The sequence below is a fragment of the Tursiops truncatus genome, chromosome 3, assembly GCF_011762595.2.
Source record: "Tursiops truncatus isolate mTurTru1 chromosome 3, mTurTru1.mat.Y, whole genome shotgun sequence".
NCBI lineage: Eukaryota > Metazoa > Chordata > Mammalia > Artiodactyla > Delphinidae > Tursiops > Tursiops truncatus.
In genome coordinates this window covers 77,902,665-78,110,826 of record NC_047036.1, presented here as the reverse complement: position 1 = coordinate 78,110,826, position 208,162 = coordinate 77,902,665, and the positions used below count along the sequence as shown (strand labels likewise).

The following is a 208,162-nucleotide window of genomic DNA, read 5'->3' as shown; positions in this document are numbered from 1 at the left end:
TCAAGTGATCTGTGTATTTACAAGAACCATTTCATTCTAAAAACTAATTGCCCCGTGTGGAGTACATGTAGCTGAGTGAGTCTCACGCATCCACTGAAAACTTTAATAGCAATGTCTGGAGACAGTTTTGGTTGTCAGAGTGCGAGTAGGGGAGTTGCTATTTGCATTAGAGACCAGGGATGCTGTTAATAATCATACAATGCCCAGGATAGCCCAACATGGCGATAATGAGTTTGAGAACCCTTGAGTTACATGCAGTAAGGATACTGGAGCACTGGTGAGGTAGGAGGCAAGCTATGAAATACAATGAATACGGTTGCTGTCCTGGTAGGGCTGAGATGATAAGCCACTTTATATGTAATTTTGTTATCCAAATAGTCTATACAATATTTATATTTAAATACTTTTATTTTCATTTCACAAAAAAAGCAACAGTGTTTGCAGGTACACATGCCTTTCAGTCAGTGCTGGTCATATGCAAAACAAGTTATCAGAAGTATAAAGAAAAATAAGCCTTTCCCTTCACCAGTGACAAAACACAATTTGCATATATAATATTATATATACATACTATTTTCAAAATCTTTCACAAAAGACAAGATTATGCTACAAATTTAGAATTCTACCCACAAGCTCAGATTGAAGGAATTGGAGATCTCTATAAGAAGTGTTTAAATACAAAAATGTGATACCTTTTACAAGTTTTGAAGTAATTACTTTTCAAAGCATTTGACAGACTATTCTTCACAGCAATATGGAACACTTGGCTTTAATCAAGATAGCTAGCTAGCTGTAAGATGGTTTGTCTCAATGTGAGTTTGTTGATTAACGCAAATATTCCAATTATGCTGTAATTCTCATTTTATACACATGAGTGTATTACTGTACTGATGCTTTATACAGTTCAAGTTCTGGAGCATTTCATTCAGCTAAGCCCTGACCTTTACTTCCTTTGAACTATTTCAGATTAAGAACTGTTGAGAAATACCGCTAAAGAAAGATGACCATGACTAACTCCAAAAAGGTGCCCCCTTTTCTTTATGATCAAAGTTAAATGTGGCATGAATAAACTTTTATTTTTCCTACAGCAGCAGGTATAAGTAACAGCCAAGTATAAGCAAATTTTTCATCACTAGAACCTGAGAGTTTGATATGGTAAATAACATCTCTTTGCAAACTTTCTAGGAGTCCTATCACTCAGTGTTTCTAAAAATAACAATATGGCAACTCTTCAGCATTATATTCATTATAAATTGCAGAACAAACAAATAGTGCTCAGAAGCTTGGAGGGAGAGAGAGAGGGATGGATGGATTTTACACATGCATTTTCTTAGATACAGACAAATGTGGAGTCATAACATTTACCATGTGGTGGATGAAGAGTCAATGTGAAATAATGATTCAAGAATGCTGAAAGCTAACAGGTCTGGATGTATGAAATGCATGCAAAACCATAAGATAACATCTAACAGTGCAAGCACTGAAGACAAAAAGGAAGAATGAACAGGAATGGTTCAGCTAGTGGAGAAGTGAGGAGAGACAGGTGCAGCCACGCAGAAAAGCTCTGGGTAGGAAAGGGCCAACTCGCCCTACCATGTGTAAGGTGCTGAAGACAGACAGGGTTTGCCACCCAAATTCTTCTCGGATTAGTTTTTGGGGCCCATGTTGTCATTTACTAGAATGATGGCAATAACTCAAAAGATTCATTCCAGAAACCAAAATAATTTCTACTGAGTACACAAGAATATGCTACTGATGGAACTGCAACAAACTGGGTCAGAATCCAGGCCTCATAAAGAAGCTACTCTGGGCTTCCCTGGCGGCACAATGGTTGAGAGTCCGCCTGCCGATGCAGGGGACAGGGGTTCGTGCCCCGGTCCGGGAGGATCCAACATGCCGCGGAGCGGCTGGGCCCGTGAGCCATGGCCGCTGAGCCTGCGCGTCCGGAGCCTGTGCTCCGCAACGGGAGAGGCCCAACAGTGAGAGGCCCGCGCACCGCAAAAAAAAAAAAAAAAAAAAAAAAAAGCTACTCTCAAGGGCCTTCAAGTGAGGTCTAGGCAGCATGTCAACTGGCTTACCACTAAGAGATGAATCAGCAAAAAAATTTATACAAACACACTTGAAGTATCGTCTTTTTTGACTTTTTGGGATTTCCAAAGTACACGTCCCTTCTCATCATTTCATTCAGTTTGAATCAACCTAAGAAATGCTGGATCTGATTAGCTTTCACAACTCAACCATATCCAACTGTCTTCTCGCATCTTATCTGCTGCATGCCTGTTGCCATTAGCTACACCACCACAACGCTACACCTTTAGGTCAGATGGCAGGGATCTGGTGGGACATTTTTAATTAGATACATTCAGAGCCCTGCAAGGGACTAAGTATTAAAGGAAAATAATGGGGGAAGAAAAGCAAATCATATATATGCATGTATATATTTACATCTTTAAAGGCATATATCCGAGGGAATAAAACAAAACCACAAAACAACTACACTAGCTCCAGCTGAAGGAGCAAATATGTGGGAAAGGAAGAAGTAACTAACTTAATCTATGAAACTCAATTTTCATTAGTCCTTACATAGCCATGTAAAGGACTAAATACAAAATAAAATAACAAATGAAAACATTCATATGTATTAAGAACATTCCCCTGCCAAAAATATAAATCTCTATGAAACAAGTAAGCAAACAATGCCCAACTCTTCTACTTGCTGTTACCCACACAGGCAACAAGGGGAAGGGGAGAAGGGGAGGCTGTCATACACTTCTCCTCAATTTGCATCTGGTACCTTGACATCTACCCAAAGGACTAGGTATAAAATCAATAACATGGAAACATTTATACACATTTTTTAAAAGTTCATACCCTGTCCTTTCCCACTAACTACTGCTCAACCCAATAATTCCTCCCTCTTAAAAAAAAAAACAAAACAAGAAAAACCAAAAAGAACCCCAAATTGTTAAACTATTGCTCATGTTGGCAGTGAGGGAAGGGAGTAGAGGAGATTTATCATACATCTGGACCTCCATGTTTCATTATGTACCTACAGATCCCAGCAAAGGACTGGGTACTAAGTGAAATAACACACAAAATGTAGCAAACATTTGTATAAAAAAAGTGTGTACACACACACACACCCAGACCTCTCCCATCCCTGCCTCTCCAAAAACAGAAGCCAAACATCTATTCTTCTACCATTGCCCACCAGGCAATGAGGGAAGGGGAGCAGGGAGATTTTTCATTGAATCAATCTCAACTTTCATTAAATTCCTAAATAGTTATGCAAAAACCTGGATTCAAAATGAAATAAACACCTAAAGAGGCAGAAACATTTATATACATTAAAATATTTACATATCTTGCCCAACAAGCTCATTCCCCATTAAAAACCTCAAAACAAAGAACAGAAAACCAAATCCTCAAGTACTCATACTACTGTAGGTATACACAGGCTATAGGGGAAGGGGGAAAAGCTTTATTACATCTCTGGATCTGGGCCTCTGCATTACATTTGATATTTACAAGTCCAAACAAAACACTAGGTTTGAAGTGAAAGAACAAAAAAATGCAGCAAACATTTATAGACACGAAAACAAAATGCAAACCCAGAAATTCCCCACTACCCTGCCAAAAAAAACAAAAACAAAAACTCCAAACAACCATGCTACTAGTCATTGCCTAGACAGGTAACAAGGGAAGGGGAGGAGATTTTTTTCATAGAATGAACCTTAATTTTCATCATGTACCTAAGTATCCATGGAAAGGTTTAGGTACAAAAGGAAGTAACAGAAAAAAGGAGCAAAAACCATTTATATACATTTTAAAAAGTACATATCCCTACGCTCCCAGGAGAGGGAGTGATAGAGGTAGAAATAATAATCTACACTACTCTAAAACTATTGCCCACAGAGGCAACAAGGAAAGGGGAAGAGGGGAGATTTTCATACATCCGGACTTCCACATCTCGTTAGGTACCTGCACGTCCAAGCAAGGGACAGGTACAAAATGGAATAACACAATATAGTAACTAGCACTGTATATATACAATTTTCAAAAGTATATATCTTGCCCTTAGTCCCTTCCCACCCCCCCAAAACTTCAAAAAGCCCAAACTACTTTAAAATTATTGCCTACACAGATAAAAAGGGAAAGGGAGAAGACTGCTATCCATCCAGAACTCTGTGGTTCATTAGCAACCTACGGGTCCAAGTGAAGGGCTGGGTACCCAACGAAATACTATAATAAGGAAGTAAAAACATGAATATATATTTAAAAAGGACCCCAATACCCACAAAAGAGCCTCTAAAACTAATCAACTACTAGCCACTGCCCACATGAGCAACAGGGAAGGGGACAAGAGGAGACTGTCAAACATGTGGACCTCCACGTCTCATTAGGTACTTTCATGTCCTATGAGAAGGAGGTAGTATGAAATGAATTAGTTATAATACAAAGTAGTAGATTTATTTATATACATTAAGTACATACCCCACTCTCTCCCACCCCACAAAACAAAAACTACTACTCTAGCTATTGCCCAAGGAGGCAATAAGGAAAAGGGAAAAGAGATTTGTCATACTCTGAACCTCAGTTTTCATTAAGTATATATGCATTCATGCAAAGGAACACATATAAAAATGAAATATTAAAAAGTAGCATAGGGCTTCCCGGGTGGCGCAGTGGTTGAGAGTCTGCCTGCTGATGCTGAGCCCTGGTCCGGGAAGATCCCACATGCCGTGGAGCAGCTAAGCCCATGCGCCACAACTACTGAGCCTGTGCTCTAGAGCCCGTGAGCCACAACTACTGAGCCCTCGTGCCACAACTACTGAGCCTGCATGCTGCAACTACTGAAGCCCTTGCGCCTAGAACCCATGCTCTGCAACAAGAGAAGCCACCGCTATGAGAAGCCCGTGCACTGCAACGAAGAGTAGCCCCCACTCACCGCAGCTAGAGAAAGCCCGCGTGCAGCAACAAAGACCCAACGCAGCCAAAAATAAATAAAATAAATTTTAAAAAAAATATAAAAAGTAGCATAACATTTACGTACACTTGAAAGAAGAATATACAACCCTCCCCTCTCCCTGCCCTCAAGAACAGATTAGATCAAAACAACAGAAACTACAACTACTCTGCTAGTATGTCCACACAGGCAATAAGAAGAGGGGAAAATGGGACATTTGTCATAGTTTTGGACCTTCACAGTCCATTAGATATCTACTTATCCATGAGAAGGATGAAGGAAATACAAAATCAAACACCCACAGAATAGCAGCAAACACATTTGTACACATTTTAAAAAGAACATACTCTGCCCTTCTCCCACTATTACCATCTCCTTCCAAAAAGGGAAATCAAGTAATTACTCTGTAGCTGTTGTCCATACAGGAAAAATAGGAAGGGTAGAAGAGATTTTCACAGGACAATATTTTACTTTTCATCAGGACAAACTATATTAAAATGAAAGAATATAAAAACATTTCAAAACACATACGTACATTTAAAAAGTATATACCCCCAAAGAGCCACTCAAAGAAATCAATCCACTATTCTATTAGCTATTGCCCATGCAGGCAATAAGGGAAAGGGAGAAGAGGAGGTTTATCATACTTTCGGACTTCCACTTTTCATTTGGTATTTACTTGCCAATGTGGAGAATGAAGCACAAAATAAAAGAAAGTAAAACCCAGCAAAAAAATAAATATATATATATATTTACATAAGCTTTTTAAAGTACAAATGGGGGTGTGAGGGCAGAAGGAGGAAGAAAGCTCTTTAAAAAGAGAGTTAATTCCAATTCAAAAAAAAAAAAAAAAAACAAAGGCAAAAGGGAGAAGAAGAGCTACATCATACCTACGAAATTCAGGTCTTGTTTTGCAAACTCGGCCCAGGAACTGCTGTTCCTGCTGATGCCACATCTCCTGAGATGCATACACCTTCCCTGCAGCCCCATGAAATACATGGGGACTATGGGAATGTTCAGCAGTCTGACCGCAGAGTATCATTCCAGGTGCTTTAGAGGGAGTAGACTCTTAAAATCCAACTCAATAACAGGCTATCCGTAATCCAACAAACTCATCACTTAACTTTCATTTCTTTCTTTCCAATATTCAGAAAGGATTCTGTTCTGTACCCAGTAAGACTGACGCGGCTCAATATCCTCTATATACCCAGAACTCTTCTGACAGCTCTTTGTTCCTACAGTGGCTAAAGTACAGTAAAATGAAAACACGAAAGGCAAAGGACATTAGCATTAAGTAGAACCAGTGACAGTACGAAAGTTCATGAACACCAAAACAATGGCAAACAACACAATTTCACTTAAAGAGATTTATATAAAACAAGATGGAGGAAGGCACAAACTTACGGTGGCAGCTGACACTACTTCAGTTTAATTATGTCTAATCACTTGGTATTAACAAGTGATTAGATATAAACAAACTGGACTCCTTAGATTTCTACTTTCATAGCCTTTCAGACCTCCAAAGCATACATTGTTTTCTTCTACAATAAGAAGGCACATCATAATAGTAATCTAGTATGATGTGTCTTTTTACTAATTCAAGTAGACCGTCTCTCTGCAATGAATATAACACTTGTCAAACAGTACTTAATTGTGTCCTGGATCTATGTGCTCATGTAAGACAGAATCCTATTCTGCTGTGCTTCAATCTATTTGAGTTCTCAGAAATACAGTGGTGAAATAAAATTCTGGGGGAAAAAAACTTCAAAAGCTCCAATAATACTTATTATACTACATGTTCTACCTATTATTTAACCTTATATTCCTGACTTAGAGTTAGTTTTTGGAAGCCCCATATAGATGGGATAGCATAACATTAAAAAGGATGGAATTCCATGGGAAAATCTTAGGTGAAAAATGGGTAAATATCCTCTTTATATATGTAGATGTTTTCAAGCAAAATATAAAGTACAAGAATTATTACGAAGAAAGCTTTTCTCCTAAGAATCAAAGAAACACAACAATCTAGGTGTAAGTCTGCATAGCTCAAAAAATTCAAGTACGGTATTCCTCCTTTAGAAGGAGTAAGACTGCCATACAGTTTTGGATGCTTTCCTCTCTCTCTTTCTTCTTTCCTTCCATGGCGATTCCTCATAATCTGTTAGTTTGGCCATTACAAAAGAAAACTTTGATTTTTCAACTCAAGAAAAGTACTGGTTCTGACAGTAGAAAAAATTCAAAGCCCACCATATTAAACCTAAATCAAGCTACTCCTACCCACATTCTCTTTATTCCTTTAAGGTACTGTGGTGAACTTTAAATAAAAATGTTCAATTTCTCAAAGGCCCTATTTTAAAATATGCTTCTAATATGCAACTCTATCATATAAAATGAAAATCCACCCAACGGGTATGATTCAGAGAAAGTGTCTATGATTATGCCAAAAAGCAACTTAAACAAATTGTATTCTTAGTAATAAAGTCAGGATAAGAGACATCAGTATTAAAAAAATGCTTGCCATAAATGTAGAAATACTTATTTATAACATAAGGTGTATCTATGGCAGGGAGTGATAAAGGTGTACAGAGGTTTGGAGAATACTGGAATTCATAAGTAAAATAATTGTAATTAACGTTAACTCGGTTTGAAATATTTTCCTGAAAGATGAAAAAGGAAGTGTTAAATATTTGGAAAATTTAATCTTTTGGCCTTGTTATTTAGCTTTACAATACAGCAAAAAATTAAAAATTCTGTAGCACCTGGCTATTCTTCAGAAAAAAAATATAATAGTTATAAACTTCTTCCAGAAAATAAAGGATTATTCAAAACCGCCAAAGTAGATCTGCACACTTGAGGTCAGTTCTGTATAGTTGCATGCTTCGTCGACTTCATTACTATACTTTTTGAAGCTAACTTTGAACCACATTCAAATAACATCTCTCAACAAGAAGCAACAAGTGGCTAATAAACCAGCAGCCTGCAAAGATGGTGGCTCCTATGGTAGCTCTTTCCTTATTTCACAGTGTCAGCACTTTCCAGATACTGAGAGATAGAACAGAATTCCAAAACAGATATTTTTTCTCCATTTGAATATCTTCAAAGTAGAAAATTACCCATTGTTTTTGTAGATGGTTGGCATGTAGGTGAATATAATTTGGTAATAAATAACTACACACTGCCCAAAGACATTTTAGAAAAGACAGATGAAAAATACAGACGGGCCCTGAGCAAACTATAACTCCTAAGAGTGCAAACAACTCAGCAGCGATCCTGGTTTCACCTTGGCTTTTGCAAAAGCAGCAGAGCCCAAGTTAACAAGCTGTCTCAATGGGTGACCGAATGAGGTGCAGGTATGCATGCTACAGCTAAAACGTCAGCGTTTTAAGGTTCTTTTCCACCCACTGGATGTTCAGCTGAATGACTTCCAAAGCCTCCTGGACACAACGAAGTCGAAAGGTTGCCTCTGACTGATTTTCAAAGAATGCCTGGACCTGTAAGTTGCACACAGAAGTATTTCAAAACAAGAAAAGGATGGTATTTCTCAGGTAACTCTGAATATCCTTTTCAAATAAGCTTTAAGTTAGTGATGGCCGTGCTGATGTCTTAAGAGAAGTAGAGATGAGAAATATTATATTTTAATATTTGAGGTATTTACATCGAGTTCCTGATCAAGTATGGTGAAATCTGAAGTAATTTTAAAAATGAATTCCCCGTACTCCCACAAGGATGAGTAACAGTAAATAACAGTAAATAAGGTAGGGTCTAAAGTTAGGCCTGGTGCCCAATTTTACCCTTGGAATGGAATTCTTCAAAAACAATTTAATCACCACTTACAAAGAAACTTGGCATATGTTGATTTTAATTCAAAAAACTCATTTGTATTAGGGAGACAAAGGAATATTGTTGAGAATGGAATCAGGATTTTTCCTCATTGCTGTATATCTATCTACCCTTTAGAAATAATCCAGATGCAGAATCATTAGCATTGATGAAGGCAGACAGAGAGAAGGGACAGGATTTGGCATGAGAAGCCACCATCTGACTTAAACTGAGCAGCCTGAGGGCAAAGGGATACCCAACCTCCCCAGTAGCATTTTATACAACCAACCTCAGATAAATGTGCCTTTGTTGAAAACAGGTGAGTTGATCCAGCAACAATACTTTGTATGGTATAGGACCCCAGATGGAACCTGAAGCAACACAAACATAAGGGTGAAAAGCAAAAAAATGAGTCAGTTGCTGGTAAGCAAAGTTCCTGAGTGTAAAGGAAATGCTTAATGTAAGTTATACATGCCCAAGGCAGAGAGGAGTCCTGCCCCTGGGAACGGCAGCTCAGTACAGCAGGAGTCATCCCATACACACCTCTGCCAGTGGGAGGAAAGAGTGGGCAGAAGGAGTTCCAGAGAAATTCTTGGCCCATTTTCTCCTCAAAAATCACATCAGACACCCAGAAGGTGTCATTATTGATTTAAAGGAAAAAATGAGCTACATGTGCTATTGAGCTGGGTGTGAGCTCCTAACCAATCCTCTGGTAGTGAGGAGGTATTTTCAACACATGTAACTAAACAGCTATTCTGAAAGAGTCCGTGGCCAGGCCAAGCTAAGTGAGCCGGCGGGGAGCAAGGTTGGGCTTGATTAGCACCAGTGGAACTTCTATGGAACACCACTGTTACATGACTCCTGCCATGGAATTACGGAATTATGTTTACGGATTTCTGGGTGTTTAGTTAAACTAGAACTGAAGCATTTTTCCTCTCACAGCAACACGTAACTCTTGTGAACCAGTACAACCCTGGGAACTGTTTTCAAATGCAGAGCCCGCGAACACTAAAAATTAGGGATTCTTCGAGAAACTTACTTCTGTACAAGCTTACTCCAGTTCTCTTTGACAAAATCCCACGCCAGTAAGTGTCCAGGAAAATGCCGGCCCACTGTTCTAATGATAAACGACAGCTTTTGTGTTCGGATGGTATCTCCATCGAGGCTACTTTTCATTAACCTGAAGAGCAAAGCAGATTTAGCTTCCAAAATTATTCATGATGAAGTGATGACTGAATTTAAATTAATACTGGTCTCCTAATTAAAGCTCTGTGGCAATGCAAGGGATATAAGTTTGGGGTTAGTCTAAGATTCATTAATAGAGTGAAAACTTGTCATTTTTTTTAAATGGAGGAAAAACTCACCAATGAGATAAGCAGTTTAATGTACTGTCACATAGTAATAAATAGCTCTTGATGTAATAAGGACATTTAGGAAATAGATTCTAGTAGAATTTATTATAATTCTGAAGACTAGTATTTTTTTCTGTTAAAAAACTATTTGATTTGAATAGGGAGGTATCTTATTACTCTTAAAAAACTGGGCTGTCATATGAAAATGAAGATACATTTCAGAATACACTCAATAAATTTACTGATACTTCATGTGTACTAGATAATGTTCTAAATTATTGAATAACAGTGCTTGAAATAGGTCATTACTACCTATCCACATTTTACAGTTTAAGAAGCTGAGGTTATGTAATTGCCCCAGTTACACAGCTAATAAATATTAAAGCTGGGCATTTGAATGTAAGCATTTACTATGTGATAATATCTGCTTATAGTCAGAAAACACATACCCCTAAAAGAATGCAGCAGTATTTTTAATAGGGAAAAAAACCCAAATGCTCATTGAGATGTGATGGATTAATAAACTATGATAGAGCCATGTTATGGAATAATACACAGCTATAAAAAAATGAAGTAGGCTTTATGGTAGATCTCAAAGACTGATCATTCACTAAAAAGAACATCACAAAACACTGGGTATAGTATAAACCTATAAATACTCAGACCAGGACTGACACTGTTAACAGAGGAGAGGATAAAAACAGAAGTAAAGGATCAAACAAGAGATACTTTCACGTTTTACACCATTTTCTTAGGTACTGTTTACATACTTTCTTGTGGAAATTTATCAGTTATTAATAGTCTAAAACAAAATTATTACTAATTTAAAAACAAAAACCTTTTCTCTATTTGTTTGGGTCAGAGGCTGGCTACTACTTTAAAGAAAATGACCATTTACAGTGTATCCTTTGGAAAGTGGATCTGGGCAGGTGCTGAAGACATCTCTGGGACATTATTATGATTTATATGAGCAAAATTATACAAGAGAAGCAACGAGACCCAAGTGCCTCCCTCCACCCCTTCCTGGCACTGACTTTCTTTCGAGATACTTCCTATTTCTCTAGGCTACTCAGAGCTCCTCTCCCCTGCCACTGACTGTTCTTCCTGTCGGGAGGCCCTACTCACTGCCCTTCTTTCCCCATGTGAAGCTTCCATTTTCAGGTCTTCATCAGCTGAGTACTTAAAAAGGAAAAGCCTGACAAACTCGCATGAAGGTGTAACCTATCAGCTTTTACATGGCACCTTTTTCTGAAGTGTCTGCATTTTCAAAATGACAGCTGCGACAGAACAATGCCTTGACCAAAAAGAACGAAGCACTAACTGTGGAATTAAAGACAACACGCCAAGGGGATGAAGACGTTTTTAAGGAGAAAGCAGGGCTGTGACTCTTGGCATCTCCAGTCTCTTCTGGGCAAAGCACTGCCTCCTATGGGTACAGGTCCGATCCCTGAGACAAAGCCCTGCACATGCAGGCTCCTCACCGTACTGTCCAAGTCAGGTCCGGCCTGTGAGCAAAGGGAGGAAAAGGGGGATCCCCACCGGAGGAGCATGGTGCTTTTATGCTTTTGGTTTCTATAGATCATATTCCTTTGGTGGTTTCATACCAGTAAAGTTTCCGTACATCCTCTGAGCTGGCAAGAGCTTCAAGTATTTTATTCTTCTCTGCTTCGGAGCCTACAGAGGCATATTTGCTTAAGAGGAATGACCAGCCTCTCTCAGTTTTCGCTCCAACCTTGAACACAGTCGTCATGACATCAGTGGGTAGGCTGTAAGAGAGGTGGTCAAATATGAGAAGAACAAGAAAAAAAAACCACCTGAATACAAAGGCAAGGAATTGACTAGTGGTAGTGTTCTGGGGTACAGAGCAGGTAATAATAACAGTCTTTACTGTACAATTAATTGTCAAGAAAATGATTAATTCAGTGGCTGCTACTTTCTTAGTGGTGTGACTAAAAGAATATCAATTCAATTTAATATAATAATTATTCACTGTGTACCCACAAAGAACCAGGCAAGCAACTGGCTGGACACTGTGGAGGGGAAGAAGAAGGAGACACAGTCTCTGCCCTCAGGAACTCACAGGCTATCACCAAGTACAGAACAGTAAATATATACATCATAATACAGTGTGGTAAGTCCCATCGTCGAAATACAGCAGCAAATGTAGCAGGAGGGGTGAGAAGAGGGGTCGAAGCACAGTTTGCTGCCTTATTAAGATCTCAGAGCTGAAGAGGGCTTCAACGGGTTACCCAAATACCCCACCTGATACTTGAATCTTTTCCCATAATGCCCAGTAAGGTACCTGGAGAGAACCAATCATCATCAAAAACATTTCTACTAACTGCTAACTCCACCTGCTGTGTTTTACTCCTAAAAGAGATTTGTTTGACGCCTCGCACCCATTAGGAGAGCTGCCATCAAGAACCCAGAGAATAAATATCTGTGAGGATGTGGAGAAACTGGAACCCTTGTGCACTGTTGGTAGGAATGTAAAACAGCGCAGTCCCTATGGAACACATTATGGGGGTTCTTATAAAATTAAAAATGAAACTACCATATGATTCAGCAATACCACTTCTAGGTATATACAATATATGAAAGAACTGAACAAAGAGGTATTTGTACACCTATGTTCATAGAGCATTATTCACAACAGCCAGAAGGTGGAAGCAACCCACATGTCTATCAATGGATGAATGGATGAACAAAATGTGGTACATACATACAATGGATTATTCAGCCTTAAAAAGAAAGGAAATTCTGACATATGCTATAACATGCTATAACATGGATGAGTCTTAAGGACATTATGTTAAGTGAAATAAACCAGTCACAAAAAGACACATACTGTATGATTTCACTTATATGAGGTATTTAGAGCAGTAAAACTCCTAAAACAGACGGTAGAATGGTGGCTGTCAAGGGCCAGAGTTGGGGGAAAATGGGGAACTGCTGTTTGGGTAAAGAGTTTCAGTTTTGCAAGATGAAATAATTCTGGAGATCTATTGCACAACAGTGTGAATATACTTACACTACTGAACCGTACACTTAAAAATTGTTAAGATATTAAACTTTATGTTATATGTACTTTACCACACACACACACACACACACACACACACAAACAGTCGTGCTTGAGAATCAGGTACATAGAGTTCACCTACATCAGCACTGTTGTATAACATTTATGACCCAGGACGCAGAGGTCCTGGTTTCAGTATACGATGTAGGGCACAGAAGAGAAAGCGAGGTCATTTGAGTGGACGCGCACATCACCTCTGAGTTCCATTGGATGCCACCCAGTCGTTAAACAGCTTCATGGCGGCAGTGCTGCAGTTCTCCAGGCTGTGGGTGCAAGCAAAGTCTAGCAAGGCTGATCGCAGTTCCCGAACAGATGGGCTGCCCTCATCAGTCCACGTCTGCTGTTGGATTTGCCTTTGAAGCAATTTAAATACCTTGGTCTAGGGAGACAGAATGGATTGTAACAGAGCGATCATAATTAGGACAACCAGAAAAATCAGGACAACTAGGTCTCTTTTTTCCCAACACTCAACCAAAGAGAAAAAAAAGGGGGACACAGGCATTACTCACTAAATATCAACAGACATATGAAGTCCACATACAGCTGGGATAGAACCCTTCAATAACTAAGGCCATAAATAAGGTTGCTATAGCCAAGGTGGACTTAATGACATAAGACAGAGAGAATTAATGACTTCCGTGCAGTAGGGAACCTTTCTTCTGTGTATACTCAGCTAGAAGTTATTTTCCTGCCAAAAAGTATCACCTATCACCACTGCTGGAAGGAAGCTGGAACTTCCTGACCTCGTGACTTCAGAATCCATAAATCCATTCAGCAGTGAGAGAAAAATATACTTCTTTACTGATGGGTAGACGCTTAAATGTTTCTGAATCCAGTGTTAAAGGAATATTTAAAATATCATCTAGTTTGATGCTATAACAAATTAATCTAATCAAATTAGCAAGAAAATGAGGCCTGCAGGGAAGAATAGTTGTTTATAGTTATTTTTCTCCTTCCCCAACTTTTTATTTAAAAAAATTTCAAACCTACAGGAAAGCCGCAAGAATAGTAAAATTAATACCCATATGGTAGATTCACTGTTTTCTTTTTTAACATTCTTACATTTGTGTATAGCAACACATACACACATATTTTTCTGGTTTTAGCTCAACTATATGAAAGTAAGTTATAGATATCATGATATTTCATTTATAAATACTTCAGCATGCAATTCCCCTATGTAACCATAATACCTTATCACACTTAAGAAAATTAACAGTTATTCAATGGAATCATCTACTATTAAGTCCATTGTTATAATTACTTCTGAATGAGATATCATTCTTAAATATATACTTGTGGTATTAAGAAACCAACAGGTATCTTATTTCTTTTTCATCTCTTCTCAGAACAAAAGTGTGGAAGCTGTTCATAGTATGTGGAACTATTTCCATATTCCAAGTTGTGGTGCAGGGGGGAGGAGTGAGGACACAGGGGATTTAAAAAAATCACCATATAAAATATGCATTTATGAATGTCACTAAAAGGAACAAAAATTCTAATATAAAAATGCTGATAGGTATTTTTTTAGAAAACCTTCATGGCTACAAATAAGGAGACTCAAAACGAAAACAATTTAGAGGCATCCCAGCCCACAGGGTTCTCGGCACAGGAGGGTCTCCTCCCACTGGTACTCTAACACCATCACTGCCATGTCTCATCTCAAGTAGTCAAGTGCCACAGATAACCACATACAACACCTCTTAACACCCCCAAATTAGTTCAGGCTCCTCACAGAGCATAATATTCTTCTAGAGTGCCTCTGTCAATAGTTAAAAGGAATCCTAGTTGGAGAGTTTTAAATTGCTGAGGCCATTTTCTCACCAGACCTTCTCTGAATAAGTCTCTTGTGGATCTGACTATGAGAATGGAAAAAAGAATCTGTACAAGAAGACGGACTCAAACTCCCTTTTGTTTGTTTGCTTCAAAAGCAATGAAATAGAGAACAGACACCTTGTGGAACGTGTGAGTAACAAAGCCTGCCAGTCATTGGGAAGATGTGAAGTGGAAAAATACTTGCCATGCTGACTGATAGTGCAAGGAACATAAAAGCAATGCAGGAGATCCTGCTGGGTACACATGACTGCACTGGCACATGTTGTCTTCCACTGTCCTGACTTTCTCAATGGCTTCATGATAGCATTATGATGCAGAAAAGAAATGTAAAAGCTACTCATAACTGTCAAAAAGAAACAAAGGAAGAATGAGAGAGAGAGAGAGAGAGAGAGAGAAAAGTTCCATACTTACAATACCATTAAAAAAAATTCAGTGGAGAAAAATGGCAATGATCCTTAAGAGTTTACTAAAACAAAGAAGCCAGTGGGGAAAAACAGAACTTTAAAGTACTGGAAGTATGGGAAACCTGACACTTGAAGATGCTAAATTCCTGAGCAGTTACTCCATTGGAATTACGGGGTATAACTTTACTACTTATACCCTGTACCAAAGAGTCAAGAGGAAGTCCCCAAACAGTTGATTTTAAATATATCTCAGGGGAATTCCCTGGCGGTCCAGTGGTTAGGACTTGGCGTTTTCACTGCCACGGCGGCCCTGGTTCAATTCCTGGTCGGGGAACTAATGTCCTGCAAGCTGGATCATTTTTATCATTTGAAAAAAATATTTCAAATGATAACATAAAAGAGTAAAAGATGGTATTTAAAAAAAGAATAATTCTGTTTTTTAGAAAATTTGGATTATAAAATCTTTTTGTAAGTGATTCAGGTTATATTTTTAATATTAATAAATCACAGCAAGTGCTTCAAATTATCTTTCCTTTTTAGAAATAAAATTAAACCTGTTTTTCCCTGGTTCTGCATTAATTTTTTGAAATTTAACTTCATTAAACAATAGAATTCAATCCTCTGATTTCATAAAGTGAAGATGGTAGGGAGAGGGAATAAAATTCATGAGTGATATAAGCTATGTACATGCAATAATATGCAACAACAATAACACAAAATGGTTTTAAAAATAAAACACAGGGCAAGATGCTGACACTTATGTTATATATTACGTTTTGATTTACTGCTTTAATTTTACACTGATGTTCCCAGGGAGTTCTTTCTTGGGTCAACTGAGCTTCTTAAAAGTGAAGTGTCAGCTTTTATTGCAAAAGGATTATCCCACCAAGCCCTCATATGTAAAAGAATGACAGAGTTATAAGTGATGAAACGGGAATATGACTGAGATCAGATTTTAGCATCAGATGTGAACAATTTGACACAACTCAAATGTGCTTCCAGACTCTACCCACCACACACCACAGCAGACATCACAAAATGTGATATATGGGTAATATATGTTATGTGGGTCTGTGCAGCCTAAATAACACAGTGACCAATAAATGTACACAATGCTCTGGTGACACTGACTTAAAAAATTAATTAGACATCAGTCTTAATTACAAATACTATTTGAAGATTGGATCTAAGGTCTCAGAAAGGTCTGCCATTCTAATCTCATCTATGGTCTGTCAGATTTCATATTTTAAGAATTTTAATGCTACTAGAATGCCCTAAGATTAGAATAAGAATTTTAAAGATACAGTTTCTCCCTCTTGAATTAAAGCTAACATGACTTTTAACTAACAATCAATGCACGAAGACCTCCAGCAGTAAGGGTCTTACAAACACATACTAAGCCTCCTGCCCTTGCCCTCTAACCACTAATCCCATGGACTGGGGTTATGTATATTCTGCTATGTTCTGAATAAACACATACCTGCCCAGGAAACTGGAAATCATCATTTGGGATGAAGATGCAGAGTTAGCTGGGTGTCACAGTAGGAAAATATTCAAAAGATCTAACTCCTTGAACTGAGTTCAGCATCTGTGTTCTCAGCACAGGGACAGCCTGAGTATCAAGTGCTTCCTGACACCAGGCCCTCAACAGAGTTAATGGAGAGAGGCAGGCAGAAGAGTGGCTTCTGCCATCATGAACTTTAACAAGCCCTCAAACTAGTTTGATTTAAAATATCAGTTTAAAAAAGGGGAAAAAAAGATAGCAAGAAACGGCTTTGATTTTTCCAATAAAAGGGTATCCTCTGAAAGAAGACATTGCTAAAACAAAATACAGCCATATAACACAAAGAGCAGGGTCTGGAATGAAAGTAATCTGGGTTTGAATCTCAGCTTTATCATTTACTTGGTAAGTGACTCTGGGGAATTTATTTAGTTTCTCATCTATGTAACGGGGGTAGAAATATCTATTTGGCATTGTGTGAGGATTAAATGAGGTAATCTGCAGTAAGCACTAAGCAGGGTGTGCAGAATATAATAAGCACCGAAATGTACTTGTTTCTGGTATGTTTCACTCACTTATTCATTCAACATTTATTGAGTGTCACTATGGGCCAGGTCACATTGCAGGTGCTGGTTTTTATTAAGGCTGGTAGTTGAAAGCCTTATGAAATAGAAGAATGATAAAAATCTTAGTAATTAGAAGATGCCTCAGAAATCACCTAACTGAAGCATCTCACTTACGGGTAGGGATGGGGGGGTGGCTCCTTTGGGGTCAGATCAGAAACTTGTAGGAAAGGTGCTTTTCAAACTCCATAGGCCCCCTGTCCTGTGCTCCCTCCCCGCACTGAGACTCTCGCACGTGATGAGAGAAGTCATCACAGGGGTTGTGCGGCGTAACAGAAAGAGCAGCAGAAAAGAGGATTAAAAAAAAAAAAAGCAATCCAACACCTTCTTTTTAACAGTGAGGACACCAAAATCTTAAAAGACTTAATCTAATTCCTGGCCCATCACCTTCTTCTTTTTCCTGAAAGCTACCTTTTGCCTGGTCCTTGGAAAACCTGACTAGTTTATAAAGCAAACCTTGTTGTCAGAATGTGATTCAGAGAATTAGATAAGACAAAGAATTCATCACTCCTTCCCAAACTTTTAAAGACACTGTCAACAATTTAATACTGAAAGTGTCTAAAATAACAACTGTTAAGATCAGGCAGTTGGTTTTAAAAAAGGTAAAACAGTCTCCAATACCAAGGCTCCTTTAGTGCTTTGCAGAGAAACTTATGTTCACCAGCATCACCATCCATAAGACAGTTATCAGTGAGGACTCCCAAAACAGAATGTTCTCAGTACAAACTTAACTGTCATTTTATAATGACCACTAGGAAATGAATGGGGAGCACTACTTTGCAAAAGGGCCTATTTCAAGCATTTATTATATAAAAATAAACCAAGATTTGAATAGAGACGTTTTCTTTTCATGTGGCCCCATTTTGTCAGAAGTCTATATTTTGATATTCAGACAAGATCATGTCATGCTAACCCTTTATCAACTCATCAGGGTAAGAAATGACATTTTGATTCAAAGTAAAGATTTCACAACTAAGTGAAGAAAATGGAATTCAACTGTTTGCTTTTTCAGTCTATTAGTGCTGAACAGAACATGCATAACACCAGGAAAGGCAAGCAACAAAGAGAACTTGGCAAAAAGGCAGATTTACCACCAGTTTTGAGGCCAGATCCATGTGCCCCAGTTCTTCAAGGTTATAGATGAGTTCTGTCTGGAACAGGGCTTCAGTGATGGGTGCAGTATAGGTCTCATTTCTAAGATAATCAATCAAATCAAAAGCTCTCTGAAGAGGCACCTTGCCTAGGCTAAAGGGTAAAAGAACAAAAAAGTAAATATGCCAAGACAGGCAGCTGAACTGTAAGTATGCTGAGAGACAAATGGCTAGATAGCGGGTGGGGGGATCCTGAAGACCTAAATTTTAAGGTTTGGGTGGTATTCTGTAAAATTAGACTAAATATTATCTTTGATTAGTTCGTGTGTGTGACTTAAGGTTAAAGACACATCGCAGGAGAAATAAACAATAGCTCAGCTTTTGTTATATAAGTCACCTGTAAATTACTACTGATTCAGGAAAAGTATTATAATATTTTAGGTGAGAAAAGATGAAGAGTGCTAATTTTATTTATGTATTAATTACTTTTATTTATCAGGTGAGAGCAGGTGGCAGAAAGAGGATTTGAATCAGAAAGAACTTTTTTATTTGTTATTTGTATGGGAATTTGTCAAACTTGCTAAGGCAAGGTCTGCTGTGAATTTATGGTGAGCACATTTAAAAAATTAACCACTTTACAGAAATCACAACAATGGTGGCTGAGATGATGTAAGGTCACTTCATAAAATATGAACCAAAATAGGACGGTCAAGAGCAGTCAGAAGGAACACATTTGAATATTCCTTGTGTGTCTGACCCATTAACAACCTGAACCAGTAATCTTGCTATTCAGAGGATATTCATACACGGGGTCACTGCCATTGCAGTGACTGGCTGGAGAGGTAAGTCATTGCAGTGCCTTGTGGGATGGCTGGGGAGCTAAGTAGTGCTCCAGCTCTCAGAGGTGTCCCTCAAACTAGTGAGGGAGCACCAAGCTTTATGCTGAAACCACCTGCCGCTTGACAAGAATTCGCTCATGAAATAAAGCAAACGCGGAACTTCTACATCAATTTATTCAGCAAATATGTGTCCTGCTTGTTGGTATCTACAGTCTTGAAATATTCTTTAAATCTTATTATACAACTGTTCAATATGTTTGTAGCTGATGTTTCTAGATAGACTATAAAGCCCCTGAAGGCAAGGAATATGTCTTATATCTTCCCAATCCTCCAAAATGAATTATACCTAACAGGCAATACATGCTAGTTCTTCTGAATTGCTTTTCTATAATGTCCTTTTCCTCGAGAATACTTATTTAAAAACAAAACAAAATAAGACCCAAGACAAGCATACTCTACCCTGCAAGTTCAAAGATGTTGTTGATGAGGCTGGCTCGATCTTTGTCACTCAGGACAAAAGGATTTATTTTCAACTGTTTGATCAGTGCTTCCCAGTTGTTGTCTGCATAATGTACAATATAATAGCCAGTCATGTCTGTATTGACCTTGATCCACTTCACTTCTTCTGTGAGATTGATGACAACTAATACAGACCAAAAAATGAGACAGAGAGAAGGTAATAGGGAAAGAAAAATATTAAACAGATACCTTGTTTGTTTCAAAGTTAATATGGTATTATTATGTAATATTCCACTAAGAAACTAAACATCTGCCTCCCAGGGCAGTTATTTTCATGTTAACAAAGATCACCACTCATTCACTTAACAATTATTTATTTAATGGTAAACAAGGTAGACATGTGCCTTCTCTCATAGATCTTACAATCTAATGTAACCAGGTGAATAGAATATCATATAAATGTTGTCTATGGAAAAAGAAAACATGGCATTCTGTAGAAGCACCGAGTAGAAATGCTTCACCTCCTAGGGAAGGTTAGGAGAAATTTCTTGAAAGAAATGACATCAAAGTTGAGACTTCAGGATATATAGGTGTTGTTAGCCAAGTAAGAGGGACTCTGAGTGTTCAAGGCCCAGAGCGAAAGTGTACACGGAGTCCATGCACTGAACCGGCTCCCAAGTTCACTGTGGCTAGAGGAGAGAGGCAGGGAGAGGGGCAGTGTGTGCAGGGTGAGGCACAGGGCAAGACAGTGAGAGAACTACAGAAAATGTGTTCCATCTCAGCCTTTGTTTATGTTAGCAAAGGAAGGACAAACAAAGCCATTTAAAAAGTCACATAATTCGGGCTTCCCTGGTGGCGCAGTGGTTGAGAGTCCGCCTGCTGATGCAGGGGACACGGGTCTGTGCCCCGGTCCGGGAGGATCCCACATGCTGGGGAGCGGCTGGGCCCATGAGCCATGGCCGCTGAGCCTGTGCGTCCGGAGCCTGTGCTCCGCAACAGGAGAGGCCACAACAGTGAGAGGCCTACGTACCACACACACACACACAAAATTCCATTGTATATATGTGCCACATCTTCTTTATCCATTCATCTGATGATGGGCACTTAGGTTGTTTCCATCTCCGGGCTATTGTAAATAGAGCTGCAATGAACATTTTGGTACATGACTCTTTTTAAATTTTGGTTTTCTCAGGGTATATGCCCAGTAGTGGGACTGCTGGGTCATATGGTAGTTCTATTTGTAGTTTTTTAAGGAACCTCCATACTGTTCTCCATAGTGGCTGAACCAATTCACATTCCCACCAGCAGTGCAAGAGTGTTCCCTTTTCTCAGCCATAAAAAGAAATGAAATTGAGCTATTTGTAATGAGGTGGATGGACCTAGAGTCTGTCATACAGAGTGAAGTAAGTCAGAAAGAGAAAGACAAATACCGTATGCTAACACATATATATGGAATTTAAGAAAAATAAATGTCATGAAGAACCTAGAGGTAAGACAGGAATAAAGACACACACCTACTGGAGAACGGACTTGAGGATATGGGGAGGGGGAAGGGTGAGCTGTGACAGGGCGAGAGAGAGTCATAGACATATATACACTACCAAACGTAAGGTAGATAGCTAGTAGGAAGCAGCCGCATGGCACAGGGGTATCGGCTCGGTGCTTTGTGACCGCCTGGAGGGGTGGGATAGGGAGGGTGGGAGGGAGGGAGACGCAAGAGGGAAGAGATATGGGAACATATGTATATGTATAACTGATTCACTTTGTTATAAAGCAGAAACACACCATTGTAAAGCAATTATACCCCAATAAAGATGTTAAAAAAAAAAGTCACATAATTCAAAGACAGCAAAATAAACATTAGGGAAGGACTAAGGTCTCATTAAGTACAGATAAGAAATTACTGAGTTAAAATAATAGAAAATTGATAATGCATTTTTTGGCCCCTACCATTAAATATAAATGCTGAGAGAATTGTTAGAAATTTATATGGAATGATTTCAATTAACATACAATTAACAAGAAGCTAAAAATATGTGACTATAAAAAATATTACTACAAAAGCTGGACTACAAAATATATATAGGAATTCTCAAAACGTTTAAAATTACCAATCAAGAAATGTCCTTCAAAGTTGGCAGTGAGGACGTGAATTTAAAACAATAGTTAAGGGTATGCTTCTAAGCATCTTAAGGTTTAATATTTATTAGACTATAAACCCCATGAGCTTTTAGTTTGTGCACTGCTAATCCCTCAGCACTAGAACAATATTCCTAGCAAGTACTCAAAAAATACTCAGCGAATTAACGAATGAACAAAACAATTATGTCATGGTAAGCTGTTTCAAACAAATCTAAATAAAGTTTGTAGATGTTTATGATGTAAGTTTTCTTCCCCATTTTAAAGTAGAGAATACAATTTTTTAAATTATAGGAGAAAGAGTAGAGATAAGAAAAATAATCTAAACTCAGACGATAAAAGCATTACGAGGCATATTTCCTGCCAAGATTTTTCCTATAAACATTTTAACTGAATTAATATTTAATACACTGGATCTATATACATTTATTTTATACTGCGTTTTCACCTATCAGATTTCACCTCCTGCCATTTTCCCACTGTCTTCATATGCAGTATTCAAGTATCTTCAGAATATTTTATTTCAAGACCTACCACAGCTTAACCAATCTCCTATTTGGAAATATTTAGGCTGTTTTAAAATATTCACTATCACAATAATTATATATAAAGGTTTTTACACATAAAATGCTTTGGAAACACATTTAAACCCTTTAGTACCTGAAGTCTTAGGGTTGATCAACTTCAAAAGCATGAATTATTTAAATTTATCAGATTTTCTTAATGCCTTAGTTACTCTAATTCTACTGAAACTGTAAAAGATTTTTAAGATGGAAAGACTTACATTCTGATCATGTCTTAACATGACATATCAGATAATCAGTCTTTTTCATTAAAAACAACTCCATACTAATTTGTTTTATTGCTGCTATAGCAACAGATGGGAAAGATTAATTACATTAATAGGGTTTATTCCTTTTCTAGAGCAGAATGCAGTTCTAAGGTTTATTTGTGATGGCAACAGTAGCTGCTCCAAGTTGGAGATATTTTTAACAAACCTATGACTAACGAAATTAACTTTATCATTAGCTAACGCAAAAATATCAACACTCTCCGGGTCACCAAACACAATTTCCTACAGAGCTTTTATGAAGAAAGGACCTTGGGAAGAAGAACTAAAGAGCTTCAAATCTCCCTTTCCCAACAAAGGAGGCAAGGAATGATAAGTATGGCAATATTCCCATTGGATAGATACAGGAAAATATTGAAATACAGAGTATCTTCGCTGATAAGCAACTTGCCATGTTGTAAACCTAGCCAAGTCCAGATGGTAGATTGGAGGAACACAGCTGGGAGTGTGCTTGAAATTATTACTGTCATTTTGATGACAGAATATAAGCAGTGCAGCCACAGCATAGAGAGGAAATTTATCATTTAAAGAATCAACATATTAGTCTCTTTCAGGTCTTCTGAGTGATCCAGAATGGAGGACCTTAAAACCACAGGTATCAAAAAATAATAGCTTTGCACACAAGGGAGGTAACTACATCCTGCAGCTCAAATGTGGATGAGGCGATCCTCATATGTTTTTAATTTATTATAATCATTAACAGATTAACAGTTCAATTTTCACAGTCCACTGAGTAGTAAAACAAGAGTGAGCAACTCCAATGTTAAATGGCAGAAGCCCAGATTAAGTAATCTAATAGGGATTTTAAAAAAACATTTGTCAATGAGTTATGAAAATCAACTACTGTTTTATAAAGAAACATTAAAGCACAGAAACAAAAAATATGTTTTCACTATAAAGCTGCAAAATTTCCTGTGTAGCTTGCTCCAGAGGGCTAGCATGATACATGCAGCTGAACTGCATGCATCCCCTTCTGTTCAAAAGCATTCCGTTCTCCAATACTCCTTTCTTCCCCTTTATTTTATTAGGGGGAAAAGGCAAGAGCAGAGAATGGCATATGATAAATATCCAATCCTAACTACATGCCCTTCCTCCTTCCTCTTGTTTTCAACTGCCTTTCATTTCAATGCCACGTCCTTTAGTTTCAGAGAAATATTTCTGGCACAGTGATATCCTTTTAGAAACATGAATGTTCCAAGTTAGAGTTAATATAAAAATTTCCTATAGTGAAAGAGATTAGGTTTGAATAAAATGTGGAAGACAGAGAGAGAGGAAAGAGGAGGGGGGAAAGGAAGGAAGAGAAGGGAGAGGGAGACATTTTAGTGTAATTTCCTCAATAGGTAGTTTAGAAAAATGGTCCCATTCAGCACTTCTTATGCAAAAAAAACTATTAACCATTCAAAATCCAAGTACATGGGGAAAAGTGACAAAAGCATTGACCACATATAACTATGTTTGATTGAACTAATGGACTAACCCAGCAACCCTGACATTAGAATGCACGAAAATATACTATAGATTTAACAAACCACCAAGATAACACATTGTACTAAAGTCATATGGCACAAAATAAGCCTCTGTAGTCACTGTCTGGGCTATATTTCTTTTGAGAAAAGAAAAAATTAAAATTCAATTAAACCAAAATTCGTTCTCACAGGAGCATCAGGAACCGAGAAGACCCAACTGTCCTCAAACACTTTTTGTGAGGACAGACATTTTCAGTGTGGACTTTCAAAACCTGAACTGCCGGGAATTAAAATTGCAGCAGCAAGGTAAATAACACAGTTGAGAAGAGGATTAGCAGACACTGCTTTCAGCACATATTGGCTCAGTTCTACCTCTAGATTAAACCAATCATATTATAGTGCATTTCATATATTTCCCTTTACTAAGAATATTTTCAAATGAAGAGAAACAGAAGGTATCATTTCATCAAGGTTGGAATGCTTTTCCTAGAAATTTTTACAGTGAGATTTGAAATTGAGTCACGTTGTTATAGACTAAATTTATTTATTCAATAAATTTTTGTGTACCTATAGGGTGCTAAGGTTGCAAAAGTGATTGGTGTAACCAAGATCTCCACCCTCAATGGGGGATACATCTAATGTGGGATAAATATAAACAAAACAGTACTTATAGTATGTAAAAAGTAGAGAATATCATTAAAACACATAAGTAGGGCATCTAACCTGTCTTGGGGTGAGGGAGGGCTCCTTAGAGTAAGCAATGGATGAGTTGAGATCTGAAGAGTGCATAGGAGTAAAACCAAGGAATCAGGAGGCAGGAGTGTTCTTCCAGAAGAGAAAACATCACATGTAAAGGCCCAGAGACAAGAGGCAGTGCGGCATGTTTGAGTTGCTGAAACAACTTTTGTGCAGTGGAAGCAGAGAGTGCCAGGTAAGGACTTAGAAGGAAATGGCAAATAGCAGGAAAATATGAGCAAGACTTTGGGGTGTGAATCTCAGAAAGAGTTTAAGAAACTGGCATATGAACTAAGCTAAAAAGTAGAGGGCTAATAAAAGTAGATTTCTATTGTCCAATTATTTCTAATACCACCAAAAACTTATATACCATTGGGAGGTTTGCAAAATTTCCTTATTGGTCCCTTTTGAAAATAGGGAGATGGGTAAAGCAATCTACAGATAGAATGCAATCCCTATCAAATTACCAATGACATTTTTTACAGAACTAGAACAAAACAATCTTAAAATTTGTATGGAGACACAAAAGACCCCGAAAAGCCAAAGCAACCTTGAGGGAAAAAAACGGAGCTGGAGGAATCAGACTCCCTGACTTCAGACTATACTACAAAGCTACAGTAATCAAGACAATATGGTACTGGCATAAAAAGAGAAATACAGATCAATGGAACAGGATAGAAAGCTCAGAGGTAAACCCACGCACCTATGGTCAACTAATCTATGACAAAGGAGGCAAGGATATACAATGGAGAAAAGACAGTCTCTTCAATAAGTGGTGCTGGGAAAACTGGACTGCTACGTGTAAAAAAATGAAATTAGAACACTCCCTAACACTATACACAAAAATAAACTGAAAATGGATTAAAGACCTAAATGTAAGACCGGACACTATAAAATTCTTAGAGGAAAACATTTTTTTTTTTTTTTTTTTTTTGCGGTACGTGGGCCTCTCACTGTTGTGGCCTCTCCCATTGCGGAGCACAGGCTCCGGACGCGCAGGCTCAGTGGCCATGGCTCACGGGCCTAGCCGCTCTGTGGCATGTGGGATCTTCCCGGACCGGGGCATGAACCTGTGTCCCCTGCATGGGTAGGTGGACTCTCAACCACTGTGCCACCAGGGAAGCCTGGAAGAACACTCTTTGACATAAATCACAGCAAAATTTTTTTGACCCACCTCTTAGAGTAATGGAAATAAAAACAAAAATAAACAAATGGGACCTAAGGAAACTTAAAAACTTTTGCAAAGTAAAGGAAACTATAAATAAGGTGAAAAGACAAGCGCGAGAAAATATCTGCAAATGAATCAATAGACAAAGGATTAATCTCCAAAATATATAAACAGTTCATGCAGCTCAATATTAAAAAAACAAACAACCCAATCAAAAAATGGACAGAAGATCTCAACAGATATTTCTCCAAAGAAGACAGACAGATGGGCAAGAAGCACATGAAAAGCTGCTCAACATCACTAATTATTAGAGAAATGTAAATCAAAAGTACGGTGAGGTATCACCTCACACTAGTTAGAATGGGCATCATCAGAAAATCTACAAATGACAAATGCTGGAGATGGTGTGGAGAAAAGGGAACCCTCTTGCACTGTTGGTGGGAATGTAAATTGATACAGCCACTATGGAGAACAGTATAGAGGTTCCTTAAAAAACTAAAAATAGAACTACCATACAACACAGCAATCCCACTACTGGGCATATACCTTGAGAAAACCATAATTCAAAAAGAGTCATGCACCAAAATGTTCATTGCAGCTCTATTTACAATAGCCAGGACATGGAAACAACCTAAGTGTCCATCATCAGATGAATGGATAAAGAAGATGTGGCACATATATACAACGGAATATTAGTCAGCCATAAAAAGAAACGAAATTGAGCTATTTGTAATGAGGTGGATAGACCTAGAGTCTGTCATACAGAGAGAAGTAAGTCAGAAAGAGAAAGACAAATACCATATGCTAACACATATATATGGAATTTAAGAAAAAAAAAATGTCATGAAGAACCTAGGGGTAAGACAGGAATAAAGACACAGACCTACTAAAGAATGGACTTGAGGATATGGGGAGGGGGAAGGGTAAGCTGTGACAAAGCAAGAGAGAGGCATGGACATATATACACTACCAAACGTAAGGTAGATAGCTAGTGGGAAGCAGCCGCATAGCACAGGGAGATCAGCTCGGTGTTCTGTGACCGCCTGGAGGGGTGGGATAGGGAGGATGGGAGTGAGGGAGACGCAAGAGGGAAGAGATATGGGAACATATGTATATGTATAACTGATTCACTTTGTTATAAAGCAGAAACTAACACACCATTGTAAAGCAATTATACTCCAATAAAGATGTAAAAAAAAAAAGGTAAGATATAAAAATCACATGTATACATTATCAACCAAGTAAAAATTATTTTAAAAAAATGACTAGAAAGAAATAATCATGAGAGTAGTTACAATAGGGTAATAAGATTTGTTCTCCATCTTCTGGATTTTATATAATGTGCATATGTTATGCTTAAAAATTATTTTTTTCAATAGTAACATTAATAATGATAACTAACACTTATATAGCACATAACATATGCCAGGCATTATTCTAGGTGCTTCATATAAATGAGCTCAATTAATCCTCACATAACACTATAACGCAAGTATAATTACTCTCTCCATTCTATAGCTCAGGGAAAGAGGCTCAGAGACGTCACATAACTCACCTAAAATCATACAACTGAACCAGGCAATGTGGCTCCCAAGTCAGACTGTTACTAAGCTACACTCCCCTCTCAAAGATATAGGATTGAACAACAGATCCAATTCAAACAAGAAATTTTCCCTTTCCATAAATCTAAAGTATCACTAATGGTTCCTGCAGAACCCAAGAGCCTCATGTTTTCAGGATGTAAATTAAGAGGATACGTGGTGTAGCATTCAGTGGTATTTAACAGATGGTTAGAAACTACATTTCAATTTCTTTTTATAGACTCCTTGTGGGTCAGCATATACAATCTTTACATTTTATTATCCCCCCACAATCATAATTTCTTGCCCTATCTTCTCATTATCAAAAAATGTATACTGTGTCTACAGGACATTTTGTAATAATTATTTACTACAAATCTGTCTCATGAATCAACGTTTGTCATGCATAAGAATCATCTAGGGTGCTTATTAAAATGCAGTCGCCTCAGCCCACCCCTAGAGAGTAGACAGCAGAGTATACTTTAAGAAACTGATCTACTACTTCTAACAAAATATTTATCTAGGATACAAAAACAGAGTATTCGCTATTTTCTACCACAACTGCTAGCATATTCAGTGCAATTTTTTATACCTTATTTCACATGACTAAGAAAGACCAGTTTTATGCAGGATACATAGAATCAATCTCACCTTAGTCACATTTTGTACAGGTGTCTCATAGAACCAGCTCAGAGAGCTGTGTACATTGGAAAGTGTAATGGAAAGTGCAATCTCCTTTCTGCTGCTTGGTCAATTTTTAGAAAATACGCTGTTTCTAATTTCATTTCAGAAAAGTGTTAAATATAGCCAAACCTGATTTCTTGTCCAGTAATGATACTGATCGATACTTTGAATAATTTCCTTCATCAGTGACATAGGATAGTGGAATATGCCACAGAGAGCTGTAAAAAGAAAATACTGGAAGATTATCACTCTTTCCAATATTTCAGTCAGTTACACATAATTTGTTGGGTTATTTTTTTTTTTTTTGGCAGGAAGGTGACATTTTTCAAGCTATTCCCGGAAAGGGATAATCTTGTTAGGTTTCTTAAGAACTTATGATTACAAAACATTCAAAAATACTTTAACCTGAGGGTGCAAAAGAGATAGCGGGGAGAGAGAGAGGGCACTCACCTTGCATCTGAAGGCTGAATTTCAGGCTTCATATTTAAAGAAAATCTTTCTTGTTGCACCAGAAGTTCCTTTCCTTTTCTTTGAACAGTCACTAAAGGAAATCCTTTCTGCAGGGTCCAGGTTTTCATCATTTTCCTTACGTCTAGTGTTTTGTTTGAGACCTATAGAAAAAAAAAATTATTTTTGCTTAAACAGTCTAAGAATTTTATAGTACCTTTCCCTCTTTCCCTACCACATTCTATGGAGACTACATTTAATGGTAATATAAAAAAGAAGCACAAATGCTGAGTTGAATTTACATTTTTACTCTAGGTAATTGAGCAAGTGCTAAAAGGAAAGTAAACTGGAATACAGCTAAGTGATAACTAAAGAGAGTGAGAGAGGAACTATGTTGAAAAAGCAGCACATATGCTATCAACCAACTGAGTGTTCATTAAAATCCCTAAGAAGATATAAGCACTCCTTCAGGTCACAATACTAACATTTAGAAGGTATGGATAATGATATGCAGTCTAGAATCAGAAGCACTGCTACTCACTCCTGTGAATCAGCTAGGTCCAGATTTCTCGGTCCAGATTTCTCTTTATTCCCCAGACCCTCTGCTTTCACAAATGTTAAAGTTCATCTTTTAAAGAGCTCATCCTGTGGGAGTGCCTGGGAGCAGCAGCAGAGGAGTGAGATACAAACAGGTCGGCTGCCTGGACTTTAGGTCTCTCTAGAGAACAGCAGTGAATGTTTTTCATGGTCACATACCCCTTTTTCCTATAAAATACATGAATTTATCTACAAGATCTAGAATCCAGTGTCAGAGGTTCACAGACCCTCTAAAGCTCCCTGTCCCTAAGACATCTGGTATCAATGATTAAGAAGCAATTTTTGAACTACCTCTTTGAAGCAGGTGAGCTAAATTTACGATTCAAATTGTTTTTCTAGATTACCTATGGATTTGCAAGCAACTCAAATCATCAAGTGCTTAAAATGTTTTGTAGTATCACGCCACTATGGCAGGCCTTACACCTCAGTCGACATACACCTATTTATTTAAAGCCGAAAAGGATGGAGAAAATCTTCCCAAATGCTTTGTGAGATTAACCTTATGTTTCTCATGGCTCTGACCTATTTATTTCTGGACAAGAGGTTGGGAAGAAAACAAGCTTGCCCCAAAGCAAGGCACTTTTGGGTCTCTGAAACAGAACTGAAATGAAAAGTCCAGTGCATAATTTGATGTGGATGCTGAAGAACCTGAGGATGACGTTAAGGGGCTAGATCTGGATAGGAAAACACTGTGATGCAAAAGTTGAAGTCAGTGAGGAAGGCAGAAACATATTCTAAATGTCAGGAGATAATACAATGAGTATAAAGTAAATAATGTGGCTTTCATTTGAAATGCTACTACCTGATAAGAGGAAAAACAATGATTTAGAAGCAACTCTTAGGTAATAAGGACTGATCGTTCTTCTCAAAAAGAACTCAGACAGTAGGGAAGATATATCTTCTGGGAAAAGGGTTAACAATTAGAAGATACCAAATTTCAGAGAAGGCAAGGGAGCGGAGAGAGCACATGGAAAAGATCCAGAGCAGGGGTTCTTAACCCAGGATCCATAAAACGTTGAATCTGTGTGTGATGTTTTGCCTATCTGTGGTTTATTGGGGGAATATGTCCAGAACTTTCATCAAATTTTCAAATATGTCTGTGATCTTCCAAAACGTTAAAAACCATTGATCTAGATCAGGGTAACAAATTCAAATGCTTATAAGGGCTACGCCATCAGCATATGTGCATGATGCGGGCTGGGTTCACACACTGTTATGAAGCATAACTTGTAACCGATTACACTGCTTGTTAGAATTCTAGGCACAACAAAATCCAAGCAGCAAAATGATCCAAGGGCAGTATGGAGCCATGGCAGCCAGACTATGATACATCATCTAAGTTAGAGGAACACGGCCACAAAAGATAGGAGGATTCATAAGGCAGAGTATAGAGCAAAAAATCATGAATGTAAGGTAGAAAGACTGCAAAAACATAAGGAAAGGAAAAGAGATTTTTGAAAAAAAAATCAAATAATGAAAACATAATAATATACACTAATTCAGAAAAGAGAACTTTCTTACAAAGTAGTAATGGAGATTAAGATATAGACTAAAGATGCTTACACAAGGCCTCATGCAATTTTTTCAACAATTAAGACCAGGACTTCCATTTCATGACTTTTAATTCTGTGCTCTTATTCATAAATATTTATATACTAAGCTCCATTCCCCTCTCTCTTAAATAACTATCCTTGGTACCACAGCTTATTTACATACTTGATAAAAACATAAATATAAGAACTCCTCTCTTCTTAGTTTAAGAGCTAAATAAAATATCCAGGTCACTTACCTCATTAAAACTATCCCACAGATCATCACTGTGAATGGATGCATAGCTATGATTATGTAGGTAAAGAACAATAGCATGTTGAAATACATCTTCACTAAGGTAAGTTTTCAGCATCAACAACAGAGAAGCTCCCTATTCAAAAAAAAAAAGCAAAAAGGGGAAGAAAATAATAGAATACAATAGGTTTACAGAGATAAGAATCTAAGATTCAAAATACAATCACTGTAAGCAAATACTTTCATAACCCAGTGATAATACACTGTTATTTAGTCTCACATAACCAGTTGTGTACTATGTTGAAATTGTCTTAAAAATTATTTTAAGAGGTTTGAAAAAGAATTAATGGAGTAAATTCCTATTTGCACTAATTCTTCTATGAGCCATTCTGTGTGGTCTCTCAGTTACTCACTGTTTCAGTGTTAGTGTTAAAAAGTTAAGTGTTTTGGGCTTCTCTGGTGGCGCAGTGGTTAAGAACCCACCTGCCAATGCAGGGGACACGGGTACGAGCCCTGGTCCGGGAAGATCCCACATACCGCGGAGCAACTAAGCCTGGGCACCACAACTACTGAGTCTGCGCTCTAGAGCCTGCGAGCCACAACTACTGAGCCTGCGTGGCACACCTACTGAAGCCCGTGTGCGTAGAGCCCGTTCTCCGCAATGAGAAGCCACCATGATGAGAGCCCGTGCACTGAAATGAAGAGTAGCCCCCGCTCACCGCAACTACAGAAAGCCTGTGCGCAGCAATGAAGACCCAACGAAGCCAAAGATTAATAAAATAAATAAATAAATTTAAAAGAAAAAGTTAAGTGTTTTTATATACATATATGTTTTTAAATTGGGGTATGGTTGCTTTATAATGTTGTGTTAGTTTCTGCTGTACAATGAAGTGAATCAGCTATATGTATACATATATCTCCTCCCTCTTGGACCTCCCTCCCACCCCCCCATCCCACCCATATAGATCACCACAGAGCACCAAGATGAATGGATAAAGAAAATGTGGTACATATATAAAATGGAATATTACTCAGCCTTAAAAAGGAACAAAATTGGGTCATTTGTAGAGACATGAATGGACCTAGAGTCTGCCATACAGAGCGAAGTAAGTCAGAAAGAGAAAAACAAATATTGTATATTAACGCATATATGTGGACTCTGGAAAAATGGTACACATGAACCTATCTGTAGGACAAGTATAAATATATTTTTAATTTAAAAAATGCCAAATTTTCTGTGGCATTACCCACCCCTATCTCCAATGCTTAAAGCACACTGCTGGAGACAATAAACTAGCTGAACTCTCAAAGGTCTCTTTGCTAGGGAGTACATTAATTTCAAATTTTAGTATGTCATGATGCTGAAGTTGTTTTCAAGATCTCTCTTCTTCCTGCAGACTCACTTCAAATATGTTTGGAATATATGAATGTACATACAGGGTAGTAAGCATACACCAAAAATTCAGAGTCAGACATGCAATTGCTAAAGGGCACACTATACTCACTGATGCACGTCATCTTCTCCAGTCTTAAAATAACCGCCTCCTCTGTGAAGCCTTCCCCGATTTGAGACACAAATCGTATTTCTCCATATTCAAAAGCAATTTATACCATACTTCCTGCATCTGCTATAGATATATTTTTATTTCCTCTTCTAGACTGTAAGTTAATTTAGGGAAAAACTGAAAAGCTCAATTCCTATGACTAAAATAATGTCTGGTACAGAGGAGGCACTCAAATACTTTTTGAATGAATTTCACTTCTGATAAAAATGTAGCAATGTTAAGTCATCAAGATTATCAGATACACATAACTGAACTTAATATCTACTACTTAATACCTATTACTCTCTTATTTCGGTAACACACTTCAGTGCTACTATAAATTTAAATGCTCTTTTTTTTGTTGTTGTTTTTAATCTTTATTGCAGTATAAATGCTTTACAGTGTTGTGTTAGTTTCTGCTGTATAACAAAGTGAATCAGCTATACGTATACATATATCCCCATATCCCCTCCCTCTTGCATCTCCCCCCGCCCCAATCCCACCCCTCTAGGTGGTCACACAGCACCAAGCTGATCTCCCTGTGCTAAGCAGCTGCTTCCCACTAGCTATCTGTTTTACATTTGGTAGTGCATATATGTCAATGCTACTCTCTCACATCGTCCCAGCTTACCCTTTCCACTCCGCATGTCCTCAAGTCCATTCTCTACGTCTGTGCCTTTATTCCTGTCCTGCCCCAGGTTCCTCAGAACCATTTTTTTTTTTCTCTAAGATTCCATATATATGTGTTAGCATACGGTATTTGTTTTTCTCTTTCTGACTTACTTCACTCTGTATGACAGACTCTAGGTCAATCCACCTCACTACAAATAACTCAATATTGTTTCTTTTTATGGCTGACTAATATTCCATTGTATATAGGTGCCACATCTTCTTTATCCATTCATCTGTTGATGGACACTTAGGCTGCTTCCATATCCTGGCTACTGTAAATAGCACTGCAAAGAACACTGTGGTACATGACTCCTTTTGAATTATGGTTTTCTCAGGGTATATGCACAGTAGTGGGATTGCTGGGTCATATGGTAGTTCTATTTTTATTTTTTTAAGGAACCTCCATACTGTTCTCCATAGTGGCTGTATCAATTTACATTCCCACCAACAGTAAAAGAGGGTTCCCTTTTCTCCACACCCTCTCCAGCATATACTGTTTGTAGATTTTTGGATGATGGCCATTCTTACCGGTGTGAGTGATACCTCATTGTAGTTTTGATTTGCATTTCTCTAATGATTAGTGATGTTGAGCATCCTTTCATGTGTTTGTTTGTAATCTGTATATCTTCTTTGGAGAAATGTCTGTTAAGGTCTTCTGCCCATTTTTGGATTGGGCTGTTTCTTTTTTTGATATTGAGCTGCATGAGCTGCTTGTATATTTTGGAGATTAATCCTTTGTCAGTTGCTTCATTTGCAAATATTTTCTCCCATTCTAAGGGTTGTCTTTTGGTCTTGTTTATGGTTTCCTTTGCTGTGCAAAAGCTTTGAAGTTTCATTAGGTCCCATTTGTTTATTTTTATTTCCATTTCTCTAGGAGGTGGGTCAAAAAGGATCTTGAAGTGATTTATGTCATAGAGTGTTCTGCCTATGTTTTCCTCTAAGAGTTTTATAGTATCTGGCCTTTCATTTAGGTCTTTAATCCAGTTTGAGTTTATTTTTTATAGGTGTTAGGGAGTGTTCTAATTTCATTCTTTTACATGTAGCTGTCTAGGTTTCCCAGCACCACTTATTGAGGAGGCTGTCTTTTCTCCATTGTATATTCTTGACTCCTTTATCAAAGATAAGGTGACCATATGTGCGTGGGTTTATCTCTGGGCTTTCTATCCTGTTCCATTGATCTATATTTCTATTTTTGTGCCAGTACCATACTATCTTGACTACTGTAGCTTTGTAGTATTGTCTGAAGTCAGGGAGCCTGATTCCTCCAGCTCCGTTCTTTGTTCTCAAGTTGCTTTGGCTATTTGGGGTCTTCTGTGTTTCCATACAAATTGTGAAACTGTTTGCTCTAGTTCTGTGAAAAATGCCATTGGTAGTTTGATAGGGATTGCACTGAATCTGTAGATTGCTTTGGGTAGTATAGTCATTTTCACAATGTTGATTCTTCCAATCCAAGAACATGGTATATCTCTTCATCTGTTTGTATCATCTTTAATTTCTTTCATCAGTGTCTTATAGTTTTCTGCATACAGGTCTTTTGTCTCCTTAGGTTGGTTTATTCCTAGGTATTTTATTTTTTGGTTGCAATGGTAAATGGGAGTGTTTCCTTAATTTCTCTTTCAGATACTTCATCATTAGTGTATAGGAATGCAAGAAATTTCTGTGCATTAATTTTGTATCCTGCAACTCTACCAAATTCATTGATTAGCTCTAGTAGTTTTCTGGTAGCATCTTTAGGATTCTCTATGTATAGTATCATGTCATCTGCAAACAGTGACAGTTTTACTTCTTCTTTTGCGATTTGGATTCCTTTTATTTCTTTTTCTTCTCTGATTGCTGTGGCTAAAACTTGCAAAACTATGTTGAATAATAGTGGTGAAAGTGGGCAACCTTGTCTTGTTCCTGATCTTAGTGGAAATGGTTTCAGTTTTTCACCATTGAGAACAATGTTGGCTGTGGGTCTGTCATATATGGCCTTTATTATGTTGTGGTAAGTTCCCTCTATGCCAACTTCTAGAGGGGTTTTATCATAAATGTGTGTTGAATACTGTCAAAAGCTTTTTCTGCATCTATTGAGATGATCATATGGTTTCTCCTTCAGTTTGTTAATATGGTTTATCATATTGATTGATTTGCGTATACTGAAGAAAACTTGCATTCCTGGGATAAACCCCACCTGATCATGGTGTATGATCCTTTTAATGTGCTGTTGGATTCTGTTTGTTAGTATTTTCTTGAGGATTTTTGCATCTATGTTCGTCAGTGATATTGGCCTGTAGTTTTCTTTCTTTGTGACATCTTTGTCTGGTTTTGGTATCAGGGTGATGGTGGTCTCGTAGAATGAGGTTGGGAGTGTTCCTCCCTCTGCTCTATTTTGGAACAGTTTGAGAAGGATAGGTGTTAGCTCTTCTCTAAATGTTTGACAGAATTCGCCTGTGAAGCCATCTGGTCCTGGCCTTTCGTTTGCTGGAAGATTTTTAATCACACTTTGAATTTCAGTGCTTGTGATTGGTCTGTTTATATTTTCCATTTCTTCCTGGTTCAGTCTTGGAAGGTTGTGCTTTTCTAAGAATTTGTCCATTTCTTTCAGGTTGTCCATTTTATTACGATAGAGTTGCTTGTTGTAAACTCTCATGATCCTTTGTATTTCTGCAGTGTCAGCTGTTACTTCCCCTTTTCCATTTCTAATTCTGTTGATTTCAGTCTTCTCCCATTTTTTCTTTATGAGTCTGGCTAATGGTTTATCAATTTTGTTTATCTTCTCAGAGAACCAGCTTTTAGTTTTATTGATCTTCGCAATTGTTTCCTTCATTTCTTTTTCATGTATTTCTGATCTGATCTTTATGATTTCTTTCCTTCTGCTAACTTTGGGTTTTCTTTGTTCTTCTTTCTCTAATTGCTTTAGGTGTAAGGTTAGGTTGTTTACTTGAGATTTTTCTTGTTTCTTGAGGTAGGATTGTATTGCTATAAACTTCCCTCTTAGAATTGCTTGTGCTGCATCCCATAGGTTTTGGGTTGTTGTGTTTTGATTGTCATTTTTTCCAGGTATTTTTTGATTTCCTCTTTAATTCCTTCAGTGATCTCTTGGTTTTTTAGTAGTGTATTGTTTAGCCTCCATGTGTTTGTATTTTTTTAAAGGTTTTTTCCTGTAATAATATCTAGTCTCATAGTGTTGTGGTCAGAAAAGATACTTGATACAATTTCAATTTTCTTAAATTTACCAAGGCTTGATTTGTGACCCAAGATATGACCTATCCTGGAGAACGTTCCATGAGAACTTGAGAAGAAAGTGTCTTCTGTTGTTTTTGGATGGAATGTCCTATAAATATCAATTAAGTGCATCTTGTTTAATGAGTCATTTAAAGCTTGTTTCCTTATTTATTTTCATTTTGGATGATCTGTCCATTGGTGCAAGCAGGGTGTTAAAGTCCCCTACTATGACTGTGTTACTGTCGATTTCCCCTTTTATGGCTGTTAGCATTTGCCTTATGTATTGAGGTGCTCCTATGTTGGGTGCATAAATATTTACAATTGTTACATCATCTTCTTGGATTGATTCCTTGATCACTATGTAGTGTCCTTCTTTGTCTCTTGTAATGGTCTTTATTTTAAAGTCTATTTTGTCTGATATAAGAATGGCTACTCCAGCTTTCGATTTCCATTTGCATGGAATATCTTTTTCCATCCCCTCCCTTTCAGTCTGTATGTGTCCCTAGGTCTGAAGTGGGTCTCTTGTAGACAGCATATATACGAGTCTTGTTTTTGTATCCATTCAGCCAGTCTATGTCTTTTGGTGGGAGCATTTAATCCATTTACATTTAAGGTAATTATCGATATGTATGTTCCTATTCCCATTATCTTAACTGTTTTGGGTTTGTTTTTGTAGGTCTTTTCCTTCTTTTTTGTTTCCTGCCTAGAGAAGTTCCTTTAGCATTTGGTGTAAAGCTGGTTTGGTGGTGCTGAATTCTCTTAACTTTTGCTTGTCTGTAAAGGTTTTAATTTCTCTGTCGAATCTGAAAGAGATCCTTGCTGGGTAATCTTTGTTGTAGGTTTTTCCCTTTCATCACTTTAAATATGTCCTGCCACTCCCTTCCGGCTTGCAGAGTTTCTGCTGAAAGGTCAGCTGTTAACCTTATGGGCATTCCCTTGTATGTAATTTGTTGCTTTTCCCTTGCTGCTTTTAATATTTTTTCTTTGTATTTAGTGTTTGATAGATTGAGTAATATGTTTCTTGGCATGTTTCTCCTTGGATTTATCCTGTATGGGACTCTGCCCTTCCTGGACTTGATTATTTCCTTTCTCATGTTAGGGAAGTTTTCAACTATAATCTCTTTAAATATTTTCTCAGACTCTTTCTTTTTCTGTTCTTCTTCCAGCACCCCTATAAGTCAAATGTTAGTGCATTTACTGTTGTCCCAGAGGTCTCTGAGACTGTCCTCAATTCTTTTCATTCTTTTTTCTTTATTCTGCTCTGTGGTAGTTATTTCCCCTATTTTATCTTCCAGGTCACTTATCCGGTATTCTGCCTCAATTATTCTCCTCTTGATTCCTTCTAGAGAATTTTTAATTTTATTTTGTTGTTCATCATCGTTTGTTTTCTCTTTCATTCTTCTAGGTCCTTGTTAAACATCCTTGATTTTCTCCATTCTATTTCCAAGGTTTTGGCTCACCTTTAACTATCATTACTCTGAATTCTTTTTCAGGTAGACTGCCTATTTCCTCTTCATTTGTTAGGTCTGGTGGGTTTTTACCTTGCTCCTTCATCTGCTGCATATTTCTCTGTGTTCTCATTTTGTTTAACTTACTGTGTTTGGGGTCTCCTTTTTGTAGGCTGCAGGTTTGTAGTTCCTGTTGTTTTTAGTGTCTGCCCCCAGTGGGTGAGGTTGGTTCAGTGGCTTGCGTAAGGTTCCTCGTGGTGGGGACTGGTGCCTGTGCTCTGGTGGGTGGGGCTGGATCTTGTCTTTCTGGTGGGCAGGATCGTGTCCGGTGGTGTGTTTTGGGGTGTTGTGAACTTAGTATGATTTTAGGCAGCCTTTCTGCTAACGGGTGGGGTTGTGTTCCTGTCTTGCTAGTTGTTTGGCATGGGGTGTCCAGCACTGGAGTCCGCTGACAGTTGGGTGGGGCTGGGTCTTAGCGTTGAGACAGAGATCTCTGGGAGAACTCTCACCTATTGATATTACATTGGGCTGGGAGGTCTCTGGTGGTCCAATGTCCTGAACTCCCTTCTCCCACCTCAGAAGCTCAGGCCTGACACCACGCCAGAGCACCAAGACCCTGTCAGCCACACGGCATGTGAGGACACAGCAAGAAGACAGCTGTCTACAATCCAGGAAGAGAGCTCTCACTAAGAACCAAATTGGCCAGCACCTTGATTTTGGACTTTCAGCCTCCAGAACTCCAGAGGTTCTCCTCTGGATGTGCTGTCTCTCCCTTTCTGGGCATGTCCTCTAAATGCTCATTCTTGTTCTCAATAGAACCCGTTCTCTCCTGCATCATTAACTTTCCCTCTCTACTGTAACATTCCATTAACAAAAACTATGTATCAGTCCTTAGTTTAAACAAATAAGATCCCCTTCCTTTCCTTAACCCTGTGCCTCCTCCAATTATCACCCTATTTCTTGTTCCTCCTTTGAAGTAAACTCCTCAAAAGAGTTGTCTGCATTTGCCACCTCCATTTGCTCTGTTTCCATTTTCTCTTGAGCCATCTTCTGACCATCACTCCACTGAAAGTGGTTTTATCAAGGTCACTGGTGAATCTCATGGTGTCAAACCAATGTCAATTCTCAGGCTCACCTTTATCAACCTACTAGTAGCATTTGATATGAGTGATCACCCACTCCTCCTTGAAAGTCTTTCTGCACTTGGCCTTGGCATACCACTCTTGATTCCTCCCCTAACTAACCATCCCTTTCTGTCTCTTTTGTAGGATCCTCCTTATTTTCTCAAGGACTAAATTTTGGTGCCCCTGGCATTTAATCTTCAGACTTCTTTTCTTCTCTAAATTTCTTCCTAGATGATCTTCTCAATGCCAGGGGTTTTAAATGACCTGCAAATTTATATATCTAACCAGACTTCCCCTCAATTCCAGACTCATATCCAACTACACGCCTATTATCTCCACTTACGCACCTCAAACTTACTCAAAAATTGAGCTTTTTTTCCTTCTTGCCCCAAATCTACTCTTCCAATAATCTTCTCATTTCAGCAAATAACAACTCCATTTTTCCAACTGTTCAGGCAAAAATCTTAAAGTCGTCCTTGACTCCTCTCTTAATTCCACATCTAATCCATTAGTAAATTCTACTGGATTAACGTTTACCATATATTCTAAAACCAACCATTGCTCATTACTTTCAGTACTATCACCCTTGTCCATGCCACCAATATCTTGCCACTGGTCTATTACAACAACCTCCTAACTAGTCATCTTGATTCCATATGATATTGAAGGCTGATTTAAAAAAAAAAAATCATACTATGGTACTTCCCTCATCAAATGGCTTTTCATTCCACTTTGCAAAAAATCAAGGTCCTTACTACGTCCAATAAGATGATCTACAATGATGTGGCCCCTTATAATCCTTCTCACTTCATCTATTACTTTCCCCTGTGTTTATTCCACTCCAGACACGTTGGCTCCTTGCTGGTGCTTGAACCTGCCAACCAATCTTCATCTCAAGCTGTGTGGGTCCCCAAGACAAGTCCCAGGTATGATGACGTGTTAGGAGGACTCACAGGACTCAGTAGTCATATTCACCACTATGATTTATTACAGTGAAAGGACATGAAGCTAAATCAGCTAAGGGGAAAAGTTCATGGTGTGAACAAGTACAAGCTTCCAGGAGTCCTCTGCAGTGGAGTAAGACAGGATGCACTTAATTCTCCCAGGAACATGTTGTGACAACATGTATAAAATGTTGTCTATCAGGGAAGTTCATCAGAGACTCAGTACCTGGGATTTTTACTGGGGGCTAGTCATGGAAGTGTCCTCTGCCTAGCAAGTACCAAAACTCCAGACTCCCAGAAGGAAAACAGATGTTTAGCATAAACCACATTGTCTGTACAAACAGTGTGGGCACAGTGAGTCATTCTTATCAGGGAATGGTGGAAACTCTCCCCAAATCCAAGTTGCCAGATACCAGCCAAGAGCCAGCCTTACAATTATGCCTTTCTAATGATAGCAGTCTCAGGCCTACTACGTTAACTCATTTCTGCACACAAGCCCTATGCACTGGTTATTTCCTCTGCCTGGAACATTTTTCCCCCAGAAGTCCACATGCCTTGTTCCCTCACATCCTCCAGATGGTATTCAAATATCACCTTATCAGTGGTCTTCCCCAACCATCTTATATAAAACAGCATTTCCTTTGTCATTCTCATTTCCCTTACCACGCTTTATTTTCATGTTAGCACTAATCACCAAACAAAATATCTATTTATTTATTCATTTGTATTGTGTCTGTGTCTATCTCTGACCCCTGAAATAGAAGCTCCATGGTAAAAGTGACATAGGCCGCCTTATTTCCTGATGTATCCCCAGCACCTAGGACAATGTTAGGTAGATGGTTGGTACTTGTACGATTTGCTAAATGACTGAATTCTCACAAGGCAACCCGCATCAGAATTAGGCTTGCAGATCATGAAGATCAAATAGAACATGTCTGTCAAACACATTTCCCTAGTGACACTTACTACTTCTTGCACACAATAATGGTAAATTACCCAGTGTCCTATTTTTCTCTGTTATGTGGGATATTTGCCAGATTCCCAATTCTGAAATAAGTAGTTCCCATGCTGACAGGGATAAGGTATGCTGTGGAGACAACATGCTCAGAAGACACTGAATTCTGGGTTTGGAAGGTGGGGGTCAGAGGAAGAAAGAGCTCTGTAGCAAGAGATCCTGAAATAACTGTTCTATATAAGAAAAGAATTGCAAGTCGTAAAATTTTCTTTATTGGCAGGTCCAGTATGGTATTTAAAAATCACAACACATAGCAGTAGCTCTAATTGGAATACATTTAATATAGCCAATTGAACTCCTGATTTCCTCATTTATTAACAGTACTACCATTCTCCCTGCCAGTCAGGCTTGAACCTGGAACACATTTCTGCCTCCTTTTTTTTTTTTTGCGGTACACGGGCCTCTCACCGCTGCGGCCTCTCCCGCCGCGGAACACAGGCTCCGGACGCGCAGGCCCAGCGGCCATGGCTCACAGGCCCAGCCACTCCGCGGCACGTGGGATCCTCTCAGACCGGGGCACGAACCCGCGGCCCCTGCATCGGCAGGCGGACTCCCAACCACTGCGCCACCAGGGAAGCCCTCTGCCTCCTTCTTTACCTGCTTTACCCCGTCGCTAAGTCCTTTAAGTACTTCCCTACACTCAGGGTTTTTTCACACCCATCATTTCCCTCCTACTCTCACTACCACTTCTAATTTTAAACTTTTACCATTTCATGCTTGTACTTCAGCAGCAATTTCCTGATTTTAGGTCTCTCTCCACTTAAATCTACTTTATAAACTGAAACAAATTAATTTTCCTAAACAGTCACTTGATCAAGCCATTCCTCTATTGAAAAATCTTTTAAAGCTTCCCACTGATTACAGAAAAAGTCCAGATTCCTGATGGCATTCAGGATCTTCTACAACTGAGCCCCAACCTACCTTTCTCATCTTTCCCCTACTCTACATGTGGCTTCCACTGCAAACATTTGATACCTAAACAAAATTTCCCTGCCCATTAGTATTCCTGACTTTTTCTTTGCAGACCTCATCATCCCACTCTTGCCCTATTCTACTGTTCCCATTCCTCTTTACCTATATTCGTCCTATTATTTAATTCATCTCAATTTCCATTTTCCTCCAAAAAATTTCTCTCCATAATCCCAGGCAAAAATACTCGGTACCATTCAATTAGCACATACTACCTCTTACTGCTTCACAAGTACTTACCACCTAAACTTTGAGTTTCTTGATGACATGAACTCATATGTTCTGTATATCTTCCTCTCTGTCCAGGACAAGAATTCAATTTATTGATCTTAATCTGATAGCCAGACTAAGGAGGTCAACAAGCTATAACATTCAGCCCTCCCTCCCTACACAAATGTGAGTGGCACTGATATCCCTATCCTGTTCTCTTACAATGATCCTAATCAGGTTTCTCTGTTTCTGTTTTTGCTTCACCCCCAAACCTGGAGTCTATGTTTCTAATTCTACAACAAATCTTCAATTCTTAAAAATCTCCTTTTACTTACTTGTTTTGGCAATTCTGACTTTGGAACACACCTCAATCCTGAATAACACAGCCAAGGGCTTAGAACCTTCCCTGGACATATTCTACCTGCAAATCTGGACAATGATCCTACTTCAAAAAATACATTACTATAAGTTCTGGTTAACTACCCAAAATACTAGTTAGAGAACTTAAAACAAGAGACAGAGAAAGAAAGAAAAACCCATATAAAGTTAAGACCAAGATTTACATAGAAGCAAACCTCTTAAAGTTTAACAGCGTACCTGAAAATAACACCTATTTAATCTTTAAAATAATCTAAATCAAGCAGCTTGCTCACATATGAAATTAATTTGTAACCTACTCCAGGTACTTTTTGTGTATAGCAATACCTTAAAATAGGAAAGAGAATCAAACATTTCTTCAATCTGTTCTGAAGACTGAACAGATAATGATGATATTGGATGAGATGAATTCAAGGAATCTTTCTTCAGGGTTTTAAATCGAGCATCTAAGAAATCTTCATACTAGCAAAAAATGAAACAGATTAAGAAACCATGTATTAAAGACAGAGGCAAGTATAGTAATTATTTATATGAATTAGACTAATTACTGTTTAAGGTCATTATAAAAAATTAACTAGCTTCACTAAACGTCAGAAATAAGCTTTTGAAAATGTAGGAAGAATGTGACATTTATGCATATTCCTTAAATTTGAAAGTAGAATTATAACCTCCTGGCCCCATGGAAAACAGTGTTTCCTAAACAACAGTATAAGCTGAGAATTTATTACTAAAGCAACCAAATGCTAAATCCAGATATTCAAAATGAATATTTAAAAATGGCTAGTGTATATTTGTAAAATAAAATCTGAAATAAAAAAAATAGGAACTGTTCCTTAAGCTGATTTCTCATACATAATCCAGCTTTTCTGTTAAGATAATATACATTTCCCTTAACTAAGGTTCATTCGAAGTAAAATGTAACTCTTAAACAGCAAGAAGTCTGAGAGCTCAGTAGATGAGCTCCTCTAGAATGTATATTAGAAGTTTTTTAACATTCTGGGCACCACCAAGTGGTGAAACTGTGTATCTCTTTGCTTAATTAAGTAGCATACACAGATTTAGAATACCTTGCTTATTAATATTCTAGCTTAAAATGAGTTCATTTTACTACCTGAAATTTTTGAACAGGCCCTACATAAAAATTTCAAATTGAAAGCTCTAACAGTATTCTCTTTTTTTTTGATTTTTAATGGAGTATAGTTGATTTACAATGCTGTATTAGTTTCAGGTGTATAGTAAAGTGAATCAGTTACACACATACATATATCCACTCTTTTTTTTTTTTTTAATTCTTTTCCCACATGGGCCATTACAGAGAGTATTCCTTTTTTGAAGCAACCTTTGATCATATATTCAGGAAGTTTAATAGAAAGTCACAGAACTTTAGAGTTGAAAGGGGTCTTTATACTTTTCCACCTACTGCTTGAATTATTTGGCAATATCTGTCATATATGACCTAGTGTGTCAAAATATCTCTAATGATAAGAAACATCTCCAGAGAGTCTAAGAACATAGTAACAATATTATCATGCTCCCTGTAACAAAATGGTGTTCCATGTCTTTGTAAATATGGTTTGTACCTAAAAAGAGCAAATTATTTGTCTGTATCAACTTATGTATCACTGTTGTAAGAAAGATCACAGTGATAACAGAGAGACAGCATTGCTACAAAATGTCTTAATTTTTTTCTCTTTAATAACATAGGATAAAAAGTTTTGTTTTGCAAAAAGAGGCTTTTCAACTCTATCTAAATTCCTTCAAGCAGAAGGGCCACATCTATTAAAATAAAATGTAGCAAAGCAATTTAAAATGTTCATCTTAATGACAAAGTGTAAAATAATTTCACAAAATTTCAGCTTTCTGAAATACATCAGTAAATAAAAGCACAATTTTCACTGTCAAATCTCAAGTATAGAGATCAATAACAAGGGTCAATTTTATCATATCTTTCTAGAAACATTATCATTACTCCAAATGAATGGTAAATACATGTTGAATATGATTTGGCTATTTTTCCCTCTGGCATTCATAGGAGGCCTAACAAATAGTGTACTTACACTGGAGAGCTCTCCGAATATTTTTTCCAAAGAGAAATACTCCATGAAAGTAGCAAAACCTTCATTTAGCCATACATCGTTCCACCACTGCATTGTTACCAGATTACCAAACCACTGTGGAAAAAAACAAACTACTAACCAACTTTACACTCTCAAGAATTTTCTAATAATTGAATTGTCAGATTAATCACCTATAATCAGATTACAATTACTGAAAAATATACTTATTACAGTTAACACAAACTATATTCAAATTAAAGACTTGCAAATAAATGATATTTGTAATATAAATTTACTTTAAAAGTAGAATTGCATAAATTGTATAAATTCACTTTAAAAGTAAAATAAAAAATTTAACATTTTACCTTAAATGAAACAGGCAAGAAAGACAATTAGCATATTTATCAATGTAACACACGTTATATGCTAGGTAAACAAAAAGGAGTCACCTCATTAAAAGTAAGATTTCCTAGATAATGAAATTCTACTTTCTAATGTCAAGTTAGTAATATTATTTTCCATTGTATTTACAATCATCATGACAACTAAAAAATAAATTTCTATGTGAGGGATGTTCCTATAGCCAGAGAGCCTGGACTGCAGGTTTCTCCTCAGTCACCCAAGTTGAGGGCAGTATTTACATAATTCAAAACAGAATTCAAATAACATTCTGTAAGAAATTTGGCATGCATACAAATAAATGAATCAGAAAGAACTTTAAATGGCTTTTTCCATGAGGTGGTAAGAAGAAGGAAAAAAAAACGATACGAGACTCCCTTAAAAAAAATGCATCTCAAAATCCCTGAAATAAAGAGTGGTAAATAAAGAGTGAAAGAAAGGGTGTGCAATTTAGTCAGTGTGGCCAAGGGCTTGTCTCGAGCCATCAGCAAAATGACAGGGTTACTAGGTACTGAAACAAAACAACTTTGAGAATTACAAAAGCATATTTTTCAAAGATATTATCTTAAAACCTGTTTCAGAGGAAGATGACTTGTAAGTCCTAAAGAAGAAGTAAATGAGAAACACTCCCCCAGGCGTGATGGCCGGACCCAGAAATAACAGACCTAGAGCAGATCCCCCAAAAAACAACTTGTCTACATGCCTAAAACTGTAACAGTAAATAAGCATACGCTTCATATGCCAGTATGTCATGAAGCCCTCACGAGGGCTGCAGGGTGGGCTACAGACTGTGTCTGAGGTAGGCTGTCCACTGCCAGAGCATGTCCCACTCTTCCTCCACATGCTCCCACCATCACAACACCCCCGTACCATACCCTACCCTGATGAACACCTCATCGAGGGCACAAGAGAGACAAGGTGTTGGGGAAGAAAGAGGGAGGTTCATGTACTCATATAATTTTCTTTCTTTTTCTCTATGTCATACAGAGTACCTTCCCTCTCCCGAATTAACTAAGAACCCAGTTTTAGCAGGAGACAAAACAATAAATCTAGTCCTGACAACTACAGTCCAAGAGTTGTAAGAAGAAGAGTACAACTCAGGGAAAAGGTTTCTTCCCCACCAAGTTATGAAAAGTAAGAGAGATAATGGATGTGAAAATGCTTTATAAACTGTAAAACCCTATACAAAACATTAAATAGCATTTTTATCCGAAAATTAAGTTTGTTTGAAAAGCATCATATTATTATGAAAGAAGGCAATACTATAATAAAAAGCTGAATTATTATTAGCATCTAAATGTATTCTAAAACTCTAGGATATGAAACAGACCACAGGTGTGAGATATAACAGCCTTGGCTGCTGATACCTGATGGGCCAGCTCATGAGCGATGATTTTAGTAACCAGCTTTTTATCCACCACTGAAGAAGTATTATTATCATACAGAAGTGTCTCTTCTCGGAAGGTGAGCAAACCCCAATTTTCCATTGCTCCTGCTTCAAAGTCAGGAATAGCCACCAAATCTGGACATAACAAGAAAGAAGTTATCGACTTTACCCCATCTACGGCACTCCCTAATTAAATCAAAATATTTTACCCATTGGTCTATCACTGAATCAGAAGGCAGTGAATTCATTTATACTCCTAAGGAAATGAACCTTCCTAGCCCTGTATGCTCATCACCTACCTGTCAGTTGAGGAAGACCTGACCAACCCCCTGTATAGTCACTGTTGCTCTGTCCCTGAGCAAGAGAAGATACCTAATTCCTTCACAGTGAAGAAGTTCCCAGAGCAAGGAGGACAAGAGGCAGGGCCAACGTTCTTCTAGCTAAAACCAGCTCCATGCTGAACAGCACTGAAATGCTCTTGCTTTCCTGAGCTCTCATTACTCCTATTATTATTTGAATTAGGAATTTCTTAGAAAATTAGAACTAGTCAAACTCCAGACTAAGTCCTAAGCAAATCCCCACTTACACAGCACCTCTGAAATAGTCCCATAAACTTCTAAGTGTTTTAAGCTCCACTTTCAGATACATCCATGGAATCTAAATAATCTTAACAAATACAAACAATTTTGAAGGCAAACAGTTAACAGTGTTTCTTGGTTTTCCTTTAAAATAACTTCGGCAAAAGTTCTTCCGAAAAAAACATTTGCAACATAAATCTAGGTTATAATGATAATGAAAATCAGAGGCACTGTTTGATTCTTACCCAGTTTCTTTAGTGGGTATTGAATTTCAAAGTAGTTTTGATAAAACTCAAGAAGCTTCACAGTTGTTTCCAAGGCATGGTGAACTTGACCAATCTTTTCTGGGACAGCATATACAGAAACCTAAAAGGTAACAGGTATGATGTAAAGACAGGTACAATTAAAATGGCATGATATTCAGGTGAACACTGTCAAGATTAGCATACCTGAGAACTACATAAAGATATATGAGATTTTTCAGGACAGCAACTCTCGCTTATAGTTCTTTTAACCCCTATAGGATTTAGCAAGTCATTTCCATACATACAACAATGTTAAAAAAAAAAAAAGCAATCAGTAAGTTTAAAGTTAACATGATATCCAAAATAAACTATTTTATATCATATAGCAATTTATAAGCATCTGCCTGTTTAATTTTATGATACTCTTCTCTTCCTCTCCATTACCTACAATGGCCCTTCCCTGTCTATGAGCTATCAAACTGTGAATTATTTGAAGGCCAAAACTAAGTTTTCATCTTTTCAGCACCTATCACAGTGCCTGGCATCGAGCAGGCATTCAATACAGAGAAGTCACAGCTTACAAGGGAGTTAGTTCTAACATAAACACCTAAGATAGAAATGTTGAAATTACCCTGGGGAAACCTATTAGAGACCAACACATTCTCTTTCAGCAAGTATGGCACAGCCAGTTTTTCTTGGAAGCCTGGGAACTGCTTCCTTTTTTTTTTTCCTGCAGTTGTTGGCTTGTTTTTAAGGAACATGTTGTATCAAAAACAACCATACCCAGCAGAGTGAAACACTCAGTGAGTGGCACACGGTAACTAAAACCAGGTAAGCGGATACTGGGATTCATGCCCACACTGCCCAATCACTTCAGGGAGCATGCTCCAGGGAAGATGCAGCTGCCCACATTACTTAAATTGTTATTCTTTCTCTCTTTTTCTGATTAAGTGCATAAGTTAAACACATATGATGTAACTAACTATACATGTCTTATCAGTAAGTATCAAAGGCAAAATTTAAGCAGTTACATTAAAAGCAACAGGTTTTAAAAAGCAATATTTATTGTTTTTCAATTGACTGAAAGAAAAAATCCCTCTGTACTCAACTTGGGAAAGTAGGATATGGACAAGACACAGCAGAAGATAAAAACCTCAAAATAAAGATCCCAACAGGTGGGAAATAGAGACCTATTGAATAATTCACCATTTGAAAAAATACATTGGTGAACTCTAACCCCAAATTATTTTTGGTCTTTCATTAAAGCACTGAAAAACAGTCAACAATTTCTCAGAGGTCATAATTTCAGCTTTAATTGTCTTTACGTGGGGCCTTAGTCTATAGAACATATGCATTAATCACAAAAACATGGAGGTAACATGGCATTAAAAATTAAATATAAAGAAAAAATTTTAAGTAAACAAACAACAAAATTAGATGCACAAGCTCTGTAGTGAGACTGCCAGGTTCAAATCTCTGCTAGTTGTGTGAACTTAGTTAGCCTCAATCTCCTTATCTATAAAATGGTGATAAAAGTAGCTCCTATCCTCACAGGGTTGCTGTCAGGATTAAATGAACTAATATGTATAGAACTTAGAATAGTGCCTGACACAAAAGAAGTGTTCAATAAATAGTAGTTATTATCATTACTACAAATAGAATCCCATCAGAAATGGGGTAAAATATGTATGAGGAGAGCATTTGTGGCAACAGTGACAGGAACAATGAAGTGTTAGGAGTTCAGTTAGCCCATATACAATATGTTACTTTCTAAAGTAACTATGGAAGAAATTTAATATCACATCATGTGGCCAAGTGTACTTCACCAGCCCAGCACTCGAACATCTGCAGCCCTTGGTACAGGACTGTGACCACAGCTTATTGAATTCAGTCACCACCTGCCAAAGGACCATGCACACTTCCTGCATCATTCTCCCTGTGAAAGTGTTAGCACACAAGCACACACAACAAAGTCTGACATATTCTTCGTAAATCTAACTACCATTATAAATGACTGTACCAAGATCACTTGGAATTTGAGACCAGTCTTTATTATTTCTGCCTGCTCTTTCCACAGATACATATTTTATGTTCCAGTCAATGTAACCATCTAGAAGATGTTGTCCTAATAGAAACACCACCCATATACTCCAGGTTCCTCCTCAAACATCCTTCTCCCAAACACACCATTTGGCCACTCCCATCACTATGTGTGAAAGCATCTTTCATTAGATGAAAAGTAAAGGGAGAAAAAAGAAGTTCACATGGAACTGAAATCTGACCAAAGGATCCACTGAGTCCCATTTCTGGAATACAATGACTAGGAAGAAAGGTAGTTTGGCATTTTCTCTTTCCTTCTACTTCTCTTCCTTTAAAATATGTGCTGTGATTTCTCACTAGAGATGAATTGTCAGGTCATTACATTATTATCATGCTTGTTTTAAGAGCAACAGAAGCAGTAAGAAATAAAGAAAGCAATCTAGTTCAACAAAGAAGTTTTGACCAGCACCCTGCACTTGGTAAGAGCACTCTAAACACTGTTAAATGCAAGTCAACTGGTGCTCAGGCCTTACAACTTAAAACTTTTCCTACAACATCTCTTGCTAAGACTGAGAGATTTATAAAAGACACAAAAAAGTCTCCTAGTCAGCTCTCAGAGAAAAGAGTTAAGACTGAGGAACAGCAGATTTGTTAGGTGTAACTTACTCTGCTCCTTAATTTAATAAGAAGCAAAAACTAGATAAAAGCAAAACCAGAACCAAACCTCATCCCCCCCAGAGAACAACAATACAGCCTGCAAGATTTATGAAGACAGAAAATATTGGAATCTTCCAATACTAAGTTTCCTGAAAAACACCAGCTTTCCTAAACAGACAGCTGAACATACAAAAAGCATAAATTCCTTAAAAAAAAAAAAAAACCCCAAAACAAAAAAACCTCACCAGAATCAAGTCTATCCAGAATAATTGATTACATGGGACTTGAGACTTCAGGAGAATGATATAAATTAAGTATAATGTCCCTAGTTGGTGGAAGGGTACTTGAGGAAATGTTGTTTGTGGAGCTAAGTCATGTTCCTGACTAAATAAGAATAAATTAAAATTATAACTTCACATGGATAATAGTGTTGAAGGTTCTGTTTGGATGTTAAACAGACATGATGTCCACATCTGACTAACCACCAATGGATTCTGATTCTATAAATTAGACCTGTCTATGGTAAAAACGAAATCAGGTAATGGCAACAACAAAATAAAAACCTCAAGACAAACTGATAAAGTGTATTTCAAAACTAGCCTAGAATTTTCTAGGTAATTCTGGCATTCCTGAAGGCAGAGAGAGGTTTAAGGAACATTGAATAATGGACAGAAATGATAAAACAAATGTTCTCTCTTTTTTTAGGTCTTTGACAACATAGTAATCTTTATCACTGAACAGGCCACGTTTAATAATCCACAGTCAACTTTGACATTTTCAGTTGTTTACTATGACTGACATAAGTAAAGCCCTACTGCCTTATTCCTGAATCTTGTGAAATAGGCCTAATGTCAAATATTACAAAATAGAACATATCCTAGAGATTACATTTTAGTGGAACAAAAATCCTTTATTAGACTCTATGTCTGAATTTCTGATCACCATACCTACAGAAATCACGTCATTTGTTGTAAGAAGCAGTATATTGTGGTAGACAGTGAATTCTGACTATCATTTACTGGCTATGTAATCTAGGTCAATTACTTAACCTCTCTGGTACACTGTTTCTTCATTAGCAATATGAGGCTAATGCCTTCCTCTCATTTGGTTTATAAAATAAAAAGATGTTTATAAATGAGAGCTCAAGACAACTGCCTGCACAGAGTATAACTCCACACATGCTAGAGTCTCCCCCATTTCCTAATTAAAAGAGAAAGTTAATAAAACAGTTGTTTATTTGTAATTTTTTCAAAACACATTTACTACTGGGTAGCATTAAAAATGATAAAAGTTATTTATATTTATATATACAAGGGAGTTTACATACATACAAGGGAGTTTCTCTGTGTGTGTATTACTATCTGCCAGGTACCGAAGATTTTACAGGAATTTAAAAAACTTAATCCTTGAGAGAGCAGGCTAATATAGACAATATAGTATTAGAGTTGTGGAAGGTGAGGTTTAGAGAATTACAGAGCAGTCTGCCCAAGGGCACATAGGTAGAAAGCTGTATAGGAGAGATCTGAACCGAGGTAGATGCCAGAGTCCATGTTTAACCATGTTGCTTCCTAATACATGTAAATAAAAAGCAAAAAAAGTCACTTGAAACTCCTCTCTCTCTTTCAATCTCTCTCTCTTTCCAGTTGACCCTTGAACAATGACGGGGTTGGGGCAACAACCCTTGGAGCAGTTGAAAATCTGAGTATAACTTATAGTCAGTCTTCTGCATCTAAGGATTCAAACTATGGATCGTGTAGTACTGCAGTATGTACTATTGAAAAAAATCTGCAATAAGTGGACTTGTGCAGTTCAAACTCGTGTTCTTCAAGGGTCAACTGTTGTGGACAAAAAATATATATATATATGTTATACATATATGTTATATGTTTTATATATATGTTATATATAAGATATATATATATATAAAATATATGAGGTATATATCTGAGCAGTGAATAATTCAGCCTGACTAGATGAAAGAATTCCATTGGAGCAACTGGAAATATTACCGAATTTATGAGGGCCTTGAATATCACAGAATTATGAGTTTGAATGTAATCCTACAGGCAGTAAGAAGCCAGCATAGCTGTTGAAAGAAAGAGAGAGAGAGGGAGGGAGGGGGAGAGAAAGAGAGGGAAAATAAAAAGCCAAGACTACATACATTTTGAGATACAATAAAAAGTGCTGGGGATTTTATATCAAAGAGTGTGATAAGAACTACAACAGAGATGTAACTAAAGTGCTATGAAATATCAGAGAGGGAATGATTAATCCCAGCTGGGGAAAGAACGAAAAGTTTCAAGGAGAGGGTGGTACTCAGGTGGCTCTTGAAGAAGCAACCTGACTTAAGATTGAACCTTTTAGGTTTTATCAAGGCTGCAACATCTGCATCAAGGGCTAAATTTGGGGTGCAAAACTTGAAGAGAGATTAATTGAATTTTTTTCAGAATTAAACCAGTCTTAAAATCCTTTCGAAAGGACTCCGAAAAACTCTTTGGTTTAGACTTGCCCAAAACTCTTTTAAACCCAAAGGTGAGTAAATGATATTGAGCACTTACTCAATGTAGTCCACGTTACCCTTGAACATGAACAGGTCTCCATCCTTTGAGCATGAAGTCATATGGCAGTGTTATTGCTGATGAAGAGCCAGATAATCCTTACCTCACCCCTTCTCTCTAAGAGTTAATGGAGTAGACATGATAATCTTTTCTAACAGAAGGAGTATGCCCCTTTTAATTAGCAAATAATAAGATCCAAATACAATGTGATTAAAATAAAGTTCTTTGGTCTGGAAAGGAAGCCCAAATCCAAGTGAATGTGTTCAAAGGGTAGAAAACATACCCTGGTGGGGATCAAAAATATGAAAAAAAAATTAAAGAATTCCATCATATTTCTATCATGAAAAATAATCATTTTTAGCTTTAAAAGACCCTTTTCTCCTATGTTGTTAGTATGTGAAGATATTAGCTTTTTAAGGTCTTTACAGTGAAATTAAGGCATAAAATCCAATCAAACAATCATTTACAGAAGATTCAAACCACGAAGAAAAGCAGAGGAGCCTAATTAGAACAAAGGTCAATCTTGACAAATTACAGACATAGCAGACATTTAAACAATCTTCTCTCTTTAAGATGAAGAAAATTCAATCAGGACTTGCTTTTTCAAAAGGTGCATTCAAATGACTTTTACAACTTGGAGTTTTTCTTCTAACTAAATTTTTATGCTATCTTTTAAGTCTGCACAATGTTCTAGATTTGCTGCTGTCCAATAAAATTTTCTGCATTGATGGAAATATTCAATATCTTTGATATCCAATAAGGTAGCCACTAGCCACAAGAATGCTAGAAATGTGGCTACTGAGACTAAGGAAGTGAATTTTAAATTTAATTAATTTTTGCAGCTTTAATGATATAATTAACATATATTATGTAAATTTAAGGTATACAACATGTTCATTAGATACACTTATATATTGTGAAATGCTTACCACAGTAGCACGAGTTAACACTTCCATCACTTCACATAACTACCATTTCTTTTGCATGGTGAGAACATTTAAGCAACTTTCTTTGCAACTTTCAAATATATAATACAGTGTTAACTATAATCACCATGCTGTACATTAGCTCCCCAGAACTTATTTATAACTGGAAGTTTGGACCCTTTGACCAACATCTCCCCATCTCCCCCACCCCTCAGGCCCTGGCAACCACGAGTCCACTGTTTCCATGAGTTCAGTTCTAGATTCCACACGTAAGTGAGGTCATATAGTCTTTGTCTGTCTGACTTATTTCACTTAGCATAATGCCCTCAAGGTCCATATATGTTGTCCCAAATGGCAAGATTTCCTTCTTTCTTTCTCATGGCTGAATAACACTCCATTTTGTGTGTGTGTGTGTGTGTGTGTGTGTGTGTGTGTGTGTGTGTATACACACATACACAGACATCTTCTTTATCCATTCATCCACACTTAAGTTATTATTATGAATAATAATATTATTATTGTTAGTAATGCTGCAACAAACATGGAAGTGCAGACCTCTTTAAGATCCTGATTTGATATATATCCTGTGGATATATACCCAGAAGTGGGATTGCTGGATCATATGATGGTACTATTTTTAATTTTTTGAGGAACCCTCATATTGTTTTCCACAGTGGCTACACCAATTTACATTCCCACTAATAGCGCACAAAGGTTCCCTTTTCTCCACATTCTCACCAACACTTGTTACTTATGTCTTTTTGATGGCAGTCATTCTAACAGGTGTGAGGTGGTATCTCACTGAGGTTTTGATTTGCATTTTCCTTCTGATTAGTGATATTGAGCACCTTTTGATGTATCTGTTGGTCATCTGCACGTCTTCTTTGGAAAAATGTCTATTCAGTTCCTCTGCCCTTTTTTAACCAGATTGTTTGGTTTTTTGCCACTGAGTTGTATGAGTTCCTTATATATTTTGAATATTAATCTCTTATCAGATATTTGATATGTTCTTCCATTCCACAGGTTACCTTTTAATTTTGTTGGCTGTTTCTTTTGCAGTGCAGAAATTTTTAGTTTGAGGTTCTCCTACTTGTTGATTTTGGCTTTTGTTGCATGTGCTTTGGTGTCATATACAAAAAATTGTTGCCAAGACCCATGTCAAAGAGCTTTTTCTCTATGTTTTCTTCTAGGAGTTTTATACTTTCAAATCCTACATTTAAGTCTTTAATCCATTTCCAGTTAATTTTTGTGAGTGGTGAAAGATAAGGGTCCAATTTCATTCTTCTGCATGTGATGATCCAGTTTTCCCAGCACCATTTATTGAAAAGACTACCCTTTCCCCACTGAGTATTCTTGGCTCCCTTGTCATATATTAGTTGACCATTTTTGCAGAGTTTATTCTTGGGGTCTTGATTCTTTTCTATTGGTCTGTGTCTACTTTTATGCCAGTACCACACTCTTTTATTACTATGCATATGATTTTGATTACTTTATCTCTGTAGTATAGTTTGAAATCAAGGAAGTGTGATACCTCCAACTTTGTTCTTTTTTCTCAAGATTGCTCTAGCTATTTGAGGTCTCTGCGGTTCCATACAAATTTTAGGATTATTTTTTTCTATTTCTGTGAAAAATGCCATTAGAATTCTGTTGCATTGAATCTATAGATTTTTTTTTTTTTAACGCTTGGTAGAATTCACCAGAGAAACTGATCTGATCCTGGGCTTTTCTTTGTTGGGATGTTTTTGATTATTAATTCAATCTTTCTTTATATTACTGATCTGTTCAGATTTTTTTATGTCTTCATGATTTAGTCTTGGTAGATTGTATGTTCCTAGGAGTTTATACATTTCTTCTAGGTTATCCAATTTCTTGGCCTATAGTTATTCACAGTAGGCTCTTTTTTTTTTTTTTTTTTGCGGTACGTGGGCCTCTCCCGCTGTGGAGCACAGGCTCCGGACGCGCAGGCTCAGCGGCCATGGCTCACGGGCCCAGCTGCTCCGCGGCATGTGGGATCTTCCCGGACCGGGGCACGAACCCGTGTCCCCTGCATTGGCAGGCGGACTCTCAACCACTGCGCCACCAGGGAAGCCCTCACAGTAGGCTCTTATGATCCTTTGTACTTCTGTGGTATCAGCTGTAATGTCTCCTTTCATTTCTGATTTTGAGTCTTCTTTTTTCACTAGTTAGTCTAGCTAAAGGTTTGTCAATTTCATTTACCTTTCTAAAAATCCAGCTCTTCGTTTTGTTGATCTTTTCTACTCTCTTTCTGGTATCTATTTCATTTATCTGCTCTGATCTTTGCTTATTTCCTTCCTTCTGCTAACTTCGGACTCAGTTTGTTATTCTTCTTCTAGTTCCTTGAGGTGTAAAGTTAGGTTGTTTATTTGAGATCTTTCTTTTTTCTTAATGTAGGCATTTATCACTCTAAAGTTCCCTCCTAGAACTGCTTTTGATACATCCCATAGAATGCATATACCACATTATACTATTAGAACATTCTGAATTTTACTATATAAATACCTTTTCCAGTGTGTTGTACATTTTCATGTTTTCATGTTACTAGCTAGTGTCCTTTCAATTCAGCTGGAAGCACTCCTTTCAGCAATTCTTGTAAGGCAGGTCTAGGGGTAAGGGGCTCTCTCAGCTTTTTTTTCTTGTATGGAAAAGTCTTTCTCACTCCTTCATTTCTGATGATAACTTTGCTGGATAAAGTATTTTTGGTTGGCAGTTTTTTCCTTTCAGCACTCTGAATATATCATTTGCTTCTCTCTTGTGTTCTAAGGCTTCTTCTCAGAAATCCACTGATAGATTTATGGTAGTTCCCTTATAAGTTATAAGTTTCTTTTCTTTTGCTGCTTTTAAGATTCTCTTTGACTTCTGACCATTTTATTATAACGTGTCTTGGAGAAGACCTCTTTAAGCTGAGTGTGTTTGGTAACCTATGAGCTTCATGAACTTGGATATCCAAATTTCTCCCCAGATTTGCTAAGTTCTCAGCAATTATTTTTTTAAGTAAGCTTTCTGCCCCCTGTTCCCTATGTTCTCCTTCTGAAACTCCAATAATTCACAAATTGTTTCTTCTGGTGGTGTCCCACAAATCATGTAGGCTTTTGTCACTTCTTTTTCATCCTTTTTTCCTTTGTTCTTCCCTGACCAGATAATATAAAATTTCCTGTCTTCTAACTCGCAAATTCTTTTTCTTGCTTGATCCATTCTGCTGCTGATGGTCTGTATTGCATTTTTCATTTCATTCACTGTATTTTTCAGACCCAGAATTTCTGTTTGGTTCTTTTTTTTTTTTTATGATTTCTATGTCTCCGTTAAACATCTCAGTTTGTTCATGTACTGTTTCTTGATTTAATTAAATTGTCTTTCTGTGTTTTCATATTATACAGCACAGTTCTAGAGGCTTTCTTATACATATATTGTCTTACTGAAATTCTCTGATAAAAGTAAAATTTAAAGGAACTTAAAAATTATTGATTTTTTTGGTATTCAAATAATAACAGTAAATAACAACTAAGTAAAAAGTAACACTGCTGGTATAAAATGTCAGAGTTGTGAACCAAAAGATTGTTTTCCTTCATAAAGCAGTTACCAGATATCATGAAAGGATTCCTCTCAACCTCCTGTGAATACAGGTTTTCAAGACAATTACCACAACAACATACATACCAGGGTTCCATTTATGTCCTGACTCAGATTCTTCAACTCCCCCACAACGAAAGCAACCAGGTAAGTGCTCATCTTCACACTCTCAGAAAACTCATCCTGAACAAGTCCATCTTCCATAATGACTGATGACTTCTACAAGCAATGGGGAAAATGACAGTTCTGTAACTGTGAGAATAAATGACAGTGACATATAAACTGGGAAACTGAAGACTCAAATAGGAAATAAGTAGTGAAGATGCTGGCATATTTTAATCTCTCAGCACAAGTTTCCAAACAACACGGCCCTCAGTCTCAGTCTGTTCTACCATCCTTCATCATGAGGACATACTGAGTACAGTAAAAATCCTTAAGAAGTTCCTAGTCTCAAACAATGGCTTTAAATAAATGTAAGTTAGAAACAGTAAGTAGCAGTGGCTCTGTTTCTCCCCTTTAAAACACCATCAAAACCAAAAATCCTTCCTTATGACCTAGGAGTACTCCATTCTACTGCTACAAATACATTCACACAAGAATGAGCTACAGCTGGTTAATCCCGCCAAATGATCTGAAATGGCTTCGTAAAGGACTGTGCTGATGACCACAAGAAGGCTTAGTGGGATTAAAGGCGATAAGTCACTAGAGAAGTCTGCAGTACACACAAGATGAGGGAAGGCGGGTAACCTTCCAGGATTTTCCAACCATGAATTTAAAATATATTTTCGTTACTAGGCAAGTAAGCATTTGACCTCTCTTAGAGAAAGATTAAGGTGAAGAGTACAGCTAAGAGTAGAGCTGCTGAAGTGACGTCCTTCTTGAAGGACAGACCATGTCCTCTCCTTGACTCAAGGGCTGACTCATAGTCTGCGAGATGTGGCTGCTCCTCCCCGCCAGTCACATGGCTTCTGAGAGGTTGCTATCAGCTGCACACAGCTCTCAGGTGTAACAAAAGGACCCCCCCCCCCAAGTTCTGTTCAGCATAAAAACAGTTCTGCCTGATTTCACCCCCACTACTTCCAGGCAGAGCCCACAGCCAAGAAAGATGTCCATGTTCTTGTTGTTCAACCTCCATGTTACCTTCTCGATTTCTCAGTAACTAGTAAAACACCAAGGTCAATCATGATTCAACACTACCAAATATCACTGTTTAGAATAGCAAATTCACCACGTCTTTGAATATATCACTGTGCTCTTTAGTAGCAGTTCACAGTATTAATATTTGCAGAACTTTAGTACAATAGCACAGACTTCACATTTCCTGCCCATACCTTCCACATCCAGTCTTTCTCTTTCCTCAAGTGCTTCTCAGGCTGACTTTCCAATTGATTCCGATACATATTTTACTTTTATTTAAGCATTTTAAGAAAGAATAAGAATGTATATGATTTTAATCATTCTCAACAGTATGGCAAAGAAGAATTCAAGTATTCAAAACAAAGAGACCCACTCAAAGATTTTACATTCAAGGAATAGAACAGTACCTTAGGCATATTTGATAAAGCAGTGTATTGCTCATCTCTTATGATCCTGATGATAAATGTGGCTTTAAATGCTGGTTCATCAAAACAAGGAAAAGCAGATCTTGCTGCCAAGGGTTCAAACTGAGTTGCTGCAAAGTACCTAAAACAAATGCAAATCCATCCAATAGTTATTGAGTACCTACTATTCAAGGCACCTTGCCAAGTTCTAGGGATACTAAGATAAATATCATACAAGCCCAGACATTAAAGGATTCTCAATCAACTGGGAGAGGCAGAGGTGATACAGCAGAAAGTTATCAGGCTGTGAATCACATCCTAATAGTGCGAACAAAGCAGTGGAAACAAAGGGTAGGAAAAAAAGTCTGCCTAGCGATAGAGACACTGTAAGGAAACTGGTGACAAAATATGAAGAGGACCTTTAAAAATGAGGAATATTTGAAAAGGTAGAGAAAGGAAGACAGTGCAGCCTAGAAAGAGTAGGAAGCACAAGGAAGGAATGAGCAGTGCATATTCAGGGACTGGGGGTGGGTGTCCAACGTGGCTGGAGATGAAGCCACAAAGATAGGCTACAGCTGGCCACTGAGGTCTTAAAAAGGTTTCTGATGAAAGATCACTATAAAAGATTGTCATCCATTGCCATTATTCTCTGTACAGACGATGGCTTCATAACACTAAACCTCAAACTCACAACCTGCACTTTCATGAGGACTGAAAAAACTAGGTGTCCTATAGTATGCTGGTGTTCTTTACTCTCTTCAAAAACGAATCAAAGATTTTCCTCCTCTCCTACAGCAACAACACTTGAGAATTTAACTATAAGTCTTCAATTAAAGGTTGGGAGAAAAGCATAAGAAGAGGAGAAATGCAGATTCTTAGTTAAGCAGAGGAATGAAATAGATCTGCATTTGGGAAATCATAAAACATGGTCATAAGGAATCAGGACAAGTGTGGCCCTGGTGTGCACATATCAGCTACCAGTCAATATGGTACAGAGATAACCACCACTGTGGACATGATTGCCTCGCTTGCTTAGGACTTAGTCCACCTAGAGGGGTGGGGTAGGGAGGGTGGGAGGGAGACGCAAGAGGGAGGGGATATGGGGATGTATGTATACGTACAGCTGATTCACTTTGTTACACAGCAGCAACTAACACAACAATGTAAAGCAATTATACTCCAATAAAGATGTTAAAAAAAAAAAAAAGGCAAGTAGAAAAGAGTGTAAGATTTAGAGTCAGAAGACCCAAACTCTGCAACTTACCAGCCATATGACTTCAGCAAATCAGTGATCTACATCTCATTTCCTTATTTGTTAAACTAGGGTCAAGGTAGGATCCCCTACCAAACATTTAGGGTTTTTGCTAGAATCGAATAAGACTATTCATAGTAACAACCACTTGTATGCCATAAATTCCTACACAGAGGTCTATTATAAATGCTGGATAGTCATAACTCTTCCTTCACGCTTAGAATTACTGTGCTTCTGTCCTAGTAGGATTTGCCCAAATAACTGTTTGTTAGGGTAAACTGCAAGAACGACAGCAATCAACATATGTGAAACAATTTAAAAATATGTTTCGAACATTCCATTTCTTCACGCAACTCCCAAATTCTTACCCAGTTAACTGAAGATTTTGGAGGAAGGCCACAGGGGACCAAGGTATAAAGTTTGATGACATCCTTACTATTCATATGAGAGTCTACTTGGACCATCATTTTGGATAAAAACTGGATTATAATGTTCTAAGACAAATAAGATCTTAAATTATTATTAAAAGAGATGCAATAAGAACTATCTTACATAGAAGCCCCTTGGAAAAGGCTGCTGCTTGATGATACTTATAAGCTATTCTATCTAAGCTGAATACCTCAAAGCTTGTTCTTTCATTAGTGACTGCATTTGCCTTCAGAAATACTAGTTGCAGTTTGAGCATCACCTCCAGGAGCACTGAAGACAGTTATGAATTAGCTGAGGGTCAGTAAGAGAATTCTAAGCACTGGTGGTAACAATGGGTAAAGAGGTGAAAACTAAGGAAGCTGGTGCACCACAGTGGTTAAGAATGTGGTCTTTGTAGTTAAAATGACTTTGGGTTTGAGTTCCCCTCTGCTACTTGCTAGCCATAAGATGCTGAATGAATTACTTCATGTGGCTCTGCTTCCTCATCTGTAAAGTGAATAAAATATAATTTCCACCTCTTAGTGAGTTTGACAAGATAAAAGACTAAACATATAAAATGCTTGCAACAGTTTCTAGCACTTCAGTTCTCAAGTAAATATGGGCTGCCATTACTACTGGAACTCAGGAAAGTGCACATGAAGTTCATTAAGGCAGGTGAGGGCTGTGAGAGAAAAAAAAAAAAAAAAGGCCCAGATCTTGAAAGAAATTGAACTAAATCTTGTTAAAAATGAGGAACTGCTGAAGGATCATAAACCAAAGACCAACATGGTCAGATCTGTACTTCTAGAAATAGTCTGGCAGCAGTGTGGAAGATGGGGGAAAGAGGAGGGGGAAAGCTGTAATAAGATTAGAGGTCAGGGGTTCAGTTAAGAAGATGACTCAAGACTTTGAGAAAAAGACACTGAGAGATTGAAGAACAAAGAAATAAAACACATCTCCAGCCTAAATTCCTTTGCTAGTTTTTTAGTATCAGTTTGTTATCTAGAACCTTAAATCTATGGTCAACAACTTCTAGATTTAACTGCAAGGTTACTGACCATCTCCACTTCTTAGATGACACAGGTAAAGTTCCTTTACCACAAGCAGTGTCAGTACGTTTGACATTTACACTTACTTTGATTTTCCAATCAATAGGAAATATATCCCTTAATTACTTTATCTACTTGTTTTGAATTACAGTTTTCAGGCCTCTTGAAAGGTATAAATACTTTATTACTTTATCTACTTGTTTTGAATTAGTTTTCAGACCTCTTGAAAGGTATAAATAATCTTCTAAACTTCTATCTTGCATCAAGATATACAATCATGTGGGGTATCCATTTTATGGAACCAGGTAGGTTAATGGATGTATATATTTTTTGTAATAGCAGAGTTTCACAAATTTTAAAGTACTATTTAAAAAAAAATACTCTATTTCGTAATTTTAAGAATGTCTTCCCATAGTATGAGTGTGTTTCGTGTTTGGTAATTGCAATCATTGTTGCTTTTGTTGTGGTCATCCATTTACAATGCTTGGTGTCAGTTTATTTATCTCCCGTAAAAATAAAATACAGTGTGTATGTGTGAGAAAAAAAAAAAAAAGAATGTCTTCCATTTTTCTAGCATTTTCCACAACTCAATCCAGCCCACAGCAAAAGGGTCAACAAGTGACCCTGTCCAAAACCACCTCACTCTGCCACACAACATTGACTCTTCCCATTATATACAGGCAGGCCCAAGAGGATCCGAAGGCAATAATCTGATTGGAAGAGATGACTAGGGTATTTGTCGTAAAGGTCTGATTGCATACTAAGAACACTGTTTTTATGTATATCCTATAATTCCTAGAGATGATGGAGATGATAGAAGGAGAAGTAAAGCCTAGAAGCCCCAAGCTACCCCTGCAATTATAAATTTGCTTTTCATGTCAGATCTCATGGCAAGAGCCAGCATGCCATTTATTTTAAAAGTATTACGTTAAGGGGAAAGAGAAAAATTACTTATCTGAATAGGACTATAGATCTTGCTTTGTCTCTCTCTAGTTAAGAAGGATCAAAAAACTTAACACAGATTTAAAATATTCATTTCTATTTTTCTCAGTATACCAACATACATTAGCCAAATGGACCTCAATGGTAATTCACACACCGGTTTGCAAAGGAACATGAGAGAATGCTCCAATGCACTAAGCAGATCTGACAAGGACTTTGCACACGTAAGAGAAGTGACATTACTGCTACTTAAGAATAGTCTGTATGCAACTGTGCGCTGCATCTTTCCAGAAATTCAAACTACATCTATGAATACTAAGATTAAAGAACAAAATATATGGTTTAAATGGGAAGCTGAATAATTTTATGTTTTAAGTCGCTTTTTTAAAATGAATCTCTCCAAGATTTCTTTTTTTTTTTACTTTTCCATCAGAAATCCAAAATAGAATGGCATTAAAAAAACAAAAACCAGCAAAGATTGAGGATACTAAAAATTACATATATAAGTATACAACACTTCTTCATGCTTTCTTTCTCCATCTCAGTAAGCACCTCCTAAAAGTTCCACACAATAGGAAACTAAGACTGAAAGAATAACCTGTGTTCTTCTATATCTGGTTCACATGGAGACCTTGAAGGTGATAGAAAACTACATTCATCTTATAAGATACGAAAAGCTCAAGATAAGTTAAGTGTTTGTGATAGAGAATGTAACTGATATAATCCTTGTCCATCTCCTTCCGTCAGCATGCCCCCAGCCCCACCGTGACATATCATATATATGATACATACTCAAGGCTTTGACTAAGAGAGAAAGAGTATACTCTTCCAAATCACCATTCTACTATTTTTCACCTAACCCTCTTAAATTAAAAAAAAAAAAAAAAAATTGCAGTTAATGTCTCTAGTGTGGGCAATGGGATCCATATTGCAGAAGTCATCAGAGAGCAAAGCAGCAGAATCGTTTAAGAGGGCTACATACTTTTTCTCATTACTTTCATCTGTGTAGGAGATGCCATAAAACCCATAGTAAGAACTAGATATATTTGCCGAATACTCTATCTTCAAGGTATAATTGTGCCCTTCAAGAAGGGCCTCGGGGGCAACAATGGCGATTTGTTCATGAAATGGATATTCCAGGACATCGACTTGTTTTTCTTGGCTTGAAACTGCTGACATAAAGGTCACTCTTGAAATATTATGGCCTGTGCTGTGAAGAACTATGTTCCATGTGGCCTGAAGAGCCTGAAGTGAAATCGTCACAGAGCCCCTGAATGTCATCGAGGTTAGGTTTGGGTGTAGGTTAAGTTCATAGCGTACTGGCATAATGGCAGTGGGAAGCCTGATTTGTGCCCATGGAAACAACTTCCCATTAGTTGCAATTGGCTGAATTAATCCCATTGATTGGTTTTTTTTGTGGCAGCCTTCTTTAGTAAAGGTACATCTGGGCAGTAGATAAATCACCATGATTACAGAAACAGCAACCACAATGACAAAAGCACAGACCACCATGGTCCTCGCAGACGGTACTGAACAAGTCCCATCTGAGCTCTGCCTGTAGCCGGCTGCACTGTTTCGAAGGCCCGAGCTCCTGTTCATGAAGGACATGCCCAGCAGCTTTGCGGACGACTCATAATCCTCTTCGTCCTCATCCATCTCATGCTCACCAAGACCCCGCACCAGCAGTCGTGAACCCCGGGGCTCATATTCCACCTCATCAGGCTCTAGAGGATGTAAACAAGGTTCTTTGGCTAAATCCACCACATCTGGTTCTTCCTCAAACATGCTGTTTTCAATCATATTCCTGGGGAGCTGAAGCCGATCTAAAAAAACCAAAACATAAGGCACAGAGTTAGAAAAAAAAGAAAGCTCATAATACCATGTTTAATCTAAGGATTTTTTTTTAATCACTAAGACTTATTTCCATCTCAGAGGTGCTGAATTAAATGTTTATAATATTCTTGTGTCATCCATTAAAAACTCAAGCAGAGATAAGAGCATATCACAGTCTTAAAATAAGAAAGCTAAACAAACAGGCTAGTAAAAAGGCAGCTGAGATTAAATACTGATTTCCTTAATACACTCCTGCCCAACAACCTGGGCCCTTGTCCTGAGCTTTAGAGGGCCCTGCTTTTGCCTGCCTCTAGCTGTGCACGTCCCCAACAGGGTGAGGAGTCAGTAAGATCAAAGAATGCCCATCCATAGTCCATGTCCCTCTTCTGCAGTCTAGGTACCAGAATCCCCAGAATTCCTGCCTAAAAGGCTCCAACCTGCTTCTACGGCCTTTGTGGGTCTCCTCTCTGAGTCCCATTCTCCCTAGGGAGGACCACAGCTGGAATGCCCATTCATAGCTTGAATGATGGGTAAGCAACAGGCTGGATTACTTATTTCCCTTTGGAAGAGGGATGTTTCTGTTCCACAGCAAACTGCAAGAGTCAAATTATATAGGAAATTTCCATAATCAAGAAATAATTTTTAGGACTTGCCTGGTGGCACAGTGGTTAAGAATCCACCTGCCAATGTAGGGGACATGGGTTCGAGCCCTGGTTTGGGAAGATCCCACATGCCGCAGAGCGACCAAGCCCGTGCGCCACAACTACTGAGCCTGTGTTCTAGAGCCCGCGAGCCACAACTTCTGAGTCCGTGTGCCACAACTACTTCCGCCCGCGCGCCTAGAGCCTGTGCTCCGCAACAGGACAAGCCACTACAATGAGAAGCCCGGGCACCGCAACAAAGAGTAGCCCCCGCTTGCCGCAACAAAAGAAAGCCTACACACAGCAACAAAAGACCCAATGTAGCCAAAAATAAATAAATAAATTTATAAAAAAAAAGAAATAATTTTTAAAAAGACAAAAGAACTATAAAAATCAGATAAAACTACAATCCAACCTGTCTTTTCATGCTTTCAGAGCATTTAGAAGTACAAGAGATTCCCCTCTGTAACAACCACATAATACACCATAAGTGTAAGTGGATCCTGGGGTGGGGTAGTGGTGGGAACTTTTAAAACCACACAAAAAAGCTGCACTCTCCAACTTGCCAAGAATCACTAAGAAAAAAAAAAAGACTCAAAAAGTAGAGGAGTAAATAATAGCATACAGATCAATAATTCCTAGGGCTAGATTGAAAGTTTGACAAGTGAAACCCTCATTAACCTTTCCCTACAAGGTACTTTATACAGATCATTTCTAATCCTCACAATAATTCTATAAAATGGCAAGTATTATACGATTTCAGACACAAGAAAACAAACAAGCCAAAAACAGAAATAGGAGTTAATTTACCTTCACAAAGTCACAGTTATTTAGTCACAAAACTGATACGAGAACTCAGGTCTAAAACTCTGAACCCAAATTTTAGATTCTTTCCATTATTATATTGCATCTCCCTACTCAACTAGCTCAAAGGATGAGAGCTTGTACCTATTTCTTTCTTTTGTATTTGGCAATGAAGTTGCTTAGAGTATTATTTCACCATCAGCAAGGCAAAACTTACATAAAATTCCTTAATATCTAGCTTGACATAAATGCCATGTGTTTAGTGCTACTCAATAAGTACTAACTAGAGAGTGGCAACTAATAATACATGAAACCAAGTACCAATAAACATCAGGATAAAATTTAGTGTCTTACTACTACAAGTGTGGTCTGCGAACCTAAGCATCTGCATCACACAGCAACTATTTAGAAGAGCAGACTCTCAAGTCCCTTCCCTTAATCTGAATTTTAACAAATCCTCAGGAGATTTATGTGCACATAAGTTTGAGAAGCACTGGTCTAAGCCTTCTCCATGGTCAGATCCCGGGCAGCATTGGACTTTGCATCCTTGCGTGTGCTCTGGCCATCCCAACTGCTCGCTCATCTGAGACAAGACAGGCTGCTCTTCTATGCCATGCTCCACTTCTGTTTTCCTGTCTGTTCCCTTTGCCTGCAATGTCATCATTTCTCCCACCCCAGTCTACCTAGTGAACACTTGTTATCCCATAACTCATCTTAACTTGCTACAGTGTAAATTTAAAAAGTTATTTTCTTTTTGTTTCTTCCTTTCTCTTCATTGCCTTTCAAAAATACATTTTCTTTTCACTTCATCTCACTCCTTTTAGCTTTGGGGAGCATAGAGACTCCAATGAGGTTGCCTTTTCCTACCTCCTCTCCATCCCCAAATTTATAAAAGCTATGCTGCTTTAAAAGTTTTCTTTGAATAAAACTTTTTTTTTTTTTGCGGTACGCGGGCCTCTCACTGTTGTGGACTCTCCCATTGCGGAGCACAGGCTCCGGACGCACAGGCTCAGCGGCCATGGCTCACGGGCCCAGCCGCTCCGCGGCACGTGGGATCTTCCCGGACCGGGGCACGAACCCGTGTCCCCTGCATCGGCAGATGGACTCTCACCCACTGCGCCACCAGGGAAGCCCTGAATAAAACTTTTAATCACTTTCCAGGTGTGTGGGTTCAGCAATCTGCCGTCTACCCATCTCCTGTGACTTGTCTAGAAATGTAAGAAGGGTGACAGTTATAACATTCTGCTTTGGGAATTTGATCTCCTAAACTTCCTATAGTGCTCCAACTTCTTGTGACATAATTTTGTTTTGTTTTGAAAGTTAATTGTGTTTGAGACTCATTCGTTTCATTAACAGAGCAAATACTGCTGTAATTGAACTCAAAAAATTTCTTAAATTATTAATGAACTCTCAGTGGTTAGAAATTTTCTGTGGTAGTTTTAAGTACCTGGTACAGTAATGCAGATTAGGTTACTTAATTTGCTTTTTCACTTTACAATGTCTAAAAGGCCTTTCTGACTTTTTTACCTCATACGGGAAGATTATGTTCTCTTAGGTATTTGCCCATGCGTTCTGTTCTTTATCAGACCTGATGCCTGAAGTAGACAACTATGGGGTCTGAGCGGTTTTATTTAATAAATTTCTAAACTAACTGTAGATATCATCTCAGCTTAATATTTACAGCATTCCCATACCTGAATTCCACCCGCTTAGAACTTGGCTTTTCTGTCTTTGACTTCTCAGCCATGCCCTGTTTAACGCCAAGGGGTATTCTGCAGTCTGACCATTTTAGCATCTCCTGTCTGCACTTCATTAACTTCCAAATCTTTTGACCAGGGCTTAGTCAGATGCCTGGCAACACCCAGATAACTTACTTTAATTATTTATCACCCAATCAGGTTAATACCTATGTAGAATTTTAATCTTTCGTAAATGGAACACATCAACCCATCTGCTGTATTTTTACTGCATATTAGAAGCAAACTTTTGTATGTGTGTACAATCGTATCAAGTTAAATACATCAAACCAAGGGAAAACACCTTTATTACAGGTAGCCCGTGAAGACTGTACTTCAAGTCTATTCAAGAAATCTTGCTTTGGATTCCTAAGTGAGTACTCTTTGATCTCAGCATTAAAATTTTAATGTAACACATGACTACCCCTTGTTCTAAAGGGATTTATTTGTATTGAAAGAAGGGATCCTAAAGAGACAGGAAATTTTCTAAAACCTCTTAATTCCACATATACAAGCTATCTATAAGCCCAAAACAAAGGACGTCCTAGTTGAAATATTTCGGTTTTAAATAACATAGGCCCATGTGGTTATAATCTAAGGAAACTGAAGATATTTCTTTTCATCAGATACCGTGAACGGGTGCTCCTCGGTGTTGTCTGTGGACCAGTGCCAACCCACAAACTGTTTGTTACCCGTCTGCTACAGGATACACACAGAAAATTGGTATTTAAAAACTCTTATAGCTAATTGACGGTAATGTTATGTCTATCGAATTTAGTAATTTTAAAAATGGAGCTTATATTTTACATGTGTTTTTTCATTTCAGTTTTCCAATGATTCAGTTTTTTATATGCTACAAAATTTCTGCAACAAAAAAACAAGGAACCTTGATTCTTCAGCTCAGATAACATGAGAAGCAATGGGCTGGATTGTCACTATTACGGCAATCCAGGTGGATATAAAGTTAACAACTATTACAGTAGCAGTGGAAGTGAAAAGGAGGGAATGAGTACAAGTTATGTTAAAGAGTGAGAATACACAGGAACTGATGCTCTGTTGGGCTGGACAGGCCTGTAGGATGGAGACAGAGGGAAGTCTATTCAATTCCCTATGATATTCTGGCTTGGATAACTGGAAGGAGGAATGCCACTCACTGAGATGAGAATACAGGTTTCATATCCTCCCTCTTGGTTTTGTGTGTGTGTGTGTGGTGGTGGGGGACTGAGAATGGAGTTGTGAGATGGCATTTGGTATGGGACATGACATATTTATCTGTCAGAGAGCCAGATGGAGATGTTTGATGACTAGCATACTTTAGAGTTAAAAGCCTAACTTTAGACAGAGGTTCAAATCCTGGCTCTTCCACTGACTGCCTGATCTCAAACTGGTTAACAAACATCCCTTAGCTTCAATTTCCTCACCTATACGTATGGAAAACAATACTATTTTGTAGGACTGTTATAAGGATTATGTTATGTGGGCCTGGACTCAAAAGAGGCATCTGGGTGGAAAATTCTGATTTCAGAATCAGCTGTGTATACGTGATAATTAAAATCATACAGATAGATGAGACTACTGAAAGGGAAGTAAGTCAGAGAACATCACCATTTAAGAGGGGCAGCAAAGGAGAAGAAGAATGTACCAGAGGCAGGAAAATCAGGACAGTAGAAAGCAAAGGAAGAGTTTCATGAAGAAGGAAGTGGTTGGTGTTAAATGTCTTAGAAAGGTCAAGTACAGGGGACTTCCCTGGTGGTCCAGTGGGGTTAAGACTCCACACTTCCGGTGCAGGGGGCACGGGTTCGATCCCTGGTTGGGGAACTAAGGTCTTGCATGCCATGGGGTGTGGCCAAAAAAAAAAGAAAGAAAGAAAGAAAGAAAGGTCAAGTACAATGAAGCTGAGAGAGGCCACTAGATTTGGCAACCAGAGAATCAGTGACTTTTATGAGGCACTTTCAGTGGAGCAGTGAGAGCAGAAGCCTGATTGCGGTGGCCCAAAGAAAGAATGGGAAGTTAACAAGGCAAGGCAAGTGCTACAGAAAATTCTTCCACGGTACACAGCTGTGTACCATGAGAAAACATAGGGTCAAACTAAAAGAAAATACGGCATAGGGAAGTGTTAAATACTTTTGTTTTTGTGTCTAAGATGGAAATAAGGTGTATTTTTGTGAGGATGGAAAAGCAAAGAACAACAAAATGTGAAGGTGGAGCAGACAAGAGGAAATGCTGGAGGAACATTCCAGAGGGCTAGGAAGACATCAAGAACTCCAGTAGAGAGACTTAACTTCGATGGGAGCTTGGCACTCTCCTCCTCCAGGCCTGGAGGACAGAGGGTGGAGTTTAGGGAAGAAGTGTGGATACACAGGAGCACGCAAAGCTGAGGGTGTGAACAGCAGAGAGCCTCCATGTTCTCTGTGACAGAGGTGGCAAGGCCATCTGCCCAGAGCCAAGGCAGTTGTGGAGAAGGCATAGGAGGCTTGAGGAGAAAAATAAAAAACAGATGCTATGGGAGAGGACCAGGCAGGGGTGACCCAGGGACAAAGCATGCCTGCAAGTTCAGTAAGCCCACCGGAATTTGTCATACCTCCAGTCTCTATAAATGTCTTTAGAGTGCTTACCAGCCCAGGACTAAAAGAAGAGAAAGCGTATTATATGTAGTAATTTACCATAATTAAAAATTTTTTTAAAATGAAAATTTAAAAAGAGAGAGAAAGCAGATGGTTAATCCAGGGTTCAACATGTAGGGAGGACGTGATGAGAAGCTAAAGGGAAAATACACAGAGGGTGGTGGCAAGAGAGTAAGTGCTTAAATGAGGGGTTCAGTTTAGAAAAGCGGACAAAAAGTAAAGCTATGGCAAACAACATAGTGAACGATTCGAATAAAAGGAGCAAACTTCCCACAGACATTAGTCCCTTTAAACTGCTATCACATTTTCTGAGAAAATGAAATGAAATGGGATGTGTTTTCAAATCAACAAACCAAAACAACTTTAAAGAATAAGCCTAATCTAAATAAGGCTTCTTGGGCAGATACAAGAATTGGTATATTCAATTAGGTATACTACAGCAACTTGCTATATTCAAACTAGGCCCTAACAATAAAGGATTACTCTTCTTCTGAGGCCCTTAAGACATATTTGAATACAACTAAAAGCTCTATGTGTGAGACAGCATTTATATCTTCTAGACCATTTCCAAATGGAAACTTCATTAAATTTCTAAAGGGATGGCTAATTATCAAATAAAGTAACTATTTCTCTAATGAGTAATCCTTTTCCATCAAAAAGAGGCTTTATTTTAAAGAAGTTTAAACTGAAAAAGAAAAGAAAAAGACTAGAATTTATAACAAAAAAGTGATTTTTCTATACAAGTCTTATCTGGCAAAACATTACCCAACCCCAGACCACAATCAAAGTAAACCTCTTCCTATGAACCACAATGCCCACTTTAATAAGTTACAAGTTTAGATATATCATTTTCTCACCAGAATCTGAAGGGCACTCATTAACACTGAATAAGTTTGGAAGAAGTTTTAAGTACTGTAGTTCCTTTCTCTGACACATCCTATTTGCTTACACCTCAAAGTATAAGCAGTGTCATAAAATACAAACACAGAAAGTCCTGCATACATTCTTACTTTTGCCACTAATAACAGTGCATTTTCACAAACCTCATTTAATTTTCCAGTTGACAGGCCCAAGGTCATAGCCCAGGATGCAGGATCCAAGTAAAGTCCCTCTCTCTTCCATTCCCCTCACCCCCCTTGTCTCCCTTGTGAAGAGAGAAGAGAAATGAATGGACAATTGGGGGTGGGAGGTGGGAAGATCAGAGAGAAATGATTCAGTTCATGAGCACCATAAGCTCACTTTTACCTATTTGGCTCTAAGAGAGACTAAGATTTATTTTTCCCTTTCAAGGTACCCTAAAGTTCACTTCAATACATATAAAAATGCTGTGGGAGACTTCAACTTCCAATATGACAGAGTAATTGGTACCAGACATTCCCTCCTCTCATAAACAACTATTAAACTGGACAAAATGATGCAACTATTTTCAGGTACCCACCAACAGACAGAGCAAGAATGTGACCTCTGAGAGAAGGAAAGTGTGAGCCCACATTTGCTTCGTTCTCTGCCTTGGGACATATTCCTAACTGTAGTACAGTGAGCTGGAGTCCAAGCAGAGCAGGGCTGGGAGGCAGAGACAGGGCACTGCAGAGGAGGGAGCTGTACAGAGGGGGGACCACAGAAGTTTGTATAAGGGTTTCCTGAGAGTCCTTAACCAATGCAGGACACATAATCACATAAGGCTTACAAAAGAGTGGCTGTATTAAGGTTAATATGGAATAGAAATACGAGAGGTCAAGCAGCTTAAGGGAAACACTGGCAGTCTAACCCAGTCCGAACAAAGAGAACTCATTAACACTCTGAGCGTGAGACACTGGAAAGGCTTCGCTTTAGGAGTAAAGACACACCCAGAGTAAGGCCTACTCTAGATCCACATTAACAAAGTCTAAAACCAAGCCCTAATAAAAATCCACAGTAGACACAGAACATGGATGATGAGTCTTGCTAGGTTACAGGAGCCTGAGAAGAAACCTTGAGCTTTCCACAGATCTGCCATAGCAAAATATAAAGCCAAGCCTACACAAGATGATCAGCCAGGAACTAAACTGCCTACTGAAACAAAAATCAACACTCTACAGAGGAATTTCTTAAAAATACAGTATCTAAAGTAGGTAAAGACTTTAAAGCAGCTATTATAAACATGTCTCAAAAAGTAAAGGAAAATGTGTTTATAAACAATGACAGAGGAGAATATATGAACAGATGGGAATCTCAGCAGAAAAATCAAAAATAGGAAAAAGAACCAAATGGGAGAAGAAAATGGAACTTCTAGGACTGAAAGGTTCAATAACTAAGATGAACAAGTCATTGAAGAGACTTAATACTGGATTGGACATAGCAGAAGAAAGAGTCTATGAACTTGACAGATCACTATCAATTACCAATTTGAGGAATAAAGAGAAAAAAAAGAGTCAAAGAAAAAATGAACACAGCATCAGAGATTTGTGGGACAATATCAGATGGTCTAACACATATGTAATAGGAGCCCCAGAAGAAGACCATGAGAATAAAGTAGACAAAATATCTGAAGAAATAATAGTTAAAATTTTATTGTTTGATGAAAACACTATTTACTAGATCCCAAACTTAAAATCTGATCAAACTCCAAGACAATAAATACAAAGAAAATCATATCTAGCTTCATCATGGTTAAACTACTGAAAATTAAAGATAAAGAGAAAATCTTTAAAGGAGCCCCAAAACAATATGTTACATACAGGAGAAAAATAATTCAAAGAATGCTAACTACTCATCACAACAATGGAGACCAGAAGATGATAGAACAACATTTTTAAGGGGCTAGAAGAAAAAAAATTGTCCATTCAGAATACTATATCTAGTGAAAAATCCTTCAAAAACAAGATAAACGTACTTTCAAATAAAATGAAAGCTGACAAAGTTCTTCTCAAGCAGATGTGCACTACAAGAAATTATAAAAAAGGTTCTTCAAGCTGGAGGGAAATGATACCATATGGAAACTCAGATCTTCAGGAAGAAAAGAAAGATACCAAAAAATGATGAATAAGTTATTAAAAAATAAAAGTTTATATTTTTTATTCTTCTTAAATTTCTTTTAAAGACTATGTTTTAAAACTATCTGCATAAAACAAGAATAACATGTGAGCAGTTTTGAACATATATAGAAATAAAAGGTATGATAACAAGAGCATGAAAAATGGAGACGGTGAATAAGAATTAAATTATATTTGTGAATTGAGAAGGAGAAATGGACGTGTCAACTGAGGAGTAGGAGCTGTGAAGCAGGAAGTGAGAAAGGTCAGGTGTAAAATGTGAAGTGGTACAATTCTGACTATAAAAAGACTTTAAAAAGTTAAGGTTGCATATTATTAGCCCTAGAATAATCAATGAAAAAGCAGTTTAATACACGCATAGGTATGAAACCAATAGTGTAAATAAAAGGAAATATTAAAAAAATACTCAACCCAAAAAGAAGGTAAAAAAAAAAAAAAAAGAAGGTATTAGAAGAGAAAGAAACAAAAACAAAAGGGACAAATGAAAACAATGGTAAAATGGTAGACTTAAACCCAACCACATAAATAATTTCATGAACTGTAAGTGGATTAAACATTCCAACTAAAGGGCAGAGACTGTCTCCCAGAGATCTCCATCTCAATTCTAAGACAAAGCTCCATTCAACAACCAGCAAGCTACAGTGCAGGACACCCTATGCCAAACAACTAGCAAGACAGGAACACAACCCCACCCACTAGCAGAGAGGCTGCCTAAAATCATAATAAAGTCGCAGACACCCCAAAACACACCACAGGTTGCAGTCCTACCCACCAGAACGACAAGATCTAGGCTCATGCACCAGAACACAGGCACTAGTCCCCTCCACCAGGAAGCCTACACAAGCCACGGAACCAACCTTAGCCACTAGGGGCAGACACCAAAAACAATGGGAACTATGAACCTGTAGTCTGTGAAAAGGAGACCCCAAACACAGTAACTTAAGCAAAATGAGACAGAGAAACACAGCAGATGAAGGAGGAAGGTAAAAACCCACCAGACCAAACAAATGAAGAAGAAATGGCAGTCTACCTGAAAAAGAATTCAAAGTAATGATAGTAAAGATGATCTAAAATCTTGGAAATAGAATGGAGAAAATACAAGAAACGTTTAACAAGGACCTAGAAGAACTAAAGAGCAAACAAACAATGATGAGCAACACAATAAATGAAAAAAAAAATTCTCTACACGGAATCAATAGCAGAATAACTGAGACAGAAGAATGGATAAGTGACCTGGAAGAGAAAAGAGTGGAAATAACTACTGCAGAGCAGAATAAAGAAAAAAGAATGAAAAGAATTGAGGACAGTCTTAGAGACCTCTGGAACAACATTCAACGCACCAACATTCTAATTATAGGGGTCCCAGAAGAAGAAGAGAAAAAGAAAGGGACTGAGAAAATATTTGAAGAGATAATAGTTGAAAACTTCCTTAATATGGGAAAGGAAATAGTTAATCAAGTCCCGGAAGCGCAGAGAGCCCCATACAGGATAAATTCAAGGAGAAACAGGCCAAGACACATATTAATCAAACTATCAAAAATTAAATACAAAGAAAAAATACTAAAAGTAGCAAGGGAAAAACAACAAATAACATACAATCCCCATAAGGTTAACAGCTGGTCTTTCAGCAGAAACTCTGCAAGCCAGAAGGGAGTGGCAGGACATATTTAAAGTGATGAAAAGGAAAAACCTACAACCAAGATTACTCTACCCAGCAAGGATCTCATTTGGATTCGATGGAGAAATTAAAACATTTACAGACAAGGAAAAGTTAAGAGAATTCAGCACCACCAAGCCAGATTTACAACAAATGCTAAAGGAACTTCTCTAGGTGGGAAACACAAGAGAAAGAAAAGACCTACAATAACAAACCCAAAACAATTTAAAAAATGGTAATAGGAACATACATATTGATAATTACCTTAAATGGAAATGCATTAAATGCTCCCACCAAAAGACACAGACTGGCTGAATGGATACAAAAACAAGACCCATACATATGCTGTCTACAAAGAGACCCACTTCAGACCTAGAGACACATACAGACTGAAAGTGAGGGGATGGAAAAACATATTCCATGCAAATGGAAATCAAAGGAAAGCTGGAGTAGCCATTCTCATATCAGACAAAACAGACTTTAAAATAAAGACTATTACAAGAGACAAAGAAGGACACTACATAGTGATCAAGGGATCGATCCAAGAAGAAGATATAACAATTGTAAATACTTATGCACCCAGCATAGGAGCACCTCAATACATAAGGCAAATGCTAACAGCCATAAAAGGGGAAATCGACAGTAACACAATCATAGTAGGGGACTTTAACACCCTGCTTGCACCAATGGACTGATCATCCAAAATGAAAATAAATAAGGAAACACAAGCTTTAAATGATACATTAAACAAGATGGACTTAACTGATAAGGGCATTCCATCCCAAAACAACAGAATACACTTTCTTCTCAAGTTCTCATGGAACATTCTCCAGGATAGTTCATATCTTGGGTCACAAATCAAGTCTTGGTAAATTTAAGAAAATTGAAATTGTATGAAGTATCTTTTCCGACCACAATGCTGTGAGACTAGATACCAATTACAGGAAAAAACCTGTAAAAAATACAAACACACAGAGGCTAAACAATATACTACTTAAAACCAAGAGATCACTGAAGAAAGCAAAGAGGAAAGCAAAAAATACCTAGAAACAAATGACAATGAAAACACTACGACCCAAAACCTATGGGATGCAGCACAAGCAATTCTAAGAGGAAAGTTTATAGCAATACAATCCTACCTCAAGAAAAAACAAACATCTCAAATAAACAACCTAACCTTGCATCTAAAGCAATTAGAGAAAGAAAAACAAAAAAACCCCAAAGTTAGCAGAAGGAAAGAAATCATAAAGATCAGATCAGAAATAAACGAAAAAGAAATGAAGGAAATGATAGCAAAGATCAATAAAACTAAAAGCTGGTTCTTAGAGAAGATAAACAAAATTGACAAATCATTAGCCAGACTCATCAAGAGATACGGGACAAGACTCAAATCAATAGAATGAGAAATCAAAAAGAAGAAGTAACAACTGACACTGCAGAAATACAAAGGATCATGAGAGATTACTACAAGCAAGTATATCCCAATAAAATGGACAACTGGGAAGAAATGGGACAAATTCTTAGAAAAGCACAATCTTCTGAGACTCAACCAGGAAGAAACAGAAAACATAAACAGACCAATCACAAGCACTGAAATTGAGACTGTGATTAAAAATCTCCGAACAAACAAAAGCCCACGACCAGATGGCTTCACAAGTGAATTCTATCAAACATTTAGAGAAGAGCAAACATCTATCCTTCTCAAACTCTTCCAAAATAGAGCAGAGGGAGGAACACTCCCAAACTCATTCTACGAGGCCACCATCACTCTGATACCAAAACCAGACAAAGATGTCACAAAGAAAGAAAACTACAGGCCAATATTGCTGATGAACATAGATGAAAAAATCCTCAACAAAATACTAGCAAAAAGAACCCAACAGCATATTAAAAGGATCGTACACCATGATCAAGTGGGGTTTATCCCAGGAATGCAAGGATTCTTCAATAAACACAAATCAATCAATGTGATACACCATATTAACAAATTGAAGAAAAAAACCATATGTCATCTCAATAGATGCAGAAAAAGCTTTTGACAAAATTCAACACTCATTTATGATAAAAACCCTCCAGAAAGCAGGCATAGAGGGAACTTTCCTCAACATAATAAAGGCCATATATGACAAACCCACAGCCAACATCGTCCTCAATGGTGAAAAACTGAAACCATTTCCACTTGGATCAGGAACAAGACAAGGTTGCCCACTCTCACCATTATTAGTCAACACTGTTTTGGAAGTTTTAGCTACAGCAATCAGAGAAGAAAAATAAATACAAGGAATCCAAATCGGAAAAGAAGAAGTAAAGCTGTCACTGTTTGCAGATGACATGATACTATGCACAGAGAATCCTAAAGATGTTACCAGAAAACTACTAGAGCTAATCAATGAATTTGGTAGAGTTGCAGGATACAAAATTAATGGCCAGAAATCTCTTGCATTCCTAAATACTGATGATGAAAAATCTGAAAGAGAAATTAAGGAAACACTCCCATTTACCACTGCAACAAAAAGAATAAAATACCTAGGAATAAACCTACCTAGGGAGACAAAAGATCTCTACGCAGAAAACTATGAGACACTGATGAAAGAAATTAAAGATGATACCAACAGATCAAGAGATATACCATGTTCTTGGATTGGAAGAATCAACATTGTGAAAATGACTATACTACCCAAAGCAATCTACAGATTCAGTGCAATCCCTATCAAACTACCAATGGTATTTTTCACAGAACTAGAACAAAAAATTTCACAATTTGTATGGAAACACAGAAGACCCAGAAAAGCCAAAGCAATCTTGAGAAAAAAAAACGGAGGTAGAGGAATCAGGCTCCCGGACTTCAGACTATACCACATGGCTACACTAATCAAGACAGTATGTTACTGGCACAAAAACAGAAATATAGATCAATGGAACAGGATAGAAAGCCCAGAGGTAAACCCATGCACATATGGTCACCTTATTTTTGATAAAGGAGGCAAGAATATTCAATGGAGAAACGACAGCCTCTTCAATAAGTGGTGCTGGATAAACTGGACAGCTACATGTAAAAGAATGAAATTAGAACACTCCCTAACACCATACACAAAAATAAACTCAAAATGGATTAAACACCTAAATGTAAGGCCAGGCACTATAAAACTCTTAGAGGAAAATATAGGCAGAACACTCTATGACATAAATCACAGCAAGATCCTTTCTGACCCACTTCCTATAGGAATGGAAATAAAGACAAAAATAAACAAATGGGACCTAATGAAACTTAAAAGCTTTTGCACAGCAAGGGAAACCATAAACAAGACCAAAAGACAGCCCTCAGAATGGGAGAAAATACTTGCAAATGAAGCAACTGACAAAGGATTAATCTCCAAAATATACAAGCAGCTCATGCAGCTCAATATCAGAAAAACAAACAACCCAATCCAAAAATGGGCAGAAGACCTAAACAGACATTTCTCCAAAGAAGACATACAGATTGCCAACAAACACATCAAAGTATGTTCAACAACACTAATCATTAGAGAAATGCAAATCAAAACTACAATGAGGTATCACTTCACACCGGTCGGAATGGCCATCATCTAAAAATCTAGAACAATAAATGCTGGAGAGGCTGTAGAGAAAAGGGAACCCTCTTGCACTGTTGGTGGGAATGTAAATTGGTACAGCCACTATGGAGAACAGTATGGAGGTTCCTTAAAAAATAATAAATAGAACTACCATACGACCCAGCAATCCCACTACTGGGCATATACCCTGAGAAGACTATAATTCAGAAAGAGTCATGTGCCACAATGTTCACTGCAGCTCTACTTAAAATAGCCAGCACATGGAAGCAACCTAAGTGTCCATAGACAGATGAATGGATAAAGAAGATGTGGCACCTATATACAATGGAATATTAGCCATAAAAAGAAATGAAATTGAGCTTTCTGCAGTGAGGTGAATGGACCTAGAGCCTGTCATACAGAGTGAAGTAAATCAGAAAGAGAAAAACAAATACCGTATGCTAACACATATATATGGAATCTAAAATATATATATATATATTTCTGAAGAACCTAGGGGCAGGAGAGCAATAAAGACTCAGACGTAGATAATAGACTTGAGGACATGGGGAGGGGGAAGGGTAAGCTGGGACGAAGTGAGAGAGTGGCATGGACATATATACACTGCCAAATATAAAATAGATAGCTAGTGGGAAGCAGCCGCATAGCACAGGGAGATCAGCTGGGTGCTTTGTGACCACCTAGAGGGGTGGGATAGTGAGGGTGGGAGGGAGACGCAAGAGGGAGGGGATATTGGGATATATGTATATGTATAGTTGATTCACTTTGTTATACAGCAGAAACTAACACACCATTGTAAAGCAATTATACTCCAATAAAGATGTTGAAAAAAAAAAGAAAAAGAAAAAGGCTTAAAATCAATGATCTAAGTTTCCACCCTAAGAAGTTAGAAAAGAATAGCAAATTAAACGTACGTAAGAAGGAGAAATAATAAAGGGCAGAAATCAATGAAATAGAAAACAGAGAAACAATAGAAAATTAAACAAAACATGCTGGTGGAGGGCAAGAAATCAGTGTTATTGGCTCTAATTCATATTCTCCCAGAAACTTGCCTAAAAATCCACATATATCAAGTCCTGGTGGATCTCTAAGATGAATTTGTACTACTCCTCAAAAGTCTAGTTGCATTACAGAGACAGATCAGAACTAGCTCCTAAGCTAGAGGCAGAGAGCCCAACAGTCTTACATCTCTGTCCCTCTTTCAAGAAGACCTGGCAAACACAAAACCATTTAGCCAGTGATAATGCTAGCTATACCCAAATTTAGAAAAAACATATGTTCTACCCTTCCTCTTAAATAAAAAACTGGGGAATTTTTTTTCTTTGAGGGGGGGCACAGTGGTAAATCCTAGTATTTAAAATGGATTAGAGAGCTGCTATTTAAAGGAAACCTCTTATGATCTCTTCAAAAGTATTCTTAAGCAAAAAACTATACTTAACTATTTCTGTATTTAGATTTTTGTACATTTTTTCTTAAAAAGGGAAATCCCTTTTTATTTTAAGTTTCCATTTAAAATTTTAATTGAGTGCTTCTCAATAGGAAAATGCAAAAGAAAAAAAAAACTGGCCTCATTTTTAAGCATTTGATTTAAAGTACTCACTTCATTTAGGGTAATCACAACTCTGGGTCTCATTATGCCGAAATATAACCATCCTGCAGTAGTTCAGGTTACAGTTATGTGAAAGGAATCTTCATAGCTAGCACCTTTGTTCTGAATCTCAGTGACCCAATGGCCAAACCTATATATAAACTAAGTCAGTCCTTGGCTCTAAGCCATGCTTCCTCAAATCCTGAAAGGACACACAGCCACCACGCACAGTGCCTGCTCTGCCTCTGACCCATATGTGAGACCATCACATGTTGCAAACATCTCAGTTTCTCTCAAACACGCATGGCTGGTGTGGCCACTTCATCTCTGCACCCATATCCCAACCTCTCCACTCTCCTCAGCGCAAAGGTCTCTCTTTTCTCCCTCTTTAATATATTAGTCCAATGTAATCTTTTCAAATCCCTAGTTTCTTTTAGCTTTTTAAAATCAATTCAACAAATGTCCTACTCTGACCTGTTCCACTACCCTCCCTAAAATAGTAAAAAACTAAGATGGGGCTTCCCTGGTGGCGCAGTGGTTGACAGTCCGCCTGCCGATACAGGGGACACGGGTTTGTGCGCCGGTCAGGGAAGATCCCACATGCTGCGGAGCAGCTGGGCCCGTGAGCCATGGCCGCTGAGCCTGTGCGTCTGGAGCCTGTGCTCTGCAACGGGAGAGGCCACAGCAGTGAGAGGCCCGCGTACTGCAAAAAAAAAACCTAAGATGCCTAACTGTTCTCTTAGGGTGAAAAGGTTAGAAGGACTGCAATAATAAAATGCTTAAATGAGTCCTGAAAAAATTAACCCAGTGAGACTTCCACAGATGATACTCTTTCCCCCCACAATGGTAACTCCATGGACAATCTAGGAAAAGCAGCTTGACTTATAGTAAACCTGACATTATCTGGTCATCTCTCTAAAGTAATCCTGCCAACTTGGAAGATTATCCAGGGCAGGCTTGCTTCTTGGTAGCCATTGTCCATAACGTTTTATTTATTATTAGACTGTGTAGTGTTAATTATGCTGGCTGCTCTGCCAATGTTCTACAGAGACTACAGCAAGAGATCAAAACAATCATTCCCTAGTTATGAGTCATTGCAGCCTCTCCACACTACACACCACTGGCAGCCTCTCAAACCTGGAAAATGGAAGTTGTGTACACTACATGCTTATACAGCCTCTCACATTTAGGATGAAATACTAAGTTCCAAAACCTGTTCCATATACTTTCTAAAATACATTTTAATCCTGGTAAATTTTTGCTTAGCAAAGAATTACAGGTTGAGGAAGAGAGGTTTAGAAAATTTTCAAGGTCTGGTTTATCCTATAGGGAGGAGAATTTCTGCATAAGTGAACTATAATTTTAAATTTTGCTTCACACTTAGATAATTGCTCCAGGGAGGGGCTCTTATCTCATTCATCTTTGTATGCCTGTGCCTAGTAGGGAAGAAGGCTGCAATAAATGTTGAAATCAAAGCAGCAATACCCAACACATTAAAATGAAGTATTAATTAAAGAAAATTACATCCATGTCCGTTCATAAACTCTTTGAGAGCTAAACCCAGGTTTACTGAAGCTTGGAATAAGACAGGATTAATATGCTAGCTATGAGGTTAAGGAAGTCCTTCTCTAACACCTGTTATGAGGCCAGGTTTAGTAGTACTTCAGTGATTATGAGCTCTGAGTCACTGCACTTCATTTTTACTGGACATTGATTCTACAGACTACATTTCCTCTTCACTCCTCAAAGCCAGCATATAATTTAAATCAATTATGGTTTAAGGAGGCATAAAGTATAGTGAAGAGAAGCTGGGGGGTTCTAGCTCTGGCTCCACCACTTAGTGTGTGTTGGAACCTCACTCTCCTCCTTGTTAAAATGGGAATAACAACTTACCTGTCTGCTTTATCATAAGGGTCAAATAAGGTAAGTGAGTCATAACACTATGCAAATTATTTAGTGTTGCGTTAATAGTTTATTGCTAACATATTACATAATTAGGGTAGGAATTTCAAAATCATAAGCAAATAAATGTATCTTCTACTTTTCAGCCAAGCACACTAGTATTTCTCTTTAAGAGCCATCAGTAAAATTTCCCCCCTCACATCTTTTATTATAAAATATGATGCTTAAATGTCACTCCCGGCACATATCAGTAAATAAATTCATAAAATAAGAAGAGTCTGGAAACCTCATTTTGTCTTCTATACCATAAATATCAAATGACAGCATAAGCAACAACTCTGACCTCTTGATGTCTTTTACGCTCAGCAACAGCAATGTCCATAGAGGACGTCAGCCAGTGTGGAACAGGATAACTTCAGATAATTGTATCTGATTCTCAGAGATTTTAATACACAGGTCTTACATTTTAAGTCATCTGACTCCTAAGACATTTGTCAAATGGTTCCCTTGATTGTAAAGACACTACAACTCTTCCCAAAATATCCCTAGGGATTAAGCGTATCTAAAGGCCACACTCATTTGCTATAATTGCACTTACACAATAAAACTCAGATATCCAATGACAGCTACAATTTGTAAGAAGGCAATTTAAACTTATATAATGCTCAACATTTTCTGGCTGAAATAACCTAAAAGGCAGCATTACACAGACACTGATTTTACTTTACCAAACTAAAACATTCAGTCGATAAATTTTCTACCATTTTCAAATTCTACACTGCATTATATTTACTGAGTCTAATCACAGCTGCTATTTTTCTGTGCAGTTTTGTGGTCCTTTGAGCAAAAATCAACATTTCATTGCTAGAGGGAAGGAGTAAAGAAGATGAACTACTTGCTAGTTTAATGTTGCAGCTATGAAGTACATTATTTTAAATATCAAGGAGAACATTTAAGATGAAAAGGAGGTGTTTCGCCAGAGAATGCCAATGACCAAGGAGAGTACCAAACAGAAACAAGAGCCATAGCACATAAAGAATCCCACCGTGAAATGCTTCAGATATAGAATTTAATGTAAAGGATCAACAAGAGGAACAAATAAACACCTGAAGTTTAGTACAAACCTTAACTGTAAAACAAGAATTAAAAAATGAGGAAGGAGTCATTTCCTTCAGTAAAGGAAGGACATTTTCTACCTCAACAAACAAGGTATATGTTCTTTTAACCTATGCCCACTTAACAAAACTCCGAATTAAGCAACGTTCCCCATTCCCTCTGTGCAACATTTTCTGATGCCAAGTGCCCACTGAATGTCTCCAACTAAAGGGCTACTCTCTAGAAGATTCAAGCACTTATTCCCCCACCAAAGCAGACACCAAGAATTAGTGTCTGCTCGCAAGTCAGTTTATGCTAGTTAACATTATAATTACAGTTATGCAATAATTAAGTATTGCATTAAATGAAAAAAATACAAAAAGAAAATTGTTCCTATGAAAACTGAGCTATGCACCAGAAAGACTCTACAAAGGCGAGTCCCCAAAATTAACACTGCTGCCAAATTAAGTATTAGCAAGAAAAACAAAAGAGATTGGGCGAGAGGGTGTCCTCGAAAAATGTTTACCCCAAGCTCCAAAGTTCTCAAACCACTTGAAAAAAAAGAAAAAAGAAAAAAAAGGACCTGGAAATGACAGATGTATCATGGGTAGCACATACATACGGAAGAAGATGGAAGTAGAACTCTAATCAGTGGACCCACATGCAAAATAAAAGCTTTAGCCAATAAAATGTTATTAGCAACTAAGTTTACACATTTTGACTTGAAATGCTAAAGGAATGTAGCTTTCTTTATGTTTCCATTTTTAACAAGCTTTTAAAAATTATTTATTATGTTTGAGATCATGTTAAAGGGACGTTGATATAAGTCTAAGGCTCACACCTAGGAGTTCATCCTGACAGTCAAGAGCACACATCCATTTCCCCAAACACAAACTATAATGTATGCATTTACTTGTGAACGTCTAAAGAACAATTTTACTATAACACTTAAGAACCTAGCTCTGCAATGTTATACTCATTAGTGAGTTGAAACTAGGTAATTTTAAAAATCATGTCTCATCAATACACGTCAAAAGCCTAAAATACGTTCTTTGAACAAGTAACTCCACGAGGAATTTCTCCTAAGAGTAACTGCACAGACACATGTATAAGAGTGCTTACAGTAGTTTTGTTAACATAGAAATAAAAAAGGAAAAAACCTATATGTGTAACATCAGGGGATAGGTGTATTCACACCCAATAAAGTATTATGCATACATAAAAATTATTTACATCTATTTTACACCTTTGAACACCTTTGAAAAGGTATTCAAAATATAGTATTAAGAGGCAGATTATAGAATTTTAAATGAACATTCATCTTGCTGGATACACTGTAAATAAAAATGTTAGTGGTTATTTCCGAAAGGTGGAGTTATAGGTATTTTGAGTGTTTTTATTATTTATATTTTCTACTTTTCATATGTAGAAAACAGGAAATGCCTTCTAACATGTACAGGTCATGTTTTAATCTGTCAATTTAATTTATTAAATTAATGAAAAATTGTTAACATTGTTGAGGTGTCTTAGAAATGGCCCTAGATAGTGAAATCAACAAACCTGGATACCAGGATAGAATTTGTTATTAATCTCTCATGGGACATCCTATTAGAACTTGGAGTCTGTATCTCCAACCCTTAAATCTGTACTGGCCTTGTAACTTGCTTTAAGCAATGGAATGCAGCAGAAGCAACACTGTAAAATTTCCAATCCTAGGTTTTAAGAGGCCTTGTAGCTTTCACTATTTCTCTTTTGCTGACCTGGGAGCCCCGTGAGAAGAAATCTGAGCTAGCCTCCTTGTGGGTGAGGAACCACATGGAAAAACAAGCCCAGCCAACAGACAGTGCTAACTGCCAGATATGGGAGTGAATCTTCCAGCTCCAAGTTAAGCTCCAGATGATGGCTTCTACAAGTGACCTCAGGCAAGAACGGTGGAAGAAACATCCGCTGAGCCCAGCACGAATTGCTGACATACAAAATCATGAGCAAATAAATGGTTGCTGTTTTAAGCCATTAAGTTCTGTGATCTATTATGCAGCAAAAGATGACTAATTTTCCCATCCACATAGTAAACTATTCATGTTTTGCAGGTACTATTCTTATAGACTAATTTATCCTCCTAAAACAAAATTAAGATTATACTGTACATACTAGTTCTATGATTCTCTGGCATCTTTGAAATGGAACATATGCAGGGCCTCATGGTTATTTTAGATTCCAACTCAGACACATAAGGAGAGAATGGAACACTGGGAATTCAGAACACTTCACATTCTTTATACAAAAATCCTGTGTGCAGCTGTGGGCTTTTCTCCCAAAGCCCAAGGGCCTTGATGTACTTGACTTCATAGTTTCTCACTCCCTCATCAGTGGATGTGAGGCTGCTCTGCCTGGTGTCCCAGAAACAGGACCAGGTTAGACACTGAAAAAAGTAAAACCAAGTTCATAATCACCACCCACCATTCTAACACCACCACCAATAATGAAGATGATAAAACTCAACATTCACTGAGAGGTTTAGCACATGCTAGCAATGAGCTGAACACAGCGTAGTAGTTAAGAATGTCTCTGGATCCACACTGCTCTGCCATTTCCTGTGTAACCTTGAGCAAGTTACTTCATCTTTCCAAGCTCAGTTTGCTTATTTGTAAAATGGAGATAATAACAGTATCTATCTGAGTTGTGAGAAGTAAATGAGATACCTGTAAAACATTTAGAACAGAGCCTAGCATACAGTAAGTGCTCAATAATTATTAGTTTTCTGTATTATGTAATCAACATTTTACATGTGTCATCTCATTTAATTTAATCCCCACAACGTTCTATGGATGAAGAAGTGTCAGGGAGGTGAAGGACTTGCTAGGAAGTGGCACTGAGTTCCAAACTCACATTTTTCTGAACTGCAGTAGCCAAACCCTAAACCATGTGACATAACTTAAAGTAGCCGAGGAGTGTCAAACCAGACTCCTTGCGCCAGGGACATGTTCCATGTTTTCACAGCCTCTGGAGTTGGGCAAGGGTGATCACAGAGCCACCTCTAGATCAGAGCTGAAGAGCTGAGGTTCAGGATGGCCTCAGAGATTAACACAACAATGTGCCAGACAATGGCACTGTGGTTTCCACAATTCTCTGAGCCAGCACTTAGTAGGTACTCAAAGAGTGCTGTTTGATTTAGTCCAACTGCACTCACTGTATTACTATTCCATCATGGGCAGTACGTTAAACTCCCTCCCTCCCCCGGCTCATTACGATTATGAAATTATCCAAATATAAAACAATGCGTGCTCATTTTACTGAAACTTTATTGTTTGCTATTTCAGAAGAACAGAAGCTTTTTTAGAGACCCTCTAAACTTATTATGTTTTATAGATAAAACAAACTTTTGTCCAAAGTCATTCAACTGATTAGCAAAAATGACTGGAACCAAGGAGATTTCTTTTTTTAATTTTTAAACTTTAACTTTTCTATAGGAAGAAGGAAGTGAAACAGTAAGTGAGTTTAACCCACAGAACTGTTCAGCTAAGTTTAGTTCGACCCAAATTTCAGCTGGGTGATTTTGAAAATAACCACTTTCTCAGACTTAAAGGAAATGGTTAAGCAACCTCAGAGAAGTCATGTGTTCTTGCACTGTGGGAGACATTTTTTTTTTAAAAACTGAGTCCTTTTTAGGTAATACAACATCTTAACATTGTCCAAGCACACATCAGCTAAAATAACAGGTCTACAAGATGCTACAAGTTATTACACTAATCTAGATATCCTTCTTTCCTTTAAAAAGAACAAAGAGAATAATTTTTTAATCAGTTTTTACAATTTACAATAAAATGAATTCTTAAGACTTTAAGACCAAACCAGAAGAATAAAAGTCATTGAAAGGAAAAGACAAGCTGACAGTTCAAGACTGAGCAGCATGGTTTCATCCGGATCTCAGACAAAACAGAGATCAGATATGTATTGAAAAATTATATTTTTAGAGAAATTTCTCATGTCATCCTTGTAGTTGATTTTTTGAGAAAATGTATCTGTGTGTGTCTCCTTTTTTCCCTGTAGTACTAGTTGAATCCTGGTACAGTAAAACATGATCACTGAGATGAGAGAATCTGTATAATTACTAATATAGGCATTTTCTGGCTAAGTGATGAAACTTTACTAATTTTTAAACTTTGTTTTTGGATGCAAATATTTCTAACACATTTTACTACTTTCCCACCTTCTTACAAAGACTAGAGGTAACATATGGTCATCATTGGGAAACAATAACTGCACTGAAGCTTGTTGGGACATAGAACTCAGTGTGCTGGATGATAAGAGTACCAATATAGGAAGTGACACCCCTGTACCTCATAATTTGGCCAACTTGCTTAAAAATGCAGTTCAATTAACAACAAAGTTTACAACAAATCATACTGCATAGGATTTTTAAAAAGTTATAATTTAGATTTATTCATTGAACCAAGTTTTGCTGCAGCTGTTAACTCCAGCTATTTTTCAGGGGATTAGAAGCTCAACTGAAGGTCAATTTTAATTATGATTCTCATAGCAGACAGTAAACATTTCCTAAAGAAAAACAGAAATCATTCAGTTTGAAGAACAGAGAGAGAATGATTGAGAAAAAATAAGCAGTGCCTCAAATACCATTAGGAAATATCAAAAGAACTAAAAACACATATGTAATTGGAGTCCCAGAATTACAGGAAAAAAAATAAAATACTTGGGCAAAAATATTATCCAAAGAAACAATGGCCCAAAACTTTGTAAATATGGTGAAAGACACGAATTTACAGATTCAAGAAGTTCAATGAACATCAAAAAAAACTAAGTCCAAAGAAAACCAAGCCAAGACACAATCGAACTCCTAAGAATCAAAAGTAAAGGAAAACTTGAAAAAAATAAAGCTGTCACTGTTTGCAGATGACATGATACTATACATAGAGAATACTAAAGATGCTACAAGAAAACTACTAGAGCTAATCAATGAATTTGGTAAAGTAGCAGGATACAAAATTAATGCACAGAAATCTCTGGCATTCCTATACACAAATGATGAAAATCTGAAAGTGAAATCAGGAAAACACTCCCATTTACCATTGCAACAAAAAGAATAAAATATCTAGGAATAAACCTACCTAAGGAGACAAAAGACCTGTATGCAGAAAATTATAAGACACTGATGAAAGAAATTAAAGATGATACAAATAGATGGAGAGATATACCATGTTCTTGGATTGGAAGAATCAACATTGTGAAAATGACTCTACTACTCAAAGCAATCTACAGATTCAATGCAATCCCTATCAAACTACCACTGGCATTTTTCACATAACTAGAACAAAAAATTTCACAATTTGTATGGAAACACAAAAGACCCCGAATAGCCAAAGCAATCTTGAGAACAAAAAACGGAGGTAGAGGAATCAGGCTCCCTGACTTCAGACTATACTACAAAGCTACAGTAATCAAGACAGGATGGTACTGGCACAAAAACAGAAATATAGATCAATGGAACAGGACAGAAAGCCCAGAGATAAACCCACGCACATATGGTCACCTTATCTTTGATAAAGGAGGCAGGAATGTACAGTGGAGAAAGGACAGCCTCTTCAATAAGTGGTGCTGGATAAACTGGACAGGTACATGTAAAAGTATGAGATTAGAACACTCCCTAACACCATACACAAAAATAAGCTCAAAATGGATTAAAGACCTAAATGTAAGGCCAGAAACTATCAAACTCTTAGAGGAAAACATAGGCAGAACATTCTATGACATAAATCACAGCAAGATCCTTTTTGACCCACCTCCTAGAGAAATGGAGATAAAAACAAAAATAAACAAATGGGACCTAATGAAAGTTCAAAGCTTTTGCACAGCAAAGGAAACCATAAACAAGACCAAAAGACAACCCTCAGGATGGGAGAAAATATTTGCAAATGAAGCAACTGACAAAGGATTAATCTCCAAAATTTACAAGCAGCTCAGTGCAGCTCAATACCAAAAAAACAAACAACCCAATCCAAAAATGGGCAGAAGACCTAAATAGACATTTCTCCAACAAACACATGAAAGAATGCTCAACATCATTAATCATTAGAGAAATGCAAATCAAAACTACAATGAGATATCATCTCACACCAGTCAGAATGGCCATCATCAAAAAATCTAGAAACAATAAATGCTGGAGAGGGTGCGGAGAAAAGGGAACACTCTTGCACTGCTGGTGGGAATGTGAATTGGTACATCCACTATGGAGAACAGTACGGCGGCTCCTTAAAAAACGACAAATAGAACTACCATATGATCCAGCAATCCCACTACTGGGCATATACCCTGAGAAAACCATAATTCAAAAAGAGTCATGTACCAAAATGTTCATTGCAGCTCTATTTACAATAGCCAGAGATGGAAACAACCTAAGTGTCCATCATCGGATGAATGGATAAAGAAGATGTGGCACATATATGCAATGGAATATTACTCAGCCATAAAAAGAAATGAAATTGAGCTATTTGTAATGAGGTGGATAGACCTAGAGTCTGTCATACAGAGTGAAGTAAGTCAGAAGGAGAAAAACAAATACCGTATGCTAACACATATATATGGAATTTAAGAAAAAAAAAATGTCGTGAAGAACCTAGGGGTAAGACAGGAATAAAGACACAGACCTACTAGAGAATGGACTTGAGGATATGGGGATGGGGAAGGGTAAGCTGTGACAAAGTGAGAGAGTGGCATGGACATATATACACTACCAAACGTAAAATAGCTAGTGGGAAGCAGCCACATAGCACAGGGAGATCAGCTCGGTGCTTTGTGACCACCTAGAGGGGTGGGATAGGGAGGGCGGGAGGAAGGGAGATGCAAGAGGGAAGAGATATGGGAACATATGTATATGTATAACTGATTCACTTTGTTATAAAGCAGAAACTAACACACCATTGTAAAGCAATTATACTCCAATAAAGATGTAAGAAAAAAAAAAAGCAAAGGAAAACTTGAAACCAGCTAGGAAAAAAAACGTGACATATTACATATAGGATAACAATAATTCAAATACCATGGATTTCTTAACAAAAAACTATGGAGACCAGAAAATGATAGAGTCTTTAGTGTTTTTATATATATGGAACTATTATATATGTTTGTACAATACATATGATACATATATATTACACAAATATATTTATATCTTTGCATAAACTAGTATCCAGAATACACAAAGAACTCTTACAACTCAAAATAGTGGGCAGAAGATTTGAACAGCCACTTCACAAAAGAAAATGAACTAATGGCCAAAAAAACACATGAAAACATGCTTAACATCAGTAGTCATCAGGGAAATGCCAATTAAAACCAAAGATACCATTACACACCCATTTGGATTGGCTAAAATTAAAAAGACTAATCATACCAAATTTTGGCAGGGATGTGAAGGATAAGCATTATCATACACTGCTGATGGAAACGTGAAGTGGTAAAACCATTTTGGAAAACAGTTGGCAGTTTCTTAAAAAGTTGAAACATACAGCTACTAGATGACCCAACCAATCATATCCTAGGTATTTACCCAAGAGAAACAAAAACAAATGTCTACACAAAGACTTGTACTTGAATGATCAAAGGAGATTTATAATAACCCAAAACTGGAAACAAATGTCCATTAAGAGGTGAATGGATAAACAAATTATGATCTATCCATATAATGGAATACTACTCAGCAATAAAAAAAAGCAAAACAAAAAAGGGGGGAACTACTGATATTATTTGGATGAGTCTCAAAATAAAATAATTATGCTGACTGAAAGAAGTCAGGCCAAAAACAATAGTGTATGATTCCATTTATGTAAAATCTATATAATTCCATTTACGTAAAATTCCAGAAAATGTAAGCTAATCTATAGTGAGAGAAAACAGATCAGTGGTTGCCTAGGAATGGGGAAAGAGGGAGGGATTTTATTTTCTTTGACTTTAAAAAATGTAACACCAAGAATCAGGAATATCCAACATTTCGGTACTCTGATTTTAATTATACAAAGACCAATCTGAGAGGCTTATTCATTTGAACAATTACTGCACATTCACATGCCACACTCCAGGCCTTTGTTCCACAATTATTTTTTGTCCACTAACCCAAAGGAACCATAAAAGGTCTTCTGTTAAAAAATATTCCTGACACTATAAACACGAACACAGTGAAGGGGTAATTCTCTATAATGTTAGTAAGTATACAAATATTTCAAGGTACTTTAAATAGATGGGTTAGGATGGGTGGGTATATCATATACTTTTACAGAAGTTTTACAGAACTTTTAAGTTCAGTTGGCTTAACATACATGCACATGCCAGGATGTCCATGTCTGCATTTCATCACAGTTCACCATATGTCTTATTTGGGGGTTAGAGAAAGAGAAGACAGTTTTTTCCCCAATTTTATTGAGAAATAATTGACATACATCACTGTGTAAATTTAAGGTATACAGTATGATGGTTTGATTTACACATATTGTGAAATGATTACCACAATAGGTTTATTTAGCATCCATCACCTCATATAGATATAATAAAAAAAAAATTTCTCCTCATGATGAGAACTCTTAGGATCTACTGTCTTAACAACTTTCCTATATATCACAAAGCAGTCTTAACTACAGTCATCATGTTGCACATTATATCCCTAGTACTTATTTACCTTATAACTGTAAGTTTGTACCTTTTGTCCACTTTCCTCCAACTTCCCCTCCCCCTACCCTGCACCTCTGGTAACCACAAATCTGATTTCTTTTCCTATGAGTTTGATGTGTGTTTGTGTGTGGGTTTTTTTTTTCTTGGATTCCATATATAAGTGAGATCATACAGTATATGTCTTTCCCTGACTTATTTCACTTAGCCTCTAAGTCCATTCATGTTGTTGCAAATTGTAGGATTTCCTCTTTTTATGGCTGAATAATATTCCACTGCATGTGTGTATATATACACACACATATATGTACACACACACACACACACACACACACACACAACTTCTTTATCCATTCATCCATAGATGAACATTTAGGTTGTTTCCATGTCTTGGCTACAGAAAATAATGCTGCTATGAACATGGGGGGCACAGATATTTTTTGAAGGGGAAGATAGTTTAAGTAGATCAATCCTAGTCATTCATGGTCCCAAAGAACCCACAGAAAAAAAGAGAGTTGATTCTAGCTCTCTTAAAGGTCTAAATCATTCTATGGTGGGACAGGCATGGGACAAAGGATTTTCTATCATTCTGGACTCAGTAGATCAGGACAAGTAGAAAAAAATAATTAAACTTAACCTTGTAGGACTTTAATTCATCAAAATTAAGATAAGTCTAAGAAATCACCAAAGGACTGAGAAGTTAAATGGTATTTCCACATTATGTGTATGTTGGAAGGAGAGGGTTTTGGGAAAGAGGGGCAGCTTGTTGAAAACCCAAGTGCCCATCAACAGACAACTGGTTTAAGAAGATGTGGTGGATATATATATATATGGGTATATATATTACTCAGTCATAAAAAAGAATGAAATATTGCCACCTGTAGCAACATGAATGGGTCTAAAGAAAATCATACTAGTGAAGTAAGTCAGACAAAGGCAAGTATTATGTAATATCACTTACATGTGGAATCTAAAAAATAATACTAATGAATCTATTTACAAAACAGAAACAGGCTCACAGACATAGGAAACAAGTTTATGGTCACCAAAAGGGAAAAGGGGGTAGGGGGAGAGGGATAAATTAGGAATATGAGATTAACAGATATACACTACTATACATAAAATAGATTAATTACAAGGATTTACTGTATAGCACAGGGAACTATATTCAGTACCTTGTAATAACCTATAATGGAAAATAATCTGAAATATATATATATAAAACAAATTGAATCACTTTGCTGCACACCTGAAACTAACACAATATTGTAAATCAACTATACTTCAATAAATGGATAGGTCTGATAGGAACTAATAAATGTAAAATGATTGATCCAAATGGAACATCATGGCTTGGCAACCACCAAAAAATAACAATAAAGTTGTTTGGTTTTTTTTTTAATAATAAAAAAGAAGAAAACCCTTCAGGTATAAACAGAAAATAGATAAAAATCAATTATTTTTTAAAGCTAATTAAAAAATTTTAAATAATTCTGTGTCCTCCCTAGTTTAGAACCATCCAGGGATGAAATAAATGACTGCAGAATACTCAAATAACAAAGGCATCTGATGTGTGGTTTGTCAGATATGCCTGGCTAGAACATTTCCTTCTCCTGTGACCTAGATCTGTCTTAAGAAACTTGCTGCCCAATTCCAACAGCCCCACTTTCTACCTGCTGCGGATTCCTAAGGTATTCCACCCTAGTCTCTATAAAAGACAGGTTTAACGTTTAGAGTAACAGTTCTCAAGATGTGGTATGGGTACCCCTGGGAATTTCTGATACTCTTTCAGCCGGTCTTCAAGGTCAAAACTATTTGCATAATCAGATGTTATTTGCTGTTTTCATGCCCATTCTCTCATGAGTGTACAGTGGAGTTTTCCATAGGCTACATGATGCTTTATATAACAGACTGAACACAGAAGCAAATGTGAAAATCCAGTTGTCTTCTGTTACGCCAGACATTAAAAACAATTGCAACAATGTAAAATAATGTCTCTCACTAATATTTTTGTTTTGGAAATAGTTATTTTATTTAAAATGTTATTTATGTTAACATGTAAATGGCTTTTTATTATTATTATGAAATATGTTAATAAACATTTAAAAAATCTCTCAGTGTTCTAAGTACCCAGATATGGTAAGTATCTAGAGACATAACCCACACAAACAAAAGCTCTTAGGGGTCCACAATAATTTTTAAGAGTATATAAAAGGGGTCCTGAGATGAAAAAGTTTGAGAAGCGTTAACTGTGCCTTCAAAGATAAAGAAAAAAATTCCCAAACTCTCCAGAGATCTTGATTCAAGCATGGACGTCTCAGTATATTGTTAGAAAATGTATATAAACACATAAAGTAAGGAAAGTAAATATAGAAGGTCTGAATCACTCTATAGTAGGGCCGGAAGGGACAAGGGATTTTGGATCATCCTGGATTCCTGGGTCCAGAAAAAACTACTTGAATTTAACCATATATGCTCCTTTGAGCATCCTCAGGCAGGAACGTGGACTTCAATAATTTGTCCCTATGAAAAAACACAACCTTCTTTACCTTCAGGTAAACAAAATTGTCCAAAACGGAGGCTGCCTGTTATGGACTGAATTGTTCCTCCCCCGCCCCCAGCTTCATATATTGAAGCACTAATCCCCATTGTGACTGTTTTGGGAGACAGGGCCTTTAAGGAAGTGATTAAGGTGAAATGAGGTCATAAGAGCAGGCTGACAGAACTGGTGTTCTGAGCAGAGGAAGAGACACCAGGGGCTCTCTATACACACAGAAGAAAGGCCACGTGAGGACACAGCACGAAGGCAGCCATCTGCAAGCCAGGAAGAGGACTTTCACCAGAAACCAACCATGCCGGCATCTTAATCTTGAACTCCTAACCTTCACACTGTAGGAAAACTTTTGTTAAGCTACCCAGTCTGTGGTACCCTGCCTATACTCTGTTTCCATGTAAGCACTCCATAAATATACTGAGTAAGAGGGGGAAAAGGAGAGTTTTTAAGTGGGAAGGAGATGTTGAATAAATGTCTTTACAGTTCACACACCATTATTTATGTTACGTGGCCACTAAGCAGATGTTTAAGTGTTGTTCTTCTCAAAATGTCACCTATTTTTTTACCTTTGATTAATATCAGGACAGAAACATCCACATTTTTTCCTACTGGTTAGTGTCAGGTCTAAAATTCATGCTTTCATATTTCAGTTCATACTATAATTAACTCATACCATTAGTTATTCTATTTTGTCAAGAGAGCCCTGCCTGTCAATGGCTTTACCTACCTGACAGCCATGACACAGCTTCACCTCCTTTACTCTTTCCGTAAGGCCAGCTGAATGCTTATGCATAACCAATTCATGCCTCTTACCAATTGTGGGATATTAGGAAATTCCTTTCTTAAAGTCATATCTAATTGGCTTGGGAATTGTTTTTGTGGCTCTCTAATGAAGGGCAAAATAGCCCAATGGCAGGTCAGCCAGAAGGCCCTACAGCACTGCAGGAAAAGAAATTGATTTAACTGTACCACTTTGGTCTCAAATGCACAGTAGCTCTCTAGCTATGAAAAAGGCACATAAGATGAAAGGACAAGGGAGGAAAATGTTGGGTCATTCTTTAATTTTGATTTTGAAAATGCTTCAGAGTAAGAGACACCCTCTCTCTAAGCATCATCTTCCCTCCCCTCAAACACAGGGACCATGTCTTATTTAGCACTATCTTGCCGGTACAAAGCACAGGGTCTGAAACACAGCAAGTGCTCAAAATGCATTTCAATGGAAACGGAAGCTGAATGAACATTGATAAGAATATTCAAAAAAAGCGCCTTGAAATTACTCTATTTGTTATAGAGATATTTATAGAAAAAGGAAGAGCACTGAAATTCAACTTTACTTGCAAAAAATAAAAGAAAAAAACCTCCAAATTAAAAGAGCACAGACAAAACAAAATTGCTATTTAAATGTTTTAGAGTTGTTTGATGTAATATTAGTCTTAGATAACATTTACTGAATATCCAATGTGTATGAAACACTGTATTAGATGCCAACTCTAGTAGCAACCAAATACAAGAGAACTGTGTTTTTAATCTGTTAAATGTAACTGACAGTCCCTGGCTGAACAAGCATGCATGTTCTTTACACAGAATTCGAAATGTGGTTTTAACCACTGAGAACATGAATCCTAAACTAGTGGTACCTCTGCTTTCATAACATACTTTATCCTTCTTTGAGCATTCCTGGGAATAAATGTGGACTCCAGTAACTTATTCCTGTGGGAAAACACTATCTTCTTAACCCTGAGGTATCCCAGGGGCAATTATAGCCCAAGATGAGGAATACCTCTACTCGTTCCCATGCAATCCATCCATATAGCCACCAAACACTTGAAGGATTATTTCTTACATCCTTTACCTTGATGTTTGATCAAAATCACTACCTTGTATGTTTCAGAAGTTCAAAATGTTATCTTTGTGAGGAAAATAAACAAAATCCAGATCCAGAGCCTCCTGGCAGGGTGGAAGTAAGGAGGTAAACTGTCATAATTCATAATAGATTCTTAGAGCCAAAAGCTGCTGCCAAGTTACATTTATTCAGCAAAAATAATAATAAAATAAGGGTGTCACTGTCACTAGCAGAAATACAAATTCACTAGTAAAACTAGCTTCTTAGTAAGCTTCCTGTGAGGAAACATAACAAAATAGGTATGAATTTAAATACACATTATATTATAGACATGTTTGTTTGCATTCGTGACGCTATTTGTAGGCCTTGTTACCAGTAAACGAAGTATGTTTATTCTATATCCTCATGTTAACACTACCCCTTCTGGTCTTTAATTCATCACCATTTCAACCCCACCTAACAGACAAAATATATATAATACCTAAGACTGAAATAAGTTCTACTTGTACGAATGATGAGATGTTGCATATTACATTTGCTTGAAGGAACAGGAAAAACACACCTAAGCCAGAATTAAATTGGATGTAGAAATGAGTAGTTCCTCTAGTTTGGCAACACTTCCCTGAAAGTGTTACAAATGCATAATAATGGTTAATAAATATAAAATGGAAAGAATCCTCCCTTATACTAGCCTCAAGCCTTTAGTAAACAAGATACAAGAAATACCATTTCAAAATCTCACCATGGCTGGAATATGCCAAACTGTCATGTACCTTAAACTTCAGTGAATATCAGAAAAAATTTTGAGTTTCTGTGCATATTTTAGTTTTTTAACTAAAGATATTAAAACATCTCGGTAATATCCTTAAAGAAGAATCACAGAGCTAGTGAGTGAGGAGTTAGGATTTGAATGCAGCAGTCTGACCTGCCCTTCACTATTATGCTACACTATGCAGTAGTCTTATGAAATGAGGTAGATTCATGGACAGATCTCCAAAATGAAGAAATAAAAGTACTGACTGACATATATACACTAATATGTATAAAATAGATAACAGATAAGAACCTGCTATATAAAAAATTAAATTAAAAAAAAAAGAAATAAAAGTACAAAACCAAATGTACCCAAGGAGAATGGTGTGGGATGGGACCTGTCCTTCTCAAAGTCTGATAGTCTTTGAAGAGAGTATACTGATTTGTTCATCTGTATACCTTTAAAAAAAATTAATTCTACTGGAATATAAGCTCCTCAAGGGCAGAGACCATTCTTCATTCATATTGTACTTCAGCTTTAAGAATAAAGCTTGGACTAAGTTAGCATACAGTGAAGGTATTTATTTGAGGGAGTATCTTTTAAAAAAGAGTTAAGTGGGGATGTGTCAAAGACAAATTAAAAAAAAAATCTGTTAACTGAGCTAGTTTAAAATGGTATGCAAGAAAATTTGTATTAAAACATTCACAGTATGCTTCTTCTCTGACCCCCACTCCTGACTCCCCAATGCAGAAGAATGCAGCAAGGAGACATGGAAAACTAATTTTGGTTTGTTATACTTTTAATCTTGGTGATAAAAATAAGAGGTGAAGAAAAATTATTAGCATGATGTAAACAGGAAGAAATTCAAAATGAAAAAAAAGGGAAAACAACAACAAAAAAAAGAGAAGAAAATAATTAAGTAGATTTGAACCCCAGCACTACCTGGTTTCAGTGAAAAAGAATTAAGCCCAAAGCACTCATCTACAAAATTTTTTGTACTATATATTTCTGCATTTATTTTCTCTGGTTGTTATCCACAGTGGAATTAATACAGAACAAAGAGAAAATATAAAATTTACAATAATGTACAAGGTTCTAACAATAACCATTTAATTCTACTGAATAGCACTCAAAAACAGTGTCAATTCCACAGAGGAAATAATCTAGTTAAACAATTCTGGCTAGAAGACACCAAAAAGCATCAAGTTAACAGTGCAACAGTGCAATAGTACATGGACTAAAAATAGACCAGTTCAGAATACTGAGAGCATTTAGTTCCTTTATCCTTATATTTATTATTATGACAATGATCAGAATTCACATAAAGATATGCCATTTTAGTCACTTAAAAGTTAGCTAATATCCTTGTGGGGAAAATAAAATTATTTTAGCTTAATTTTCAATTTTCTTTTCCTTTTCTAGGCTAATTATTTTATCCTAATGTTTATATTTATGTCAAATATGTCCTCCAGTCAAACTTATAATCTTTATCTTACAAAATATTTCTAAAAATTTTTCCTCATAACATAGGTCCCACAGTCCTTGACAATCCTCAGGGCACCTCTTAGAAAGATTTAGCTATAAAAAGTAATTGAAAATGTCATTGATGACTAAATATTTATGCTCATTAATCTCTCGGGCAAAGCTACATACCTTTGTAAAATCTAAAGCTAAAAAGTTTATCTTTAATTCCATCAACTACCTGGATATTGTTTCAAAAAAATCTTAACTGCAACCGCAAAAAAAAAAAAAAAAAGAAAAATTTTCTGGGGCTTCCCTGGTGGCGCAGTGGTTGAGTCTGCCTGCCAATGCAGGGGACACGGGTTCGTGCCGCGGTCCAGGAGGATCCCACATGCTGTGGAGCGGCTGGGCCCGTGAGCCATGGCCGCTGAGCCTGCGCGTCCGGAGCCTGTGCTCCGCAACGGGAGAGGCAACAACAGTGAGAAGCCCGGGTACCGCAAAAAAAAAAAAAAAAAAAAAAAATCTTAACTGCATAATTCCTTAGTTAACATGAAAAACGGCATTCAGCATAATAAATTATGAGTTTTATTATGAGTGTTTATTATGAGTGATTTAACAGAGAGTGCATATCACTGCATGAGATCTGCAGAAGTTTCTAAGAACTCTTCGATATACAGAATGCTTATGAGTTAGATAATACTTCAGTTGGTGAATAAATTTGCTAAACTTGATCTCAGATGGATTTGAACAAATAATTATTTTATTAATAATTCTGAAATATTTCTCCATCAGAATGATAAAACACAAAGTAAATGATAGTACCAAATCTATAGCAAATACTGTCCATATACAACTTACTGAGAGTCAGTTTGATTATCATGAACCTATTTTTTTTTTAAATAGTGATTATCCATAAGTCTGGGATTGTAACCACATTTTTTTTACCAATAGCTATTGTCACTTGATTATTTGCCAAGAAAAGCTTCTATGTATGAATTCTTCAAGTCTTTATCTCAAAAGCATTTCCCAAATTGGCAATTAATTACAACAGAACTATGTACCCAACTGCAATGAACAACTGCACTCTAGGCTAGCCACACTTTAGTGAACGTGAGTTTATTTCTATCCACCTCAGCACACTATCATTTTTATCTAATCTCCAAGCCGGACTAGACCCTCCTTCCTACATTGCATTATTTTTCTGTGTGCTTCCTCCAAATGGAAAATTACTAAGCATCTCGGTAGCTTGTATGGATGCAGATGGAAGTGAGGCTGCTGTTTTAAACAGCAATGCATTTCTTATTCCCACAAACACCCAACACTCTACCCTCAGTTTGAGCTGTTTTCTTAATCTAGGTGTCCAATCTAGATACTGAAAGGACAATGTCAGTGCCCCAAAAGGTTTAGGGACTAAACATTTAGTTTAAAGAGCGGAGAAACTACTGCTAAAAGTATAAGGGGAAACCAGCCCAAACTTACAGGCACAATCTTAATATATCTAGTACACGCTAGTTCCTCCCACCAAGCCCCAAGGGGCTTACTTAGCCATTGAGGCCCTTTTGACAATTATGGGACAAGAAGAAACTAGACAAATATTATACTACTTCTGTCTTCAAATCACACTACTAACACCAACTTAAAGAAAGATCTTTTAAACATTTAGCCCTCCTTAATCACTCCCACTAAACTCCATTTTTCCTCTAAACAAAACTCTGGAATGGTGTAATGTTGTTGAGGTGATGAATATTCTAACAACTGTTTTAAATCTTATAAAATAACAATTTCAGCTGTGACCCAAAGCCTCCTTAACCACCGGAAAGTTCCTCTATGACACCAAATGACACCTGAGGCAGTTGTCTGGGAAACAGTACCACACAGTCCTGGTCATCATTTGCTGTGAGATCCAGGAAGGAAAGGAGCACATCCAACCCACAGAGGTACCAGTTCTCTCAATGCACTTCCCATTCTCCTGTTCTCTCAGCTTATGAAGCTCTCCCTGTAGAACATCAGAAAACCTCCTTAAACACCCTTCCTCCCAGATCTCTGGCTTGGCCTCCCCCAATAGCACCAGAGGTCTGGAGAAGACTCTGGACCATCCAATCCCCCAATCTATAGAAGTCCAGACAATTGGCTGGAGTTTTGTTTTGGTGACTTCATTCTTTAACTAAGTGGGAGGAATTCCCAGGAGGACCTTCATTAAGGAAAAGAGCTTCAACGGGTCTTCTACATTTGAACTTGATTCTCCACTGTTTTTTCAAACGCCCTTGGAAGCCTAAATTTTCTTTATTTGGAAAATGAACTGATTTCTAGTTTACATGCAAGGCTGGAATTTTTAAAAAACTGGTTCATTGTTCAACCATAAGCATCAGTAGAAAGGTGAAACAAAACCAGGCAATAAAGAACAGTGACTGCCACCACGATGGTCCCACAAGGTCAACAGCTCAACAGTACTCTGTATTTTTTTTTTTTTTCTTGAAATCTGAAACATTCAGGAAAGTGAACAGTACTAACTTACAAGTAACTATGACTTTTCTGACTAGGAAAGAGAAGCACACAGTATGATTAAACTCATGGCAAATGTTTTCTATCTCCTTCCAGGGCCTCCAAATGCCAGTCTTAACTCATTCATCCCCTCACCTCTCCATTCCTTTTGTCCAACCAGACCCACCTACTTCCCCTTTCCAACCCTGACTCTTATCTTTCAACCTCACACAACAGTGTCCTACTCTCCAAAAGAGACTCATTTCCAAGCCAAAGACTTGCAAGGCTCAATGTATGACCATTTTGAAAATCTCTGCCTATCAGCTTCCTCCTTACCTTAAATCTCTACATAGCTCTCACCTTCATTACTAATTCTCTTAAGTCCCAGTTTTCCCCAAAGATCTTTGGATTCAGAGTCCTACAGGCACTCCCAGGATAATCACAAATGGGTTACAACAATGAGTCAGGTTACAGGGGAATCCTGACCGCTCTTTCATAGACACAGGGACTCTTACTGTCACACTTACTGCACAGAAACACCAGGGCAATGAGCAGCCTTCTCTACAAAGACCACTGGATAAAAAAGGAGCTGTACCACCAAGGGCTCCAAAATTTCCCTCATTCCCATTCCTAGTTTCCAGTGAACACTCTTAAAAGGTGCATACCTAGGAATTCAAATTAAAAAAAAAAAACAAAAACCTGTTTCTCAGCTTGCTCCAATGATATTAGGGAAAAGTGTAGTGGTATTAGCTCCAACTCCAACCTCCTACAGTTTTTAAGACATGTGGTAGCTAATTAACAGAACATGGCTGCACTGTCCTCCTCATCTCAAGGGCCAAGAACCACAGGCCTGATTTAGCTCCATCCCAACTTCTGGGGTAACTCCGGCTAAACTCCTCTATATCTCAATCTCCTAACATTTTCACAGAGAGAGTCAAAACGAGGCTGTTTTCTAACAGGAGTGTTACACTTAATCAGTAGAAATGTAAACTTATTGTTGGCAGATGTTATATGAACAGGTTATAAAGACAATCCTGTACATTTATTTCATAATTAGAAATCTTCTATATTTTCTTCTTCTGTATTCTATTATTTTCATATTCTTCTATATTCTATTATTTTCATATTAGCATGAAAATAAAACTAGATTATTCCATTTCATTTCTCTTATTGAAGTTAGCATGAACTGATAGCAGGTTTGTGGGGCTTTTGTAACTGTGCCTAGCAGAAAATCTACTTGTAAACAGGCATTTCAAAAATGGTGTCTGAATTACTGAGGAGGAAATCAATCCTTGCTTATTTTCTATATGATAATTTCCTTATAACCAATCTTTATGGTTCTATCTCTTTCAAGCTGAGTTCTCAAGAATCATTTACAGATAAATGATAATCACTGGTTTTAACTGTTTCTAAAATATGCTGTCTATTTATCTTGTCTCAAGATACTTTTTTTGGGCAAGTTGTTATGTAAAGTGAAGAACTTTTCCACCTCTGCTTTCCAGTTAAAAACTGGATTGGTTTCTAGTTACAGCCTCAACCTTATACTATTAAATGATAACATTCAAATCCAGTACACTCCTATTTCCCTTAACTGAAATAAATATTTAAGACAGAAGGATAAAAGCAGAATGTAACTTATATCCCATCATATAGAGGAACTATTATCTTCCATTTTTAAGGTTTTTTTCTCAATATGGTAAGTTATCACAGAACAAAAGAAAACTGTATATGAACAGAATGTGGTAAGCTCACATTTTTGACAGTTGCTAAAAAAAAAATTTAAAACAAATGCATACCTATAGGATAAATGTTATTTGTAAGATTAAAAAGGTGAAATCACAATTTTATACTGCCTTACAATCCATGAATATCTAATTAGTTGTCCAGACTTCCCATTTTGGAAGTTGGGAAATACTTGCACTTGGATGCCAATCTGAAAACAAAAAAAAATAGTTTTATAAGACAGGAAAGTCCCCCTTGTTTGATTATGCACCAGGCTGTAGTACTAAAGTGATTACTGGGGGCTTTGGGGAAAAAAAACTGTTTAAATTATGTTTTCAGTGCTGGAGCTTCAAAATGTCATCCTTTTCCACCCTCTGAAGATTTACTTTGGGCCATACCACAAACTAGAAAGCATTTAAAGATACACACACACATATACACATAAATATATACATATGGAATTTGCTTATCTAGTAAACTTCTCAAAAGCTCCCTTCTGGTGAATACTTCTAGTATGCTCAAAATGAAGTGCAGATTCCTAGACCCAACCTCAGACCTCCTCAATCAGACTCTGAGGGTGAGCTCTGTATTTCCATTCCTTAACATAAATTTAAATTATTCTAAAATACCCCAACACTGCATGCAAATGAGAACAAATAAAACTAGGTGGTCATCAAATAATTACTTGCCCTAATGTAGTACATCTATCAAAAGACCTCTAGAGTCGCTATCTATTTTTTGTTTGTTTTTTGGTAATATATCAATCACTGCTCCCTAACAGTTTCACTTCTACCTGCCTAACAGAACATAATAGTTATTACCAAACAAACCTTGAGTACTAGTCCAGCATATTTCTCTCCCCATAAAAAAAGCACCAAAGATCCAAAGCCAGACTGGATATCTAGTCTTCAGCGTAATAGTCACGAGTCCCCACCAAGGGCAAGACCAAAAATATCTCCTGAGCCAAATGGAAATTCTTGGCAATAAGGTGCCTCCTAGTAAGCCCTTTCTGGAGATGTGCATATTAAATGGATTACAGCAGTGTGTTACCTCGACAGGTTAACATAGGACAGTCATCAAATAAATCCATTATCAGCAGGCAGAGAGCAGGGTCCAAGAAAAATGAGCCATACCTGAAGCAACTTTTGACAGAAAACACGGAAAGTAGAAAAAGCCTTACTGGAACAGATGAGTACTGAAAACCAAATTAGCAAAACAAACTGAATTTGCCTCCTTTACAAATTTACCTTTTCAGGCGGTGAAATCATTGACAAGATTTTAACTGAAAGATACGTGGGTCCCAAATTACTGAAACTTTTTTGTTAAGCTCTCACACCTCTCTCCATATACAGGGATATATGAGAAAATGTAAGTGGTGACGATTTTATTGAAAGAGAATAAATGTGTAACAAAAGCCCACACCAAACTTGATAAACCCTGCAATAATAAATTCTATGGGTAATGGAATACTCTGCACCAGAACACCCAGACCTATGGGAGAATTAGAGGTACCTATTCTTTGTACTCAAAAGGATTAAGTACAAAGATAAACATACTTTACACTATACCCTGTCCTGTTTGAAGACACTAGAAAATTCTACAGTTATTCTTCAAAAGTTCTGAAATAAATAATGAGTCCACCCTAAACCTGAAAAGCACCTCAAATTGCTAGGACCTAATTTCTTGTTGACTTTAGTTGTTGTAGTTTCTATTCTCCTTGTTAAAGGACGCTAGATAATGAGTGATTAATACATTAACTAAAATGATGCATTGCTAAACTGTCTCCAGCACAGACTCTGAAAAATCTGGAAGATAGACAGGAAAGGATTAGAAATCCAATTTCCTACATGAAAGTTGAAGCATTGCTTCTTTTTTGTTCTCCTCTCTGGGGCTTTTCCACTGCCCTCCCAAATGTGACAATTTGCAAATATTCACATCTAGAGAAGCATATGCTAAAACTATTCTAAGACGGGAGAAAACACCCCAATTTTAAGACTTGAGAATGTACTTTAATTCTGTAGGCACAGGTTCACCAAATCAGCTAGCAAAAATCTTGACCAACTGGGTGACTCAGCCTTGCTGTGAGGTTTTTTTTTTTTTAATTTATTGGAAACTTCTCGTTTAAAACCCCACAAACATGGAATCTCCAAGCTTTATACCTAGAACAAAGAAAAAGCCTTGGAATACTCATTGGAAGGGATTTAAGGATTTGTATTAAACATATTCTATACCAAAGTACTAGATGGTCTCTAAGCTTCCTTTCAGCTCAAATCTTCCTTATTTTTCTTAGTAACTTTACCAGACTATCCTTAGAGCCTTAGTAATTACAAATAGAACCTGAATGAGAAAGAAAATTCAGAATTAAAGTTGTCATCATTAAGCCTAATTAAACAGGCAGGAAGATGGCAGTAGAATAAAGCATTCTGAATTAGGGACAGGGAGAAGTACGAGTAGTTCGCAGTCCCATGAATGAAACACCGCATACAACAAAGTCTGGCTAGGGTTTAGGACATAGTGGACAACGTTTCTGTCTCCTGGGTGGCAAAAGACCCACCCAAACAGGGATAGATTTTGTCTTCCATTAATGCGACAAACTACTGATATCTATCCTAAGTAACCAACCACCCGCAGGAAAACACATGTCAACTAGAAAGATGACTCTCATTTTAGTGTGAATTCTCCCTTACTGGCAGTTTTCCTACTTTCTATCCCAAAAGGGAATCCATATACTCAACGCCGCAAACTGTAAGACATCTCACCCCAACACTGTGACTCTGGCACTTCTGGTCCAAACAAAAGCCATCGTTTTAAGTAGGGTGGGATTTGTTCGCTCCATTCAGTAAAGGGCTGTGGCTGTTAGCAGAACATCCTGCAGGCTCCTGCTTTGACACTTGCCTCAAGTCACACTGTGCAATCACCGTGACGGACCCTTGATATTTAATGAGTCTTCGACTGAAAAACTGACATTCTCGGCAGCCAGGGAAACGAGGCTTGAACGCCCTGCGGAGTGCGTCCGAAACAGACGGGAGGGTGGCAATGCCGGCAGGAACCTCCTCGGCACTCAGCAGGGGTGATCAAGTCTTTCCACAAGTTTCTCTTCCTTCCACTAAATTAACCTGCCAAGCCCCCACCCCGTCCTATTAGGAAAAGTCACACCAGCAACTCGCTGAAGGACGGGGGGGACAGCTCCCAGCGCGCCACAGAAGTTGGGTTTGGTCGTGGTTTAACCCTTCCTGCCCCAGAGCCATGTCCGACACCCCCTTCACCCGGGGCAAACCCAGGCTGCCAACTTTCCCGCTGCCCCCTCCTCTGCGCACAGCAGCCCAAACTTTGCTGTTCGTCCACCTGGGCGCGCCGCGGAGCGTGGGGTCTGGCCGCACCCGACACCGCCCCCACCCGGGGCAGGCGGTGGCGCTGACCTTCACGCCAGCCCCCTGCCAGCGACCGCTGCCGCCCGCCCCCTCCCCCGAGCCTCGAACTGCCTCCCGCGGTCCCCTTCCACCGCCCCCAAACGCTCGCGGGAAAACCGCGGCGGGGGCGACTGCAGCTCGACCTCGCGTGTCACGACTGCCCACGACCCTCTGGGCCCCAGAGAGCACCGGTCCCGGCCCTGGCTCCTCTGGCCGCCCACTCACCATCCGTGAAGGGATCCATTTTCCCCCCGCCGCGGCTCCTTTCAGCCGGAGAGCCCAAGCTTCCTACTCCAAGAGCTGAAGCGGCCCTGCCGACTGAGCATGCCCAGCGCGGCGCCGAGGGCTGCCGGGGAGGTGCCGCGAGGGGCGGCGCCGCTCCGCCCACTCTGAGATCCGCCGCTCCGGGTTTTCGCTACAGCTGCAGAAAGAGCGAGGGAAACTAGATGAAAAAGCACCACACAGGCCTTGGCTGACTCCTGGGAGAGGAGCGGGAGGAGCGGGTTAGATCTGGGGGCGGGTCCATGGGCGTGGCCGGAGCAAGCCTCGCCCCTGGCAGAAAGGCCGGTGGCTCTGTCTCGTCCAGTGCTCAGAACAGCGGTCAGTCATCAAGCAAATGTGATGGCCAGTTGCGTCCGGCCGGGCCTGGCCCTAGACGCCAGGAACCCGGCACCGAGCCGGTAAAACACGGTCATTGCCCCGTGGAGCAGACATTCCAGAGACAGACAATAAACTAACACAAGACACACGAGGCTGAAATAAATGCCCCGTTGAGCATTAAATTAGGGTGATGTGATGGAGAACGAGTGGGTCGCTAATTCGGATGTCTTGGTGAGGAGAAGCCTGGCTGGGAGGTGCCACTGTAGCCGAGATCTGAAGGCAGAGTAGGAGGCTGCGGGCGAAGGTCGCTCCCCTGACAGCGAAGCTTCGCTTTCCCTGGGGAGTCCGACTCCGGGAAGCTCACTCCGCCAAGGCTCGAGGGAGCACACACTGTGGTTCGTGTCTGTAGGGCTGTGCGCTCACTGCACAGTGGTCCCAAGCGTTCGGTGGCCTGGAGACTGAAGGGAGGCGGGGACCCCAGCGGAGCAGAGAGCACCCGGGGTCCTGTCCTCGGGCTAGCGGTTCGGGGCGCGGCCTCTACGTGCAGGCGGATCACAAAATCCGGCACTGGATCCGCCGGGGCCGCGGGCGCCGCAGGATGTGGGCAGAAGGCAGCCCAGCCGAGCCTTAAATCAACACCTGCGGCTCCCCGGGGTGCCGCCGCTGCGGCCCGCGGCCAGGCCAGGCAGAGCTAGGCCGGAGAAGCGGAAACTCTCTTGGTCGCCCCCGCCGCACAGCACTCGCGCTCTAGCCTCCAGACCCCAGCCCCAATTGTTTACAGTGGCAAACCCGGGCAGGCACAGCGAACCTTCGGGATGAAATAACCAGGGGCCCCGTAAGTCCCGGGAGGCTCGGCGGGGCGCTGCTTCTTCATCCCTTGCTCAGCGTGCGCATCGCCGCCACGCTGCGGAGTTCGCAGCCCTCCCAGAGTGCTGCCACCGCCAACTGTCCCTCTTCCCTCCTCCCCTAGCACAACCCTGGCCCCAGCAGCAACTTGGCTCCCGCGATGCCTCACTGCGCCTGCCAACTGTCACACGCTCCTCCGAGGCTGTCAACGGCAGAGCGTCGGGTGCAAACACGTGGAGGCGAGCGCAAACTGCCCGGGCAAACAGGGATGCCCGCGGTGCTGTTTGACCCGCGTGGGAATTAGAAATTAGGTTGCAAAGAAGTAAAATCGAAGTGCAATATTGTATTTTGCAATGTTGTATTTTTAAGTGTCGTTTGTATTAAATCACCCACTTCCGCTTTAAAACCTCCAGTGGATACCGATCACTTAGAATAAAAGCGAAACTGTTAACTCTGGGACCTTATCTCCTACACGTGCTCACGATACTTTGTCTACAGAGGCCTTCTGGCTGTTAGTCACCAAGTTACATCCAATCATTCCTGTTGCATGTTCCTCGTGCAAGAACTGTTCCTTCTGCCTGGTACCTTACCTGGCAGTTCCTTCTTGTCTTTAAGGTCTCAACTCAAATGTCATCTCTGCAGAGAGCTCTTCCCTGACCACACAATCAAAAATAGGTCCACACATGGTCTACTCTAAAAAGACTGAGCCCTGCTTTAATACCTTCACAACAGTCATCGTTGTCTAAAATAATGTTTTTGTTTGTTCTTTCATTATTATCAATCTCCCTCTCAAGAATGCAAGCTCCACGAAGCCAGGGTCATCACCTTCATAAAGGGCTGTATCCTAATCCCTAGATAAGTATGCAATAAATAATTTGTGAATGGATGCAATGGTATTTTAAGTTCTAGTTGACGTGCAACGTTGAAAACCCTTCCAGAGAACATTTCTGCATTGAGTGGTGTGTTTGTGATCAGTACAGAGAAGGTGTCTATATCATATGATACCTCAAAGCTGCTCTCTTCCCATTGTGTTAAAGATAATCAGAGCCTTTAGGCTGCCTCCTCAATGCCCCCCTCCCAACTTCAGAACCAAAAATAGGAAGTGAACCACAGGGGCTGGTACATAAGTGTTCAAATATTATATAGTATATGCAGTGCTGGATTTTGTTAAAAGGACCCCACACATTGTATTGCTTAGATAAGAGGCTCTTACCTATATTTTAGGTCATGTCATGTTCCTTTGGAGTTATTTTTGCAATCAAAGCACTTAGTATCAGAGATATTTAAAACTCCACAGCTTGTTAAATCCCCTCACCTCACCTCACCTGTAAGCTATAGTCTATCATGCTTTTAAGTGTGAAACACGTTACCTTGTGTTTGGTCTTAAATACTTCAGTTCTACAGAGACTTGTAAAAAGGCTTCACCATTGCACTAGCATATATAGGTGGATCATCATGTCTTTTGAGATTTCTATGGCATAGAGACAAATAACTTCTTTATCCTCCCTTTGCCCACCTCTTGCCTCCCATCCCTCCTGTTCCTACACACACACACACACACACACACACACACACACACACACACACACACAAATACATTAAGGACCATTTAAAGGCTTGTGGGTTGGTACCGGGAGTAAAAAGAGGAAAGAAAATCAAAATGTTTCAGAATCCTACCTACCCTCAAAAGAAAGAAAGTGAATTTTGTTTTGTTTGATTCTGGGTTTTTATTTCTTGGATACCATTTTACATTTCACTTCATAAAGCCTTTTTTAGGGAACACAATTTCACGAATTCACTACTGAAACCTATTATGTTTCAGTCTTTAACCTCCTCCTACCCTCCCACACAGAACTTCCTTTTTATTTAAGGGCATAATACTTTAAATTATTATGAAATAACTATATACTATCAGAGGAGATAGTGTGACATTATCTACTATATTCATTTACTATTTTCAGAATCTTTGATGTCTACCATTTACCATTTGAAAACCAAAAATTTGAAGGACTAATTATCATATATAATAAATAGCATGAAAGGAAGATATGAGCTCCTTGAATAACAAACAGCATTTATTTATAAAGGAGCAACAAACGTGCTAATCAGTGAAAACAGGAACTTTTTTTTCATCAGAATAAAGCACTTCCTATACTATGGATCAGCTAACCCAGACTTCATTTAACAGAGAAGGGAATAGAAGTCTAAGAGGTTAGAAGATTTACTCACAGTCCAGTGGCAGACAAACTAGAACTCAGGTGGTCTGTGTTCTAAACCAGAGCTCTGGAGTTTCCTGTTTCTTCCCTATTCCCACAGGGAAATTAAGGTCAATGACAATAATCCATGGGAGGGATATGAAATAGAGAAATATAGCTAACTTCAGGCTACTGGGCTGCTATTTCATCGTTCAATTGATATTCCAATATAATTTACTGAGTTCCATGTCACATTTAGGTGTAGCATTATTAAATATGCTTTCTAATTATTTTGAAATAAATAATTAAAAATACATTGATTCAGTGTACACGTTTGAAAATGATATTTGTTCAACACTCTTGAATAAATGGTGGATGCAGCTCGCTGCCAGGACACAGATGACCACCATGGGGTTTCCAGCCACTTCAAGGACTGGAGGGGTCAGTATCTCATCACTCCTGTAATATTTGCAGCACACATGCTCTGCATCAATTACGATGCTTGAAATTGTATCAAATTAAGAAATGCTTAGAGCACAGAGGGAAGCAGAATAATTCTCCAACAGAGTTCTGGTATAGCTTAGACTTTAGCAAAAAGATTCAGCCAAATGAAGTGAAAGGTTATCAGGAAGGAGCAGTTATATACTAGCTCAGATGCTTTGGACTACAAAACCAAAATGCTGAATTAAACCAGTTGGAACAATATGCAAATTTACCATCTCACATAACAAGTGCAGAGGTAAGGCCGTCCCCAGTCAGAGCTCCCCAACCTCATAAAAATCCAGCTTCTCCCTCTGTGTTCTCTCTGAGCAGTTTTCTGAAAGTCTGAGGACCGTGTAGTCAACAAGGTGGCTGTGTCAGGGAAGAAGAAAGAACCTTTTCTTTGATGTCTCTTTCTTAAGAGTAAGGAAACTTTTCTCAGAAACACCCTACTAGAACTCTTCTTAGGTTTCACTGGCCAAAACTGTAAGCCAGTCCCTGGAAATGAAAATGGGGTTCCTGTGATTGGTGTCTTAGACAAAGCAGAGTCAAGGATCACTTCCCTTATTTCATCTGGGGGAACAAGGGAGCACTTGGACAAAATCATTTTTATTATTCAAAAAGGAAAAGGGGTTAAGCAACCAAAATGTTAGGTAGGTCCACTTAATGTTATGAATACTGATATATTTTAATAATATTTTGATAATTTTTTCAAAACCCTAAGACTCTTGTACAGGAAATGTAAAGACAGAGCCCAATTCAATGTAATTTTTCATATGATTGATCAATATAACTAGGATTACAAACCTAGAAATGATATATTATGCAATCTTTAATTTTGAACTGAAAGTAACTACCAAAATGGAAAAATATCTTAGGCATTTGTATTAGTTTGCTAGGGTTGCTATAAAAAAATACCATAATCCGAGTGACTTAAAAAATAGAAAGCTGTTGTCTCATAGTTCTGGAAGTTGGAAGCCCAAGATCAAGGTGTCAGTGGGGCCATGTTCCCTCTGAAGGCACCAGGGAAAGATATGTTCCAGGCAGGCCTCTCCTCTAGTTTCTGGTAGTTCCTTGACTTGTGACAGCGTAACTCCAGTCTTCACAAGGCATTCTTCCTCTGTGCATGTCTGTGTCCATATTTCCCCTTTTAATAAGGATACTAGTCAGATTGAAGCAGGGGTCCATCCTGCTCCAATATGACCTCATCTTAACTAATTACATTTCCAATCATATTTCCAAATAACATCACATTCTGAGGTACTGGGGGTTATGATTTCAACATATGAATTTTGAGGGGACACAATTCAGCTCATCATAACAGCATGTATATAATGGAAATAAAGAAGACAAAATTGAAGAAAAATTTGGTTTCCAAGGACAGCATCAAGAAGTGAAAAGACAACCCAAAGAATGGGAGAAAATATTTGCAAATCATATACCTCACAGGGGACTTGTATCTAGAATATATAAACAACTCTTACGACTCAGTAATAAAAGACAAATAATCCAGGGCTTCCCTGGTGGCGCAGTGGTTGAGAGTCCGCCTGTCAATGCAGGGGACACGGGTTCGTGCCCCGGTCCGGGAAGATCCCACATGCCGCGGAGCGTCTGGGCCCGTGAGCCATGGCCGCTGAGCCTGCGCGTCCGGAGCCTGTGCTCCACAACTGGAGAGGCCACAACAGTGAGAGGCCTGCATACCGCAAAAAAAAAAAAAAAAAAAAGACAAATAATCCAATTAAAAATGGGCAAAAGATCTGAATAAACATTTCTCCAAAGAAGATATACAAGTGGCCAATAAACACATGAAAAGATATTCAATATTACTAGCCATGAAACAAATGCAAATCAAAACCACAGTTAAGATACCACTTCATGGTCTGGCTAGGCATAGGCATAGTATGTCTAGAATCAAAGAGCCAGATAATAATAAATGTTGACAAAGATGTAGAGAAATTGGAACCTTCAGACACTGCTGGTGGAGATGAGGCAGCTGTGTTGAAAAATAGTCTGGCATTTCCTCCAAAGATTAAACATAGAGTTTCCATATGATCCAGCAATTTCACTTCTAGGTGTGTACCCAAAAGAATTGAAAATTTATGTTCACACAAAAACTGGTACATGAATGGTCATAGGAGAGTTATTCAAAATAGCCAAAAAGTATAAACAATCCAAATGTTCAACAAAGAAGTCAGTTACAGAAGATCATATATTGTATTATTTGATGTTTTCGAAATGTCCAGACTAGGCAAATCTATAGAAACAGAAAGTAGATTAGTGGTTGCCTAAGAACGAAGGGAGGGAGGAATGGGAAGTGATTGCTAATGGGTACAGATTCCTTGTGGGGAGGTGAAAATGTTCTAAAATTGACCATGTTGATAGGTGCACAGCTTTGTAAATATACTAAAAACCATTGTCTCTGACTGGGACAAGTTGCTTAACCTCCCTGGGTTTCCTTTTCTCCTTTGCAAACTAAGGACAGCTACTTCCCTCTTAAGATTATTGTGAGGATAAGATGAACTAACACACCAAAAATGCTTTCAGCAGAGACTGGCACAAAATAGGCACTAAAGAGGTATTTGCTATTACTATTAAATGTGAATTGTAAACCTTTAATTCCATGTAGATTGCATGCAAAAAAAGATTAGTCACACAAAGTATAATGAGAGAGCAAACAAATTTGTATAATGCTGACTTATTTTAACCTGATAATTTAAAATAATGGGGTCCTGAGGAAACCAAGTTTTTGGTATCGAGTTTATATCTGTCCTGCATCAGAAGGAGCCTCGCTAGGCCAGCAAATGGCAGAGATGGTGGGCCCTGCTCCAGCTGTGAAAACCAACCACAGACCCTCTTTAATAAAAGTCAGAGGATATAAAAACTATTTTTAGAAATGATCTCTAGCTGGAATTTTTGATTGACTTATTCTTTCTAGGGAGATGTTTACACTCCTGAAGATACTGATTCAGTTTTCATTTTCCTTTATTTCTTACAGCTATGCTGAAATAGAGCGTGGATAAGGTTCATTCCTATAAAATGTGTCCTTCAGATTTTTGTTTGTTTTTGAGCATGAGAAGGTCCTGTAATGTCAAATTACACTTGACTGTAATTCTTGACTGACTCTAGGCTGGCTCAGATGCTTTCTTCCTCCCTCTGGCTGATAGCTGCCAGCACAGGCTGTCAGTCAGTCAGCAACGGTTGTGGAGTGCCCATGGTGCCCAGAGACCAAAGAGAACGGAAAACAAAACACGAGCTAAAGTTTTGCTTTTAAGGCTTTACAATACACAGGGCCAGTTAAGACCAGCACACAGGATATATACATAATGCATAATACATGACGCCGAACTATACAATCATGGTCTAGCAGGACCATCTGATGCAAAATTGCCAAGTAGGCTTGTCTCTGAGTTCTCCGATGTCCCATTTTCTATTTTCCTTCCTCACTTCAAGGTGCTGCTTCACACAGTCAGTACATATTTATCAAATGCCATCTGTATATAATACCCATAAATAAGAGATACTGACCTCCAGAGCTTCCTACCCAACCAGTCCTTTCTGGGGTATTGCCTTCATTCCAGAATCCACTCCCCCAGTCCTCTCTTCCAGCTTCAGGGTCTTCTCTCCTTAAGGCCCTTTTGTCAGCTAGCTATAAAGAAATAGTAATTAAAAAAAACAAAGTCGGTCTTCCCTGGTGGCGCAGTGGTTGGGAGTCCGCCTGCCGATGCAGGGGACACGGGTTCGTGCCCCTGTCTGGGAAGATGCCACACGCTGCGGAGCGGCTGGGCCCGTGGGCCATGGCCGCTGAACCTGCGCATCCGGAGCCTATGCTCCGCAACGGGAGAGGCCACGACAGTGAGAGGTCCGCGTACCGAAAAAAAAAAAAAAAAAAAGTCGCACTAAAGCATGAGTTAAAGCTTAATATTTTAACTTTTATTAACCCAAAGGAATGAATCTGTAATGGTGGAATTACAGAAGAAAAGGTTGCTGGATAAAGGGAGATGTATTTTGGAAAAAAAATCCATGAATTTCCTTTTTTAGGCAGCACTTTTTAGATTTGGCTTTGCAAGGCCAACACTGCAGGTGTTATTTCTTTCTGGATTCTCAGTGAGACCTGGTAGCCCACAGTTGGTATACTCCCTTGGACTTCAACTCTAAACACCTAGGCTTCCCAAAGAAATAGTTAACTGAAAGTAGGAGAATAATAAGCTTTTCCTACCTGGTAACGGCATTTCTACAATATAGAACATTATTATTATTTTGCGGTACGCGGGCCTCTCACTGTTGTGGCCTCTCCCGTTGCGGAGCACAGGCTCCGGATGCGCAGGCTCAGCGGCCATGGCTCACAGGCCCAGCCGCTCTGCGGCATGTGGGATCCTCCCGGACTGGGGCACAAACCCGTGTCCCCTGCATCGGCAGGCAGACTCCCAACCACTGCGCCACCAGGGAAGCCCAGAACATTATTTTTATAAATTTATTTATTTTATTTATTTATTTTTGGCTGTGCTGGGTCTTCATTGCAGTGTGAGGGCTTCTCATTGTGGTGGCTTCTCTTGTTGCAGAGCCCGAGCTCTAGGCGCACGGGTTTCAGTAGTTGTGGCTTGCAGGCTCTAGAGCGCAGGCTCAGTAGTTGTGGTGCTCAGGCTTAGTTGCTCCGTTGCATGTGGGATCTTCCCGGACCAGGGCTCGAACCCGTGTCCCCTGCATTGGCAGGTGGATTCTTAACCACTGCACCACCAGGGAAGCCCAGAACATTATTTTTAAAACAGTGCTTTGATCAGTAGTGTCAAAACTATTATCTATAAATAAGGTACAACTTAGAATTAAAAAATACAAAACTGTAAATGCTACCCAGCCTCTCTCATTAACCAACAACTTATTGTTTCTTTTTTATTTTTCATTTTATTTATTTATTTTTGACTGCATTGGGTCTTCGTTGCTGCACGCAGGCTTTCTCTAGTTGCGGGGAGTGTGGTCTACTCTTGGGCATGTTGCACGGGCTTCTCATTGCGGTGGCTTCTCTTGTTGCAGAGCATGGGCTCTAGGCATGTGGGCTTCAGTAGTTGTGGCTCATGGGCTCTAGAGCACCGGCTCAGTAGCTGTGGTGCACGGGCTTAGTTGCTCCGTGGCATGTGGGATCTTTCCGGACCAGGGCTCGAACCCGTGTCCCCTGAAGTGGCAGGAGGATTCTTAGCCACTGTGCCACCAAGGAGGTCCTATTCATTGTTTCTTAAGTGACCTAATTCAGCCCCCCGAGTGTGAGTTAAATTAACTCACTCAGGACATAAGGGTCTGACTCCTATGGATTCTGTCTGGATCACATAGGTTGTGCATACTTATTTCAGACCAGATCTTTTCTTTAATCCTTATCAGCTGATATATCTCTACCTGTTTACCCCCTCACCAGCTAAAATACTCTGTTCGTCCTTCTAAGATTTCTGCTATTACTCTTTGACTCTACATCTGGAGGTATGAATAGAAAGAAAATAAGGGCTTCCCTGGTGGTGCAGTGGTTAAGAATCCACCTACCAATGCAGGGGACACGGGTTTGAGCCCTGGTCCAGGAAGATTCCATGTGCTGCGGAGCAACTAAGCCCATGCCCACAACTACTGAGCCTGCGCTCTAGAGCTCGCGAGCTACAACTACTGAGCCCACGTGCCACAACTACTGAAGCCCGCGCACCTAGAGCCCGAGCTCCGCAGCAAGAGAAACGACTGCAATGAGAAACCCGCGCACCGCAAAGAAGAGTAGCCCCCGCTTGGGGCCACTACAGAAAGCCCACGCTCAGTAACGAAGACCCAATGCGGCCAAAATATAAATAAATAAACAAATAAATAAAATAAAATTAAAAAAGCAAGAAAATAAAATTACCTATCAGCAGCCTTATACCATGGAGACAACTGTTTCTCTTTTAGAAAAAGTTCCCCCATCCCCTTCCCCACCTCTTTCCATATTTAAGTTTTTAGAATGTTCTATTTATCCTTATTCCAACTCCAACTCAAAATATTAGAAGTGAGTTAGGATTTCCAAACTTACTAGTTTATTAGAAAACAGTTTTTAAAGGCGAGTACAGTTCTAAAACTGAAAAATAATGTCCTTTGTATCTTTTAAGTCTTTTCACAGACAATTTGCTCTGCCTACTTTAAAATGAGGTTTGTAATTATAACAGAGGTATTGTTTGGATGACTAGAGGAACATGCTGGGTGGTATTTTTTTTTTTTTAACATCTTTATTGGGGTATAATTGCTTTACAATGGTGTGTTAGTTTCTGCTTTATAACAAAATGAATCAGTTATACATATACATATGTTCCCATATCTCTTCCCTCTTGCGTCTCCCTCCCTCCCACCCTCCCCATCCCACCCCTCCAGGCTGTCACAAAGCACCGAGCCAATATCCTTGTGCCTTGCGGCTGCTTCCCACTAGCTATCTATCTTACTACATTTGTTAGTGTGTACATGTCCATGACTCTCCCTCGCCCCGTCACTGCTCACCCTTACCCCTCCCCATAACCCCAAGTCCATTCTCTAGGAGGTCTGCATCTTTATTCCTGCCTTACCCCTAGGTTCTTCATGACATTTTTTTTTTCTTAAATTCCATATATATGTGTTAGCATACGGTATTTGTCTTTCTCTTTCTGACTTACTTCACTGTGTATGACAGACTCTAGGTCTATCCACCTCATTACAAATAGCTCAATTTTGTTTCTTTTTATGGCTGAGTAATATTCCATTGTATATATGTGCCACATTTTCTTTATCCATTCATCCGATGATGGGCACTTAGGTTGTTTCCATCTCCGGGCTATTGTAAATAGAGCTGCAATGAACATTTTGGTACATGACTCTTTTTGAATTTCGGTTTTCTCAGGGTATATGCCCAGTAGTGGGATTGCTGGGTCATATGGTAGTTCTATTTGTAGTTTTTTAAGGAACCTTCATACTGTTCTCCATAGTGGCTGAACCAATTCACATTCCCACCAGCAGTGCAAGAGGGTTCCCTTTTCTCCACACCCTCTCCAGCATTTATTGTTTCTAGATTTTTTGATGATGGCCATTCTGACTGGTGTGAGATGATATCTCATTGTAGTTTTGATTTGCATTTCTCTAATGATTAATGATGTTGAGCATTCTTTCATGTGTTTGTTGGCAGTCTGTATATCTTCTTTGGAGAAATGTGCTGGGTGGTATTAACATGGGAACTTCTTACAGAGGCAGGAACCTGAAATATTGTATTGAAAGAAAGAAATATGGTATAATTCAACAGCGGAAGGCATGAACTTTGAAGTGTGGGAAATCATGTGTGTAAATACCTAAAGATGAGAATTAATGAGTCATAGACTGAGAATAGAAAACTGGTTACTCAACCTTATCTGGGAGTATGGTAGAAGATGAGGACTTCGGGGGAAAGGAGAACAAATTAGCAAAAGATCTTGAAGTTATGGTTGAAGTTAAGTTTGAAGAAGTGATTGAGGTATAGAAAGGTTTTTCTATCTTGTTAAGTCTGCATTTCTCAGACTTTCTAACCATTTCTCTTTATGAATATTGGAAAAATTTTCCTGATTTAAATCCTGAACAAATGGTCTGTTTATACTGCTAACTTCTTAAGTATGATACAGTATTAGGCACCCACAACTTTATTTCTGAGAAATCAATACTACACAGTCAATACCACCAACCAGTTTCCATCCTAAGGAGCCTCTATGTAAAAGTGTTCTGCATTTGCATATTGGAAAATAAATTATTATGGTTTCTGGGAATATGCTAGAGTAGGTACCCTAACCTTCTTGCTAAAAATAACTAAAAACGTAGAATGAAATATATTTTTAAATTATTTTAATGCATTCGTGACCTGAAAAGTTAGTAAGGAATAGTCATGGATAAAAAACTAAGTGAAAGCAGGAAACCTGAGGGGTCAGCAGAAGGCTGAAGTCAATGTTCTCCTTGACGGCATCTGAAGCTTCAGTTTTTAAGCCTTTGAGAACAGAGGGGACAGAGGACAAAGCCTGGGCCTGCCTGAGGTGGGGAACATAATAGAAAACAAAATTCAGGTATAGTCTGTTTATAAACGACTCATATGAAACTAAAGAATACAGAAAAATTCAAAGTAACAGGGTACAAAAAGATGTATCAAGCAAATACTGAATCAAAAGAAAGCAGTGACATAGTTTTGTAAGTATCTGGAGAAATTGTACCTTACTATGAAAAAGGATTACTAGATACAAGAGACTAATATTTGATACTGACAAGTAAGAATATAGGGGTAAGAAGAAAGTGAATTAACACTGCTTTTCAGAAAAATAATCTGACACTAACTATTAAAATATTAGATTATGTAAAATACACATACGCTTCAACCCAGCAAATCCACTTCTTTCATAATCCTTTTCACCCTTTCTTCCTTATGATTTGGACACATGACTTTGATGAGATTAAGGTTTTAGGAAGCAGACAATATAATAAATTGTTGATTTAAAGTCTGTAAATGTAATTATGTGTTGAATGAAAAATAGTGCCATAGTTGAATGGAAATAAGGTCATAATGAATTTAGGTAAAGAGGTATTTGTTGCAGAGTAAAAATGTGGCCATTATAAACAACCTTGTGTTTGGTAGACATTACATTAATGTTTTAGTAGAAAACTAGATCCCCCGACTATTTAGAGGCCTTCCTTGCATTTTGGAATGGAATAAACCCCTCCTCCCCCCCAAAAAAAATTCCAAAAAACAAAACCAAGAAAAACCCTAGGAACTTCCCTCAGAAAATTAGGATCTCTCCTAGTAGGTCCTGGCCAGGCTTGCTTCTCTGGAATCTCAAATAGACCCAATGACATAGCAAAGATTGAAATGCAGAAGTATGAACATGAAGTAGCACAAGAAATTCCTGTCATGGTAGTAAGCTGGACTCTTGAGGGCTGAAGGGCCTAGTCTCCCTGACACAAACCCTAAAGAGGGAGCAAGTCATTGCTCTGGGCTCCCCTGATCTGGAAGGTTTCTCATTCTGAGTGGGCTCTGGAAACCACAAAATTTTCCCTGTGCCTCTGTGGGGAATCAGGGAAGCATGGAGAAGTTATATCAACTCACATTCCATCATTATTCATGATATTGTATATAACGTTTTTACAACTTGTTTATTCATTCAAGGTAAAAGAAAGTAAAACCAACTTGCGCCAAACCCTAGTTTGTTTTGGGGGTCTGGCATCCACCATAAAGGTTTTGAAATACCACACTAATAAGTACATTTCTTTAAAAAAAAACTCTTTATTCGTTAAAACATTATTGGCACAGTACTTCTCATGTTCATTCTCATCAAATAATAAAATTTCCACTTTCTGTACTCAATTCTTAAGAACCTGAGAGATTAAAAATGTATTTAACTAAAGACTTAAAAGGAAGAGAATTAAAAACTTGGAAATTTATGGTAGATGAATTACTACACAAGAGAAAGTACTTTTCTTATTCATGGAAATGTTGATGGCACAATTCTACTGAAACTCATACATATTTACTGCTTAATTTACATACTATCTTGGTGGAAAAATAGTATTCTTTACTCTTTCAGTTTCCTTATGCTACAGTACATATAATTCTAGAGTGATATCACTTAGGTGTTATACAAACCTTGGTAGGGCCATGAACAGGTCAAATCTAGAGTCAAAGGTGCTTCAAAGACTCCAAGAAATGATTTTAAAACAAACTTAACAAAACATGTATTGGGTCATGCCCATGGTCCATCCAAACTGTATCCTGACTCTATGGCAACAGAGGAAGGGCTATAGACCTTCATGATATCACTTTAAAATGGATCGGAAAACACCCTGCCACCCAGATAAGCCAATCATCTGTGTATTGATTCAAATCTTTCTAGAACTTATTTATAGTTTATATGTGGATCATTACTTTATTAAATTTACTGCCTGTATTTAGAGTGGTGTTTTCTTTATTTATTCCTAATACCTTAGTCAAACAATTAAGGGAAGCATCTAGAAAAGCATTTTAGAGATCAAGAGCTTCCCTTAAAATATGAAGAAATGCCAAAACTGGGTTAGAAAATATAATTATACATTTAAATAGTTACATTAAACCGTAATTTAATCCAAAATATACACCATAGTATGATCTAACTCTGCAACTTTCAGAAGATTTATTAAAAATGCAACAGTGGTTGGATTAAAGTGGTGTCATCTTTCTCCCCTGTGCCTCTGTGACTACAGATTTAACTTCACTTAGAGATGATCTCAAAAGTCTACTTTTGAGGCTCTTCATGAATGTGAGGCTCCAGCCAAGAGGCCTTCCTGGCTTCCTTGATAAACCCTGACATCTAATTTCTAATAATCTGAGATTTGGTGATAAAGTCTCTGTTTTCTTCATCTGTATGCTTCATAATTTAATTCAGATTTTACATGAATGGTAAAAATTAAACTATCCATGCTGAGTTGAGGGAGCTGGAGAGTAAGAAGATGGAAGGATGCAAAAGAAAGAGTTTTTTGCCGATTGGCTGTGTTTCCTTGGAGGTAACCTGGTTGGGCTAATTCCAGGATTCTATGCAAGGTTTAAAAAAAACAACAAAGAAGCAAAGTCGTAGTTGCATAATGTCAGGCATTGTAGACAGTCTGTGTTGCAGCTAAACTATTACAGCTATATTTATCACTACATCTCTACATATCTCCATTACTCACAAAGTTTACTCTAAAATAGGCTACTGAACTGGCCTTCCCTCATCCCAGCATCATACGTCTGTCAGCTCGAGATGATAGCTGAGCACAGGTAGCTGTGCTGGCTGATTTCTTGAGGCTTCTTACTGGTTAAACTATCTGAGACTTTGACTTGAGCTTTGCCCACTTCATGTAGACACAGCCTGCATCTGATGTGCTGTTTCTATTGACCATTTAAATACTAATCAGTAGCCAATTCCTCAGGATGGGAAGATTCTTCTCCAGCCACTTAATATTTTTGGATATGGTTTCCAGAACAATTTGAAAAATTTCCAGATGTGATCCTTGAGCCTTAAGAGATTCAAAGAACAGTTTCACCTGAAAAATAAGCAAGAAAAGGATAACTGACGTGGTTCATAAAACACGTTCTCTTCCAAAGGGTTTCAAAACAGCTTACAAATTACACAAACACAGGCGCAAGCATTTCTTTGCCAATCTCTGAAAGGTTATCTTCTTCTTCTCTGTTTGGGGCATAATTGTTATTTCACTTTACCTTCAAACAATAGATAAAATAAGACAGGAATGACAAATCTTACAAGTGAGCACACTGTGGGTAAAGAAGTTAAGAGATTGAGCCAAGGGCTTCCCTGGTGGCGCAGTGGTCGAGTCCGCCTGCCTATGCAGGGGACAAGGGTTCGTGCCCCGGTCTGGGAAGATCCCACATGCCGCGGAGGGGCTGGGCCCGTGAGCCATGGCCGCTGAGCCTGCGCGTCCGGAGCCTGTGCTCCGAAAAAAGAGATTGAGCCAAGTCATAGAGTAAGCAGTGATCTGAGATTTAAGTACTAGAATTCTGAATTTACTTGTAAAGTAAATAAATTTAAGATTTATTGTGGAAAGAAGATGTAAAACACTAGAATGCTTTTTTTAAAAAAAAGTAGAATTACCAAAAAGAGTAACTTTGTTAAAAAGACCTTTATGCACTCTTCCAAGCTTCAATATAATCACTCAAGTGATGATACATTATGAATGAAATAATACAAAAGGACTCATCCTTCAGGTATAATTTCCATTTTGAATGCTATGAACATTAGTCCTACCCCTTCCATTTACTTGTTATGTGACATTGGACAAACAGCTTATTTTCTTTCTTTTTTTTTTTTTTTTTCGGTACGCGAGCCTCTCACTGCTGCGGCCTCTCCCACTGTGGAGCACAGGCTCCGGACGCGCAGGCCCAGCGGCCGTGGCTCATGGGCCCAGCCGCTCCGCGGCACGTGGGATCTTCCCAGACCGGGGCACGAACCCGTGTCCCCTGCATCGGCAGGCGGACTCTCAACCACTGCGCCACCAGGGAAGCCCCAGCTTATTTTCTTTTAATAAAATAACAACTTCAAAGCAGATTGCATCTAAGTTTACTTTCAATTCTACAGCTTGAACATTTATTTTTAAATTGTTAGCAAAAGAGAGTCACAAACCTCTTGCAACTCATCCTTGGAAGAAAAGTGAGATGTTGTGCCAGAGATGATCATTCTTATGGGAAATGAGCCCAACTCAAATCTGAAAATAAAAGGAACCTCATAGATTTAAGTAATAGAAATAATGACCTTATGTTTATAACATGCTATATATTTAAAATATATAACATTAATAACTATATGATAAATTTGTGCCTTGCAATGGATACTATTACCACAAGAATAACTCATATTCATCCAGTAAAATCTGAAAGCTATGAAATTTATCAAATTTGACCACAAGATTAAAATGTAAATAAAGCTTTTTTTAGGAAATATGACCAATGTTTATGTTTATATTTAAAGCAGTATTCTCTACATTTTTGATTATACACCCATCAATAAATATTTTTTGACCAAGAATTTCCCAATATACATATTTTTATTTATGAATTATATGCATGTACTATGTTAAAGGTAAAAAAGAAAATTTAAGAGCATAAGATAACAAATAATACATGAGTATTATTTTCTTCTTGCACTGTAAGGCATTGTCTTACATACTTCCCCATCTCATTTTGGACACCACTGTGTTAATACATTATGTTTATTGGGGCATTGTTCATTGAATTCTCATTCGAAGCCACAGATGGCATCCTTCACCCCAGTGTCTTATATAGAGAATTTGTCCCACAGGTCAAAGGGATTCATGCTGTAAAGCAGAGCATAGATACATCTCAGAAATGGTGCCAAGTCTGGACTGTGCACCATGGTTGGGGAGGAGGATAATTTCCAGTTACGAAAAATATCTACAGCATTGCAGAAAAGTCTGACCATTTCAGGAGGGGACAGAGAGTCATGCAGACAACCAAACCACTGATTCCAGTAAGGTCTTTAAGGAAAGACATTTTTAAAAACGCAGCTTTTTAACTATTCAGTCTCACGTGGACGTCAACCCCTTGAAGGTCCGGGAGTGGGGTAGAAATGTGCTTTTTACTGACAAAAAGCTATCTCTGAGGACTCTGAGTCCTTTATGGCTAAGAAATGAGAGGGAAGAGGAACTGAGGATGACTGACATCAGAGATGCTAACTGATACAAAGATAAACAGAGCAAACTGCACAGCTCTTTCATTCAGGGTATTTTCCATATAGTTAATAAGTGACATTTTGGATTTGGATGAAGAGTGGCTGAGCACTTAGCAGGAGGTTTGTTGTGAGAGAAAGCAATGCCATCCTGTACATTCCAATGGAATCTAATCATTGTTGGTTTTTCTGGGACAATTTTAGGTTCAGGAGCATACTGAGTGAGCTCTAGTTTTCCCCAAAGGTGAAACCCCAGAAAAGACTCATAACCTATCCAGTTTTGGAGGGGGGGCTCCCAAAACATTTCTGATTGAATTTCTTTTAGCTACTCCAAGCTCTCCACTGTGCCACCTCCCCAGGGGAAATGGAAATAGGGATTAGTTCTCTTCAGAATTCCTGAAGTTTTTTTCCTCCCAATGTTTGATGTACTATATATGGCTTCAATGTATTCTTCAGGGTTGGGGAGAGAGCCAGAAGGGAATGGGGGGATGGGGCTGATGACTGGATTTAACTGAGCTCTTACTTGTTCCCAGAAATTCTTCATTGCCTGGGCTGAGTAAGAGAAATCTGTTTCCCATTCCCTTTATTTCATTCCTCTCACTTATACCTGGACAGGGCACTTTGGGCTACTGAGTTTTAAAATTGACAGACTTCATCAAACTATTTGAGTATAAATGGTGTCATTGGGATCATTTGGTTGTACATGGTTTTAGGCAACTGAGATATCTGGGTGGAAGAACACACACTGGATGTAAACAAATACCAACTTTTTAAGGAGATGGATCCAGTTTTCTTTGACAAAATTCCAGGCTAATTGCTGCCCCTTTGGATTTCTGGCAATTGCATGAAGAAGAGGTGCCAAGTCCTGTGTCTTGATAACCTTTCCTTCCATTCCTAGTTCAATTAACCTGAAGAAATAAAAATCACTTAATTTTTTGTGGTTTATAATGGAAATTAACTCAGGCTATCAGTATATTAGAAGAATCAGAGAGAAAGAGGCCTGACCAAAGTGTGATGTACCAAAAACAGTAATAAAGTCTCTACTGGCTAACATTTTTACTATTCCAATTAAATTTCTACTTTTTTCTAGAAGTAATTTTATTCGCTTATTATTTCAAAGAACTTTGATTAGCATCTTATATACATCTTATATTAGCATCTTGAAATACAAGATGATTAGCATCTTGTATTTTGTACAATAATTTTCCGCCAAGGTTCTGAAAGTAAAACATAGCTATTTGTTTAGTATCAATCACATGTTAATAACTAAGGAATATCTGTTTTGCATTTTGTCGATATATATTTTTGGAAGCAAAGTCAAAGCGGTTCCAATTCTGATTCAGTTATTATTATATGCCTTGAAATTGGTGGCTGAAATTTTAGTATCTTCCCTGAATATGTGTAAGTTTACTTTTAGCAATTTAGTTAAATTCACTTACTTCATTAACTTTTCCTGATGCTTGCTGGTTGACAATGCATACAGAATTTTGTTTTTTTCAGCACCCGACAATGACAGTTCGTATTGCTCTAAAAGGTAATTCCATCCTGCTGTTGTTTGAGCACCCACGGAGTACACAATCTTTAAAACATCTGTTGGGATACTGTAATATTAAGCACAAATGTGAAAAAAACTTCTATGACAGAAAAAATTCTTTTTTTCTTATTATGATTTTAAATTGCTATAACAGAATCACCCCTGAGTTATTTCCAGTACCTAGCATATTAAACCTTTTTTTCTGGCAAATTTTTATAAAAATATTTTACGTAATTCTACTTTGCAAATTATTTGTGGTTTTTTTCCTCCTGATGATAAAATGTTAACAAGGATAATAATCATAAAAATGTAAACTACCTGGAGATGGAAACGGAAAGTTGATGGAATGAATAAATAAAAAAGGTGATTTCTGAAATATAAATGCACTCGTTTATATAGAATTCTATCATTAAATAGCATATATTGGTGCTATATGATTTTTTTAAAAAGATTATTACTTGTTGCTTTAATGTCACATTAGGAGTATTTTCTAGCCTGTCTGAGGGTATCTGACTCTCTAGGTGTAGAGAATTATATTTTAGCACAGCTGTTTAGAGTTCAGTCATTTTATAATTCTGTAAAACTGATAAGATGCAATATTATTAGTTTCTGTCCACCTAAAGAAGACACCATGGTTTTGGGGTTTTATTGTCCTATAGCATACTAACTAGTTTTGATTTTAATTTGGTTATGATTTTTAATCCCAAATATCATTAGATCAATAATAAATGATATTCATATTGATGGCTTGGAATAACCAAAACACAGAGAAGTAGGGATGGGACAGGAAATTTGTATTTATCATGCAGGGACCATAAGATTGTACTAGTCTCTATACAACTTATTTAACAGTCAAAGCTACCCAGTGAGATAGAAAGATTATGCTAATTTTTAAAAAGTGGAAATAAAGCTTGGAAAGGTTAAGTAACTTGCACCAAGGTGACATACTAGCCTTTCTGGAGATGGGGTTTAGACCTATGGTTCTAATCCTGTGCTATTTCCACTGTACTATATGTATTTAAATATCCCAAGAAACTTTGAATCATAAAACAAAAAGTAATTAAATTATATTCCACGTTATTTTGTTTTAGTGTGTTTTACTGTACAAATTTATAAAAATTGGTAACAAATAAAAAATAAGTTCCTTGAAGGTAGAACACATAGTTGTTTTGTTCACTAGTTTATTCTTAGCACCAAATGCAGTGCCTGGCACATAGGCAACAGGCAAAGCATTATATTTTGAATTCATGAATGAAGTAATCAATTAATCAATAAAAGGAAATTCCCCTTTAGGATTAATACTAGTGCTTTTGAAGTTTAGAAAAAAGAAACGTACAATATATGATTATGTGTTCTTGATTACAAGCTTAAATGAGATTTACCCAGAATTTTTTCATAGGCATAGCATCCTAGTCAACAAGTTGAACCATTATATCTACTGGACTTGAGTTACTGCAGGTAAGATCATCCCTCTTATAACTAGCATAACGACAGAATAATATTCTGTTGTGTTATAGGGCAACAGATGTCTATATTTTAGCCTCACTCATACAGTTCATTTAAACATGAACAAAAAGAAGAGAAAAATATAGCTAAAAGAAATTTTTGTTCAGAAACTGATTTTAAGCCTAAATCCCAAAGAGTGAAAAAGTCCAAAAGGAAGAAAACGAATTATTTTTTTTAAAGAAGAATTCAAGAAAAGATTTCAAAAAGCTCACTGAGATTTAGTTATGTGGAGATAAATTATAATAGCATTTCTTAACAATTTGGCAGAGGGAAAATTGACACCATTGCTTTACATGGTACTAAAGTTGTGAATTATTTTTCCTATTTTAAAAAGGAATTTTCCTTAATACATACACAGATTTGATTTCTCAAAACATCCACCTGGAGAGTCAGAGTTTTAATAGCAACAATATAAAATCATGTGTTGTACAGAAATCAAGGCTTACATTGAAAAGATCGTGGCGTCTTTCAGTACCTATGGGTTGCAGCTGGTAAACTAAACTACAACATAATCCTTTTGATCACAGGGCATCTACTTGATTACAACCACTACTGGAATCAATTTCGCCACCATACACATCCTTTAGATGGCCCAAATCATCAGTTTCCTATCAAAGTTGAAACTTGGGGCTAAGGCTCAGGTGTGGTATTGGTTAATGAAGAAGCAAACACGTTTAAAAAAGGCACGCGCCCCCCCCCCCCTTTTTTTTTTTAGTTTCATCAACTGATCACTGGTGTTTGGATTGCATGAACATTTCACATTGCTTTTTACCTTTAAAAGGCATTACTCTTGGAGATTGGGCAGGCGCCCTGCTGGCCTCCACCCTCTGGCCATCTTTCTGGTACCATGCTAATGTGTATTAGCTCTCCCCTACAGGGACTTAAACCTCACTTCCCACAAAATCTATCCAGCACTTGCTATGTGGGAGCATGAAACAAGGGTCTGTAATTCCCAGCATGTTTTTTTCTTCTATCCTCACTAAAAGATTTTAGATCTAATGTCTTGCATGATCAAAGACTTTTACAACAAAGTGAAAGGAGCAAAGAATAGGACAGAAGTCCAGATCTACTTTAATTTTCCACTGGATTCCATCCACTGAGAGAAGAGTTCAGTTGCCTTCTGGATGCAAGGAGCATGGTTCAGGTAACAGGCCAGCTTCAAGAGAGCCGAACGAAGCCTTCTGTCCCAGACTGAGCCCTCGTCACACCAGCTTTGCATGTCAATCACTGGCTTAAAATACTGGAGAAGGTAATGCTGCAGAAAGCATAGGATGGTTACAGAAAGGCTAAGTTTAATTCTTAACCCAGCTCTCACTCACCCATCCAAAGGGTTCAACTCTAAACTGTCTGCATGAACCTTTCCCAAAGCATAGAACTACTTATCTCTATATTTTGCTTCTCTTTTCCTGGCCTCCACCTACCAGAGTTAGTTTCTCCATTAGAAGTACAATTTAAGCTTGGTGCTTTGTGACCACCTAGAGGGGTGGGATAGGGAGGGTGGGAGGGAGGGAGACGCAAGAGGGAAGAGATACGGGGATATATGTATATGTATAGCTGATTCACTTTGTTATAAAGCAGAAACTAACGCACCATTGTAAAGCAATTATACTCCAATAAATATGTTAAAAAAAAAAGAAGTACAGTTTAATTTCCTATCTGAGGGGGGAATACCAAGTGATATAAGATAAAATCACCTTAGGAGGCATGTTTTGCTTATGATCCTGGCACGTAGCTCTTAGGATGGTGATGACAAGGAACGAGGGACATCTAACTATTAGGTGCTTAAGTGTTGACTGTGCTATCAGCCAGTTTCCTCAGATTCTTCAAGATTTAACCCCCAGAGTTCACACAAAACAGAACAAGTCTCACTGATCCTCCAGGCACTGTGTATTTTACTTAATGAATTTTCTGAAAGAAACACAAACCTTGAGATTTTCAGTGACATCTGAAACATTCCTTCTTTCCGTGATGTGGTAAAACAATTCTAGGTATTCCAGGCCTTTGAGAAGTGCAGGGATGCTTGTTTCATGTTGGAGATAGCGAGTCAGGTCAAGGGCTTTGTCTAGAGTCAACCTTCCTGCACTGAGGTATAAAACAAATGTCAGTGGTTTGTGCATATCTTACAGTTCTTAATATTTAAAATATTAAAACAAATATGATATAGAGAGCAATAACAGAAGCAGATCATTATATTCAGACCATTTGGCTTAAATCCTAGTTCTGCCACTGACTTGGGCAAATTAACCTCTCTGGGCTTCAGCTGCCTCCCCAATACAATGGGGATAATAAGAGTATCTACTTTAGTCCTCTGTTGTAAGGATTAAACGAGTTAATATAGGTAAAGTGCTTAGACTAATGTCTAACATAAATAAGTGCTTTGTAAATAAAAATGAAATAAATATTAGCTAATATTAATGTTTAGTACCAAATAATATCAAATTTTCATATATTTGTCATTCTCTAATTGCCTAATTTGTGGGTCTGAATTGTTCCTCCAAGCACATTTGGAACTTTGAGGACAGGTGCCATGTCTTTTGTTTCTTTGATGTCCCCCCTAGAGCCTAACAGAGAAGCAGCACTTATTCTGAGTGGGTCCAAACAAGGACTTTCAATTTTAAAGAATCTATTTAGATTCTAAAGTGATATGCCTTCTCTACATTTTCCTTTAATGAGAAGAACAAACAACAAAACTATTATTCTGAATATCAAAACATTAGGATCTCTTCTGTAGAGGAAACAAACCATTATACTGTCACTTTTGTATACTTTGTCACTTTTTGTTTTCACATGTGTTTCTGAGAAGACCTGTGTCCCTGAAGCATCTATAAACCATTCTTGCCAGCATCCAACTCCCAGATTAAGCATAATAGTTTTATATGGAAACAGATTCCAGAACAAAGATATCTGTTTTGAATTTTTCATTAATATAATGCCCTACCTCCTATGGGTTTTTTAAATTTTAAATTCTCATCTAAAATGAGGGAACTAAAACTAGAAAGAAGTGACATTAAAAGCAAGCAACTTTTGTTGTGACTATACTCTTCTCAGCCACAATGACATACTGCTTTAAAACAGACTTAATAGTAAAATTTCCAAACATTTCATCTGAAGACAGAGGGCTGGACCATATGCTCTATGATTTTATGGTCTGCTATATTTTTTAAAAAACAAATCCACAAAATGTCACTATTCCTGCCCACATGTGTAAGTGTCATAATACATGGTGCAGTAGATAAGTATAAATATAGTCACAACCTTTAAAATTTTAAATCTAGTGCACAATCCATTCATTACTTTGCTCACATTGGGGAAATCAATATGAAACTGGTAGAGAAATTAAGGAAGAATTGGCTGCTTATGTTTATTCTTCTTTAGACTTTCCTGGAAAGACAAAGTGTTTTCTTTCCTTTTTCCCATTTATCATCAACAGAATAATACGTAGAATAAATCAGGTCACAAGGTCTCCAACAGAAAAAATATTAAGGATCAGGTAGAGTATTATGCATTGTAAGCTTTTCCTATTCTAAGAATTTCTGTAATGTACTCGCTTTATTCAGTGTGACATATTATTTCCTTTCAGATGCTATAAAGTATACGAAGAGGATCAGTAACAGGAAGAAACTAGGTATTATATTCTAGGGTTAAAATTTTAAAAAGAATGTTTAACACATAAAACTCACTTTATATTAATCTTGTTTTTCTTTTTAGCCCAGTCTAATTTATTTTTTACTTAGACAAATGCCATTATTTACTCTTATATTTACCTACTTTAAAACACTTTAATCTTAATATTCATTTAAGAGGGACTCCTTTTCTTTTCATAAAGTTATTATTTAATAAAAATCCAGACCCTCATTACCTGCCCTCTGCTTCAATCAATGCACAGAACGTTATCTGAATGTCTGTTTAGATTAAAAACTAAACCCACATATAAGCATATACTTCAGCCCAACAGGAAAAAGTCTATCTACTTATTTATATAAAGTTTCGGCTAAATGGTACCTTTGTGAAATAAACTGTATTCCTGAGGAAACAATTTGGGGCTTCTTTTTATGGTGTTGGACTTAAAGAAATAAATAGTTTACCTGTAAGGAAATTATGGTTGTCATTTTAATTCCACCCAACTCAGAGGAGATCCAAGTCTTAAATTATATTTAACAATAAGTATGAAAACCCAATTGAAATGAATATGCATTCCTGGGTCAAATTCTGTCTCTGAACTAAATGTGATCACAGATTACATCCTTTAACTCTTAAATAGATATTTCACAAAGCAGGGAAGGAATAGATATATATCACCAAAGCAGAGTAGCAAGTAAAAATATTTAGACCTATTATGAGATGTTAAAATTGTTTTCTTATATAATTACTTTTATTATAAAAGTAATATAAACAAACTACAAAACAATTGGAAATTAAGGGGAAAAAACTCATAATTTCATTACCTTACATATTTACTAATAGCACTTTGGAATATTTCTTTCTGTTTCTCTCACCTTTAGCTTTTTTTTTTTTTTCATGTAACTGCAAACATAATAATACCTAAGCTTACATTCTGCTTTTTTTCCAATTTCACATTATTTGAAATGCATGTTTCTATGTTTTCACTTCACCTTCCCATTCAACGCATGATCTTTTAAACAATTTATATTAGATAATACTAACAATGCTAACAGCTACCATTTATTGAGCATTTATTACTGTACTCAGTGCTTTATCTACATTATCTTAAGCAATCCTCAAAACAACCCTGCATGATAGACATTATTATTATTGGAGTTTTAAAGACTAGAAAAGTTTTAAAGACTAGAAAATTTAGGCTTAAAAAGGTTAAATACCTTGTCAAAGGTCAAACAATAAGTGAAGAGGTAGTACTTAGTTGATATGTTTTAAACCAAAATTTGTACTCGGAAGTTCATTAACCAGTCTACCTAGTAAAGAAATGATTGCTTTTCCACTGATGCATCAGTAACTATAGGGTTCCTTCTGCTAAATTTACACTACACATAAATTTATAGGCTAGAAACAGCAAAAAAGACTTTGCAACTACTTGAAAGATTGGCTTTCATTTGCTGAGTTGTCAATATTCTTCCTTCTGCCTGGTCTTAAATTGTAATCTACCTTCTTTGCAATCTGCTCAGAGTTCCTCCTTTAAGCTGACAAACCTCCCTCAACTGATGATAATCCACTTCTCAGCTAGTCTATCATGCATCCACTCAGACATAGGATAGCTATGCTACCATGATGCTCCTGAGACCTACGGGACTGAGGATTAATCTCTCAATCCTCTCACTTTTCTAACTAGGGAATTCTATTGTACAGAGAAGCTGTGTCTGAGAGATGTCTTGCTGGTTACGTTTACTTAATTTGACCTAAATAAGGATCGGAAAGGAAATAATACGTCACACTGAATAAAGCGAGTACATTACAGTAATTCTCAGAATAGGAAAAGCTTACATAATGCAAAATACGCCACCTGATCCCCAATTTTTTTTTCTATTGGTGACCTTGTGATTTATTCTACTTATTATTCTGTTGATGATAAATGGGAAAAAGGAAAGAAAACACTTTGTCTTTCCGGGAAAGTAAAAAGAGGAATAAACATAAGCAGCCAATTCTTCCTTCATTTTTCTACCAATTTCATATTGATTTCCCCAATGTGAGCAAAGTAATGAACGGATTGTGCACTAGGTTTTAAAATTATAAAGGTTATAACCATATTTATACTTTTTGTCCAACAGATTACATTGGTATTTGGTGAAACAGCAAGTTACCAGCATAAACAAATTTAAAATCTGAGGTCAAAAGCTTAAATGCCTGGAGGGTCCACCATAAGTGAGTGAAGCAGGCCCCTCATGTGTACCATTTAGGACTTTGGTACATAGGAGAATGTAGGCCTGGCCCAAAGGAAGATCTGCCCACTCTACCCTCCTCTGTGGTTGCCCTGTGGGAATGAAGGCCCACAGTTGCCAAATTTTCTCATTATTTAAGAGATTCCAGAAGTCAGGATTTCTACATAAACTTCTCCATATTTTAAAATGTTGGATTAAATTTTTAAACGCTGGGTGGGTGAAAATACTTTATCAGTGGGTAGGCTGTGGCCTGATGGCCTGTATTTGACCTCCTTTCATATCCATATCATGTGAGTGATTAACACTGAACGTTTGATTTGAAATCTAATGTATCTGGTGATAAAGCAGTTACTTCCTATGAAATCAGATGAATTTTTGCATTACCTTACTAGCTGAAAGGCATCATGAATCAGACTTATTCTGTCCTTAGGTCTGAGAAATGTGTGGTTCTGATTCAGCTGTGTAATGAGTTGGTCCCATCCACGCCCCTCATAGTGGACAATGTAGTAGCCATTTGAGTCCACATTGAATTTTACCCAGCTGGTCTTCTCAGGTAAATCCAGAGTATCTAGGAGGAGAAAATTGGTATAGGTATTTCCTTATCGACGTGCATGCCAGGAACATCTCCAGAAGTGTTAGTCTCCATGCTATTACTAACAAATCAAGGAGAAGACAAAGTTTTGGAAGACTCACAATGATCCTATTTCCATAGTCTGCTGGATGGCTTATTTTGGGGATGATGACCTTATTAAATTAATAAATAAACTAATTCCTAGGAAAAGGACTGATGAGTTTGTTCTCAAATGCAGTCTATGCAGGTTTAAGAGGCATGCAAGGGCCCAGTGAGCCAGATGATGAACATGACTGGAATTTGGCTTGAGTTATTGGTGGCCTCATCTCAAGGTTTAGTTACGACTCATTGAAATATGTATATGTAAATAGGTGATCCATTTGTCCAGTCCTTATTTTGGGCAAAATAAGGACTGTAGGCTGAACACGACATTATGATGGGAACATTCTCAAATTTCAGTGATGTGTTTAAAGGGGAAATTAAAATTGTATTATTTTTAATATGACAGACATTATACTAGGTGGTAAAATAACATTATCATATTCTCTCCAAAGCTCTGTGAGGCTTAATTCCCATTCAAAATAAGATGAGAAAACTGAAACTCAGAAGAAGTTAAAAAAATTTTCTTAAGGGCACACATCTAATATGTGACAGAATGAGGATTTGAATTCAAAGCCAATCAATTCCAGAGTGTATGCCTTTATCCACTGAACTAGTATGTATTAAAAGACATAAGATAGGATGCCATCATTTCTTAATATAAATATAAACCTATCTCTAAGTGCTAGAAGCACAAGAGAACTTTCCACTGAATAAAAAATTCAGACTTTCTAGCTAAAGGGTTCTTTTAGCAACATATATATGGATAAATGAGAACTTCCTCAAACATATATCATTCATTATCAGATTGACTTACAGTATCTTTCCTCCAAATATCTCAGAACATGTTTAATTTCAGAATTAAAACAGCTATTGGCTCGTTAGTTCATTACCTGTCTTTGATTTCAGAATGTGTCTGTGAATTGCATTAGAGGAACTTGTGGAATAGGTCACTGGGATATGCCAAAGGTACCTATGTTAGAAAGTAAAGACTGTTACAGACTAAATTAATGGCCATTTCAATTTTCACATCATCAGACTCGGATAGGCTGTAAAAGACACCTAATCACTCATCCTTCACACCAACATAAAATTTATAGGCTAAGACTAGCAGATCCTTGGGTGTGCAAAAGTTCTTCCATAATGATTATGAAGGAGCAGCAATGTATACCTAGTTGAACTCTGTCACAATTACCTGTGCCATTTGCTGTCCAAACATCATACCACAACAAGTTCTGCTGATTGTTTTCTTCTAAGTAAGAGAAAAATAAATAAATCTTCCTTTCATATTTCCAAAAATTATGACAGCCTGATATTAATTCAAATAACTGAACCAAAGCTGTAGGAAAAGCCCTCCAAGGTAACAATCTTACTCCAGTATGATTTTCCACTTATCCTTTTGTTCAGCAAAGCTACCCACATTCAACCCCCCAACTGCTAAGTGCCTGCAGCAGGGTGTCAGGATCTGCACGTCAGCCAAGTCCAGAGAGCAGAGAAGCAGAATGGATTGGAGGAAAAGGCCTCAGTTACTTTTCGATGGCCCTACTATGGTAAATAACTGAAATTGGCTATTTTTTTCTGAATAACTTTCTAGCAGCTTCTAGAACTCATTTCGTCTATCACAGCAATATTAGCTATAGTAATCCTGTAAAATCACATGCTTGAAAATACCAATAGGTATAAAACAGAAAGAATAAAATAAATAAATAAATAATTTAAAAATATATATAAAAAAAGAAAACAAAAACAGAAAGAATAGTAACTGAGGATGTGCCCAGTAGTCTTCAGAAAAATATAAAATAGTGAAAGAAACAGCAGACACAGACTCGATCTAATAAAGGGTCAGAAGGGATAATCTACCTGCTAATCCAGAGAGTACAGATAATTAACAAAGCAACTGAAATATTTATACAAATTGGTAAAAATAGACACATAGATATCACCAAGACTTAATGGATTGAGATTCCTGGATGGATTTTGACTCTAGAAAGAGATTTTTCCAGATAAACATATCTGGGAGTAAAGAGAGGAAGAGTAGCATTTCATGAGTTTGGATAAGCATTGATCAGAGGATAATAATTTTATAATAGTAATCTAAATACTGCTTCAGGTAGAGGAAAAATACAGATCATTGCAGTAGATATTTGTTATTCTGGGCCAACCACACTATTGAACTCTCTCTGGTGACATTTTGATAAGTTACACAATTACGAGTCCTGCTTTCGCAATAGTAAATCAAACATTAAATTTTCCAGCCTGTGTTGCCAAGCTTCAAGTTGTTTAAGCTCTCTGAAGTTCAGACTTCAGAAGGACATACACAGAAATGGAAGATAAATGGCATAAGAGTTGCTGTTGGATCGAAATAGACATCTGATGAAACAAAAAGGGAAAACAGTATATCCTATGTGTTAAAGGCTGTGAATTTGCTTCTGATTCTCAGAAAAATTCTAGAACTGTTATTAGACAGCTAGATCCTTGGGAAAAAAATAATAATCAAAAGAGCCAGCATGGATTCACTTGGATTAATTTCATTTCAATTTAACCTCATTCATCTTATTGACAGGGCTAATAGATCAGAGGAAGGTGGGCAGTGTTGTATATCTTGATTTTAGTAAAGCCTTTAACAAGTTTTCTCAGGACAGATGACAGTGTGGGTAATTGGATTTGCTTTTATTATTACCAAGAACATCATGTTTTAAGGGATTACATTTATAGTCTCTTACTGAAAAACGAAAGAGAGTGGAAGGTCTTAGCATCTAATTTATCAAATAGGGAATGTCTTTTCTGATAAGGTGTACAGCTGTCATAACATTTCCTAGGTATGGGCCAGTCACACAATTTATTAGGTATATTATATTAGAAATATTACCGACAACCTTCTGCATCAGAACTGAGGTTCTAAAGGTGGCCCCAGGATTACTAAGAATGTGCCCCTCAACAACGTAGTCTGGGCTGATATCAAGGCTAGTTTAGGCCTTCGAGTCCTGTGTAGAAATAGCACCCCATAAAGTTGCCAGAGAAGCTGAAAGAAAGCTAATGCGATCACGAACAAACTGAGATGAGGTAAACTAGACTGACAGAAGGAAAGCAGTCACCTTTCCTGCAGGGCCCCCCATTCAGGATCCTCTTTGAACACCCCGTTCAGGAAGCGCTCCTGCTGCAGTCTGAGTGAACGCCCTTCTCGGTTAACCACCACGAGGGGGATTCCCTTCTGCAGAGTCCATGTAGCCATCATCTGCTTCACCTCCACATTTTCCCGCAGAAAGGTGAGCTGAAATGACAAGTGACTTTGGTAACTCAAGACAGAGGAGAGAAGCCAGAGAGAGATGAGAAACTTCAATCTCCTTGGACGCTGGAAACATGGGCGGGACAGGAAGCGGGGACTCTGGCTACGATCTCCTAGGGGAGCGATGTGGACACTAGAATGCTGCCCCTCCCCACCCTGCCCAGGGCTGCTCTGCAAATTACCTGAAGCAGGGACGTGTGTGGGAGCTTGAGGGTTAACACAGGGCAGGAAAGGTCAAGAGGAAGGGTTTGAGACTGAAGTCTCCCTTTCAAAACAGAAAAAAAAAAAAAACCCCACCATAAAACCAAAAAACAAAAAACTACTCTCCATTTTATTAACGACAGAATCCAGAGAAGTGGCTTAAGAAGAAATGTCTCTCTTTAGGGAAGCTTTTTAAAAATTCCAATAGAACAATATTATATCAATAGAGGTCTATGGAATGGAGAACAAAACCTCTAGCTTTTTAGCTTCTAGTATGTATTGCTGATCACTGAGTGATGCCGAATCTTCCTTTGAAAACTATAATTGATGGGATTACCATAATGCTTTTTAAAAAGTTTGCCTTTTCTTTTTTCCATGATGACTTCCCAGAAGTAAACAAAAAGACAGGGCCTCAAGAAAGCCATTCACTCTATTTCCAAACTTAACAGATTTGGTTTGGCATTTTTCAGAGCCTAGAGGATGCCAGTGCAGCAGTAACCACTCAGAAGAATTTTGAGCTGAGATATTTTTAGCTAGCAGCGGGGTTGTGGGAAAGCTGAATTATAACAACAAAAATATAGTAGTAACAGCGTCACTCCCCTACATGGCCCGAGCATTCTTTCTTCAGGCAGCTTTGTTTCAAGGAAAACCGTGGAGTCTCTATTTCTCTCCAGTTATTTAAAGGGACAGTTGGGCGACTTTACACACTCACTTTGGGCCAGGTGATGAGCCAAATCTCTTCTACTCTACAAGTCTCTTTCTACTTACTGTGTTGCTTGCTGTCTTGGAATCGGAATAACAAAATCCACCAGATGTAGAATCACTTTCTAAACAATCCTATAAAACAAGAGGAAAAGAGCACCGCCATTTGGGGCACTGATAGTTGGCTGAATATGTATATTAGACATGAAGGCAGACATTTATTAGCATAGATATATGAAACTTTAGTTCATCTAAACATGGTAATAAGCATAGCAATTCATTAAAGAATACATAGAATTTACTCTTTTGTTTTATATGTATAATTGATGTTATGTGACACGATGCTGAGTTAGGTATTCTCAGGAATTTATCATTTTCCTACCACAGTCTCTTTTTTTTTTTTTTGGCTGTCTTAGGTACTTTTTGCTGTGCACAGGCTTTCTCTAGTTGCAGCGAGCGGGGGCTACTCTGGGCTTCAGTAGTTGTGGCTCATGGGCTCTAGAGCGCAGGCTCAGTAGTTGTGGCGCACGGGCTTAGTTGCTCCGTGGCACGTGGGATCTTCCCAGACCAGGGCTGTAACCCGTGTCCCCTGCACTGGCAGGCGGATTCTTAACCACTGAGCCACCAGGTAAGTCCCCCACAGTTTCATTTGGCGTCAGAAGGGGGTCACCTAGAATTTAGGACCTTTAGGGGAAGTTTGGATGGGAGACTTCCCTGATAACCAGGAAGAAGTTGTGATGTAATTGAAAGAATGAATACTGGATTTAGAGTCAGAAGACAGATTTTAAGTAATGACTCCGTTATTCACTTGGTATATGGTCTTGAGCAAATCTCTCCCTTAGCATTAGTTTTCCCACCTGTAAAAATGGGGTAAGAATGCCTACCTTACCTTCTTGAGATGGTTATAAGCATGAAGTGACAAAAATTAACATAAGGGTGCTCACAGTTAACCTAAAAGAATCCTGTAATTATTGCCCAGATATCTCCTTTAATCCCCTTTACACCCACTACCCACACCAAAGACAGATTCTTCCTTGCTGAAAAAAGGGTTGGTTGATGTCTACACACAGAGACACATACACAAGTACACATCACAGCAAAGGAGAGGGAGAAGGAGAGGGGAGAGAAAAGCAATGTAAGGCTTGTTGTTGACAACCTGAGGGAGAATTGTGGAGAAAGAACATCTGGATTGGCTGCAAGAGGTGATGAAAATGGATAAGGAGCATCTTTATAAGTATTACAAAGGATCGTGTAATTTGATCCCCTTTAGGGTTTTCAAGAAATGGGGGTAAAATGTTTGAGCTACTTTGAAAAAAATTTTAATTATTGCATTTGTCTCTTTAACCATAAACTCACACATAAGTTAAACCTTGAGGGTCCAGACTTAATTAGGGCACAGAAAAATCAAATGAGATAATGCACATGAAGTTTCTTTTTAAACTGTGAAGTGCTATACAAATATTGAACAATATTATTACTGTCCCTGGGACATACGTGCTTATAAAGGAGAGAGGACCTCTTCCGAGTACAATGACTTAGGGTTCTTCTACCTGCAGGCACAAGCTCTGCCAGTTCATTACTTCTATAACAAAGTATTGTCCTTGCATTTGAAAATCTAAGAATATTTTAACAATTATTAGAATCATCTGAGTTGACTGCATGTTTTCTGTGTCTTACCTACTATACTACGTGAATCCCAATGACAAAGAGACCATATGTTCTTAATCAATCATTATCTGATTATAGGGTCAATAGAATGCTAAGGGCCTGACATGATTCTTTCTCTTAAGCAAATTTTGTTTATTATTATCATTGTTATTATTGAACCAATGGAAACCAATAAAAGAGAATGTCACTGGCTGGAACAGATTCATAAGTGCACTTCTGGCATTCAGCAGAAAGGCAAATCAATGAGGGCTGGAGCTGTCTGTAAGGAGGAGGTGAAATCTCAGCTAGATCTCAAAAGATGGACAGCACCTGAATTGTTGGAAAGAAGAGAGAGCACTTCGGGTAGCAAGAGCACTAGAAACACAGGCATGACGGGGATTGAACAGGATTTCTTCCTATGAGGGAGGAGGTGTGTCTCACTCAACAGAGAATACAGGCTGGGAAATACATTTGAGCAAGGAGAGTTCAACCTTAAATTTGGGAAGAGAAGATCAGGTGTTACATGAAGGAGTTACAAAGTCATGAAAGATTTGGAAAAAAAGACAAAAGTGTAGGGTCAACCATAAAAGGGAAACCAAAGAGAAGGAGGTCAACTATTGAACCCTTGGGGCTTAACTAGTGTGGCATCTTGGTTTAGTAAGGTGTCAGAGGAAAAAAAGAGGTGCTGCCTGCTTACCCTTGGCAGTGTGGCAAGTGAAATAAACATTTGTTGCCTGACAATGTAACTATTTATAAACCTTCATAATTAGCTTGTCACTTTTTAGGCTGAACAGCAGTCTACTATAACTTAACAGAGGACTTACGTCTGACAAACTGCTCCACAAATCATCATTCTTAGCATTTCTATAGCTGAACTTCTTTAAGTAGCGAATAATTCCTTTCTTGAATTTCTCCTCACTCAGAAAATCCTTGAGCATATTCAAAATACAAGCTCCCTAAAATACAAACAAAAGCAAAGAAAAAGAAGATAAAGGAAAAGGTAGTATATGTTTTTAAAGGAAACTTACATTTTACGGAACATGTGTAACGTCTGATAAATGAAGCAGCAAATAAAAACTGAAACAGGTAGCAATAACCTGGCACCAGCAACTTAAACTGTTGATGTACTGGCCTCATTATATTTCTCCCAAAAGCAGAGCTTCCACTAGTCCACAGCATTTACTACCTTTTTATAGGAAACAGCATCAAACATTTCCTTTATGTGAGTAGAGGTTTCTGCTTGATTGGAGAGAGGATGGGATGAATTTAATGAATCTCTTTTAATTACTTCAAAACACATGTCCAGAAAATCGTCATCCTAAACAGGAGACAAAATTTTTTTCAATTTCCATTTGACATTCTCAGCAATAGGAAACATGATAGGTTTTATAAGATATTCTCAGAAGTAGGTATTCAATATCTCTTACAAGATGTTTCTTTCCCCTTATATATTCCCCTTTCACCAATTCTCTATTTTGTAAAGGTATAAATTCGACATTCCCTCAGATACTGCCTGAATGTTTACCATGAGCCAATCCCTTCAATACGAAAATAAAACTAAGGTTCCCATTGAGTGAACATGTGCTGTGTGCCAGGATCTTACATCCATCATCTGCAATCCTTTCAACACCCTGCAAGGGAGATGCATTACATACATTTTACAAGTGAGAATGTATGAAGCTTTGGGATTAAACCACAGATACAGCACATAGCAAATAAGAAGACATTGACTTTGAATCCATGTCTGTCTGTAATTGTACTGGACCAAATGTCTACCTCAAAGAGCTAATTATCCATTACTAACTACCTTGATATGTGCTGTTCAGACCCTCTTGTGCCTATTAAAAAAGACATGTTTGAAGAAATCTTTTCACACATTTTGGGGAAATTAACTAACTCTTTGGAAATTCTGGAGGAGTGTGTCCCCAGTCATGCTCAATTCAGGTTACATGCCAAGAACTCTGTACGGGATCTATAGCCATGGGCATTGTCTTGTCCTATATCATTGTATTCGGACAGTGATACTTTCTTCTCACCCCACATACACAGCTGTATATTTGTGCTATTTTCACTCTCTATCCACAAACTTTAGGGTGAGGGATTTATGTTGACTGTACTCTAAAACCTCCAGTGTCTCATCCAGTTCTATCATCTGTGTTATGTGCCTCCCACCCCATTCATATGCTGAAGCCCTAGCCCCCAGATTGTATTTGTAGATAGTGCCTTAAAAAAGAGGGGACTGAATTAAAATGAGGCCATTAGGGTGGGCCCTAATCCACTCTGACTGGTGTTAAGAAGAGGAAATTTAAAAACTCAGACACCAGAGATGTGTGAGCACAGAGAAAAGACCATGTGAGGACACAGTGAGAAGACGGTCATCTGTAAGCCAAGGAGAGAGGCTTCAGAAGAAATCAAACCTGCCGACACCTTGATCTCAGAGTTCTAGCCTCCAGAACCGTGAGAAAATAAATTTCTGTTGTTTAAGCCACGCAGTCTGTGGAATTTTGTCATGGAAGCCCTAGAAAACTAATACAACCTGTTTATACAAAACAAAACACCATAGATTCAAAGACTCAATGCTATGTTCTCTTTGGCATTCTCTAAAAATTTTAGTAGTAAATTAATGATTCGTTAGGGCATACAGTATGACATACAAAATTGTGACTTACAAATTGTAGCTCTGGATATGTGACGTTAACAGAGATAAGTTCCATGTATGTTGCAAAACCCTCATTGAGCCAAATATCATTCCACCATTCCATTGTAACCAGGTTGCCAAACCACTAGGAGGAAAAAACTCCATGTTATTAGAAGGTAAACAAATATAAAAAATTATTAACTATAGCAAAAAATATAATGGGTGGTAACTTCTTTCTTTTAGTAGCTGAGGCCTCTTCTCTATCTTTGCTACCCTTTTCTCTCCGCACAGCCTCCTTCTACTGATTTCCCTGCCTTCGCCTCTCTCCACAGTTTTGCTTCCTTCAATTCTCTTTGTTTTTGTTCTTTTGTTTGTTTGTTTGTTTGTTTTGCAGTACGCGGGCCTCTCACTGTTGTGGCCTCTCCCGTTGCGGAGTCCAGCTCCAGACGCGCAGGCTGAGGCCACGGCTCACAGGCCCAGCCGCTCCGTGGCATGTGGGATCTTCCTGGACCGGGGCACGAACCCTCGTCCCCTGCATTGGCAGGCGGACTCTCAACCACTCCACCACCAGGAAAGCCCACTTCTCTTTCTTTGTGTTCATATTGTCTCCAACTCCCCAACTTCCATTATATCCTCACTATATTTCCTAGATATTAGATTTAATATTAAGGAAGAAAATGAAACATTTCGTAGGGTACATTTTGCACAATAAGTATAATCTCACCTTGTCATTGACTTATGGTGATGGTCTAAGGGGAAATATAAGCCAAAATATTTTGGGTGAAGTCACCTTTTTATATTAAGTAGCAGGTACTTAAAAGAATAAAAATTCATTTAGGACTTTCAGATTGTTACACAATATTAGTGATGACCAAATTTACTTGTTGTCCTCTGCCCCAATTTACTTCTAGGGATTAACTTGGCCACTAAGGTGAATAAAAGTCTGAGATTTTAAGTATATATAAATAAAATTAAAAGGATGCAAAAAGATAATCTAAATAGAAATTTACCCTTGACCTATATTTAATCTGTAACACGTTTTAAACATTATTATTTTTATGTATTATTATATTTTATCTATTTGGCCTTTGTCATATTAGTGTGTGTCCGGTTTATCTATTTTAGGATTGCAGTCTCCAGGACTGGAAGCTTAAACAATAAGATTCTAAGATTCAGAAGAGCCTTGTTACAGTTACAGAACACAAACCACTAGATCTGTAGCTTCTAGAAACAGTTCAAGCTCTATACCTTTTCTTACAGCCCTCCTATCATATTGCAAGTGGGCTCCAATCTTCTGAGGGGGTTCTGTGAGAAGGGACAGCGGGTGTTTCCTCAGTTTGAGAAGTGATGAACACAAGAAGTACAAGCTGGTTATGGTCATTTCACCAGTCAGTAAAAGTAGTTTATTCATTCATTCAATAAATATCTATTGAGAATCTACTATGTTTCTGGCTCTATACCATATGTTAGAAATACAAAGATGTATGTAAGATAGCCACTGCCTCAATACAAATGGTGGAGGTCAACTGGTAGACGTACGCATGCAATAAAGCATTATTGGCACTATGATCTATGTCTGTACAAGGGACAGAGGAGATTCCAGAAGGAAAAAAATCAGTTTTGCTGGGAGAGTGTGTAGAATAACTGGGAAACGATTCTTTTCCTTAGTCTTGCAAGTGGTCCTCAGGAATATTGGAAGTGGGGTGTGCTCTAAGCAGATCGGGTAGCAGGAGCAAAAGCACAGAGGAATGACACAACCTCGCCTGTTCAGGTAATGGCAGGTAGGCTGGGATGGCTAAAGCTAAAGGTGTCGTTCAGAGATGAGGCTGGGGAGGTGGAGGCGAGCCGGGTCCTCGGGGCCTTGTTTGCCACACTGTGGATCCTTTACTCACCCAGGCATTGAGAGTCTTTGCCAGGGTTTTACACAGAGGAGTGACATGGGGAGACATGGAGATTAATGGGGAAACAAAATAGTCAAGGCCATCGGGGCCTGCTGCTTCAGCCCTGAACACTGCGTCCCCGTAAAAGAGAACTTATTACAGGAAGGCCTTAAGGGAGGATGGAGCCTCAAAAGTAGAACTCTCTGATTATTTCCTTATGAACATTGGGTAGAAAATGAGGAATACCCAGACTCAGTTAAGTGCTTTAGAGCTTCCAGAGACTAATGATCAAAACCCCTAAGATGGGCCAGAGGGGAGATGCTAAACCAGAGGAAGCTGTTCATATGTTCTCAAAATACAGTGCTGAGCATGGCTCCTGTGCAACTGGGTTCTTAGTTTGCTGCTTTAAAAAAAACAAACAACCCCCCCCTTATTATTATTATGGTCATGATAAAGGATAAAGTTAAACATTGAAAAATAAGAGATTTTACCAGTTTCTACAATGGAATGATATTTGCCTACATGGTAAAAGAGAGTTTCCAGTGCCTTTAATAATTCACCACATAATGGGGAATTTTCAGAAATGAAATAGAGTGGAAAAAGTCTCTGATATCTGTAGAGCTAGTTTTACTGTTTCATATTTGTATGTAATACAGTGTTGATAGATGGGCCTTGGAAATCTTATTCTGTAAGAAATGGTAGCAGTGGTGGTCATTGTCACCATCCTTAATAGCTAACACTTACTGAGTACCTACCACATGACAGACATAGACACTTATCTGTAATCCTCACAACAGTTTCAAGAAGCAGGAGCTATTATGAACTTAATTTTATAGATGAGGACACTGAAGTTTAGAGAGTTAGGTAATGTGTCCAGGGTCAGCAGCCCACGAGTGCATAGACTTGAAAATACTTCATTATGGCTGAATAATCAGATTCCAATTGAAAGGAGATTGACTTTGCCCTAGATTGGAATGCCACCGTATTAGAGGGTCTAAGGGGAAATATTTTTAATAGAAATCTCTATTTGTAGCGTTTCTAATTCTGTGCTTTATGTATCTGCATGGTCTTCACTTTTCTTTACTAAAAGACACTTGGAGGCTTTGCCTTGAAGGGTTTTAGAGGATATAGTGGTCACTTGTGATAAAATTCCTGTATGAGACCCATTGTCTAGAGATTGAATATTCTTCTACTTGACATATTATGTTTGGCTTGATAATCCCTAAGGTCCCCTCTGGAAGTAAAATGACATGATTTTATGTTGTTTCAGGAATATTGGTGGTGTTCTGCATAATGCTCTGTTGAACCGATGCTAAGAGGATGTCATGAGTGCCAGGTACCTGGTGCGCTAGTTCATGAGCTATGACTCTGGTGACCCACAGTTTGTCAGAAGTAGAAGAGGTCTTGGGATCAAAGAGCAGTGACGTCTCTCTATATGTGACAAGGCCCCAATTTTCCATGGCTCCACTTTCAAAGTCAGGAATGGCAACTAGATCTAAGAAATAAGAACAACCACACTTGATCATTATGGCTTCCACACCAGAAGTGGGATTTGCTTCCTCCTCAAATATGTTATGAACCATTCAGTATATATAAGCAGATTTTCTGAAAACATCAAGAGTGTCTTAACATTGATATGGTGTCTTGTAGTTGCTGAAAATAATCAGTATTATCAAGCAGAATAAAGTCTATCAATAAAGTTTTGGTTGTAGGTGAAGTAACCTATTGACATTTAATCACTTTTTCCTAAAACTAAACTATGAAAATACCTTGAGTGCATTACTGCTGAGAAAAAAATTCATTTTAAAACTCTCCTATTTTATTTTATATTAGTACTACAGAAAAACTTTGAAAATATGAGGTATCAAATAATTTCTAATATGTCTGGAATTCAACAAAACATAATGAACTCATTTCTACAAAAAAGAAAAAAAGGGGATTTTAATTTCAGGGGAACACCTTTTAGGAGCATCTCTATAGTCAATATTTCAATCAATATTTCTAGTGCATACAGCCTCTAAGTGTCCTTCTAAGGCAGTAGAGGAAAAAGGCTGTTGGCATCACTTCTTTCTGAGCTCAATTTCCTTTTCAACATTGATATTTCCTCTACTTCTTGACAAAGTCTTAGGGAAAAAAAGTGAAATTTAATCATGTTTAAGCAACTCAGATATAACGTAATTTATATCATATCTGTGTGTGAGTGTATATATATATATATATATATATATATATATACCCTCTGCCAATGACTTCATGTAGATTAGAAAACTTCTGGCTAATATTTAATCTTGGACTTCTTTCTGTTTATTCTGCCAGGCCATATTGGAAAAATTACTGCTTTTTGGCTGAAAAGAAAGGTAATTTTTTAAAAGTTTGAAATAAATCAAGTCACTTGCCTTGCAATTACAATGTCTGGAATTAGTATTGGTTAATTCTAGTGGATAAAATCAAATATTTATAATGCAATCAAAAAGCAAACTAGCACTAGTAAAGATTAGTATTCATTAGCACTTCAAATGTGGGAATGACTCCTTTTCTAAATTACATTGATGATTTTATATTAGTTATATTATTTCCCAAAGCCATTAGAAATGCTTATATCTGCTCAATTTTTTCCTAAGCTGCATGTTTCCTTTCAGTTAGTTTTATTTTAAATACATTCACTTCATATGATCTTCAAGGCTGCATTTTTCAAGAGCAACTTAAGATTGCTGATAGCTGTTATTTGATCTTTCCTTGATTTTTGACAGAGAACAGCAGTGGACTGTGGGTAAACTGATTTAGTATATCCGTACTAAAAGGTGTATAGAACCTGCGCTATAATAATACAGTGAGACTCAGGAACTGTAGGGACAACCCCCTGGAGATGTCTTCTGATGGTCCCTGTTAACTGTCTAAAACTGTATGGAGGTTGGGCAGGAAAGGGGAGGAAGGACATGATAAGGTGTGTGTGTGTTCTAAAGTCCCAAAGAAAAACAATGTTTTGTCATTGTCAGAAACTCTAAAAATTAATCTATATAAGTTATAAATTTTAAGTCATGGTTTTTATATATTCCGCAACATAAAAATCACAATTTTTAATTTTTAAGATAGAAAATTAAAACCAACCAAGATAGCCTGTGTGTATTTTCTCATATAAAGATCTACGACTACTACATTCAAATTATCTATTTCCTCGAAATCTTTTTTTTTTTTTAAGTCTGTGCCACAGTCTTATCTTCCAGCCTCAGACACACGGTAGATAACAGATGGAGGGACAATTTTCAGCTATTTACATAAACCTTCGGCAACTTTTATAAAAGATTGCTAGTCTTGTACAAATATGGTACAGAAGAAAATATATGCTCCAGAAAATTCATCCATTTAAATCTAATATAAAATGCAGATATTTTAATATTAAACCTTATAAAAGAATAGAGAAATGAACCACAGTACTTGGGCTTCTCATAATACTTTATTTTCAACACTCTAGGACCATCTCTGAGGTACAAATTATTGCTTTCTGGGCTAACTGAACGTCTTCAGTGCTCATTTAAATCACATACAAAGAGGGACGAAATCAAAGTATGTTCTAAAAATAAAGACGATGATGTGGAATTTGAACCTACCCAGTTTTGCGAGTGGATAGTGGATATCAAAGTAATTTTCGTAAAAGTCCAGCAGCTTCAATGATGCTTCCAAAGCATAATGTGTTTGACTCCATTTGTCTGGGGCTGCATGGATGGACACCTGGGAAATGTTGGTGGGAAGAAGTGGTCTTTGAAGGACAGCTCCTTTGCACAACTCCATTCCTAACAGCCCTCACCCAAAGAAAGGCAGACTGTATTTTTCAAGAAATTATTGAGATACCGTTAAACACGTTGTCAACAGGGGATAAGATGTTCTGTAAAGTATTAAAGCAAGAATCACTCTTGAAAATTACAAACAACCCTGTATTTTCTGTTACAGTACATTCCGTAGGTGCTAATCTGTACATTTTAAGCTATGAAAACCTCTCGCCTCATGAGAGCCCACTTCAGTTCATCACTATCATGTACTCTAGCACTTGAGAATAAACCTTCCAAAATTATGACCACCAACACAATTCAAATAAAACATAATTCTATGAGGTGGAAAGCCTTCATGAACTTATTCGAACCACCCTCTGTCGTGTTTTCTTTTCCTTTTTTTTTGATTATTGGGTTTTTAAAAAAATTAAATTAATTTATTTTTATACAGCAGGCTCTTATTAGTTATCTATTTTATGCATATTAGTGTATATATGTCAATCCCAATCTCCCAATTCATCCCACCATGTCGTGTTTTCTTTAAACTCAAAAATGCCCAAATATGTTCATCGAATCCCTGCAAACTATTAGCTATTAAGTGGAAGAAATAAAATTAGATTCCAATCTTCTTGGGTTTCAAGTACAGTGTTGCTCTCAGTTCATAATCTGCTTTCATGCTCTGAGTTAACTGAAGTTCCTCAGAAATTTTATAAGAAGGATATATTAGTGACCACAGTGGCGTACCAGGCACTGTGTTAAATGCACACATGTAAAATCTAACTTAATCCTCTCAATCACCTCATGAAATAGGTGCTATTGTCTTCATTTTACAGATGAAGCAATGGAAACACATGGAGATTAAGTAACTTACTTCAAGCCCCCCATGTAGAAAACTGTAGAGCTGGGACGTGAATCCAAGGAAGCTGACAGGACCCTGTCCTCTGAAGTAAAGTTCCATCTGACCTCTCACGCATCTATATCTCTGCACATATATATATGTGCAGAGATGTATGTAGACACATTGCTGATAACATGCATCTACATATCCAAAGGTATAATATGTATGGAAATTGTAATAGCCATTTTATTGCTATTTTTCATAAGCATTATTTTATGGTTCTTTGAATATGTTTTTATGTCTATAACCTGGTTCCTCAGGGTAAGGAGCTCTTTTTTATTTTTCATGTCTTCACTGATAGTCGCGAAACTTTATAATTATTGGGTACTGTAAATTTTTGTAAACAATTAATGCTCTAAAAATTATGAAGACCTCCTTTCACTGAGGAAATAAACTTACAGAAAGCAATTGGAAACAATGTAAGTGTCCTAGAATAAGAAGCTGATTAAAAAATCCTTATGGTACCTCTACGCAGTAGAGTACAATACTATTAATTATTAATATTATAGAAATATTTAATGGCATTTAATTTTTATGGCATATTATGGTGAGCTAAAACAATCATAGATTATTTTGTAAAACATATATATAGTCATATACAGTATATACTGTTACTGTATACACTCATATACTGACAGACTTATAGAAAATACTTGGAAGGCTGACACAAATATTACCAGTAATTATATCTTGGTGATGGGATTGTGGGTAACTTATTTTTTATCTATCTCTATTTTTGTAAATAAGCATGATACTTTGATAATAAGGAAAATAACCTTAAAATAAAGAAAAGCTCATTGCCTTCAGGACACTATTCTGCACTGTGTATGAAATGAGAACCCAAACTCACCTTGACCCCTGACGAGGCTGTGCCACTCACAGAGTTGAAATCACAAACTATGTAGGCTACAAGGTATGTACTCATTTTTACAGTAGTTTCAAAATGATCTTCCAAGAGGCCACCTTCAAGTTCAATTGTCTTAACCTACAGGAAGGGAAAGAATCAGTATTTGAAAACTGGAGTATTTTACAAGAATGCCTATGACATAGGCTACGTAAGTTAGAGGAAAGCTTGATGTTCCGAAGGACATGTGATCCCCTTATAGGAGATCAGTGGACCCTTCACAACATTCTGTGGCTTCACCTCTCTCTATTTCTTTTATCTCTCGAAGACACAATGTACTACTTTGGGATCTCAAAATGATATCTATTTTGTTGCTTGAAAGCATAAAAATATCTTAGATGCTTCTGCTTTCTTGAGATGCAATAATCTCCAACACTGGCATCAATTCAAGATTTGTACTTCTAAACAAAAATGCCAGAGAAGAGTCCCTTTCCCTTTGTTATATAATAAATAAATCTCTGTTGCAGAAGGAAATGGGAAGCAAAACTGTGCTAGATGGTTTTTTTGGTTTTTTTCTGTGCTAGATGTTTTGCATTATCTTTTAATTCTCCTATTATTTGTGTGTGAGGTAGGTGTTATTTCACAGGTGAGGAAACAGTCTCAGAAATGTTAACTGAATTGCCCAAGATCACACGGCTAGTTCCACGGCAGGATCAAGATGTGGATGTGACCGTGTGACTCTAAAGCCATTGCTCATTCTTCCACTCGCTGGGTGACAGCTTGAGTCATAGTCTTATTTTATCTTTGCTTCATTGATTCAGCAATGAAAGCAGTCAGGCCAAGGAGATCATTAGCGATTTGAGCTTCTGCCTATCTACTGAGGAAGGGAAGAGTTTTAAGGCTACCGACTGGTCAGCCGCATCCATCAAATTCACTGAGTAATTACTGAATTCTATCTTTATTTGCCCTGGATAGCTTGTCCCAGAGACGGTCTTCACCACGGTACGATGCCCCTAAATTCTGAACGGACACAGATCCAGTCATCTGAAAATACCACTTTCTTCAAACTGAAAACAATTCTTAGGCGGGCTTGTCCCTCACCCTCTCCAACCTCCTTTTAAGGCATCTGGTTTGTGGCAGTGCTAACCACGGACTATTGAGCATGTTTTATGTGTTTGTATAAGATTGCAGTTTGCTTTGGCGAGAAAAAATAGCTTGAAGTATTATCATAAACTGCCTTGCCTACGTCAATGACAAATGTGTGTGCTATTAAATTCTACAGAATTCTATCAAAAACTCAATTCCTAAGTTTCAATAAAGCAGGAAACACTGACCAAATACTCCAGGAAAGGTGGCAGCATGCATAGGGCTGTAAGTTTTACCTCTGTTCAGCAAGTTAATTTTGTCCAACAATAATCTTTTCTAGGGGTCTGATTCAACCAGAGTTCTATGGGTACATACTCCTAGCAGATGAGAGGGTTATGGTAGGAGCTAGGGAGGGGACGTGATGACTGTGGTCCTCTGACCAAACTCAGCAGCAAGACCCTTTTGTCAAGTGTGTAGATGGGTGAGGGGAGGAAGGGGAAAGGTTGTGGGACTGTGGGGAAATGAGTCTGTGACACTGGACAGCTGGTGGCAGAGACAGGAGACAGGTGGGCATTCCCTCTGATTTCTCCCCTCCCCCCCAGATGAAGACGTAGTCCACGGAGGCTGAGTTTTGTTCAGGAACCTGGAGTGACCCATGTTGATCAACATTGCCTTAAATGGAAGTATTTGGGCTGTTAGTGTAAGTCCTTCCAGGATGGTGATGTAAGCTCTAAGTATAAAACACTTGTTGCTAGAGAAGGATTTAGCTGTCTTCTCAATTTTGGCAGGATTCTACTTGCATAGCAAGTGTCACCAGCAGGTGTGTGTTCCCTTAAGGAATGAAGGGGACAAAGACATGCCCAGAATATATGCTGCCTCTACTAGTGCTTGGCTGACCACCTCACTTCCTAGTGTTCTTAACTTGTATTCCTACATTCTTAACTAAACAAATTGAGAACTTACTATGTGTCGCTTCTTCTCACCAGTCCATAACCCATCTTAAGCGCTGCAGCTATTATCCAAAGAGTATGGTTGTAGCATTACTTCTGTTCTCCTTTTTTTGGATCACCATGAAAGTCTGGGTTGGGCGTGCCAACGAGAAGCAGAAACTAAAGCCAATATTTGCTGAAAAAGGCATGATCCAGAGAACTGGCCCAGTCAACTGAGGCAATGCAAAGTTCAAGGATTGTATGAAATATTTTCAAAGTTTTCACTTATTTTTCCTAAATATGAGAAGTTACTGAAGGTTTCTAAAGATAGAAAACTGAGATTCTAATATAACTGACAATTGATGTTTGCATCACATTTTAATTAAAAGGCATTACTAACTGTGTTTTTACTTTATCCTCCATGATTACTCATGTGAAAAATTCTGTTAATAAAAAGCTGCCAGGAAAGAGACTGAACTACCCTTAAATGAACATCTGGTTCATAGAAAGAAGACTTGGAGCTAAGTAGCAAATCCTTTTTACCTGAACATGAGGAGGCAAATTAAATTGCTGTCTGTATGATCGTGGAAAAACTGTGGGATATATGTCATGTGGAGTGTGTCGCTTTTCCCCTTGATCTGCTCTGCAAGTATTTCAAAGCAAACACTTTTCTAGCATTAAACAGAAATCTGGGGGAAATTTAGCTTATGGACTCATTTCCCCCGTTCATCCACAGAGGACAGTCACTGTGGAGGGCAGAGAGGAAACTAGGGTGGAGTCACTGGCTGGGTTATGATGACCTGGATGCTTTCTGAGCTCATTCTGCTGAAGCACTGTCTGGAGAGCCTCTATTTTTATCCTACTTTCTAAGTAGCAATGGGGAAATATTTTACATTTCGTTCAACAGCTCAAAAGGCAAGCATATCATTAGTGAGGAAATATCAAATGAGGCTCAGTGTCTACTGTATCATTCAGAGTCTCTGCATTTTGAGTATAAATATGACTCAAATAAAAGTGTTCAGAGGTCTCTCTCAATTAAAAAAGTTTATAACTATGAGATAAAATTTTCATAAATAATTGTAAGCACTACGCGTGGAACTTTAAAAAAAAATTTCTACGTTATATCACAGACTACTAGATCAGAATCTCCAGGATGGGGCCCAGGCAAGCTTCTCTAGATCCTTACCACTCCAAATGTGGTCTCTGGACAAGCAGCAGTGGTATCACCTGGGAGCTTGTTAGAAAGTCAGAATTTTGAGCTTTACCTCAAGAACGACTGAATCAGAATCTGAATTTTAACAAGATCCTCAGACAACTCATCTGAAAATTAAAGTTTGAGAAGTGCTGTTCTGGGCAATTCTGAATTTCATCGCTAGCCAAGTAACACTGATTTAAAAGAACTCTGCTTCTATATAAACACAAATAAAATAGAAATCACTTTATGTAAAAAATAAAGCTTCTTGTGAAACAATGCCCAAACAGAATGATGTTAAAATCTAGATGGATTGGGGTAATGTAATATGTAGAAGGATCAAAAACAAATTAATGGCTTAAGTCCTGAAAACAAACAAAATATTAAAACACAACAAAACAAAGACCAAAGTTCATTTTGAGAACAATTCCCCAAAGTTTCTAAAATTGGCAAATACCTTTGGCATGTTGGATAGGGCAATGTGTCTGCTCTCTCTTCTTATCTTGATTGAAAAGTTGGCTTTGAACAATGGTTCATCAAAACAAGGGAAAGCCATTCGTGCCTGGGTTGGCTCAAAATCCGTTACTGCAATTGTTCTGTGAAAAGAAGTACATTACAAAAAGAATACATAAGTGAAGTCAAAAAAAAAATGAATTTGTACCTTCAGAACACAGCTTATCAAACCTGGAGGTGATACGTTTGATTTCTCAAACTATAACCTTAGAGAATCCAGAATCTATTTTTGAAGAAAATGAGGGTAAAATTTTGTTTAGTAGCTGCCAATCGTGAATAATGCATGGCGCTGGGCACTCTATTTACATGATCACCTTCATACTCATAGCAGAGAAGGATATTGAGGCTCAGAGAATTTGAGTGACCTTACCAGGACCCTTAGCTAGTAAATTTGCTGAGCTAGTCATGCCCAATTTGACTTCCAAATTGACTAGGAAATTAATAGTTTAGTGTCATCACTAAACCTGAGCGGGCCTCAATCAGACATTTGAATACCTGTGAGATGAGTGATGCCTTAGGTTGTGTTCCCAGGAAGCAGATCCGGATTTATAAGAACAGGCTGCCAAGAGAAACAGGTAGGGCTTCCCTGGTGGCGCAGGGGTTGAGAGTCCGCCTGCTGATGCAGAGGACACGGGTTCGTGCCCCAGTCCGGGAAGATCCCACATGCCGCGGAGCGGCTGGGCCCGTGAGCCATGGCCGCTGAGCCTGCGCGTCCGGAGCCTGTGCTCCGCAACGGGAGAGGCTACAGCAGTGAGAAGCCCACGTACCGCAAAAAAAAAAAAAAAAAAAAGAGAAACAGGTAAAGGAGGGAGGGAAGCGGGACAGGGAAGAGGAAGAAGTCAGGCCCGGTGCCAGCTTCAGCTTCATCCCTGCAGAGCTCTGGAGTGGAAACCACACCTTCAAGTTTTCCCCTACTGGAGGCAAGGAGCTGGGCTTTCATATTCTGTATCGTCATTGGCTAAGGGTCTTCCTGGGGGACCCAAGCTTCCCCCCCAGACACATCTAGCTCTCTCTGCTGGCCGGCAAAGCAGGTCCAGCCTTCAGACTATAACAGGTAGATAGATACTCTGACAAATCTCTATACCCCATCACCTTGATAATGCTTGAAATGATATAATTACAGATTTATTATTTGGGCTTTAAAGCTTTAATTAAGCAGCAACTCTGGAGAGCATATTTTGATTGAAGAAGGAGAGCAGAATAGAAAAGCTCAAGGGACAGATAAAGGCTGAGAAGGGCCAGGAGGAGGGAAAAGAGGGCCTGTCACGATAATGTTGCCTCCGTCTACTGTATTTCTATAATACAGGCTGGAAAAGTGAGACTGGGAGCTAAATGATTTGTTTGGGGCCTCGGTATTACTTGGATTCAGTAACAGGTCCTACAGAAGTAAAGGAATCTCAAGTACCTGGAATAATTTTTACTAATGTGAAATTTTGATTATAGTTAAGTTTTAGAATGGAAAAGCCCAAACTTTAAGATCTTTTTTGCTATTTACACAATTTTAGTGCTGCATGCAAAGTAGTGAGTTCCTGCTTCTCAAAGAATTATTGTTGACTGAATTATTTTTGTATTTTAAGTTAAGTTGTGTATGTATGCATGTGTGTGTGTGTGTATGAAAAATAGAGAGGTAATAAAATGCTGCTGACACTGTCCTGCAAATCATCCTACATGCGAAGACCTACTAGGTGACTGAGTATGAAGAGAGCTGACTAATTAATCATAAGAAGAGTCAGAAATAGTCTGCAGTTAATTATGGGAGGCATGTTACTTTCCAAGCTTCTACTCTAAAAAAATCCCCCCTCTGGTCTCCCTCATCTCCCCAAATTATATCCTTAAAATGTATTTCTTTTAGGTGGAGGTTTTGTCACTTGAAAAAAGTGAAATAAACCATCACTGGTCACATGGTACCTCAGTGAGAAGTTGATGTTTCCTATCCAATACTGTGCTGGACCTGAGAATAGGCCTCTGAGAATTGAGGCTGCAACGAGGGGAAGCGTCTCCAAGGGAAGGGGAGGTGGGCCTGGGGAAGGGCTGTCCTCAGTAAACTGCTGGGGGCTGTGGGGTAGGCATGTGAGCTGCAGAGGGCAGTGAGCACCTGAAGTGGGGAAGGGGAGGTAGGCAGCAGACACTGCGGGGCTAAAGTCGCCTACCAATATCCACTCTCCTTCTTCAGTTCCAGTAGAATCCTGATTTTGTTCAGAAAGGCAATGTGTCTGATGAAAAAATCACTTCTCTAGATTCTCTTGCAACTTGGTGGGCACATGACTCGTTCTGGCCTAGTTGAAGTCATTGGGTGAGAAATCGTGGTAAAAGGAGTCAGACTCAGCTGGAATGTTTCTTTTTGCATTTTCCTCTCCCCCATCTCCCCCTTTTCCTGCCTGGAATGTGGACTTGATGCCTAGAGGTGCAGAAATCATTTTGTATTAGGAGGAAAGTCATATGCCAAGGATGGCTGAGTAGAAAGATACGAGGAGCCTGGGTCCTGGATAATATTGGTACACACTGTAGCATACCTGGGATGCCCTGCTTCTGGATTTCTTGCTGCATGAGAAAAACAAGTGTGTGGCAAAGCCATTGTATTGGGGGTTTCTCAAACCGGCAATTGAATGCAACTGATAAAATGTAGGAGAGCACTGAAACCAGACTCCTCTCCCCTCTGAGATGGACCCTGGCCCTGGACAACCACATCATCCCCTCTATGAAGCATCCTTGGTTCCTCTCTTTCTCTTGCCTTACAGAGTCAATGTCAGCAAATTCTGTCTGTTTTACACTTGAAAACAAATGCCAAGTTCAATCACTTCACTCCATAAGCTGCACCACTAGCCTGGCCCAAGCCAACATCCTTTCTGGCCTGAACAATTGCAATGACCTCCTAAAAGACTAACCTGCTTCTACTTTTTCCTCTCTATAATGTACCATCAACATATACTTGATCTTTATAAGACGTACATCACATCAGAACTTTCCAGTGAATTCCCATGGCCCCTGAGTAAAAGCCTAAAACAAGAGGCTCTAAGTCTCTCTCTACATGATCTGACCCCTCTCTACTCTACTTCTCTCCCTCTCTCATTGTCCTTCGTCTCTCAATCACTCCCGCCTTACAGACTTTGCACTTGCTGATGCCTTTGCTGGGAACACCGTGCCCTTAGACGTCCTCATGAAAGTTCAGGTCTCAGTTTAAATGCACTTCCGCCTCACCAAGAACTTCCCTGACCACTCAGCTAAATTATTCCCAATCCCTAGTCTATATCTCACTACTATACATTCAGTGCCTAGAACGGTACCTGGCACATAGCATGGGCTCAATAAACATGAGCTGATCAAATAGACCATATTTCTCAGTTCTCCAAACTGACTTGTTTCTGTCTTCTGGATTTGAGTCACGCTGTTTCCTGGGCAATGTACATGCTTTCATTTCCTCTCTCCCAACCCAAATCTTACGTACATTTCCTTTTGGTCTCAAATCAAGTCTAACCTCCTTTGAGAAGCCTTCCGCATTTCAGCTCTCTCTGCACTGACCATCCTTTCCCCTAGGAGATAAACATGTCAGTCTTGTCATAGTCATATATTGGCCTTTCCTCCTGGTTATTCTCTCTCTAGCCACTTATGCCCCTGCATCCTGTGTTCCCATATTTATTGTGATTTCCTTTAGGAATGGCAGAGCTTCTCCTTCTGAGTTTCCCCATAGTTTTTCGGGCTTTTCATAAATGACTACTGAAGCATGCTCCTGGCAAAGAGACATAACACATAAGGAAAGTATCACAAAAGACTATAAACAACTGGAGCTACATCTTACCTTGTTTCACCACCAAGAGTTCTGTACGTGCTTTTATAAAAGCCTTCGAAACCATCAGCTAGCTTGGCCTGGAAGTCAATAGTCACAGAATATCTCAGGTCAGCTGTAAGTTTCTCTGGAATCAGCAGTGCAATTTGTTCATGAGCAGGATAACTCAAAACAGTTAGCTTTCTCCCTGGTCTCCTGTATCTCAAATCTTCCTCTGACTGAAGAGTAACATTCATGATTTCAAGATCTTTGCTGTGCAAGATGATAAATTGGGTGGCATCTCGAACCAAGACTTCAATCTTCTCAGATGCAACAAAGTCCAGGGAGGTGAGATTTGGGTGGACAAAAAGGTCATAGTGGAGGGGAATGACCATGGTGGGGAGCCTTAGCTCATGCCAAGGAAATATTTCCCCATTGATGGCTACTGGGAAAGCCCCACGGTCCTTATTGAACTGATCAATAGATGAACTTGTGAACTGAGAACAAATACATATTTGGATGACTGCTGAGCAGTAAAATCCTATGGAAATATTAAATATTAGTTTTCTGTGTGAATTAGCCATTACAGCAGAATGGAATACTAAATCTATTCTCTAGAAGACAAGTTAATATCCAGGCTAAATCTCATAGTTCTCCGTAGCACCGTGTTGGCTCCAGTTATGTCACTCAGGATCTGAACAATATGTTTCAATAAATGGACTTAACCTAGAGAGAAAGAAAAAAAAACATTTATAGCATGAAGAAAAAGATTTCAATTTATAAATATAACCTGAAAAATAGATGGGCATATGTGAATTGTACCAAATATCGACAAAATAAAGTAGAAATTATCATCTGGGTACTATAAATAAAATTTTTTTAGAGCTCAATTGAAGGGACTCTGCCTTAAAATTACATCTATGGAATCCCCTCTGCATTCTGTGCAATGGGCAGAAGGTAGGTGTGTAAATTCATTGCATGTTGAGCATTTTTAACATTTGGTTAGATCATTTTAAGAGTGTGTCTGGATACCTGAACATGAACTGCACAGGTGTCTCTATTTTGTCTTAATAAGTCATGAAGAATGCTCAATATTCTTTGGATACCAGATATTACTATTATCAATGGCTTTGAACTTCACCTCTTTCAATAAATAACAGCTGAATGGCCCAATTCTATGGCTGCTGGTATAAAGGATGCTGGTCAAGCTAAGTGTTTACCCTCAGTTTATTTCCAATATATCAAAAGCCATGGAAATAAAATTTCATTTATAATATTCAAACAGAGTATTTTTAAAAGTTGCTTTGGTCTTCCTCATCTCAGGCTACCTTTGAAAACACAAATTGAACTGAACTCACACTGCCTCTGTAAATAAAACTAAGACAATCTCTTCTTGTTAGAAGGGTAACACTACAAAACATAAAATAAGGACAAACAATATATGTGGTTAATTTAGGTACTCAGTTCTGACACCCACCCTGTCACCTGCCTCTATTTACCTTCTCTCTGCTTCAACTTAAACCCATGAATGGTTTCCTTTCCTTTTCTTTATCATTAACACATTCTTTTGAATTGTCTAAACAGTTACTTCAATTTTCCAATTTGCAATATTAATGCAGATCAACAAATATTGTTAAAGAAACAAAGAAAAAGAAGAAAATAATGGTTAAATAACAACACTCCTCCCCTCTTTTTAGACAAGCATTAAATTATTGCTACCAAATCCCAATGTTCCAAGGGCCTCTGATATATCAAACCATAATTGGTCTATTAGCTTGAATTTCTGATGGTTTGAAAAATGAAATTATTTATTTGTTAGGTCCTGGGCTTGGGAATCAGAGTGCCTGTGTCCCAACTCTAGCTCCATGGTACTTAACCTGTATGATCTTGGGCAAATTTTCTGATTTTTTTGAGCATCAGTTTCCTCGCCTGTAAGATAGGGTAATGGTTGACACTAACATTGAGAGGATTAAGTGTAATAATTCATGTGAAGACTACGGCACAGCACAGCAACTAGCATGTAGGGAGCATGTAATGAATGTTAAACATTAAATTTTTATTGTGGTTACTATAACTCACATTCTCTGGCCTAAATTATGGTGCTTTGCCCCCACATGTAGCAGACATACCCAAAGGAAGTTATATTTTTTTGGTAAGAGAGGAGAAAAAGGCCTTGATATTTACTCATGTAGTCTTTAACTTTAGAACTGATAAGAACTTTAAAGGCCAGCTAGTACAAGTCCTTCATGTCCAGATAAAGAAACCGAGGGTGAGTGACTCTCCCAAAATCACATAGGAAGTTTGAAGGAGAATCGGGACTAAAATACAGTTCTTTGACCCTTTGTCTAATGGGTTTTCCATTATACTGTGCTTTAGTGTTTTGAACAACATATCCGGAGATGGAAGATACAAGAACTGCAACAAACATTTGGGAAAAGCTAAGAGAATCTCCAAAAGAGAGTGAGTCAGTTAAACAGATTCTTCAATAAAATCCTATCCTTAACTGCACTGCACGAACTTTCCAATACAGTAGTGCCAGATTCACCCACCTTCCCCAGGTCCCCACCTTAGGCTGCAAGAGCTCCTCAAGACAGAAGTTTTATACCTTCAGTTCAGGTCATTATTCTCACTGAAAAAATAATGATTTTAAGACAAAGTCAAGAGAAATGTTGATGTGTTACCTTAATCGACGCTGTTGCAGATTTGAATGGAGGGGAATTTCGTTTTGCTTTCACTTTCTATTAGGGTAAGATTCAGAACTTTGCATAACTGAAATTAACAAGCAGCTTCAGAGTAAAAGTCACACCACGGCAAGGCCACGTGGGACTCCAGCAATCCCAGTGACTGCTGCTCCTGGTGTTTTATCCTCCCCACCCCCATGTCCCCAGGTGAAGCCTTCAGAAACTAGTTTTTTTGTTTTGTTTTGTTTTTTAATGCTGAGTTATTTTAAGACACGATCTTGAATTCCTCACTGTGCTGTGTCCATATTACTGTGAAATATGACCTCTGTCCAACCATGTGGAAAAGGTAACTCCCAGCCAGCTTCTATGACCTTTACAGAGATGATATATACCCCTTTCCTATGCCTCCTGGGCATAAAGGAGCTCTCGCCCACCTTTATGTCTCTCCAACTTTCTTGGGCCTTCTTTTCCTCACCATCCTGGATATGGGCCTTCCACAAAGATAAAACCTCTGTTCTCTGCTCTTTTCCCACTTTACTGTTTCCTTCGGAGAATATGTTCAAGTGCAGAGATTACTTATTTCCCCTCACCCATCCCACATTTCCCTCTCCTGATCTCTCCTTCCAGGTTTCTTCTGCTGCAGTTCCAACAGGCTGATGGACTGTCTTCAGGTGGATGTTCTGCTAACAACTCAAGCAATGTCTTCGTCCCCAGATCAGAGCCTTTTGCTTTAACTTCATCTGCTTTGAGCCTTCCTCCATTGTCTATGACTCATCCTTTTTAATCTCTTTTTATCCAGCTTAAAAAAATTTTTTTCCCATAGTCATTAAAACAGTCTAGGTCCTCATCACTCCTCACATCAGCCTTCAAACAAGTTTTGCTGCTTCTCAAGATGTGTCCTTGCAGTCCTCTTGTACGATGGCCTCCAGCAGATTATTTCAGCCACTGCTTGATCATGCCACCCCCTGCTCCATATACATTTCCATGGTTTCCCCCTGTTTAGACAGAGAGGCAGTTCCCCGTGTGGAGACCGTGCGAGGCCCGCTGACAGCCTAAAGTCCACATGACCTCTTTCAAGGCCCATCTGATGTTTTCGTTTAGATCCTAGTGCATTAAAGGGCCACGCTGGCAGACAAGTGTTGTTCTTGAGTGAAGTATAACGAGCTTTGTTCCTATCGTCTTTAGGCCTCCTTCACACACTGGTTTTCGTGCCTTGTCGTGCTGTGCATCTCTGTTTGCAACCTGGGTTTGGTTCCACATTCAGTAGCTGCCGTGATTAGATCCTAGTTAACTCTTGATCCTCAATTTCTTTTCCCTTGTTATATTTTATCATTTCAACCTGGATGAAAAACTTAATAAAGTAGAAGGAGCAAAACCAAGGAGGTAGCCTATACCTAGGGCCAGAGGCACAGACCTGTATAGAGTCCCTCGGAGTGGCATTTCCTATAGTTAAAGGGGTACAATGGGTGGGATGGATGGAAACAGGTGACTGGGGAAAAGGGGACAAAAAAGAGGAGGCACCATGGGCCAATTCTTGGAAATTGAATTCTGCAGCGGAGGAGGGAAGGGGTGAAAGAGATATAGGAAGCTGGGGGTAGTTCTGTGACATTGTCACAAGCCCCAGCCCAGTTGTGTGTGTCTGTGTGTGCTCAGAACTCTCCCCCACCCATGAGAACAGAAGTGATGACAGAGAATGAAGAAAGAGGGCCATCAGACTGAGCTACTGAGTCCCAGAAGAGGAAGCTGAGTAGGGTTTAGGTGACTTCATAGTTTACTGTTTAAAACTATCTCTCGCCAAAAGGGGCTTCTAACCTTTTTATTTCCTGCTAAGAGAATAAGCTTTGGGAAGCTTGTTGCTTAGGGAATTCACATGTCACTTCACCTGGTCTTCTGATCTGTCTCTTGCTCGGAGACTCTCCTTACTGACTTTATCTAAAAGGAGTAGCACTCCCCCCTCAACCCACCCCTACCGCCACCCAGTGTCTATCCCCTTAGCCTGCTTTTTTTTTCCTTAGCTTTTATCAATTCCTGAGAGTAAACTATATATTGATTTATTTGTTTGTTTTATGTCTCCCCATTAGAACATAAGTTCCTTGCAGGCAGGGAGTTTGTCTGCTTTGCTTGCCTCTTTTTTTTTTCTTTTTTTATAAATTTATTTATTTATTTTTGGCTGCGTTGGGTCTTTGTTGCTGCGTGTGGGCTTTCTCTAGTTGCAGCGAGTGGGGGCTACTCTTCGTTGCGGTGTGCGAGCTTCTCATTGCGGTGGCTCCTCTTGTTGCGGAGCACAGGGTCTAGGCACACAGGCTGCAGTAGTTGTGGCATGCGGGCTCAGTAGTTGTAGCTCATGGGCTCCAGAGCACAGGCTCAGTAGCTGTGGCGCATGGCTTAGTTGCTCCGAGGCATGTGCGATCTTCCCGGACCAGGGCTTAGAACCCGTGTCCCCTGCATTGGCAGGCAGATTCTCAGCCACTGCACCACCAGGGAAGCCTGCTTTGCTTGCCTCCTAACACCCAGAGCCTAGAGCAGAGGCTGGTATATGAGACCCTCAATAAATATCTGCTGAACAAGTGAATGCATTTTCAATATTTGTCGTTTTTTTCTTTAATTTTCAGATTGCCCTTCGCTTGCTCCAAGCTTCGGACAAAGCAGGGAGCTTTCCATTTCTGGATGAGCCCAGGGTTCCCTTACCTTTACTGAGGCTGCCACTCTGTGTTCCATACATTTCTCTCAGTGTCCCCTGTGTAAACTTCTTATTGCAAGGCAAATGCCTCCTCTAGGAAGCCCCCTTGGAAGTGACACATGCTTCCTTTCCAGTCCTAACTGCAGGCACTTGTTTAGTCAGTTCAATTGGCCCTTACCTTACACTAACATACTTGTTCTTCACATCTTTCCTTAAATTATTGACACCCAAAGGCTAGGGACCAAACACTATGCCCGGACCTCTCTCCAGCACCTCTCAGAGCGTTGCACACCTCGTAGGCCCTCAACAAACAGATGAGAATGAATGAGAGTGAATTTTCCAAAGACCTGAAACACTTAATTTTCAGAATGTTCAAAGATTTTTAAACTAATTTTAATGGAAATCTTTCTTATGTCTATTACAACTATTTCCATCCCGTTAGGGTGCACTCAACAGATTTAAATTGTAGTGACCCAAGTTTTTAATTACAAACTGGACCTGGAATCAAGAGAATTGGATTCAAAGCCATCTTCTGAAAATAAATCACTTCATTTCCTAATTAGAGACAGTAACACTTTCCTAATTATTACATAGGATTATTGTCCATCTCAGTATCAATTTGAGATAACATGTGAAAACAGTTTATAAATGTTTTATAAAATAAACTTTAAAAGTTTCAACATGCAACAATTACCTTAACAACAATAATCAGTGACTATGCTGGGTTGTAATGAAGTGCTGCCCTTGAGGGGAATGAAATCTAGTAAATACCCCCATGTTGCTGTATCTTCTTGAATTCTTTTTTTGTTTTTTTTCTTGAATTCTTATGGGTACTATGCGAAGTTTATTGCAGTTCCTCCATTATCCTCAAATTTTTATTTACTTTTTGTTGTTACATTCAGCCATCCTCAGCTTCCACCCTAGACCTGTTTCTAGACTTCTAAAGCACTGCGAGCTGAAAAATTAGCAAATGAAGCTAGTTGGACACTATCTCAGGCACTCAGGTGCCTCAGAAATTATTTCCTAGTGCTGCGGGCTGTGCTGCATGTGGGGAGAGTTCAGGATAAATGGCCTCCTTACAAATGAAATGTTCCTGAATCTCCTCCTCTCTTTCTGCAGTTGAATTTCCTGTCCTGAACACAGGCACGGCTTGGCCTTTGTCCCAGCTCGATGCTATCACTCTGAACACCAGCCAACTTACAGTCTTAAAAACCACTTCCTCTCACTTCTTTTCAAAAGGATCTCTAAAACTCTGTTGAAAGTACTTCACAGAATTATTGCTATGTCTCTGTACAATTTCAAGTAAAGTGAAGGCAAAATCTATAATATGGTTTAAAATTTTTTTAATTAAAAGAAAGGTTTCTGGGGCTTCCCTGGTGGCGCAGTGGTTGAGAGTCTGCCTGCCGATGCAGGGCACATGGGTTCGTGCCCCGATCCGGGAGGATCCCACGTGCCGCAGAGCGGCTGGGCCCGTGGGCCATGGCCGCTGGGCCTGCGCGTCTGGAGCCTGTGCTCCGCAGCGGGAGAGGCCACAACACTGAGAGGACCGCGTACCGCAAAAAAAAAAAAAAAAAAAAAAAAAGAAAGGTTTCTGATAGTACAAAGACCCGGGGTCTATGCAAAATAGGAGGGGATGGGGGCTGGAATTCACCTAGTGAATGCATGCTATAGCTTTTTAAAAATTCATTCAGTTTCAGCAGAAAATTAAAAAAGCATAATGTCAGAATTTTAAGTCAAGAACTGACAGAAAGATGGTCTTTCAAAAATCGAGAGCTTTAGTAAGCCTTCCACGATATTTACTAAAAATAAAAACAGAAGACTGCAACAATAAAAAAATCTTACATTGTTGAAGTAGAACACAAATTAAGCAAACCTGACTTTGGATAACTAATGATCTGCAGGTGGGTGAACGCGCGGATGCAAAGCCTGCAGGTACTGAGGGCCGACTGTGGTCATTGTACCATGCCATTTCATAGAAGGGACTTGAGCACCCGAGGATTTTGGTGTTTGGGGGGCTCCTGGAACTAATGCCCCAGGCATGCTGAGGGATAAGTGTACCCACATTTAAAATTTTTATTTAATAGCCAAATGAAAATTTCTGGTGCTTCTGTCATTTTCCAATTAAAGATTACCTAAATAACTGGTGACATTGTCAGACAACATGGTTGCAAAATAAACAAGAGTGATTCTGAGCTTGTCAAATACTTTGCTTAGAAAGGAAAAATTTATGCTTCCAACTGCTAAAACCAACTGATTAGTAAATCAGTATTTCTTGGCTTCCTAGAATTTAAAGACTTAAAGGTATATAAGAACTTCCACTCTGGCCAAGATAGAATAGGGACTGGAATTTATCCTGTCACTTGAAACAATGCCCCCTCACCCCCAAAATGTATAAAAGACAGTTTGCAAGTCGAAGACTATCGGGCAAGTGAAAGTAGTGATCCCCAAAGAGATGGAAACAAAGGAGGTTAGGGCTGTGACAGGGGCCAGCTGAGTGCCTTCAGAGAGATTCCTCGCAGCTGTGTAGGGGGGCGAGCCGAGGCGGAGCCTAGCGGACCTTTTGAGTTGAGGTAGGTGCAGCTGAGTGTGGGTGGGCAAGAAAGTAGCATTCACAAGAGAGAAGACAACGAGAAGGGGTGGGCGGAGAGAAGAGAGAGAAAGCGGGAAGAGAGAAAGGACACTTTGGAGCTCTGCTGGAGGCTCTCTTTGAGTATTCAGCTGATCACTGAGCAGCACATGCATGTGCAGAAAATACCGGAGCCAGAGACCGAACCACTGGAAAAGATTAGAGGTCTTGGCAAACAGCGCGCACACAGAGCTCGTGGAAGTAGAAGGACCTGCGTCCGCCGGTCAGCTTGGAGAACCTCAAGATGCCCACAGGTCGAGTACCCAGAGGTGTCTTGCCGCAGTAGTGGAGAGCAATTAGCCCTAGATAAAGTACTGCTTCAGTCCCATTGAACAAATCTTAAGGCAAGATCCAAAAGGATCAAATTGTTTCCAGGTAACTGTGTCCCAGCACAAACCTCAAGAATATTAGAGTAATAAAAAAAATCCCCTGCCCAGCTATGTAAAAAAATGATTAGTGGTTTTTTAATAAGTTGGGTTTTTTTTTTTAACTCATTGCAGCAAAGGATAATGTACATGGTGGGGAACCATGGGGCCCCTCAGAAAGTGTTAGGAACGACTTAGGGGACGTGGGAGGGCTGTCGAAGCAGGGCTTTGTTTTGGTTTAGATGTTCTCAGGAAGGGGGGTAATTCTATGATTAAGCATCTTAATAAGGAGAGAAGAGCAGACCAAGCCTAAGGCTGTAACTGGTAAAGAAACAGCTGTCACTCATATCAGTCAGGCTATGAAGGTGTTTTGTCATTTTTGTGGCTATGACAGTGTTCATGTTTTGCCTGTGTTCAAACATGATTGTTGCGTCAGCTTGTTTTTGTCTTCATCCATCATAGTCTCAGGAGTGGTCTTGGCTGATGGCTGATGGTGATGTTCCATGAAATTGTTTATGTTTCATACTTTTTTTTTTTTTTTTTTTTTTTTTTTTTGCAGTACGCGGGCCTCTCACTGTTGTGGACTCTCCCGTTGCGGAGCACAGGCTCCGGACGCACAGGCTCAGCGGCGATGGCTCACGGGCCCAGCCGCTCCGCAGCATGTGGGATCTTCCCGGACCGGGGCACGAACCCGTGTTCCCTACATCGGCAGGCGGACTCCCAACCACTGCGCCACCAGGGAAGCCCCGAAATTGTTTATGTTTGACGGGAGAACACCAAGGCTGCTGTGAGTGCCAGTTCATCTCTCGGATGTCAGGGACTGCTTTTCTCTTTCTCTTTATGCTCAGCAGGACTTGGACTCAGGTTTTATCTCCCTTGGTTCTGTGAGGCTATCAAAAGCTTAGCTCAGCTCCTCGGTTTCTTTTTCCAAACCTGCATACACCCCGGGTGCAAAAAAGCATCCTTAAATACCTGTTGGATTTCCATTCTCCCTTGAGTCTTGGCTTGGTAATTCTTTGTCTTTGATGCTTTAAAGAAGATGTTTTCATATTTTGTCAGTGTTTATTGTTGTCTTGAGTAGAGGGAGGTTGGTCCAGTTACATAGCGAGCCATTACTGCAAGTGGAAACACCCTCCCCGTGCCCTGGCCCCTCCCCGTGCCCTGGCCCCTCCCCATAGACTTCCCTAAGCCTCAGAAAGGGTCTTACTAGAACTTTTGCCGGGTCACCATCCTCATTTACCAAAACTGTTTTAGTCTCGCTAGATGTCTGATCACTATGCAGTAGCTCCACAAAATTAATGGTCAGAAGATTAAGTAGTTTTCCTCCCACTCACGTCTAGTCTTTCCTATCTCAACACTCATTGCCTCCTTCAGCTCTCTCCCTGAACTATCCAGAGAATCATCTAACCGTGTTCTTTATATGCAATTTTAACTACAAACACCCTGTGCCTGGTCCTTCTTCCAGCTGGATTGCTGCTCCTGCAACCTTCTTTTATGGAAATTCTTTTTTGTTTTAACAGCTTTATTGGAGTATAATTGCTTTACAATGTTGTGTTAGTTTCTGCTGTATAACAAAGTGAATCAGCTATAACTATACATGTATCCCCATATCCCCTCCCACTTGCGTCTTCCTCCCACCCTCCCTATCCTACCCCTCTAGGTGGTCACAAAGCAACTCCCTGTGCGATGCAGCTGCTTCCCATTAGCTAGCTATTTTACACTTGGTAGTGTATGTATGTCAATGCAACTCTCACTTCGTGCAAGCTTTCCCTTCCCCCTCCCCGTATCCTCAGGTCCATTCTCTACGACTGTGCATTTATTCCTGTCCTGCCCCTAGGTTCTTCAGAATCTTTTTTTTTTTTTAGGATTCCATATATATATATATGTGTTAGCACACGGTATTTGTTTTTCTATTTCTGACTTACTTCACTCTGTATGACAGACTCTAGGTCCATCCACCTCACTACAAATAACTCAGTTTCATTTCCTTTTATGGCTGAGTAACATTCCATTGTATATATGTGCCACATCTTCTTTATCCATTCATCTGTCGATGGACACTTAGGTTGCTTCCATGTCCCGGCTATTGTAAATAGAGTTGCAATGAATATTGTGGTACATAACTCTTTTTGAATTTTGGTTTTCTCAGGGTATATGCCCAGTAGTGGGATTGCTGGGTCGTATGGTAGTTCTATTTTTAGTTTTTTAAGGAACCTCCATACTGTTCTCCATAGTGGCTGTATCAATTTACATTGCCACCAGCAGGGCAAGAGGGTTCCCTTTTCTCCACACCCTCTCCAGCATTTATTGTTTGTAGATTTTTGGATGATGGCCATTCTGAATGGTGTGAGGTGATATCTCATTGTATTTTTGATTTGCATTTCTCTAATGATTAGTGATGCTGAGCATCCTTTCATGTGTTTGTTGGCAGTCTGTATATCTTCTTTGGAGAAATGTCTATTTAGGTCTTCTGCCCATTTTTGGATTGGGTTGTTTGTTTCTTTAATATTGAGCTGCAGGAGCTGTTTATATATTTTGGAGATTAATCCTTTGTCCATTGATTCGTTTGCAAATATTTTCTCCCATTCTGAGGGTTGTCTTTTCATCTTGTTTATGGTTTCCATTGCTGTACAAAAGCTTTTAAGTTTAATTAGGTCCCATTTGTTTATTTTTGTTTTTATTTCCATTTCTCTAGGAGGTGGGTCAAAAAGGACCTTGCTGTGATTTATGTCATAAAGTGTTCTGCCTATGTTTTCCTATAAGAGTTTTATAGTGTCTGGTGTTACATTTAGGTCTTCTATCCATTTTGAGTTTATTTTTGTGTATGGTGTTAGGGAGTGTTCTAATTTCATTCTTTTACATGTAGCTATCCAGTTTATCCAGCACCACTTACTGAAGAGGCTGTCTTTTCTCCATTGTATATTCTTGACTCCTTTATCAAAGATAAGGTAACCATATGTGCTTGGGTTTATCTCTGGGCTTTCTATCCTGTTCCATTGATCTATATTTCTGTTTTTGTGCCAGTACCATACTGCCTTGATTTCTGTAGATTTGTAATATAGTCTGAAGTCAGGGAGCCTGATTCCTCCAGCTCCGTTTTTCTTTCTCAAGATTGCTTTGGCTTTTCTGGATCTTTTGTGTTTCTATACAAACTGTGAAATTGTTTGTTCTATTTCTGTGAAAAATGCCATTGGTAGTTTGATAGGGATTGCACTGAATCTATAGATTGCTTTGGGTAGTATAGTCATTTTTGCAATGTTCATTCTTCCAATCCAAGAATATGGTATATCTCTCCATCTGTTTGTATCATCTTTAATTTCTTTCATCAATGTCTTATAGTTTTCTCCATACAGGTTTGCTCTCTCCTTAGGTAGGTTTATTTCTAGGTATTTTATTCTTTTTGTTGCAATGGTAAATGGGAGTGTTTCCTCAATTTCTGTTTCAGATTTTTCATCATTAGTGTATAGGAATGCAAGAGATTTCTGTGCATTAATTTTGTATCCTGCTACTTTACCAGATTCATTCATTAACTCTAGTAGTTTTCTGGTGGCATCTTTAGGATTCTGGATAGTATCATGTCATGTGCAAACAGTGACAGCTTTACTTCTTTTCCTATTTGGATTCTTTTATTTTTCCTTTCTGATTCCTGTGGCTAAAACTTCCAAAACTGTGTTGAATAGGAGTGGTAAGAGTGGGCAACCTTGACTTGTTCCTGATCTTAGAGGAAATGGTTTCAGTTTTTCAGCATTGAGAATGATGTTGGCTGTGGGTTTGTCATATATGGCCTTTATTATGTTGAAGTAGGTTCCCTCTATGCCTACTTTCTGGAGAGTTTTTATCATAAATATGTGTTGAATTTTGTCAGAAGCTTTTTCTGCATCTACTGAGATGATCATATGGTTTTTATTGTTCAATTTGTTAATATGGTGTATCACATTGATTGATTTGCATATATTGAAGAATCCTTGCATTCCTGGGAAAAACCCCACTTGATCATGGTGTATGATCCTTTTAAAGGGCTATTGGTTTCTGTTTGCTGGTATTTTGTTGAGGATTTTTGCATCTATGTTTATCAGTGATATTGGCCAGTAGTTTTTCTTCTTTGTGACATTTTTCTGGTTTTGGTATCAGGGTGATGGTGGCCTCATAGAATGAGTTTGGGACTGTTCCTCCCTCTGCGGTATTTTGGAAGAGTTTGAGAAGGACAGATGTTAGCTCTTCTCTAAATGTTTGATAGAATTTGCCTGTGAAGCCACCTAGTCCTGGGCTTTTGTTTGTTGGGAGATTTTAAATCACAGTTTCAATGTCAGTGCTTGTGATTGGTCTGTTTGTATTTTCTCTTTCCTCCTGGTTCAGTCTCAGAAGGTTGTGCTTTCCTAAGAATTTGTCCATTTCTTCCAGGTTGTCCATTTTATTGGCATATAGTCACTTGTAGTAATCTCTCATCATCCTTTGTATTTCTGCAGTGTCAGTTGTTACTTTTCCTTTTCCATTTCTAATTCTGTTGATTTGAGTCTTCTCCCTTTTTTTCTTGATGAGTCTGGCCAATGGTTTATCAATTTTGTTTATCTTCTCAAAGAACCACCTTTTAGTTTCATTGATCTTTGCAGTTGTTTCCTCTGTTTCTTTTTCATGTATTTCTGAACTGATGTTTATGATTTCTTTCCTTCTGGTAACCTTGGGGGTTTTTTGTTCTTCCTCTAATTGCTTTAACTGTAAGGTTAGGTTGTTTATTTGAGTTGTTTCTTGTTTCTTGAGGTAAGATTGTATTGCTGTAATCTTCCCTCTTAGAACTGCTTTTACTGTATCCCATAAGATTTGGGTTGTCATGTTTTCATTGTCATTTTTTCTAGGTATTTTTTGATTTCCTCTTTGATTTCTTCACTGATCTCTTGGTTATTTAGTAGTGTATTTTTTAGCCTCCATATGTTTGTAATTTTTACAGTTTTTTTCCTGTAATAGATATCTAGTTTCATAGTGTTGTGGTGAGAAAAGATACTTGATATGATTTCAATTTTCTTAAGTTTACCAAGGCTTGACTGTGACCCAAGATATGGTCTATCCTGGAGAATGTTCCATGAGCACTTGAGAAGAAAGTGTATTCTGTTGTTTTTGGATGGAATGTCCTATAAATATCAGGTAAGTCCATCTTGTTTAATGTATCATTTAAAGCTTGTGTTTCCTTATTTATTTTCATTTTGGATGATCTGTCCATTGGTGAAAGTGGGGTGTTAAAGTCCCCTACGATGAATGTGTTACTGTTGATTTCCCCTTTTATGGCTGTTAGCATTTGCCTTATGTATTGAGGTGCTCCTATGTTGGGTGCATAAATATTTACAATTGTTCTATCTTCTTCTTGGATTGATCCCTTGATCACTATGTAGTGTCCTTCTTTGTCTCTTGTAATAGTCTTTATTTTAAAGTCTATTTTGTCTCATATAAGTATGGCTACTCCAGCTTTCTTTTGATTTCCATTTGCATGGAATATCTTTTTCCATCCCCTCACTTTCAGTCTGTATGTGTCCCTAGGTCTGAAGTGGGTCTCTTGTAGACAGCATATATACAGGTCTTGTTTTTGTATCCATTCAGCCAGTCTATGTCTTTTGGTTGGAGCATTTAATCCATTTACATTTAAGGGGATTATTGATATGTATGTTCCTTTTACCATTTTCTTAATTGTTTTGGGTTTGTTTTTGTAGGTGTTTTCCTTCTCTTGTGTTTCCTGCCTAGAAAAGTTCCCTTAATATTTGTTGTAAAGCTGGTTTGGTGGTGCTGAATTCTCTTAACTTTTGCTTGTCTGTAAATGTTTTAATTTCTCCGTTGAATCTGAATGATATCCTTGTTGGTAGAGTAATCTTTGTTGTAGGTTTTTCCTTTTCATCACTTTAAATATGTCTTGCCACTCCCTTCTGGCTTGCAGAATTTCTGCTGAAGGATCAGCTGTTAACCTTACGGGGATTCTCTCGTATGTTGTTATTTTTCCCTTGCTACTTTTAGTATTTTTTCTTTGTATTTAATTTTTGATAGTTTGATTAATATGTGTCTTGGTGTGTTTCTCCTTGGATTTATCCTGTATGGGACTCTCTGCCCTTCCTGGACTTGATTGACTGTTTCCTTTCCCATATTAGGGAAGTTTTCAACTATAATCTCTTCAAATATTTTCTCAGACCCTTTCTTTTTCTCTACCTCTTCTGAGATGCCTGTAATTCGAATGTTGGTGCATTTAATGTTGTCCCAGAAGTCTCTGAGACTGTCCTCAATTCTTTTCATTCTTTTTTCTTTATTCTGCTCTGCGGTAGTTATTTCCCCTATTTTATCTTCCAGGTCATTTATCCGTTCTTCTGCCTCCATTATTTTGCTATTGATTCCTTCTAGAGAATTTTTAATTTCATTTAATGTGTTGTTCATCATCGTTTCTTTGCTCTTTAGTTCTTCTAGGTCCTTTTAAATGGTTTCTTTTATTTTATCCATTCTGTTTCCAAGATTTTGGATCGTCTTTACTATCATTACTCTGAATTCTTTTTCAGGTAGACTGCCTCTTTCCTCTTCATTTGTTAGGTCTGATGGGTTTTTACCTTGCTCCTTCATCTGCAGCATATTTTTCTGTCTTCTCATTTTGTTTAACTCACTGTGTTTGGGGTCTCCTTTTCTCAGGCTTCAGGTTCGTAGTTCACATTGCTTTTGGTTCTGCCCCCCGTGGGTGAGGTTGGTTCAGTGGCTTGTTCAGTAGGCTTCCTGGTGGAGGGTACTGGTGCCTGTGTTCAGGTTAGTGGGGCTGGATCTTGTTTTTCTGGTGGGCAGGGCTGCATCTGGTGGTGTGTTTTGGGGTGTCTGCAACCTTATTATGATTTTAGGCAACCTCTCTGCTAATGGGTGGGATTGTGTTCCCATCTTGCTAGTTGTTTGGCATGAGGCATCCAGCACTGGAGCTTGCTGGTTGTTGGGTGGAGCTGGGTCTTAGCATTGAGACAAAGATCTCTTGGAGAGCTCTCACCGATTGATATTACATGGGGCTGGGAGGTCTCTGGTGCACCAATGTCCTGAATTCAGACCTGATACCAGGTTGGGGCACCAAGACCCTGTGAGCCACACAGCTCAGAAGAAAAGGGAGAAAAAAAGAAAGAATAAAAAGTGTTTTAATTAATACATTTTAAAAATTATTAATAATAATAATAAAAGAAGAGAGCAACCAAACCAATAAACAAATTAAGCAATGATAACAAGCACTAAAAACTAAACTAAGATAAACATAAAAATCAGAAACAAATCAGTTGCAGTCAGCAAACTCAAGCCTACAGTTGCTCCCAAAGTCCACCTCCTCAATTTTGGGATCTTTCAATGTCTGTTCAGGTATTCCACAGATGCAGGGTACATCAAGTTGATTGTGGGGATTTAATCCGCTGCTCCTGAGGCTGCTGGGAGAGATTTCCCTTTCTCTTCTTTGTTCTCATAGCTCCTGGGGTTCAGCTTTGTTTTTGGCCCCACCTCTGTGTGTAGGTTGCCCTCAGGCATCTGTTCCTGCCCAGACAGGACAGGGATAAAGCAATGGCTGATTAAGGGACTCCTGCTCATTCAGGCCGTGGGGAGGGAGGGGTACGCTAGTCACAATTGGAATGTGGGGCGAGCCTGCAGCGGAAGAGGCCGGCGTGTTGTTGCAACAGCCTGAGGCACACCGTGTGTTCTCCCCAGGGAACTTGTCCCTGGATCATGGTACCCTGGCAGTGGCATGCTGCACAGGCTCCCAGGGGCCTGTGGATAGTGACCGGTGCTTGCATACAGGGTTCTTGGTGGCTGCAGCAGCAGTGTTGCTGTTTCATGCCCGTTTCTGGTGTCCACGCTGATAGCCGCGGCTCACACCCATCTCTGGGGCTCGTTTAGGTGGTGCTCTGAATCCCCTCTCCTTGGACATCCCAAAACAATGGTCTCTTACCTCTTAGGCAGGTCCAGACATTTTCCCGGACTCCCTCCCGGCTAGCTGTGGTGCACTAGCTCCCTTCAGGCTGTGTTCACGCAGCCAACCCCAGTCCTCTCCCTGGGATCTGACCTCGGAGGCCGGAGTCTCAGCTCCCAGCCCCCGCCCTTCCCGGCGGGTGAGCAGACAAGCCTCTCAGGCTGGTAAGTGCTGGTCGGCACTGATCCTCTGTGCGGGACTCTCTCCGCTTTGCCCTCTGCACCCCTGCTGCATCATTCTCCTTCATGGCTCCAAAGCTTCCCCCACACCCACCCCCCATCTCTGCCAGTGAAGGGGCTTCCTAGTGTGTGGAAACTTTTCCTCCTTCACAGCTCCCTCCCAGAGATGCAGATCCCATCCCTATTCTTTTGTCTCTGTTTTTTCTTTTTCCTTTTGCCCTACCCAAGTACATGGGGAGTTTCTCACCTTTTGGGAAGTCTGACGTCTTTTGCCGTAATTCAGTGAGTGTTCTGTAGGAGTTGTTCCATGTGTAGATGTATTTGCGGGGAGGAAGGTGATCCCCACATCTTACTCCTCTGCCATCTTGAAGGTCCCTCCTATGGAAATTCTTGATCTACCTGTTACCCTCTAGTTAATTTGTAAACTGTGTAAAAGTGGGAGGGCTCATGTTTATGCTTTTGAAATGTTAAGTAAGTTAATTCTCAGTTTTATCTAAGAGGAATTAGAGGCTTTCTCTTTCCACCCCTGTACCTTGTTTATACCTCCCTGAAGCCAATAATTGGTATAAAAGTAGTCAGTGTAGAGGTTGATGAGTCTATCTTTTGAAATAAAAAATTATCAACTAGAGAAGTCTTGGGTTACAGTGTTAAGGCCATTTATGTGCACTTTAATACTTAGCTCTCTGAACTTTATTGAACTTAGCAAAATAGACCTGTCACCTTACTCTCAGAGCAAAGCAGCTTTTGAGTAACCCTAAATTTAAATTCCACATCAGTGTCATTTAGTAGCTAACCAACAAATTCTCTTGAGAGGAGAGCAAAAGCAGTGGTAGCTTCATCTAGTGGTGACAAGTGTAACTGCAGAGAATCATTTTTCACAGTGCTTGCTAACGCCTCATGCAAACATACATACTGTGGTAAATAACACAATCCAAAAAGCAATTAGACAGGTTCACCTAAGGTACAACCCAGACCTAAGATAATCAGATTTACAGGCTTGGATTTCTGATTTGTGAAGTTAAGGACTAGGGATCAGAACTTATACAAGTCTACTACTAAATATAATTTGGATACTTGAATAACTATGCTTTGGGAGTATAGTTTTCTTTATATCAGCGGGGACACTAGCAATGAAGGAATTGCACCTCCCTTCAAACCTGTCCTGGCTGGGTGCTTTAGTCACATTTTTCAAATAGAAAAGTTTTTACAAGATGCAGATCTTGAGTGATTTTCCTGTGTCTGCAAGAATATTCAGAGACCTCTTCCTTTATTTGGATAAGAATTTCACTCCTTTTGGAGATATAAGGAGGATTGAAGAGGTCACATATCAGTTTAAGGCAAGAGAACCCAGCATTATCTCAGGGACCACACCCTCGTCACACCATTTGTACCTGTTAATTATTGACTAAAAGACCATAGAAAGAGTTCTGGAAAGAGCACAAAAGGTGAAATACTTAAGTAAATCGTTAGGTTTAATCCAGGATTTTTTTCTTCCAGAGGGAAATATACTTTTTATTTTTAGCTCCACATAGGTTTTTTTGGTATTAAAAATATTTGCTACAGAAAAAATACTTACCTTTTTTCCTCCTTTTTCTCCTTCTTGTGTTAATTTAAAAAAAATTTTTTTTAAATTGTGCAACCAGGTTGATTAAATGGACACAAGTCAATGGAAGTTGAGAGGGAACACATTCCTGCCCCTTCTCCCCGCATTGCCTTCAATAATGTTGTGTTCTTTCTCTTCATTTTCTTCACCTCCTGTTTTTCTCTGGATCTTTTCTAGGATCAATGGTAGAGGCAGGTGACTAGAAGGAAAGGGGAAAAATAATTTTGCTTCTCAGGATACTGCTTACCCAGCTATCTCTTGGTCCTTGAAGCTCTCCATGTGTGAAATACTTACGTATGCTTTCTCTCATGTGGATTTGTTCTTAATGTTTTTAGTTCTCTGATCGGTTCCCAAATGTCTTTCAAATCACTTGGTTAGATTTCCATATACCTATCAATAAGATTATCACTGAACACACACATAGTTCTATGAATTGGACCTCTGATAAGAAAATTTTCAAAGTTTTAACCTACACCTAAGTCACTTTGAAAAGAATAGTATTGTTCCCTTGCTCAATCTATTAAATCCTTCCAGTGTTCTAAGGAAGTTACTACTGAACTTGCATCTTTAAGAGACTCAAATCTAAACAATCAGATATAATACAGTTGACTCAAAAGCAGAATTCCTTTTCAATGCATTGTATCCCTCCAAGGGTTTATATAAGTCTCTTTTATAATTAATTGACTTAACATTTTGCTTTACAATTATATTTTGTGAAAAATAACCTTAAACCCTGAAGTATGACTTCTGTTTATCATTTGATAGAACATTTCCATGCAATTTGTACCAACTTGATGCATACAAAAAGTAGCAAAGTAACCCGGAAACTTTACCACTATCATCTTTTTTGTACTGAGAAACATGTCATTTTCAATGTACATTCATTTTCCTTGAAGTGCTGAGAACACTGAGTGTTACTTTGAGAGAAGAAGGAAGCACTTGTTTGCTAATCTAAGGGAAAACAAAAAGACGCACGGGTTGACATATTTGGCATAAGTTAAATAATGTTTAGCTTAGTTACCATATTAATAGGGCAATCATATTGCTTTGGAAGGTAACAGTGTCAAATAACCACCAAACCTTACTTAAATACAGGTGAGGGTGGCAACATTATTTATTTAACAGACATTTATTGTGTATACGTTTTGGCAAAGTGCCATATTAGGTACAGCCAGAGAGTGAAACAGTTCTTGTCCCTGTTTGAAGTGTTTGTGTACATGTGAATGTGAACATGTGTATGTGTATGAACGCTTTCACCTTTTAAAAAATCCCAACAATATGTGCACATGATAAGAAATCAAGTAGCAGAAAAGTCACAATGAAAAGCAGCAGAAGCTTTCCCTACTCCTTCCTCCTTCGAGTCCCACTTCCCAGCAGCGACCAGTTGTAAGCTTTTCTGTTTTGTTTTCTGATGGTTTTTACCCTAATTCTAAATAGCATTTTGGACCACTGTATCTTATAATGGTGTCTATTGACTCCCTGGTTTGAAATATGAAGATTTAGTTCATTTCTACTTTCCTCAATTTCTCCTCCTACTCCAAGTTTTTTTTACCACTTCTATTTTAGTTCTTCTTTTACCTTGATATCCTTATGCAATACATGTAAACCTTGTTTTCTGATTCCATCAACTTTAGATAGTATCTTTTTGTGCTTGAATATGTAAGATAATAATGACTGAAATTTATTGGGTATTTACTATGTGCCAGACACTGTTCTAAGCATTTTACATGGATTATCTTATTTACTCCTTATAGCAACTCTATCAGGTATCGTTCCTAAATTATGAGAAAAGTAAAGGATGACTTTCCCCAGGTCACAAGGGTAGTAAGGTGGCAGAGGGACCAGGCAGGCTGAATCCAGACCCACAAAGCTCCACTGTTTCCCATATGAGGGTATTATCTTCCCACCTTCTCTTCTCCCCACTTCCATTCCCATCTTCTACCAAGCAGATCTTCACTTTTACAGTGTTAAGATAATATTTATAACCTGTCATATAATCATATTTAAATATTCAGCTGTTTTCTTTATAGGTCAGCTCTAAAGGTTGAAAATCAGTAAGTACAATTATATATTGTGATTATGTAAATACCATTCCCAGCAGAACCAAGAAATGTGCCAGGGTTACATTTTCTTCTCAATCTCTTGAAATATTTGAAGTCCTTCCTTCATTCATTTCTTCATTTATATGCTGAGGAAACAGTTTTGAAAGCTTACTAAGTTTTGGGATTTGGAGAAAGGAGGTAGAGATGAATACAGTAAGAAATACAGTGTTGTCCAGCCCCGTGCCTCTGCCCTTAGGGATTTATGTATAGAATTTATAGTATACCTGGGTTCAAAGAAGGCTTTGAGGAGAAGAGGGAGTATAAACTGGACCTTAAAGGATGATGAGAATTTGAAAAGGGGAATGATACAAAATGAGCAAAGTGATAGGAAAAATAAATCCCATCTCTAAGAGATGAGATTGCTAAGTTGCCTTCTTCGTGTAAGTGGTTTGCACTAGACAAGTGTGTCGACGAAAATTCAATTAACAATCAAGCTAAGAAGAAAATTTTATTCAAGCCAAATTTAGGATTATAACTTGGGGACAAACTCTCATAATCTCTGAGAACGCTTTGACTGGTCAGAAGGTAGAGATGCAGTTTTACACATTTTTGGGACAAAAAATTATGAATTATATTGACAGGTTAACATTATACATAAAGTTCATCAGAGATGTTTTGGTCAGGTATGCACATACAGAGTGAGCCTTTAGATCAATGCGACCCCTGTACAGGATGAAAAAGTAATATTAATCTTAAAAATAACAACTCTGGCATCAGGAAAAAGGGACCATTTTTCTCCAAGGTTGATTATATCTTCCTGCCTTAAGGAGGTCTCGTTAATATATAGTGCGGATGCACATAGCGTGTTGAAAAAGGCCCATCACAAATGGGGGCATGTGTGTTTCAATTCTGACTTAGTTTGATCGTCCTGCCATAGAGAAATTTATGATTTTTCCTCATTATTCCCCCCACCTTTGGAGCATAAATCTTTCAATAGAAAGCGTTACGTGACCAAACATTTGGTCCCTTGCTGCCAGGGTGGTTTCTCACCTGCCCTGAATCCATGATGTTCCTCTAAGCTGGGACTTAACAGCCCAGTTTTTTCTTTCTTTTTCTGGGGGTTATACTAGTAGAATGCTTGGCAAGGACTGGATTGTCAATTCTAGGATGTCCAGTAAGACTTATGCCGATTTTATCCTATATGTGCATTGTGTGTGTCCATTATCTTAAATAGAACTATAGATATGATCAATAGTTTCAAATCGTTTAAGCATTATTATTTTAGTTGGAGTTTTGAACATACATTGAAAAGCACAGGGATTATTTCTCTATAAATAATGTAAAACACAATCAATATAGCCAACAACAACAATAGTAAAATCATGGACAGAGATTAAACCATAAATGCCAGCACTAAATTAGTTACCTGAGATTTCATTTAGATTAGGAAGGGGATCCTTCAATACAGAGATTTGATTTTTCCTGTGTCATTAGATGAGCCATATTAGAGGGCTCATCTGATACGAAAATGCAACAGTTTGGATTAGAGCATAAATTCCCCGTCGTAAAGCTGCTTTAAAATTAAGAGCCATTCAGTTATGTGATATTGTTTCCCTCATCATAGAACTTCAGAATTGAGTAAAATTAATCGAATGTAGTCAACAAGCAGAGAAGGATATGTTGATGGGGAAACACTTTGTAGATTGTGCACTTGATCAATCATCTCAGTCTGCTGTACAATCGTCGTACACCAATGCTTTTGGTAGTAAAGTTGAAGCAAGCGGTGATACATGCCATGTGTAACTTGATAGCTAGGAAAAGAATAATGATACATATTATGAAAATAATAATCATTTCTAAAGCAGAGCAGAAAAGGTTGCCTAGTTCTGAAGGGAGCCAAATAAACAGATCATTTAAAGGGTCAGTCTTTCTTACATCTTGTAACCATTTTGCGTTTTGGAAAATTTTTTCTAAGAGCATCTCAACTTCTCCAGAGTTGTTGATATAAGTGCAACGAACAGTGTGAGCAATAGTAAAAACACCCCCTTTTTTTGCCATTAGAAAATCTAAGGCAATTTTGCTACCTAATGCTAGTTGGGCTAAGGAATTTAGGGATGTCTGTTGTGCTGCAATGCTTTTTGCAGTCTCTTTAGCCACTTGACCAATGGTGGCTGGTAGATTTCTGTGCCTATCCCAGTTTACATATACTCCTGCACTAGGAACAAATATTCCCCAAAGATTTTGCCACCAGATATCTTGGTATCCTGCTAGTATGGATGGATCTCTTGACTTTATTGAGAAGAGAATGGAGGTCCATCTGTCTCTTGGTATATACACAGTGGGGTAACATAACATCCCAGTAAGCATAAACTTTCTACCTGCTAGCTGCTAAGATATTTATATGCCCATCCTTGGGAAGGTGGGTCAATTCCAATATCACATATGGAGACAAAACCTGGGGGAGCACAAATGATTCCTCTCAGAGTGCTCTCATTGATAGCTTCATCAACTGGGAGTTTTGTTAACACAGATTAAATCATGGGTCACTTTTTTTGCAAGCTTTCCGAAATCTATTTGTAGGATATTGGATGTGGGAGAGTTGCTGGCATAAGTGACTTGTATTTTTCTCTTTAAGATGCTTGTTAATCAAGTAAGGGACAGAGTGGTCCTAGGGTAAGTTGTGTCCAGTCTCTAAGGACTTAGGATAGTGTCAAAGAAAGGATGGACATATTAATAGGTTGGAGAATTTGGACCTGAAAGGTTAGGCCAGAGGGAAGCCAATCTAAGTAAACGGTAATATTAGGAACATCTGAAATCAGTGATAGGCATTACAAGGGGTCTAAATCAGCCTTGAATTGAATGAGGAATTTGATAACAAATCCAACAATCATTTAGATTGTCCCTGGTAGCCATACTTGGTGATAACTTTACTAAAGAGTTTTCTTTCCATCCGAAACACTCGGGCAAAAACACAGCTAGAAATCAATCAATAACTTTCAATTTTGATAGACAAGTATTTGGTAAATAGCACAATTTGAGAGGAAGATAGGTCTTAAAGGCCTGGTCTGGACTCTTAGGTTAGCTGTCTACCACTGTTGTGTTCTTCTCATCCTGGCTTGGTGGTAGCTGTCTTAGTCCAAGCCAGGTGTCAGGAACAGTCCAAGCCAGGTGTCAGGAGAGGAGGCCTTTTTAGGTGAGAAATGTGAATCCAAGAGCTTAGTCCTTTAAGTTTTGCAGCACAGGGATTTGTTTGTAATACCTGTTATGCTCCCTTCCAACATGGCTGTAAAGAGTCCTTTATTTGATTTTTTTTTCCAATAGATAAAAGTTCTAGGTTGTAACCTGTGGTCCTTAAGGTCTTTGTCTCCTGGGAGCTCACTGTGGAAGGAATCAGTTGCTAATATCTCATTTTCTTTAAGCACTTTGATGAATCCCTGACAGTAATATAAAATATCCCCTCGAAGAAGTGCTGGTTCATACGTAACTTTATCTAAGTGCATAGGTCACCCATTAATTATTTTAAAAGGAGGCAATTCATGTTTATCAAAAGGGGTAGACCTAAGGTTGAGGAGTACCAAGGGAAGAGCTTTCGGCCATGGAAGATTAAAAGCCTCTGAAAATTTAGCCAGTTGTGCTTTAGTACTACTATTGGTCCTTTCTACCAACCCTGAGGATTAAGGGTGATAAACACAGTGAAAATGCTGCATTATCAGCCAAATCTTACAAATGGATTTAATAGTCTGTCCAGGAAAATAGGCTCCTTAGTTGCTATGCAACTCAGAAGGAATTCCTCAAACTGGAATTATTCTTTCCGTAGCAGTTTGCCTACTGTTTCTGAAGCCACCTCTTGAGGCTGCAAAAGAAATTTCTTACGTTTCATCAGAATTATGTTTGAGTAGAGGGCATTCTCAAAATTGGGCAGGGGCAAGGCTTAAGGCATCTTGTTTAGCTGCAGCATCAGCTGACTGATTCCCTTTGGCTTCCACTGAACCAGACTTGAAATGTCCAGGTATTTTAATGATAGCCAGCTGTCTGGGAAATTGAATGGAGTCTAATAGTTTTAAAACTATCTGCCCATTTCTTATGGTCTGGACAGAAGAGGTGAGAAATCCTCTTTGTTTCCATAGCATTCCAAAATCATGAGCCACTCCAAAGCCTAGTGACTGTCACTATAAATATCTATTTGATCCTTGGATAATTGACAAGTCCTAATTAATAAAATCAGTTTAGCTTGTTGAGTCAATGTGATGTCTGGTAAATAAGAACTTTCAATTATTTATACCAGTTTCAATTATTTATACCGTCAGGGTTATTGTGCACCCAGTTTGATAATGCCCCTTGTCATCCTTTAAATAGAATCCATCCCTAAACCAAATTAAATCAGTATTATCAATGGTAATTCCTGTAAGTCAGTCCTAGGAGTAAGAAGTTAGGCAGTTAGCATAATGTGGTCATGGTTGTCATCATCTTGAGGTGCTGGAAGCAAAGTTTCGGGGTTACAGTGATTACATGGAGCAAAAATAATATTGGGTGAAGAGAGTAACAATACCTCATAAGAAGCCAGTTGACTCACAGAATAGTGCTGAGTAAGGTGAGAATTTATAAGAGATTGAACTGAGTGAGGAACATTAATAGTTAGAAAAAAACCCATTACAGATTCTTCAGTAGCTTTGCATAAGAGAGCTGTCACTGAAATAGTTCTCATACAGGGTGGGAGACCTTTTGCCACCTAATCTAACTGCTGACTATAATATTCTGTGGATCGATGCTGGTCGCCATACCTCTGAATTAGTACACCCAGGGTGTTTCCTTTTCCTTCAAGCCCAGAGAGAAAAAAAATGGTAATTTATAATTAGGATGGCCTAATGCTGGAGCCTGAGTCAATGCAGAGTTTTAAAGTGTCTACAGCCTTTTCTCCTTCTGTCTTCCATTCAGTGGGTCTGCTTGGTCAGATTTAAGTAATGCACAGAGAGGTTGGGCAATAAGGGGAAAACTAGGTACCCAATTCCTACAATATCTGGTTAGACCCAGAAATCCCCTTAGTTGCTTCTTTGTTTTGGGAAGTGAGAAAGCTAGGATTCCCTTAATTCTACCAGGATCAATTAACTATTCTTCCTTAGATATCAAATGACCTAAATATTTCATAATTGCTTAACAGAATTGTAGTTTGTCTTTGGAAACCTTAGTTCCCTTAGAGGCTAACTGGTGTAACAGATGGGTGGTATCTCTTTGGGAGTCTGTTCAGTTCCAGAACACAAAAGCAAATCATCTACGTATTGAATTAAAGCAGAGCCATTAGTAAAGTGTACATCAGCCAAATCAGCTTGAAGTATTTGAGAAAAATAAGTAGGGCTTTCAGTATAGCCTTGTGGCATAACCGTCCAGGTATACTGACCATCTTCCCACATAAAGGCAAAGAGCTATTGGCTTTCTTCTTCCACTGAAATACTAAATAACATATTACCTGAAAAACAACAGGTGGCTGCTGGAATGGCTGAGAGCAGGGTGTGAGGATTAAGAACCACAGAGTTGTAAGGGATCCCAACGTTATTCACAGTGCTCACGTCCTAAACAAATCTCCAGTCTTTTCCATTTTACTTTCTTACCGGTAAAATGGGTGTATTGCAAGGACTGGTACGAGAAATTACAAGTCCCTTCTCAAGGGATTCCTGAATAATAGGTCTTATTCCATTTAATGCCTCTGGTTTAAGTGGAGATTGTCACATATTGTATAGAAGCTTGGAGTTATCGATAGTTAGGAGTGGCTGTCTTAATTTCCCCAGTATCTGGGGAAGAAGATGACCATAATTTTTCAGGCACTCATAATAGTAAATTGTTAATTTCCTCCTGACCTGTTTGAGTTTTTGTTTTTATAACCAACAATTTCTTAGTAATCTGATCTGTATCTACCTCTTCTAAATCTAAAGTCATTTCACCCTGAGGTGAAAAAGCAATATGGGCATTATATACCTCTAAAAGGACTCACCCTATCATATGAATTGGAGCGTATTTCACCAAAAGAAACACATGTTTTCCTGTGATAGTTCCTAGCTGAAAAGTTACTGGCTCTAATTTAAAAACTCACATAGGAAAATTTGAAACCTCTACCATTTGAATTGATTGTTTACTCGTAGGGAAAGGGCAATGAATAAGGACTTTTGCCAATCCATTCCATTTGGGAAGACTTTTGGTTTAGCCTGATATAAGTTGTGGGCAATTTCTCTACATTTCTGGTGGTCTGCAGCCTCATGTTTATGAAAACCTTCCACAGGCGTCTTTTTTTTTTTTTTTTTTTTGCGGTATGCGGGCGTCTCACTGTCGCGGCCTCTCACTTTGCAGAGCACAAGCTCCGGACGCGCAGGCTCAGCGGCCATGGCTCACGGACCCAGCCGCTCCGCGGCATGTGGGATCTTCCCGGACCGGGCCACGAACCCGTGTCCCCTGCATCGTCAGGCAGACTCTCAACCACTGAGCCACCAGGGAAGCCCCATAGGCGTCTTTAATTTACCTCTTTGAGTTATTCAGACTTGTACGAGCTGGTACAAGTCTGAATATCCAGGCTCATAAGTTCTTACTGTAAGATCTAATTCTTTAGTAAACCCCAAAGGATCCTGTAAAGGATCTGGAAAATCCTTAGCTAGTCCTGCCTTAGTCCAAGGAGTATAGGTAAGAGTGGGTTCCCCTCTGCTTGTGGGCTTCTTCTTAAAGGGAGCTGCTATTACCTTGGGCTGCTTTCATTTTCTCCCTTGGACTCAAGAGATTTTTCTTCTGGTGTTAGAGGAGGGAGAGTGGGAAGGTCAGGGATAGGGAAAGGAGAGGATACAGAGGAGGAGAGGGGGAGGGGGAGGAGGAATGGCTTCTGAGGTTTTTTTCTAATTTTGCCGCCATTACTAATAATTTTCAGTTTGTCTCATTCAGTCAAGCCATTGATTATTTCCTCATGTTGAGGCTTCCAGGTACCAATTAAAAATGCCTCCCATTCTGGTTGTTTGATTCTATAGCTGGCTTTTTCTAATTGAGTGTACAAATAAACCAGTTTAGGTAAATCCGAAGTGCCTCATTTTGGCCATCTCAGGGACAAGTTATCTTTGGTCAGATCTTCCCATTTAGTTAAATACTTGCAAGTGTTAATCCCATAGGTGTTATACATAAACCCAACTGGCGTTCTCATACGTGGCTGTCTGTCAGGTTGCTGTACTGCCTTTGAAGCATGCTTTCCCATTATTAGGTAGCCTAATTCAGATATGATCTGCATTACCTTTCTAAGCACAATGTGATGGATTGGTTGTGTGCTGCTTCTGAGTCTAGCTCTCCAAGGAGTTACCCTGGGTTGGTTTGATTCTATTACGTCTCAGTTTCTTCATCCAGCAGTCTAAAAGCACTGTGGGTTCTCTGAGCACTAGGTGATGAGCCTCGGTCACGTTCCCTGGAAGAGCAGTGTTTACCTAATGGTTGTAGTGGGGTTCTCTGTGGGACCACTGTACATCACCCGGATTAATCCTCAGGCACTTCCACTAGGTTCTCAGTCATCTGAGGATGCTTTGTGGCAGAAAGTTTTTGCTTTTTTCGAAGAAGCAAGTGTCCCTTTTCTTCAGAGCTGAGCAGGCTCAGTCTTCCATTTCACTAGCAAACGATTTGTTCAGACCATGTATCAACTTGTCTTTCAATTTAAGCCAAATTTAACAAAGATTAGCGAAGTATGTTTTCCTAGCTGCCTGCCTAGATCCCACTAGGTCCCCGCCTAGGAAAATGCACTGGTGCCCCGGAAGACTTCAAGTAAAAACAACTCAAACAAAACTTTTAGGATTGTCACTTAAACAATGAGATCCTTATATCAGGAGAACTCACCAGAATACCTGAGAGATACCGACAGGTTGGTGGGGCTCAGTGGGCCTGTGCTGGTACTGAGCACAGGTTCCAGGCATCCTCCAGGTGTACTCTGGTGGGTGTCTCTGATGTTCTGCTGCCTACACCATGCAAATGTCTACAAAATCCAATCAACAATCAAGCTAAGCAGAAAAAGAGAGAATTTTATTCAAGCCAAACCAAGGATTATAACCCAGGAGACAGATTATCAAAAGCTCTGAAAACCGTTCCACTGGTTAGGTGCTAGAGATAACAGTTTTATACATTTTTGAGACAAAGAATTATGTATTATATTGACAGGTTCACGCTGTACATAAAGTGCATCAGAGATGTTTTGGTCAGGTATGTACATACAGAGCCAGCCTTTAGGACAACGTGACCCCTATTCAAGATGAGAAAGAAATGTTAATCTTAAAAAATACAGTGCTGGTGTCAGAAGTAAAGGACCATATTTCTCAAAGGTTGATTAGAGCCTCCTGCCTTGAGGAGGTCTGGTTAATGTATAATGTGGATGCACGTTGTAGGTTGGGAAAGGCCCGTCACAAATGGGGGCATGTTATGTGTGTTTCAATTATGACTTAGTTTGATTGTCCTGCCATAGAGAAATTTATGACTTTTCCTTGTCAAGTGGCAGGTATAATTAGATTCTGATCCTATGTGGCTTGAAGAACTGATGAAAATTTCCACGTAGAAATCAGTGGGTGATTAGAAATGTGATCAGAAATTCATGAAAAATTCAGTGTTGGAAATCACATTAAAAGGTGATAAAGTCATGACAGTGGATAAGTCTGCTAAGAGAAAGTAGAGATCAGAAAGAGGAAGGAAAGGAAAAGGGAATAGAGAGCTCAGGACATGGGGAGGATCCCAAGAATATGACAGCAGCCAAGGAGTGATCAGGAACAGCAAACGAAAGATCTATGAAGTTGATGACTGAGAAAAACCCATTGGATTAGTGGCTCAGATTACACCTTTTAGAGAGCACTTAGCCTCAGAAGAAGGTGAAGGCTGAAACCACACTGCAGAGAGCTAAGAGAGCATATATATGATTAGTTAAGGGAAAACAGCTAATGGAGAATGTAGACAACTGTTTCCAGGAGCTTGCTGTTAAAAGGAAGAAGAAAAACAGGACAGTGCTTGGGGAGGGAGTGTGTGGCCAGAGGTTGAAGAAAAGCTTTTATTACAGTAGAACAAACTTGAACATATTGTTGAACAAGGGAAAAGTGAGGAAATGACAGAGGAGTGAGATTCTGAAGGAGGCACATGGAAATAGGGTAGAAGTTTAGCTTTGGAGATAAGCCCACAAAATATGCCTTGTGTGTTTTTCCTAAGTGCGTTGGAGACCCACTGGAGGATATACAGCAAGAACGTGACGTGATCCAATTTGCATTTTGAGAATACCATTGTGCTGTATGGAGGCTAGATTAAGCAGGAGACAGCAGTGCTTATCTTAAATATACACACCCAATACTGATATTAGAAATGTGATCAGTGGATTTTTCAGTGTATTCCAGAGTGGTGAGTGGGTTGGGGGAGTCATAACTTGAAACCTGGAGCTCTAGAATCCCCTTCCATGTTTCTTAAGTTCCAGAGTGCTATGTATAAGTAAGTGGCTTCTGTAAGTGCTGATGTAGAGTGTTACCTAACAGAGTGGACTTCGACAGCAGACAGTTTTGGATACAGTTCTTCGTTCTGCCATTTACAAATCGTGTGATCTGAATTACCTCTCTGAGACTCAAATTCCTTCTCTGGAAACTGCAGATAAAAACTGCTTACCTCATTGTATTTTTATGAGTACTAATGAAATATGATCAGTCTCTCAACAACAGTCATACAAGGAACCTCTTTATTATTTTTCCACATTTTTTCACAATTTTTTATAGTGTCTCAATTTTTAAAACGTAATATATATTCATCTTAAAAGGAAATGAATAAGAAAAATAAGGTAAGTGCAAGAGGTAGAAAGTTCCATAACTTCCAAAAGAAAGAGCAGCAGAAAAAGAAGAAGCTAGAAGCGTGAGATCAAGCCAGAGATAAGTGGGTCTGGGGCTGGTGTGACAGGTCCCAAGATGAAGACAACAGCAGGAAGATAGGAGCAGAGTGGCAGCGGGAGCCTGGGTATCTGGCAGCCTGGGAATGGCTGGAGGGAGGCGAGCTGGTGATGGAAATCTGTAGACTGGTATAGAGACTGACAGAGGGTGACTGTAGTATAGAGGCTCTGCCACTGACAGAGGGTGACTGGGAGAGGGGGCTGTGGCTAGTAAGACTGACTGGGAAAAACCTTGGGGGACTTAGAGAGGAGAGGAGCCTGAGGAGAGCGTGCAGGGAATGGGAAGTTTGAGAGGCCAAGATCAAGGCAAGATGGTGGATTTAGAGAAGCGAGGCTTGAGGGGATAGTGCAGGTGGGTCTTGAAAGAAAAAATATTTATTTTAAAAAAGGAAGTGAAGTCTAAGATTTCAAGAAGCATAAGTTAACGTGACAATTTTGCCACTTTTATTATACAGTAAGTCCCCTACACACGAACATTCTAGTTGCAAACTTTCAAAGATGCGAGTGTGCGTTCGCATGTCCAATCACATAAGTTAGTTCACGTGTCTGGTGTACACTGTCACGTGCGTGCATCCTCTATGAGTGGTTGTGCTTTTGTGTACTTTACTGTATAGAGTACAGTAGTACAGTATCTTTATTTCAAGCCCAGGTTGTCCGGAAGCAAGTGTAAAAGCAGCAGTGATGTAGCTGGTACAGTACTACCCAGACATCACTGGATCATTTTTTCAAGAGGGTAGATAGAATTGAATCCAGCAAGGAACCAGAACCTGTGCCATCAGCGTCAGGCGTGAGTGAAATTGCAGCTTGTCCTCAGTCTCCTATTGCTGGCGATCCTTCAGCTCTACCATCTCCCACCTCCTCTCCCTCCTCCAGTCAGTAACTCTTCTTGCCTGTTCACTCGATGCCAGCCCCTGTATGCCAGCTGTTGTACTGTACTTTTTAAGGTACTGTACTGTAAGATTAAAAATGTTTTCTTTATTTTTGTGTTTGTTTTTTATGTATTATTTGTGTGAAAAGTATTATAAACCTATTACAGTATGGTACTATATAGCCGATTCCTATTGTGTTAGTTGGGTACCTAGGCTGACTTTGTTGGACTTACAAACAAATTGGATTCACGAACGTGCTCTCGGAATGGAACTCGTTTGTATGTAGGAGACTTACTGTATCCTGTTTGACCTGGATACAATTGAGGGTAAGACAGTTAGCTCTGAAAAGTCCGAGGCAGCTCAAGAAAGGAGTAACAGCAAAATGGCAGGGAAATGGATAGGGTTAAAATGAGACCCCTCCCTGTGGATGGGCCTGGAGAATGGTTCAGGGAAGCTCTTGCGAGGAAAATGATTCTTCCTATTTACTCTCTCAGTTGCTTCATATCTTTCTTGGAATGCAGCACGGCCTAAAGAATAATATATAATCAGTCCATTGTGGCTTCAGAGAAGGTGACCTTATTGCCGTCAGGAAGAGATCAGCTTAAAATGTAACAAAGGAGGTCTTTAGAACTCATTAGCTACTAAAAATCAACTATTTACCAGATAATGATAAAATCAACTATTTACCAGATAACTCAAATTTCAGAGAATTTCTATCAAAAGTTCCAAATCTCATTGCTGGCTGTCATACGCTGAGATATGTGCTAATAGCTGCCTTCTGATTGTCTGTGGCTGATTGGTTTAGCTGATCCCCAGGCCACCTTTACCTCGTTTGGCAGCCTCAATTTCCTTAATAAGAAAGCACGTTAGTTAGTTTAAAGAGTTTGCTTTTTATTGAGACATGGCACTTATATGACAATGTCTTATCAACTAAAGAGCCTAATAGTAGTGATTACCTTTTACAAAGATTGATTTAGTCTCCTATTTATGTGAGTGATTTCCTGGATCAGGCCAAGAATCACAATATTGTGAACTTGGTTCACAAATCACACAAGTTATTTTAGAACAAGAAAGGTATTGGGATGCTTTAAATTGCAAATTTATTTTGATCATTAAAAAGCACTGGGCAAAATTACTACTGGGTAAATGCCATAGAATTTCCACAGGACATTACCTCTTCTCTACTCTACTAGTGGAGTGTTGAACACAAGGGCTTTGGAGTTAAATGGCCTGGGTCCGAAGCTGTGTCAAGCACTTATGTCAATTAGTTAAGTTCTGTTGCCTCAGTTTCCCCATTTGTAAAATGAGGATAATTAAAGTACCTCCTACCTTGAAGAGTTATAGCTAGATCAAGTGGCATGGTATGTGATAGGGCCTGGCATATAAGTACTCAGTATATATTAGTCATTACTCTTACTGATAGTTAGCAGCAGCATCACAGGAAACATTGCCAAATCTGATTAAGATTTTCAGAAATATCTTCCAGTATATTTGGAGCTGCTTATGAACTTTGAGACTATTTTGATGAAATCTTTAAATAAGAATCAGCAAGTATCCGTCGAAAGCCACTTAGATTTTTACTACTGGGGTTCATGTTCTTCATAAACTAAGATAGTCCTTTGTTTTGCCTGAGAGTTAGTTGCAGATTGCCCTGCTGAAGTATCCATGAGTTCTTTATCTCTGTGACATCATGATGTTTTCAGGGAAACCTCACGCCTATGCCAGCTGCTTCTGTATGCTGCAGCAGATAATAAGACCAGAAGATCTTATGGTCCGGCAACCTTTCTCACACCTCCTTTGCTGTGAAATGATTGGATGCAGTATTTGTGGTATTAAACTGAGGCATATTAAAAATTGTAAGAGCTTACTTGCACAAAACTAGATTCCAGTGGACCAGTGCCAAAGCAGAAATGGTTAGCAGCACTCCACTGACAGACTCTGGGGTGGGGACAGGTTGGGAGTGGGTACTTTTGTAGAGAAGAGGTAGAAGCAAAGTGAGGAAGTTATTTGACTGGTTATAGTTTTAGCCATTGCATTGTTTGGGCCAGACTTGTTGGCTGTTTGTGATTGGTTGTCCTTAGGTTTCCATTTCTTAACCTTGAGGCATTTATAGGCTTAAGCTTTGGTTTGCTTATGTAGGCTGCTAAGATAATAGACCCGCCTCAGACTAATGGCCTCCTTGTTTAACTCATTTGACAGTGGGAATTTATTAAAGGATTTTTGGCAGTTCAAAGAATTGTTGCAAGGGCTGTAGAAATAAATAGACTTGTAAACTTCTCAGAAGACAACACCCACAATTTAGTCACACAATCATGTCAGAATTGTGACCTTACAATAATTGCTCTCAGTAACTAGCTAGATGCCTCTGCCTACACTATTATTTTTGGGGGAAAAAAAAAAAAGCCACAGCTACCTGAAGGCTGGTTACCATGGAGTGCTGCTCACTTCTGAATCAAAGTCGTACATTAGCGCATGGATTAGCAGAGCAGCTTAGCTGTGAGGGAGGCTGGGTATTTGAGTGTACGTTCTTTGGGGCAGTGGGACTGCAAACATGAGACAGTCATTCTGAAGACGATAAACAGCTACTGAGTGACACAGTCCCAGGAGGCTCTTCCACTTCCCTTTTTATCCCACTTCCCAGGATTCCAGAAAATTCCTTCTCGTGGAAGTCTTCTATAAACTGACTCTTGCCGAAGGAAACCTTCCTGATGCCCTAGACTACGCTGGGTTACCAGACGGTAATTCATAAGGGTGGGGGCATGTCTATTTCGCTCAGGGCTGTGTCCTTAGTATCTAACACAGGGTGCCTGGCACAGTAGCTATAAATTTGTTAAATGAATATAAGCTATTTATTCTGTAAATAAAAGCCTGTAATCCAGTCTAATATCACCACAATCAGACACCCAGGCCTGATTTATAATTAGGACATGTGAAATGCAGCCAGATTGGTAGATAATATGTATTTTGAGGATGTATTTTATCTCAAAATGATGCTAAATCACAAACTTGGAATGCCAGTCTATGTCAGGTAACTAGATCTTAGTTCAGCCCAGCTGCTCAACACGCAATATGCTGGCCATGCTTTTATACCATTTGGACTGTATTTTAAATTTCATATGTGAAAATCCCCCTCATACAGTAGCACAGCCCTCTTGACCTTACTGATTTTATGAAGCTGAGGTCAGTAGATCAAAGTCATAGAAACCAGCCAATGTTGATAATCCCACAAAAACTACCAATAATACCAGTTATATTTATTGGGCTTGTTTTACAGTCGAAAAAGCACTTTCATATATATTATGCCATTGATCCTCAGAGCAATTCTGTACAGAAATCATGGCATGTATCAGCTCATTTCACACATGAGAAAACTGAAGCTCAGTGAGTTTAAGTCACTTGCTGGGATCTTAACAGTGACCAGTAGAAGGGTCAAGGGAGGGGTCTAACATTCCAGCTCTGTCCGGGGCATTCTCCACATTACGAGGCAGCTAGAGTGACACTGAGGCACAGACTGTGCCCATTCTGGAGAGATATGTGCAGGGATCCCTCTCCCCACAGGGGAGAACATCCCTTCTGGTCCAGTCCATCTAACATCACAGAGCACAGTCTGGCAGTGCCAGGCAGCACAGTGGCCAGCAGAACTCTTCCCTGGTCTCAACACACACTTGCAGAAGAGCAGCTAGTAGCTGGGAGGGTGAAGACAAACCCTGGCCTGCTGTGCACTGCTGCCCTGTCACTCTGAGGGGCTTTGTGCTCAGGTGGAACAGAGCCCGAGAACAGGCCGGAAGGAACAAGGAGAGTGCTCCTGTGTGGCTCAGAGACCAAGTCAGCAAACATCCGATGCCTAATAAGCCAGGCTCTGTGCTAGTCATGGGGGTCCAGAGATGAGGAAAAAACTTCTGCTGCCTACAGTGTGTGTGTGTGTGTGTGTGTGTGTGTGTGTGTGTGTGTGTGTGTGTCTGTGTGTGTGTGTGTGTGTAGTGGGGAGGGTCATCCAACATAAGTTTCACCTTTTCATTTGGCGCATAGCAGCCAATAATATGTTTGGTTTTTTTTTTAACATCTTTATTGGAATATAATTGCTTTACAATGGTGTGTTAGTTTCTGCTTTATAACAAAGTGAATCAGCTATACATATACATATATCCCCATATCTCCTCCCTCTTGAGTCTCCCTCCCACCCTCCTTATCCTACCCCTCTAGGTGGTCACAAACCACTGAGCTGATCTCCAGTGCTATGCGGCTGCTTCCAACTAGCTATCGCTTTTACATTTGGTAGTGTATATATGTCCATGCCACTCTCTCACTTTGTCCCAGCTTACCATTCCCCCTCCCCATATCCTCAAGTCCATTCTCTAATAGGTCTGCATCTTTATTCCCATCCTGCCTCTAGGTTCTTCATAACCTTTTTTTTTTTAGATTCCATATATATGTGTTGGCATATGGTATTTGTTTTTCTCTTTCTGACTTACTTCACTCTGTATGACAGACTCTAGGTCCATCCACCTCACTACAAATAACTCAATTTCATTTCTTTTTACAGCTGAGTAATATTCCATTGTATATATGTGCCACATCTTCTTTATCCATTCATCTGTCGATGGACACTTAGGTTGTTTCCATGTCCTGGCTATTGTAAATAGAGCTGCAATGAACATTTTGGTACATGACTCTTTCTGAATTATGGTTTTCTCAGGGTATATGCCCAGTAGTGGAACTGCTGGGTCATATGGTAGTTCTATTTTTAGTTTTCTGAGGAACCTCCATACTGTTCTCCATAGTGGCTGTATGAATTACATTCCCACCAACAGTGCAAGAGGGTTCCCTTTTCTCCACACCCTCTCCGGCATTTATTGTTAGTAGATTTTTTGATGATGGCCATTCTGAATGGTGTGAGATGATACCTCATTGTAGTTTTGATTTGCATTTCTCTAATGATTAGTGATGTTGAGCATTCTTTCATATGTTTGTTGGCAATCTGTATATCTTCTTTGGAGAGATGTCTATTCAGGTCTTCTGCCCATTTTTGGATTGGGTTGTTTGTTTTTCTGATATTGAGCTGCATGAGCTGCTTGTAAATTTTGGAGATTAATCTTTTGTCAGTTTTTTCATTTGCAAATATTTTCTCCCATTCTGAGGGTTGTCTTTTCATCTTGTTTATGGTTTCCTTTGCTGTGCAAAAGCTTTTAAGTTTCATTAAGTCCCATTTGTTTATTTTTATTTCCATTTTTCTAGGAGGTGGGTCAAAAAGGATCTTGCTGTGATTTATGTCATAGAATGTTCTGCCTATATTTTCCTCTGAGAGTTTGATAGTGTCTGGCCTTACGTTTAGGTCTTTAATCCATTTTGAGTTTATTTTTGTGTATGGTGTTAGGGAGTGTTCTAATTTCATTCTTTTACATGTAGCTGTCCAGTTTATCCAGCACCACTTATTGAAGAGACTGTTTTTTCTCCATTGTATATTGTTGCCTCCTTTAACCAAAATAAGGAGACCATATGTGCATGGGTTTATCTCTGGGTTTTCTATCCTGTTCCATTGATCTATATTTCTGTTTTTGTTCCAGTACCATACTGTTTTGATGACTGTAGCTTTGTAGTATAGTCTGAAGTCAGGGAGCCTGATTCCTCCAGCTCTGTTTTTCTTTCTCAAGATTGTTTTGGCTATTTGGGGTCTGTAGTTTTTCCATACAAATTGTGAAATTTTTTGTTCTAGTTCTGTGACAAATGCCAGTGGTAGTTTGATAGGGATTGCATTGAATCTGTAGATTGCTTTGGGTAGAAGAGCCATTTTCACAATGTTGATTCTTCCAATCCAGGAATATGGTATATCTCTCCATCTATTTGTATCATCTTTAATCTCTTTCATCAGTGTCTTATAGTTTTCTGCATACAGGTCTTCTGTCTCTTTAGGTATGTTTATGTCTAAGTATTTTATTCTTCTTGTTGCAATGGTAAATGGAAGTGTTTCCTTAATTTCTTTTTCAGATTTTTCATCATTAATGTATAGGAATGCAAGACATTTCTGTGCATTAATTTTGTATCCTGCTACTTTACTAAAATTCATTGATTAGCTCTAGTAGTTTTCTGGTAGCATCTTTAGAATTCACTATGTATAGTATCATGTCATCTGCAAACAGTGACAGCTTTGCTTCTTCTTTTCAGGTTTGGATTCCTTTTATTTCTTTCTCTTCTCTGATTGCTGTGGCTAAAACTTTCAAAAGTATGTTGAATAATAATGGTGAGAGTGGGAAACCTTGTCTTGTTCCTGATCCTTGTGGAAATGGTTTCAGTTTTTCACCATTGAGGGCAATGTTGGCTGTGGGTTTGTCATATATGGTCTTTATTATGTTGAGGTAAGTTCCCTCTATGCCTACTTTCTGGAGGGCTTTTATCATAAATGGGTGTTGAATTTTGTCAAAAGCTTTTTCTGCCTCTATTGAGATGATCATATGGTTTTTATTCTTCAGTTTGTAAATATGCTGTATCACATTGATTGATTTGCATATATTGAGGAACCCTTGCATTCCTGGAATAAACCCCTCTTGATTACAGTTTATGATCCTTTTAATGTGCTGTTGGATTCTGTTTGCTAGTATTTTGTTGAGGATTTTTGCATCTATGTTCATCACTGATATTGGCCAGTAGTTTTCTTTCTTTGTGGCATCTTTGTCTGGTTTTGGTATCAGGGTGATGTTGGCTTCGTAGAATGAGTTTGGGGATGTACCTCCCTCTGCTATATTTTGGAAGAGTTTGAGAAGGATAGGTGTTAGCTTTTCTCTAAATGTTTGATAGAATTCGCCTGTGGAGCCATCTGGTCCTGGGCTTTTGTTTGTTGGAAGATTTTTAATCACAGTTTCAATGTCAGTGCTTGTGATTGGTCAGTTTATATTTTCTATTTCTTCCTGGTTCAGTCTCGGAAGGCTGTGCTTTTCTGAGAATTTGTCTATTTATTCCAAGTTGTCCATTTTATTGGCATATTGTTGCTTCTAGTAATCTTTCATGTTCCTTTGTATTTCTGTAGTGTCAGTTGTTAGTTCTCCTTTTTCATTTCTAATTCTATTGACTTGAGTCTTCTCCTTTTTTTTCTTGATGAGTATGGCTAATGGTTATCAATTTTGTTTATCTTCTCAGAATATCAGCTTTTAGTTTTATTGATCTTTGCTATTGTTTCCTTCATTTCTTTTTCATTTATTTCTGATCTGATCTTTATGACTTCTTTCCTTCTTCTAACTTTGGGGTTTTTTTGTTCTTCTTTCTCTAATTGCTTTAGGTGTAAGGTTAGGTTGTTTATTTGAGATGTTTGTTGTTTCTTGATGTAGGATTGTATTGCTATAAACTTCCCTCTTAGAACTGCTTTGGCTGCATCCCATAGGTTTTGGATCATCGTGTTTTCATTGTCCTTTGTTACTAGGTATTTTTTGATTTCCTCTTTGATTTCTTCAGTGATCTCTTGATTATTAAATAGCGTATTGTTTAACCTCCATGTGTTTGTATTTTTTGCGGATTTTTTTCCTGCAATTGATATCTAGTCTCACAGCATTGTGGTCAGAAAGATACTTGATACGATTTCAGGTTTCTTAAATGTACCAAGGCTTGTTTTGTGACCGGAGATAGAATCTATCCTGGAATGTTCCATGAGCAGTTGAGAAGAAAGTATATTCTGTTGATTTTAGATGGAATGTCCTATAAATATCAATTAAGTCCATCTTGTTTAATGTATCATTTAAAGCATGTGTTTCCTTATTTATTTTTATTTTGGATGATCTGTCCATTGGTGCAAGTGGGGTGTTAAAGTCCCCTACTATGATTGTGTTACTGTCGATTTCCCCTTTTATGGCTGTTAGCATTTGCCTTATGTATTGAGGTGCTTCTGTGTTGGGTGAATAAATATTTACAATTGTTCTATGTTCTTCTTGGATTGATCCCTTGATCATTATGTAGTGTCCTTCTCTGTCTCTTGTAATAGTCTTTATTTTAAAGTCTATTTTATCTGATATGAGAATTGCTAGTTCAGCTTTATTTTGATTTCCATTTGCATGGAATATCTTTTTCCATCCCCTCACTTTCAGTCTGTATGTGTCCCTAGGTCTGAAGTGGGTCTCTTGTATTTGTTTTGTTTTGTTTTACATCTCTATTGGAGTATAATTGCTTTACAATGATGTGTTATTTTCTGCTTTATAACAAAGTGAATCAGTTATACACATACACATGTTCCCATATCTCTTCCCTCTTGCATCTCCCTCCCTCCCACCCTCCCTATCCCACCCCTCTAGGTGGTCACAAAGCACCGAGCTGATCTCCCTGTGCTATGTGGCTGCTTCCCACTAGCTATCTATTTTACGTTTGGTAGTGTATATATGTCCATGTCACTCTCTCGCCTTGTCACAGCTTACTCTTCCCCCTCCCAATATCCTCAAGTCCATTCTCTCATAGGTCTGTGTCTTTATTCCCGTCTTACCCCTAGGTTCTTCATGACATTTTTTTCCCCTTAAATTCCATATATATGTGTTAGCGTACGGTATTTGTCTTTCTCTTTCTGACTTACTTCACTCTGTATGACAGACTCTAGGTCCATCCACCTCATTACACATAGCTCAATTTCGTTTCTTTTATGGCTGAGTAATATTCTTGTAGACAGCATATATACGGGTCTTGTCTTTGTATCCATTCAGCGAGTCTGTATCTTTTGGTTGGAGCATTTAATCCATTTACATTTAAGGTAATTATTGATATGTATGTTCCTATTACCATTTTCTTAATTGTTTTGGGTTTGTTATTGTAGGTCTTTTCCTTCTCTTGTGTTTCTTGCCTAGAGAGGATCCTTTAGCATTTGTTGTAAAGGGGGTTTGGTGGTGCTGCACTCTCTCAGCTTTTGCTTGTCTGTAAAGGTTTTAATTTCTCCATCAAGTCTGAATGAGATCCTTGCTGGATAGAGTAATCTTGGTTGTAGGTTTTTCTCCTTCACCACTTTAAATATGTCCTGCCAGACCCTTCTGGCTTGCAGAGTTTCTGCTGAAAGATCAGCTGTTAACCTTATGGGGATACCCTTGTATATTTGTTGTTGTTTTTTCCTTGCTGCTTTTAATATTTTTTTTATATTTAATTTTTGGTAGTTTAATATGTGTCTTGGCATATTTCTCCTTGGATTTATCCTATGTGGTAGTCTCTGCACTTCCTAGACTTGATTAACTATTTCCTTTCCCATATTAGGGAAGTTTTCAACTATAATCTCTTCAAATATTTTCTCAGACCCTTTCTTTTTCTTCTCTTCTTCTGGGACCCCTATAATTCAAATGTTGGTGTATTCAATGTTGTCCCAGGGGTCTCTGAGACTGTCCTCAATTCTTTTCATTCTTTTTTCTTTCTTCTGGTCTGCAGTAGTTATTTCCACTATTTTATCTTCCAGGTTGCTTATCTTTTCTTCTGCCTCAGTTATTGTGCTATTGATTCCTTCTAGAGAATTTTATATTCATTTATTGTGTTGTTCATCATTGTTTGTTTGCTCTTTAGTTCTTCTAGATCCTTGTTAAATTTTTTTTTTTTTTTTTGTATTTTCTCCATTCTATTTCCAAGATTTTGGATCATCTTTACTATCATTACTCTGAATTCTTTTTCAGGTAGACTGCCTGTCTCCTCTTCACTTGTTTGGTCTGGTGGGGTTTTGTCTAGCTCCTTCATCTGCTGTGTGTTTCTTTTTCTTCTCATTTTGCTTAACTTAGTGTGATTGGGGTCGCCTTTTTGCAGACTGCAGGTTTGTAGTTCACATTGTTTTGGGTGTCTGCCCCCAGTGGCTAAGTTTGGTTTCTTGGGTTGTGTTGGCTTCCTGGTGGAGGGGACTAGTGCCTGTGTTCTGGTGGATGAGGCTGGATCTGTCTTTCTGGCGGGCAGGACCGTGTCCGGTGGTGAGTTTTGGAGCATCTGTGTCCTTATTATGATTTTAGGCAGCCTTTCTGCTAGTAAGTGGGGTTGTATTCCTGTCTTGCTAGCTGTTTGGCAAAGTGTGTCCAGCACTGTAGCTTGCTGGTCATTTAGTGGAGCTGGGTCTTGGTTTTGAGATGGAGATCTCTGGGAGATTTTCGCCATTTGATATTACGTGGAGCTGGGAGGTCTCTGGTGGACCAATGTTCTGGACTTGGCTCTCCCACCTCAGAGGCAGAGGCCTGACACCCAGCTGGAGCACCAAGACACTGTCACCCAGACGGAAAAAGAGAAAAAGGAAAAAAAATATATATATCATTGCTCCCAAAGTCCACCATCTCAATTTGGGATGATTCATTGTGTATTCAGTATTCCCCAGATGCAGGGTGTATCAAGTTGATTTTGGAGATTTAATCCACTGCTCCTGAGGCTGCTGGGAGAAATTTCCTTTTCTCTTCTTTGTTCGCACAGCTCCTGGGGTTCAGCCTTGTATTTGGCCCCGCCTCTGCACGTAGGTCGCCTGAGGGCATCTGTTCTTTGCTCAGACAGGACGAGGTTAAAGGAGCAGCTGATTCTGGGGCTCTGTCTCACTCAGGCCAGCAGGGGAGGGGTACAGATGCGAGGTGAGCCTGCGGCGGCAGAGGCCAGCATGACGTTGCACCAGCCTGAGGTGCACCGTGCATTCTCCTGGGGAAGTTATCCCTGGATCACGGGACCCTGGCATTGGTGGTCTGCACAGGCTCCCGGGAGGGGCAGTGTGGATAGTGATCTGTGCTTGCACACAGGCTTCTTGGTTGCTGCAGTAGCAGCCTTAGCATCTCATGCCTGTGTCTAGTGTCCGCGCTGATAGCCGCAGCTCACGCCTATCTCTGGAGCTCATTTAGGAGGTGCTCTGAATCCCCTCACGCACCGCAAAACAATGGCCTCTTGCCTCTTAGGCAGGTCCAGACTTTTCCCCGGACTCCCTCCCGGATAGCTGTGGCACACTAGCCCCTTCAGGCTGTGTTCACACAGTCAACCCCAGTCCTCTCCCTGGGATCTGACCTCCGAAGCCCGAGCCTCAGCTCCCAGCCCAGCCCATCCCAGCAGGTGAGCAGACAATTTCCCTCGTGCTGGTGCTTGCTGGTCTGCACCCATCCTCTGTGCGGGAATCTCCCCGCTTTGCCCTCCACGCCCCTTTTGCTACACTCTCCTCCGTGGCTCTGAAGCTTCCCCCTTCGCCACCCCCAGTCTCTGCCCGCGAAGGGGCTTCCTAGTGTGTGGAAACCTTTCCTCCTTCACAGCTCCCTCCCACTGGTACAGGTCCCATTCCTATTCTTTTGTCTGTTTTTTCTTTTTTCTTTTGCCCTACCCAGGTACGTGGGGAGTTTCTTGCCTTTTGGGAGGTCTGAGGTCTTCTGCCAGCATGCAGTAGGTGTTCTGTAGGAGTTGGTCCACGTGTAGATATATTTCTGATGTATTTGTGGGAAGGAAGGTCATCTCGATGTCTTACTCTTCTGCCATATTGAAGGTCTCCCCCAATTTTATGTTTTGAAGGAGCAGTTTTCAGAGCCAGACTTCTTAGAATTATTTGGTGGCTGCCGCCATTTGATTTGTGTGTGCCTATGAACCAAGGACACAGGGGAGTTTTAAAATGAAAGCAACTTGCTGGTATTCCACTTTGTTATTCTTTCTTTTCTCACTTTTATTTCCTTGTTGGTCTTCCATTCTGGGCATGAAATATTAGCTATGTTGACAATTTATTAACATACCATGATTAATCTAAGTTAGGGGCTTCTCTGGGCTCTATTAAGACAGCACATCTAACAAATGAAATGCTGGCCCAGGGGAGCAATTTCATGTACTGTAAATCTAGTTAACTCTGTTATTGAAGATAAATGCTGTCAGCCAGATTTAAGGCTCAGAGATACCTGAGAGATACTCGGTATTCGCTGGCATAAACCCCAAGTTGAATGGCTGTCACCAGTCATCAGTTTACTGTTTCAAGGTCATCAGGTGCAATTACATGAAGAGGAAGTTTATGAATGTACTCGTGGCTCAATGTTTGCTGTAACCAAATTGGTCTCCCATTGTGGCTTAACGGCAAAAACATGTAGAATTTACAGTTCAGACTCTTTGCCCTTCCAACCGGCTTTTCCTTGTTCTTGCTTTCACAGCTTCCCACCTCACCTTTGCCCTCTGACCCGTTTTGAACACATACTGGGGACGTGATCTTGGCTTTATCCTTTGGACCTGATTTTTAGGTATTTTCCCTCTGACCCCACCGTTTTTCTTCCTTACGCTTTGCCCTAGTCCCTAGGGACCTGTTGTCTAGGCCTGGATATAAAATACATTATATTCAGTCAGGATTAAGATAGGCTGAATAAATATGTTTTCTCACCAAATACGTGGCTTTTAAGGTTATTTTGAACTAATGGGAAATGATACTGTATTATCGCTGTGGTTCTATCCCTAACAGCTCAAAAGCAAGAGGCATAGAGTATAGAGTAGTAATTTATATAGTCTCTGGAGACAGCCTACCTGGATCTGGAACTCACATCTGTATTTCTTGGGTATGTAACTTTGGGAAAGTCACTTAATTTTTCTGTGCTCAGTTTCCTCATCTGTATAGTGGGAATGATGACAAGATAGCTGCTTCACAGGGTTACATGAGAAATATTAACTATTTGTGTTACAATTTATTGTTGTAGTTCATTACAGAAAAAATTTATTGAGGGTTTTCTATGTCAGGCATTATGCTAGATGTTGAGGATAAAGTGAGCACAAGATGCAATTTCTTCCCCCAAAGTGCTCACTTCTACTGGGAGAAAGAAACAAAAAGGCAGCAATAACCTAGTGTCATAAGTCTGTGGGAGGAGTAAGACAAGATGCTTTGAGAGCACATAGGAGCCTAACTTAACCCAGCCCTGGGCAATCCAGGAAGGCTTCTTTGAGGAAGTGACATGATACTAAGTCCTGAAAGATGAGAAGGTGTGAGCCAGGCAGAGTGGTTATTGCGTTGTAAGCAAAGAGAGCAACACATGCAGAGGTTTGGAGGCAGAAGAAAGGATAGGTCACACTCGGAGGAACAGTAAATGGTTCAGTGGAGCAATTGTGATAGAGCCTTGGACGAGAAAGGTGTATAAGAATGAGGCTCTGAGGGAAGGAGCCAGCTGAGGGCATCAGGAGGCAGAAGGACCAGATGGAAATCAGGGTGTGGAGAGGGGAGGTAGAAGAAGTGGCTGGTCAGTGTCCACAAGGTCCAGAAGAGGTAACAGATGGAAAACCCAGCAGAAGAGTGAAATGAGTCAAAGAAGGGTATTTACATCAGAAAACTGGTGGTACCCATTTCACAAGGTGTTACATGGGAGAGACCAGTGAAGACAGTGCCCCACCGAGAACAGTGCCGGAGACAGGGAAAGGGGGATGGACCAAGGGCTGCTGGAGGAGCCAGCTATGAATCTGCAGCCAAAGGCTAATTAACGGAATGAGGGCAACAGAGCAGAAGCAGCAGCCACGCTGGTATGAGTAGTTCCAGCGAGCTGTGAACTAGCTCTTTCACTGTTCCTGAGCACAGGATGGGTGCCGAGATGTGAGGGAGGCTTCGAGCGTGCTGAAAGTAAGGTAGAAGTTGATGTCAAATCGCTCAAACTGTATTAGCCTGAAATATGTTCCTACCCCAGAGAGGCTAATAATTTGTCTCTTTCCAAATTAATAGTCTTTAAATATTTGTCCAAAATGTATTTGTAGGGAGGGTTGACGACTGCATTTGAGGAAGGGAAAATAGTTTTTCCCCAATTGTCCCAGCAATTCACCTGTGGCCCACGGTGATTCCCAGCACTATACTTAACAAGACCCACTCTTTCTTAGATGAGTCATGCACGTTGCTTGAGGTCTCATCCTATTTTTCACCTCAGGAATTTTAACACTGTTCCTCCTAACTCCATACAGTTGTCTTCTTGACAAAAGTTTCAGCATATGTAATTTCCCCCATCATGTGACATTTGCAGTGATGTTTTACCTCGGGGTGACATTAAAGATATTTAATACTCAGTACTATACACATACCATAGACCAATCAGAATGGTGGCTGCCTTTGTGCAGAGCAAGGCCTGGATGCCCTGCTGGGCCAGACATTAAACCTTCTGTTTCTGGTTGGTGAAGAAGTCCAGAGGTGGGTAAGCTGGGGTGGGGGACTTCTGGAAGTCCCAGGGGAGAAACTAGGGAGACCAGAATGGTGGTCTAGAGACGTGGGCTCAGGAAAACCGTATGGAAGTATTTCAACATTTTAACTACTGGAACAATTACGCTATGCATATCTGTTAAATATCAGTGCTAGTTTTGACACGCATCAAAGGTTGGTACCGTGGTAAACTACTTAGCTCTATTATTTTCTGAGTCCAGCTGTGGGCTTCCATGATGCTGAGAGGAGATGTGCAGGGGCAGAAAGGCAGAGAGATAATCCACCTGTGATGCGATGGGTTTATACTTGAGAAGGAAGACACATCCCCACAAATACATATGTGTGTACATGTGTGTGTGTGTATTTGCACTAATTACCAGAGAACTGAAGATTCCCTTCCTCTATATCTTTCTATTCCCTCTTACCTACAAGACCAAGAAGGAGATGTCTTGGAACTCAAACTCACTTGACTGTGAAAGCAGATCTAAGTGTAGCTCAAGCCCTTAAGTGAAAGAGGTAGAAATAACCCCAAAGTGGCCAAAATTCTGCTGCCATCTCCTCTGGTGGTGAGCCAAAGCTTAAAAACTGCATCACCATTTATTTATTTATTTATTTTTTGAGCAAAATGGCTGGTTGCTGTGAGTCACAGAGAAGAGCCATAGTCTTTATCTTAAAACCAGAGGTTGCTATGCAATTCACTAGGGAACCCCCAGGGGCAGCTTTGATCTGGTCACACCTCTGCCCACCCACTTGGGTTGACTTTTCCTCCAAAGCCTTCCTGTTACACAGTTTTTCAAGAGTGAGAGATTCAATGTATCCTGTGAAAATAGTTTTGACAGAATTACTGTTTACATTTTTGCAGCTCAAGTGCATGGGATATTTCTTCAACTTCCCTCATCACAGGCAACAAGACTTAGTGGTGAGTACTTTCATTATGTTGTTATTATAATAATGACAATGCAAACATGTAATCTGTTCTCCTATCCCATGTGTTTCTTTAATGCTAATTCACTCAAATGAATTGTGTTATAAAATAAACTGAAACATATTAAAACTGTTGAGAGTTTAAGCAACAATTTGAATCAGGCCTCATCAAACCAGAAGTGTCCAGCGTGCTCTACCAACAGGAGCTGGGGGAAAGACTTTTTTTTTTAAATTAATTAATTTATCTATTTTTGGCTGTGTTGGGTCTTCATTGCTGTGTGCGGGCTTTCTCTAGTTGTGGCGAGCAGGGGCTACTCTGTTGTGGTGCGTGGGCTTCTGGTTGCAGTGGCCTCTCCTGCTGCGGAGCATGGGCTCTAGGTATGTGGGCTTCAGTAGCTGTGGCACGTGGGCTCAGCTGTTGTGGCTCATGTGCTCCAGAGCGCAGGCTCAGTAGTTGTGGTGCATGGGCCTATTTGCTCCCTGGCATGTGGGATCTTCCTGGACCAGGGCTCGGACCCGTGTCCCCTGCACTGGCAGGTGGATTCCCAGCCACTGCACCACCAGGGAAGCCCCTAGGGGAAAGACTTTAACAGAGAAGTGGAAGCAAAGCAAGGAAATTATTTGATTGGCTATAGTTTAAGCAGTTGCTTTATTTGGGGAAGACTAGTTGGCTGTTTGTGATTGGTTTCCTTAGGTTTTCATTTCTTAACCTTGAGACATTTACAGGCTTAGGTTTTGGTTTGCTTAGTAGTCTGCTAACATGTTAGAGCCACCTCATTCTGTTGGCTTCGTTGTTTGATTAACTTAACATATGTATTTGTAAATTGGAGAATGGGGTCAGTATGTTGTGGAAGTTGAGTGGGTTCATACATAATTTTCCTCAGCATGTTAATGTTTTAAAGCCAAGCTTTCTCACAATTAGAGAAAAAGCTTTTCAGTATATTAAAACTTAAGATAAAAACTAAAAATTCTGCAGAAATACCTTTCCTTTGTATAAAATGTAGCTTGTTATAGGCTTCAAGAATTGCTGCATTTTCTACGTTAAGCTCTCTGGGCAGTTGCAGGTAGAGAGGGAGAAGCCAAAAGATATTTACTCCATGTTAAAAGAGAAATTAATGATAAATTAGGCTGTTCTTGGATTGTATTTTAAGTTTTGGATAAACTGATTTCTATGGAACTGTCTTCAAGGACATTCATTTCAAAAGTAGAAGGAAGCATGACTTTAGTGTAAAAGGCCATACAATTTGAATGATTGAGATTCTATGTCAAATGCCCATGGAAATTTAACCATACTAGCATAATTTCTTATTAGGATTCTAACTGGTTTTGTTAGGGTGCTGATTTCAAAGTTGCATTTTTTAAATTGAGATATATTTGATTATATTAGTTTGGGTATACAACATAGTGATTCAAAATGTTGATAAACTCCATATAAAGTTATTATAAAATATTGGTTATATTCTATGCATTGTACAATATATCCTCGTAGCTTAATTATTTTATACATGGTAGTTTGTGCCTCTTAATATCCTACCCCTATCCTGACCCTCCCCTCTCCCCTCTCCCCACCAGTAACTGATTGTTCTCTATATCTGTGAGCTTGTTTGTGTTTTGTTATGTTCATTCATTTGTTTTATTTTATAGATTCCACCTATAAGTGATAACATACAGTATTTGCCTTTTTCTGTCTGACTTATTTCACTAAGCATAATAAGCTCCAGGTCCATCGCACATTGTTGCAAATGGCAAAATGTTCATTCTTTTATGGCTGAGTAGTATTCCATTTTATATATACACCATATCTTCTTTATCCATTCATTTGTTGATGAATGCTATGTTGCTTCCATATCTTGGTTATTATAAATAATGCTGCTATGAACATTGGGGTACATTTATCTTTTCCAATTAGTGTTTTCTTTTTCTTCAGATACATACCCAGGAATAAAATTGGTGCATCATATTGTATTTCTATTTTTAATTTTTTGAGGAACATCCATACCATTTTCCATAGTGGATGTAGAAATTTATATTCCCACCAACAGTATACAAGGGTTCCCTTTTCTCCACATCCTCACCAACATCTGTTATTGTGGTCTTTTTGATGATAGCCATTCTGATACATGTGAGGTGATATCTCATTGTGGTTTTGATTTGCATTTCTCTAATAACTTGTGATGTTGAGCATCTTTTCATGTGCCTGTTATCTATCTGTATGCCTTCTTTGGAAAAATGTCTACTCAGGTCTTCTGCCCATTTTTCAATTGGGTTTTTTTTTTGATATTGAATTTTATGAGCTGTTTATATATTTTGGATATTATCCCTTTATTGGTCATATTATTTGCAAATACTTTCTCCCATTCTGTATGTAGTCTTTTCATTCTGTCTGTGGTTTCCTTTGCTGTGCAAAAGCTTTTAAGTTTAATTAGGTCCTATTTATTTATTTTTGCTTTTGTTTCCTTTGCCTTAGGAAACAGACTCAAAAAAATATTGCTACGATTTATGTCAAAGTGTATTCTGCCTATGTTTTCATCTAGCAGTTTTATGGTTTACAGTCTTACATTTAGGTATTTAATCCATTTTGAGTTTACTTTTTTTAATGGTATGAGAAAATGTTCTAACTTCATTCTTTTACATGTAGCTGTCTAGTTTTTCCAGCACCACATATTGAAGAGAATGTCTTTTTGCCATTGCGTATTCTTACCTCCTTTGTTGTAGATTAATTGACCATAAGTGCATTGGTTATTTCTGGGCTCTCTCTTCTGTTCCATTGATCTATGATCTGTTTTTGTGTTAGTACCATACTGTTTTGATTACTGTAGCTTTGTAGTATGGTGTGAAGTCAGGGAACATGATACCTCCAGCTCTGTTCTTCTTCTCAAGTTTGCTTTAGCTATTCTGGATCTTTTGTGTTTCCATACAAATTTTAGATTTGTTCCATTTCTATGAAAAATATCATTGGTATTTTGGTAAAGATTGCATTGAAATAGATTGCCTTGGGTAATATGGTCATTTTAGCAACTTAAATTCTTCCAATCCATGCACACAGTATAGCTTTCCATCTGTTTGTGTCCTTAATTTCTTTCATCAGTGTCTTATATTTTTCTAAGAACAAGTCCTTTACCTCCTTAGGTAGGTTTATTCCTAGGTATTTTATTCTCTTTGATGTGATGGTAAATGTATTGTTTTTCTTAATTTCTCTTTCTGATAGGTCATTGTTAGTATATAGAAATGCAATACATTTCTTTATATTAATATTGTATCCTGCAACTTTACCAAATTCATTGACAAGATCTAGTAGTTTTCTGGTGGTGTCTTTAGGATTTTCTATGTATTGTATCATCTGTAAACGAAGTCAGGTTTACTTCTTCCTTTCTGATTTGGATTCCTTCTATTTCTTTTTCTTGTCTGATTACTGTGGCCAGGACTTACCTTACTATGTTGAATAAAAGTGGCAGGAGTGTGCATTTTTGTCTTGTCCCTGATCTCAGAAGGAATGCTTCCAGTTTTTCACCATTGAGTATGATGTTAGCTGTGGGCTTATCATATACAGCCTTTACTATGTTGAGGCATGTTCCCTTTATACCCACTTTGTGGACAGTTTTTATCATAAATGGATGATGAATTTTGTAAAAAGTTTCATCTGCATCTATTGAGATAATCATATGGTTTTTATTCTTCATTTTGTTAATGATGTGTATTACATTGATTGGTTTGTGAATATTGGACCATCCTTGCATCCCTGGGATAAATCCCACTTGATCGTGGTGTATGATCCTTTTAATGTATTATTGCATTTGTTTGGTTAATATTTTGTTGGAGAATTTTTACATCTATGTTCATCAGTGATATTGGCCTATAATTTCCTTTTTTTGTGTGATATCTTTGGTTTTGATATCAGGGTAATACTGGCCTTGTAGAATGAGTTCAGAAGAGTTCCTTCCTCTGAAAACCTTTGAAACAGTTTGAGAAGGATAGGTGTTAACTCTTCTGTAAATGTTTGGTAGAATTTACCTGTGAAGCCATCTGGCCCTGGATGTTTGTTTGTTGGGAGATTTATTACTGATTCAATTTCATTACTAGTAATTGTTCTGTTCATATTTTCTATTTCTTCCTGGTTCAGTCTCAAGAGAGTGTACATTTCTAGGTATTTGTCCATTTCTTCTAGGTTGTCCATTTTATTGCTGTATGGTTGTTTGTACTAGTCTTGTATGATCCTTTGTGTTTCTTTGGTGTTGGTTGTAACTTCTTTTTTGTTTCTGATTTTATTGCTTTGGGCCCTCTCCTTTTTTCTTGATGAGTCTGGCTAAAAGTTTATCAGTTTTGTTTATTTTTCCAAACAACCAGCTCTTAGTTTCATTGATCTTTTCTATTGTTTTTTGGGTTTGTTTTTGTCTCCATTTCATTTATTTCTGCTCTGATCTTTCTTTTTTTCTTTCCACTCACTTTGGGTTTTGTTTGCTCTTCTTTTTCTAGCTCTTTTAGGTTGAAGTTAGGTTGTTTATTTGAGGTTTGCCTTGTCTCCTGCGGCTGGCTTGCATCACTATAAACTTCCCTCTTAGAACTGCTTTTGCTGCATCCTATACATATTTGATTCTTGTGTTTCATATTCATTTATCTCCAGGTATTTTTTAATTTCTCCTTTGATTTATTTAGTGATCCATTTGTTGTTTAATAGCATATTGCTTAGCTTCCATGTGTTTGCGTTTTTTGAAGTTTTTTTTTTTTATAGTTGATTTCTAGTCTCATAGCACTGTAGTCAGAAAAGATATGTGATATGATTTCAAATTTACTGAGAATTGCTTTGTATCCTAGCATGTGATCTATCCTGGAGAATGTTCCATGTGCACTTGAAAAGATTGTATATTCTGCTGCTCTGAATGTAATGTTCTATATATATCTATTAATTCTGTTTAGTCTAATGTGTGATTTAAGACCAGTGCTTCATTATTGATTTTCTGTCTGGGATTTCTGTCTATTGATGTAAGTGGGGTGTTGAAGTCCCCTACTATTATTGTGTTACTGTCAATCTCTCCCTTTATGTCTGTTAGTGTTTGCTTTATGTAGTTAGGTGCTCCTATGTTGGATATCTGTCTATCTATATTTATTTATTTACAATTGTTATATCTTCTACTTGGATTGATCCCTTGATCATTATGCAAGGTCCTTCTTTGATTCTTGTTAGGATCTTTGTTTTAAAGTCTATTTTGTCTGATAGAAGTATTGTTATTCTGGCTTTCTTTTGATGTCCATTTGCATGGAATACCTTTTTCCAACCCCTCACTTTCAGTCTGTGTGTGTCTTTAGATCTAAAGTCTCTTTTAGGCAACATATATATGGGTCTTGTATGTGTGTATGTATACAGCCTGGGGGAGGGACAGTGGTTAGAGCAGGATTATATAACTCAGGAAGGAGTCAGAAATGTCCATGACCAAGTATTTCTTCCAGTGAGGTGGTATCCTTCAAAAACCCATCTTTTACCATCCTTTATAAGTAAATGCTTCCTCTCCTTTAGGCACAAATGCAATTGCTACCATTAATAAAAGTCTGCTTACCTTTCTAAGGTCATCTTTTCTAAGAACTTTTCAGTACTTTGAGGTTGATTGATATTCAGACTTGACTTGTAACACTGTCTTGTACCACCTTAGGCACTCTGCTCACAAAAACAAATTTTAAAATAACGTGTGAAGAAAACAATCTTTCCAAAGCCCCATTTCACCATGAGTTCCAAATTTATGTCTGCCACTGACCTGTATAGAAAAGGCACTTGGCCTTTCTAAGTTTGTTTTCTAGTTTACAATGTGAATAAATACAACTCATATTATCCAAAACCTTTCTGGGGGAAAATGGGTCCATTGGGCCCAATTAAGCTGATCATAGCTGCCCCTCTTACCTAACAGGTGATCTTATAGCTTCTAGTTCTTGGCATTTGTCTATCTTTACACATTTTTAACTAAAGATAAGTATACAAGGCATTGATACTGACCTTTGGAATAATTTTTTGAACTCTATAGTGTACGTGTTCTTAATATGTGTGAGGTGAAGGCGAGTTTAGCCTTTCTGTTTTGGCCTCATCTAATCAGATTTACC

The 208,162-nt window shown here is 38.6% G+C and overlaps 2 protein-coding genes across 2 annotated transcripts; both read right to left on the bottom strand.

Moving 5' to 3' along the window:
• Positions 1-389: 389 nt before the first annotated feature.
• Positions 390-106,303, bottom strand: LNPEP (leucyl and cystinyl aminopeptidase). Its single transcript, XM_019929663.3, has 18 exons — positions 106,175-106,303; positions 63,544-64,384; positions 58,914-59,052; positions 57,457-57,588; positions 47,601-47,721; positions 46,758-46,912; positions 44,992-45,105; positions 43,262-43,396; positions 31,428-31,559; positions 29,045-29,205; positions 28,724-28,812; positions 19,973-20,156; positions 18,675-18,828; positions 13,414-13,598; positions 11,742-11,903; positions 9,825-9,965; positions 9,075-9,156; positions 390-8,457 (listed from the first exon to the last, which is right to left on the bottom strand). Exons 1-18 carry the CDS (start codon positions 106,191-106,193, stop codon positions 8,332-8,334), a joined length of 3,072 nt encoding a protein of 1,023 aa, XP_019785222.1. The 5' UTR covers positions 106,194-106,303; the 3' UTR covers positions 390-8,331.
• Positions 106,304-119,302: 12,999 nt separating this feature from the next.
• ERAP2 (endoplasmic reticulum aminopeptidase 2) lies at positions 119,303-158,968 on the bottom strand. The gene is made up of 19 exons (XM_033853051.2): positions 158,844-158,968; positions 156,196-156,888; positions 152,344-152,482; positions 148,686-148,820; positions 146,779-146,899; positions 144,511-144,665; positions 141,322-141,435; positions 139,839-139,970; positions 139,477-139,608; positions 137,072-137,140; positions 135,912-136,087; positions 133,710-133,789; positions 132,531-132,714; positions 128,220-128,376; positions 127,365-127,549; positions 124,694-124,855; positions 124,022-124,162; positions 122,193-122,274; positions 119,303-121,098 (listed from the first exon to the last, which is right to left on the bottom strand). The coding sequence occupies exons 2-19, from the start codon at positions 156,744-156,746 to the stop codon at positions 120,955-120,957; spliced, it is 2,859 nt and encodes a 952-aa protein (XP_033708942.1). The 5' UTR covers positions 156,747-156,888; positions 158,844-158,968; the 3' UTR covers positions 119,303-120,954.
• Between the last annotated feature and the right edge of the window lie 49,194 nt (positions 158,969-208,162).

What these genes read in the sequence shown, in the direction of transcription:
- LNPEP (XM_019929663.3), bottom strand. An exon ending in CTTTATCAAATATGCCTAAG is followed by an intron (nt 57,589 to 58,913) that starts GTACTGTTCTAT and finishes CATTGCTTGTAG; the next exon opens with AAGTCATCAGTCATTATGGA. An exon ending in ATACCCACTAAAGAAACTGG is followed by an intron (nt 46,913 to 47,600) that starts GTAAGAATCAAA and finishes TGTTATGTCCAG; the next exon opens with ATTTGGTGGCTATTCCTGAC.
- ERAP2 (XM_033853051.2), bottom strand. Translation starts at nt 156,746, where the DNA reads ATGGCTAATTCACACAGAAAACTAATATTTAATATTTCCATAGGATTT. An exon ending in TGTGGAGCAGTTTGTCAGAC is followed by an intron (nt 137,141 to 139,476) that starts GTAAGTCCTCTG and finishes CTTGTTTTATAG; the next exon opens with GATTGTTTAGAAAGTGATTC. An exon ending in CATTCTGAAATCAAAGACAG is followed by an intron (nt 132,715 to 133,709) that starts GTAATGAACTAA and finishes TTCTCCTCCTAG; the next exon opens with ATACTCTGGATTTACCTGAG.